Source organism: Pagrus major, chromosome 8 (genome assembly GCF_040436345.1).
Source record: "Pagrus major chromosome 8, Pma_NU_1.0".
Lineage (NCBI taxonomy): Eukaryota > Metazoa > Chordata > Actinopteri > Spariformes > Sparidae > Pagrus > Pagrus major.
The window spans coordinates 7,063,394-7,347,022 of NC_133222.1; the positions used below are offsets into that span (position 1 = coordinate 7,063,394).

At 42.0% G+C, this 283,629-nt stretch overlaps 18 protein-coding genes and 1 long non-coding RNA gene across 27 annotated transcripts; 6 read left to right on the forward strand and 13 right to left on the reverse strand.

Annotated features, from left to right (window-relative positions):
- Positions 1-1,553: 1,553 nt before the first annotated feature.
- LOC141001439 (muscarinic acetylcholine receptor M2-like) lies at positions 1,554-3,330 on the reverse strand. The gene is made up of 3 exons (XM_073472515.1): positions 3,160-3,330; positions 2,104-2,958; positions 1,554-1,865 (listed from the first exon to the last, which is right to left on the reverse strand). Exons 1-3 carry the CDS (start codon positions 3,328-3,330, stop codon positions 1,554-1,556), a joined length of 1,338 nt encoding a protein of 445 aa, XP_073328616.1.
- Positions 3,331-19,884: 16,554 nt separating this feature from the next.
- LOC141000751 (guanine nucleotide-binding protein G(i) subunit alpha-1) lies at positions 19,885-30,312 on the forward strand. The gene is made up of 9 exons (XM_073471567.1): positions 19,885-20,381; positions 24,075-24,117; positions 25,601-25,742; positions 26,815-26,972; positions 27,083-27,211; positions 27,633-27,762; positions 27,853-28,006; positions 28,930-29,122; positions 29,207-30,312. The coding sequence occupies exons 1-8, from the start codon at positions 20,264-20,266 to the stop codon at positions 29,118-29,120; spliced, it is 1,065 nt and encodes a 354-aa protein (XP_073327668.1). The 5' UTR covers positions 19,885-20,263; the 3' UTR covers positions 29,121-29,122; positions 29,207-30,312.
- Positions 30,313-38,282: 7,970 nt separating this feature from the next.
- On the forward strand, positions 38,283-118,299 carry LOC141001276 (membrane-associated guanylate kinase, WW and PDZ domain-containing protein 2-like). The gene is made up of 23 exons (XM_073472297.1): positions 38,283-38,577; positions 61,640-61,759; positions 76,919-77,038; positions 80,745-80,969; positions 82,307-82,535; positions 83,131-83,210; positions 91,002-91,059; positions 92,681-92,802; positions 93,426-93,608; positions 97,342-97,868; positions 99,230-99,398; positions 106,163-106,194; positions 108,614-108,806; positions 108,896-108,987; positions 109,432-109,624; positions 111,190-111,429; positions 112,727-112,912; positions 113,473-113,767; positions 114,476-114,695; positions 114,828-114,971; positions 116,144-116,282; positions 116,618-116,653; positions 117,348-118,299. The coding sequence occupies exons 1-23, from the start codon at positions 38,283-38,285 to the stop codon at positions 118,040-118,042; spliced, it is 4,593 nt and encodes a 1,530-aa protein (XP_073328398.1). The 3' UTR covers positions 118,043-118,299.
- Positions 118,300-121,177: 2,878 nt separating this feature from the next.
- Positions 121,178-126,090, reverse strand: LOC141001277 (endoplasmic reticulum-Golgi intermediate compartment protein 2-like). The gene is made up of 13 exons (XM_073472298.1): positions 125,702-126,090; positions 125,506-125,614; positions 125,380-125,426; positions 125,222-125,289; positions 125,065-125,105; positions 124,760-124,861; positions 124,550-124,642; positions 124,387-124,442; positions 124,131-124,229; positions 123,907-124,004; positions 123,657-123,819; positions 122,662-122,741; positions 121,178-121,912 (listed from the first exon to the last, which is right to left on the reverse strand). Exons 1-13 carry the CDS (start codon positions 125,805-125,807, stop codon positions 121,871-121,873), a joined length of 1,104 nt encoding a protein of 367 aa, XP_073328399.1. The 5' UTR covers positions 125,808-126,090; the 3' UTR covers positions 121,178-121,870.
- Positions 126,091-127,944: 1,854 nt separating this feature from the next.
- kxd1 (KxDL motif containing 1) lies at positions 127,945-129,944 on the reverse strand. 2 transcript variants are annotated; one of them, XM_073472267.1, is made up of 5 exons: positions 129,866-129,944; positions 129,499-129,623; positions 129,088-129,240; positions 128,960-129,006; positions 127,945-128,872 (listed from the first exon to the last, which is right to left on the reverse strand). In XM_073472267.1, exons 2-5 carry the CDS (start codon positions 129,594-129,596, stop codon positions 128,616-128,618), a joined length of 555 nt encoding a protein of 184 aa, XP_073328368.1. In that variant the 5' UTR covers positions 129,597-129,623; positions 129,866-129,944; the 3' UTR covers positions 127,945-128,615. The 2 variants fall into 2 exon arrangements, with proteins under 2 accessions (XP_073328368.1, XP_073328367.1); XM_073472266.1 differs by having other exon boundaries at positions 128,537-128,872; positions 129,874-129,941.
- A 1,659-nt stretch (positions 129,945-131,603) lies between these two features.
- LOC141001241 (SIN3-HDAC complex-associated factor-like) lies at positions 131,604-138,975 on the reverse strand. The gene is made up of 6 exons (XM_073472256.1): positions 138,869-138,975; positions 136,127-136,254; positions 135,934-136,033; positions 135,714-135,837; positions 135,434-135,584; positions 131,604-133,873 (listed from the first exon to the last, which is right to left on the reverse strand). The coding sequence occupies exons 1-6, from the start codon at positions 138,938-138,940 to the stop codon at positions 133,546-133,548; spliced, it is 903 nt and encodes a 300-aa protein (XP_073328357.1). The 5' UTR covers positions 138,941-138,975; the 3' UTR covers positions 131,604-133,545.
- Positions 138,976-140,090: 1,115 nt separating this feature from the next.
- On the reverse strand, positions 140,091-160,683 carry LOC141000570 (DENN domain-containing protein 5B-like). Its single transcript, XM_073471305.1, has 21 exons — positions 160,372-160,683; positions 155,748-155,857; positions 153,762-154,479; positions 152,592-152,779; positions 150,945-151,442; positions 150,583-150,814; positions 149,054-149,204; positions 147,896-147,980; positions 147,697-147,816; positions 147,449-147,601; positions 147,207-147,285; positions 147,037-147,112; positions 146,087-146,215; positions 145,872-145,993; positions 145,426-145,571; positions 145,216-145,334; positions 143,960-144,144; positions 143,711-143,793; positions 143,105-143,231; positions 142,738-142,912; positions 140,091-141,523 (listed from the first exon to the last, which is right to left on the reverse strand). Exons 1-21 carry the CDS (start codon positions 160,478-160,480, stop codon positions 141,340-141,342), a joined length of 3,789 nt encoding a protein of 1,262 aa, XP_073327406.1. The 5' UTR covers positions 160,481-160,683; the 3' UTR covers positions 140,091-141,339.
- Positions 160,684-162,679: 1,996 nt separating this feature from the next.
- On the reverse strand, positions 162,680-166,838 carry armc10 (armadillo repeat containing 10). Its single transcript, XM_073472004.1, has 6 exons — positions 166,310-166,838; positions 165,912-166,057; positions 165,654-165,788; positions 165,381-165,557; positions 165,101-165,172; positions 162,680-164,576 (listed from the first exon to the last, which is right to left on the reverse strand). Exons 1-6 carry the CDS (start codon positions 166,563-166,565, stop codon positions 164,325-164,327), a joined length of 1,038 nt encoding a protein of 345 aa, XP_073328105.1. The 5' UTR covers positions 166,566-166,838; the 3' UTR covers positions 162,680-164,324.
- Positions 166,839-168,812: 1,974 nt separating this feature from the next.
- fbxl13 (F-box and leucine-rich repeat protein 13) lies at positions 168,813-183,747 on the forward strand. 2 transcript variants are annotated; one of them, XM_073472747.1, is made up of 18 exons: positions 168,813-168,919; positions 172,784-172,938; positions 173,347-173,456; positions 173,543-173,635; positions 174,685-174,780; positions 174,874-175,009; positions 178,596-178,648; positions 178,765-178,865; positions 179,390-179,519; positions 179,986-180,084; positions 180,287-180,407; positions 180,495-180,657; positions 180,740-180,859; positions 180,957-181,080; positions 181,178-181,258; positions 181,590-181,724; positions 181,822-181,985; positions 182,065-183,747. In XM_073472747.1, exons 2-18 carry the CDS (start codon positions 172,842-172,844, stop codon positions 182,246-182,248), a joined length of 2,007 nt encoding a protein of 668 aa, XP_073328848.1. In that variant the 5' UTR covers positions 168,813-168,919; positions 172,784-172,841; the 3' UTR covers positions 182,249-183,747. The 2 variants fall into 2 exon arrangements, with proteins under 2 accessions (XP_073328848.1, XP_073328847.1); XM_073472746.1 differs by lacking the exon at positions 168,813-168,919 and adding an exon at positions 172,385-172,492.
- Positions 169,206-172,222, reverse strand: LOC141001614 (uncharacterized). Its single transcript, XR_012179592.1, has 4 exons — positions 172,087-172,222; positions 171,950-172,008; positions 169,483-171,868; positions 169,206-169,292 (listed from the first exon to the last, which is right to left on the reverse strand). It is a non-coding gene; the product is annotated as an uncharacterized lncRNA (long non-coding RNA).
- LOC141001613 (leucine-rich repeat-containing protein 17-like) lies at positions 175,138-179,715 on the reverse strand. 2 transcript variants are annotated; one of them, XM_073472748.1, is made up of 7 exons: positions 179,460-179,715; positions 178,082-178,244; positions 177,490-177,966; positions 177,167-177,363; positions 176,297-176,452; positions 175,667-175,808; positions 175,138-175,577 (listed from the first exon to the last, which is right to left on the reverse strand). In XM_073472748.1, exons 2-7 carry the CDS (start codon positions 178,204-178,206, stop codon positions 175,295-175,297), a joined length of 1,380 nt encoding a protein of 459 aa, XP_073328849.1. In that variant the 5' UTR covers positions 178,207-178,244; positions 179,460-179,715; the 3' UTR covers positions 175,138-175,294. The 2 variants fall into 2 exon arrangements, with proteins under 2 accessions (XP_073328849.1, XP_073328850.1); XM_073472749.1 differs by having other exon boundaries at positions 178,082-178,272; positions 179,460-179,570.
- A 212-nt stretch (positions 183,748-183,959) lies between the features above and the next one.
- Positions 183,960-187,094, reverse strand: fam185a (family with sequence similarity 185 member A). The gene is made up of 8 exons (XM_073472096.1): positions 186,556-187,094; positions 186,313-186,422; positions 186,115-186,207; positions 185,825-185,963; positions 184,970-185,011; positions 184,780-184,875; positions 184,540-184,674; positions 183,960-184,431 (listed from the first exon to the last, which is right to left on the reverse strand). Exons 1-8 carry the CDS (start codon positions 186,989-186,991, stop codon positions 184,319-184,321), a joined length of 1,164 nt encoding a protein of 387 aa, XP_073328197.1. The 5' UTR covers positions 186,992-187,094; the 3' UTR covers positions 183,960-184,318.
- A 1,637-nt stretch (positions 187,095-188,731) lies between these two features.
- Positions 188,732-196,459, reverse strand: LOC141000822 (fibroleukin-like). Its single transcript, XM_073471698.1, has 4 exons — positions 196,084-196,459; positions 190,980-191,118; positions 190,468-190,733; positions 188,732-189,441 (listed from the first exon to the last, which is right to left on the reverse strand). The coding sequence occupies exons 1-4, from the start codon at positions 196,457-196,459 to the stop codon at positions 188,732-188,734; spliced, it is 1,491 nt and encodes a 496-aa protein (XP_073327799.1).
- A 5,867-nt stretch (positions 196,460-202,326) lies between these two features.
- LOC141000838 (lysine-specific demethylase RSBN1L-like) lies at positions 202,327-213,922 on the forward strand. Its single transcript, XM_073471716.1, has 8 exons — positions 202,327-202,873; positions 203,141-203,266; positions 203,760-204,448; positions 208,777-208,914; positions 209,025-209,167; positions 209,330-209,497; positions 210,186-210,297; positions 211,465-213,922. The coding sequence occupies exons 1-8, from the start codon at positions 202,384-202,386 to the stop codon at positions 213,115-213,117; spliced, it is 3,519 nt and encodes a 1,172-aa protein (XP_073327817.1). The 5' UTR covers positions 202,327-202,383; the 3' UTR covers positions 213,118-213,922.
- Positions 213,743-216,665, reverse strand: tmem60 (transmembrane protein 60). The gene is made up of 2 exons (XM_073471717.1): positions 216,500-216,665; positions 213,743-216,206 (listed from the first exon to the last, which is right to left on the reverse strand). Exon 2 carries the CDS (start codon positions 216,158-216,160, stop codon positions 215,756-215,758), a length of 405 nt encoding a protein of 134 aa, XP_073327818.1. The 5' UTR covers positions 216,161-216,206; positions 216,500-216,665; the 3' UTR covers positions 213,743-215,755.
- A 495-nt stretch (positions 216,666-217,160) lies between these two features.
- Positions 217,161-227,557, reverse strand: prr5a (proline rich 5a (renal)). Of its 2 annotated transcripts, none has more exons than XM_073472842.1 (11): positions 227,313-227,557; positions 224,406-224,548; positions 222,142-222,267; positions 221,985-222,065; positions 221,499-221,547; positions 221,322-221,379; positions 221,128-221,219; positions 220,885-221,025; positions 220,013-220,148; positions 219,641-219,913; positions 217,161-219,524 (listed from the first exon to the last, which is right to left on the reverse strand). In XM_073472842.1, the coding sequence occupies exons 2-11, from the start codon at positions 224,546-224,548 to the stop codon at positions 219,241-219,243; spliced, it is 1,383 nt and encodes a 460-aa protein (XP_073328943.1). In that variant the 5' UTR covers positions 227,313-227,557; the 3' UTR covers positions 217,161-219,240. The 2 variants fall into 2 exon arrangements, with proteins under 2 accessions (XP_073328943.1, XP_073328942.1); XM_073472841.1 differs by lacking the exon at positions 227,313-227,557 and adding an exon at positions 226,276-226,358.
- Positions 227,558-229,532: 1,975 nt separating this feature from the next.
- Positions 229,533-233,657, forward strand: rad52 (RAD52 homolog, DNA repair protein). The gene is made up of 11 exons (XM_073472436.1): positions 229,533-229,820; positions 230,772-230,873; positions 231,165-231,258; positions 231,358-231,425; positions 231,543-231,661; positions 231,775-231,850; positions 231,941-232,161; positions 232,250-232,440; positions 232,903-232,983; positions 233,078-233,317; positions 233,405-233,657. The coding sequence occupies exons 1-11, from the start codon at positions 229,767-229,769 to the stop codon at positions 233,464-233,466; spliced, it is 1,308 nt and encodes a 435-aa protein (XP_073328537.1). The 5' UTR covers positions 229,533-229,766; the 3' UTR covers positions 233,467-233,657.
- A 513-nt stretch (positions 233,658-234,170) lies between these two features.
- Positions 234,171-262,480, reverse strand: wnk1a (WNK lysine deficient protein kinase 1a). Of its 4 annotated transcripts, none has more exons than XM_073472966.1 (28): positions 262,276-262,480; positions 259,282-260,545; positions 250,717-250,889; positions 250,279-250,499; positions 248,469-248,626; positions 247,054-247,142; positions 246,746-246,965; positions 246,517-246,618; positions 245,969-246,350; positions 245,716-245,876; positions 245,463-245,543; positions 245,031-245,066; positions 244,344-244,466; positions 243,044-243,123; positions 242,795-242,957; positions 242,587-242,703; positions 242,170-242,283; positions 241,762-241,810; positions 241,514-241,657; positions 240,282-241,261; positions 240,101-240,175; positions 239,856-239,975; positions 239,407-239,743; positions 238,736-238,913; positions 238,463-238,650; positions 238,192-238,347; positions 237,874-238,100; positions 234,171-237,299 (listed from the first exon to the last, which is right to left on the reverse strand). In XM_073472966.1, the coding sequence occupies exons 2-28, from the start codon at positions 260,080-260,082 to the stop codon at positions 236,937-236,939; spliced, it is 5,838 nt and encodes a 1,945-aa protein (XP_073329067.1). In that variant the 5' UTR covers positions 260,083-260,545; positions 262,276-262,480; the 3' UTR covers positions 234,171-236,936. The 4 variants fall into 4 exon arrangements, with proteins under 4 accessions (XP_073329067.1, XP_073329069.1, XP_073329068.1 ...); XM_073472968.1 differs by lacking the exon at positions 262,276-262,480 and adding an exon at positions 261,835-262,004; XM_073472967.1 differs by lacking the exon at positions 262,276-262,480 and adding an exon at positions 261,543-261,786.
- A 2,806-nt stretch (positions 262,481-265,286) lies between these two features.
- On the forward strand, positions 265,287-282,731 carry LOC141001081 (ELKS/Rab6-interacting/CAST family member 1-like). Of its 2 annotated transcripts, none has more exons than XM_073472035.1 (19): positions 265,287-266,061; positions 266,184-266,372; positions 269,480-269,771; positions 270,507-270,634; positions 270,751-270,828; positions 270,921-271,076; positions 271,194-271,361; positions 271,513-271,680; positions 271,791-271,928; positions 272,018-272,158; positions 272,401-272,541; positions 272,659-272,852; positions 273,950-274,085; positions 274,573-274,704; positions 275,621-275,781; positions 275,983-276,130; positions 278,032-278,127; positions 279,143-279,328; positions 279,930-282,731. In XM_073472035.1, the coding sequence occupies exons 1-19, from the start codon at positions 265,516-265,518 to the stop codon at positions 280,065-280,067; spliced, it is 3,336 nt and encodes a 1,111-aa protein (XP_073328136.1). In that variant the 5' UTR covers positions 265,287-265,515; the 3' UTR covers positions 280,068-282,731. The 2 variants fall into 2 exon arrangements, with proteins under 2 accessions (XP_073328136.1, XP_073328137.1); XM_073472036.1 differs by having other exon boundaries at positions 270,754-270,828.
- The last annotated feature ends 898 nt before the right edge of the window (positions 282,732-283,629 follow it).

Genomic DNA, 283,629 nt, shown 5'->3' on the forward strand with positions numbered 1-283,629 from the left:
AAAATGTGGCATTGTACAATATTGTGTTGCATCTTTGCTCACTTTGCTATGAAGCCTCTTTATTGTTGTGCAGGATCTGGGTTATATAAGGAACGAAAGCAGGGAGTGTCGTTCAGAAAAGGAAAGAAATAGCAGAGTTTATATACTTTGAGAATAAGTTAGATTTAGTTACAAAAACATGTTATTTCCCGAAGTTTGTGGAGCACATATTTGGCACGGTATTTGGGGGTCCTCTTCCAAGAAAAAGCTGGAGCACATAATAAATAAACAACAAGCTAAATGATAACACAGCCAGAGAAGTCCACTGAGGACTAACAACAACTATTAGATCTGGAAAAAGTCATTTATTCAGTTTTGATTATCTCCACATCGATTATATGTTCATTTGGCTTAGGTGGTGCTCAGATGGTATAAGGAAGGAAAAAGCCCTGAAACATATTAAGATATTTGCTCCGTTCTAACTGAGTGGAATGAAGCTACAATCTCATGTAGAGACGACACAATATGCAGCTTTTGCAAAACATCTTCAGCTCAGCGGTGTTTGTAACAACACTGTAAAGTAACTGAGATACAGCTCTGCTTCTCGGAGTTTGCCCTGTTTCCTCCAGCGTGCACAGGCTGCTGCAGTGCTGCATTTCTGTTTGTGTTTGTGGTGCAGTGTGTGGTTCTTCCCATCAGGCTGCAGCCCAGCAGCAACTGGACTGAAGTCGTGATGCCCAATAAAAAGCCTGATGTGGCCGTGGAGCCAATAAACGAGGCTCTGTGCATTCATATACTTTGCACAAACCACACAGATTATGAGAAACCCCAAACAAAATGCTCTCTCGTTACCGCTTTTATTTACGGAAAACATTGTAATACATGAAGAAAGAAGAAGGGAAGAGATGGACAAATGTTACATTTGGGCTCATTTTACAACAACATGGATTACAGAGGTCATTTGCTTAATATGAGTAACTCTAACCATCACACACACACACACACACACACACTCTCTCTCTCATTCACACGCACTCAAACATCAGTTTATAGCTGTTAATACTCTCGTAGTCTCTCTCTAGTTTGGCTGATTTCTCCTGTTTCGCAGCTTGTGTCAGCCACAACATGTCAATAATACACCGTCTTTATATTACCTGTATATGATCTTCTTTTTATACTAGAGTTATACTTTTATTCTAGAGTAAAAATCACTGTTCACATTTACCACAATTATACTGTTGGAGTAAAAAAACAGGTTGCATCTCAAAGAAAATACTGCACAAGTTCATAGGAGAAGCAAAGAAGGAAACACCCCGTCAAAGTAAAACTCCTACTGACACCCAGTCAAATCTACTTTTTACAATAAAAGTACCAGAACTCATTGTCTAGAGAATTACAATGTAACGCCGTGTATTTTTAAAGTCATTAAAGATTCATTCACAATGTGGGAAACTGAAAAAGAGTATGCGTACAATAATAACACATCTAGTCTATATTTTAATGTGTAATCTCAGTTGACAAGATTTATCATATCGTTTTGACTCCATCACAAACACGAGTTGGTGTATTCACCCTCATCGCGCTGTTCGTATGTTCTTGTACTGGCACAGAAGCAGGTGCTTGAAGGTGTTTTTGAAGGTGGCGTTGCAGAGGGCGTAGCAGGCCGGGTTGATGGTGCTGTTGATGTAGCAGAGCCAGTAGCCGATGGTCCACAGGGCGTTTGGGATGCAGACGGAACAGAAGGTGTTGATTAGGACCATCACGTTGTACGGCGTCCACGTGACCACAAAAGCGACCAGGATGGCCATGATGGTGCGCGTCACCTTTTTCTCCCTGGATGAGATGCCCTTCCTCCTCCACTTTGCTACAGCAGTCTGCTTTGTTACCTGGAAAATCAGAGGAGGACAAGATTTTCAATGATTGTTTTTAAAGGTGTAATTTGTAAGAAATGGCCTTGGTAGCTGAGTTAGCCATGCAGCTAGCCAGACTACCCTGGGAGTGTTAGTGTTTACTGCGCTAACACAGGAGCTTTGGACCACTGGGAGAAAAAAGGGTTTTCAGGCACAGGGCTACCATACTACAATGTCTTTGACTTAATCATAATGTACAAGCAAACAACTTTACCTTGAACAGGTTCCTTGTGACCAAACTTTGTCTGTCAGCGGCTGAGTTCCCCGGGGAAGGTGGCTGTGTTTGATTTGTCTTCTCGCCCTCTGAGCCTTTCTGTGACGATGCAGAGACGGCTGTGTCCTTAGACGTCGAAGGGTGGACGCCGTCTGTGGTGGCTTCCACCTGGACAGTCCTTTCGTTTTTGCAGGGCCCGCTTCCGTTCTGCTGCTTCTCCTTCTCGTGTCCAGCCTCCTCCTGAGCTTCTTTTGCTGCGATGCAGTTGTTCTGGCTCTCACACCCGTCCTCCTGGCTGGGGTAGGGGCCTTCCCCCAGACTGGTGCCTGACGTCTTCCTGCTTTCCCTCCTCACCCGGCTGCGGCTGGCCTTGGAGATGCGCCAGTAGAGGTGGATCATGATGGCGACAGGTAGGTAAAAAGCTGCTATGGCTGTCCCGAATGTCACCGCTGGGTTTGAGAAGAACTGGATGTAGCACTCGTTTGGCGGGACGGTTCTCCCGCCAACGATGAACTGCCAGAACAAAATGGCCGGAGCCCACAGGATGAAGGACAAGACCCAGGCCGCGGCGATCATCAGACCCGCCATCTTGGTGCTGCGGTGCGCTGGGTAGCTGAGCGGCTTGGTGACGCAGAAGTAACGGTCAAAACTGATGATGAGGAGGTTCATGACTGAGGCGTTGCTGACAACATAATCGACAGCCAACCACAGGTCACACACCACGGCTCCCAGGGGCCAGTAGCCAATCACAATATAGACAGTGTAGAGGTTCATGGAGCAGACGCCAATAATGAGGTCTGCACAGGCCAGGCTGAACAGGAAGTAGTTGTTGACGGTCTGCAGGTTCCTGTTTACCTTTAGAGAAACAACACGGAGCGGGCTGTCAGATGCTAATCTTTTTTTGTGCAATGCGTTTTCTCATTTCTATTAGATTACCACTCCTCACATGCTGTATTCTTATCTCCAAGTCTGGGGTGTGCTTCTCAAGATGTCCAGAGATGGATGTTTGAAATACACTCATTAATCATAAATGATGAAAAAGGAGGAAACCCAAACCTTAATAGAGAGCATGACCAGGATGTTTCCGATGACAGTGATCAAACTCAGAGACCCGGCCACCAGGATGATGAGCACAATCTCCACGCTCGTGTACGGACTCACAGAGAAGAGGCTGGCGTCGTCCACGCTGCTGGTGTTGGTGCTGTGGGACGAATTCAGAGTCTCCATGCTGGCTGATTCTGGATATCCTTCTCACAGATGCTTCAGGCTCGAATCATATCTGTATCTGGTAAACACACATTATAACACATTATAAAATTATCAGCCTCTTTGCCGTTTTTTTGTGATGCCAGTTCTTTTCCTGTTTGTGTGCCCATTTATCTGTCTGCGCAGTTACACATGCAAAGTCATGTGTAACTGTCAGCGTGTAAACACTTGGCAGGTGCTTGAGTGTTTTTGAGCTTACAGGCTTGGCCCAGGTGTGAAAGATGGACAGGTGAGTAAATACAGGCTGCAGCAGCTGTGTTTTAAAATATACAGCAGTGCCCCACATACTCGTATCAGGGATGACACGTTGCAGCTGGTTTGGAGTTAAAAGGCTTGAAATCTGCAGGTCTGCAAATCATCATGATTAGACCTAAATGCTATCATAGAAAGTGATTTTTTTTGCGCTCGGTTGACACCCGGCTTGTGTTATTTTCCTGAGTTGCTATCTTTAACCACATCTTAAGTGACCTGGAAGTCTTAACTCTGATCAAATCTGAGCTGACAGGTCGAACGAGAGCATCTAACGAGGTCACCTACACCTCTAGAGGGTTCATTTACATCCACCATTCGGCCTTGAAAGTCACAAAATGCCCTTTGAGAGGATCTAATCTGCGCATGAGAGCCAATTCAAAAATGTCAATTTGTTATCTTGATCCTGCAGGCGTGAGGGAGTGGTTTCCTACCAACATCTCTGCCCCTTGATATGAAATAGGTACTGCCTGGTTTGAAAATTGGATCTTTCATTCGGGAGGGGATGTCTGGGTGTGGGTGTGTTTTTGCTCTTTGGGACAGATAAACCTTAATAGAAGACATGGTTTTAATGTCAAGAGAGGGAAAGATGATTTATTCGAGGAACAATTTCAGCTTTCCGAGTGAAGAATAAAAAAGGATTGAGATGATTTTCTAGGCACTGGTGAGTTATGAAAGTCTGTTCCAGCGACTGTACAGTACAGATTTCTACTGGGGCCACCCACGCTGAACATCCAGGCACTCATGCTGCTGTTAGGTGCTTTGGATAAAAGCATTTACTAAACAACATCTGACATGCATATGGAGATACCTGTTCTTTTGTGTTTATAATGGACTGCGTATTTCAAAATGCCCCCAGGAAAAGCAAACAAACAGCGAAACACCACGACATCACAGTTACAGTTAAAAACCAAGAAACGTCGGGAATAGACCCTTCGATACATACACAGCGTAATAATGTGATTAACTGATGTATTGTGATCAGAAAATCAATGTGAAGACACTTAGTTGAGACCAAGAGGGTTGTTGCATACTGCTTAAATCCTGTAAGTGACTCCATTAGGCCACATGATAACATCATACTGTACCTGAGAGATGTTTCCTTCCTGCTCTTACAGCCAGATGAAACTTCATTACAGCATCTGTAACTCTATCACTTACTCATCAAAGACCCATTCTGGACCTTTTCTGTCGCAGATGAGAAAGAGCTGGTGTGTCGTGTGTGTGTGTATTTCAGGACCTTGGTCTTGACAGCCTGTGTGACTTCTAGGATTGAGTCGTGCCGACATTTTGGTCTCAGTGGGGTTGCTGTATACGATTTGTGCGGATGTGCTAATTAGGGCACGTGTGTTTGCCTGCATTCATCAAGGTGCCGACAATCTGTTCTCACGGTTACATTAAACTCACCTCTCATTATGGGACAAAAAGCCTATTACACTATCACACTAGGGTTAGAAATGCAGGGTCTCGGTTTGTAGATGTCATATTTTAGGGCATGTGGAAGTAATTGTTAATGTTGGGTCTTTCCAGTAAATTGCGTGAGTCAATGCAATGTCCTCCTGAGCAGTGGTGGAAGAGGTTTCAAGGTCCTATAATCAAGTAAACATTTTCAATTCAGTGTATCCCATGGCTCTACTTTAGCAGCCTTCCCAGGTAGATAAAATCCGCAAATCAGCTTTTTTTTTTGCCCAATAGAAACATTCATTTGTTAGTCCATAATTCACACAGACCAGCACAGACAGTCTTGTTTGACACACAACGTCAACTCCTGCACTGAGTAAGATGCCATCGTAAATGTTCCTGGTAGCCGCTGTTAGCCTTTGAGCAGCACAGTGAATTATTTTTCCTCCTACTGTAACGTTAACTTCTAAAGATGAAAAGGCCGCAAAAAATCTTCCCATTCATCATTCACTCTTCTGACGGTTTCTTTTTTTTGTGATGCATTTGCAAAGAAAACTTACAAAGCCGGCCTGTGAAACCTGGACAGCGTGTGCTGCATTCGCCTGCAGGAAATGACAGCACGCTTCGCTACGTTTTCATAGCCTTGCCTGCGATATGAGCTCAACCTCTTACTGCACTGACACTTGGCCTCAGAATGGACCTGAAGACCTGAAGATGAGACTCAAGAATCAACTGGACTAACTCCAGAATTTACACTGTGTTGCTTTAATAGCGTGGAAAGTAAAAAAACAAAGATCCTCTCAAGTACGCTATTAGTTACTTTCCACCACTGCTTCTAACGGACAAGAATATATTTGTATGTGCTTGTTTATAAGAGTTTTATAGACATACATTATAAAAGGGTCCATTTAACCTTGTTTTATTGATTTTAAAACAGAGCACATTATACAAACATTCATTATTAGAACAATAAAGTTAATGTTAAATCCAACTGAACCCTAAATCAGCAGAGTATCAACACTTTTCCTACGTCTTCTGCCGGTGAGTTGTCTGAATGACACCATAACTTCTCCAAAACCTGTGACTTCTTGTGCTGTGAAGGGGATTTCTACCTGCTGGGATAATCTAAGCGGAAAAAACCTTGAGATATAAATGCAAGACTGCACTTCCACAGAAGGCCAAATTTATGGATTTGGCTCAGCCAACTTCGACCCAGACATCTGGCAGACAGCCAAAGGTAGGCATAAACAGCGGATCACATCAACAGACCATTACAATATCTCCTTGAGGCAGACGTGGAGATGGCTGCTGATTAGTTTTGGATATGGGAGTGATATAAAGTGTGCCAGCCAAAAGAAAAAGGCAAAAAAAAAAAAAAAAAGAGGCAGGTCACATCCTAAGAGATTATTCAACCTGTAACTCTGGATGTGGGCGATGCTGCTATCAGAAACAAAAGATGTAAGACAATTAAAACAAATCGTCTGTGACAACTCAAAATGAATCATTTCAGTCTTCATGCGGGGGCCAATGATGTTGAAAAAGAGCAATCTGCTTCAAAGTCCAAAGTCTGGACAAACCAGAAGCCCAGTTTTTATTAGTGAGCCGCCAACCGAGGGATCGACAGAGAACAGAGAACGACAGGTTCACCAGGCTTTGATCACTGAGGACAAAACAGCGCAGCAAAACCAGCTATGACAATAACTTCCCTCTTTATGGTGAGGAGCTGTCGACAACACGATGTCTGCTTCCACCACAACCAAGAACATTCTGCACCACCCTCGCTCTGATAACAAAGTCAACAAAAAAAAGAGGGAGCACCCTTTCCGACATGCACTGAGTCAGCAAGGTCACCAAAAGTTTTCTTTCTCCCGTTGGGCAAAGACTTACACATTCCTCCTCCTGTTTGATAAGAAGTAAAGTAGACAAAATGTGCTGAACTTAATCTGCAGCTGTAGCTACTTAATTATCATTTACTTGTCAGCCACAGTCTGTCTTTATTCTAATATCTGAATTTCTATCCACTAAATGACGCAATAAATCCACCTTAACTGATAAATGTCACAAGCTCTCAGTTCTGCAGTACCAGGTATAAGGTCTGGTTATTGATCTGATCAACCATGCACATGCTACCTTGGAAGAGATTGTGCAGCACTGGGAATCTTCCTCCTGCTGCCTAGAAATACGACCTACTTTTTAAAAAATGTTTTTCACTGCATCAGATCTTCTGCAATTAGTCAAAACTTCTCTACTCTCAGGCTTTTCCCCCACAAGCCCTGAAAACTGCAATTATTAAGCCACTCTTAAAAGAAGAAGAAATTGTTGAAAACATCCTCCTGGTCCTACAGAACTGTTTTGATGTTTTCCAGTCGAGATTTCGATCACACCACAGCATCAGAAGCTGCTCTTGTTAAAGTATTGAATGACATCCACACAGACGGTGGAAACATTTCTCTTATGATATTATTAGATTTCAGTGCTGCAATCAACAAAGTCAGCCACAACACATTAACAGATGGACTGGAAAGCTGGGTGGGCCTATATGTCACAGTGGTAACCTGGACTGAAGCCAGTTTGAAGGACAAGGACTATTCTGTGTCGACTTGTTATTACATATCTGAGCCTTGCAAAAATGTCATGTGGAGTTCACCAAGGCTCCATTCTTGGACCTCTTCTGCACGATATCTACACTAACTCTTCTTATTGGAAACAAAACACATTTCTTACCTTAATTACATGGACAACACAACCATGTATATAATGATGCCACCAGGTGATTATGTTCCCATGGAAACACTGAGGTGCATTGAACAAACAGCTGTTTTTGGACCCAAAGACGAATGACTAACAGTCAGTGCTCAGCTGCTGTTGTAACGTTAAAGTACAGAAACAAGGACAGAAATTCAAGTGTTGTTATGGACTCCTAAATCTGACATCCACATTAAGATTATTATAAAATCAACGTACTATCACCTCAAGAATATATTAACAATTAAAAGACTTGTAGAAATACATAAGCTTCAGTTTATCTTCAGTAAGCTCGACTACTCCAACGCTGCACTTGATCATTACAGCTTTCTCAGTCCTCACAAAGACCAGAAAAGTCCAGTTCTCAGATCTTTCACTTCATTTCAGTGCAACAACACATTTCTGATCTGCTTCTCCATTACAAACTCTCTAATATCCGTCAGCTAACTGTCTCCAGAGACAAAACTAAACACAGAGAAGCTGCATTTTTATGCAAAACAAACTCCCAGAAAACTTTCAGATCAGTGCTTAAGGCTTTTCTGCCTTTTATTAAGTCTGCTGTAAGTGTTGTCGTCGTTGTAGCTAACTTCCTGTCTATTTTGCAGTTAGCAATCCCCTCCCTCCCCTCTACGTCGCCACATGTATGCGCAGCGTTAATCTCCACACACACAGCAGCAAACGGGAGGATCTGTGGGTTCACGAGCAGACAGGACCGCTTTCTTTTCTCTTTTAGTGTACGAGCAGGGGGAGGAGAGACATGGGTTACTGACCAAACACTAAAAGAAATCACTTACAGCAGCTATAAGTAAAACTTGTGATCATTTATTAACTTAATTTATTTCATTTAATCCTTATTTATATTGTCTTTTATATGACCTTGTGTATCATTTATATGTTGTCTGCTTTATGTAAAGCGCTTTGAATTGGCTTCTTGTTGAAAGCTGCCTTGCCCACACACACAAGCTGTATGTTAACAAGCTGTCTAATGAGCTGGTGTGAAGACGTTTCCATGTCATGTGGTATTGTTTCGTAACAGGGCGGGAGATCACTGCCTGCTCACGAGCCCGTCCGCACCTCTTCTCTTCATTCACACTAATAAGACCTGCATTACTGGACCTCCCTAATTGTTATTCAGGGCTACTGGAGAGAGTCACAGAGGCAAACAGTATTTCCTTGACAGCCACAGAAACATAGTAATTAGATCCAGCAGATGCTGCCTGCAACAGCTGTGCCGGTAATATGCTTGGTAGGATATAGTAGTACTCATCTGGCAGGGTGAGCTCAGCCTTAAAAAGTCTGTCTTTGATATCATGAACGATAGACAACAGTCAGCTGCAGAGTCAGTAGGTACCTGCAGATGAGACGGTGAAGCGAGAGGCTTGTTTGCCGACACATGAGCAGGTGTGGATACACAGCTCCATCAAAAGGAGGATTTTTACGACTACAAGGATCAAAGTGTTGTAGTTTTTAATGATTTCATTGGAAAAAAAGGCTTTTATCTCTTAAATGTATTTTATTGGTTGCTATATTTTTCCAGGACAAACATGTTTCTGACTGGAAATCTGTAAGGTCATTTCAGGTGTTTGCACAGATGGGATTTTAACTCAACCAGCCTCAAGTAAACACACAATATGTTTGACCTGAAAAAAAAATACAGTACACACATTTGGGGGCACATTTGACAGATTTGAAATAGAAGCAGATGTTCCTGATGTTGTTGCACTAGTTACTGTAAGTTTGTTGTGATTTCTGAGATGTGCGTCCTGTATCTGAACAGTGGGAAATTTCACATGAACCTGAGCTTTGGCCTCGCACGGCAGTGGTAACGGAGAGCAGAGAAAAAACCCTGCACTGCAACAGAGCCAGAGCGTGAAAAAGTGCAGAGGAGAGAAGACCAGCAAGGTGGGAAGGATTGCAAAATAAAAATGAATTAATAAGGTTCAGAGGAGACGAGGCACGAGGGAAGGAAAAGATGAAAATAATCTCTCAAACCTGTGGGTATATAAGAGGTGACTTCAGTGCCATGCAAGCAGAGCGGAGTCCGAGAGTAGGAGGGCTGATGAGTGAGGATTAAAAAAAACATAACTTGATTTCATCTTGTAGGCCTACAGTTTTCAGGGAGGAGCTGCATGTTTCAAATCTAATTAAACACAAAGACAGAGTCACAGGGGGGGATTCCTCGGGAGCAGGGAGACTGGGGAATCCAGAGCCGGGATCTGATGCAGGTGGCTGATTGAAAGCTTTCAGCTCGGGACAGAAAATGAAGACAAACATTTCTAGACCAGCCTTATGGGAACAGTAAAACCCATATCTACCCTCCAGTAAATAAAAACTTCCTCAGGAAGCCGAAACAGCATGTGGAGGGTAAAATTTCAATCAATACATAATCAATATATCTGATATGACATTATGTTCCTGGAATATTACTGACGAGTGATGTTTTCATCAACATTTTAATGTCCTCTTGACATACAAATGGTTTATATTTGTAAAGTGTACATTTTTGTTATATATGTGTATTTGCTTTTTTACTCTAAAGTGTGTAAAGTGTTAAAAATAACACCCTGGGGGGGATTTGTGTGAAAATCCAGACACATTAAAAAAGATTTTCTGACTTTCTGAGTGCCAAAACATGCTTGACTTAAAATCTGTGTCTCCATAAGTTTGTACATTTTCTAAAGAAGTGTCACTTACCTTGGCAGAAATCCACAGAGAAATATTCTCTCACCTTGCCTGCTGAGAACGACATGGATGAGCTGTTTCAGTTCGGTCCATGGTCCTCTCACCTCGGTCGACACACTGGTGCGGAGACAGAAGCAGAGAGGAACCCTACGTTGATGTGTCGCTCCTCCTCTGACAAGAACCAGTGTGAGAGAGTGTTTTGTGTGTTCGAGAGGCAGAAAGAGAGACTGACAGACAGAGAAGGGAGGGGTTACGGGGGCTATTAGTGACTGTTGTGTGGTATCCCTTGAGCTAGGGTCGCACATTTGAATAAACAAGAGGCTGAGACAGACGGAGACAGACAGAGAGAGAGTCGTTTGTTTTCAGGACCAGGGAAAGCACTGGCCTCTCCAGCGCAAACGCATTCTCCTACGTTACAGAGCTGTAGGCGACGATGTGAAGAGAAGTTTGAGTGGCTGGGGCATGAAATAAAACAGTAAAGCACTATTAAAAAGAGGACAAAAGCAGAGGGTCGTGCCGTTGTTCTGTTGCTGCAGGACGTTAACCTTTAAAACTCAGTTGTTTTGACCTTTCAACCAAACCGGGTGACGCAGTCTGCCCCAGTTGGTGGATGACCTTACTTTGATGGAATTACCACAAAGAATAATGGACTCCTCTCCACGAAACAATACTGCAAATGAAACGAGGAGAGTGCACGTACGCATGATTCAATATGAGAAAATATGACATGATTTATGGTGCTTGTCCTGATTCAGACTTATGGCACACTGATCACATCAACATTGGTCTGTTAGTTGATTTTCTGGGATGTAACGTCGAGTGTGTGTAAGACGTCTGCGCCTTTTTATATTCTGTTTAACCTCGATGATTTAATGGCACATAAATATATTACATTTTATCATCTGAATGTGGGCGTAGACATGTCGTAGAAAACTGCGCTGGTGCATTCGTGAGCTTCACTTCGGCTCTTCGACCATTTGTCATCGACACAAATCAATAAGAGGCTTTGATTCTGTGTCTTCACTACATGCGTGTGGGCGTCTTTGGTTTCCTGTCTCCCAGAAGCTCCTTTTTCCAATTTCCGAGACCCTCTGGCACGTCTAATTATTTGCGGTCATTCTAAATATTAAAAAAACAAATTAAAAGAACATGATAATTAGTATGATTACTCAACCTGATGACTGAATTATCTGGTATCTGGTAATAAGGTTGAGTAACACATGGAAATTGTTAGGTTAAATAGTCAATAGTTATTTTACTTGTTTGTCTTCTGGCAGAGAGTTAGATGAGAAGATAAATCTCCCGTGTTTGTACTGTGAATATTACGCTACAGACAGCAGCCAGTTAGCTTAGCTTAGCATTAAGACTGGAAACAGAGGGAAACATCGAGATAAAAGTCACCCGGCCAAGAAATAGACTGACAAAATCACTCCCATGCTGTCACAGCTCTGCAAGTGGAGTAACAAGCAGAGAGGTGAAGCTGAAGAAGTTCAAATATTTATTCACAGAAGAAAAAAGGCACAAATCCTACATGGTGGTGAGGCAGGCGAAGGTCCAACTGGGCAAACAAATTCACCAGAGACTTCCGCCGACCAAGCCGGTTTGGTCGGCGGAAGTCTCTAGTGCTCTCATTGAATGCACATCCAGGCATGTCATGTGTCTGCAGATGACTAACCAATCAGAGAGCTTGTTACATCGGCTAATTTGCATTGTTTTACTTTGTTTTACCAGCTCAAGGACCAAAGTGTCATGGAACGGCTAAATGGAGACACACAAAGTCTTCACAAATACACACAAAACCTCCACAAATACACACAAAACCTCCACAAATACACACAGAATCTCAACAAAGAGACACAAAACCTCCACAATGACACGCAAAACCTCCACAAATACACACAAAACCTCCACAAATACACACATTGTTGGCATAGGCAGTGTACACGCCACAGACACTACTTTTTTCATTCTATTGTGGATTTTTTGAAGGCTCCAGTAGATAAAGACACTCAGGATTTGGACTCTAAAATGAAACATCAGACTCACTATATCATGAACAGAGAGTGATACTGATCGCACATAAAAATGATCTATTTTACCGCTGATTGTGTAAAATATCGACGGAGCATCCAGATAGGAAAAGTGAAACCGTAAACTTGCATCCTTTCTAATGGCCAGAAGGTGGCAACTCCAGTGGTTTCTAGAAGAAGTCCAATTGTATGTGAGCTTATGAGAAAATGACCCTACTTCTCACTTGATTATTTACCTCTGTAAACAGTTTCCTAATGAGTTTATGGTCTCAATCGGTAGTTTCAGGTCTTCTTTAATACAGCAAGATGGTCATTTTATAAATTATGGTCCCATTTAGATTCAGCGTCCTTGTAACCAAGACAGCAGTTAGCGTCCAAATTAACAACGGTTATTTCTGAGCATATCGTTCAGAAAGAGATATACTTATGAATTTGTACTTTCACGAGATAAGAATACCACAAGTGTATTATATGGTGGCATACATATGGCTCTTGTGATTGAACGAGAAATGTCAAAGTAAGTCGAGAGCCGTTTTCCGGACGCTTCCTCTGGGCGATTGCTTGCGTGGAATTAAAGCTCGACACTGAATGTAAAGTTCATAAGGGTTGCACAGTCGTGTCAAGTCCTCGCTGGCTACCGGTGATGCTTTGCACGGTAACGTCATACGAAGGCTTCCTCGCACAGGCACTGAATTAGAGTCTGCATATGTGAATGGGTCCTCCTGTGTCCTCCGCATCATCCCTTGTTTTATTGTGTCAGATGGAGTCACACGCGTATGTGCGTATACATTCATGGGCTGAAATGTAAGTGTTCAGAGTTGAAAAGAGGACAGACAGGAACCATAAAGGATGCACTGCCGCAGGGCAAATGATGTATATTATTTCACAGCACCATGAGTGATAAAAGCCATCACCCCTGTGCACACATATAATCCCCTTTCACACCAAATCACCTCTCTCGTCATCAGTTTTCTTCTAACTTACACACATTGGCTAACTTCCATCTGATCTGGCCGGAGTAAGCACATCAGTATTGCACCAAGTCCTAGAAAACATCTTGTTACATAGTGTCCTCGCAGTAAGAACATCCTCATTCAAAAGTTGCATTTCACCACTCTGATGTGCATGAGGAATAAAAAAAAAAAAAAAAAACAGCTTACAATGAAGCTCTCTCCACTTCACTATGTGAAGCAAAGCCCTCAAGGCTGCATGGAAATGAGGTCATCTAGTTGGAGCCCGAGCAGCTGTTTGAATGGAGAGGGGCCACGTACAATAGCAGCCTTTTATCTAACACGTCTGATAAGACAGCCTCGCATTTTCTGAAATTTACTGGTGCATTTAGTTATCAAGAAAGCTGTAGAAATTCTGAAAATGTATAACGGAAAGAGAGAGAGGAAACTTCAAAGTCAGCCTGAAAGTGTGGCGCGCATAATTATATACTTCATCATGCAGGACGGAGCTAATATTGATGACACACAGACACTGACTGGAAGTCGTCTCTGGGCCTGCAGCGCATCGTGACAATTTAACTCTTCTGATGATTCATCAAAGACTGGCTGTAATTCATCATCGTGTTAAGGCTCAGTTGGGATTTGGGCCACCTGGACTCTGGTCAACGACTGGCACTAGTATTACCTGTAGATAAAGTTGCCCCAGTTTGTGTGTATCATGCATTACAGAGCTACGGATCAGTTTTTCTGAAGGAATAATCTCTTTGTCAACACTTACAGCTGTCAGAACAGCAGAAGGACTTTTCATACAATCTGGATGAAAAAACATTTCCTGCGTTGTACAAAAAAAAAGAAAAAAAAAGAGTTTATCCCAACACATGTCCTTGCATGGCTCTTTTGTATGATGCAAGAAAATATATACTATATATATTCTATATAACTATATATACATAGTTATTTTGTATAAAAATATAAAATATTGCAAAGTAACGTCAATATAAATATAACATAACTGATGAAACGCTCACATTCTGATTCACATTGCACAAATTGAACATGGATATTCATTTTCAGCGACTATTATATTCTTAGTCTTGAGAGTTGTGGAAATATCTCCAGAAGAGCAGTAAGTTCTGTTTAATGAACTTCTGGGTCTTTTAAAGATAAAATGGATGTAAAAGTGGATGCTTATCTCTCTGACTCTGATCTAATGGTAATAGAGGCCCAAACTGGGACGATAGATAAATGTGACTACAGAACCTGCAACATATATTTTCTTTTCTAGATTAACAGTCGATAATTTTCTAAAAAAAATATCATTCAAAATCATTTTGATGGTACAGTGTCTTGTAATATGGTGAATGGTGTCTCTATCACTTGTTTCTGCACTGTGTAACTTCAGTGAGAGGGTAGGATCACAGTGTTACATACATGTTTACATACGAGTTTTCAACACATAACATCGTTTTAACATGTTGTTGAGTTTTGTTTGTAGTTAGCACCTACATTACATCTAACAAACTGTTACAGACCTGGGATTTGTGCAACACAGTGGTGTTGCACTCAGAAACCGAGGGAGGCGCCAAATCACATAAAATGCCGATTTCTACATAATTTTGCTTTAAAGTTGTGGTATTCACAGCAATCAGACCAAGATCAGCAGGGGTGTCATACATTTGGTCCAGAAGACTCACCAGAGATATGTACTCGAGTCACTGTCTTTTCTGAGGCTCCACTGACAACAACTCAAGGACTCGTGAAACCACTTTGTTAATTATTTGTCTGTAATTGGGTTCAAAAAGAAACCATCTATTTAAAACCACCCCACTATCACATGAAAACACTGATGCAAGCTGTTATCTTTTACTTTAAGGTCCCACTACTACTACACTCCTTCTTCAGCCAGTGGTCACCAGCTCTGGTTGGCTGCTTCATGACTCTGCTGCCCTCTGGAGGACTGATGTCAGCCTCCTCTCTCTTTCCAGCAGCTCCTCATGCTGCCTCCTCTGCCTCCTGCAGACAGCTCTGATGCTGAGCACTGCCTTTCTCTAAGGAAGTGAAAATATCTTCAGAGCTTATGTTGGATGGTAAAAGAGAGACAAACGGCGTGCAGCCGACAGGATGTTAAAACTTAACACTGCACTGCCGTTTCTAATCTAATCTCTAGTCAAACCATCTCAAATAAACTTAATATAAGACACAATGAGATAATTGGGACATGGTTTTAGATAATTCAAATGTCTTTTATCTGCAGACTTTTTAATTATTACAAGAAAGAAACTAATTGTTTTCATTTCTTTTACTTACTTTTGGAGTAACAATTTTTCCAGCGTATTCTGACTCCTGAACTCATCCTCAACACTCCACCATGAAAGATAGATGTTTTTCTTCTTGCGTAGCATAAAGGGACTTCAACTTGCATTTCATTGAACAACTCTATGTTGTAAAATGACAATTAAATGAACCTTGTGAACCTTGTGAACCTTTAAAAACTGAAACTAACCTTAACCAGTACCTGAAACTTGAAAGGATCCAACCAGCCTACATCCTTTTTGAAACCAACGTCACTCGAGTGAAGGCAGCTCGGGTGCAATAAACATGTTGAAATCTGAAGTAAGTAAAGACTTATTTCCTTCTTTGTGTGATTAAATCAACTATCCACTGAGAGTAAACACTGAACACAGAGAAACTGGGATTTACCTTTCAAAAATGACCAAAATCTCTTTTTTCTCATCGTCAGCTGTTTGCTCTGTTGTCATGAACATGGCTGTGTTGTCATCATGTGACCGAAGAATGGGGCTTAATGAATATGTGGGCAAGGATGCTCTATTGACGGATGGTCTATGGCATCATGAATTGTTTATAGCTTAATATCCTCCTTGACTGCTGACGCCCGGTCGATGACTTTGGCCTCGTCCCAGTCGATTGTAAAGTCACCATCGGCCAGATTACTTGCAGTTAGATCCTGGAACAGTTCTTGAGTGATTGTTTGCTTGTTGATCTTGAGGAGTTTGATGTGATGTTTGTAACTCACAGAATGAGCTGACTGAAGTTTAACCAATAGAAAAAAAGTGTTCTGCAACTAAAGGACTTTATGCTAATGGGTCCCACTTGGAAGTCCCGATCTCAGTGGAGCGTAACGAGCGTCAGAGTGCTGACGAGCTGCTCTTTCGCCTCACCATTCAGCTCACACTCACGAGGCTCCATCACTTGAAAGAGTCAAAACATTTCCTGTTGCTCGGAGGGGGTGGGGGGGTGGGGGTTTCTATGGCAACAATAGTACAGATCCCTATGAGAGTAAACAACAAAAACATCCACCTTTGGAAACCTGACTGGTCTGTTTTTGGTTTGTATTGTTTGCTGATCATGATTAGAGAAAAAAAAGGGTTTCATGCTGTGGGACCTGATGGCCTCCCCTGTGTGGAAAATCTTTCCATGTTCACTTAGAGTCGATTAGAAAAAAAAAAAAAAATGGTGCTACTTTGCATGAAGCAGTGGCCATCTGCAATGGAAATCATATGTAAAGTGAGGAGATGAATTCTGACCACATGTCAACCCTTTCCCATCACGTTAATACATAAAACCATAGAGAGCACGACGGTTCATATGAGGTTGTTATAATTCTGATCATAACACAACAGCATGAAAAGATTCTGATATCATAATTATCTCTATTTGTACCACACATGTCCATGTAAACACATACAGTCAGTTCAGATAATTGTGTACCCCTTATAAAGACCATACACTGCACAACAGTTTTTATACATTTTAACTTCTCATGCACGATCACATCATTTTGTAAAAATAATGCTCAGTTCATTTGTGTTACACTGATTTCAGGTGCTTTTGGCCACAGAGCTCTTAAAACCGAGCCACACAATCATCCGCTGGTTATTTGAATTGCTGGATGTGGTCATGGAAAGAGCGTAACCACAGGGTGTAGCCCCACGTTTGTCAGCCTCAGCGTGTCCTTCCATCACCTGACAGGGACGCCTAAAGGGTAAGTTCACCCAAAAAATGAGAAGTCAGTCATTATCTACTCACACCTCATGCTGATGGAGAGTCAGGTGAAGTTGTAGCCCACAAAACATTTTATGGAGCTTCACAGCAAAAAACAGCTTTGCAGCATTCTTCTAAACAACTGAAGTAGATGGGGACTTGTTTTAAAAAGACATAAAATGTCTCAATTTAGCTCATCCAGCATAATCCAAGGCCCCAACAGACATTATTGTCACTGTAGCGCAATAAAGGGGTTAAATAACTATTTTTAAGCCCAACTTACTTACTTTACTTTGTTTATATGTGGCGGACCCTGCCACCTTTCTAGCTTCAAACAGTGTTCTGGGGACCTTATTTTCCTCCGAACACAGGTTGTTTATTCAGTTGTGGAAAAAATCAATATTTCTGAGTTTGTATTATTGCCTCATTAATATTGTAAATAATAAACTACATAGTGCCCCTTTAATATGGGTGTTCTCACTCGTCTTTTTCTTATTATCCGTGTTGTTTGCTTTTCTATTTTCCATATCTAAGTATCAGGATGTAACCACTTAAGATGTTTTAATGGTTCTGCCTTTAATGTCTGTGTTGTTTCTATAATCTGGTCCTAAGGAAGCATTCAATTTCAACTGTATAATTTCAAAGCAAAACTTTTTGAACTTTTCAACTTGAGTCTTAACCTGTAAATTCCTTATTCAAATAAATCTATGTTCACTAAATCTTGCAAAAAGAGACGAAGAAAGAAATCAAAGTCAGCACTCTTTCACCTACAACATACGACAACTTATTCTGTTTGAAGACGACGGGTTTTCAAATAGCCGAACCTCTCAACACTTTAAGTGTCTCTGTTTAAGCAGCGTTGTGTCTATATGAGCTCCACATGCAAACATATTACTGAGCATCAGCACCCCATGACAGAGGCTTGCAATGCAAATCGCACTGACAACACAGGTGAGGTATGCTTTATACTGATCTCACACACTCCCAATCATGTGTTGCACACTCAGACAAACAAACATGCGGCGCAGTCTTATTGCAGCTGATTTGCCTGAGTTGTCGTCTGATAGTCTGCGCTGCAGATATGCTTTTACAATATGCCACTGTCATTTGTAAACACCTGGCATGATGCTAAGTAAACAACAGAAATCTGAATATTCCCACCAGAAAAGAGAAAACTTAGGCAGGGTAACAATAGGCCCGCTCATGGTACGTCAAAAATAATCACAAAAATAAATGATGTCTCATAACTTTAAGGCTAATAAGCCACTTGTTTAAAGATACTTACAAAGATGCTAAGATGACTGATTGATTCAAAATTTTCGACTAAATAAAAATTTACGGACAGATAAATTGACGGCCCGATAGTGGAAAATTTACATTATTGGTTATCGACAGGTAAAGAAATTATAGCTGATAAATCTAGCCGATAACACAAAGCCAAACTGCTTTTGTTGTCTGAACAAGTGCAGCATCTACACACAGTAGGCGTTGGTATGCACCTTTAAAGTTGTGTTGTGAGCAGCCAATAAACACAGAGAAGAACAACAACAAACACGATGATGTTGCGCTCATAACGCCGATTAGCTGCACCTGTGTAGAGACACACAATGTAGACATTTTTTTTACAGGAAGAACACAACACGATGGAAAAAGTCTTATCACAGCTATTGAATATCAAACAAACCATCTTTGCTCACTACGTCTCAGCCTTTCTCACACTCAGGCGTACATATACTACAGGTTAGCAATTTATTTTTTAAAATATAAAAATGTTAGTGTCTGTTATCATTTATTTTATCGGTATCGGCCATGACAGTCAGGTAATTATCGGTTATCGTATCGACAAAAGACTGAATAAGTCTAAAAAAAACACTGTTTCCCAATCTTGACTACGGAAGCCCTAAAGGGCCATGCATTCATGCATTTTATTTCCTCCGTTTTCCCGTGATAACAAGTTAATTTAATTTGTCTTCTCGAGATCTCGAGTTATTATATCCAAATAACAACTGCCGTTTTCCCAAGATAACAGGATAATTTTCTCGAGATAACGACACTTTGTTTTCCCGAGATAACGATATAATTAACTCGAGATCTTGAGAAAACAAATGAAATTAACTCATTATCACGGGAAAACGGAGGAAATAAAATGTATGAATGCATGGCCCTTTGGGGCTTCCGTACTTGACAACACATCTCAGATGTTTTACTCCCTGTTCAAACACATATATATATATATATTTTTTCAAAATATTTTTATTGTCAATTTTCTAAACACATATTTTTGTGTTGTTTTGTGTTTTGTGTGTTTCTCACAGTGACGTCAGCAGACAGCCCTTTAAAAGCCGAGCAGCTTTCAACAGTGTTTTTTTTTAAAGAAGCTTGTTGCTCTGCCCGCGCATGCGCAGTTGACGCATGTGCGAAAGAACAGGAAGCGAGCATTTCGAGGCTCCGACGCAGATGCTGCTGCCGTCGACTCCCTTCCTCCTCCTCCTCCTCCTCCTCCTCCTGCGACTGATTCAGGCTGTGCTCGACTTGTTTGACTCGTCGCGACGCACGCAGGAGAGCCAGCTGCCGCTAAAGCCGCGCCTTGTGGTTAACTAACTACTTTATTTTGAGACGTCTTGGCCGTTTTTTCGGGGGCTCGAGTGCGAGGCAAGGGCGTGTTTGAATCTCGGGTGTTGGACACTCACCACCGCCGCCTCCTCCTCACTGGATGCTAACTCGGTAGCCCCTTGCATGTCGTTGCACGCCTAGTTAAAAGTTGTGTTGTAGTCTGCGTTTTGTTTTTTGTTTTTTTTAAATTTTATTTATTCGGAGGAAAGGTTTAGAGGAAGGATGGGATGTACGCTGAGCACGGACGACAAGGCGGCGCAGGAGCGGAGCAAGATGATCGACAGGAATCTGCGGGACGACGGAGAAAAAGCTGCCCGGGAGGTCAAGCTGCTTCTGCTCGGTGAGAGGAAAGATGGAGGGACCGGGGGTCTGTTTGCTGGAGAGGCTCCCTTTTCTAAAGCCTTACTAGTTTTGCTCCAAACTTGTTTCCGACCATTACACGTCGCTTCAAATGCGCTAAAATCTGAGTTTTGTCGAGCTGCGTTGACGCTGAACAACTTGAGGGGGTCGAGTCTGATGCTACAAACAAGTGGTCGAGTTTGAGGCGTTTCTGGGCTTTTTTTTTTATATGAATGACACGGCGGTGGGTGCAGTTAGCTGAAAAGTTGGACGTGCTGGAGTTGCTTTGCCCCTCGGCTAATTAAAATCCGCTGTGTGATTTAATTAAGGTGTTATCAGATCGCCGTGTGAATTAAGTTTTCGCGAGCCGTTATCACCCAGCGCTAAGTCTGTAAGCTAATTTAGCTCAGCACAATTAGCTGCTTAGCTAGCGTGAGGTTAGCACAGCGGCGCTAGCTCGGATTAGTTAGCTCACAGAAAGCTTAACCTTTTTTAAACAGTATCCGAGATGTAATCTTTCAACAGGTCTGACTGTCCGAAGGGGCTGTACGCATGTCGTTTTTGTTACGGATTGCTTTTATTATTATAGTTTTGAATCACAGTAGCTAGCTAGCTTTCTTTTCCACAGCCATTCATACAGAAAATAAACACCAACGTGAGTCACTTCGGGCCGGGTGAGTCTGTAACTAGCTACGAAACGAGCTAATGTTTTAACAGATTTCATTTAAATGCCACACGACTTAAAAGTAGGCGGCTGTGGGAATATAAATGAATTAAATGGTGGGTTTCTAGTGTGAATGTTTGTGTTGACTCTGGAGGGGAGGCTTGAAAATAAAGGGAGCTTCACACTCATTACATCTTATTCATGATGTGATGATACCTGGTTTAAGACTACAGTTAATTTTCCTGCTCTGCTTTATCCAAAAGGTGGTAATCTGATAGGATGTTTGAGGAAAAGCCATTCATATGGTATATTTGAATATGGTGGCCTGGCAGGCAGAGGCTTCACTCTCACCCTTCACTTTACATTATCTAGACAAGCAAATGACAGAGAGTCGTATCACTGAACTGTAACAGCCCTTTAAAATGGTTAAAAGACAACATATGACAATGACTAATCTTTCAGATGACATCCATATTCACATCCCTGTTAACGTATTACATCTCAGTTTTATCTGGGATTGTTTCATCGTGTCAAGGAAAGCTGCCACACCTCCTCTCAGTCCTCGCTATGACTGGGAGCTAATGGCCACTGCTGGCTGTCTCGGTCAGGAAAAGACGGGCTTGAGGTTGCATAGCAACTTATCAGCCTGCCTGACTGCAAAAAGCATCTGTGACAACTGTAGACACACATCAGAGACTGCTATATCATGCTAACTGGATTTTTGCCAGCACCGTGCAGTCTTATGAGCTCTTTAAAAAATAAAAATGCAACAGAATTCTGCGTCTTTTAATTGAATTCGCCTCGGGCAGGTCTGTTTTCGGGGGGCATGTGACTTCGCCACAATCACAGGCGCTGCACATTGCTCAGCTGCAGCAGTCGGTCCTTGTGTGTTTGTGCGTTATTTGAGATGGGCCTGATTTGAATTTTCATGGCCTGTTTTTTTTCCTGTCACGATTCCAACAAGCACCTGCATGAGATGTCAGTGCTCGGTCTGTGGATTTGTTGCCTGATGGGGCTCAATTACCATATGTGTTTGAAAACATGGATGTATTTCACTTCCACATTTGTGACAGTGGACGTCTTTTTATACTGCGTGCGCCTCTGAACAAGACAGAGACATGCAGCCTTACTATACGTGCTTATTGCAGTTTGCCGCTCTGTCAGGCATCCCACCGGGGGTGTTTGCATTAATGCAGTAATCTGCAAATGACATGCTCTTGAGACAAGTGTTTTGAGTGGGAGTACTGCCTCAGATGTAGCCTGTTCTTGCTCTCAAATGCAAATCATAAAGATTGATCTTTCTTATTGTGTAGGGGTATTTTCATATACAGTAGATAGATAGATAGATAGATAGCGTTACTAATCCCAAAGGGAAATTAGGTTATGATAGCAGCTCGTACAATCAAAAAACCAAACAAAGGAGCTGTAGGCACGTTGTTTGTTGGGGAAATATCTGCGGCCTGAGGGTAATGTGAGTTCCCTGGCCAAGCTGGTGTAGTCCTAGCAAACATCCTAGCTCTGTGACAAATTTGAACCATTTTACTCTTTCCACATTTTTGCCATAATTGCCATCCATTCAGCCCCTCAATTCCAGGAGCTCAGCGAGTGTGTTTGGAAATTAAATTTGAGTGTGTTGTGATGTTTGCAGTAATATTAGCTCTGTGTCTTTGGTGCGTAGCTGTTTATCATAAGGGACGCTGAATTGGTGAACAGTTCTCCTCACTGGGGAGCTGAGAGTCCCTGCAGAGGTAAGGTAATTAAAATGTTGTGTGCTCAGCTGAAAACATGCCTGCATCTCAGAGGAGGCTGGAGAATTGAATGAGCGACCAAACACTTCTTCAGCTACAGATGCACACCAATATCTTTCTTATCTTCCTTCACTTTGACCTTTTTTTTAAGAATCAAATTGTCCGTATGAGTCCGACAACCAGCCAAGTCTGATGCAGCATGAGCGTCTAACCCAGGCATGTTTAAGCTGTTTATAATCTCATTGCCAAGAGGATCCAGTTGATTAATCCAATTGCACTGTGACCTGGCTAAACTAGGCCTTAGACACTTCCTCACTGCATTCTGTGACCGTGTAGCTTCTGAATAATTTTCTGTAGGTTAACATTAACACATTTTGTGTATAAGAAGTGTGTCTGTTAGTGATTAGTTTTGTTTGGGATGGGAGATTTAAGATGCCATCATAACCCATTAATTTAGGAGCTTATGCATGTGTGTTGACTTCAGGGCTTCAAAGTGTATTGATTGCTCTGTTTTTTATTTCTTAGGAGTGCGTAGTTTGGAGTTAAAAGAGAATTTTAACCAATTTTGCAGCCCCAGGCAACTGCACAATCATTGCAACCTCTGCGAAAATGCAGCCAGTGTAGCTTGAAAGAACTGTAGTCCAAACAAACTTCAATTGTTGTATAAAGAAAATAAATTTAAAAAAAGACAAGGATGTGTGGTAGGGCGGAAAATAATGATACATTTCATTGTCGATTAATCTGTCAATTAATGATGCTTCATAATAAGTCAGAGAGCCCAAGATGACGTTCTCAAATGTTTTGTTTTCATCACAATCCAAAGATATTCATTTACTCTCAGAGATTATTAAAGAAACCAGAAAATATTCACATTTAAGAAGCTGAAACAGAGAATATTGACTTTTTCTTCTACAATTAATCTATTATCAAAATAAATGCGATACATTTTATATTAATTGATTAATTGTTGCAGCTCTAATGTGTGATGAAATGGCCCTTTTGGTTTGATTATTTTGACCTCAGGTCTGTCAAAGCGACAGGTCATTGAATCAGAAGCACTTCAGAGAAACGATTTGACAAAATAAAAACATAATTTTAGCGCAGAGCTTCATGTAGCAAACCCAAATAAAAGGCTGCAGATGCGTGTGATGGATTTTTATTACACCAGTAAGCAAATAAACCTGTGAAGACTTTATGAGGATATTTAAACTCTGTACCTACTTATCCTCTCATACTTAAAATAATAAACATCATGTAACTATCAACTTTTTCTCTCTTTCAGGTGCTGGAGAGTCCGGGAAGAGTACGATTGTCAAACAGATGAAGTAAGTGCGGATGGTTTGCAACACACTAATCACGGCTGTGACACAGAATCATCGACAGCACACAGCGTTGTTTTAGTCCCTTTGACTGACGCCAGACTTAACAAAAGAGCAAATGACGCACTTAACTTTATGTGCACCGCCGGATCAACTGACACGGCTCTGATTATTAGTAATCAACAGGTGACACACAACTGCACTGTGTGGGAAATCATTCACTTGTTTACTCATTCAATGTTCCCTTCATAATGGACGCCTAGAGTTTTATTCCACAGTGAGCAGGAAATTGAGATCCCAGACACCAAATTATGTTCATCATCTTCTTGCATCAACAAGTCTTATGTTCATAAACTGTAATTTTTATGCCACTTCAAAAGTTGCATATCGCGTTGTTGGATAGAAAGTAGAGTATATGCTGTTTACTAGTTCCTTTCTGGGAAGCCTGAGGGCACTGTACAGGCATTTGTCAGTCATTTTACACTTTGGTTTAGACACACAACAAATTACAATAACGCAAGCTAATATTTGGCATCAATCCTTGTGCATCATTCATTCATGTCTTTTTTTATATTACTAAACAAAGTCGTGTGTAGTTCCTTTTAAAGAGGGCTGTAGTAGTAGTTTCAAATTTCATCATCATAAATGTACACAGTTTTGGATTAGTCCTTGTATAACCAGAGCATTGCTCTTTATACTGAGTGAGCACAGATTATATACTTAGAAACACATTGTTTAAACATGAACCAAGTTTCTTTAAAAAACACAACCACTGTCTCAGTTTGTGACATGAATGGAAACCTTCTAATATGGTAAATAAACAAACACATCATCTATCTTGAAAATAGCTTCATTATTTATTATTATTACTTAGTTCAATTATTTATGGTGTCACTGAATTCAAATTGAGGAGGCAAAACACTTCTCAGTTTGGGAGTAAATTCAGTCTTTCACTTCCCTTTTTTTATAAGACTTGTGAAATAACCATGAACCTAAATATAGTAACTGTGGTTTGTCTTGACACGCCACTTTCATTCTTATCCAGTCACAATAATCTACATAATGAACAAACGTAGGGCTGGGCAGTATGGCCTTGAAATAATATTTTTAGGTTGTATTACACAATATATATCACTATATATATTTTTACCAATTACCTTTATTGATACTGCAACAATGTAATTGGGACGATTATTGGTACTTAAATATTAAAATATTAACACAATGAGGTTTTTGATACATGATCATTGTTTATTTGGTTATAGTGACTCAGTGGATAAATGCAAGTGTTAAAACAAGTTCAGGAAATTACATCACTATAGTGCAATGCAGCCTTTCAAAACACTTATGACACATCACGATATAACGATATCCAAAATCTAAGACTGTATATAATCTCAACTCACGATAACGATCCATATCGTGTATATATATTGTCCAGATAAAGCTACTTGGAGACAAGTGCTCATGTTCTCTCTGTGTGTGCCAGGATCATCCACGAGGCGGGCTACTCAGAGGAGGAATGTAAGCAGTACAAGGCCGTGGTCTACAGCAACACCATCCAGTCCATTATCGCCATCATCAGAGCCATGGGACGCCTGAAGATCGACTTTGCTGATGCACCCAGAGCGGTGAGTGAGCGAAAACAAAGCTGGCATTTGCGCTGCTCTTCGGATATTACAGGTTGTATTTCTGCGCAGATGCATAGCTCGTTGCAATAAGAGCAACAGCTACTTAGTCATATGTCATCCGTCCCCATTGGGCACTTCTCTTCTCACTCCCTCCTCTGCAGCAGGTCACATGGAGCTGGTAGGGTTTAGTATCACATTCATAACACTACATTAAAGCAGAGGCTTCCTGACATGAGAAGTGGCCGGGGGTTCCTCAGTTGTTGCAGTCACTTCGCTGCGCAGCTGATTAATACAGTTTAAAGTACTCGTTCATGAAGAGAAGAGTTGCCTCTCAGCAACAGGATTTGCATGAATAAACAGCGACCTTTCTGTTTTCATGATATTTTGCAGACTTTGCGCACATTAGTTAAGTTTGGTGTATTAATACAACATGATGCAAATAAATACAACGCAGTCTGTTGCGTATTTTATTTCTTCTTCTCTCCAAACAAACTGTTGTTTCATTTTGTAAATCCGTGTTTTTTTTCCCTGGCATAACAAGAGGCTTAGTCATTGCTTCAGCGTGACTGGCCTGGCTTAGTCATCGTGACCGATTTTACACCCAAAGCTTTTCTTTCTTGATGTTATGCTCTTACACACATTTCAATTTTTGGCCACTGACCTGCACAAAACACCATGTTGCTTTCAGAATCAAATTTTATGCAAAGTGTCGAGGCTAAAAGGACTGGAACAGACGACTAATTGTGTTTTCATTTGTTTTCAAAAAGGCATGTTGTGGCAGAGTGCTTCTACTGTGACTATGAAGAATTACTGCAAATCCAAATACAGTCAATCAAGATTAATACCTTATTAGACCGAATCTAATGTAATTTTGCCATGATATGACAAATATGCAAAACAATGCTCCTAAAACTTTGTTTATTTTGACATTAAATGTTCTTTAAACTGAATGAATCTGCAGAGAACTGTTCAACCCGGAAAGTACACACGCTTTCCAAGCAAAACAGACCTACATTTATATAAAAAGTTATTTTGGATTATGACTCTAATTGGAGGGCCGTTGTCTCTGTAGGATGATGCGCGGCAGCTGTTCGTGCTGGCGGGTTCAGCAGAGGAGGGCTTCATGACTGGCGAGCTCGCCGGGGTCATCCAGCGGCTTTGGAAAGACGGAGGAGTTCAGGCCTGCTTCAGCCGCTCCCGAGAGTACCAGCTCAACGACTCTGCAGCATAGTGAGTTCATTGCACAGGAACTAATGTGAAACTGAACACTGCAGAATTCAAACTCTTCGTCTGCGAACCTCTGTCTTGTTTCTAATCTTTTGACTTCTCTCTTCCCAAAGCTACCTGAATGATTTGGACAGGATATCCCACGGTGCTTATGTGCCCACCCAGCAGGATGTGTTGAGGACCAGAGTCAAAACTACTGGCATTGTGGAAACACACTTCACTTTCAAGGACCTGCACTTCAAGTGAGCACAGCCACCACAGTTTGTCCAGTCATTTTAATGCATTTACATGATGGCTAGTGGTGTTCTCTAATAGTCCGGCTGCTGACCTCTGGATCACCGCCCACAGCTCAGATTTGTTCCATGATTCAAATTTGGTCTGGTGTTCTTCTCGTTGACGATTGGACAAACAATTGACCAATCAGTTTTTAGCAGGGGGGGACTAACAACGGGGATGTCATTTTAAGGTGTAAGGTGATTTATTTGTCATAATACAACACAGGGTTGCATAACGAAATGAAAGATTATGGAAGTCCTTCATGCTACACAAACATTTATAAACATTTATGCACCCAGGGAATAATTCTGTCGTCGCAGCTCTATCGATGTGTGAACATGTGTTTATGCATTATATTAACGGTGTGTATCTGTGATCTTTCTGCAGAATGTTTGATGTGGGCGGACAGAGATCAGAGAGGAAGAAGTGGATCCATTGCTTTGAGGGAGTCACCGCCATCATCTTCTGCGTGGCTCTGAGTGACTACGACCTGGTCCTGGCCGAGGACGAGGAGATGGTAAGAGCTGATCTGGTTTTTTAGTACTTTTTAAATCAAGTCTGCACAAATTCCCCAGTCGGTTATTATTGTGCGTCTCCTCTCATTCAGAACCGAATGCACGAGAGCATGAAGCTGTTCGACTCCATCTGCAACAACAAGTGGTTCACAGACACCTCCATCATCCTCTTCCTCAACAAGAAAGACCTGTTTGAGGAGAAGATCAAAAAGAGCCCACTCACAATCTGCTACCCAGAATATGCAGGTGAGACCGAGACACAAACACACACACACACACATGCAAATACTGTACTCCACGTTGGTGTTACATAATAATTCCACTGAGTGTATTTTCAGTTTCGAAGTCTTTAAATCTTATCTTCAGTCGTACAGCCTTAACTCAAGGCCTTTTAAAAGTTTCAGGAATGATCAGACAAGGTAATTTAAATCCTACATTATGTGTCTTAAAGCTCTCAATGGGTTTATGAACTGTCAGAGAGCCTGACATTAAATAAGTTCAAAGCAACATGTGGTTTAAAATCATCTTTATACAAACATGCCAGCATAATTTTTGTAATAACTCTATAAAATACTAACAAATCTACTCTAAATCTTCCTTTTCTTTACACCAAGAGGTCCACAACAGTCTCAATCACATTCAGTTTTCCATTATTTAAACACTCAGTCTGTCGGCCCCTTGTTGCCTCTCAAAGGCGCGGCAGTCTCAAAAGATGACACAAAGATATTTCTTTATTCTCTGCTCTTCTCTTGAACTGTGTGGGCGCCTTTTTGAGTACAACAATGCATCTTTGTCAGCAGGTTCTAGTAATACTTAGATTTCACAGATATGTCAAAATCGACAAAATCAATGCTGATTAGACACACAGTCTGTTTGATTAAAGGGTAAACAAGCCCTCTACATCTGGAGTTTACCTAATTTGTACGATTTTAAACTGTCAACAACAGTTTTCTTGGTAAGCTGTGATGTGGAGAGGCCAAAATAATGGACCTGTTGTTTCAGCGAACAAACTTGTGTTCGAAATGTAAGATTTAATAAAGCAAACGATCAGTTATTCCCCAACTGTCACCATTAATAATCAGGCAGTTAAATATATAATATGTAACATTTGACCCTTTTTTGTTCTATGTCACTGAGTTGTGTACTTAATTGTTCTTTGTCTCCATCAGGCTCCAACACCTACGAGGAGGCAGCAGCTTACATTCAGTGCCAGTTTGAAGACCTGAACAAGAGAAAGGACACCAAGGAGATCTACACCCACTTCACCTGTGCCACCGACACCAAGAACGTGCAGTTTGTGTTCGATGCCGTCACCGACGTCATCATCAAGAACAACCTGAAGGACTGCGGCCTTTTCTAAAGGTAACGCCCGCCGCTTGGAGGACGAGCTGGTGTCATCTGTTTAATTTTTCCTCCTCTAATCATGTTTTGTTTCTTTGTGTTCAGGCAGCCCGGTCGGCCGGCTTTCCAAGTGACTTTGTTCAAGGGGACTCTGACTGGAGGGAACGAGAATGAGAATGTCACTTTTAACCTCTTATTAACTTATGTTCATCTCTAAAAGTTTTAAAGACGGTGTGTAGAAAAAACATTTTGTGTAAAGTATTTGTACAACTGTCTATGGCCGGGGATTTTTCACAGTTTTTAAAATGTGCTTGTTTTACCTTATTATCATTATTTTAAATTTTTATATAAAAAGGGGGGCCTTGACATTTTTTTTTTCTTTTTTTTTCTCATTTTTTTTTTTTTCTGTCCACGAATGAACACTTTTTGTCTCTTGTTTGTAGGTGCTTGTGCCTTGCATGCCTTAGTTGCAGTGTTTTCTTTTTGTTGAGTTAGATGTTAGCTTTCTGTAGATGTTACCCCACCGCCACCCCGCGTCCATATTATCGATTTCTTTCGGATTATTCCAAAGTCGCATTATTTTTTGCCTCCTTGGACAAACCAAGCAAGACCAAGTCACTCTGTAGACCAATTCACTCTGACTCTGACATACTGTGAGAGCTGCGTGTAAACCTTTTCAGATGTGTGGTTTGCATGTGTGCTGCGAGTGGGGAGCTTTTGTTCTGATCAAAAGCCAGTGTGAGTGATCGTGTGCGTGTGTCTGTGTGAATGTGTGCACAATATAAAAACAAAGGGACTTTATTCCTCTACTTGTCATCCTCTTTCAAAGTTTTATTTTTCTAAATGACCAAAAAAAAAAAAAGAAGCTACTCGCTAATTAACGAGTGCACGTTGTTGGTGCGCCGCTACAAACTGTAACATTCCTGATTGAATCATGAAGCAAACAGAAGCTTTGAAAAGAGGATGCCAATGGCGGCCTTGTAGCAGACGGTAGGACCATATGTAGATCTGTGTTCAGTGCGTAGACAGACGGACAGGTGGAGTACAGGTGCACCGTTATTGATCATGATCTGTGATGGTTTCAAGTTACATATCCCCCCTAGACCCCCAACCCTCTGTTTCCATTGGACGGGCACATTAGTGGACTAATCTCCATGATTTTGCTAATAAAAGAGTTGCTGTGGTAAACCCATGGTGACTTATGCAATAAACACTCGTTTCTCCTGTCGTTTTTTTGTGTGTGAATGTTGTTGCCCGATGGAGCAACGATTTATCTGCAACTATTTTCAGAGTCTCTGAATAGTTGATGTCAGATTTCAGAACAAAAAGTCAGCTCAATGTGAGAATTGGCATTTTTTCTGTTGTGATTCAGCGTACATTTTTTTCTACTTGAGTTTAAGCTGTTGTTTGGACAAAATAGACGTTTGAACGTTCACCTCTGGGACATTTTTCACAAATCTAACATTTGATAGCCTGAATGCTTAACCGAGAAATAACTCAGATTAATCGATGGTTGCAGCTCTACAGAAAAGTCGCTAATGAGGATTATTTGTCATTATTTGTCTCGTACCTCACTGATGATAAATGTTATATTTTACTTAATAGATATGTGTGCAACAGTTACAGGACATTTCACAGTTCGGGTCTAGTAATCAGCTTGTTAAAGCATCTTAAAGGTCCCCTGTAGACGTGTTCAAAGACATTTTAAAAAATACTCTGATAAATAATTTTGTCTGATTATCTTCATTTGCACAAAGGTTCAATAAACTACTTAGAAATTCTTTTAAAATGCAAAATACATCCTCACTCCAGAATAAATGAACATGCAAATGGGTTGGAGACAAGAGGTCTCCTACTTTATTTTATGTTTTAAAGGAAGTCTCCATCTACTTCAGTTGTTTAGGGACAGAAATCTGCAACGCTGTTCTGCTGTGAAGCTCCAGAAATGTTTTGTGGACTTCGAAACTTCACCTGACTTTCCATCGGCGTGAGGGTGAGTAGATGACTGAACTTTCATATTTGGGTGAAGCCACAATACCACAACAGTGCTGAAACACTCTTATACACACTTATAGTATTGAATTATTATTGTTAGTAATATATTAATACGTACATTACTTTATTCTTGCTGGAAAAGGTGGAGCTTTTTTTGTCTGCTGGTTAGCTTGTGAAATTCATCCTTTGGGTTCATTTTATCTAACCCATAATATTACATAATAGTTTATTGATTATATTTTGAAATATCTAATGTGTAGTGCAAAGCTCAATATCTGCCTCTGAAATGTAGTTGAGTAGAGGTAAATGGGAAATACTTAAGTACAGCACTTTTGTAAATGTACTTTCTATATATTATATATCTGTATATTTGAGCTTCATTCTGCACATCGAAGCTCAAATATATCTGTAAGTGGAGGGAGACTTATCTAAAACTGAGCTAAAAGCCTCTGTAGTGGTGAAATGGGGGATTTAATAGCGTCTAGCAGCTCAGTTCTGTAGTAAACGTTTCCATCTAGTGGTCACATTGAGTAGCTGCATCTAATGACCAAGACTGCTGCTTGATGGTCATGAAGGAGACAGCTGAGGAAAATCTAATCACCAGTTTTAATATAATTAACATAGATTGTTCCTGACAAAGATGTCTTGGTCTTTCATATAAAATCTCCATCAGAAACACCCTGAGATTAGGACTAATTAATCCTGAGCGGAGAGAGTGATTTTCCACCAAGCTGTGGTGATTTAAAAGCAAGAGCTGTGGCACACAATCCTTTCCAGTATTCATGAGCCGATCAAACGTTAAAGGAATTAGAGCGAGTGATAGGCTTATCAGAGCAACTGTCCTGTTCTCCTCGTTTTATATTTTTTTTATATATAAACACCAAGATGATGACAACAAACATCCTACAAATGGGTCAGAGCGGTGCCAAGGCTGACTCCTGTCTCGCAGACTTAGCTAAGCCATCACTGCTCAAGCACAATGATTGGGCATTAGCTGAGAGGACACTATTTATGGGAGGCATTGTGTGATTTAAAAGCTAACTGTGGAGTCATTTAGTTAATCCCCAAAGCCCTCGGAGGGAGATCAAACAGTGAGGATATGAAGCTTCTTCAAAAATGAAGGTGTAGTTGAGGAAAGTGGAAAGAGAAGAGGACGGTGATGTTAATGATCAAACGGCTCAACGCTGCAGCCGGCCGGGGAGTCGAAGCTAAAGTTCAATCCAAGCCACAAATCTTGTCTAAAGAAACATCTTTTTGAAAACTATGTGCAATAACCAGCTCTTTTTTGATCTGTGGCTCCACATTTGCAACTTAAAAGGGTGAACATCAGAGAGGACCAGAAGAGAGAGAATTCATAAGTTATGTGCAAGTTTATATAATAATGGACTATAATAACGTGTCTGTGGAAGTGAGGGCTACTGGATCCTTCAGGCTACGTTAACATAACGATCTTTAACTATACATCAATGTTATCATTTTCTACATGTACATTAAAAAGAAAAAACTTTTTCTAAAGGAATCGTTCAACATTTTGAGAAATACTCTCTTGCAAAGAGTTAGATTAGACAGGAAGTATGAAACTACATCCAGCAGATGTTAGCTTAGCTTAGCACAAAGACTGGAAACAAGGGGAAACAGCTAGCCCACCTCTGACCAAAGATGACTAAATACACCGATCAACATTTTGAAAGATAAAGACAACAAAACTCCAGGACGCCGGGACATTTTTAATGTTCGGTTCGGATTAAGCAAACAAGACATACAGAGGTGTTGGTGGGTGGATTTTGTTACCTTCGGACAGAGCCAGGCTAGCTACTAGGCTAAGCTAATCAGCTGCTAAAGGGAGCTTTGTATTCACTGTACAAACGTTAATCTTTTCATCTAACTCTCAGCAAGAATGTGAATTTCCCAAAATGTCAAACTTTATTTCTCTGAATCTGATTTTACTGTTTCATGTTGTTGTTCTCATTGTTTTTGTCACTTGAGGGCAGCGTAATAAGCTGCAAACACAACATGGACACATTATGACTTTTTAATCTCATGTTTTGTTTTTTTTATTGTTAATTTGATGAATGCAAACGCAACATTGATTCTCCATTTTACTCTTTTTTTTTGGCCTCCACCAACTCCCCGGGGAAATATCTCTATGTCTCTTTAGCTGCTCAATGTTTTACTATGTTCACTTGCTAGTTGTTATCTGCTGATTGGTGCTGAGAAGGTAGCGCACAGCTGCTTTATTAAAAACAACGATAAACTATGTTAAACTTGTGGGCTGTGAAACCAAAACAATGGGCTGGAAGACACTAAAGTAGATTTATCATGATATCTATAGAAGATTAAAAATAATAATAATAATAATAATAATAATGCATAATAATGAGTCTTTTTGGCAAATAAATGACAACAATTACACTTAATGAATAGTGAAAAGGCAACCAGATGATCATCAAGGCGTCGACCATATGTGCATTATTAAAGGGGCAAAATGTACGAATTTTAGCTGAAAACATTCAAAAATGAATAATTTAACATTAAGAGGTCTATGTGTTGTGTTGCAGAGATATCTATCGAAGTTAGCATGCCAACCAGCTAGCCCCCTCCGCTCCTTGTCCAAAGCCCCTGTGCTAGCGTTGCTCCTAGTGCCAACTGGTAGCTGCACGGCTAACTAAGCTAACTAGCTATGGGCAGCTACAGTTAGCCGCAATTAGCTCTTGTAAGCTTGTAAGCTCTGCTGCCCCATATTTGTTTTGAGTATGAATATGACATTTGAATCTGGTCAATTCTTACATATTGCACCTTTAACACGACATCACTATTTAATTTTTAATATCACAGTTATCATTAATAACCTTATATCGCATCAGTGTTTCTAAATTTCCAGCCAACATATTGGCCTCACTGATACCGATACGTAGGCTATTTGTGCTAAGCTAATATCAGCTGACTAGCTTGGCTGAGTTCCCACTCAAACTCCAGTGAGGAGGACGTCTTAGTGTCAGTCTGGACTTTGTACAGGTGTGCTCTGCCATCACAAGTTTCACTACATAATTAAATTTCATTGTGAGCTTGGAGAAAAAGCCAACATGATTTAGTTGCCAATTCCCTGAAGCAAGTCAGTCTAATTAACTTATTCCTCTATGTGTGTTGCGCGCCCGTGTGTGTGTGTGGGCGCTTGTTCGAATCTGATTTTGAACTGCTCCTCCGGTCCAGCACACCCTTGGGTTCCTTCCTGGTGCCACTGTGCTGTCTTTTTCATTTCAAAGTTTGGAACGTCTTCCAAAACATCGTTACCGTCTCAGTAGACTTCAGGTGATCGTTAATATGTTTGTCTCTGCACATCTGTGGATAAAGCAGAGACGATAAGGACGGGAGGACTCTGTCTGCTCGCCGTGTTCAGAGAGCCCGTGTGAAGGTGACCCCCGCTCCCCCTGTCTTTGCCGAGCTATAAAAACAACTAAGTGTGCATTTCTTCCCTAACAGCAAATGCACAAAGCGGAGAGTCAATGAGAGAGGCAGCGAGCTAAATCCATATAATCTCTATTGAAATTCCCCCTCTGAGTGCGCAGACTGCCTCGTGTTATTGTATTTTTGCCTTCTGTTGTTGGCAGTCTGCTTTAAGATGCTCATTACTTTCTGTCTATAATGATGATATAAAGTAATATCCTCTTCTTTCATCTCCCTCCCCCACCCAGCGTGCACAAACACAGTCACAAACATATTTACAGGCCTCTGTGGACGCACAATCGCACCTAATACAACTGTTTTATTCTGATCATTAACATTTTGGCAGGAAAGTGAAAAATTGGATGGAGTTTTTGCAGCTTTCAGAGAAAAATAACAGATAAAGAGGGCTGTGTTTTTCAAAGCTATTTTCCCCCATCATACAGCACAATGACACCCTGACCAGAGGACTTCATTACAATGCTGTTAGGAGCTCATGTAAGGACACCTCCTCCCAACACCGAGGCTGTGTGACCACGTGCGAGTGGTCACACAGACACCGAGAGCTGTGCTGCACCCCGTCACGAGAAAAATCTCTGAGAGCCGATGATTTGCTTGAAGTGACTCCAAATTTAGACGCACCAGCTCAAAGCTTCGACAGCTGATGTCTTTTTCTTTCTGTAGTTAAGTACTCTGATCCAGATATAGATTAGATGAGCACGAGATGAAAATGTAGTGTCCTGCACACACAAAAATACTACCTATGTTACCAAAAAAAGCTACAGGGTGCCAGATTTTTAATCCGTTTGAAGGCATCATCAGCTGATTTCACAGTTTAGTCCACCAGGAGCTTTATATGGAGTGAAAACATGAAGACTCTGTGCACTCTTTGTTTTTTTTAAACTCAACCCCTGAACTACATCTCAGGCCAGGCCTCTTGAAGCTGCAGTTCTTACATCCACCAGGAGGGGCATTAATAAAGCAAAGCAGGAATTCATTTCCCCTCTGTGCACATAATCTCTTAATCCAGCCAGTTTTCTGGCCGATACCAGTACTCTTTCTCCACTGGTGGTGGTTAGTCTTTCATAATCATCTGCTCTGCATCATCATCTTCTCAGAATTACTGTCAAAAGCATCTGCTGGTAGTAAAACGCACAGCGTGACCTAAATGCCAAGACACTGAAGAAAGTAAAGTGACAGTCAAAGTGAATCCGCTGCTCTTCATGGATTATTTACTGGTGGCAAATGCACAGGGGGTTTGTGTACAGTAGTGTTGTTTTGTAGGAACGGTACTCACATTACAAAAGCACATGTATGTGTCCTTAATACACACACACACACACACACACACACACACGGCGGCCCTGCTCAGAGTGGGACTAAGAGGGACTATCATCCTCAGTAGATTTAGAGGAGCAGCTCTTGACACACGTGTTAAATATTGAATGAAACTTTACTTCACCCGCTTCGGAAAGCCGTGCAATCATGAAAAAGTAATGGCAACAAAAGGATTTGTCATTTTCTGTTGGACTTGGATTTATGTCATCATCGCAATTATGTAACGCTGACCAACTTAAACAGGCTGAATTTCACAGCGGGAGTGCAGATACTGGAAGTAAGCCAATGCACTATTTCGTCATTCAGCTGCTCACACAGTTGAAATGTTGATGTGAGATGATGAAGTGAGGTACTCACCTCTCACATTTATACAGACCAATGAGCCGTGACCAGGGTGAGTTTACCATTATATTTTTAGGAGCCTGTCGTGCCTGTTAGCACTAATATTTCAGCAGTGAACGAGCTGGTCGTGCTGGTAGTGCTGCATACGGTAGTGGATAAAGCAAAGTAAAAAGTCCCAGGATAGTAGAGGTGCATAAACAGGGCTGCATTAACCAACCACAGAGCCTCAGGGCAAGAGCATGCTATGAGCCCCCATTGACCCCCATTTCCTCTACTCTATATGTAGCCCAGCATCCCTCTGTATTCAGTCCTATAATGTACAATCTGCACCTCATAATTTACATTCAAAGCCAAAGTTTAGTGCCAACACAGGAAGTAGTGTGCCCTATATGAATAAAATGAGAGCTGAATACAGCGATAAGCACAGAGCCCCGTTCATTCCTATGAAAGCTGCTCAGTGGCACACGAAGCCAAAAAGAGTTTGACTTCCTGGTATAAAATTACCTGAATCTTCCAGATTGTGCAGCCCACAGCGCGTGCACACAGCTCGGGTCGGCTTATTTCCTGTTTAGGCCCCATCTCACTTGAATAGGGATAAAAATGATTTCATCATGTGGCTTTTCTAGACTTTCCAAATCGGATGGATCAGATTATGACGGTGAAACGAGTCATTTCCCTTCCTTCACAATGTAAGCTTCAGGAAAAAGTCTTTTTTTTAAAGGGCCCCAGTGCGTCACATGACGTTGTAATTACACTGTTTGGCCACTATGTGAAGTTGGCTGACGCTCGTACTGGGCTTGAGTGTGCCAGAAAAATTACATATTGTGAATGTATTAAGCACAAGTTTATTCAGTAAAATGCAACATGTAAGCCCACTAAAAAATGAAATTAAAATGGCGATGACATAAGGCTTGGCGATGTACCAATATGATATTGATATCGTGACATGAGACTATATAATTGTCTTAGAAGTTGGATATCGTTATATTAACTTAATAAAATCTCATTGCGTTATTATGTCGCAAAAGTACCGATAGTCATCCCTACAATATTATCCCAATATTGACATTGAGGTATTTAGTAAAAAATATTGCCCAATCCTAGCATTAATAATAACAGAGCTAAAAAATGATAGCTATTATTTTAAGGCCGTACCGCGCAGCCATACTTCAAAACTACATTTTCAATCAGGGGGGCCCCTCAACAAGATGGGTCTTCACTAATCTATAGTAATGCAGAGTTTTGTTTTTTTTTTGCCTTGAGGCTCCATTATTATTCCAGCTTTTAATGAGCTTAAGTGGACGACGCAGAACTAACAAACAAACTTGCATTAATTTCCATACTAAGTTACACATGATGGACCTGAAGCCTTCGGGCTCCCTGAGGGGTCCGGGGCCCCTTTAGTCCAACTTTGGATGCATAAAAATCTCCACTGCATGTTGAATATAATCAGAACAGTACAGCCTTCTGCTCTCATTTATTCTTTTCTCTTCACAAAACACTTTTCATACATGTTTGACGGGGTGCTCCGTGCTACTTTAGGCAACAGAAAGTCAGGCTTGAGGCTATTTTATTCCCAAAACCGACCAAACATGGTGGCTGGATCATATAGTCTGAGGTTTTGTACATATGTAGTGTAAACTGATGTACCTCCTCCATGTCATCGCCTGAGTGTGTGATCACAGTGAGCCTGAGGAAGCGCCCCTGGCAGTGTAGTGGGAGTGAAGCGCCTCCTGTGTTATTTCCCCTCCTCTCCATCCTTTTACGCCGAACCAGAACCATTCTCCTCTCCCCTCCTTCAGGCTTCACATCCGGGTCATCCGCCAGTATCTGTCTCTTGCGTCTGTGTGTCTGACAGAGTAATAATTATTTCATCCGCCGCCGTGCCGTACTGCAGCTCTCTGCCCGACTGCGCGGCTCGCCGAGCGGACACTGCGCGTGGCGTGCACCGCTGATGATGGAGCCACGGGCGCCGTGAAGCTGCAGCCGGTCGCACAAAGGCAGGGATGAGACGGTAGGAAGGCTTTTCTATGGGCCAGCCCGCGGTGATTAACTCGCCCTAACGATGTCTAAGAGCCTCAAGAAGAAAAACCACTGGACCAACAAAGTCCACGAAGCGGTGATAACCCGCGGAAAGGACGGGGAGCTGGGGTTCGAGCTGAAGGGGGGCGCGGAGAACGGCCAGTTCCCCTACTTCGGCGAGGTGAAGCAGGGGAAGGGACTGATCCAGAGCGGCAAACTGGCCCAGGATGAGCTGCTGCTTGAGGTCAACAACATGCCAGTGGCCGGACTCACCACCCGGGACGTGCTGGCCGTGATTAAACACTGCAAAGACCCGGTCCGCCTCAAATGTGTCAAACAAGGTGAGATATGATGAACGTGAGAGGCACCGGGAGCGCACCGCCGCGCTGGTTTAAGAGGCGGGGAGTAGTATGTGTGTGTGTGTGTGTGTGTGTGTGTGTGAGTGTGTGTGTGTGTGTGGAGCTGCTTTGATTAAGATGTCATCCGTGCAGTCATCTGTCAGTCTGCACTATGAAGGGAGAAACCGTGTGTTTAGGGGGACGTGGCGCAAACCCGTGCACAGGCCTTGTTTGTTGGTGTAACTGTAATTACGAGCGGTAATGATGGGTTTACTCCACCAGGATCAGTAACTGTGTTGATGATGATGGTGATGATGATGATGATGATATCGGAGCATCCGCCGTTTGTTTATCACAGCGTCGCTGGTTCGATGCCTGGAGGGGGTGTGTCCGTCTCAGGCGTCACGCCACCTCAGCCTTGCGGTTTCTGCGGGGCTCCGTCTCACCGAACTAGGCCTGGATGGATGCGCCGTGGATGAAAGTGTTTTTTTTTTCTCTCTGTGTGTGTGTGCTGCTGTCTACAGTGCGAGCTACACACACACACACACACACACAGACTTGACACACACAAACCCTCCCAGTCTGCCCGTCCAGACTGTGTTGTTACAACAGTGTAATTACACACTGATGAAAAATTAAACCTGTGCAGCCTAATTACTGCTGCTTTCATATTGATCAGCTCTGTAGTCAACATGCCTTCAACTCCCGCCTCCTAAATATCACACACACACTCTCTCTCACACACTCACTCACACACACACACACTGAGGCCTAATTTGTTTCTGAATTGTCCCTGAGTTGAGAAGTGAGAAATAATTGTGCAAGGTCTCCCTCAGTCATGGTCTGAGGAGCCTTGGAGTGTTTTTTGTTGTTGTCAGCCGCTGCAGTGTTTTTGTGTAATTATTGTGGCCTCTGAAGCTGCAGGCTTGTTTTAGTGTTTCTCAGCCTAGCGGTGGATTTATGGCAACACTGTGTTGACTGAGTGACCCGCTTCTGTCAAGCCGGCGTGAAGGCAGACAGGACGGGAACATTGGGAGGGGAGAGGGGATGGCTATCATCATCGCACCCTCTGAGGCTCAGTTTAAGTCCCATTAAGTGGCTGAAATGAGCTGCGTTCACAGCCATGAAATGAGCATTACGGTGGCTAGTTTGTGTTTTTTTTCTTTTCTGGGATGTGAGCAAAGCAAACATCGTATCTTATTTTTGGACACTGCCGAGTTTGCTCACAGAGGATTTGTCTTCACAACTCTCCGCCTGACTGCTTGTCTCAATCGCAGTGTTTCCGGGGATTGCGTCAACGTGATTGATTATTGAGTTATAGCTGCTGACAGAGTAAGAGTAGGGGCTTGTGATGCATGAGGGGTTAAATGCTAATGTGCATGCATCTCAGACAGGTCTATCCTCCCTCCCTTCCCCACCTCTCTTATCCATTTAAACATGAGTCTATCTGTTTATTGAACTACCACTTCACACTGTTCTCCAGCTGAATGTGGACTTCTTTGCTAAGAACGTCCTTGAGCTCTCTGCTGTCGGTGCACAGCTTGCTGCCCCCTTCTCCTACTGTACAGTTTTTGTTCCCGTCCCCTCCGTCTCCCCTTCTCTCTTACTGTCATATTACTATTTGACTTCCATCCAGTGGAGAGTGGAGTGTATTTATGGCAGTATAGTGTGCTTGCAGACAGTTGCTGACACACTCAGGGCCCGCTGAGGAATCATCCAGAAGCAGTCCGGTCGCTGGGCTCTCAGAGGCCACACACACACACACACACACACACACACACGCACACACACATGCACATGCACACAAATCAGAGATGGATGCTCTGTCTGGATACACCACCATGTCTGACTGCCCCATGCACACACACTTGCACATTTCACCGGTGCATTCAGCATGACAGCGAGGCCTGACCTCTTCTCACACACTCAGCACAGGTTTTCAGGGAAAGCACACATCCACATATAGAGGACAGGGCTTTTATGCACCCTTTACTGGAGCAAACCTGTTTTTTTTTTATTTGTGGTGCTGCTGCATTCTCAACCCATTTCTGGTTGAGCCAGTGTTTTTTATAAGGAGCCATGAACACAGACGGTTTGCTTTCACATATCCTGTGTTGGCAGGTTTTCCTCGCCAGTCACAACCGGCCGGTGTGAGTTACGTGTTAGTGGTGTCGCAATATCGCAATATTCATGATAACTGTGATATTAAAAAATGAAATTTTAAGCGGAAGAGAAAGATCTTAATTGGCAATTTTTTTAAATGCAAAAACAAACTCTCTTTGTCTTCAAGACTGAATAAACAAACTGACCTTAAAGGACGACACAATGTCATACTGTTTTACTTTGTTTATATTTGGCGGACCCTGCCACCTTTCTAGCTTCAAACAGTGTTCTTTATTCAGTTATGGAAAAAATAAATATTCTCTTTGTATTATTATCTCATTAATATTGTAAATATTACAATTCTGAGTTTGAATTTCTTCTCCAAAACTACATAGAGCCTCTTTAATAATACAAATATGACAACGTCGTCTACATAATCCAGCGAAGATATTCCGCCTTGTGTATCTTTTGTTTATGAGTCCTTGATGGCCTTAGCGATTGTTGTTTTGCTACACTTTTTACAGTTATCTACCTATCCACCTCCTTACACTTGTATTTGAGTGTCACTTTCTACTTCCTGCTCACCTGTGTTCCCAGTGTTCTGCTTCCCTCCTGTGCTCCTCCCCGGTCTGATTGTTCCCCCACACCTGTCTCACATCAGCCTCGTTAGCGCCGCCCTGTTCCCAGTGTCTCTCCAGCTGCACCTCATCCCCTCGTTAGTTTAGTTTGTAATTAAGCCCTTAGTTGCTCCCTCAGTCTTTGTCGGTTCGTCTGTTTTGCTTACGCACGTCCGTCCCGTGTGTCTCGTGTTCCCCGTGTTCCTGCCAATGTTCCCAGTGCTTCTTTGGTTTGTACCTTATTTAGTTTTTGTATTTCTCTTTGTGGATTTGCCCCTGACTCATTTTGTCGGTTTTGTTGCTTGCTTCAGATTTACATCAGCTAATTAATGCTCACTATTTGTTTTTTGCCTCCCTACCTCCAGTCTTTTGCTCTACGTTGCTAAAATGTTCTATTTTCAAATGTCTGATGTTGCGGTAATGTTGTTATTGTGAATTAATTTGGAAATGACAATCGTGGAGTAAAAACCTGATTCTGTGACAGCCCCTTTTTATATGTGGATCGAGCCACCTTTTCTAATGGCGTCCACAGACACCGTGAGCCATGTATCCAGCCATTAAATCAATTAATCAATCAGTCAATCATTGCACACTGTTTTGTTTTTGCAGAGACATGACGTAAATGTGGTAGAGGAATTGCTGCGACAGAAACGAGCTTTGAGTGTGCATCTCAAGAGGGCTGTTAGTTCTGTGTGTGTAGCTTCTTCAAGGATCTTGGTCTCTTTCATGCAAATGTGCTGTAAAAAAAAAAAAATCTCGAATAATGGCAGTATAACAGCATAATAGCACCAAACAAAACAAAACAAAATCACTCTTACATAAGTGATACCCCGCAACCTTTACATTCAGCCTTATATATATTTTCCGGCGCCACATTTTGACCCAGGTGAAGGCTAAATAGCTTAAATGAATCACGGCTGAATTCCATTTCGCTGCCTCAGTTTCAGGGTCCTGGTGTTGTGCACGCTGGCTCACTGTCACGACTTACCCTTCTTAATGTTATTACTGACACCTGTGCTTTTCCTACAAAAGGCCCACTGCCACGCTGAATAATTTCTACATGCGCACTCTGTTGAATGGTGTGTTTTTGAACTCGAACGATAAGAAGAATACGTCCCGATGCATTTGTGATTTTTTTTTTAAAAGAAACACGCAGTTATAGATTTGCTTTTAAATGCTGGTTTGCAAATGAGCAAATGAGTTATTGGCCGTGTCCATCTGTACGCAATTATCTGATAAACATCTCTCGTCCGTGCTCATCTTCCCATCAGCGCCAAGCAGGAGTGAAGTGCAACCGGCTGCTCGGCTCAGTGAGGCAGATTTATAAAAGTGCCATGAAGATCATAACCGCCGAGAGGTGTTGGAACAGTATGGAGAGGAGGGAAGTGTGACTGAGTGTGTGTGCGTATGTGTGTGCAAGTGAGAAAGGGAGATGGAGTTTTAAGAGGAGAGTATGGTGAAGGTGTGAATATACGCACTTTGGGAAACAGAGAAAATTCTATCTTGTGAGGTTTTTTCTGATCGTGTCTGTCAGATTCTTCATGTTTAAAATCAAAATGAATAGATTTTCTGAAGGGCTTGTTTATGATGCGTCTTTGTTGTGCCAACTAAAGCACAATAGACAAAATATTACAGCGATAACCTTTTCTTTGTCTTTCCTTTCCCGTTAATTAAGCGAATAGCCGCAGATTTCAGTTTACACGACGATGTGCTGAAATTATTTCATACATTTTGATGTTGTCGGTCCCTTCAGGGCTGCTCATCAGTTAGTTTCTCTTGTTTATTCTCTTGAACACTTGAAGGAAAAAGATATTTGTTAAAATTAAATACGTATCCACCGCCAAATAACCCCGCTCTCTTTTTTAGTTGCCTTTAATTGGCATTAATCTTTTGTCATAAATAGCTGTGACACCAATACAGTGGTATAAATAATATTAATGTCAGCTATTTTTGGTCTTGTATTTTTTTTTCATTCAGATTATATTAAGGACATCATCCCAGGCTGAATCCACAACAAATGATCCTCTGATTTACATAAGAATAAAAGAATATCAAGAAAGCTGTTTTCCCTACCTGAAGGTACTTAGCTGTGGATAAGAAATGCACACTTAAAGCCAGAGATATGTCACTGCCTGCTGATATTGCCTGTTTGAAATGTAATTTTCCTTCTTTACGAGCTGTGTTTTTGCCTCTCACAGACGAGTGTGGAGGAGGAAGTCCCCGGGACATTTCATCCACTCGGGTTTATTAGAACAATATGTGGTGCAAAACAACATGAATTCAAAATGTTAACATGCCCTTTAACATCTAAGTGGAGCACAGCCAGCCTCTGTTGCACTGTGCAGTTGCTCTCGGCCACAGCACATATAGGCCAGGCCAGGCCAGGGAGCTCCCTGTTTACTCATGAAACTGTGTGAATATAAACACTGAACCTGAAATGTAAAATTCTCTCTCAAACTTTTAAAGTTACAGTGATCTGCTTTGTAAACTTGACCGCTAAGTGTCAAATTCGTTATCGCAGCACGGCACATGCAGCTTACACTGATAACGGTGGCAGATGAGCCACAAAATGGCCTAATTTTTAAACAACATGATTGATTACAGACAGAAATAAACAAAGAGAGGTCTCACCTTTCTATCTAACAGCTGTAGACGTTGCCGGCTGCAATGATGACTGTTGCCAGCCGTTTTTTTTTTTTATTTCTTTAGCTAGCTAGAGTAAGCTAATGCTTATGTTAAAGCTAGGGTTGGTAAGACTGCCGGATCCAGCAAAAGCAAGCTACTTTGTGGCCAGCTGGGGGATGTATTAGTGGCTAGTTCGCTAAGTTCAACACAATCTCTTTTTAGGCCAAGAAATACATAAAGAAACAAGTCTGTTAAATGCCGAAATGACACAATCATTGCCATCATGAATGTCCCTCAGCCCGACAGTTAGTCTGGGCTAACATTAGCGAAGGAGGCTATTGCTGTTGCTGCATCTCTGTTCGGCTCAGAGGCTGCGTGCTTTATGCTCACGTTAGCCGCTACATAGGCGTATTGTTGCCACAGCAGTTTTTTGGAGTGGTTTAGGGGCTGTGTGCTTTGTGGTACCCAGTTAGCGGCTGAACGACCAGCCACTGCCGCTCACTTGTTCTTTGGGTCAGGGGCTGTGTGCTTAGCGTCATCGTTGTCATTGCTAACTGTGTCCATCTACCTCATGTCTCGCTCACATGTAAGAAAACCTAACCTAACATTATCAGAATGAACGTAAACAAAGAACATGTCCATTGTTAGCACTCACCACTGTCAAGTTTATGTGTTTGTACTGGAAACTACTTTCTCTGCCATTCTTGTGCAGCTAGCTCGCTAATAGCTTTTGCAATGCATCCGCCTATTGCTGTGGAGAACTGCGGTCATACACGATGATGGCAAAGTGCAAAGTGTCCCAATGTATTAAATAACTAGATGTGTGATTTATTACTGGAGATAAAATAACCCATTTGAAACGCTTTGCTTTTATGTGTTCTACTTGAATGATAAACACTTGAAATCTAGAAATTTTCCAAAACTTTATATGCAATAATTGAAGAAACACTTTTATTATTTTACTTTAAGTTATTTACTTTAGTCACATTGACCCAACATGATAGAAAAAAACATGAAATGTTAATGTAAAAGCCACTTTACATTGAACTGCATAAAAGAATTTGATGGTTTATACACAGTTAAAATACTTGAGTCACTGTTTTAAGCAAAATAAGCCTCATGATATTTGTATCCTTACAAATGAAAAACAATCTTGCACAAGCAACTCAGATTATGCTTTTCAATCAGTATCTTATGTTTCACATTCACATAGAGGAGGATTTGAGGAGGAGGAATAAGTGATGAGTTTGGCAAATGTAATGCTATCTAGCACACGTTTTGGCGAGAGCTGTTGGAGTGTAAGCTTCTCCAAACCAAATGAAGTGCAGAACAGAGTCGCTGTCTTTACTCTTAACTGTGATGAAGAGGCTTAGCTCCAATTTTTCTTGCATAACCTGTAACCCCCCTAAAATAGTGCAGTTAGGTAATAACAGGCCACTTGCCTTTTTGAAGTATAGCCTTGGCTATTATTGCTAGTCAGGCATCCTAACACTTGTAGCTTATGTGAGAGCAGATAAACACGCAGTAATGTATTCCTCACACTTTTCTCTTTTATTTTTGTCCATGTGGAGCCATTTAAAACTGCCTGCGTCACACAAAATAAAGCCACAGCTAGGATGATGTGCGATTGACATTTAAATGTTTTAAGAAACTATCCCTTCGAGGATTGTTAGAAGTTGTCAAGTTGTCTGACTCGGCTGTCCGAGTCATGCCGGTATTCTTAATGTGGGTACAGTATGGAGGGACAGATGGAGCAGAGGGAGAGAAGGCGACCTTCTTCTCCTCTCATGTCGCTTTGTTGATGAGAAGCTTGAAGAATCAGTGCATAACATCCTGTCTGCTCTGTTGGTATTAATAACCCACCAAGAGATGGGTTCTGTCAGAGGCAGAGGATGATTTTATTGAGGCTGGAAGCTGCTGGAGCTCGGCTCAGAGGATCAAACTCGAGCTCAGCCAGCCAATGACCAAAAATCTAACTGGTCCAGTTAAGTGAATTAGGTCAATGTAATTCTCCTCACCGCGGACGCACTGCATGGGACAATCTGTGCTGCTGCATGTGTTTGTAAGACGTAGATACAAGGGGTGTTAAAGGAGGTTTTTCTATCCTTAAGTCATAATAGGATCTGAGTTTTTCTACCAGCCATGATGATGTGAACGCCTGTTACATCTACTTCTTCTTGTAATGCTGGCAAATGATGGGCTGTGACGGCCTGTGATCACGAGGTGATCGAACTGGAGATTTTGGCCGGAGGGGTTTTTAAGAATAGCAGCACAGACATTTTAGCGATGGATCACCATGGCGATGTTGGCCATAAGATGCAGTGTGGGCAAAAACAACAAGTAGGATGTTGCCTTAAAGAGTAGTTCATTTGGCCGAGATATCACACCATATTCTTATGATTATTCATGATGGCTCTGAGTGTGTGTGTGTGTGTGTGTGTGTGTGTGTGTATGTATGTGTGTGAGTTAGTGTGCATTATGGTTTTTATGAGAGCAATAAGAAGGGGTTATATCAGTTGTTCTTGTGAAGAGAAATAGCTGGATGTTTATCAGAATAACTGGTCATTAAATAAAAGACTTTACAGCAAACAACATATCTGTTTATGATAGCAGCGGTGCTCCACAGCAGCCTCTTTCTTTCTTTCCCATTGTCCGTATATTGTTGTTTATGTGCCTACACCTCTTGCTGTTCGTAGATAAATCAAATCCTGTTACATTCATTTGGCGAGTTCTTCCCTGGCAACTACCTTTTGGCACTATGTGGAGTAGATTTATATTTTTTGGACTTACAAAATTTTACCATCCCATCAAGTCATCAGTGCTGAGCCAACAGAAATGAGCGATACACTTTAACACTGGAAATACTGTGTTTTTTTGGATTTGTTTTTTTTTTTTTACAAGACATGCAGTATATGTGGAAATGACTCTTACTCATGAGTATTTGTGTTTACTTGTATTTACACCTCCGACCACTTGGTGGAGCAGCCTTATCAAGAGGAGATTGAGACTTATTCAAGCAAAGTCACATAATTGTGACGAGTAATAGTTTTGACCATGATTGTGTTCATGCCCTGCTTGTAGTTTTGTTCAAATCTGGACCATTTTAGTTTATTTAAAAGGAGAAGGGATGAATGTTAGAATGTACTATACATTTGTACATGGACAATCTTACACAGCTGCAGCTCATCAGTGGCATTTATTTAACACATTACAGTGTGTTTACAGGTCAGTATTAAGGCTTTCGTGGCTCCAGAGGAAGCTGCATGTAATCTGATAAATTGCCTCCAGTGATGTCACTCAGAGACTAAGTTGCATTGTGGGTAATGTAGGCGCCTGTAAGACTGTTGGACTCACTACGGACGGTTTAAAAACAAATGATCGAAATCGATACAGCAGAACCAGAGATGTCACCTTATTTATTTCACGCATTCGTCTTCCCCTCCAAAACCTGGCGCCTACATTACCCACAATGCAACGTACACGCAGCTTCCTCTGGAGCCACAAAAGCCTTTATACTGCTTTCTGTCACATGTGCAGTAGTACTCCCCAAGACCTTTAAACACACTTTAATGTGTAAAATTGGTGTAGCTATCCTAAGTTAAAGTCCTGCATTCAAAGATTTACTCAAAGCCACTGTTAGCGTCATCTTTTTAGCTAACTTCCTGTCTGTTTTGCGGTTAGCAATCCCCTCCCTGCTCTCTACATCACCACACTTCCACGACTCCTTTCTTGTGTGGTCTTATAAACCGTCACCGGGAGCGCTGCTTTCCCTGATCTGCCATTGGCGGTGTGGGTCCTGATTGGACAAAGTTGGCAGATATAAAAGAAAATGTACTTTCCCTTTCACTGCATGAGCAGGGGGAAGAGAGAAATAAGATACTGACCAAACACTTTGTAACTGTTATTACTGTTGGAATATAGAGCTATATAACACTTATTTTAATTAGAAAATAACACTAACCCCAGCTTTACATATAGGCAAGGAAAGTATCAATAGTGAACTGGCTCGATGCCGAGAGATGGCCTCTGTCTTTGTTTATGCTATAATATAAGATTACTGATGCGTCAATGCATAAACAGCACTTTACTGATGTACTGAGTCAAGGAAGAGCTGGTTTTATTCATTTAATTTGCCGCTGAGTTGTTTAATCAGTGTATTAGATTTTATAAGCTCAGCATATGCATAGTGTTCAAAAGTAATTTGCAAAGTCACTGGTAAATATAGCTCCCAAATAAATGTAGTGGAGTACAAATTATAATATTTCCCTCAGTCAAATTTGTTCTTAACTGCAGCTGACTAAATGTACTTAGTTTCATTTCACCACTGGCAAACAGTGACAGCCATCCTCATCACTCCGACGTGCAATCCTGGCACCCTGCCTGTTTCCCCCTCCCGGCCTCAGCCACTCTGCAGGTGGGAGGGTTCAGCGAGGCCGCTGTAGCTGCGAGACAAAACCATCTCTCACCTCCAGAGATGGAGGCAGCAGAGACATCTGGCTCATCACGACTGCTGCATCAACGCGAACAGAAAGTTATTCAGCCTGTTTGTGTGTGGGCTTGTGTGCCTGTGTGTGTGTTCCCTCTGCTGGCAAACAAAGTATAAGACATAAGGTCTGCCTTCAAGATGTAGAGTAGACTGTATGTAGCTAACTTTCAGAGTGTGGCAGCGGAGCAGGTCTGTGCTGAAACAAGAGTACCCCCCTCCTGTCCTCCCCTCCCCTCCTCCCAGTTTCACAGAATCATATCTTATTCAGTCAGGCATGGCGGCACAGGAGGCAGCGGATGGTTTTCATTCATTGACATAGTGTAGATTAGCCAGCAGCGCTAATCTGATAGCTTTGCTGTGGGCCTCAGATCTGAATGAGAAGGATTATAAAAAACTGGCGTCAGGAGCCGATCCAGCTGCAGCACTGAAACTGGCGGATGGCTACCAACAATGTTCTGCTATTTTTCTGACTTTCTTAAGACGCTCACTAACATTCCTGTGTGAAATGTCTTGGACTGAAGCTAACTCATATAGACAGTATTATATAGGCCTACACTACATGTACAAAGCACGTGGGACATTGTCACAGTGTTGTGTTAAAGCCCTTTTACATTCACGGCTCAACTGTTTTGAAATCCTCTAACTTGTCTGCTTTTTTTTATCAATATGTCAACTGTTTGTTTTGTTATTTGTCAGAAAAATCAAGAGATAAAGGATTTTACCCGACCTACCACATCATTGTACCTCATACAGCCTAATAAGTGCTTCAGTGGTAATGCTGCAGTTGAGAGCAGAGAAGGATTTAATCACTGGACTCTTTAAATATGAACCTTAATTGCTCTGCCAACCTAATCATGCTCATTGCAGCAGGCAGGCAGCTTCCTGTCTTACTGGAAGAAATCTCAGCTGATGTGAATAAGTGCTTCATTTGCATTCAGGATCATTTCATTACTGTAGTTGATACTTCCTGCCAGTAGAGGTCAGTAGCTGCCTGATCAGTCGGTACTCTCTCAGAGGGCCAGAAGCAGCTTCCAGTACTGCACTGACACCAGCAGGTGTTGTAATCCAAAAACGATGCTGTTTATGTGACGGGTCACTATTTTAGATCATGGTGAAGGTTTAAAGATTGAGTGGTTGATTTCTCATGCGACAGTTGTTGCTGTCTGTAGTGCTGACCTGCTCCATAAAAACTGTAAATAGAGCGACTGGTGACTGTAATTATAACCATCTCTTCTGAGTTCAGCCTGTCTGGACTCATGTTGCATAGTTGAACTGAAATATCTGTTAGAGATGGAGATGATGTCTGTATAAACCGACCTGACAGTGCCCTCAACTCCCCAAGGAATAAAATCCAGCTGTAATTCCCCTCTGTAGGTTATAGATTTGCATTTAGTCTCATTTATTTGTGTGTTAAACGACAAATCATGACTAAAATCTTGTTATTTTAAGCCTTAGACATGGTCCAAGTTTTTCCGTTTTTAAAGGGTGAGTTCACTTAAATCACAAAACTCTTTAGTGGTATCTGTGCATGCAGATAGCTTTGGTTTGATTTATTCAGAGACTGAAATATCAAACTCGTGCATAACTGTTTTGTTTGTGACCTCGTCTTCTCAGAAAACAGTGTTCTGGCTCAACAGGAACGTCTCTTTGTTATAAATATGTTACAAGAAAAGACATTGTTTTCACTGGAGCAGGGATACTTTCTAAAAAAAAAAAAAAAGGCTGCTGTTGAATTCTTTAAATTAAAATTAGCAATGCTGTTTGCACCACAGACATAATTCATGTCATCATAACCCATTTTAATAAGCTGGAGGCCGACATCTCTGATAAAACTGTCTGCATGGTCAGTTAGGAATAAAAATGAGAACATTTCTGTTTTTTTGTGTTGTTTTTTTGGATTTCTTTCATCTTTTACTTCTGTGTTCTGTAGCTTTGTGTAACATTGGCATTTTTCCAAAAAACACAAACAAACTGTTTACTTGGCAGAATCTGGGTGAAAACAGTGGTAACATCGTCCAAATCCATGTACTGTTATATATCAAAAATATATAATGTAATATATTAGAAATACATTTTAATATATCAAATATACTATGTGGACTCCCCACATAGTATATTTGACAAAACATGCCAATATACCGTCATTTTGCCTTAAGAATATATTACAAAATATCATGAAAGTACATTTTGATAATATATCTACTGATATATTTAAAGTAATAGATTTTCGAATACATATGTTGCATATATTACTAGATAATATATTTGGGGAAAATACAGTATATTGTAATATTTGTTATTTGTTTGTTGATATATGAAATATATCATTCAATAATACATTACAAGTACATATGAAGATGACACTATCAACTCTTTATATCAGTGTAATATGTAATTACAAGGAGAAAATCATTCTCATAAAACATTTTAACTGAGACAAATAATGATAAAAACAAACCTAGAATGTTAATATATTGCATTTAAAGTATATATGTGTCAGTGGCATAAGTAGCTAAGTAATAAAGTAATTGTATAACACAGTTTAACAAACCACACTGGTGTCAGGAATGACATTCAGATGTGACAGTGCTTCAGTTTTAGTGTTGCGTCAGATACAGATATGTATTTAATTGTGATTAGGTGTTTACATCATGTTTTTGGGGCTTCTTTGATAATAATACACATATTTTGAGCGATGTTCTGTATATGGTGTTATCAGAATGAAGTGACGATCCATGAGTCGGAGCAAAATGTCCTGTTAGTGAAGAGCTTGTGAGCAGTTTTCCGCTTCACTTGTTAGGATGTGAATTATGGCCGCTTCTCACCGCCTGTACGTGCGAGTGTGTATAATTTTCCTGTTCATATAGTTCATCCTATATGTAATGAGGAAATGAAATGAGCAGTCAGGTCAGTAAAGTTGAGCTGAATTCAATTCATTTAGCTTTGGATTTAGCAGCATGAAGGGCCCCTGTAGTGATACAGACAGGCTTTATTAGACTATCAGACCATGGCAGCCAAATTAAGCATTGTAGGGGAGAATCATTACGATGCTCAGAAGGCAGACTTCTCCCAGCCACTGCCATGATTATTAATTTTTTGTATTGACCCAGAGCAGACCCCTGCTGGTTTTAACCCTTCAGGTTATCGACCGCTGCGCCCTCAGACCGATGAGTTTCTTATTGCTCTGTTGCCTCCGAGCCTCCATCATATCTCTCCCTCTCTCCCTTTCCTCCTCCTCTGTTACTCAGCTTCCCACTGCTACAGAACAGATGATAACACACCTTTTGCCCGTCCTCCTGTGTTTTTATTCCCCGACTGTTTCTCTGTCCTCTCTCCGCCTCTTCCGCAGCTCTCAGTCAGTCTGCGGCTTTAGTTCTCATTAAGATGCATCCTGCTCGTTGCTCCTGATAGAGTGCGAGGAGCGCAATCAGGAGTGACAAACATCTCCATATAGCCACATTTAAAACAGCAGCCACCACATACACGAAAACGTTCATCAGCATAGATGTGCGAGGTTAGCCGAGACGAGGAATTAATTTGCCTCGGCGTGGGAGGAGGAGAATGGTACGAGGAATATTAGGGTTGGCAATTCCTATAACCTCCCTCTTTTAATCTTGAAGTCTCATTTGTAGTGTGGGCTTGTTTCCCTGTATATGGGACTCGGAGGCTGTAAATGTGTGTCTGGCCTTGATTACGACGCTGTAGAGAAAGACATGGAGGAACATCATCATTAAGACTGGTCTGAGGAGAGGGGGGATCAATATTAAGACCTTTAGGAGAGAGGCTCTGTCATTTACTATTAATAATGGGCCCTGCCGCCTGCTGTAATAATGCCATTAGGAGCACTGGAAACAGATGCTTCATTCATGGCTAAATGGCCTTCACAATACCCCCACATGTAGAAAATCAGTAGATATACAGTATAACTCATATATATATACACACACACACACTCTGTCTTCTCTCTCTCTCACGCACACACACACACACACACATAGGCCGTCTGAGCCCAGCTCAAACTACCTGTGCCTAATTGGGACTGTAAAACAAGAAAAAGTAGACTAGGTCAGATCAGGGTATTCTCAGTGGGACCACTGGAGAGGTGGAAAAGGAAAGAGAAGATTGGGCAACTAAGATGACGAAGGAGAGAGAGCAAAGAGAAGTCGGGTAAGAAGCACCAAAAGAGGTTTTTGGATAATCAGACTAGTAGAAACGTGTGGGTAGAGGGAAACAAGTTATTTAGAGACGAAGACATGTCCTGAGGAACAAGTCCATGCCTAAAGAAATCAATTTAAAACGATGTAGAACTCATAGTGAACTGTAGGGTCAGAAAGTGTGAGTAGTGAAGATACTTCTGCCAGACTTCTTGACTTTAAGGATAGCGTGCACTCGACCTGGCTTGGAGGAAAGTCCAAGACAGTCCTCCATGCTGGTATTTGGTCTTCGAGTAGTTCTGTCAAAGCTTTGAGGTGTGTTCCAGCTGATTATCCTGCTGCATCTCCACAAAGATGCAAATCAGAGGGTGCAGCTTGGTATTTTCCCCTTGATCAGGGTGGAGTCGGTTCTGTGCAGGTGTCCCAACTCCAGAGGAGGCAGAACATCCCCAGACTTGAATTTTTCCCACCGTTGGTTTGAAACACTGTGGTATCATTCGCTCCCCTGTTCGTCTCCTTACATACGCCCTTCTGTTATCGCCAGAAAGCTTCATCAGGGACTTTTTTCATCATCCACTGTAAAATTCAATTTTTTTCTAAGTGGTTTAGAAACTACTACTTTTCCTCTGAGGCCAGCCCGAGACATCCTTCTTTTCTTTTTCATCTGTGTGCTGAAGTTGCTTTTCTAACCCTCAGTGAACCATGCTTGATGTATTGACCTTCTGATGATGTGGTCACACTTTGTATACAACTGAAACAGTTTCTGAAGTGTTTTGGAGGTCCATGCACTGACCCCTTAGTAACACTTAGTCTGCACGCGATTTGACTTGACATCTACTGCAGCAGAGAGTCATAGACTTACCCCTGTGCTCTCATTGAAGTCAATGGGGGAAATACCAAACAGATTCAACTTTTCACTCATATCGTTAAGCTTATATTATCACGTGTAATGGAAATGAATGCAAAGTAGACATATTTTCACTAGTGGTCTCGCCCAACCCTACTATATTTACATAGGCTACTTCATGCAGGGTCCTGGTTATTTTTCCAAATTACAAGCAATAAAATAAACTGCATCGGTGGTTCCTATTTTTAGATGGAGCCAAATAGAATTTAATTTAAATAATATTTGTAAATGATATAAATAAAGTTTGTGATCTTACGTTTATTTTTTTTAAATAATTTTATTTTGTTCTTTACTTATTTGGAAAGTTGGATGATAAATTGTCGGTATTGACAGACGACTGGTCAGTATGGTGTATTTATTGTTTTCCAAGGATAGCGAAGGCATGACCCGTCCAACTCTGCCTCCAGTGTTGCCCACTGTGTCCCTGTGTCCAAGGCCACTCATTTATTTAAGAAGATCTCGGCTATTTAATTGTTTTATATAGGTTATTTGGGCATTTTTTTAAAGTAACTAAAAAGTAGTGTAATAAGTAATATATTACTCTACGGAGACAGTGATACTGTAACGTGATATATTACTTTAAAATGTAATATATTGCATTTTGAAAGTAACTTGCCCAACACTGTCTGCCTCTGATTGGCTGGCCGTGACCCTCATGTCCAAACCCAACCAATCCAACCAGCGAAGGCAACGAGTACTGGCCAATCAGAGGCAGAGTAGGGCGGGTCATCATGACCTCAGCACGCTGTGGAAAAAATTATGTATGACGCAGTAAACTTCAGCGCGATGGAGATCTGCTAAAACAGTACTATGGGAGAGTTTATTTAGAGTTAAGATCCAGTTAAAAGTGGCAATAAGGTAAGTTTAATTAATTGTATGTGTTTTCGAGTGTTTTGAGTTTATTTTATATGTTTATGTTAAGCTAGCTAAGTTGGTGTTGCTGTTAGCCAAAGCTAACGCTAGCTGTAACTTTGGCGCTTAATTTTACTGTATGTTGGTAAGACACTAAAAACAAAAACTGCTACACTGACAGTGAAATTAAGATAAAATATTTCTTTTTTTTTTTTCGATTTTAGTGTTGTTCCTGATTGCTGAGCATTACCTGTTGGTCTTTTCTTCTCTGTCAAAAGTCTGTTCTTCTTCCACCGTGGGTTGTTTATGTTGTTTTGCTTAAATGAGACTAAATTAAATCTGGACCATTTTTTTGTTTCTTTGTGTTATCATGTGCATCAGATTTTGCACAGCAGACATTTTGACTTGTCATAGCAGGAAAATCACAGGTGCAACTAATAACATTGATGATTGCTCTGGCAAGCATTACAAAGCAGAGTAGGCATTAATGAGGTTATTAGTCACACCTGTGTTCAACTTGTCAAATTTTCTGCTTTCACATTTCACATTTCACATTGTTACCCTCAGGTCTAAAACAGCAGGACAAGTAATAGAAAGCATGGATTGAGATTGAGGTATATGCAGTGTCCAGATGTGTGTTCAGCTGTTAAAATGCTCCTATGTTTGTCCAGATAGACTTTAATGGGCTGAGAGGTTTGTGTCTATGATGCTCAGTAGCTTTGGCAGAATTTGGCGGAGGAAGCATATGAAAATATATTCCTCTTTTATAACTTGTGTGTGTGTGTGTGTGTTCCAGAGGTGCTGCTGTATATATACCTACTCCCGCCCTGCAGTTTTGTACTCCTCCATAGCCTGTGTGACCTCTTGTGGGAGTGTGGGCAAGCTATCGATCACCAAGTCTCTCTCCGAGTTTTGCTGTCCGTGATAACCACTTGGGTACAGCACCACTTCACCTTAGCCCTCCCCAGACGCCCCTGACCATCAGCTCAGATCTCAGATCTCAGCCTTTAACTGACATAGACGCTGTTTATTCATTGTGTGTGTGTGTGTGTGTGTCTTAGTGACTTGGATTCGATCAGGTGTTTGCTTGCAGTGCATGTCAAGTGTATCTTTGCCTAAGTAAGGTGAAAGGACGGAGTGTTGTGAATGTGTGTGTGTGTCAATCGAGAAATGCAGGGATAGTGAGCAAAAAATTGAGCCAACTTCAACATGACGTTACACCACATTTCACATTTCATCTTACTTTTTCTCGTGTTCTTCTAATAATGAGGTTTTATGTTCATGTATGTATGAACATGATTACTTGCGATTGCGTGTGCACGTACAGTAAGAGTTTGCATGCCAGTGCGCATTCCTGAAGCGTGGCTGCAGGGTTGTTTGCACTTAAGAGTTGAGCAGTTAAACTTTGTGAGAAAACTCAGGGAATCAATGTGGCACGACTGCATCCCTCCTCTCTCGCCTCCTGGGAAGTGGGCATGTCAGGCCTAATTATGCCTTCCCAAATCAAACAAAATGGCTCCTGTTGGTTTCTACATCTATGTGTTCCTCTCCTCAGCCTCATGTTGGTGTACATACAAACAATGCGGGGCAATCAGCCTTGCCTTGTTAGAAACGCGTAGTGCTAGGAAAATGTGCTTTGAGCATAAATCAAACTATTTTTCCAATATTAGCTTTTCAGTTTTTTTAAAAGACATTTCCTGTTTTCTGTAGGCCGGTGTTGAGCAGGTTTATTCCCATTACATTGAGGCTTTAGACTGTAAAAGATTTGTTGATTAAGCAAGTAGTCAATCATTAAAAGTTATTTGACAATGTTTTTAATAATCAGATTATACTAAAATACTAAACACTCATCTATTTTTAGCTTCTCAAATTATGAGCATTTGCTGCTTTTTCTGTCGAGTTTTGGTCAGACAAAACAAGACATCTGTAGACGTCGCCTTGGACTCTGGGAACTTGTAATTGGCATTTTCACTATTCTGGCATTATTTTAAACTGCATGATTATTAATTAATTGAGAAAATAATAGTTGGATGAATTAGAGTGAACATAATTGTCAGTTGCAGCTCCAAAAGCTTCAACTTCATTAATATCTTGAGGGAAATTTTCCTTGCTGCCAGAAGAGAAATCCACGGTCAAAATATAGAGAGCTGTAGAAAATACAAACAAGCAATAATAATTGTACAATGTGAGAAAAAACCCAGGCCAAATAAAAACCAAAGAAAAAAAAGAAAAAGAAAAGAAATAATAACGTCAGTATGACCGTTAAAATAGAAATAAATGTATGGCAGGTGAGGCTCTGGTGAACCCTGAGTTTCTGTTTTGGTTAATGAATACCTACTTTCTCTTCTTCTGAGCGTGTGGTTTGCATGCTGGATAGCTCAGCCTCAGGCTAGATGCTGTTTGGATGAAGACAGCTCTTCAAGATAACTGACAGGTGTTGGCGTGTGATCTTGACCTGCTGAGGGCAGTGAGGGCAGGATTAACAATTTATTTTTCTACCTCGGGCAAAGTTGTATCAGGCCTGCTATATTTCAGCTTTCTTGCGCTGTAGTTCATCCATGTAAATGTCTTCACAGAGATGAGAAAAAATGAGGAAGATCTTTGATTCTCACTTCATTCATTTGTTTTTTATTTTAGGATTGAGGTTAGATATTTAAGATTTGTGAAAGAAGAATATCTTAAGTTTGTATTTTATGTGTATATGTTGATTAAGCTAAAATATCAATTATATTTGAAGTTGAGACAACTAGCTAATCAGTCTTGCCAAATTATTGTCCTCGATTTACGTCTAAGTGTGCTCCAGCTTTAAAGCATATTTTTATAGTGCACTTTTGATGTCATTTTTTATACAAAAATATTTAGCTGAAACTTCAGCCCTGCTGCTAGTTTTCAAATTTCAAAACTAATCCTTATTAACATATAGTTATTGTTAGGGATGGGTTTTTTTTGGATTTGCTGTGTTCTCATTTGAAATGGCAGAGTTGCTTTTGTGAGGCTTTATATTAGTATCTGCCTTTCTGCTGCACATTGCTTTGTAAGATGAAAATGTCTTACAACAGCAAGCAAAAAATCTGCTGATTTGGGGGCAATTTTTACAGTATAGGGGCTAAAATTCATGTCATGTAAACTGCAACGTCCGTCATTCGAATCCAGTCTTGGTTTCATGTCACCACTTTGTCTGTTGACTCTACAGTATACTGTCACTTGTATAAATGGCATTTTAACTTACAAATGTAAATACAATGAGTTCACAACTTTCTTATATGATTAGTATTAGTATCAGATGTTCCTCTCTTGTATAGTTATAGTGCAGTGAGTAATTCAGCAGCTGTGCAAACAAATCTGCTTCTTCTGTGTTCCTAAGCAACAAGGGCTTTAGATCATATCATCTATGCCACCGACCCTCCATACATCTCTGTCTGTAAAACTGACTTCTTGACGATTCCCAGACTGTCTTTGGTAAAAATGGAAAGCTTTACCCGGTTAAACATACTCACCGTCTACAGTTCGAACCATTTATTGGCCCAATGGTTTATATTTTAAAGACTCTGCTCCTCCATGTTTCGATCCAAGCAGCATCTAAACACTCAACGGGAGAACAGTTTACTCACCCAGCAGTTACTGAGTAGACACATACGAAGAGATATTGAACATATAAATTCAACAGACAAGCCCATAGAGACCCACTGTACCGTCGCAGTGTGTTGATTAATAAGGTGGAGGCTGCTGTGGTGCGGGCGGTGCCAGCAGCTCTACAAGTAACAGCAGTTTGTGTTTAGCAGCTGCTGCAGGGAGGAATGTGGAGCTGACAAGAGCTCGAAGTTTATGAGCTAATACTGATCCAATGAGTAAAGAATTCTCATATTGATATTGATTGACATTTTTCAGTCATTATCACCCAAATCTTATGACAAAGTTATGTCATGGAGGTAGGATATTTTACAGTGCACTGAAACTGTAAAGTTCACTGTGACTTTAATAGTTATAAATTACCCCGAGCATCTTTTTCTGCATTATAATCTCTAAAAAAAAGTTTTCATATCGGCTCATATCGGCCAACATATATGACAAATATGGATGGGAAGATACATTTTTTATTGCGGATAAAAAATCAGGATAATTGTGAGTATCGTGAATACCTCCAGTTTGCACTCTTATCTCAGTGACCACCGTCCGGCTCTGTTTGCTCAGTAGCAATAGGATAAGTAAATTGTTTCTTCTAGTTCCAGATTCCAGTTTTAAGAATATTTTGATGATTGTTAGCAGATAATACTGGTCAACCAGTATATAAGTCAGGCTCTAGAGCTGACCTTTAGGAAGGGCCACCTTGTCGAAGTCTGAGTGTGTTTTTCTTTTTTTTTCCTTTTTGGATCAGTTGATGGACAGGAGACTATGTGACCTGCATGGACTGATGTAATGCTTCACAGTGCAGAAGCTCCACTGATTACTGTCTGCCTTGATGAGTTTGTGATTGATCGTAGCTGTCATCTTTTTCCCCTTGACGTGCTACAGTTTTTGGAAATCTATAAAATCCTCTTCCCCAGAATTTTCCCAGCTTTTGTTGAAGCAGCCGACCACAAAAACAGATTGACTGTGATGTTTGCAGCGTCACGTCACGTATCACTCTGAGGTTGCTATATTTGCTTATTCGAAGAGTAATAAAGCTTCTTTAAATACACCCTGTTCATCCACACTCAGCTCTGCCTTGAGCGGAGTAGTCATATCATGAGCGTGTGGTTCTGTGTTGGTGTTTGTTTATTCTTTATATTCAGACCAAACCATGCCCAAGACGGCGCTCAAGGCATCTTCGCTGGCATCTGCAGCTGTGAGCTCATCAGCCCTCCATGTGCCTATGAGTGTGTGTAACCTCAGTGTGGCATATGCTGCCGCCGCCGCGTTTCACAGTATTTCACTCTAGTCAGTGACGTTTACACAAGGTCAAACAGGGAGAGCATCTGGTGGGCGAGATGCAGAGTATTTGAGGAATGTCAGGGAGCATCTGGATGACACACGAATGCACGCTAACGCACACTAACATTTAAACTCAGAAATACAGACACACATCTACAAATGCTTTCACACACATAACCAATTATTTCCTACACTGATGGAATGTCTCCTTCGGTCTCTGAATCTCTCGCACACACACACACACACACACAAACACACACACTCACACACACACACACACACACACACACAAACATTCATCATAAAAATGTACACACACTCCAGTGCAGTAACAGCAGCAGAAGATAGAGGCTGCTGCAGGACTGTGGAAGGTCTCTAGCCAATCCGCTGGCTGGTGGTTTGGAGCCTGGCTTCCCACTGGCACATCGCCTTCTCCTCTCTTTTCTCCCGACGGTCGTCGTCTTTCTCCATTTCTCAGCGTCTCTCTGCATCTCCCTTCCCCCTCATCCTCGTCTTCTTCGCTGGGATTAAAATTGGCTGCAGCCAGGTGCTCTGTGTGTGTGTGTGCGTGTGTGTGTTCTGGAGCAGCGGTGGAGAAGCCGAGGCAGGGGGGGAGGACAGTGAGGTTTCACCGAGACGGCAGAAGATGTGCGGTGGTTGGTTACAAGGCTAGAGGACGCCTGGGAGGACAGGCTGTCTGTGGATATATACCTGTGGATAAAGGACTGCTTTTATCAACATCTGGGCGAGCTGCTTATGAGGTGCCTGCTCTGCCTTTCTCTTTATCCTGTCTATGTCTCCATCTCTCTCTGTTCACATATCTGTGTGTGTTGGTGTGCATGTATCAATATGTGTATGTCGGTGTCTGTGCACGTCAAAGACATGGCCTATGTCTGAATACATAGCTGTGAGATGTGATGTTTACCCATCTGAAACCTGTGATAGTCCTAATCATGTTAATCAAGATTTCATCCTGTCTTCCTTTGTTTTCTGGCTCTCTCCTCTCCTCTCCTCTCCTCTCCTCCTCTCTCCTCTCCTCTCCTCTCCTCTCTCCTGAAGCAATTCACAGCCTCGCTAAAATGGTGTCAGTTTACATAAGATGTTATTCCAAAAGGATTTATTATTGCAGAATCACAGAGTCATCAGTGTCAGAAACATACATACAGGTATCTGCACAGGTAGATGCCTGTGCAGTGTGAACCCATGTAAAGAATTTCCTCTCTGACGGTGCGCTGTATGTTCTCTGTGATGGGTGGGCGCTGCATTCATTGCAACCGGTAGGCCGAACGCTGTCAAGTGAATTTGGCAGGAGGTCGCTAGAGTATGCATGAGTGAGAAGACATGTTTTTCATCTGTAAATGCATGGCATGTAACCTCATCCCTCCTGCTGTCGGATGTGATAGTCTTGCATGTCGAATGTTGTGTAGAGAACAAGTTCTCCTCCTCTCATCCTCCTGGGCTTCTTTGGTTTGGGATGAAGGGAGGAGAAACTATTCATGGACATTATCACACAGTGTGTGTGCAGCACAGATATGTTTGGCCTGGTCTTAGTCAACCACCTTCACTCATGATTGTCATTCATTTAACTGTGTTTCAGTTCAGTGGCTTAATGAGAAGGAAGACCGTTTGTAAAGCAAATAATAAGCAGAGACAGAGGGTCAGAGATGAGGTGGTGTGAGCTTCTGTCCTCTGTAGGGCTTTGTCACCCAACCTGCTGACACCGCATATCTGGCCCCAAGGGGATCACTGGTTAACACAATTACCATGATCTGTGTGTGTGTGTTTATGTCAGTGTGTGTTGTAGCCTCTGCTGTTTTGCTTGGGTGTGAAATTCAGTGCAAGCTTTCAATCTGAATAAGCCATTTTCCCCATATTCCTTTTTCAATACCCTCGACCTGCAGTTCTGCCCCTTTACGTCTCCTTTAATCAACCTCATTCTTGCTCTTCTCTGTCTGACAGTTGTGACAAGCTCTGTATGTTTGCACCTAGAACAATATTTACATTTAGGATGATGGATATTTTTGTCACCATTCCATGAAACTGAAATATTCCAGATATCTTGTGCATTCAGCTTGACATATTCGGTATCTTGGGAAAACTTTGGGATATCCAAAAGAATTTAAAATCTCTGTGAGTTTGAGCAACGTTGGCTGCACAGCATGAGTGTGTAGTGACTGGCCTACTGGGCAGGCTGCTCATTCTTGGAGTGAAATCCTTTCAGTCGTTTCCAGTAGAGTGTCAATTACATCATGATTTATCGAGAGCCAATCTTTTAATATCTCAAAAGAAAAACAAGTAGGATTTTTTGAGTTTAGTCTGACAAAATGTCACTTGCCAGGTTTGTGTGTCATGCATGTTATCAAATGAAAGCGAGCTGTAATCTCTTTCTTCCCATGTTTTTTTTTTTAGGGGGGGGTGGTTGACAAGGATTTGCGGCACTACCTCAACCTGCGCTTCTCCAAGGGCTCAGTGGACCACGACCACCAGCAGATCATCAGAGACAACCTCTACCTCCGCACCGTTCCCTGTGAGTCCACCTCTCTCTCTCCTTCTGTCCTCTTTGACTCCTTCAATCTTTCGTTCTTTCTGTCTCACTGTGTCTCTTATAGTCTTTTTCTTTGTCTTTCTCTCTTTCACAGATAGATTCGTAGATTTTCCCCTTCCATCTCTTTCTCCAGCTCTATTTCCTTCTCTTTCTCTGTCTTAGTTTTCCCTCCTTGCCCCCGGGACGTTGCCCTCGTGTTTTTTCATCACACGCACTCTTTCTCTCCGTCTATCACCACCGTCTATTGCTCCTTCTTTTCCCTCAATCGTCCGGCTGCTGAGCTCTCAGCCTGAGGTTTCCACGGCAACCACCCTCTTGTCTCGAGGCTTGCGTTGCCTTGACGCCCTACCCCCTTCAGCACACGCTAGACATGCACAACACATACAGAGATATACAAAGATAATCACACATCACTCCCTTGGATGCATAAGGAAGATGTTTCTTTTTTTGTATGTGAGAAATTCTACTGGCTGGACGCACAAATCCTCACATAGACGCTTCGTGCCTTACATTGTGATATCTGCGCGTTTGCCTGTTGCCTGTTGGGGGACGATGTCATTGCTGCGATTGACATTGAGGGGAGCCATCCCCAGTAGCTCCGCCTGCTGTCAATACGCCGAGTAGCTCATGAATCAGCTTCTCTGGAGACTGAAGCCGCTCTCTGATGCAGACTACATGTTACTCCTTTCATGCTGCATGTGGATATGTGATGAGATGTATGTTGAAGGGCTTGTCTGACATGTTTCAGTATCCTCTGTTAATAACCTCAGTCATGCTTGTCTGGTCGTTTTGCAAATCGAGGTGGTTGGAGTTGAATGAAACCAAAAACGATTTGGAGATTCTGCTAGAGAACCATGAGAAAGCAAAGCTAGGATTTGACGTCACATGATAGTTGTTGGCTGGGCGCTTCTACTACACTAGATGTCCTCTGCCGGTGTGTTGAGCCGCTGACACAGAAGTGATTGTTTAATACGCTCCCACAGCTGCACAGTTCCTGAGCCTCTCTCTCCCTCTTTTTCCTCTCCTCAATCCCTCTCTCTCCTGTCGACTTCAACTCTTTGCTTTCACTCCGATCCCCCTGACTCTCCCTCCTTCTCTCCTCTCTTTGATTCCAGTTGGTCACCAACTCACTCCATCACATTTTCTCTCCCTTTCAATTTTACCTCCAGACGGCCCACTTATCCTTCTCCTTCTTCTTCCCTCTCCCTCTCCTTTTTTCTACCTTTCTCAGCCTGTTGGCTGTGTAATAGTGCAGTGAAGGCGGACTGACAGGGTGATAACTGAGGTGATGGCGACTGGCTGAGGTTCAACACTGCAGGTCCTTGCACGCTTCAGCCCTGTTGAGGCTGAAGGTTGACAATGGCTTCTTTTTGTAGTACGAAGTACAGTTTTGTCACAATGTTTCAATTATAGTCGCCTTCCAGCCCTTAACTAGAATGGAAAGACAGTTATTCTGTGTTATGATGTGTGAGCGGTAATGCCATCCCCATAATTAACTGCCTTTCACTTAACAAAGCTGATAGTGTAATGAAGATTATAGAAATTCCAACTCATAGACCTCCTGCACAGCAGCTTTGAATTATATGAATATTTGACATTTAAATAGATGTGATATTACAGTGATTCCCCAAATTCATCGTAATCTCACCAACCTGATTTAATTTGCTTTAATTTGTCAGCAGGTCATCTCCCACTGCATGTGAGGATTTTTCATATACGTTTGCTGAATGACTTCCTGAAACACACAGGAGCAGGCTCCACCGTCAGAGTGAGACAGCATCAGACAGCTAAAAAAGCAGGGATGATGGTACTGGGTGCTGCGCCGCTTGTGCCCGGCAGGCTATTTGTTGTTGTGGTTTGGAGCGTTATAAAATCAGTGTTTTTTCTCCTGTGTCTGCAGCGCTCTGACCATGCTGTCAGTGCGAGTCTGTCAGCTTGACAAGCAGACGCCACTCTGCATTACAACATGCTGTCACACTGAAGGACGTGGGAGGAGGTGTGTCTGTGTGTGTGTGTGTGTGTGTGTGTGTGTGTGTGTGTGTGTGTGTGTGTGCGTGTGTGTGTGTGTGTGTGTGTGTGTGTGTGTGTTCGTTCGTTCATACGGCTAGAAGGCTCACATGTTGACATCAACTCCTGCATCCTGTTACATCACTTGGCTCAAGGATCAGCCCTTCTCCAAAAAATAATGAATTGAATGTGATAATTCACCATCTGATATTACTAACTTTATTCACATATATTGTAGCCTTCAGGCTGCCTGCTGTGTGTGTCGAGGTGTTTGTCTCATTTTGACATGTATTCATACTTCAACAAGCGCACATCCCAAACACTAGCAGGACTGCCAGTTTAAAGACATGCACAATCTGATATCGGCAAGTTGGTGTTGCTGCTACAACATTATAATTAATGTTGCTCCAGGACCATCATTTCAGCTGACCAAGCGCGTTCTGTAATGCCATAGCTTTGCGACTCAAAAAAGAGACGGGTGCACACGGGAGAAGTTGTTCTAATAACGTGGTTAATGTTGCAGAAGCATCAATTTTAATCCAAACCATTATCTTTCCCTAAACCTAACCAAAAAAACCAAACCTAAAAGTCCTTTTAGAAAATTCTTGCCACTCTGAAGCCATCTTGACAACACCCCTGGGCAGTTATTTTGGGCTAACAAGACCAGGGCCCTATCTAAATAATTGGAAAGAGAGAATCATAACATTCACTCTCAATGGTCACTGCGACATAAAAACTGCGTGTATAGAAACACCAGCCAAATCAGTGACTTTGCACCAAAATATTCTTGAAAACGCTTTCTTCCACAGGTTATTCTTCTACTATGCATTTGCTGTGACCTGATGCCGTCAGCTCATCCCACCAGAGTGCTTGAACAGTTGCGAGTTTAATGTCTAGTTTTTGGATAACCTTTCTTGGTAATCCTGTGTATTCACATTATACAGTAGGTTTCCTGCATCAGCTTTATAAAGCCCATTGGCTTTTGGGGTGAAGAAGCGGGATATGTGTGAGACGAGCAGCATCTCTGGTGTTACAGACTTTTCTATTCAAAGCGCTTTAAGTTATTTGTCTCCTCTCTTATAACAGTTATAACGTTATAGTTGACGTCAACTAAGTCTAAAATTAGTAAGTCAAATTTTACAATAAGACAAGAAAATATGCTCACTATCTATAGAGCCCTCTATTAAGTTACTGCTGATGCAAACAGAACATTTCCTGGTGCCTCAGCTTCATATTAAAAGCATTTAATTGGCGAAAGATGAGTAGCCTTTCATTTTGAAGTGGGGTAGTCACAGGAAATGTGCTCAGTGAGGTTAGCACTTACTGCTATCGTTCTTCAGAAATGCATCTACCAAACCAAACAACGGCCATTTTTGACATTGGGTCAGTTGGAAGCAGCTGTTAAATAAAGAGCTGCGAGGGACATGCTGCACATCTCCAACTTCTCAGGGAGGTAACCAACTCCTTTCCATGCTTGCTTCCGTGCTTTTGCTTTTCGCTTTGACAACAAATCCTCCACCATCTTCTTGGCAGGCAACTGTCTTTACTGTTGTCACGTGATAAGTGAAATGTGACGCCTGCTAGTCTGCGCTGCGACTCTGCTGCTGGCGCTACAGAGCAGATTGTAATTACAATGTCCATCGCAGATTAAGTTTGATTAAAAAAAGCCAAATGATGGTGGGGGCAGTGACCAAGTAATGTAATCAGTGTATGCTGTGTGACTGTGTAACACTGACTACCACGACAAGCCTAACTGAAACATTTGGTAAGATTGTCACTGTGTGTAAGTCTACCTTCTCAAGCCTCTGAGATGAGACATTTGCTGGCACCATTTCACTTCATTCACAGGGATCACTTGATCACATTAGTCTGCGCTTCTGCCGGAGCACCTGCTGTTGAGGAATTCAGAGTTTTTAGTCTTTGATATGAGCGGAGCTGAGAGTTTGAAATGGGTCTAGAGAAGTGAGAAGACCTGGAAAATATACAGGGAGAAGCAAAGAGGTGGGGTTACAGTAAACAGTGAGAGGGAGGGAACATGACGGATGTTGACATGAGCACAGAGGCTCTGCGAGAACATGGAAGAAGGGGTGAGGACAGAAGGAGAGGTGGATAAGAGGACGAGATCAGCAGGGGAGAGATGAGGAGGGAAGAAGAGATTGGAGGCGAGAGTCGATTTGAGGGGATAGGAAGAGGATGGAGGGATGAAGAGGGCAGAGACGTAGGAAGCAGAAGGGCGAACGTGCACTGAATGGAGGTAGAGGGAGATATGAGGGCGACTCGTAAGTTATTCCCCAGAGAACCATCTTCTCCCCCCCACTCTACTCAGAGGCATCAGTAAAAGGCTCTATAAATAGATTCAACAGTGAGCCGCACGTTTCTCTACTCAGATAGCCTATAAATACATGTAGCTTCTGTCACTTCACATCCGCTGCTCTGGACGCATGCTGCCCCACAGCTTCACAGGGAATCCTCCTCCGGAGAGTGCAGAGGAGGAACGTATAAAGATGTTGACGAGGAACATGGCCAAGATGCTTAGGAGGGTGATATGGCTGGCTGATGATAATGGCAGTAATGAAGATGGTTATCGCGATAATGAGAGGAAATTTGTGGAAAATGACACCTTTTAACCCTGATGCATGCAGGAGTCTTCAATGCAGTCCTGTTAATGAAAAATTCATTCAGTTTATTAATGCAAATGCGAACAAGAATGTTCGTTTTCCTTTCTTAAAATGCTTCATACAGCTCTCTGCAGCAACATGCAGCTTGAGTACACAGCTCATTTAATGCCCAAGTAATGAAAAACCTAGCAGATCACTGTCAATATGTGAACATGTCCAGTTTTTTATTACCTACAATATCACAACTTATAGAAAAGTTGTATCAACAGGTGGACAAAGTGTATTTAGATACTTAAATACTAGGATACTTTAGAAGAAGTAAATTTTTTTCCCAGTGTAAGAGGCAGTGGTGGGCAAAGATTTAAGCCCATGATCGATTCAAAAGAAATCTACTCTTCAGGTCAATTGTAGAGACTGTGCAATTTAATGTCCTCTTACTTTTTCCAAACTTAAAATAACCTCAACACATTCTCATACCTTAAAGACTGACTCGATTTCCAGTGACTCCCAAGACTTCATACATCACCGCTCCCAATGCAGCGCAACTGTTGCAGTGTTTCAGGGTCAGGCATACCAGCCCTTCGTCATACTCTCGCTCCTTTGTTGGGTGTAGGCAACAAAACTACTTGGTTACATTTAGGAAAACATCCTGGTTTGCGTTAAATAACTACATTACTTATGTAACTCCAATTATAATACATAATGTAGGTACGTATGTACATAACCTAAGTTACGATATGCAAATGAAGTAACCTAACTACCATAGTTAAAATAAGTCCCCGTTGATTTCTCACTGGACACGGACAGCGCTCTTCAGGGTGAACCCTGTGAGGCCTTTTTCTTCTTTATACGGCTTCACCTGACTGCCTCCTTTGCTACCATAATAATTACTATGGTTACTAGACGTTGCAACCACAAAATAAACATAAATATGGGTAGCAATAAGCTGCCTTTACAGTCGTTGTTTTAATGAGGACAGCCTGGTACTTCACTTGGCCACAAGTTCTCACCACTATCACTTCATATGTCCTCGTGATCTACCTACTTATAGATGGTCATTAAAACGCCAATGAGCAGTTTCTCTTTGCACTTTTTTATTTATGCATTTTTTTTTTTAAACACAAACATTTTTCAAATTGTTTTGATGAAGTACACAATTAACGCTGACACTGGTGTTTGAGCTTTTGTTAAAAAATTGATTTTAAAAAATCCCTGATGGTTGTGCTATTGTGTGGAGAGTTTTGCAGGTGTAAATTGGGATTTGAAAAAAAAAATGCTTTCTAGTGGAAAAAAATGCATTATAAAGCATTTATTTTCCTTCTACAACGATGTAATATTCAGAATAAATTGCTTTCAGAAAATGAAAAAAAATTAAAGTACTCACTAAGCAGTCAGTTAATTTGAATGAAAGAAACAACTTTACAACCGGTCGATGTGTGTCTGCCAGGTGAAGCCTTGTATTGTGCTCTCTGATTTCCTCAGTCACACTTGTATGACCTTTTGGCTCAGACAACATGGTTGCCAATGTGCTTTTGAAGCATTGTTGTTCATTATGCTCTTGAAAATGTGCAATCAGGTACCAAAATCTACACCTCCTAACAAACATTCAGCCCATTTATCTGTGAAGACTTGATGAGCTAAGGAAGGTATCACTGCAGTGAGCTACCAAATTCTCCCACCTCCATCTGCGTTTTGAAATTTAACCAAGAATGTAGGTTCAGTTTTAAAAAAAAAAAAAATGTTTTTGTCGTTGAAACACATTCAGATTAGTTATCAATTGCACCAGATTGTATCGTGTTTATTGTTACTCATATGGATGAGTGGGCCGTATACCTTAATTTGGTACCGTGACTGATGGTGATGGGGGAGGAAGAGGAGTGATGACAGTTAATTGTGGATGTTTGTCAGGATAATAATAATGAAGTTGGATGATTTGATCTGAAAAAAAAAAAAAAAGGTTATTTTTGTGTGTGTTTCTGTAGCAGATTGATTGTGTATCTGTACACACACAAAGAAACGTATGCATGTAAATGTACATATGTGTCTTTTAAACTTGTTGCACTGATTATTCTTTTTGTATGCTGAGATTTAATAGGCTTAGCTGATAAATAATGAAAGTGTTACATGCCATTCTCTGTGGACTGTGTGTGTGCTTGTCTCTATATGAGAGAGAGGGAGAGAAATACATCATCCCCCAGGGACTCTCTCCTTAAAGGGGTGATTTGCCTGCTGGCTTGCTCTTGTTAAAGGGCTGGCTGACATGCTTTGATGTGGTTCTGTGCTCCCTGCAGTTTGATTGGCACGCTGGATTAATGTTGTTCCACAGATGAAAGAAACTGTGAGGGAATGATATGAATTTCATGAAATGAAAACAGCAAATATTGAACGTGATTAATGAATTGGTTATGTTTGCAAAGTGCTTTCGGTGTTAAGCCCTGGACAGGTGTCATCTCAACTCTTTTTCCTCTCCTTGGTGTGATCCTCTCACTCAGCGGCTAATCACAACATGAGTTTCTCCTGGAGCCTTTTTATATTTGTGTTGCTGTCTCTAGTTTTACCTCTCCTCCTCCTCCTCCTCCTCCTCTTCCTCCTCACTCTCCTCACCCCGTGTTTCTGTCTGTGCTACTTTGATGATGTGCAGCGATTAGCCAGTAGCTTGTTGGGCGGCTGATCCTGTGATGGTCAGTGAGCGCTGACACCTCAGAGAGCTTGATTGTTTACTCTGATCAATCTTTAACTCTCCACACCAAAACACACACACACACACAGCTGCACACACTGCATACCAAACACTACACACCAGCTCTGTGTGTGTGCATCATCATGACCCCCACTGTCGTCCTGTGTCAGTCAGCTCTGCAGACTAATAAAGGTGCTTTTCAGCCTATCAGGGCTGATTTCCATCACCACAGGACACACCTCAGTACAGGGGTAATTTCTCAATGTCACCCAGCCAGCAGCTCCACCAGACGCTGATCCACTGAACACAGTTGTCTTTACAGCCGCTAGTGGACCTGACCGACACTTTATGGAAGAAACTCTAGACTTGATGTAGCTTGTGCTTACCAGGTTTAATTTCCATCCTTGGAGGGCTTTTAGTTCTCTAAATGTCGTCCATATTTTAGTTTTTACTAAATTGTCTTAAAGATTTCATGTGAAAAAAGTGAAAAATTTCCATCACAGTTTTCCAGTTGACATCTTAGAACAGCTTGTTTTGTGTGACCAAATGTTAAAAAACTCCTGCCATACAGATAAAAGCATCAAACCCTCACAGTACAGAAGCTGGAGATGATTGTTTTAACTGTTTATTAATTTTCTGACAGAATTAGTAAAGACTAATTGACGGTTTTCAGTGTTTTGTGCAACAGACTCATTCAGCAGATTCATTCTGTGCTGGTAAACGTATTGAAGTTTAATACCCTGCCCTGTTCTCAAAATGCCTCAGGATTCATAGAACCTTCCAGGTAAAATAATAGATAAACGTATTGGAAAGGACAATTATTTGCTTTTTTGCCAAGAGTTACAAAAAACAACATTTGAAGACATCAATTTGCCATTTTAATGGGGTTATGTGCTGGAATATTTCTTGGAAGAGATGAGTCACTTCCTGGGGTCTCCGCTGGTTGCCTGACAACTTCTCCTAGTCAGAAAAAAGCTTGAAAATAACCCTTTTTACTTTGGTCATTGTATGGATTTAACAAACAAGACAGTTAGTCAGTTAAATTTTTTTTGGTTACCTTTAAGGCCCCTACACACCAGGCCTATGGACGGCTGTCAGGCATTGTCAGGGCAGTCACTGAGTGTCCAGGGCTGTAGTCAGTGTGGTGAGTCCCGCATCGTTGGCACTGGACAGGCCTTGTTGGAGGCTTTTTGGCCAATTCATCATGTAGAATCTGCAGCAGCTCGTCAGTGAGAGAAATCACTCTGATTGGCTGTTCAGGTAAACCAATCAGTGCAGAAAAGAGAAACGGAAAAAGAAAGAGAGAGCCCCATGAGTCTGACACTGTAGTATCCATGATTTTTGTCTTTATTTTTCTCCTCTGCCCCTTTGCCAGCGCCATTTGCAACTTTCTATTATATTCTCCATTAGGAGCAGCTATATTAGCGAGAGCGGTGTCAAAAAATGTTGCTTAATCACAGCAAAGTTTGGATATTGAGAGAGAGATATTTCTTTTCACGCAGGCACAGAACGTACAAGTTTGTTGGCCGACAGCTGTAGGCTTTGCGCTGTTTTCAAGTGCAGCTTTTTGGCCGAGATAAGGTGACATGAGACGACGCAGCAGTCAGGCTTTGTCGCGGCTAGTTCTTTGATGTCAGTTTGGTATGTAAGGGCCTTTACACTGGAGAGGTGCAGCCTGCAGCCCCCATCAGAGTCAAACCCGGCTGCTTAAACGCCACCTGAATAACTCTGAGAAAAGCAGGTGTGACTCTCAGTGGCCAAGCTGTGACAGTAATTGATTGATGAAGTGCAAGGAAGCGAGGAGCAAAGACCTGCAGCTCTGTAGAGCAAAAGGGTTCGAGCTGAGGACCCCTGAGACTGTAACTAGTAAAACGGCTGTGTGTGCAAAATGGCTGAGGAGTCATGTCTGACATAAGTATTATTTTTGTACAGCTAATGTAGATGTTGTGGCTTGTTACCATGGCAAAGCTGCATCGACATGTTGTTGTGGTAGCAGACTCTCATGTCGGTGTGTTGCCATGTTGCGCCGCTGTATTTGTAGCCTGGGCTTTGTAGTGTAAATAAGGGTGCCTGTGTGTGTGTGTGTGTGCCCAATCATACCTCTCCCATAGACCTGCTGTCACTCTTCCAACCGGGAAGAAGGGAAAAGGAGGAGGGGGGGGTGAACAGTGAGAGTGAATGAGACATGAGACCAAAGTGCGAGATGGAGCTTGAAGGAGAGACAAAAGAAGAGAGGAGGATAACGAGGTGAAGAGGGAGCGGATTAAAAAAGACAGAGAGGGAGTAATGGGGACAGAGAGCACCAACAGAGGAACAAATGGAGGGGAGAGCAATGAGGTAAATTGGAAACGAGAGAAAGAGAGAGGATAATGGAGGACAGCAATTTTTATAGATGGATGGATAGATGGGTGGATAGATAGATATGAGAATGAGACAGTTAATGAATAAGGAAGCAGCAGTGTGGGTAACGCATGAAACAAACACAGACAATCCTCACATTTCTCTCTGCTCTCTTGCTGCCATGGTGCTCTGCTTGCTTTTTACTGAAAAGGATTCTGGGTAAACAGGGTTCAGGTTTTTGAGGACAGCATATTCTGTCTCAGTGTTTTTGTTTGTATGGTTGCAGGATTGCGTCATTGAACCCATTGCTCCTGATGTATCCACCCTTGGGTAGTTTTACAATTAGAAAGAACACCTCTGAGGCTGGCTTCAGTTTGATTGAATGGGAAAATGTAATGTCATTTGCATTATTTTGTACACTTTTTCATAGATTTTAAGGAAGTATTTGTATCAATCAGTTTTGAGCAGAAAATTCAAAAGAAATTCCAGCTTCTTACACATTTTCTGTTTTCTGTGTGACAGTAAATTGAATGTCCTTGGGTTCCTGATATAACAAGACTTTTGAGGATGTTCATGTCCTCTTTGACACTAATCGACATTTTTCGTCATTTTCTGACATTTATTAAACTAAACAACTAATCGATTGATCAGGAAAATAATTGACAGATTGATCGGCAATGAAAATATTCATTAGTTGTTTCATAGAGTTTAGACAAATTGCAACATGTCGCAGTTCAGACGTGATGTGCAGCATTTTGGATTTAGGTTGGACGTACATTAAGTACAGTCAACAGGGTGTGATAGCAAATCTGCACGTTTGAATCCTCCTCATCCAGTCCACCGAGGGATTACTGTGAAAGAGCGTCGCTCCTCTTCACCTTTCAGAGAATATTTTTAGTTACCGTTGGATTTGACTTTACCTCTGTCTCTGTAACAAATTCCCTCTAACTCCCAAAGCAGCCTGATGGCTCTGATGGATGATACGCCGAAACCAAGAGGGGTTTGTGAGACAAACACAATCCATATATGTGCGCATTGAGACGCAGAGCTGGAGCTCAGATGGGACCGTGTGTATCTAGTTTTTGTCATCTGGGTTTGTTCCACCAATTAACATACAATTGTTCATCTATTACAGCTACAAATACAGGAATCATTTTTTCAACAATGAATCCCAAAACTCGAGAGGACCTAATGATCATTAATTATTAATTAGAAACACACGCTTGGTTCCCCGCACCCTTACCTCCTCGTTCCCACACATACTCATGCTGAGAACGTATCATTTGACCACCTTCCCCCACCCTTTATTATGATAATCAGTCCATCGATAGTCTATTTTTAGCTCTGAATTTCCCCCGCTCTGCTTCTCCCTCTTGGTGACTTCCTGTCTAATTATACAAACATGCGTTTGAATACACGTGCATGTTTTCAACTCACTCGAAGGCTGCTGTGGATGCACAGTGAGGTTAACAAATTGTGCTTTTCTCCTCTTACTGTCTTCTTCTAAGTGTCTGTCTCTTTCAGTTTTTCTCAGCTTGCCACTCTTCTGCCACTCTATTATTTAGCAAAGGTCTTTGTCCCCTTATCGTCTGACACCCTGCTGAGTTATTTCAGTATATCAGCTATTTTAGCTTTTTCCTCCAAATGGAATTTTCTTGTTATGTTTCTACGTAATCGCTTTCTCTTTTTTCTCCCTCACACACACTCCTACCAATGTGAAATTATTCTGTAGCGCTCAGTCGTCATGGTTCGAGGCAGAGAATGTATTCACACCTAAAGTGGCAGCTCCGAAGCTTTTCTGTGCTATTATAGAGTTAAGTCATTTAAGCCATAAATCTCTGTGGCGCTCATACTCCTGCTCGCAGCGTCACCTCTGAGAGGTTTGGCTACACTGGCTGATTGCAATGCAAAGACCATTTTTGGCTCGCAGCCAACTTTATCCTTTATTAGCAAGAGCACGACATCCAATCAATAGTCAACAGCAGCGGTGCTTTTGGCTCAGGAGAAGCGTCGCTGCCTCCTCGCAGTACAGTCTTCTGCAATTTTTTAAAATTTGAGCACCTGAGCAGCTTGTCTTGCTTTGTCCAGCTTATTTATTAAAGCTCTACTTAGGAGTTTGTGTGGCCGTGTACAAAAAATATCAACTAGAAAATCCACTGAACCGAACTGAAGACATGTCAGCCCTCATCCACAAGGCTCCATAAATTAGGGTTTCTATTTTTTTTTTTTAGCATTTTCTGGACTCTACCTGGGAGTTCTTGAGGATCAGAAAAAGGAAGATGGTAATGTTAAAAATAGATGAAGAACAGGAAAGGTAGCAATGAGGGGCAGCAGGAACAGGGTATGGATTTTTGCTGGGGACAGTGTTGGTTTTAATAAACAGGTCTACTTCACAGTTATTTAGTGGGTGTTGCTAAGAGGAAGGAAGGAGTAAGCGCAGAGAGCAAGGGAGGAAAAACTGGTAGACTGCTCTGAGCAGAAATGTGTGAAAGGGAAGGAAGGAAGAAAAGAGGAACATTTGGACTGCCTATCTCAAGGCCAGATAGTCGATCAATATTCCCAGCTCAGATCCAAAAAGATGCTCTCTCCCTCTCTTTCTGCTCTGTTGGTGTGTCCAGTGAAGGAAGCTGTGGGAGAAGACCATTGGCAGGTCATCAGTATTCCAGCAGGCTCTGCCTACTCTGGTGTGGGCAGCACAATAATTTCATTCTGATCTTATAGATCAATAGTTGTGCCCAGTGGAAGGCGACCTGCCCCGCCTGGCTGGCTCAGCTGCTGCTGTATTCAGAGAAGCACTTCACAGTCGATGGATGGTCCTGTTCAAGATTAATTTTTTTTGTTTTAACATGCAGTAGAGTTCATGGAGTTGGCCCCGTTGTGCTGGTCTGTGAAGCTCCTTCATGTTGGTATTTCTTCTGGTGGATAAAAGAGGATATGCAGTAACTCGGAAATTCATGGAGCTGAATTTATAGATAAAACAAAGACAAAATACAAAGTATCAGAAACGCCTGATAATATATTGCAGTCCGATGGCCCCTAAACATACACTATCTTTGTGAAGCTTATAATGTAAAATTTTCGTGTAGGTTGAGTCAGAGAAGTGATGAGTCAACTCAGGGGGTGTGGAAGATATTTATTACTTCTTATGATATAATGGCAACGAATATTATCAACTCGCAAACTAAAACCTCAAGAAAGTGCATGGAGTTAAATCAATACTTCTAAAACTGTTTTAAAAACACACACACTTTGTACTTCCCAGTGGTATTACTGTATTTCAAGGGATGTCGTATTTATCTGGTGATAAGTAAAAAAACTTAACATATTCTAGGCCGTGTGTGTTATGTAATGAAAAAAAAAACGAAAAGCCCTGCAATACTACATTTGGGTAGACTTTATATTAGTGCAATAGATGTCGCATGTACATTTATGATGATGCTCTCGTTTTGGGTTGTGTTAATAATCCACAAAATGTGTTCTTTCCTTCCTCCTTATGAGCCTGTCGTCACTCTCAGACTGTGGCATGTTTAGTTCAGCTCACTGCGGTCAAGTGTTGTTGTCATTCAGATATTGATGAAACTGTTATGGAACTACAGTAGTAGCAGCAGCAGCCTAAAAGGATGGGAAAGTCACATTTCTGCAATCCTGTCTCATATACTCCTTCTACTTTATGGGTAAGAAACACATCCCATCTGCAGGATTAACACCTCCCCTTTGCCTTAATGTACAGAAACAACATCGGTAGTTATAGATATTAATATGAAGCCATCCTGTTACCCACGAGGCATCACACATAGTCACCTCTGGTAACACCAGTCTGACAGCAGTATAAAACAACTAAATCAACATTAGCCCTTGAGCATTGCTGCGATCCACAGTGTATTTGACTGATTCCAAGTGTTTATCAGAGTTAGAGTGCATCAACAATGTGGATTGTGGCGCAAACACACACACACACGCACACGCGCTCTATGACTCAAACCTGTAGCGTTGTGGATTTGCGGTATCCTGCTGAGCTGTGATCAGCTCGGAGATGGGATTACTGTTGGCACAGTGGGCATTTTACCACCATTTAGAGTCACAAAGACAAACACACCGTCGAGTACACACATGTAGACACACGCTGACAAACATTAGCGCAAACAAACACACCTATGTGTGGACAGTATTGGACAGCCTTATAGACAGACTATAGATGTGTGATGGCCTGGTATCACTTGTTTACTCATTAGGTGTTGCTAAGCTGTCGTCTTCTGCTCCTGGTGGTGAAGTAAATACAGTAGAGAATGTTCAGTGGATGCACTACAGGAGCAAAGTGGTGACAGATGATCAATGGAGATCTAATGATTAAGATATCGCACTCTGGGAGAGTCAGAGGATCTTGCACAATGATTACCCCCCCCCCCCCCCCCCCCCCCCCACTTGCTTGTGTGTGTGTGTTATTTGTGTTTCTACAACACAACCACCACCTTTTCAGCTCTCACTTTAGCTATGATGCTTAAAAGTGTTTTATACCCACCATTCATACGTGAGCACATGTAGTGTTTATTTTTGTGTGTCAGAACTTGTAATTGCCTTTTTTAGACCTGAGCTCTTGGATCGTTGGACCACAAAGCGACTTACACTTACACAAATACACTTCAGCCATATCTGATATTCTGGCAACAGTGCGGCAACAGCATCAGATCCGGTTTAAGGCCACGGCCAGATCAATCTGACTTAACTTTTACCGCATGAGTCCTGGGAAAAGCTCTGAGAGCGGACTCCCTCTCCACGCCCGGCCAATGACTGCTTCCAGGCGTGATCAATGGAGAGCCGGAATCAACACCAGTGGACTTCACTGAGCCTAAGCTGAAAGTCCACTTGGCAGAGACACAAACACAGCACCTCATTAAACTCGAAACTCCCATCGTTGCCATCACACAGTCGAGCCTCAGCGCCGCAGCACTGATGGAGATCTCTAGAGCGCTGATGTAGGAAGGCTCTAATTGCTGCATGGTAATGTGGTGCCTCTGCATTCCTGCTGTTTTGACAATAATCCAATCGGCACAGTATTGTGTGCTGTGTAGGGAGGTTTGAGTTATGCTTGGTAAAAGTGGCGTATTGATTCAGTCATTACTAAAACAGCACCGGATTGGCTTGTATGGACTGAATGATGGCGCTTTGCCGTTTGAGCATGCTTTCCCCGCTCCTCTCTAGCTGTCTCTCTGTCTCTCACTGTCACTCACACACAATTGTGTGAATGGATTTGGCTATCACAAGTGATGACTCCTCACTCAGCCTCTTCTGTTCCATTTCCGTTCCCCTCCCACTTCCTCTGATACACTTTGTAGCCTCAAATCTGCCGTCTTTTTCTGTCCAGCCCTTTTTTCTGGGCTCTTTCTCTGCCTTCCTGCCTTTTCTTCTCAAGTGCCCTATTTGGCTCTGATGACCTCTCTCTCTCTCTCTCTTATTCCCTTCCCACCTCTCTCTGTCTCTCTCTCTCTCTCTCTGCAGGTACCACCAGGCAACCTAAGGAGGGGGAGGTGCCAGGGGTGGACTACAACTTTGTGAGCGTGGAGCGTTTTATGGAACTGGAGCAAAGTGGAGCCCTGCTAGAGAGTGGAACCTATGAAGGTGAGTGTTGGCAGCACTGTGCAGGAAACATTTTATATCTGCGAGACAAGTACAGGTGCTTGGGGAGCAGAAATGGGAACATGTGTTTCAGTAGTGCTATTTTACTATTTTTAAATTTAATCTGCCGTCTTGTGCAACTGTGTACATATCTTTTCTTGATGGATCAGGTGTGCCAGGTGATGCGCCTACACACAGCTTTAGTAAACAAAATGAGTCTTACAGCTTACAGCTTCCTCTGGTGGTTTTTGAACGGCTCGTTGACGCACTGTGTGTGTGTGTACGTACATCTGTGTGTGTGTGTGTGTGTGTGTGTGTGTGTGTGTGTGTGTGTGTGCAAGAGCTGGATGAATGCCATTTCCAAGTCATGTCAAGTCTGTGCATCTGCTTTGCTACACTGTCAGGGATACATCTACAGATGGGGGATTTGCTGGTTCATTTGCCCAGTAGCAATTTTTGTGAGCGTGTGCGGCTGAACACACTCACACAAAATATGTGTGTGAATGCATGCCTGTTTGTGTGCAGGGGGTACAGGCGAATGTGCGCTTGTGTTTGTGTGTGTTCCCTTCATGATTATGTGTCACAGTGTATGTTTCCCTTAACACAGAGCTTACTGATGCCCACTGGAGGAAGCTGTCTCTTTCTGGGTGACTGCACTGGAGGTGCTGCAACTCATTTTGTAATGCACATTTAAATAAGAGAGAGGAGAAGAAGGAGTGACACAGGAGGCAGGGAGAGAGATTTAGAAGGCTGTGAAAGAGGCTGAGATCATATGTTGAGTATCATCAGGAAACTCTTCATGGTAATTGTAGTGCGTGTGTGCACAATGCTTGGTGCACATAAGAGCTTACGTATGCTGTGATGTGAGATGAGTCACAACTGTGCATATAGCCTTGACGCCTTCAGGCAATACCAGGAGCATTCAGCATCAGGGGAACATTGCGTCTTTAAAACCAGTGTGGTGCAGGAGGAGGAACCCTAAATGTTTCTCAGTATCTCTGCTTTCCGTTCTGCAAAGCATCTCTTTTAGGTTGTCCTTAAGCCTTCATAGGTGGGCGCCTACTGCTTATGCAGTTTCATACTTGTCTTTGTTTACACGTGCCTGCGTGCACATTTTTATTATATATTTTGTCACGATGTGATAAATCTGTTTGGTGGGCAGCGGGGTAAGTGTGCTTATTGAGGAAGTGGTGACTGTGATAGAGCCTTCTTAATATCTATCTGCCTCCTGCTGGGATGAAAGTAAACTGAATGTCTGTGGACTCTTTACTGCTGATCCTCCTTTTGTCCTTTATTACTGCCCCCTTCCCTCTTCTTTGTTCAGCTCTTGTTTCTCCTCCCATTGCCCATGTCCTCTTTCTCTGTTTTCTCTTTGTAAAACCCCCACTCTTCTTCTCCACTTTGAGGGATTATAAAATAAGACATCTCTGCCTCTCACTCACACTCAATATTTAATCACTAAATATATTTTCCTGACAGTGTGGGTCTTAAATTTCAAATAAAAGTAGAGCTTTATTATGGGTTAAAAGCAAATAGCATGAGGAAAGAGATGTCCCCAGTAATATATGAAATATTACTGGGGACATGAAAGCATGAAACCACACAAGCTTAAGTGTCCCTGAGGGCCATCGTGTATTGTACTTTTCTCTGTACTGTACTGTACTGTACTGTACTAACTTCAGCCATTCTCTGGTGTTTTCCAACCAGCAGCACCATTACAGTGGGTGTGGAATGTCAGACGCCCAATGCTATTTTTGTGTTGTGCTATTATTCCTTCGCTTTCGCCTCCAAACAGAGCCGCTTTCACCAACATGGGTGGATTGACACAGCTGGGGTTGTGTTTATACAGATTAGGTGGTTCTCTCCCGTTTTTTCATGAAATTGCACCTTTTTTTACCTGCTACTCTAATCCACACAGGTAGTACAGCCTAATACAGCAGGTGTCCTAATGATACCCCCTGAGTTTTATTAAACAATGTCATATTCTCTGTCGTGTCAGTTGCAATATTTACAGGGAGCAATGCTGAAAGCTACATATATAAGCTGCACTGCACACAAATTGCTGAATGCAACCTTTTAAACATTCACTAAAATGAAACTATAGAAAAAAAGACAAGTAAGGATGGAGACATATAATGTCTTAAGGCAGTGTAGTTGTAGCCTGACTGCACAGTATCATTATGTTCTCAGATAGGTTTATGTGCATCATTAAGCAGAGAAAGCTCAGTGACAGGGTTTTGTTAACTTCAAAAACACTAATTTATCAGAAAAAAAAGAAGAAAAAAAAGGACATCGCCTGCCCTTGGAGACATATTTAGAGTGCTGCTCTATTTTATTATTTATTTATTTATTATGCAGTTTTGTTCTTTAGGAGAAGCTTCCCTCAGCCCATTAAGGCCACTGTCTGCTATTGAGGATGCTATTGGCTGCTATTGAAAACCCCAATCTACCGACCTAATCTGTTATTTCTCCCTCTAACACTGTGATAATCTTTCTCCAAACACACTGTCCCACATCTGTCCACAGCAACAATTGTAGTTTAGGAAGAGTCAGCTTAATTAAGAAGAACAGACAGCTGGTTTTGCCCTTTGAGAGCCAGTAAACTAGTGAGTCAGCTAATTTAACATGGCAGCAGTGCAAAAGTTGTATTCAACCCCAAAAACGACCATTGAATGTGAGACTTAATATACTTCAACGTGATTCTGTCCATTAAAACAAAACCCAAACCAAACACTGACCGAATCTAAAAAAAACCCTGCATGACTCATTTCTCTTTTCCTAATTTTAACACTTTTAGTTTGATGCTGACATTAAGTTTCAATTATTGTCAGAGTTTGTATCAAGACTTCACATAGTAAAACTGTTTAGGAAGCTATATTTGTGTCAACAACAGGTGGTGTTCACATGTTAACAACACACTTAGATTTACATTTACACTGACCCAACATGTATGACAAAATCTGCTGGAAAAGTATGAAGGGGAGATTAGGGTACGCAACAAACCATTACAACGATTCTGGATGAAAAGTCACTATTATATTGTGGTTTGCAGTTTGTATCCTGTTTTATTTTAGAAGTGTTTAGTGTTTTCTGGTTTTCCCTAGTCATTGATGGACTGGGCCCAGATGGCAAAAGCGCCTGGATGATAAATTAGCTGTAAAATGCTTGAAGTTCCTTCTCCATATTAGGGTGACAGTCATATAGGATGTATGATGGGCTGAGAAAAATGTTTCATAAACAAAAGGATGAGGTGGAAGCACAGTAATGACTTTGTGCTCCCTCTCAGTATTGTTTGTTTTCTCTATCGTTTTCTCCTTTTTATTAAAATACCACTTTGTATTTTTGTTGACTCCTCTTGTTTGTGTTTCGGGGGTTCAGAATGTGAAATTGAAGATTCTGACGATTGAAATAGTCTGGTTTATTTGTTATGATTTACAGTGTTGGCATCCTTTTTATATTTTAGAATAAAAATTGCAAGTCATGAAAAAGAGAGTCTGGATACTAGATCCTGGTTGTGTCAGTTCATGTTTCAAGGCAGACAGGTCTTGTTATCCCCATAGCTAAATCTTACATTTTCAATGCCAGTCATCTGCTCCCACGAGCAGTAACCCTCCTCTGCCTGCTAGACGGTGTGTTACATCACCTGGGATCCCTCTTGAGTCGTACATGTGGCCTCTAACACAACGCCGCTGTGCCTCTCTGCCCTCAGATAACTTCTACGGCACACCAAAACCTCCAGCGGAGCCGTCCCCCGCAGCACCTCCTCTGAATGTGAGTGAGGCCCTGCTGCCTGGAGCCCGGCCCAGCTCCCAGGGCAAGAGGAAGAGGAACCAGTCAGTCAGCAACATGGAGCAGCGCGCCAGCCTGGAGCCACCTGAGGAGGAGGAAGAGGAGAGCCCGGTTGTCAACGGCAACGGGGTGGCCATCACGCCAGGTACTGTAGACTGACAGAGAATGTCAATGTCCTGTTTTGATGTTTTCTGTACCACATTTTCCATCTACTTGTGACTAAAATTAGATTCAAACAAGGTCTGTTAAACAAGTGCCCTGACATTTTATGGATAAATCAGGGGTCTCTTTTCTTCAGTCGAGCTTTATGTCTGGAGTTTATACAGTCCAGTTGCTGTCAACAAACTATCTCCTGACCAGTCATTATAGACACTGACAGACTCTGCTTGCATGAGTGTGAGCTGCACATGTTCTCAGTAACCTTATATAACTGAATGCACAAGGGCACCTTAATGTCTTCACTATTATCACTGTCCAGAGTCTCATTTTGGCTTCAGCTCCCGTCTCTCCGTCCTATCGTTTCCCCGTCTCTCCTGCTGTCTTTGCTCTCCCGCCACTGGCCTTTGTCCTTGTTTCTATTAATACCCCCGACTCTCCCCTCTCTCTTCCTCCCCTCTACCATCCTCTTCCTTCTGACCTCTCTTGCTTTTTTCTTAGTCTCTGGGGTCCCGTCCCTTCTGCCCTCTCCTCTTCCTTCTCACATCCTACTTTGTAGTTGATGTTTTCTAAGCATGCCATACTTTTTCTTCTTTGTTATGTCACTGTCACGTGTGTCCTGTCAACAAAACTATACATCTCTGTAGTTATTGCTCATACAACATGAAAGTTTGATTTCAAGAATGAGATGTTTTGGATGGTCACAAGGAAGAAGAAATTTGCTCACCCTTCCTGATTTTCAACAAAGAAAGTGACTTCCTAACTACACCTATAACAGAAATAACTATAGAAGAGGCTTTGATGGACAGATGATTGAAGTTCGGGGACCATTTGTGGTATATGTGGATAAACATGACATGACAAAAAATTGACTTTCATCCATCTCAGTTTTTTCTATGAGAATTGTGATGTCAGAAGCAATTATTTTAATTTGACCTTTCCCTGACTTAGATGCCACCAGCTTTTCTCCTCACTCTTGAAACCTTTCCCTGCATTTCTGACTCAGTCTCTGACCCCTAAAGTCTCTGTCTTTTCCTGTTTCTCCATTTCTGACATCCCCATGTTGTTTTCTCCTCATGCTCATTGTCCTCAAATCTCTCTCTTTTTCTCTCTCTCTTTCTCTCACTATCTCTGTCTCTCTGTCTCTCTCTCTCCTGGGGGTTCATAGCTCTGCAGTGGCTCTGCTCTGACTCATCATGCATGGCGTGTGCAGTGTGCATCCAGGTCTGCATGTGTGCACAGAGTGTATGTGAGAATAACTGTGTGTGTGTTTGTGTGTGTCTGTGTGTCTGTGTGTGTGTGTGTGTGTGTGTGTGTACTCCACAGAGTCCAGTGAACATGAGGACAAGAGCACAGATGCCTCTGGGGAGGTTGCTGTTGAAGCATCCATCCAGGCCCCAGTCTCCATCGAGGCCCCCACCGAAGGAGAGGAGGCCCCAAAATCTCCCTCTGAATCCCCCGCCAAAGTTCCAGATGTAGACGAGGAGGAGCTGGGTCCTCTGCCTGACAACTGGGAGATGGCCTACACCGAGAAGGGAGAGGTCTACTTCATTGAGTAAGAAGAATAGATCACACATGAAGATATTTAAAACACAAAGAAACGATTTTACTACTTTAAAAACAGCTTATTCCTTAATGTATGTAGCTATTGTATTTAAATATTTGAGAAACGTTAAGCTTAAGAGCTATAAAAAAAAATAATTAAAAATGAATCCAATGTAATATACCTCACAAAGTGCTCGTACTTTACAAAACATGGTTTATGTATAGCTGGGTGTGTAAACATTATAGCACTGCCGTTTGTGTTGAATAATTGATGTAACTCAATGCTGCTAACCAGACACACACAGGATATACACACAGACACATACACATGCACCCTTGCAAACTTTAGCCCTCTCCTCTCACCCTTACTAATTAGTGGCTGAGGGCTAATTAGTGGATTAATGACCACTTAGTTTACCTTAGAAATCCCCTTGTTTCTCTTTGCCCCTGCACACACACACACAGACACAGTTACGTACAGGTCATTAGTTTTACTTTGCTCTCATCTCTTTCTTTTATCCTCTCCGTCAGTCTCTCTCTGACCTCTGTTTGCCCCTTTCCTCTTCTTATTGCCTTAATGTGCACGTCTCTTTCTTCTTCTCCAGTCACAACACCAAAACTACATCGTGGCTGGATCCCCGGCTGGCAAAGAAAGCGAAGCCACCAGAAGAGTGCAGGGAAGACGGTGAGTCTGAAAGACCTCTTTAAGTGTTTGCTCTTTTGTTTTGTAAGTTTTATTTTGTGTTCACCGGAGTCGATCTCATCTTTCGGCATTTGTGGGAGTGTGTCGTCTCTGCACTTCTTGCTGTTTGTGTACCTGTGTTGTCTGTTCCTGTCTCACTGTTCAAGAGTGTTTTCCCTCCTCGAAAAAAAAAAAATGCTCCGTTGTTTGACGCGTTTGTTGGCGTCTGCTGCTGGTCTTATTGTTCTCCGCAGGTGAAAAGGGGTTTTGAAATCCAGAAAGAATAAACTGACAAATAAATGTACTTGTTTAGATTTGTTGTTGGGATGTGATCATTAGCACTCATCATCTTGAAAAATGAGCAGAGAGAAATGTAATAATTAAAGAGTGATGAAAAAGTAATTTCATCCAATATCCTTTATTTATCCTTCACAGCTAAATATCTATAGTAGTAACTACTTCAAATTAGAGTAAGACATTACTGAAAAATGATCAACATGAACAAAAGAAAACTTTGGCTGGATACATTCCACATCTAAAACCGTCGGTCATCACATGAGACAGTTATTAGCTGAGCGCTTAATGTCAAAACGTTAGTTGTTTTTAAAAAATGAGTCACAAATGTGTAGTTTTACCCAAAGTTTAAAAACATTTTTTTCCCAAAACAGCTGGACATGATAGTTTGTAGAAAACATTACTCAAACAGGAGAAAATAACATTTTTGGGGACTGTTTTCAGCTACGAGTTAAAAGACATTTGGTGGTGGGGTGCATTAGTTCACAACCTGTAGTTTTGTTACAAGGAGACAAAAAAGATGAGGGGAACGGTGTTAAAAAAAAAATCTATTTTGTGTAGCAGAAATACTTTTTATCTCATGGCCCCTCAAATGTATCGTGTGGCCCTCTAACAGGGTCCCAGTTGCTCTAGTGAATCTTTTCAGCAGCAAGAAGGTGTATGTGGGACTGAGTGACTAATTTATGTGTTTTTAATAGTACTTGGACAACAAGGGTGGTCTACGTCAGGCTTAGATTCACAAACAGTACTAGCTAGTGGTATTAATAAGTTGTTAGTTTTGGTCTGTTTGTTGAAGAAAATACAGTAAAGAGTGTGACCAGCCTTGACTTTTAAGGCTTGTTTTAAAGCAGTTTAAATCAGGGGAAGCAGAGGTGTGTGAAAAAAATCAAAACTGACAGAATTTCAGAGACAAAAAATGAAGAACAATTATTTACTACAGTCCGGCACTCAGTCATGTAAATGAAATGGAGTTCCTGTGGCGGTTTAGTGTGATCGGATATAAGTATAACAATGAGGTGATCTTACATCCCTGCTGCTGTCGCAGCCTTTGGTCAGCGATTTAGTTTGTGATGTGATTCACCAGAGCGAGATCTGAATCGATACCTTCTCTACCTCTCCTCTGTTCTCCATCTCTTCAATTTTCTCCCTCCTCCATTCTCCCATCTGCACTCCTTCACCTCACGTCTCCCCCCTCTCTCTCTCTCTGTCTCTCTCTCTCCCCTTTCAATCTCTTCAATTTTCCTCCTCCTCTCTCTTTTCCTCTCCCGCCTTCATTCTCTATCCCTCCCTCTCTTCCTCTGCCCAGTAAAGGGCCGAACTGTGACAGGAATTCTAATAACACCGCTCAGCTCTGCGCAAACTCTCTCTACACACACACGCACTCCTGTTGTCAGTTCACAAAGCCTTTTCACAAACATGGCCGACGTACTTCAGCATCGTCTTGGCAGAGCAAAGATCAGTTTTCAACGCCAGCGATGCTCAGACGCCAAGTTTCTGTCGACTGCTCTGTGATCACTTATTTTTATGTTTTAATTAATACAACGACTTGCTGTTGTTTCTGCTCATGTCTGTGATTTCTTCTGTGTTGATAATTATTTAAAACAATACACTAGAGTTGTCTGAGACATCAGACGAAGACAGAGCCAAAATCCTGTCTGTGGCATAAAAGGAAGTAGCTACATGAGCCATATTTGTGAAACATGGCTCATGTCTGTCTTCTCCTCTGTCTTCTTTTTGTCCATTTGTCTTCAGTTTATCTACACTGTGACGCTGATTTGAGCTTTTCTGTTTTTGGTCTGCCTGCGTCAGTCTTTAGGGAAGCAGCGGTTAAAGGACGTTAATGCTTAAGCGATCACCACTGGCAGAGGATTTTGAATCAAAGGCTGTTAGCAGAATGTTTGTGAAGGTCCTGGATGACACATCACATCCTCTCGCAGCACCTTTGAATTGATGCCTTCCAGAAGCGGCTTTGGTTCTCAGGAAATCTTGTTCTTTTCATTATAAACAGCTCTGCAGCCACACGGATTATAAAATGATATAACCCAGTGTGCGGCTCGTTAAATTACTCACCCTCTTATTGTTTTCTTTTAATGATCGCTCCGGTGTCCTGTAGCCCTTTCTTGTGTGCTGTACTGCCTGTTTTCCGGTGTTTACGCTTCTTTGCTGTGCACCAGGTGATGATTTAAAGGCAATTTTCGGTTTTTACACACATTAATGGACACATGTAACTTCTGACTGATGAAATATGCATGGAGGGGAGGATGTCTGATTCTGCAAGAAGAAGAGTGAATAAACAATACATGTGGGGAGGGAACAGCAGGAAGAGGTGGTGCTGTTTTTAACTGCCCATCTGCCTGAAGGATTTCCCAGAGTCTCACAGCCTCAGGCAGGAAGCAGACAGACATTCAGACATACTTTCATCAGTGCTGTTTTTGCATCTTATTCCCTTCCGTTGCCTCCATCTCATGCATGTATGGTCTTTTTGCTCCACTTTCTTCAGAATTTCATATCCTCATTCACTATTCCCTTTCCGTCTCGCTTACATGCTGCTTTTTGGGTACATTTTAGGAGAAGCTTGTTTTTGTTGACGTATTCGTGCAAATGTGTAACTTCTGTGTACATTGTGTTGTATCTATATGCTGGGACTGACACCCAGAGTTCAAAGGCTTGTCAGCATAGATCTGGTTCAGTTGCACTTTTTTTTTTTTTTTGTCAGGCAAGTCTTTCGTTACGTAACGTCACCCCATATCTCCTCTCTCGCCCAGAAGAGGCAAGAACAGAGCAGTACAAGCGTTAAATGAATGCAAGTGTTGGTTTCAATTCTGGCTTTGATACGCGCTCAATCCCTATGCCATTTTCAAAGTAATCTAAGTGCTGTTGATGAAAATATGTTGCTCATGCTCATTTAGAGGCAGGGATTCTCACTGAGGCAGAAGTCACGATGTTGAAACTCCTTCTGTAACCAACGGCAAGAGAAATACAGACAATGGAAGAATAGGAAATGGGACAAGAGGGAGCTGGAAGTGATGATGATGAGCAGAGGGATGCCCTACTAGTGTTTCTTTTTAAAGAGACAAATGGAGATTGAGAGAGGTTTGCATATGAGGAGAGGTGAAACACATGCAGCCACTGCCAGACAGTGATGGACTTGAGCGAAAATGTTACCTCTGAGTTACATCACTGTTATTACACTCAGTCATGTCTGGGCCAGGACCATCTCTCAGTCTCAGTTTTTCCCTCCCTTTTTCTCTCATGTTTCTACTCTCTCTTTCTCTTCGCTTCTGTCTCAGTACATCTTTTATTTCCTCTCCAGATCAAAGCTAAAAAAAGTATACATTCATATGGATTGAAGCAGCACACTGAGTTGCAACCATATAATTAGACCTTTCACAATTAAGTTGAATAATTGATGAATAAATTGGCAAAAAATTAATCAGGATATATAGATTGATCAAATATTTTTGGTCATTTTTAGCCATTTTAGCTTCAAGGTGGTTTGGTGATTCTCTTTTCATTTAGCACCATCATCAGGTCAAAATCTTGATTTTGGTTTATGATCAAATCATTTGTGTTCATCTTCTGTTAGCACAACTGTAGACTTGTAGTCGTACATGATACCAAAAAATTCTTAGTTTTCTATGGCAGTGTATTGAATATATTTAGGGTTAAATGGATTTAAACGCTGTATGTCGACATGGGCTTTGGGACATTGTGATGGGGTTTTTTTCCCTACAATTTTTGGACCGTTATATAGCAAATGATTTCCAGAATAATTGAGGAAATAATTGGCAGAGAAATGCATAATGAAATTAGATAATCATATAAGTACGGAAGTTGTAGTTCAGTCGAGTTCATAGTAAATATATATATATATATATTTTCTCTGTGAGTCAGATGAGTTCATTGTCTCTGTTCTTGGCTGCCTGTTGGTCAGGGAGACTTTGTGTGAGAGGGGAGATGAGTCATCTAATGCAGAGGAATCACAATTAGACTTCATGTCAAGAGAGACACCAGCACATATACACACAAACAAGCACCCGAACACACAAGCAGCCCCTCGGTGCTCATGCTGTACACAGGGACATGATGAGGTGTTTGATTCAGTGTCAGAGAAGATGACTGTTTCACTCATTCAGACGTGCACACACAGTTCAGCTGTCTCACACACGCATACTGCAAATATAGACTCGTATGAATGCATAAAAACACACACACAAACAGACTCTCTCTCTCTGTATTTCAGCAGCAGGAAATAGAGACAAGACAGAGCCCTCAGCTCAGGCGAGAAAAAAAAAAAAAGACTTCCACTGGTGGTTTCCATGGAAACTGTCTCCCTTTCACTTCAGGGGGAGGGCAAGCGACTAGTGTACGAGTTAGGCCGACATTTAAGGTGGCTCATGGACGGGGTGGGAGGGAATTTAAGGTGGTTTGAAGTGTGAATCCAACTGACTTTTTACGCCTCGAGGATGAGGAGGGTCGAGCGAGGTAATGGCTGTGTAGCGCAGGCGGTTTGAGCAAACAGTAGAGCAGAGCAAAGATAATTGTGGCGTGCACCCGTTTCACCTTGGGCTGCACAGTCAGCAAACTCAGAAGCCAGGACACACACTCAGACACACACACACACACACATACGGATTATTGATATCAAGATCACAAATCTGTTCATAATTACATTACAGCGTGAGGGGATGATGCCACAGTATCAGTGTCACGCAGACCAAATAATTGTAAAAATAATAGAGCTGGGGATTGTGTGTGTGTGTGTGTGTGTGTGTGTGTGTGTGTGTGTGTGTGTGTGTGTGTGTGTGTGTGTGTGTGTCACTGAATCTCAAAAGACTCGAGTTGGTGGGGTGTTTTGGGTAATTTTTTTTTAGAGGTTTCCGTACTTTTGCTAATATTCAGTACAGAAACCAAAACAATTACCTTTCAGTACTTTTCCTTGGAGAAATATAAACACGTTGGTAATGCTTTTTTTATGGGTTAGGAATTTCCATGTAATTTCCTTATAATTTCCGAGAAGTCTCTTGACAATAACTGGGATTTGCCAGTTGTTATAGGTAAAATTGCAACAGGTGCACTTCCAATCAGTGAAGTGAAAAATTAATCTCTTGCATGTCCTATAGAGAGCTCAGCAGGTCAGCTGGATACGCATAAATTACATATTTACTTGGTGTAAATGGTACTTTTGTTTACACCAGATTACACTCTCCCTTCCAGGATACTTCACGAAATTATACTTGAATTTAAATTTTTTTTTAAAACAAACAAGTCCTTCTATAAAGCTAATTTTATTATATAATAATATAAGAAAGAGAAGTCAAAGTTTTCAAATTTGAAATGATATCTGAACACATGCAGCCAAACAAGAACTGAATCATTATCTTTTCCCTGTTTTAAATAATTTTGATTTAAATCAGTAACTGGAACAGAAATGAAATGATGAGTAATTCCTATTATTTTTTACTTGTACTTTGTATTGTTTTTGCCTCAAGGAATTGTAGGGGAGGGTTGGTGTGGGTGGAGTTTTATATATATAAATAAAACGATGTGGTTTGGGCTGTACTGTGTCTGTGTTTTAGTTTCATTATCCCTTCCTTTTCTTAGAACGTCCTCGTACTTAAAACTAACAAACAAAAAAACTAACAATTACTACGTCTGCTAAGGAGGTTATGTTTTCATCCGTGTCCATTTGTTGGTTTGTAAGTTAGTTGGTTTGCCAGCAGGATTACACAGAAAACTACTGAATGGATTTTAACATTAACTTTTGGTGCAGATCTGTATGAAGGGACAGATCCAGGATTTTTTGTCCCACTTTTTTTTTAAATTGTGAGGTTTCTCAGGGGATAATGCATGGATCTTGATAAAATAAAATCTGTTATATTTAGGTGGCCGATATTTATGAATATAAAAAGGGACTGCTGGTCCTTGGCAGAGCTATGCGCCCTACTGAGTGCCTTTCTAGTTTACTATGTAGTTTACGTATGAAGGCCATTCACTGTAAGAAATCTGTGGAATCAGTGAGACAAACTCTGTCTACAACTATGACTCTCTGGCCGGTAAGTTGATGTAAACATTTAGTAATTGACACTTACTGATAAACACCGCTACAAACACATTTTGGTCAGCATTGAGGTTTGTTCCCCTTCTGGTGGAGCGTTGCCATAGGTTGTGGCGTTCCCAGAGATGATTGGTTACTGACCTGTTCAAGCTAGAAGTTTGAGTTGGAAGCAGTTTACCTAACCTTCTTTAAAATCCCTCCCCCCACCTTGCCGCCACCACCGCAAGACATCCTACATAGAAATACAACAACCAACACATTGTCTCATTTTTCCCTCTTCACCTCCACCTCCTCTTCTCCAACCATAGCTTTGAGCACTTGTGTGTCTTTCTGTAATTATGTGTATTTGTGTGTTTTAGTAATAAGCTCAGGGTCAAAAGAAGTCCCCCATTGCTCGTGTATTTGTCATCTTTTTCAATCTGTATGACATAAGTGTTCTTCTATGTTAGTCAGGTTTGCTTTATTTCCCTGCGGAGAATGCCCTCCTACGGACATAGTCATGAATTTCATGAATTAGACTCTGTAATACGAGACATGAGGATGAATTAATATAGGGAGGAGGATCAACCTCCCAAGAATGCTCACTGCTGAATGCTAATCAGAAGAGCTGTATTTCTAGTATACGTCTGAGTGGGAGGCGAACAGCTTGGGCCGATGGATCGTAACTGTCAGTCTGTGTTTGTGTGTATGAGTGTGTGCATTTTTGTATATTAGCTGAGCCTTGCAGTGCGAGGTCAACCCCCGTGTTGAGTTCCTTATGCCAAAGTGGAAGCTGAAAACCAAAACATCCTGAATCTTGCACACAACAGCAGAGGGAGCTCATTAAAGTGCACTGTATGGCGCGTATGTCTGTGAAAAGTTAGGTGTGAAATAAAAGAATAGGTCATAATGTCCAGGAACTCTAGCAGCGCCTTGACCCAGTTCTTTTACGACGAGGAGAGGAGAGCTAAATCAGCAAAGAGATAGCTGAAGTGAGGAGGGAACAGAACCAGAGGAGGGAGGGGTGGAGACAATTAGCAGCCATGGAAGCCGTCCAAGGCTTAAACGAGTGGGTGGGTGAAATTAAAAAAAAAACAAACAAACAAACAAACATGAAGTAGTATGGTGAGGTATTTGGCCTTGAAGGATGTATGCACACGACAGAAGGAAGAGAAAAAGAAAGAGAGGGCGGGATGAGATGTGTCAGACGATTTAAATGTTCTTTTGTTCCTGCCGTGCTTTGTATTGATGTCTGTGTTGTGATTCGTGTCTCGGTGAAGAAGCCACCGCTGCAGATCGAAGTGTTGTCTGTCTATTAAAAGAGCACTTTGGGAGCGTCTAGCTGCGAGCCCTGAGATTCATGTTGTCTCCCCTCAGCGGTTTAATTTAGCGTCTACATTCCCTCTTCTGCTCTCAGCATACACTGACTTCATTTCCCTTGTCTGTTTTCTCCTTCCTCTCAGAGCTGCCCTATGGCTGGGAGAAGATAGATGACCCCATCTACGGCAGCTACTACGTGGAGTAAGTCTCCCTGTTGACTTGGTTAACTCTGCTGCTCTGTAGTAAAGCAGGAAATGCATTTTTATAGTTTACAGCACCTCTTCATGAATTATTAATTACTTGATTCTCATTTCTTTTTTATGTTTTTACTGCCAATTTCACTGAAGTTTTACAGAGAAATCTCATCTGTATTGACTATCAGGAGAACGCTGCTGATGAAATGTGTTGCATTATAAACGGACTTTATCTGTGTGATGTTTCATTTGGAAGCGCATAAAATTTTGTTCTTGTCCAAACCACTCTAGCTTGAATTGGAAATGAAATGTAAAGAACAGTTACTGAGAGGACAGTTTTGCCGCTTCCCTTATCATTTCTATTTTTACTTTTCATTTAACATTCACTTTACAAGATTCAATTGTAAATACTGAATACTCAAAATAAAATTTTACCTGTACGAAATAGGAAAAATCACCGAAAACAATTTATTGCTATATTTTAGACTGTCTAACGGTATATGTAGTAGTTAGACTTAACGCAGTCCGGAGCCACTACAGCATTAAGAGTTAAATATTTTTTTTCAGATTGAGGCAACATACTGTATAGACTTAATACCAGAGGGCCTTAAAGTCTTTGCACACTAAGTCAGTTTTTTCCGTCTGAAATGGCCGCATGTTTAATACGACCTCATGTTGTGTCAGTCATGTTTATGCGCTGACTCTGAAACTTTCGGTTTGATTTTCTGCTATTTTTTTCACATCCTTTCCTCATGTGATGTGTGCGTGGTGTGCATGTGCATGTGTGTCCCTAGTTCAGACACACTGCTGGCCGCTGTTCAGGATCAACTGGTTAATTGAAATTGGTGGTCTCCTCTTTAATGTGTGGTTCCAGTATAGATTGCAGGGTATCTAACAGGACCTCTGTCATCCTGAAATACCACCTGGGAGTGATTGGGATAATTCCACAGCTCCTTTCTCAGCGGGAGAAACTCCCCTTGCTCTCGTCCTGTTTTCAGGATTGGATGACCCCAGTACTTACTTTTTCTTTGTTCAAGAAGTGAGAGGACCACAAAACCATCTTCACAGCTTTTTCCCAACTAATAGAAAATTAACGTATCGGACTCAGTGTGCAAGGTGACGGATTGATGAAAGGCATCGGAAATAACACTTGGTGCGCAAAGGCCTTTAAGCTCGTCAGATGTTTATAGCTCGTCACCAGAACTTTATTTTGGGTCACTGCTGGTTTGTGTTGACCAGTTAGCTTACAAGTGGCTTTATGAACCAGATCAGCTACCCACTATTTCACATGTATCCACTGGCAAACCAAAAAATGAGCTGTACAACTGTTGATTCTCAGTGGGCCCGACAGAGCTAGCAACTCTTTCCCCCAACAGGAAGTCACTTGCCTCAATGTCAATACCAAAAATCTTGCTCTGTGGATTTTAAATGCATCAAAATTGAAGGCACTATTGTTATGACTGACTGTTATGACTTTTCGTGGAAGTACATTTTATTGAAAATACGTTTTCACTTCAGTGAAATTCTGAATGCAGAACTCCATTGTTTGATATTGATATTTTTGACTTGAGGTTTTGGATTACTTTCCCTTTTTTTCCATTATTTGTGACAGTGCATTGTATTTTCAGCCACATCAATCGAAGGACACAGTTTGAGAATCCAGTCCTGGAAGCAAAGAGACGCCTGGAGACGCAGAGGCAAATGCAGAGCCAGGGACTCTCCGCTCTCCCTCTGCCCACTATATACAGAGGTACACATGAAATACTTCAGCATGTGCGGTATTTAAATCAAAACATGCTGACATGCTCACAGAGTTGCACAAATATGAAAATGCAAGGAGTGCAGAATGAACATGCACACAACATCGGTCTGTATTCCATCAAGGGCCCCTGAAGTTCACGTGCTGATAGATTTTTTAATTATTGTCCCTGTTGTACAGATTTTTTGTATTGAACATTGTGCATTTTTTCCTCTGTTTTCCTAATCTGTCTAATAGAAGAAGCCGTTTAATGAGTATTTGACGGGGCAGATGCACAATGTCACAATGTACGGGGTCGAAAAGAGATTTCTGGCAGTGCGGGGGACAGAGAACATGCTCGCCCTGAGGCCCCGAGTGGGCTTATCCAGACACGTGTATGACGATGTACTAGACCAGTACATAATGTACTGCCTCATCTGAGTGAAAACAGCATATCTCCAATGAGTCAGCTTATCAGGAATATGTCCTCATTTGTGCAAGATAGGTTCATTCAGGACTGAAAAAAATCATGTCAGACTTTCATTTGAGGTAAAATGTGACAAATGAAAGAAACAGTGTTTCTAATTATCAGGGAAATCTAAAAATATCATACTTCAAACCCTTTCTCTCTTCAGAGAAGCCATTGTTTACGAGGGACCCAACCCAGCTGAAGGGCACCTTCCTGTCAACAGCCCTGCAGAAGAGCAACATGGGATTTGGCTTTACGATTATAGGAGGCGACGAGCCCGATGAGTTCCTGCAAGTGAAGAGTGTAATACCTGACGGTCCCGCCGCTCAGGACGGAAAGATGGACACAGGTAATTATGTGTTCCAGTGCAGAATTTTGACAACTGGTTGAGAAATAAATTGAGGTTTAAGCAAACTACCACCTGTCACTGCTGTTACATTAGTACTGTGTTTATATAAAATGCTTAAGCACAGGCTCATTATTCTGCCACCTCAACATTATGAACCTTTTTGAGCAGTTTTTTTTAGCTGCCTGTTTTCTATCAACATTTGTTGTACCTTGGGCTGCCACAGTAGCTCAGTTGGTAGAGCGTGCATCCCATGTACAGAGGCTGTGCCCTCGCTGCAGCGGTCCAGGGTTTGAGTCCGACCTGTGGCCCTTTGCTGCGTGTCATCCCCCCCCTCTCTCATCCCATTTCCAGTCAACTCTCTAAGCTGTCCTGTCTAAGAAGGCCCAAAATAAAGAAACCATTCGTTGTACCTAAAAGGCCAGGGGAGTGCAGCACAGTGTTAATATCCAGTAAATTTGGTGCTGCAGTGTAATTTTGGCATCAAAAGTCAGTCTTGTGCTTCTGCCAACTCAGAACATTTCTTAGCATAAGCACAAGTGCTTTAGTTTGTTTTATGGCTTTAGCTGGCGAAGGTCACCCTCATAGACCTCCAACATCACATCCACATTCTGTCTACATTTGTATCTTTGATATATGTCTCCAGTGATTTAGTGATACCAAATTCAATTTAAAATTTCTTTTAAAAGATGAAGTCAATATTTCTCCGTAATAAGTGAGTGTCTCAATACTTAATCTCACAACCCTTGTTGTAATGTGGAGCGTCACTGTTCCATTAAGGAGAGATTGAGGATAACCCTGCAATCCATTGCAAGATTTACGTCACTCGTTCAGAGTCTGTATTCGTGACTTCCAATCTAAACGTATGCCAGTGCATCTTCTCGGGAAAACATGGATGTGACGTTTGTATGGCAAGTCTCTGGACTTCACCAGCAACTACAGCAGCTGATTTAACAGATTAGCACTCTAGGCTTGTAGCGCCTGGTCACAAGACATCTTTCACACAGTAATCAACTGAATAGAAAAAGGAAATGGCAGCTACACAACAGGTAAGTAAATGATGACAAGGTAATTGTTCGCTATGTGCGCTGCCATGTTGCTGTGATGTCAGGTATCGTTACAGTTTGTCGGTAAACTTAAGCTAAATGGATCTTGGTTGTGTTTCCAACTTGGAATTGAGACTTCAGTGCCTGTTTATAGCTGTTATTCATTGCTCTTTTTCGTGTCAGAGGTTGTTTATTTCCGAGTTTCAAGTTACAAAGGATTACATAACTAATATCAAGTCTGTTTTGAGGGCCGTTGATTGACAGGTGTCTCGGCCAATTGCTAGTTGTATTCCTGGGTTGTTTGTGTAGCTTCTGTTTCAGCAAATTTGGATGTTGTGCTCCTGATGGCCATTTCGCAAGAAAAACAATTGACTATTATTTTATCAGAATTATTATTGTGTTCACTTCAATGCTCTCTATCTTTTTATGACTCATATTGAGCCTTTTTTTCCATTTGGTTCAGGAAATTTGCATTTGAAATTGGCTTGCATACTAGATGATGTCATTTTGTCTCCTGTCTGGACAAAATAATCTGAGTGAGCTGGCGTGGAATAACCTAAATATAACTCAAGCACAGTTGATCAAATGCTTAAAAATGAATAACTCTCCACATCCCCAGAAGTATCAGTCATCTTTAAAGGGGACAGTGTTGGCCCTTGGTGGCGTATTTGGGGTGCCCTATATTTGTGCCTGTGCTCCGTGTGTCCCAGACAAGGACTTTGGTTCCCTCTCAGCACACTCTCTGTCCTCCGTCAGAGCACTATAATGCTCTGCTTCTAGTGGCAATGAGAGGAGCTGATTTGATTGGCCATAACTGACACCAGCCCACACAACACCCACTTCATTAGGAGATTCATTTCTGCTCGTACACCCTAGCACCAGTTATCACGGTATCATCAATAGTCAGTCATACACAGGAACACCAGTGTCCCCTGCTTGTGTTTGTGCTTTAAATTATGAAAAAAAAATAACATCTACACAAGCAGTAATTCAGTCTCACATGGCTGACTTCTGTGTGTAAAAGTTTCAGATTGGTTTCCAGCAACAGCCAGTGTGTTTTCATTTGCAGCATCCTTAAATAGTCACCAAATCCATACCTGTTCATTCACTGTGTGCTGTTTTGGATGAAAGCTTCAGTTAAGAGACTAACATTGGAGAACAAAGGACCTAAAGATTGTCGATTCTCAGGGTCCATGAGGTTACAAAGATTCATTGTGAATCTTTTTCAGATACACACCTTAGGCCTAACTTTAAAGAGCTAATGATAGTAAAAGTCACAGGCTCAGAGAAGGAGCTATTGAATGAGGCTTCATGTGTGCTCGGCATGAACCTGCGAGCTGGCCCCATGCCTGGCACGGTTGATGCCTAAACAGCTCATTTAGAGCTCATTTCAAAGCCGGGAATCCTCCTTCCTACTCTCAGCTCCAGCTTTCTGCTTTTATGTCTCTCCCCCTGCGTCTCTGTTTCTCTTTTATCTGGAATCCATCGCTTTCTATTTTATCTCCATCCCTCTCTTTGTCTCCCTGACTTACCCTTTATTATGCTTCCTTATCTAACCATGTCATCTGACACTTCTCCTCTGCTTTCAGCCTCACTATATTTTCATCCCCTTTCTCTTTCTACTTCTCTAGTTTTTCTCTCTTCATCCCTCTATCCTGGTCTGTCAGCCCTTTCCTCTCTGTTCTGATTTCTCCCTCTCCGACCCGCTCCTCTCCGCTCTGTGACATTGCCAGAGCTGCTCATACACACACACACGTGCACACACACACACACACACACACACACACACACACACACACACAGACAGACACTCCCTGGCTGAGATTAGCTGGCCTATTTGAGCTGTGTGGCATTGCTCTTAGGGATTGTGTACAGTTGTGCATGTGACATATATGGTGTGTGTTTATGCATGTGCACATGCTCACAGGAGTGTGTGTGTGTGTGTCCACATGTGCAGCAGAGAGTGCCTCCAGAAGTGTGAAATAGAGGATTTGAGGCAGTTGCATTTGTCATGGGGCTGTAACTTTAAAGCTAAAATCCATAACTTTCCGCATGTTCAAACTACAGCGGAGATGACAGAGAATCCAGTATTGCGTTTGTGAAGTCGCTTCACCTCGCTGTAAGTAAGGTGAACATGACATTTAGGTTCGGGATGGGTAGGACAACTTTTCTCGCTCACACAAGATCACAAAACAGCGGTACACATTTGTATTTTGCTTCCAGCTGGTCACCAGAGTAACAGGGAGACATCATTATAATGTATCGTGCGTGAGCCGGGACTCTGTTACTACTTGTGACTGACTGTGTGCATCCATTTAAACACTTGAGGTTTTTACGGATTGGAGTTCTGTGGATGCCAGTGTGCACCAGATGGTTGTCAGATTCACAGAGGCACGCCACAGCACTGACCCCGTCTCTCTCCCACCTCTCTGTCTCACACATACACTTGTAGATTGCCTGCATTGGCAGTGAAGTGATATTATATTCCTATGTGACACTAGAGAGGGACATTGTTCTTCTTCTCTGTTGCTACAACATGTACTAATACCGCTGAGATTTGATGTTTATGACAGCAGATGATATTTTTGCAGCTCAGTGTGTTCCCAAATGAAACACGGGTGGTCCGTGTAACATGTAACATACTGTGGTGTGAGTGTGACTGAAGCTGTTCCTCTGATCTCCTTCCTCAGGTGATGTCATCGTCTACATTAATGACATCTGTGTGCTTGGTACCACACACGCCGACGTGGTCAAGCTTTTCCAGTCCGTACCGATCGGTCAGAGCGTCACCCTCGTTCTCTGTCGAGGCTACCCTCTGCCTTTTGACCCCGAGGACCCAAGTGGTGCCGCAAGCACCTCCCTGACGCCCATCGGCCTCGAGCACCGCCCCCTGGTGGTAAACGGCCGCAGCAGCTACGACCCCTACTTAGAATATCTGTCGCTGAGCTCCCAGCTGCCTCCTCAGGCTCTGGCCCAGGCTGGCTCTCACCCTGGGGACACGCATCTGGATGGCTCATCCCTGCCACCCACCACACCCGGCTCTGGGTCGGCACTCACACCTCACGACGACAACGTGTCCATGGCCTCCTCGGGGACTGCAGGGGTTGCCGGGGCAACAGCACAAGCGGCAGAACTTCTGACAGTTACCATGGTGAAAGGGTCAGAGGGATTTGGGTTCACCATCGCTGACAGTCCCACCGGTCAACGAGTAAAACAGGTGATGTGTCGTGATCATGTGTATGTCTCCATTTACGTTGTAGACTAGAGCGTGACCGATACTGGATTTTTGTGCCCAGTTAGTAAAGATCCCTCAAATGTGGTTATCAGACGCTTGTGACAAAGATATACATAAAGGAGGAAGGATATTTTACAGTTTAACAATAAACTTTACTGTCTAAAATGACAACCCTACACTGAAACATTTCTGCTCTGTACATAAAAAATGTCCTCATATGAATATCAGACAACATATAAGCCAATATCTGTGAAAGGCCAATGTCAGCAGATAATTTCAGCCAACCAGTGTATTGATCGGGCTCTGTAATAAACCATAAATAATCTGGACTTGAAAGGGCTCAGAGCTGTTTGATGTTTTACTTTGTTCTTCTGTGTTTCAATAAGTAACTTTGTCCTTTCATGAGTGAAATCTCAGTCGTCAGCTAAAGTCCGTAGTCGAGTTGAGTTGCACATTAAACTTGTGACAGCAGGTCAAGGTAAATTTAATTCAGTCAGCGCAACTAGGTAGAAAGAGATTGAGATAATGAGAACAAGGTGAGCTCAGCCTGTGAAGGATTTGCTATCTACTAACACAGTAATGAAGGAAGACTAGACAGTCCTAAATAAGCTATTAAATAAAAAACACAATCTGCTTACTCGGAATCTGCTGTAAGGAAAAGATAATTTAGAGAAGACGAGCTGCGATGTGACAGATGCTTTTTCTCATCCCTGTTGTATTTGTACAGTAAAACATCTGCGCTACAAAAACATCTGTCTTAACAAGAAATTTGTTTTAGGTTCAGCATTCAAGACATACTAATCTTTGAGCAAATACAAAAGTACATTAATTGTACCTGTTCCTCATGCTCAAGAATTTTCAACCAACAATCTTCATGTTAACATTACGACAAAGTGCAATATACTGGTTCTGTAAACCTTTAAAACATTTTTGAATTGGTTTTGGAAATTTCTGAGATCATTTCACCCAGCTGGTAGATTTTTAGGCAAATATCATTTTAGATTTTAACGATAGAGGACTACCATGTCAGTTGACCCAGGCCCTGGGCCATGGTCGGGTCAAAAAGGTCCCTTAATATAAAATAAACCACGAGCAAGTTCTTCCTCCAACCCACGTTTACTAATTATGGTAGGCAACACTTGCGATTTCAAAAATAAGTATTAAAAACAAAAGTGAAAATTGTGAAAACAACTCCCAATAACTCACTGAAATGTAACTTTCGAGGTCATTGTGTTTTTAACTGTAACGAGATAATCGGCTAGAGATTAGAAAAATAAACTTGGTAAGACTTTTAGTTTTTACAAATTGTGTGACTGTGGATGTGTTGTGTTGTTGTGCTGCAGGTTCTAGAGCCGGGCTCCCAGGGAGCGTCAGGGCTGATAGAGGGAGACCTGATCCTGGAGGTGAACCAGCAGCCAGTGGCTGCAGCTGGACATGGACGAGTTGTGGAGATGCTCAAAGAGTGTCCTGTGGGTGCCGAGGCGACACTCCTCATACAGAGAGCAGGGACAGGTGAGAGACCGACCTGTTTCTTTTCTGCTGGCTGATTATTGCTCGTGATACAGTTTCAGGCTTTCTATCGGGCTACAAAGAAAATCGTTGATAGTATAACTTGTGCCAAATAAATCAGATATAGAACAGATTTATGGTAAATAAAAGTTAATAGGTATTTAGTAGTTTTTCATGGATAAGGCCAGTTTTATTTTGTAATGACAAAAACATTTGATTGCGTGGGTATAAATGTCATTTACTGTCTCAAGAAAACATCAAATTTTCAACCCTTTAATTCCTGGTGACTGTTCTTGATCTATTTATGTCAGCAGTGGTGTCAAAAATGATGAAACTCCTCTTAGTATTAAATCACAAGTGGCAGTTTGATGCCTTTCAAAAACCAAGATAATTTTAGCAATAAATAAAAAAAAGGGTCCAGTGCAAGAGCAACTGCCCAGATAAATATAAGCTGGCCTCTGTTTGGGATGCACAGATATCATGTTACTGTTGCATTTTCATCCCCAGCTGCAGCTTCGCGAGAGAGGAGTGAAGTAGAGTTGACAGTGAGAGCTCAGAGAGCATAAGAGATTTTGATTATGATAATTTTCAGACCTGTTCTATTTTTAAACACATTCAAATCACAGTGGCCGCTTGTTTGGATGTTATACAAGTCTCTAGATGACATTTTATTTTTGGAATAATGAATAGTTTAGAAGCTAGAAGAATAATTTTGCCTGGTGCAAAACTGGGCAAGTGATTAGAGTATTTTTTATTTTTTAATTACAAAAGTGTTTTCCTAAAAAGCGTTATAATTCAGGATTACTTCACAGACCAATGATTTCTGTATGTTGGCTCAGGAAAAAAAGGAAACTTAGACAGCTGCAGGAGCAAAAAGCTACAGGGCAATTTGTTAAGACACTAAAAATAGGAAAAAGACAAATGTGTGTTTTCCCAGTGTGGCTTTATCACCAACATCACACCAATGTTTTCCACTGAAGCACACCGGAGCAACACAGGCAAGTGTTTGAAGATGCAGCAGTCAAAAGCTGGTGAAATTCAAAATGCAGTGGAGAGTTGGGACGAGAGGTAGAGTTTGTCTCTGTGGGTAGAGATGGCACCAACACTGCTGTGGGGAAGTGGTTTACTTCCCACTGGGGCCACTCATCCTCAAAATAAATGCAGTTAGTTTACTGTAATGTGCTTCGGACTGAAATGACTGTGGAGTGTCATCAAGCTGGCAAATAAGATGCACTGGTTGGCATGAGGCTGTTTGGCTACCTGTACTGACTGTACTCTCTCAAAGGATTGCGCTTTGATCATACAAACAGTCTTTTCACTGTGCTCTAGATTGTTTTATTCTAGTAGGTCAGTTTGTATGTGAAGCCGGGTGAAGGACGAGTGTAACAAAGAGAAAATGTGAAGGGAAAAGCTGTAAACAAAATGTGCACAGTAACGTTTGTGATCTTATGCGACTACGTTTACACGCACACTAGTTTACCATTATTAATAATCCATTTTCCGATTAAGAAATCTGGGGTATTAGAGGTGCCGCAGTGCTGACATGAAAGATTCTGCCTTGATGCAGCCTACGCAAAAATTCAAACAATTACAACAATTATGAACCTTGTTAAGTTAGCCATCTGCAACTGTCAACACTACAGCGAGCACAGCTGATCAGCCAAGGATTAAGTGAGTGAACTTTGCCATCAGGTTCTGAGCGAGGTGTGTGCAGCCGAGCCATCTTTCAAAACGTGTCCTGTCTCACTGTGCTTTGTGAAAACGATATTTTTGTAGATTACAGCACACATGTAATGCACTGCAGACGTATTTCTATTTTATTTTTGTAATGTTTATGTACTGAGATGGGTCACACATACAGTTATTTTGCAGACATTTTCGTGGTGGGATTTTTTTTTAAAGGCCTTTAAAGCAGGATAAGATTTATCTTGATGAAAAAGAAGCCATGTGCAGTAAAGTAGAAAATTGAGGATGCCATAAATTGACAGCTGAATCATGATCGAATCCAAGCATGAGGCCAGTGAAGATTCATGCCTCTATGGGTATATGCATGCTTTGATATGCAGATATTATTCAGGTTTTAGGAACATTCTTCAGACATGTTTACAGCTCATTCAGAGTATGCATTTTAATTGGGTTTTTTACCACAGTTTGCGACATATGACTCTGTGTGATGCCTAGCCAACAGTGTGCGAAGCTGGGGTAGAGACACATGCACAAAAGAAAAGCCCACATTTCTAGTTGGAAGGAGAAACGTACCTACTTTTGTACATCCTGAAAGACTTACCTAACAGCAGGTTTTTGGATATGCACAAATATTGCAATTCACACCATTGTGAGGAAGATGGTTGAACGAATATAAGAGGCTGTGTTTGTTGATAAGAGTTTGCATGGCTGGCTGCAAACAGGAATTTTAGTGAAATATTCATTTTTACGCCATGTAAACAGCTTGCAGAGCCAAACAGGTTTTGGAATAAAGGCAAAACCAACATTCGTTATGCATGTAAACATTAGAGGTGTGAATCTTCATTGGGCTCATGATTCGATCAGGATTTACCTGTCAATAATTCGAATGCACAACGATTCTCGATGGATATTGATGCATCTTAATCAATGGCGTCCTCAATTTTCTATATTACTGCACACGGCTACTTAAGCAGTAAGATAAATCTGAATTCCCTAAAGTCTTTTAAAAATCAGACTACAACAGACTACGATATAAAAAGCTACATCTTTTCAACACTACAATATACCTCATTACATAAACATTACAAAAACAAAACATTAATATGTCTGTCTGTGCATTACACATGTGATGTAATCTACAAAAAAATATCAAAAACATGATTCTGCTGCACACATCTCTGAGTTGAACCGCAAAGGTGACATAATTCAGGGCTGATTAGCTGGGCTCGCTGTATTCTTTATGGATGCAAACATTAGCTCAGGGGGAAAACGTAGTGAATGTTGCCATCTTCAAATTCTCAACTATATCTCTTCACATTTATCTCTGTATTTGATTGACCACCTACCATCCAGTCTGTGTCTGCGTGTCGGTCTGGAAAACAATTAATTTGGATCTTTCTCACAATGGCACCATGTTTTCTCCTCCACCCACTTAAAGAATTTAATTCTGACTTATTTTATTATTAGCTGTGTATTTAGTCAGAGATTTCAGGACTAGTGTTTATTCACAATATTCAACGTATGTCGTACGTTGAATCCTAGGAACGAGCTCTGCATTGTACTGAGCTGCTCCACACGACGCTCACCTTTAATTTTCTACACATTTTACCTTCCTCTTGAAGTGAAAGTAGGAGTTAGCCACACGCCCTCTATCTGAGAAAATAAATCAAAATGGAGTTGTATAAAAAGCATAAAAGGAGAATGAGAGAGACTTTCATAGTGGGGAAGTTTAAAGTGCTGAGTTCTTATAATACCACCAGAATGACATGGAGTGTGTCCGTTTTACTGCTTCTGCTATTTCCTGCAAGATTGGCCACCTGCAAGGAAATTAAATTGCACAGTTGAAAGCTTTATTTGTTTGACATGAGCTCTAGTACTGATTCTCTAAAAGGTGTTCTGGTCACAGGGTCAAAACTTGACTTCATAATTACCTATACTACTGAGCCCTCGGCCATCCGATGAACACGCACACTCAGCCCTGCAATGATTAACCGTACAGCACCTTTCAAAAGCCTGGATCAGAGCTAAGAGAGTAAAAAAAAAAACCTGTCATGTGGCCTTTTAAAGAGACAAAGTTCATAAGTTCGCCGTTTGCTTTTGATGTGCCACCCTGAAGCTTTGCAGTTCACGTTTTTATGCTCAATTAGTGGTGAAGTCAGTAGTTTTTCTCGATGAATCGCCAGGAGTTGAGAGTTAATTTGAATTGTTTCTGAGATGATAATAGAACAATAAAGAAGAATTATAGATATTCTCTCTTTTGCATCGCTCCTTTTTTCAAGGATGGTATTTAATTAGAGATGAAAACAATCTCTCAGTCTCATATGCATCTCAGGTTTATGTGTGACAGGAATTATTATTGCAGGCCTGAAAGGCAATCAAAGACATTAGCATGATACCTCAGACCGTCTGATGCTGTAGGGCACTGGACTCGACGGGACTGGTGTTAAATCAGCACAGTCTCCAGGCTTATAGTAGATTATTGACCATTATAGGAGATGTATTGATTAACTGTTGCCTGATCCTGGTGAACTGATTGTGTGTTGTTTGTTGCTCAGTGAATTATACTCAGTTGATCACATGAAAGCTGATAAATTCTGCTAACTCTGATGTGCACAAAACGATCAATCGAGTGTTTTCAGCAGGACTATAAAAAACACCAGCTGCATATGTGACTGCACGGATGTGTACGTGAGCAGCTGAGATCAAATGTTGAGGCGCTGAGCATCTTATGACCATGTAGAGCCAACAACTGCCACCTGGTGGTTAACCTTTGCAAAGACACACACTCATGTTTTACTGTCAGACACGCCATTTAAAAAGGATGCTGAAATTCAATACACAAATGGGATTGCCCTACATCAATGCATCATCACATGGACATATGCACATCTGTATTCATATTTACACACAGATTGCAGTAAATAAATGCTGAGCTGAGTGTGCTAAATTATCTCCCTTCCCCCAATGCTGCCATCTCCTCCTTCAGCCTCACCAGTTTCTGTCAAACAACTCAAGACAACGGCCCCACAGGGACTATCAGCCTGACACATCAGGAACCTCTCTGACTCTGTGTGTGCCTCTCCTCTCTGCAGGGTGAAAGAGAGGACAAGGTCCTTTACGGTGACTCACATGTGCAAAATGTCAGAAATGTTAAAGCATGTTTGTGTTCACTGATGTAGGATTTCTGTGCAGAATATCAATGGAATTCAGCCTGCACACATGATTTCAGATGTGTGACTGAGAGCATCGGCGCTCTGTGTAACACAGACAGGGTGTTAGACTTCCGCTGCGTGCGTGTGCGTGCATGTGTGTGTGTGTGTGTGTGTGTGTGTGTGTGTGTGTGACTGCTGTAGCGTGGGCTCTGTGCCAGAGTTGCACTGAGCTCTGGTCGTGTTCACAGCTCCGTCCCCTGACATCCCAGATTGAAGCGGAGCCAACCACAGACAAGGGACATTTTGCACCACCAATGAGGATGCAGATCATGGCTGTGGAAAAAAAAAAGTGTGTCAGGCCACACAAACCAATCAGGCTGATCTGAAGGCCATCCAGAACTCAGCAGGCTAGTCTGTGAGGCCAGCTCGCCAGACTGCCTGACCACTGACTCGTGAGAGAGGCCACGTGAAGCCTCTCCACTAGTCATTCATTTGAATTCATCAGCATTCACACGAGTCCGCCACACATTCGATACATATGCCGACGAATTGTATTAGCATTTAAATTAAGCTTAAATGCATCTTAAATGTGGGAGGACAATTGCCGTGCAGCTCATACTCATTTCCTTCAGTGGGTCATAAAGGAAAGTTTCCTGAGTTATTAGGATTCCTTAAAGGCCTCCCTGAAGGCCTGTATTCCCTGCAGAACGTGGTTATTAGTCCCAATCTCCCATGGAGCCCTCCCTCCACTGCTGCCACTGTGCTGAATCATTTCAGCACCACGGACAGCTCTCCTCAAACCACCAGTCATTCTTATGGCATTTTTGGACCGGAGGGTTTTATTTCCCTTTTCCTCGTTTTCTTGTGTCCTCCTCCACACTCACAGACACAGCATGGACAGAGGACATTTATTTTTGAAAATGGAAAAGATTTCCTCGCAGACATGATGCTTTAGTTGGCAGATGGAGGAAGACTGGGAGACCATCAATGCAGGAAAATAGAAGATAAAAGTCTTAGAAATGGAAGAAATTAATTTCACTGGGGTTTTTTATGTCTTCACATGGGCTGGCAGTGATCTGTTGTATTTCATTTTCCTCAGATCTCCCCTCGCTCGCTGATTTTGATAGAAAGTTCTGCCATTGTGCTCCTCTGCTAAGTGCTCTGGCCTTCATCTCACACATCTAAAAATCAGGCAGATGTGGTTGGAAAGTAATTCCATAAATATATTCCATCCGGTGCTCTCTGACATTTCTCCGGAAATCTCATAAATTAGATATGTCAAGATTCTCTAAAGACTATGTTACCCACGTCTGTTAAAGGATTCATCAGCGCTGCTGCAGGGGGCTAGTGTACTTGATGAGTGTATATGTGTGTTTCTGTCCACATGTGTAAAGATTCAGACCTCATGTTTATACAAGGCAGCCATTGCAGCGGCTGTAAATGTACGTATTTGGGTCTCAGCAGGATGAATGTAGTGTATGTCTTTGATTTAGTGGAGTCGCTTGGGAGCTGTGTTGATGAGATTGTTGTTGTGATGTAGAGTGCTCCCTGCTTCCTACATGCAGATAAAATATGACTTACAGAGAAAACTGCGTGCGTGTGTGCGTGCGTGCACGTGTGTGTGTTGGGGGGAGGGGGCCTGTGCTTTTGCCTGCAGCTAATGATGTAATTATGTTGAAAACAAACGCAACAACCAGCCCGTTTAGGAAGAGTAACACAAACAAAGTCAAAACAGAGGAATATGAACTCGGCAAACGAGTTTTCACACGTTAAGGGAAGAGGATTCAACATTCCAATATCTTATTTAAAGAAGCTTTCGCTCATAGGTTTCATTATAGTTTTTGTGTCTGTATTTTGTTGTTTCAGAAGATTCACAGATTATCTGAGGCGGAGGTCTGCTAACTGTGTTTTTCTCTCTTTCTACCTCAGGCCACATCTCTCCGTGGAAGGCCTCCAAACAGGTACGATGATTGAACCCAATGTGTTTCTGCTTGTGTGTGTTCAAGTGTGAGAATAAAGAGAGGCAGGAAGAAAGTGTGCGCCTCTGAACCAGATTTGTTTATTGAAGCAGAGAGGTAGAGGTTGTCACCGGGGTTTGGCTTTTGCTTTATTGTGAAATGAGGCAGCCGGTCCTGACCTGCTTATTGGGTTTGATCATGTCAGATCTCACACCTCGGCAGCTGGGGGGAAAAACTCCTCGGCTTTATTCTTAAGCTGCACCTGCTGCTGCTTGTGCAATCAGCAGTCATTCATGTTATTAGACAGAATATTCAGCCATAATTTATCTCGTCTCATTCAAGTTTAAATTGTGAATATTGATTTTAATTCATTACCATATCAGCCCGTGGCCAAATAGCCATTTTTCTTTCTTGCATAATTGAGTTACTGAATCAAAACATTTAACGTAACTGAATCACACACTTACTTATGATAATACATTTTTTATCATTGTTGGAGTCTAATGATCATTTTCCATCAGCGAGGTTACCTGTTCCTCAGCGTTATTCTTCTGCGCATACTTCGACTGGGATTTGTCGTTTAAACATTACTGTCATTAAGGTTCGTAAATGACTTCCATAGAGATAATTAATTTCTGTAAACACGATTTGTCAAAGTATGAACATGAGTATCGTAAGCTGATATCATTTATTTACTGCCTTGACTGGGATTTTCTGCCAACTTTAGTTTGCACATTGAATTCTTATTACTCTCTCTGGCACTGTGCTTTATTTCTACACTTGAATGATTGTTCCTTCATCTTGTTATGTCATATATCTTATCTCAGCTGTGTTATTTTCTCCTGCCTGTGCGGTGTAGTAACATGTGGGCTGTTGTCAGCATTGGGTGTCTGTCATATGTGCACCACAGCTGTTTCTATTGTGTTATATCCGTCTTATTTTTTGTGCCCACACTGCAAATCAGTTTCCCTTTGAGATATGGCTAAAACCCAAAGACTCTTCATTTACTGTCATAAATGACAAAGAAAAGCTACAAGACTTTACCTTTAAGAAGCTGAAACTAGCAAATATGTGATATACAATTACAATGATGAACGATTAATCAATTATCAGAATAGTTGGTGATACATTTTCTTTCGACCAGTGAATCAACTAATAGTTGTCACTAATAAAATCAGTCAATCAGTGAGATGCCACCAAGAAGACATGCAAGTCTCCTTTGAGCACAATCCTACAGCCACATGATGCTTCAAAAACATTAACAATCAAATAATTTTGACACAATTGTGTTAAAAATATTAATGTCCTCCTCCCGATTTGCATTTTTGGTTGTTGTTACCTCACATACCTACACATCTGCTTAAGGAGGAGGTTTCTCTGTTACCTTTTAATCTGAGTGTAACGTGTGAACAAGCAGGATTTTGTGACGTAGTTACAAAAGACCAATCATGGCCCAAATAAATGTGATGAGGAAGCTTGAAACCTCCAGTGCACGTACACTGAGAGTAAAGTAAGGAGACAGCTTGTGTCTTCAGTGAGGGGAAAGCAGTGCATGTGAGTAAATTAGCTTTTTTTATGGGAAAACATATCAGCCACACATTATTAATCCAAGCCGAGTGTTTTATTAAGGTCTTGAAATGTATCTCGAGGGGAGAAGCAAGTAAATGTTTAAAAACAAACATAATCACATGCAGCTTGCAGTTTTAGAATAATTGGGGGATGTAACACAGAAGTAGAGCAATAAATGAGCTGAACAGCACCAGGCTCCAAGGACACCTGAGTGCATCAGAGTGCAAATGATTCTGATGAGGTGTCATATACTGCAGATCATTAATAAACACACTTACAGCCTGTCACGTCACTGGTCTCTGAAGCAGCTGTGATAGTCACAAGATTTATTAAGACAACAGCTCAACAAATGGAGAAAATGTCTCCAGGAAATCATATAAAACTTTTTATTTCTTTTTTTTTTTTGCTGTGATGGACAGGATTAATGAGCCCCATTAAAATTATATTTTCCCTCATAAACATTTCCCACATGTAATGTTATTTTTGGATGCAGATTTAAATGCATTTACTGGTTGGGAAGTGTTTTAATCATCTTAATAACGTTTTTCACCGTTATTCTGTTACTGCTGCACATTTGCTTCTGCCTCTTGTTAACAAAATCTATACATCTAAGACCCACCAAGTTACCAACAGCTAGCCTTACACTACCCTTATTTGAATAAAATTGCTGCCTTTTTTGTGCCACCTCTCCCAGCTGTACCAAAATACCACAGAGACAACAGAGCAAAGCCAATTTTAAGGTCAGGAAAATACCAAATGGTCGGACCGGTGCCTGCACTGGTTGTTGCGCTGCCAAGAATTATAAATCCACATATCATAAATCAAACATCAGTTGTTGGTGTTTTCCTTGTAGTTGCCTGACCAGTGGGACCCACATGGCAGCCCCCAAGCAAACCTGTCCGGTCCAGTTTTGCCACCCGGCACACCCTTCCCAAACCAGCCACAGCACCGCACGTCTGTGCCTGACTCCACAGAGGGCTTCGATCTGAACAAACCCGACCCCTACGACCTTTATGAGAAGTCAAGGGCTATCTACGAGAGCCGACGTGAGTACTGACGTTTAGTTCACGAGACGTGGAGGGTTACCTTACTATAAATTGCACATGATGATTTAATGTCTGAATCTGTGTCTCAGGTCCAGAGTATGAAGAGGTGGAGGTGCACCTGCTGAGGGAGAAGACCGGGTTTGGCTTCCGCATCCTGGGGGGAGACGAGGCCGTGCAGGCTGTGAGTCCGGACGCCCGTGACAAGGCTCGTATGGGACGGGCTGGACCACACGCATTTTTAACCTCATACACACAAAACCTCATCTGACCTGCACCTAACCTCATCTCACACTTGATACAGTCACACACATTTGACCAACCATACCCTCCATACACACACACACACACGCTTACACACACACGCCAGCCTTGGCTTTCTCACACTATCCTGACGCTCTAACTGCTCAGTGCCGCCCATACTGAAGTAACGCCTTGCTAACTTGTCCTCGTGTCAAACAGCATGCAAAATATGTAGCAGGAGATTATTAGGAAGGTGAAAAAATGTTGCTGTGACCCAAAACTAGTTTACAACCTGGCTAAAGCGATTACTGTGTGATTCCACTATGTCTGTGTTTTATCCTCTTCACCTTCATCTATGCTGCTAATATTGATTGTCTTTGAACAGATTGTTATTGGCGCTATAATAGAGAACACTCCCGCTGAGCGCGATGGGCGGCTTCGACCCGGGGATGAGCTCATTTCTGTGGATAAAAATGTGGTTGCTGGGAAACCGCACAAATACGTAATAGACTTGATGCACGCAGCCGCTCGCAACGGACAAGTCAGCTTGACTGTGAGAAGGAGAGTGCTAACACCTGGTAAGGACATGTTTTATTTGTTTGTTCTTTTTTTTTTTCCCAGACTTTACCAAGACTGGGAAATATGCCGCACATTTCACTGGCAATAAATTAAAAAAGATATCTTGGAAAGGACACACACATGCTGACAATCTGTGTGCAGGTTCAGTTTGTTCTTCTCACACACGTCTTTTCTGTGCTGGTAGATCATACATACATACATGGTTCAGTTAAACACACACATGATAATAAAACACAATAGTTTGTAAAAACAACAATTCAAAGTATTTCTATGTATTTTCAATATTAACTCATTAACCAGCAGTTACAGTGTGTGCTCCAGTGTGCACAATTGCCACCTGAAAGTGTTTTCACCACCAACAACACAGGGATATCGCGGTCGGCTCACAGTCACACAGTTTACTGCCAAATCAACAACAGACCCAGTTTTCAAAAACAAGCGACAGAGTGAGATTGAAAAACAACAGACCACATGGGTTCATTATCATCAGCAGTAATACACCGGGTTATACTTAACAGACCGACAGACAGGCTGTTTTACCTGTTTAGGAGACCAGTGAGTACTCATGTGCAAGGATACGGAAAACACTTGCAAGTCACGATTGCAGCTGTAGTGCTCACTGTTGGTGGTTAAACCAACATGAGGCAGGAGGAGTTCAATGACCATCCAGTCACTTAACACACAACAAAAGCTTTTGGATGCATTAGATGACAAATGGGGGAGAAAATTCAATTTTTCATATATTGGGGGAGATGTGACCCTGCGGAAATGATGCGCTTGATCTATCATGTGTTGATTTTAAAGGCATAAAATGCAACAATTTCCAGTTGCTGTCTGAAAACAAACATTCCCCAGCTCAACTAGACTGAGAGTGCAGTGGTACTCGAGTGAGCTGGACAGTGAATTAAGAGAGGGAGCAGCGTTAGATGCTGCATGGTTAGATTTTGTACCTCTATGCTCTGTTTGTGTGTGTGTTTGTGTAGTTCATCCCTGACCTGCAGAGCATGGAGAGAGATGAGACAGACATGTAACCTTCATTTTCATACAATCCCGATCTTGCATCTTTGTGTAGCCCCCAGCAAATAACAGCATGAAGGTCTACATCCAGAAATGTCCCAAACACAGCAAAATATTATTAGATTATTAAAAAACAGGAGGACAGGCCACCACACACTTAAGTGAAGAATGAGAGGGATTACTTTTGTACGAGCCAGCACACTGTTGTTTTTGAGGAATATTCTGCATAAAGTGCCTTTAAGCTCTGCAGCAGGCACTGTGGTTTTTGTCTTTCTAAGTGTTGTGCAACCGCAAGGGCTACAGAGCCACCAGGGTCATACCTGTCAAACAGATGAGTAAAATTTGACTTTGAGAGAGTCCCTGCGGGAGGTAGAGAAGTGCACTGTTGCATGCAACCCATAATGCAGAACTGGAATTTGTCCAATAGCTACATCTTCAGCCAGGTTTTTAAAATGAAAAGGCTCTGAGAGTAAATTGGACAGGTTTTATAGCAACAGAGCTGCGGCTTTGACTCAGGTTGTCTCCTCTCTGGTGTCCCTTCCTTCAGGTGAACCGTGTCCTGTGAATGGACGCAGCCCCGGCTCTGTTTCGACACAGCACAGCTCTCCACGTAGCGATGCAGCCTCGGCATCGGGTCCTCAGGCGGTCGCCATCCCGACTGCCACCTCTCCTCCAGAGGGCTCCGCCCTGCAGACAAGTGATGTGGTTATTCACCGCAAGGAGAATGAAGGCTTCGGCTTTGTCATCATCAGCTCCCTGAACAGACCAGAGAACGCCACCGTCATCAGTGAGTGTTTTCTGTCCGGAGCCCTGAAGGTTGTCTCTGAACACACAGGATGATTTGTAAATCCTGAGGGTGGTGACTGTCCTAGACTGATTGTTTATGAGGTTTTGCTATTATTTTAATTTAAATACAATTTGAATAATAATTTTAAATGTGTTCATAAGATTAGATATTTTACCACACAGTGCAGGGCGTGTTTGCTCTGTATATCCAGTCGAGAAACAGGGTCAGAAGTATAATATCCATTATTCCTACTTTTCTAATAACCAGTGGGCTTCATGTCCCTTAACAATTATTTTACTTGAATGGTGTTTCTTATCCCGTCCAGCATCTTCAGAACTTTCATTCGCTAGGGTCAAACTGAAATTAACTTGTTTTTTAAGGTATACTTTTTTATTTTGGTATTCAAATAGTCCTTTAAAGTCTTAAATTTGGCTTTATTAAAAGGGCTCTGTGAAACTTGTGTGTTGTGCTCTAAGCCACTCGTTAATTTATGTAAGTCGGCTCCATTTCTAAACTAATGTTAGTACTTCAAAAGGAAATCCACAGTCCAGCAGCATTAAACAGCTTAAACAAATCGTCCACAGGCTTGTAAAGGCAACCGAGAGAGATGGGAAAGGGCAAATTTTTCACATCATAATGTTGTAAGCACATTGTGATGTGAAAAACTGGCCAGTAAAAAGTGATTAATATGAGTAAATTGCAACAAATTGTTATGAAGATCCCCTTTAAACTTATGAACACACTGAAGGGAGCTCATATCTTTAGACAGATTGCGGGATTCTTGAGTCAGCGTGGTGCGACTGCACAAGGAATAATTTTGAATGAATGTATCCTGAACAAATTCCCAACGCCGTCATGAGAACATTCACTGCACTCAAAAAACATGTAAATTTCTAGGAACTGTATGCCTAAATTCATCACACCCCCTCTAGGTTTCTCCGTTCACCTAGGAATATGAATACCCCAAAACTGGGTCTAGTATACAGTAGTCATTATAATATCAAACATTAGTTCTGGATGTAATCGTGCATGTTCAACAGTCCCTCAGGGATTTCCTCTGCTTGGTGGGTCCAGAAATGTTTTACATTGAAGTGGAAATCTTCAGTTTTCTGTCTCTATGTGTGTGAAAAGTGTTGACAAAAGCTGAAACTCCAGAAACATCTGTTTTTTTGGGATCTAAAAGTGAGACTTACACCAAAATGTTTTTCCATCCACTTCATTTGACTTTGAAAGGTGCTGTTTTACATCTTTCTTTTAAATTGCTCTTGACAACCACCTTGTTATTGCCTGTTCCCAGCTGTGCCCCATAAAATAGGACGAATCATTGAGGGCAGCCCTGCGGACCGATGTGGGAAGCTGAAGGTGGGCGACCGGATCCTGGCTGTGAACGGACAGTCCATCATCAGCATGCCGCACGCAGACATTGTCAAGCTCATTAAAGATGCCGGGCTAACAGTCACACTGCACATCATACCAGAGGAGGGTAAGTGTTTGTGTGTGACATGAAATCAAATTTTGCCGTCGCAGGAATTTTGTTTGACAGCTTGATTAGTTTGCCCTTTGTACTACTTCAAGAAAACTCCCTGAAGTCAGTCTCCTTTGTCTCATACGAATACATTTTACTTTACTTCACTCAGCAGACACAAAATGCTTCATGTGAAGTCCTCTGAAGTAAAAAAGTCAAAGCCGTGTCACAGATAGTAAGCCAGAAAAGAGCACAAGGTTAGGAGGAGTGCTGTTCCTGTGCTGTTTTAATTATGGTGACGCTTGAACATAATCTTTTCAGCTTGCGAATTTGTAGAGCTGTGTTTTATGAATTTTAGACATTTTAGAGTCTAATTTTGAGCATTACGACGAGACTAAAGGTTACGAGGCTACTTCAAGTTATACAGCAGATAATTCGGTCGTTTTTACAACAGTAATGCAGTCTTGTGCATCTCGCAGCACGTTTTCTTCATCAGTTTGTTTTAAATCCCTCTCTTCAGACAGAATTCAGCATTTTCCACACAGGTGAAATCATGTCTCACCTTCTGTCTAACACAGGTTCCCAGTCTGGCCCCAGCTCAGAGAAGCAGAGCCCCATGACCCAGAAACACAGCCCCCAGACCCAGCCCAGCCCCGTAGCCCAGCCAGGCCAAGGAGGCACCCAGCCCGGCCAAACGGCCATTCAGTCAGGTCAAGCACCTGTTCAGCCCGGCCAGACACCACCTCAGACGAGCCAAACAGTGACTGGCCCTCCTGCACCAGCAGCCTCCCAGCCTGGACCAGCTGGAACCCAGCATAGCCCGGTCACCCAGCCCTCTGGCCTCCCTCCACAGCTTTACCTCCACGATGGCAGGTAAGACGGCGCCAAGAAGGATGTTCTTGTTTGGACTGGGCAGGAGCGTTTGGTAGGATTGCTTCAGCATTGTGTGTCTTGGTGACTGCACGAAGGAGGACAGTTATCAGATATGTGTGGATATATATAGATATGAGTGTTGCATGCCAGTAAGTTGAGGAGAAAACCTGTGACTACAGACAACTTTTGTCCCAGTCAGACTCTAAGTCTCAGGCCAGTTTCTACCTTGTTGCGTAACACCACTTAGCTCTTACAGTGTCAGTGAATAATTTACCTTAAAGTATCTCTTCTATAATGCAGGAGCCCAGCGATCAGGCCTGGTCCATGTCAAAACTATGAAAGTGTGAGTGCGTGCATGGATGGGTGTGTGTGTCCATGTGAGTCCCAGATCAAGACACTGAGAGTAGCACTCCCAGAGCTATGGATTTCTGCCCATTTTACAAGTGGGAATATGATAAAAATTTCAAAACCAAGAGTGATATTTCCATCCTCTTTGTGCTGAGCCTCTTTGGCTGCTCACACTAAGTAAGCCTTACTCTACCATCACATGGCAAATTAGACTAAAATGTTACTCATACGCCATGTGGGACACTGTCCACTCTCACATGAGAGGACACATGTGGACATTAGGTTTTGTCTTCTTTAATGCTCTCTCCACCACGACACAAACTCTCAGCTCTGGTTTTGTTGCTTTCTCTCTCCTCACAGGTCAGAGGTAAAAGCCAGACAGGATGTCAAACCTGACTTCCGCCATCCTCCATTCACTGATTACAGGCAACCTCCAGTAGACTATCGTCACCCACCGGTCAGTGATTATCGTCAGCCCCCGACACTGGACTACAGGCACCCGCCTGGTCTGTTGGATTTCAGACAGCACCCTGCAGCTGCACAGTTCCCTCTGGGGATTCCTGCTGACTTTAGACCGCAGGTACAGCTGGATCGAGAACCGTCTGCTCAAGTGTTGGCCATCTGGGGGGTTTGTAATCTTTTATATTCAGCATAATAGTAGCATAGAGTGTTGTGGTGGGTTTGTTGCAAATTGTCACTGTTTCTTCTGCAGGACTACGATTACTTCACGGTGGAGCTGGAGAAAAGCGCAAAGGGTTTTGGCTTCAGTATTCGCGGGGGCAGAGAGTACAAGATGGACCTATTTGTGTTGCGCCTTGCTGAGGACGGTCCCGCCATTCGTAACGGAAGGATGAGGGTGAGATGATGAAAACTGAGACAAAGTCAAAAAGTCTTGGGAGATGATTGTAATTGCTGTCAACAGTAGAAAGTAGAACAGATTAAAAGTGTAATAATCCAGTCACAGACATGCACCGAATCAGTTAAATCTTGATTTACATCTTAAATAATATCTCACACACTGCTTTTATTCTGATACATTCACTGAATTCAAGGATGGTGTAGAGTGTAATATAGTGTGGATATTTGCCTTTCAGTTTTGTTGCTCTGCTATTTTTCGCATCTTTCACTCCTTTTTTTCACTCAGATCTTTATTTTCATTTTTACTTCATGGGGGAGGAATAGTTAAAGGATAAGTTCACCCAAAAATTAAAGTTCAGTCATGATCTTCTCACCCTGATGCTGATGTAAAGTCCTGTGAAGTCTCGTAGTCCACAAAACATTTCTGGAGCTTTGCAGCAAAATAGCGTAACAGAATTCTCCTAAACAACTGAAGGAGATGAAGACTTGTTTTAAGACGTAAAAAAACAGCTGGAAAAAACAAAATGGCTCCATACAGCTTATCCGGCATAACCCAAGTCTCCTGAAGCCCCAAGATCCAAAATTGATTTAAAAAGAAGATATTTAGACCATTTTTAGAGCCACAATCTTCACTTTAGCTCGTAAGCTAAAAGTGTTAGCGAGCACCTGATCTGAAGTCGGCACACAGGCTCGACCGTTCGTTATAGAGTATAAATAATGTGCTTTCAAATCAATTTGGGATCTCGGGGCCTCCGGAGACCCAGCTTACACTTGGCAAGCTGTATGGAGCCGTTTCATTTTATTTGGCTGTTTTTTATGCAAGTCATCATCTGCATTTTGCTGTGAAGAAATGTTTTGTGGACTGTGAAACACAGCTTTCCATCAGCCTGAGGGTGAGTAGATAATGACTGAATTTTCATTATTGGGTGAACTTATCCTTTATGGGGCAAAGTGAGTAAGTATAAGTACATGTGAACTCAGTGACTGGGTAAACCTCTCCTCACCCTCAACACTTCCTGTTGAGATACACTTGAACAAGGCACTTAATGGCACTTATTCCCCAGTCACTCAGCAGCAGTAGACTGTGTGGTGGTGTAGAAAAGTCAACTTTCCGTGGATAAACACAGCCTGACAGAAATCGACCCTGTCCTCTCTGCGTGTCTCTTCCAGGTAGGGGATCAGATCATAGAGATTAACGGGGACAGCACTCGGGACATGACTCACGCCCGCGCCATTGAACTCATCAAGGCGGGAGGCAGGCGGGTCAGGCTGCTGCTGAAGCGAGGCACGGGACAGGTGCCAGAATATGGTGGGTCTCTAAATGTCCAACTCTGTCCCACTGTTTTTAGTCTCTGATCTGATGTGTTTCTCACATTCATACTAGAGATTCATTGTTTGGGGTTTAACATTACTGTTTCTCTGCCAGTGCTACATGTTTTACTCAAGAACATATTAACATGCATTAATATCTTTCTGCATTTTGCTCCTCGCTCCGCAGTCTTCTCTTCTGACGTCTAAAATTAAACTTGTCTTCCTGAGAAACCATGTTACAGTAAAACAACCTGTCGTTTAGCTCTTGGTGTGTTGTAACCCCTCTGCTTTAAGTCTAATGATTGGTATAGGCTTATACTTGCCTTTCCTCAGGAATGGTACCTTCCAACCTCTCCATGTGCATGAAAGGTGACACACTAAGCTCCCCCTATTTCTTCCTAATGGGCCACTCTAAAGACACGGTTTGTGAAAAACTGCATGTCTCTCTCTCCATACTGATTAATCTGTGTGCAGTGTAGCGGTGCTCGAGGCATGCATGCGTGTCTGCATGATCATGAGTTTAAGCATGGGAAAATAGCTGCTGTACGTGTAGCTATGCGTGTGTGTGTGTGTTTGTGTGTGTGTGTGTGTGTGTGTGTGTGCGGGTGCTTCAAGTGTGTTGTAGTAAGAGAGCAATATGGTTTGAAGTGACCCTCCAGATGATTGTATCATCCCGAGGAGGGCTGTGAAGTAGACTGTGTGAAGTCAGTCTGCTCAGGATCAGGCTGTCGCACAACTACAAATATGTTTTCACGCACTGAATGAATCCTGTCCCACGTGCCTGTTTGTGCAGACGTTCTGTAGATTAGGCTTTAGGAGTATCATGTTGGCATGGAAGCCTTCGTGGTCAGGTGTGAGCTGCTCACACACATTTGCATGCAGTTTTGCCTGATTTTATATCAGGATGTGGTGTTAAATTGTATTATTGTGTTCATCTTTCTTTCTGTCTCTGCTTCCGTCCTCTCCTCTGTCTTCCTCTCTCTCTGTGTGCATGTGCATGCTGCTTTGTGCCACTCTACTTTTTTCTCAGCCCACCTGATTGTGTTTTCCTCTCCCCGGATAGACTGTGGCGGCCCCTGGGATTCCCTTTCTACAACCCACTCTGCCCTGCAGGAAGTGACCCACGAACCCCACCCGAATCCATTGCTCTCATCCCATCCAGCCTCAGCCCCAGACTCCCCTCATCAGCTCCCTCTAGAGGCCACAGTGTGCATGGCAGACAAAGCTCCACAGCCGACAGACCACAGCTCCGTTAGAGGGGCTACAGGTGGCAGGTCCACCCAGCAGAAGTGCATCACCAGGGGGCAGGGAACCCCTCAGGGGTCTGGAGAGGTGGACTGTGGACCAGGCGACAGACAGCCTCGGGCTTTGCCTCCCAAAGCTGTCCTGGGGAGGTCTGTTGACAGAAGAGAGAGGCAGAGGGAGACTTGCTCCCCCTGCTGTGAGAGAAAGGGCCTGCACACACAGGCCATGAGCACTGTCTGGCCCTGGGACCCATATGTGAGTGTGAATTTGAATGGAGCCTCTCTCAGCAGTGGAGACGGACAAGTCAGCCTCCAGGAGAGGCTGGTGTCCAGAGGTCTGTTCCCCAGAGAAGATGAGAGGGCCAGTGGCCACAGCGGGCTCTGCTGCCCCTCAAAAACCATGGAAGATCCCCCTGCGAGGAGCGCGGCAGCCTCCCCTGGGCCCTGGAACGTCCCTGGGTCTGACAAACTGCCTGGCACCCTGAGGTCCTGGACCTCCACAGTCAGCAGGTAGAAGGGATCTCGCTGGTTTGGACCGGATCACACTGTCTGGCTCCTCATTCAGTTCAACAGTAAATCTCCCTCGCCCTCTCTTTCTGTCCTGTTTTCTTTTCCGTCTACTTCTGAGATCATATTTTATGTTTCATTTGTTCTTACGAGATAATTATTACACCCACCACCTTAAAAACAGAGGAACTTTCACAGCTATTGTAACATACAGAATAAAACTGATGGAGACTGCTCAACATGTAGGCATGTCGGACCCTCAGATGTGACAGTTAATGTTCTGATCACAGATGGAGCAACATCAAACAAAAACAAAGGAGCTGCGCTTTCGCCGTGTACCTTTAACTGCTCCACCGTTTCTGACTCAGATTGGTTAGTCCAACAAAACCTCAGATGGGAGAGAGACATATGTACATCCAAGAGATTTACTTTTGCTCCATTTTCTCCGTGCAGTGGGAGGAGTGAGACTACCAATCTGTAAGAGGGAGGCAGAGACACTGAAACTCCTGGAGGACATGGCACCGACCCAAGTGACAGCCCGGTTAAACCCGACATATGTTAGCTCTCACATGCCTACAGATATATCATATACTGTAAATGTAAAGATGTGAAAAATATGTACATTTGGTAATCTCAAAAACATCCCTGTTGGTGTTTTTTTGAGGCAGTGTTGTAGTTAGATACATTGTAAAGAAAAGAGGAAAAAAAACAACAGAACAGTATTTTAGGATCACTATTTCCATGGCCTCGTCTATAACTACATATCAAAGACTGTGCAAGTCTCCAAACCCGGACCGCTGAGGGGAGGCAGTGGTCGTGTGCATGGATATAAACCACCATGTCATCATACAGGGACTCACATGTCTTTTAGAGGTAGAGTATAGAGAGGGGATCCTCTGTGGAGCTGACCAGTTGGCACTCATGTGAGACAAAAGAAACTCTTTTTTTTTTTTCATCAAATTGAACTTTTGAGTGACTGAAAACAGTTTGCTTAGTAAGAACTCATAATAATGTTCTGAGTTATGTACACAATTTGATCACAACTCAACCATGCAGTCATTGTGCAGAATTATAAGCTGTGTTGTATTCATTTAACGCTCAACGGAAGAATTTTGTCCAGTCTATATTTCCCATTTCTATGCCTTTTTACTGTGCTTAGTGTACCACATCACTGTGGGAGAGGGGCATCGGTGTGGGGAAGGGGAGGCCGATGGTTATGAGGTGGGGCGGAGTGCCTTACTCAAACTAATGCAGAGCTGTTGCCGTAGTGATTTGTTTTTGGGAACTGGATGCAAAACAGACGTTAGTGACCGTGCACACATATCAGCAAACCGTTGAGTTGTGGAGCCTGTTTTCTTCGGACTTGACACCGAGCAGAATATACAGTTATCTTGATGCACTCTCGGCTGTATAGCTTATCAATGTCAATGATTGCCCTGTTTCCCCTACTGCTCAAAAGGGGATCAAATGTAGCCTGTAGCATTACATCCTCTTCTTAGAGAGTCATCCGGGAGAGTGGAGCGGTGAGCGTTTATCCAGACTGGGTCATAATCAAAGTGGAGTCTCATTTCAGCTTTATCTGTCTGTTCTGTAAGTGTTCAGTTTGAATTGTTGCAGGCGGTACCAGTGCTCGCTGAAGCTGAACCCAAGACTCACGCAAACGCATTGAAACGTGTGTTTGAAGTCTTGGCGTGCTGCTTTCAAACCGAATCACCCGAGTTGAAGTCACTATCCTGCTGCATTTCTCTATTTTGGTATCATCCATTCCTCTCAACAAGATGTTTGCTCTCATTAAAAATGTATCATCAGAGATTCTGAGTAGCGGAGAACCAGAGGAGGTAAAAGAAAAAAAGAAAAAAAAAATCATAATGCATTGTGACAATTTGACTGAATGCAGCACAAGGGCACATCCAAGCTTGTGTAGGCCTACTGTTCGACTGGGACACCGGTAAGACCCGCAGTGGTTTCTGAGTAAAATGTGCAGTCTGGATGTTTGTGGTTCACTTGATAAAACTGGTTAACATGTTAGCGAGGAAGCATGAGAACATGCCGTTGGGCTGTAGAAATGTGTTAACTGTATGTACAAATGTTCAGAAAAGGTGAAAGAAAATGTCACCCAGCCCTCTGTCTCTGTTCAGGCTGTCCCCCTGCCTGCTGTGAGTGATTTTGTATACAGAAACAAAAAAAAACTGCTTTATTGGAACCTGTGAAGGATGGCACGTTCATAAATCCCCATTGAGATCAAGTATAACTGTGTAGTGTTAATTGTGTACTATTCACCTTGTACAGCTGTATTCCTACAAATATGGTTTACTGTATCATTGATACTGTAGTTTCAAAGACGTGAACAACTATTTTTATGAAATGCGACAGTACTGATATATTACATTTTGCTAAAAAACAAAAAACTTGTTTACTGAAAGATATTCTGAAATACTGTCAAATAAACTCTTGACATGGTGTAAAATATTCTTTTCTAGAGACTGTTTCACTTAAAAGCACAACGATGAGACGGCAGCGACTTGCTGATCGATTACTCTGCAATAACTTTGATAGTTGATTAATCATTAGTAGAAAAAAATGAAAATATTCTCTGGTTTCGGCATCTTAAATATGAGGTTTTGCTGCTTTTCTGTGTAATTCTTAACGTAATATTTGGGGGATTTGGAGTGATGGTTGGACGAGACATTTGAAGACATAATCTTGGACTAAAAACTTTCAATGGGCATTTTTCACATTATTTTTTATATTTTATAGATTACAGTAGAGCCCAACCAATATCTGTTGGATCAGATATATCTGGCTTGGGTTATATGTTGTCTGATATGTGCCAATATGAAACTTTTATTATTTTTTTACAGAACATGATGCAGTGAAAGATATTAAGTGAAATTTATTGTTAAATCCCCAGCACTGTTGTCATTTTAGACAGTAAAGTGTATTGTTAAACTGTATAATATCCTTCCTTGTTACATAACTTTGTCACAAGCTTTTGATAAGCAAAAATCCAGTATCAGTCGAGCTTTAGACTGAAGATTAATTGAAAAACTGATCAAATAATTCATCGATAATGAATTCATCGTAAGTTGCCGCCCTAGGTGAGACTATACCAGAAACAATGCTGAATATTAATGAATACACATCAAGTTGAAAGGGAATTTTATTCAATAAATCAGTCTCATATTTTTAACAATCATTTACACATAGGCACAATTTAAAAACCCTTCCAGTCTTTTCTCACAATTCCCCTTTAAAGACCCTGAACACACTCCATACACACATGGTTTCTCCTTTATCGTAGCTGATTTGTCCTTGTTTTAGCTTGAAGCTGGGACAGAACAGTGCTGTGTTTTTTTCTGAGGTCACCAAACTACACAAAAGAATAGCAAAACGCCCCTCAGACTTTATCTCTCACGCTGCACGTCACGACATAACCCTGAGAAAAGTTCTCATTAGCCAAAATATGTGAAACGCCTCCGTGTGTGTTCACCGTGGGAGCTCTAACACCAGGCAGTCAAGTCAGGCCTACAATAACGATGTAAATAATTTGTGTTCAGCCTGCTGTTCAGTCCTCCTGGCACAGCTTTCCAGTGAAAGTGATGGATCATTAGTGGAGGTATTGATTACAACCCCTTCACAGGTGGATGAACAGCCATGTCTCAATCTTACACCCACTCAACAACATTTATTTTTTTTTAAAAATCATACTTATATTTACAGATTTCTGAACAAAGCAGGGACATATTCAATAATAAAAACAACCTGTAAACATGTTTCCAGCATCTCATGCTGTCTGTCGGGGGGTAAGGCCAAGATGGTGAGCTGTAGGGACTCATTACTGAGCGAGGTTTTCTGTTGTTTCACTGTTTGGCTGCTCCTGAGTACAGAGAAGTGAAAAATGTACAACAATAATGGTACATAAAAACAAAATCCACATGAATAGTGTTAAAATAAACGTTTTTTACATGATCTACAAATGAAAAATTAAGATTCACAAATGTGTACAATGATTTGTGCGTAATTTTGGGTACTCACAGATACCGAGCAGTTTAAACACAGGCACACATCAACACCTGAATACATATGAATATTGTACATACACATTTTAAACTTCAGCTTCACAGATGCGATCATTTTCGCTTTCAAAAGCTTCCGGTTTAAACAAATGTCTAAAAATATGTGTGACATTCTTCTGTATTTTTTTTACAGGTCGTTAAATGTGTGTGTTTACTATCAAGTTTCATTTGCGTGGAGAGTTTTTGAGACATTTTTCAGGCTCTCCAGATCCAATGCATGCTGCGTTTAAGTGCTGGTGAAAAACTGGGACATCTGGGCTTTCTGTGAACTTTCAAGTAATGACTCTATACAGTAGCCTATAAATATACTCTGTATAGTTTTAATCAGCTACTTGAAGGTGGTTGGCATGTTCTTCTCCTGGGAGCCTGAATCATGAATATCAGGCGAGCCGTGCAAACACATTTAATAATCTGTAGCTAAACACGGCTGCTGTTGCTTGGTATATGTTTGTGGATCGAGAACACACTTATTTTTTTATTTGTAGATCACGTAATACACATTTGTGACGACTTCTGAGAACTAACTTCTCTCCATATGTTACTGGCTTACCTTGAGATTTTTGTAGACTCCCATTTGGAAACGACAGCAAATCAAATCCACCAAGAATCCTACGATACCGTGGAGCATCCCTGCAAGTGAGAGAAAGATTACACTTATTATAGATGCTGATGAAGGTCTCGGCAGCAGAAATACTACTTTATAATTTAAATTTCTAACTTGCCAGTAATTCCATCATCCTCGGGACACTTAATGACAAAACATTCATCACCTGCTCTCATTGTCTTTAATATTCATGTGAGAACAGCTGGCAATTCAAGTTCACAAGGTGATTTTATTACTATTTGCTGGATTAAATGATGATTAGATAACAGTAAAAATTTTAAGTGCTGCTTGACGTGATAAACAAATGTGGCTTTGGGCATGTGCGATGTCTTTAAGGGGGCAAACCCGCTATAATGCGCGATGTAGCCCGTAAACTACATATTCTGAGGTTGTTAGATTGTTTACATCCCCGTCTGCTGACCGTTTCTTAAGCATCTAATGAGTTTTAAAATAGATTTTCTCCTTACAGGCAGTTAATTTATGGCAATGCAGCAAAATTAGGTAATTGGCAACAGAAAAAGTGTTGCATCATGAGCTAAGAAAAAAGTAACCTACAGATAAATGACCGCATGTATTTAACGCTGCTGGTGACTGACTCATCTCTGATGTTGGAGCATCTGTGAATGTACCTGCAAAGACTTAAAACAGTCCCTCACAGCTGCATTACGATGCAGTTTGACTAAAGAATAAACTGGTTTAATACATGCTCACTGTGATGGATGAAGTGGATTTTAATACTGTAGTTAAATTAATTAAAAGCACTCGACAGCTGAGCTGAAGCCAGGAGAGCTACTGTTTATCTACAAACGCTGTTACGGTATACTGAAAAAGCACTTGAAGCGAGGGCTTAAACGTGATAATGCTCCAGGGTGGTCCTTTAAAGATGCATCTGACATTCGGTGACACGGATTAAAAGCGTTTCTGAGGGAGAGTTTATCTACCTGTGGTAGAGAAGATGCCTCCGATGATGCCACAGAGTCTGACAAGAAACTGCCACAGAGGCATGTGCTGCTCGGTGACTTTGACCATTAGTGAGCTGATATCGTATTTCATAAAGATCCCTGAGACTCCATGGCTGCCTGCAGCGTGGTTTATCACTCTGTCCTGTAGAACAACAAGAGGAATATAAATATATTCACCGTACTGATGCAGAGCATACATCACAAATACACAAACATAATTCAAACCTACCTGCTCAGTGACTGCATACTGATGCGTTTCTGCAGAGACCTTGTAGGTGTTCAGTTTGGTGGGCACGATGGTGATGAAGTACTGAAACATGTGGTTCGCTGAGGATAATAACCACAAATGTCTCACTTCATCATCGTTTGTGATTTCTGAAACTATGGTTAAATGCTGAACAAGAACAAAACAGTGCACATCAAAGAAAAGTCATTAAATCAAAAGTGACGTACGCTCAGTAGAGACTTTCTCTGTGCCGTCGAGAGGGCTGATAAGACCAGGCACCGCTTCTCCAAAGGACAGGTGGTCAATCCGGTGAGAAAAGTTGTACGCTGCAACACAATCAAATCAAAACGATTGATATTCATCATCATCATGTGTCACAGCTTTACTGTACAGCAAATACCATCACTGTCTTACCACAATATGAGAACATACAAAAGGTACATGGTGTACAATGTGATTTTGTCAGAAGGATAATGAACTCACTGTCGTGGCTCACTAGAGCAGCTAGATGAGCGTGGCCTCTGGGATGTGGGATGGACCTGTGCAGGGGTGAAAAGGTCACACACTGACATAACAAGCTCAGGTCTCATGTTATGTTCTGGACACACATGAAGGAGTTTTTAAATCGATCATGGTGGATACATACTTGCCAACAGTAACGTGGAAATTTCCCGCCACCTTGTTGACGTACACGTGTCCGTGTATCCTGCAGGCACTGAGGGAAGTGGAGCTGTCCTCACTGTGGGGAAAAGGAGCAACGCAACGTGAGGGGAAATATCTTGTTCATCTTTGTCCTCATATCTTCAACCATCTCTCAACTCCGAACAGAAAAGAGGTTAACTTTAGGATCCTGTACCTCTGAGTCTCAGCAGGAGGCACTCCTTTAATTGCAGCCTTGAAGAGAACATCCTGGAGAGCGTGCTCCACTTTCAGACGCTCCTGGATGTGCAGAAGTGTCCTGACGGTGACAGGAAACACAAATCACGAGGAATCAGGCCAAAGCGATTAAATGGATGAGGGCCTATAATTCACCCTGCTTGTTGGCTAAAAAGCAGGTTAAACCAAATTGCCTCAGCTCATTCAAATACATTTTTGCCAACAATGCTACCAACGAATATATATATAAAAAGATGTAATGCAAGTTAAAAATGTAAATCTTACATGTGCCACAATCGTTGCTGTGGAGAGAGCTCAAAGTTGACCTACAATGAGACAGAAGAACACAAACACAATGGGATTTAATGCATTTTACCTCATTAAATCTTTATAACACAGTAAAGAAAGATGCTTCTGCACGCTGAAGGAGCTCACAACTCACTGCTTCATATATTAACTCTTCAGAGGCGACCATGGTCTCTGCCAGATCCAGAACATCTGCCCCGATATCTGCATCCAAACACACACACAACTTAAAGATGAGTAAGTGCTTTTTCTAGAGCTGTTATACAACTAAAATCTGCATTTTTCTGTACTTACATTGGCATCTCATGGCCACTGTGATGTCCACGTTTATCCTCAGTTTGCTGCAAGTGAAGAGCAGAGGCAGTCAAGGGGAGGACATGTTTAAAGCCCAATCATCACATCCACTTCCTGATCCCTTACCTGCTGTAGTCTCTGTCCACCTCATACTCGTACTTCATCCACGTGTCTCTGTACACAAAGAACTCCAGGAAGGCGAGGGCAGCCATGAGAGTGAACGCTATCAGAGACACTAGAGAGAGTATCACGATGAGTGGCGTCAAAGTAAGGCATGTAGCATTGAAGGCTACATGTAGCTTTAGCAGTCTGTCTGTGTTACCTGTCCCACCGCTGGCTGTGGACTCAACGTAGCTGTCGGGAACTTTGGGGAAAGCGTCCAGTTCCTTCACCAGAGTCAGAGCCTTCTTCCTGGTCAGTCTCCTCATTGCGGGAGTTTATTATTTCTTTTGTATCAGTGGTGTGGCTTCAGGTTGTGACTCCCTCATACAGTGTTTCCAGCAGGTAGAGCTACTCCACTGTCACGCTCTGACGTCGACCATGACAACCGCTAGCGCTGTTAGCAACCGAGCTAACGTTAGCAAGACGGCTAGCGGGCTAAAACGTGAATACAGGCGACGGGTTTGAATTAAACAAATGTTATTGTACCCTCGGCTCGGTCCACGGTTAAAATGAGTCACCAGAGACGGAGTAATAACCCGGGGTGGGTGTGTGTTGTGGAGTAGCTGCTGTCATTTGACCCCTTTGTCTGGAAAAAACTGCCCCGGTTTGTACTCAGCGCCCCCTGCGGGAGCTAGCTAACAGGCTAACAGGCTAACAGGAGCCGCTGCTGAACTGCTATTTATTATGAAAAGTCAGCATTTCTCTCAATAGTTTCAATGTCTTGTGACCCAGTGACTCCAAACCAATGCCGAATTGTATAACTGAATAAGACAAATAAGACACACCTGTTTTTACTACATTTTACTGCTTCTTCTATTTTACATGAACATTTATTATGAAAATTCAACATTTCTTTCAATAGCTTCCATGTCACGTGACCCAGTGTCTCCAAACCAATGCCGAATTGTATAACTGAATGAGACAAATAAGACACACCTGTTTTGACTACATTTTACTGCTTCTTCTATTTTACATGAACATTTATTATGAAAATTCAACATTTCTTTCAATAGCTTCCATGTCACGTGACCCAGTGTCTCCAAACCAATGCCGAATTGTATAACTGAATAAGACAAATAAGACACACCTGTTTTGACTACATTTTACTGCTTCTTCTATTTTATATGAATATTTATTATGAAAATTCAGCATTTCTTTCAATAGCTTCCATGCCATGTGACCCAGTGTCTCCAAACAAATGCCGAATTGTAATACGACACAGGTCACATAGGACACACCTCGTTTTAATGGATCAAATGTTTCTTCCATTTTTATATGGATATTTATTCTGAAAATTCAGCATTTCTTTCAGAAACAAACACAACAAAAATTCAAAATATTCATATGAAAAAGAACAAGCAGTAAAATCCAATATAAAGAGGTGTGTCTTATTTGTCCCATAAAAATCAGCATTAGTTTGGAGCCACACTGGTTCAGCTCCCAGATAAAGGATAAGTTCACCTAAAAATGTAACTATTTTAAGTTGTTTAGGAGAAAGGCCAGATCAAGCTGCTGGGAGACCCTGAGGCAAACTGAGCTGCCAGCTCCTTGTTGACACAAACAAGAAGAACTGGCATCTTAACTCAGGAGTCTTATAAGGATAAAGGGGGGCTGACTCTTCAAAAATGCACTGCAGCAAAAAGAAACAGAGGCATTTCAGCCCGAGGCCTTCCTCAGCGTTACTGTGTTATTACTCTGCTGGTAACTACCTGTTCCTCTCCTTGTCTGTTTGTTTGTAATCGCCGTTTAGATTGTATGAACCAACAATAAGAGATGGACACACTCACTGGTATGAGAAAATGTGTTAAAAGTAAAAGTAATTTGTAATTTATAAAATATAAAAAAAGATATCCTATACAAACTGATATTATTACATTTTAGCCATTTAGTAGCCTCTGTATCAGGCCAGTTGTTGAGTAACTTTGTGTTACTTTATTGGTTATTTTAGCTGCTAATGTAGCCTACTCTGACTTTGCATCAGGCAGAGATCACAACAGCAGTCAACACTGTCAACATGTTTCATATATTATTAACGATTAACTGATAATTGATTGGTAAGGTAGCCGACTATTAACTGAAGAAGTTGCTTAAAATTTGTATCCCTAATTTTAACCTTGTATCAACTTTACTGTCCAAATGCCTACATTTTGAGAGAGCCTACACCAGCCTTAACCTTTCTAGTCATTTAAATTAAGTGTTGTTTATAAGTTGACATCTTTCTCTATGCATCTGTTTTTTTATATAGAATTTAAGGACCAAAAAATATATAATCAGTTTATGAAATGTTGTAATGACATAGCCATAGCTCTTTTTCTTTTTTAATCAAAGGACAACATTTGTCAAAGATATTGTTGAGAGATATGTAGAGATGTAGAAATATGAAGGAATGACAAAAAAGTCTACTTGATGCTTGACCTTCCCTTTTACAGCAAAGCTGCATCTTTAATGGGCAATAAGAGTGGTTGGATCCTCTGCTCACACAACCTGGTTTTCCAGCTCTCATATCAAAGAGCCGTCGTCCAGCTAATGCGTCCTTGAACAGTTTGCTGAATCCTTGACAGCTCCAGACGCACTGATCATTGACAATTAACCTTCCCTGCGATAGAGGACGCAAGCAACGAGAACACTAACATTTGTCTTTCAAGTAGCATAAATCATGAGAGACGTCATGAGAGACTTCTTCCTTTAGTCAGGTGTGCATGTCTTCAAACAAAACAGAATTAAATAAGCTTATAATCGCATAATGTGTGAGGGCGTTTGCTCAGCTTCACTGTCAGTATCATACATTTACAGTCCATCTATAGTGAGATACTATACAACTTCAAGTATTATCTGCATTATTTTAGTGCTGTGCAGGTGTCGGAAAAAAATAGGCATGCCAACAAAAACCCAGCGTCCTCATGGACAGTTCATAGCCACATTGAACATCAAGGCTGCGATGCTCTTCCCAACAGAAAGACTCATGACTGGAAAAGTCTGCAAACACTGTAGAGGCCAACACAAACTCAAATATACAACATGACCCCCTGCTAAAATAGTTTGAAGGTTGAAAATCCATTCACAAGCTGCTCGCTCTATTCTGCAGGTACAGAGTCAGGACCCTCGTCCCGTAGGACGGCTGTCTCTAGGACATCTGAGGTGGGCGTGTCGGGCGGCTCTTGGGAGAGATCTTCAGAACATCTGCTCACGGTGGGAGAAACCACATCTGGACTCGTGTCACATGACTCTGTGCTCTGCTCCGAGGTGGCTGTTGCTATAGTTGTGGCAATACTGGGGAGAACTGGGTCAAATTCATCATCGTCGTCCTCCAGGACGGGCGACTCGTGAATATCTGCCAGAAAAACACATATTTTAGACAGACCGATATGGGGAGGTTGGTGGTTCAGATATAATGAATGTAAAGAAATAGCTCACTCACTGCTGAAAGCTTCTGGGTACTGCTTAGCAATCTTCCCTTTTAGCGTCCTGGAGAAACAGAGGAGACCAATAATCAGACACTGTGTGTCTACTTGTGTGTGTTTTTGCACTGGGGTAGTAAAGACTAACCTGATTCTTCTGAAGACGCTGTCCAGATCTTTCTTCATCTCCACAAGAGTGCGGGTGTGGAGCAGGAAGCGCTCGTTCATCTGCTGCAGTCGCACGTTAGACAGCCCGTTGAAGTTGATCAGCATTTCGTTGGTTTTCTCAAAGCGGTCGAGCCTGTTCGCACAATAATCCAGCAAAGCAACAGTTATACAAAGAAAAAGGCAGGTGTCAGCATCACTGTCATGTGCATGTGAATTGAGCTATGCCAAACAGAAAACCCCATTTTTTATTTTTTTTTTGCAGTGTAATAATGTTGCAGAGAGTGGAAATACTCAAGTAAAGTCCAAGTAACTCAAATTTGACTGAAGCACAGTACTTGAGTAAAAGTACTCAGTTACATTCCGTCACTGCTAACCACACCGTGACACTCACATGTGTCTCTGAGCCTGGATGATGGCGTTCACGTCTTCAGAGTTGACCATGCTCAGCATCCTGTTGCAGAACACGCCGGATGCTGTGGGCTCCACCATGATGACGATCAGGACGAAAAAAAACAGCTGCAAATAAAAACTTTATTTAGAAATTTACTATGACATCATGATATCATTGATAAATCCTAATCACGACACAAACGGACACAGTCGCACATTCAATGACGACACAACCAGCTAGATTCAATGAAGTTAACACATTTATCACCTAATTTATTAACAGCATCAGCCTGTTAGCAGCTTGGACGAAACACCGACTACACCGTTAGCATGCGAGCTAAACTGACGAGCGATACAACAAGACTCACATAAATACCTCAGGTCCCAGGTGTTTGTTGGCGTCGACCTCTGACTGCTTGAATTACAGATTTAAAACGACATCTGCAGCATAAATGTTCAGCTGACAGCTGACTGTGAAACAAAAACAAAGCACTTCCGTGTTTTTTTCGACTTCCGGTCATAGGATCGCCGCTTCCGGTTGTGTTTTTTTCTTTTTTCTTTATTTAAAACTGCGCTAATCACAAATGCACATTGATAAGAAATCTGATTTAGTTATAATATTGTTTTACAGGTGCAACATTGTATATTGTTTCAAAACCATCTAAAAATAAAAATCTGTAAAAATCTAATAATTTTCAAAATAAATGCACATGATTATAATGTGAAACAAATGATAAAGCATGTAACTCCAATGTGCATGCAATGTTATCCAACATATTGGCTGTTTTAGTTGCCTCTCAACTTGAATTATAGTATTACAGGTAACTGAAAATAGCCTAACATTATGTTTTATCAAAAATAGACTAATTTGTTCGTCTTGTTTTATGAGTGTGGAGCATCCCAATGAGACACATCAGTTTTATAGCATCATCCAAAAAAACAAACACTTCTCTGTGGGGGGGGGTTGCAGCGATATATCGTTTTCAAGCATACCGTGGTTGAAAAATTGACATTTATCAAACCATGTACATTTGCTTATTTACAATAGATTAAGTTATATCAAGTTTCATGTCTGTCGGGGGATAATATTTTGTGAAATTACACTAAATCATTTGTTAAAAACAACTTTTTTCATTCCTTTAAGGCTCATTGTAACTGATATAAGAATTGTATAATACTACATATTGTGACACCGTGATATTTTCTGAGATTGTTATGTTACTGTGAAAATCACTGTCTCTATTCTCCTTGTTGTAATCAGTGATATAAAACTTTTATGCAAAATTATCAAAAGCCAAGATAGGAGAGGAAAAATAAAAAAAATAAAAAATGCGGTGAGGTGTGGGAATTGCTTGTTCCACCGCCACAGACTTGTTCCTTCACAAATGTCAAATGTTCAAAACTTAATCCCAGACTGAAACCTGTAGGATGTTGTGTAGGTCATCTCAAAAGCAGGTTTTCCTACTTTCAGACCGGCCAATATTTTTCAAACTGGCAGCTGTTTGGTATGAAAATAAGAGCTACCCTAAAAGTTTATAAACAACCCATATATCTTTGTTTTAATCTCAAGTGAAGCAATTATTATATTGTAATTGTACTAAATAATTGCAAGAAATTAAGTAGACCAGGTAGTGTAAGGGTGAATTAGTCTCATGCTTGATGAAACTCTATGTATGAAGGCATTGCTTACAAAATAACAAGACACATTAACAGTACGTTGTCTCTGAAATGTAAATTCACGTTAACCTTTCACTTAGAGTATACTCCTTCATAATACTGACATTATATGTTGCTGCTATGAAATTCTTTCAATGAACTGAAGTACTTAATAATAATAATATAATAATAATAATAATAATTAATCTTAATCTGCAAAGTAACCAGTAAATAGATTTATCAAATAAATGTAGCTGAAAGTAGCAGAAATGGAAATACTAAAGTTTTGTACCTCAAAATTGTACTTGAGTACAGTACTTGAATACATTGTAGTTAGTTACACTCTATCACTGGTTATTTAAAAAATTAAAATAAAATAAAAAAACATACCCTGATGGAGTCCCTAATTTTTATCCAGCCACCGACTTGATACCAATAAATCCACTCCAATAAAACTCACAAAATTACTTTTATTAAGGGACATGTAAAAAAAGTACATGATGTATAAAAAATACAAAACTGCTTTGTCTAACTTGTAAGCTAAGTAAATGCATAGCAACAATACATGCAAGTCTAGAGTTAGGTTTCCTACTGTTCTGTAACACTTTCAAGCTACAGGCTAAAAGGGGAAAAAGCACAGTTTGGTTGCAATCTACCATTCGTTTCAGTCTACATGATACAGATTCAAAGTGATGGTACAGAATAAGTTAGGCTGCACGCAACTCAACAGATGAGTAAATAAATACTTAACATTTCACAAATATTGACATCCAGTAATTCAACGCAATGTCCTGTGTGAGAATTACATTCGATTTCTGATGTACAAAACCGTACTACGTATAAGCTAAGGATGAAGAGAATTCATAGTATTACACTTCTAAGCGGGGATGCAGTGATACAAATAAATATGAAATAAATAAATAATGAAACCCATATAAGAGCCACGTGGCTCGCCCAGCCCCTTATGTACATAACACACCCTCTGCTCCCAACTACAACGTCACATGTATGAAATTTCATATTAGTGTTCTTTTTAGAATACCATAAACATATATACAAATGACCTCGGACAAGCACAAGTGTCCATAGAAAACCTGCATTGATTTGACATTGGGTGAATTTCAATGTGCTTTGGCTTTAATTTGATAAATAAAGTAATATTAGGCTATATATCACAACACATTTGTGGTATATAAGAGGCAATGGCATAGAATTTCAGCTTGTATAAAGACTTTTACCGTATACTGACCCAGGCATGACGGAAATCACTGATATTGATATTGCTGATATTGAATGACTATAGACCGATTGTGTGTTTTGTTATGGTTTGTATTGTGTGGAATTATTATGCAAAGACACTTCTGTTTTTCCTTTTTCTGTTCTTTTTTTTACATATAAAAATAAGTTAAAACTTCAGAGAAATGGATCCAAAAAAATAAAAGTAAGATTTACAGTTTATATAAGGCCATGCAATTTTTAGTAGACTCATGCATCAGATCTTTAGGTCTTTTGGATGAGTGGGCTTTGCCATTCATGCAAAATGCACTATGTGTTGCTGAGGCCACAATAAATATAGCTTCTGTCCCTTTTTGTTCCTTAATACCAATCCAGAATTAACACTAGCCCTGTCTGTAACACATAATTAAGGCTGGTGTATTTGCTGTTGAAGCAGTGAATAGGCCTTATTTAAATGGGACCCACGTACGTATTTGCACACGGAGACACTAATCCAGTCTACAAAACACAAACTCTTTGATAGGAGTGGATGTCAATGTGAAAAGACACAAACACAAGGGATACTGTACAGGTCTGTGCTCTGTTAATGTGTCTTTCATTCCAAAACGTGATATCCACCATCTCAACAAAAAAAGAGATATCTACTCTTAACAAAGTAAGCAAAACTAATCTTATTATATTAGTCATCTTAACATATATGCTTATAAAATATCCACATTGAGAATGAGTTGAATCGGTGGAAATGTTGAGTGAATGGATTTCAAGTAGCACCTTGTTTTTTTTCTGCAAGTAAGTGGATCTATTGCGTTTTGGAATAAAAATCTGTTTAAATGTACCAGCAAACTAGAGCTCCAGCATTTCATCTAAGAGTTGATCAAAAACACACCACGGATGACGGTCCATCGTCAGGATGGGAAGAATATTAAATACAAAATAAGAGACAAGGTGGAAACACGACAGTCCATAAGTTACCATTGAGAAAATAATAAACAAACCTCCGACAGTATTATGGAGAAGACCAAAGGATTTACAGCTGCTTTATGATTGAAGGCAATCTGAGGCCACTTCCTTCTTTAAGTGCTTCACAAAAAAACAGCACCCCAATATTTCTTGAGAGATGTGTGCAGGCGGGTGTGTGTGTGTGGGGGGGGTGACTTCACCATCCTTCTTCCACCACCACCCCGCTCCTGGTTGGAGGTGTTGTCATGGTAACACATAGCTGAGCAGGCTCGGCGTTTCCCTCACACATCGGCGTCTCCTTCACTTCCTCTTCCGTCTGGATTTTCTGCCCGCTGACATCCACGCTCACCGGGCCCTCCTCCACCTCCACCTCTTCCTCTTCGTCCTCCTCATCCTCCTCTTCTTCCTCCTCCTCTTGTTGCTGCTGCCGTTGCTTTTTGCGGCAGCATGGTTTGAACAGATGAGGGTCGATGAGCACCTCCCCAAAGCGCCCCTTGTAGATGATTCCACAGCACACCTTCTGCCTGAGAAAAACAAGATAAACATTGTTTTTACTCAAGTGTGTGAAGCAACACCGAAACAAGTGAAGGCCTCTACCTGTGTTTTACATGCTTTAGGCCACTCGTTCTCAAACTTGGGTCCTTGAGGGGGCTCCAGGGGGTCATTGCTTTCACTATAATTTCATCCATAAGTAATACAATGCCAGAATGTATGAGTGTTTTGGTAATATGTTGGATGCACTTTCTGTAATAAAACATCTAAAAGCAAAGTTCTTATCTGTGGTCCAATTTGTGTCCGTTTCAGGGAAACATGAAAAAGTTTTCAAACAACTTTCCGGGAGGAGTTCTTCTCTTTTACTTATCTAAATCTTACAAATACAAAAGAGGACGTGGTATTTGCTGTGATGGGTCACCTTTTTCAAGCTAATTTCAAGTCTCTACACATTTATTACACTAAATTGCAGTAATGCAATGTAAATGTGTTTTTAGCTAACAGCCAAAATGTGCCAAAACTGAAATCAGTCCTTTAACCCTCAAAGATAACTAAAAAAAGCTATTGTTGTAAAATGTTTAATAATTTTTTAACCGCTAATCCTATTTATACAAGTTTCTTAGCTTTTCAGTGGTTTCACATATGTTTTGTTTGGCCATTCAGGGGCTCCGTAGTGAACATAATTATGACATCATATATTGCAGCATTGACTCGTCAAGGCAGCTTCTTCCTCTGGCCACCTGGCAGTGGTTGTAGCCAAGCTACTTTTGTTGTTCATATTCACTTTATTCACTATATTTCTCTAAAAAAGAGTCTCTTTTGCTTCAGTGTCCTCTGTCATGATTTCATAACCTTTCTATGTACTCTCCTAACACATCCACACGGGATAACACAGGATAACACCTGTTTTTCACTGCAAAACACCTCGGATTATAAGTTAATAAATGACTGTAACTTGCTTAGAAAAGGTCAGTCGTGGACAAAAAAATATTTAGAAGTCTAACACATAAAATTATGTCTTTTTAAATAAAAAACTAAACTTCCTGAGTCCGAGTTCACAGTAAAAGAAAACACCAGATTTTGACTGCTGTTTTTTAAAAGCTCTGATAAATTAATTTATCCTCATTTCTGAGACAGAGCAAATGTAAAATTAAGACTCTAAATAAGCCGGACTGAAAGTTAAGGATCTCCTGAAATAAATCATGTATGGCACTTGATGCTGACTGCTAGAATAGGATGGGAAAATCAAAATAAATACAAGACAGCCAGGCGCCGCAAAAATTGATCTATGACTTTGAGGTTTAACCATTAGAGTGGTCTCTATTACTTTTAGTTGTGTTAGACCATAAAGATGTCTGACTCCTGACTTTAATTTAAATTGCTACTGCATTGTAGGTTATTTTTCAATATTAACTAGTGAAATGTCATTTGAAAAACATACTATTACTGTAGAGCTCTTTGAATGTTCATGTATAACTGTAGGCTAATACATACCAAATGTCAAAAAACAAGCCGCAATGTACAGGAGTTGTTAATCCTGAATAATGAGTCAGTGGATCAAAGGGGTGTTGATGCTTCACTGTGTGATTTACCTCTTCCAGTATGTTAGATCCAGAAATGAGAAAACAGGGGAGCGGCTGGATCCTGGGCTGAGCTCCGTGTCTGAGCCGTCATCTGACAGGTTGCTGTAGCTGGGAGACTGAGCCGGAGAGGCACTGGAGGTGGTGCTGTGGGCGTCTGAATCTGGTGGGCAGAACAAAAGCAAACGTTGAAGGCGTATGATTCAGGATGATGTGACATAAATCTCGTCTTTTGGAACAAACGAGCGAGCAACGTTAAACATGTCGGTAAATGTCAAAACACAGAACTCACTGTTTCTTTTCAGCTCCTTCTTCAGCCTGCTGATCTGGCTCGGCCGTGCTTTCTTGGAGATGGACTTGATCTTTTTGGGCCTGGAGGTTATCTTCAGGCTGGGGCCTCCTCTGGCATCAACGACCTTGATGGAGAGGAGGAGAAATGATCACTGAGTGAATAACTTATCACCACAGAGCAATGGCTCAATCATAACACCAGCTCTGTGATCCAAACTCACGTGGTTCCAGTTCTTCTTGGTTCCCACGGGTAGCTTTTTCCATCGTTTCACCAGGAGCACACAGGCATTACAGATCTCTCCTGATCGCGTTTCACTCAGTCTGCAAGACAATTTGTGAAGAAATGACACCGAGAAGAAAAATGTCTCCCTCCACACACACACACCCCCCCACGTGTTCAGCTGTGACTCTTACCCAAAACAGCTCCTGAAGTCTTTCTCATACCGCTTGCTGTCCGTGAAACGAGAGCTGGAAGACTTTGCTCGGCAGATGCAGCAGCCATCCAAACTCCTGTACATTTTTGGCTTATGAAAGCCAAACATCTGCGTGCACACACACAAAAAAAAGATTTACGCATTAACATCTCAGACTCTCATCAGTGTGCGGTGTGATAACTGCAGTACCTCCCTGCAGCCTCACATGTTTGGCTCATAGCAGAGGTGATATATATATCATTTCATATTAATGTGGAAAAATAAAAAATCTGGTGTTTTGTGACGATCAGAGAGCACTAAAAACATCCAGGGAAAGCGATTTTGGTGGAGCATCTCTGCGCTTTGACCCACATGGGGGAAGTAGGTCAACAGTCAGACAGCGTGTCAGACAGATCATGTCAGCATGCTGCGCTCACAGGATGCACGCTTCATTTTAGGAATCTCAAAATATAAGCACGCACATAGCGCGATGCTCCAGGCTGCAGAGGATATCTGTCATGGTTTTAAAACAAACTAGAACATTTAAGGATGCGTTTCCAGATAAATGTAAAAATATAAATGTGTTGGGGGGGGGGAGAAACCACTCGACATGCAATAAGCACCCCGATTATGCATGGGAATTATGATTTATGTTGCTAGGCAAATTTTAATCTCCACAGCACATGTAGACCTGAACTGCGGCAAAACTGCGAGCCGCGCCCCCCAGACTGGGTTTTTTTCTTGCCATCAGTCCTCAGGGTCTTCTGACAGTGCGGTGCCACAGAGAGCAGACAGAGCAGGAGGAACGAAAGACCTCCCACTCTGCTGGTTATACCAGACACAACTTAAGGATGGGCAATGTGAGGGGGAGAACTGTCTCGTGATAGCTTAAGATTTTAGAATAAGTGGGAATAATAACATGACAAATGATATAGTTGACAAAGGATCAGATGAGAACGGAAAATTACATTTACTTAATATCAGCAGTAAGAAATCTGACATGTCTAGTGCGTAAAAATTACATTTTTGGAAATGGAAATGCGTCTATGTATATTTTACTGTCGCAGAAAGTTTATGTGCAGAAATATGCATATATGCTTAGGCTACAAATAAAGGCACTTAAGTTTTAATTCAATTTAACTGGAATAAAGTGATTAAAAATCTTTATTCTGCATGAGAGCTCTGACTAAAGCAGCAGCAGCACATAGAACAAGGGTTATTATATTAAGAGAATAATGATCATAACAAAACCGATATTATATGATCAGAAAAGTATTTAAATGCTAAAATAAAGACATTTATGCCATCAATTTAAATGTGTATATGAAGAGAATAACAACAATCAAAACAAACCGATATTCTCCCATCAGTAAATGTATTAAAATCATAATATAAAGCAATCTATTAACAATTTAAATATGTCATTTTATAGGTGTCACATGAAATAACCTATAGTACCAGCACGGTGCATGTTTCCTGGAGTATATTACAACGCTGACCACATATTCACCCCTCCGAGTGCCTCATCTGTAAACTGCAGACGATCTCTGCAGCAGAATACAGTACGTGACGCAACGCAACATGGCAACACACTTCAAAGGCGGAGGCAGTGTGGAGAAGGGGGTGTGATGCGATTTTCCGCAAAAAAACTGTAATATTTAAAAGTAAAATGCAAAAAATCCCCCCGAAAGCAGTCAGTGCGCGCGAGAGCGACACCTCCACTTTTTAAAATAAAAGCAGACACCGAGAAATTCACTTGCTTTTATCGAGAGAAAAGTGCAAGTCGCCAATTTCACCGCCCACTCCAGCGAGGAAGCATGGCATGCCACACGACCTGCTTCATGCGCACCCATTTTATGATGACCGTCCTCTTTGCTCGACGATGCCCGACTTTCCCCCTCTCAACATCAACTTTACGCAGTGAGATTAACTCAGGCGAACACGTTTCAGCGGGGAAAATGTGCCTCTTTTCATATTTGAATGGAGGGCCGCTCTCAGATAATGCTGTAATTTGATCTTTACTCTTTGTTATTCCACCGCCGCGTCACTGCAACAGTCCTTCAACTACATGTGCACGAAGTTCAAAGTGGCTCTTTGTGGCGTGATCTTACGCCAAGCAACATTTTCTACTCCGGATCGAGTATCATTAGGCGATCCTGCATAGTTTGTGTTTGCTGTAGCTGTTTTGATGACAGCAGCGGCCGCGTGCTGAGACGCATCTGTGGTCCGGGTGGGCGTGAGAGATTCAACTTGGCTTATTTAGCAGGCGTAAATGTGTAGTAGACTGCAGGCGCTCCTCAGCCACAATGTGGCCGTTTAATGCTTGCTTTATGGCCGGAACACCGGTAATGACCGACTTTAGTCACGTATGAGCGATAATAGGAGTGATTTCCTCCGACACACAGATGCACCGAAGCAAACAATAATAACAACAGCCGTCCCTTGCCCGTCATGCTGGCATACGGAGCCCGTACTCCACGTTTATCTCGCCTTCCTCCCACTTTACGCGGCTACTTTAGTTGTTTATACGGGTGACCTACACATCAAGTGGACCACCCAGTCGGTTCTGCAGCAGGCCCCTAAAACAAAACAGAGCGATTGTTCCGAGGGCAACTCGAAGCTTGTTTTGAATCACACATCTTGAATAGCACCGCTAACACTTTAAAAAAAAAAAAAAAAAAAAAAACCCATCAAAGCACCAAAGACCCGACAAAAACACGTGAAAACCGGCGGCGTTCATTACCTTGTTGCAAGTTGCGTGAAGCCGAATCAAAGTAGCAGTCCTTATAACGCGTCGTAGCGATGCGAGTATCATGAAAATCAACCCGCATCGGTAACCCGCTCCCTTGTTGATGTCTGCGCCTGTGGACGGGACTGGATAGTTGTGGACGCGAGTGCGCATGCGTCGTATCCACACCTCCATTTCAGAGTAGGGCAGAAGGCTTTTTTCTTTTTCTTCAATCAAAGCATTTACATAAACGACGCGTGACGTCGCCGTGCGTCTGCATTCTACTGGCCTTATAAGGATGGGAACATTGCGCGGGAACAGGGGGCTCGGCCCCGGTTGCTATGGCACATTGGAGAGTGTAAGCAAGGGGGCGGGGCCTGTCGTTTTACTACAGAGCGCCAGATGGCCCGTCTGGAGGCCGACGGGTTTTTTAGGGGGCTCGGCAGGCGCCTCGCTGGGAGATGCGCTTTGTTGATTTCAATTGCGTGACAAGTGACCAGATTACTGGTAAATAAAAAGGTGGCTGAAACATGGCCTCCATCCAGTGGACAGTTTAGGACGGACAACCAGTTTTTTTGTGTTTTTTTTTTTTTGCAGACAGTCGGTAGCGAACCAATCATGTTGCTGCCACATGCACCACATTTACTAGGATGTATAGACTGCTGCTGTGGCTGTTATGTAATGCAGTTTAGAAACGATTAATGCAGAGAAAAGAAGAGGGTCCAAGTCATCACGTGGGTATTGATCAAAATTAAATAAAAATACTTCAATAATAACTCTCTACTACCCCTTGTAAGTACAACACATGCACCATAATTTAATTCAATATAATAGTTTTTCTTTTAAAAAAAAAAAGCCCCTTGAGATAAAAATCAGCATCTCAAGCTTCACAAAAGTATGTTTTCTATCAGTTATTCAATTTAATTGACTTAAACAGCACATATGCTCTTTTCACACTGCCAGCACCATCTTCAAAGAGATCTAATGATCTTATGTTGGAGTGCACAGCCAAACACAGCATATACAGTAGTTTTATCACTTGGCAAAGTAACAGTCAAATTCTTGGTAAACATCAGATGCAATTAGTCCAATGTGAGGAGTGTTTAATGAACCGAAAATCATATTGTAACCCTTTAATTAACAGGTTGTTTATTATGTAGTAATGTGAAGAAATTGCCAAGAAATCACAGTCAGTGATCACTTCAGTAAACAGCACACAAAAAAATACCAAGACATGTCAGTTATGTCAATATTAACTTTAATCTTTGACAACACATTTCATAAATAACAGTTCTTTATTGCTTTCTCTAATCTGTATTTAAATGATAATAGAGGCTTGGTCATTGTAGGTTACATAGTGCTTGCAGGACAGTGCAGGAGACGGCATCTTCATAATTCTTCAACTGTTAAATTAAACGCGACATCAACGTAATACCTAGCGTCTATAAGAACCTGTGCTCGATCACATTGTCTGAAGACAACTGAACAGTTTAGAAACAAACAGCGTGACTATTATCCACATAATCAATAAAGTGTGTCCATATTGGAATCTACTGTTTCACACAGACACAAACGAGATGCCTTTATACAGAAAAATATGCCACTAATTCATTACACCATAATAACAAATGGGCACAATGCTATTAAAGATCTAATGAAGCAAAAATATTTACAATGAGAGAGCGAGAGAGGGGAAAAAAAAGGCTTTCTGACAAAGTGACAATGACAATTCGAACTGACACAATGAGGACACCAGTTTGGCTTCCGCGTTTCACCAACTGAGAATTCATGAGCACAACTCTGCAGCGTGTGACCCCAAATTGAAATAAACAACGAGGAAACAGGCAAGATGTTACACAGTATAACAAGAGCATAATAATAGAACATTTTTATAACATATTATAGAGTGGGAACATTATCTTTCTTTGAGTATATTTACTAAGATATCCAATGAATAAAGTCCAAGAAAAATGTTTATAGAATAAGGCCTGAGTCCTGATATTTCAGATCACAACACACTAAGACAAAAAACAAACAAACAGATTTTGGCCATGCATGTGCTTAGTTTAAAATTCGAGTGCAAGCAATACCGCAGTTGAAGGAGAGTTATAGTCGTCCGAGGGGGTCGGGTACAGTGGATGACGTGAGCCGTGAATAATATCTACTGTGGAGGTGAGATTATGAATGACTCTCTGTTTCTCCTTGGGGAAACAGGACTTCACAGTGTAAACAAGCATAGGAAAAATCGGACTGTAGTATATACGACATTTACATCCGTGAACAAGGCATTATGTTCGGAGCTCGAGGTTGCCAGTGACTTCATCTAGTCCACTGTCCTGTTTTTATGATAAAGTCACATTTCTCAAGTGTCTGAATGTTACTTCCCTTTTTCCCGCAGATGGAAAGATGGAATATTTTTAACCGATCAGCGTTCCTGCAGTAGATGACAGAGCAGGGGGCTGAACTCTGTGATTCCTCTGTCGGGGTCAGAGGTCAACTCCTTTCACCAGTGCAGTCTCCAGGGTGATGGTAAACTCGTTGAGCGTGTGCAGGATGCGGGAGAGGGAGTGTACGGCGGCACGGTCTCGCAGCAGAGCTCCTTCTTCGTACGTCCGTGCTGTGAGGGGGAATTCTGCCAGCAGGGGGAGCCACTGAGAGAGAAGCCGGTCCCTGCAAAGAGGAACAGGTCAGCGGTCAATGAGGGTCCCATCAGTGCCTTTTAGCAAACTATACTACTTACATTTGATTTAAGCCAGTCTTTATTGATTCTGACTTTGGTGCAGAGATGAGAGAAGACAAGGATTATGTTTTAAGACAGGTATGACGTCACAGTTAATAATTAAAGACTCAGATCCCCTTTGAGATTGAGAATGAAACTGTATCTCAAAAATGTAGCGTCAGATTATTTTTTGGTAGAAAACGTTTTTCTGTTTTTGTTGATCTGTTGTAAATGACTTTGGTTGTGATAAAGAAATGTGACAGCCACTACACAAATGGAAAATGGACTTGCTTTTATATAGTGCTTTTCTGGGGTACAGCCCACTCAAAGTGCTTCCAAACACTTGCCACATTCATACACTGATGGCAGAGGGCTGCCATGCGAGGTGCTTATCAGGAATGAAACAGCACTTCCTAAAAGAAAAGTGCCCCACGTTATTTCTGTGCTCAGATGGAAGAGCCATCAGGAGCAATTTGGGGTTCAGCCCAAGGACACCTCGACATGCAGCCGGAGCTGGGCATCGAACCACAGATCTTTTGATTAGTAAACGACCCGCTCTACCTCCTGAATCACAGCCGCCCAGAAAGCCACTACTGATCAGGGCTTTTTATGACATAGCAGTAAGTTAAAGTAAAATATTTGTATTATTAATTTATATATATTTATATTATATCATGTATATATATTCATTTAATAAGTCAGCAGGAAATAACATGTTCTGTGTGATTTTTAAACCTGTATTACAACTACACAGAGTTATGAATGATTTTTCTGCATCTCATGTCGAACCATTAGAAGGCAAAGTTCAACACTTTCCCTCCCTGAACTGTTTGTTCTGTAAGTGGTTCAGTTTCCTTCCTCAGGAAGGAAGCGATGTCATCTTTGTCCAACACAATATGATATGACCAGGATGCTTTAAAAATCACACATTCCAGTGGGGACAATATTTTTAAACGGTCATAAATCTGTTTAAGAAGAAGTCAAATTATAAACTTATTGTTTATGCAATAACTGTCAAATCTTTGTAAGGAAGTGGGATTTAAATTTCCAAGATTTCTCCTCATGCGCTAAGGTGTTTTGGGGGAGTTTATACTTTTCTCCTTTGGATTAATCTTTAAGAATCCTTGAGTTATTAAACCGTCATTTAAAAATTATGTCCACTCACCTGATTCCCAAGCAGACAAACAGCTGGAACTTTCCCTCTTTCCCAATGTTTCGTGGCGAGGCGTTGATGGCGTTGACGTAGTGGCACAGTGAGTCGCAGGGTGGACCCTTTGTCAGTGTTGACCCATGCAAGTCACCCATCTGATCTGCTGTTTCCATGGAAACCACTGCCTTCTCTGTGAGAACGAGATGGTCATACTGTCAGCTCATCACTTATTAATATATGGACAGCAAGGGAAAATACGGTTGTAGAAGACAAACACTGGAGTGAAAAACAGATCAATCATGCTTTGTTGGATGCAATTTGATCTGTGAGATTCATATTCGCCGCCACCAGATGGAGACAGGAAACAGACGTCAGGACTTACCCACAAAGTCCCACACAAACACGTTCCTCTGGAAAAGACGGTTTGATTTGAGCCCGTGCAGGAGGAAGTTCTCCAAGGAGAGCACCAGACCTCCTTCACCACATAACAAGACGGTCAAGTTTCCCCTCTGAGATGAGAGAAAGGGGAACAGAGTTAATAGAGGTAAGACTTCAGTAAATCCGCACATATGAGTGATACAAGGCACTTAAATTTTCCCAAATCTTCGACAGCAGAGAACATTTTGTTTACCTTTTTAATCTAACAGGCTCTCATTTAATTTAATCAGAGAACGTAAACAGAAGAGAGGAAATGCTTGTACATTAAAGCCTGTGCACTAAAGATGATGTAACAATGAATTGGAGGCCCATCACAGATAAACCAAAGAGATCCATCAAGTCTCTTCAGCGCTTTTAACTTCCTGTAGAGCGGAGAGAGGCTACTCCGATACATGAGACAAATGAGCCCCGGGCGAGAGAAGCCAGGGTAATGAACCATGCTGGAGACAAAAATGCATTAGCCGTTTTCACCATTTTAGCTCGGTGAGCCAACAGGTTAAATGAATGTAGGAGCTAAATCGGTGTGGCGCGCTCACTGTTAGTCACATACCTCTTGTTCGGGTTTGTGGAAGTGTTTAACAAGGTTATTTGCTGCCTCCCTCATGTCCTCTTGTACTTCAACAGACAGCATTCCTGACAAGATACATCAAGAGGAGTTAAAAATAGAAACATGAGGAGGGGAAGTGGAAGGGGGATAAACAGTAAGGTGATACGGGGAGCAGGATCTGTTATTGAAGTGAGCATTGAAACAAGTAGGTCAGCTATTGTGCTGAAGAATGTGCTCTTTGTCAGTACGTACTGCTTCGGCTGCCAAGCGATCCCAGCACTGTCCGAACACTCTGGGAAGGAGAGGCCAGCTCCGGAGGCGTCCCTGTCCACCTTCCAGCATCCTCCTCTCCACCAGGTGACACCAGCTGACCAATGAGGACTCTCTCCAAGCTGCCGTCGCCCACTCCTTTCCCCAGCCATCGGCCACATGGGAACCTGAGGGGACAACAGACAATGTTTTTATTATATTCCCCTTAAAAACAAGCGATTCATTATACAAGGGCCATCTGTTCTAATCAGCTAGTGTAGTGTGGTGTGTGAGTTTATTTTTCTAAATAACTTCAAGGAGAACGGTGGTTTGGCTTGTTCTAGCCCATTAAACACAAACCACAGTTTAGATAACTGATTTTCAGGGCAATGCATAAATCCCTAGACTGTTTTGCTTTCTGCAAGGCAGCAGCTGCTTTCAGTTCATGACAATACAGTATAATCTGCTCCAGACAGCTAATCCATCTCTTCCTTTCTATGTCTACATTATGTTGATATCATGAGATAAAGTAGCTTTTAAATGAGGAAGCTCAGATAACGCTTGACATTCAGGATCATTTAGATCATATCTTTATCAAACAAGGAGCTGTTGTCCACAACACATTCTTGTACAATTAGCCACTGTGCTGTGAGGTCACAGCCAGGTTTAATTTATCACAAACTTCAGGAAAATCTGCTAAATAAAATGTGAATGAATGCTTGTTTCAATCCACTGCCATTACTAGGAGTTGAGTCTTGCATAGCCAGGCCTCCGCTGTACTGTGTCAGCGCTGGAGAAAAGTCCGGCTGCACCAATTATTATTGTGGTATAGAGGAGAAAACCCTCTGGCTTGTTTGTATTACTTTAAACCAACCAAAACTGTCTTGGGTGGTGCAAAGCCAAAGATGCAGCATTAAAATGGCCCAATCTCAGCAAATATAAAGGCAACAGCTGCTAGCAACCCAGTTAGTATTAGGGTAACTTGCCAATTTCAGCATGTGTTGTTGCGAGCTCAGAGATTTTCGTTATTGTTGTTTCATGTAGCGACAGGGATTTTGAAAACCGTAACGCGGAGCTAGCAGAAGGAGGAGAGGAATACTCTCTGAAGTAGGCGCCCAATGACAGGCCTGTACCAGCTGTCTACATCCAGTGAGTCAGACTACGAGGAGTTGGTTCATCGAGCAGTAGGAGCCAATCAGCCAACCATGACACCATCATCACAGTTATCGATGACACTGAGGTCAGAGTGAGAGTCTTACTTGTAGGTGTGTCCAGTGATCTCATTATACACCATCACACAGTCTATCAGACACTTGGCCAGCAAGCCAGAGTTCTCCTGTCCCAGCTGCAGAGTGCTCAGCCTGCCCAGGTTCTTGCACTGAAATGAAAACGCACAAGTGAAAGTTCAGCTCTGCATGCGTCCCCATCAGACGTGATGTTGACCTTACTGCTGAAGAGTGCGTACAAACCTGGAAGAAAATCTCTTGTGTGTTCTTCGATAGCTGTCTCACTCCTGAATCACCCATTTCTCCTGACACGCACACCCAAGGGTTAACTGTCGCCATCGCGATGCTCAGTTTCTTCATGGGTATTATAACGACACGGTACGGAATACCTGGAGGGACACAAGAGACCAAGAGCAAAGTTTTATTCAGTCGTATCATTTCCTTCTAACTTAAAACTCTTCTCACAGCAAAAAGGATTCTCACAGCATCGGGGCAATTTTACAGTCTATTGATTGAGGACTGTGTGAATCTCTGGGATACTGGGTGTAATTCAAGTATATGAGGCAGGTGGGTGGATATGAGGGGTTGTAAAACACAAACACAACTCCGAGCAAACCTTCAGTGTCCTTGAAAGCTATAAACCCGGCAGTAAATTCTCCCATTTTCTTGTTAAAGTTTACCGTACTCACTGATGGAGGTGAAGACGCGTGTGAAGCAGAGGTAGTCCACAGTGTTGAGAGAGAGCAGGTGGAACAAAAACTGCTCCCTTTCTTCTTCACAGAGCAGGAATGCGTGAGGTTTATACAGCTGCCTGTCAGGGGACAAGAAAAACAACAAAAACAGTCAGACTAAATCCTGGGATTTACTGTGAACAAAGTTTTAGAAATTCTGAGTGAGTATTGACCTGAGCAGCTCCTGGTTTGTGAGCAGCTCTTTCAGGTGTTGAGACAGCATTTTCTTCTCCAGAGCCAGGTGGATCCAGGCCCGAGCCTGACCCACCTCAGACAGACCCTCGCTCATGGTCTGGATAAACCTGAAAGAGCAGGTAGACATGGCATGAGCAGTGAAGAACAAACTCCAGTGACCAAGAAATATAGAACAGAACAAAACACTGGGGATATAAAGCAAGTGTAGTATATAATATAATATATATCTGTGGTGCTGTTCTTCCAGTTAGATTGTTTTGTTGTGAGTGAGTTTTGGAGATATCGACCATACAGATGTCTCCCTTCTCTCAAATATATTGGAACTAGATGGCACTGGGCTTGTGGTGTTTAAAGTGCTAAGGATCTGTTTAAAAAACTCAACAGTAATGCCTCTTTCCAGAAATCATGACCCCGGTTACTCAAGATAATCCACAGATCTTGCTGTGATCAGTTTCATGTGGGAACAATTTTCTGCACAGAAGGAAGCGTGCATCTACTCATGGACAAGAGGCGAGCTAACCATGCACCATCTAGTGGTATCCTCCAGTAACATGCATAGTAGATTGGCAAATTTGTTGACTATGTTCATGATTTCTAGGATGAGATATCGCTGTTGAGTTTTTCAGATGTATTTTATTGATGCATTGAGCACCACAAGCCGAGTGCCATCTAGTTTTGTTATATTCAAGGGAAGGCAGACGTCTCCAAAACTCAACAACTCACACCAAAACAATCTAGATGGATTAATTGTGCTACAAATAAGAGGAAAAATATGTATTTTTGGTTTTTGGGTGCACTGTCCCTTTAAGATTTAGTTACTATCTAAACCTCAGCCAAAATGTTGTTTTTCAGAGCAGAAGGAAATGGAGCAGATTTTTTTCTTTTTAATCTGCATTTTTCAGATACACATCATGTTTGCTCTAATTACCTCATATCTTGTATTAACGATCCTCTCAGGACCACAGCGCCTTCATCAAACGTCCTCTGCTCCAAAGCGCCACACCCTGAACAGACAGCAATCAAACGCCAATGATCATTCGACTCTTAGCTTCATTATTTACATAAAAGAGAACAAAACAGCCGGGGTTGTGCTCTGACCTGGAGACTCAGCTGGTGTCTCTGTCTTCCCATGTGCTGCCTGGTAGTGAAGCAGATGGGACCAAAGAGCGGACTTCCCCTGTTCAGAATAAACACACTCGTCAATATTCAGCTGGTTTGTACAGTCTTCTGTGTTCATGTGCATGATGTGAATCTGTTTACATGAGGAAACACAGCTCCAGATGTTTTTTTTTGTAGGTCATCTGATAACATGTTGGGTTACATGTCTGTGTGTGTCTGACCTGCTTCAGCTGCAGCCCGTGGCCCCAGGTTCTCTCCAGTAGGTCACACAGACCATGGATGAGTGTGTTTTCCTGCAGGCCCGTGATGTTTGCTTCTCCCTGACCCAGTTCCACGCTCTCCTTCCCCATCCTCTCCATCAGCATCCGTTTGGTCTAAAAAAAAAAAAGCCAGGGGACATTTTGTGGCATTAGCATCGAACGACAGTTTAATAAAACAGCCTCCACTAGCGTGCAGACAGAGCTCTCACCTTCAGACGATACTCGCCCAGCAGCCCGTCGACGAACTCTCTGTGAGTCTGAGAGACGGCCTGCGGCGATGAGTCAAGCAGCTTAGACTGGCGAAGGTTCTTCCTCGCAAACGAGTGCTTCTGTAAAATAAGCAAATAAATCAGACACAGGCTTCCTGAGGTCTGTGTGTCTTAAGTGTGTTTGTGTGTGTGAAAGTACCTGTCTCTGTTCATTGTCCAGCCCTTCAGTTAACGCTGATCTCTTGGGGTCACTCCTGCGTGATGCTGTAACGCGACTGGACCACCTGTTCACGCAGACAACACAGCAAAACTCAATTCACAATTCCAAGTGTGAGTGACTTTATCTATTTAATGCATGTATGTGTGTTTTGGGTATATAATAAAGTAGAGTTTAGGATAGGCTATATTAAAGCAGGAGTTCCCCAGAGCCCAATCAGATGAGCTCAGGAATACAATCATCAACACAACCTGCACAATGTGTTTATTTTTAAAGTGGATGTAAAGTAGAAATATTGCCAACACAAAAGTTGAAACTGTGGCATACAATTAAATTGAATGGGTCTATTACCACTTGGTGTTGGCAGGACCTTTCAACCATTTATCCATTACTTTAAGCTAACATATCAACTGCTGATACATTTACTTGAGCCATTTATTTCAACTGTTATGAAATAAATTTGAGCTATTTCCACCATTTATTCATCACTTTTAAGAGAACTGTTTGAACTGATTTTAGATAATTGTTCAAGAATCAGCCTACTTAAAGCAACATTATGTAGAAATTGGCATTTTGTGGGATTTGCCCCCCCACACACACACACAGTTTCTGAGTGCAACACCACTCTCGTAAATACAAATCCCAGGTGTGTAACAATATGTCAGACATCATGTAGGTGCTGACTACAAACAAAACTCATTACATCATCACAATGTTACGTCCTGGAAACTTGTATCTTGAAGTACACATGTATGTAACGCTGTGATCCTGGACACCATTCACCCTATTACAAGACACAATGATGTTGAAGCTGTTATTTTAAGGTAAAAAAGTTACATAATGTTGCTTTAAGCTAACCATTTCAACCATTTATTACTTTTTATCCCATCTGTAAGATTCTGTAAGCCAAATTCTCTATTTATTGTGATGATACATTTACAAAATATCAGCATAACATCCATTTGTAATCCTACAGTACTGAATGTTTATTTTCCTTATAAAGTATGTGGATAAATTGGTTTAATAATTACTGTATTTTCTTTGTCTTTGCCCCCCCGGACAACTGCAGAAGTACTTGGTGGTTGTGACTCGCTGTTGTAATGTATTCTCACTGAGTAACAACAGAAAACAAAGGCTCACTTGTTGGTGTTTTGTCCCTGTGCGAGCACATCAGCCTGCAGCTTGGGGAAGTAGCCCTGCTGATGACGACCCTGGCCGATCCTCATGTCCAGCAGGTGGGGGTGTATGGCCGTGTGGTCGGCCTTCAGCAGCCTGCGCTCGATGTTCTGAGCTGCAGAGACAAACACAGCGGTGGTTAAGATCCAACATAGATAAAATGAGTCAAGATGAGTCATCAAAGTGACAAAAAAGACAATTCAAGGGAGGGCTTGTGCCTGACATTTACAGTCGCCTCTTACATGAACATCTTGTATTCAAGCTGGTCGAGCGTTACTTAGACTAGAACATACAGTGTACAACAGCACAGAGTGATATGATGTAAGACTCAGAGGCAAGCAGTGCATTTGGCAGGAGGTTTCACACAAAGCTCTGTCCTCAGCTCAACCATATAACGCTCATCCTCACCATATCCGGGAGTTCACCCCTCTCTAATTCCCTAACTCCACGCGTCTTTCCCCCCTCATATCAGATTATATCCCATCCCTTCTGTTTTTCAATTAATGATTTGATTTTTAATCTAGATTGAAGAAACGTCTCCATCGGTTGAGAGGGTAAATGTAGTGGCACACAAGTCCCCTTATTATGCAGAGTTTAATCAATCTTCTGTACTCATTACAAAAGAGGGAGAACAAACGGTGGTTGCAGAAACAGCCAGGCGACATAATCAACATACTGTACAGTATAAACCCAAACAGGAGGACAGATGGTGACAGATTTGCAGATTCCCCCTCGAAAATCTGGCATCCAATTCAATCACATCGCATTCTGCTCAATCTACCAACGAGAGCTTCAATCTATTTTCTGGCTAAATACTCGAAACGCTGGAAAGAAACTGGTGAAACATCCCCGAGGTACTCTTGGTTTGTCGGAGGTGGTTTTTGCTTGTTTCTAGTGTGGAGGACTGAAACTCCGTGTGGGAGGGAGACACGTGTAGTCGATCGATGCGATCAATAGGCGACCATTTGACCCCACGACACACACTGAATGACAGCCCCCTCATTTGCATGATTAAGCAGAAATCAATCTTTAAAAAATGCTTCAAAAATTACAGAAATAAAAATGTTTGTGGAAATAAAAAAATAGAAAATAGATAAATTAATTAATATATTTTAAAAATAACAAATTTAAATGTGAAAGTAAATAAATCAGTTAATTCATACAAAGCTAAACAAATACAGAAGCAAATTAAAACAGAAATATCAATTTATGTCACATTTTATAAATTAATTCATGGCTACATTTATTTTTTATATTGTTCTGGTGCATTTATCGGCACATTCATTTATTCAATTATTTATTTTCATTCCTTTATTTTTTTTATTTTGGCTGTTTCGGTCTCCCATAAACATGGAAATTAAGTCTAGTTTCATTTCTAAGATTCATGTTTTTGTTGCATGTTTTGCCTTCTGTTCCTTGTTGAAGGAATACAGTGTCTACAACATGCAAGTCTTTATTTCATCCTCTTTTGCTCATGAGCACGTTCGCAGTACCTGATTCAAAGAGCGAGGTGCATTTCCTGTAGCGACAGTTGCGGGACTCCTCTTCGTCTGTGTCGTACAGTCGTTCTCTCTCCAGACGGTTGTCAAACAGCTGCTGCATCGGCTCTCTATCCGCCCAGCGAGATATCACCTTCCCATCGACAAAAGCAGAAAACATGGACGTCTCCAGGAACCGGGACAAGAATTGCAAGTGGGTCGCAGGCTGAACTGAGAGGAAGGAGCCCTGAAACATTGAAAAGCAAAAAGACTTTCAGCGTGGACAGAGATATAACGTTTCTATTGCAATGAAAAGTATTTCAAAAGCACAGAAAAGCAAAATTGGCATAAATAAAGTTGTATTATTAGATCCGTACCTTGTCAAAGCTAAACGTTCCCTCTCGGTTGCTCAACCAGGAGTCCAAATCAAGAGCGCTGTGGATGACAAAGTCCTCATACCTGCCAAACATGGCAGCAAAGCGTCCAGCGAACACTTCCCTCAGCTGAATGTTCAGCTTGGCGGCCTTCAGATCCTCCTCCTCCTCCTCAAACACGTGTCCCAGCGTCTTCTCTCCATCTGACATTTTTCCTCCTCCGCACCTCCGCGCCAGAGCCTGCAGCCTCTCCAGCACCGCCAGCTCCTCGCCTCCGAGGTTCCCGTTCCTTCTGTCCTCCATCAGATCCTCCAGCACCAGACTGCTCAGGCGCGGGGAGGCGGTGGCGGGCTTGGTGGACGCACCGCCCTGTGGAGGGAGCCCGAAACGCAGCAGCACCTCGCTCAGCTCCTGGATCAGCTCGATCTGGTCTGGGAACAAGGGGAAGTCTTCTGGGGCTTCGACACAGTGGTTGTCAATGTCCACAAAGCACAGGTTGGCCTGCGTAGGAGGAAGAGACAAACAAGACAGTTAAAAATATGAGATAAACACTTTTCCTCCATCAGATAATCATAACAGGTTTAACCAATCACAATGTACAGACTCCTCTGGCTGAGCTTTAACATCCAATTAAGATCAGAGATGAAGATTTATATTCCATTAATAGATTCTTGGCGTTTCACGGTGATAAGCCTTCAGAGGATATTAGCATGTGGAGGATTATCTAATGATTACTGTTATCACTGCAACAGGGGGAAATTGTGGAAATATCAGACTTTCAACGCAGCAAACAGACCAGGAAAAAACTGAGCCCACAAAGCTGCTGAGCAATGAACTACAGGACTGTGTGAGAACGATAGGCACCGAATTAAAATACTGCTTCTGTAAGCAGCGGTGGAGCACAGTGCAGTCAGCAGCATCGTGACCTTCAGCGGGGACCTCGGGCAGTCAGCTTACAGCCTCGGGGGAAGGTGGGAGATGTACTGTCGACTAGACAGTTACAGACATCCTCTTACTGTGCTGACTCATCCGACAAGCTAATGTCTTCACGTCTTTGTCTCTTTCACTTAAATTATCAGAAGATGATATCGTTTTGAAGGTTTTCCCTGCGTCTCGGACCACGTGAGCTGAACTGCTTCCTCGCCAACGTTCAGAATAATAAAGAAAATGAAGGAAAAAACACTCCAACCAAATCATACATGTATGATTCCAATATTTTCCCACTTCCTTGCAAATTACCACCCATACTTGAAATTGCACAACTCAAGAAATAAGTGGAGATCCCTAATTCTCATTAATTATTCACTGAGACCCATTATTCTGTATCTGGCATGCTCTGCATTTTGGCTTTCATCCCCCCCTCCTCTCCCCGGGAGCAGTCTTTCAACTGCCTCCTTTCTGGGGCAGAGTGACTTCAAAGCGGATTCAGTGAGATATTCATGCAGCATGAAGTGATCTCGGGTGCAGGATTGGACTGGTGAAAGGGGAACTGTATCGTCCCGGTCTGACAAGCCGGAGGCAGAAGCGCAAATTGTCACGCATGCAGCACAGAGGGGATCAGCAAACGGCTGAGAGGATGTTCCAGTTAGATCCTTTTCATCCTTTTTTTTGTGTCACATTTACACAGAAGATCCTCGTTTATTTCTTTACCTCGTGAGGAAGGTGGAGGGAGGATCGCTGAGAGCCTTCTCTGCGGTGGATGCCCATCATGAACGGCACAGGAGCCTCCAGGAGGTGATGTAGCGGTGCAGAAACAATGGGCAGGTAGATGTGTTGCCACTGGAATGGGAATAGCAGTGTGCTGACGCCCTCGGCCACTGTCATCAAACGCTGGTAGTCTGAGGAGAGGAGGGATTAGCATTAATATATATGTACAGAGAGATGAAGCACTTTCCCTTTAACAGTATTTGAGTGAAGCTGTTTACATGAGATGCTTATAGAACTAAACAATTAACATTCCTGTTGTTTACATGCTGCTGAGCACAGCCCAGTTAATGACTGAGGACGTTCTACATTCATTAAGTTATAATGTCAGTTTCACTGCACTATTTAACATCAAACCTGTCTGTTATGTTGTTGCTGGAGGTTACGTGCGGGGTAATTGGCCTGTCACTGATTTATCAGTATCAGCGTAAATACTGCATATGTGGCAATATGAGCTTTTTACTTGTGTAATGTATAATTGTTGAATTCTCAGTTTAGTTTATTGTTTCAGTGCACTGAGGTCATTTTGGACGATAAAGTTTATTGTTAAAATGTAAAATATTCTGCCTGCAAAACATAAGGACCTTGTTTGATGACCACATTTGAGGGATAATTGCAAAGAATATGTGTTTATGTACAGTATATACTCAGCAACGGCCACAAATATCTATATAAATATATATATATAAGTGAAGGTCAGGCTCCAGACCTATTTAATTCTGTGACCTTGTGCCGACTGGCTAGTTTTGCACGTAGGAACTGATTAAGCACAGATGCTCTGTTGTTAGCAGTGCTGGGTCAGGCATGTGTGAGCTGACCAATCAGAGCAGACTGGGTATTCAGGAGAGGGGGGCCGTAAAGAGACAGAGGGGGAATACAGGGCTGCAGCACTGCACAGTATGAGAAAACTGATGTGTTTTGAGCATTAAAGCCTGTAAACCTATTCAAGAAGTAACCCAATAATATGTCTCCTTTAAGAAACTTTTTTTTGTTTTATGTCATGTGTTTTATTTTAAGTTGAGTCATTTATTCTTCTCATATAAACTCGTTTTTTTGACAAGACTTCTGATTATGAGTGTCATCTCAAGCATGCTGACAGCTGAACAGTGTGCTGACCTTGAGAGCAAAGCAGGACTTGTGTCTCCAGAAGCGCACAGGTCAGTAGCTGCACCATATTGTCCACACCCAGCAGGGAGAACGCCTCTCCGAGAGGATACTCCCCCAGCGGAAGCTCTCCCGGCCCCGGCCGCTGGCACACAATGGGTCCCTGCACCCCGTGAAACCTCAGCGACCTGCCGGGAGGAGGCAGGGGCACCTCGTACAGGATGTTATGGATGTAGCTCTCCAGAGGGAGGGGTGGGGCTGTGTGTGATGTCACAGCCTGGTGCAGCTGAGACAGAAACTGTCGAGCGGCCTGAAGGAAGGGGAGCGGTGTGAAGAGGCAGAGGGCTTTGGACACGTACAGAGTGTCTCTCGCCGGGTCGAAGGAGCCCGCACAGCCGAGGCAGGCGGACACCCCGGCCAGAGACTCAGCGTCTGACTCGTCCAAGCTGCTCACGAGAGAGTCCATGCTGGAGGTGGAGGGCGAGGAAGCGGACGAAGACGAGGAGGATGAAGGAGAGGAGGCAGATGAAGCTGAGTGGTGCTCCACATGGTGCATCTGGTAGAGAGTCTGCATGGCAGTGATGATCTGAGCACTGGTCACCTCCTCGTAGAAGGTGAGGACGAAGCCGTAGGAGCGCGTGCCATCGTCGAAAGACATCGTGAATGAGTGAAACTGAGGATCGAGCCGGTCGGCCTGCGTGCGGAAGGAGAGACCCCTCGGCATACAGAGCTGAGGAGGAGGTGTGAGGAAAGAGGAGGAGGAGAAGACATGAAAGAGGGTTGAGAAGAAAGCTGCAATTTAAAATGTGACCTTCAGTCATGACCTGACACTGAGCATTAAAACAGTGAGACCAGCTTCATTTACATATGGCGACCACTGATAACTCACTTACCGAATGATCTTATTGACTTAATTAAAAAAGGAAGTGGCAAAAGAAAAAGAAAAGTTCCAGAGGCCCGTCTATAATTCACTCTTAGAATGATCTGTATGTAGCAACGTAACAGTGTGTTAAAAATAATGTGTACTTGTCTGTAAAAATGCATATTTCTTTGACAAATGTGTGTTTTCCTTTTGCTTATTTACTCTTTAATCTGTTTATTAACTTACTGAGCTCAGTCATATAACAAAAGATAACTGAAATGATATTGTTGCTACCATAGTGAGTGTATGTTGGGGACTAAAAGAAAAACAAAATCTTAAAGTAAAGTAGTAAAAAAATAAAAATAAAACTTACATTTGAGGTGTAAATCAATCAATCAATCAACAGGTGTTTTTTTCCAACTAATCTAGTTTTTTGAGTTACTTTTTGAAAGTAAAACCTATCTGGCACAATGTGAATTAAACAATAAAAGCCAGTAAATTGAGGGTTTATTGAGAAGACTTGTACGAGGAAGAGATGCTTGAAGGAAATTAAAGGTCCAGTGTGTAGGATTTATGGGACTCTTTCAGCAAATATTTATAATTATCTCAAATCTCATAACTATTACCTGAAAGAAGAATTGCATTTTCATTACATTAAATAAGATGCTGAACATGTAACAAGCTATAATAAATTCCATTAAAAGTATTTAATAGGACTTTACATTTTACTGGTACTATAAAGGAACAACACAAAATACTGTGGTGTCTACTTTGAGGCTGTTCACAAGTATTTAAATAAAACGATTAATGTAATTCAACGGTTCTTTTGAGGCTCACGCTTTCATCATCCTGACCTGCTTTTCCAGCAGAGAACAAAAAACATGTTCTGTGTTTGTAGACAAAAAAAGAAAGAAGTGAGTATATTCTATGAGAGGCTGCAGACAGGCGAAGATTAATGGCTCCTAATACCCTCGTTCCCAGTCGTTTTTCTTATCATGTTCCTCTTTTGTCACTTGTAACAATATTCACGTACACTGCCGGTTGGAAGAGCCACAAAACATTTGTCCTACAAACAAGCCACGTCTTGTCCTTCCATTGTTGTGAGAGAACATGAACAACCTGATCCAAGGTCTCACCATGTTGACAGCATCTTTGTTCAAGGGCATCCTGTCCGTGCTCTCGGGGTAGTGAACCAGAACCTTTGACTTGAAGGACCGCCGAATGGGGCTCTGCTCGAAGGCCTCGCCTGAAAGACAGACAGGGATAAAAAAAAAAGAGAGAGATGTTACGGCATTATCGTATTAGCACGGAGTGATCTTTGACCTTCATCATCGCTGAGACAGAATTCATTACGAGATGAAAGGGACAGTGCAGAGGACGTCACAGACCGACGGCGGCTCTGATTTATGAAAAGTCTCGGACAGGACGTCCTTCTCTGACACAGCCATTCTGCAGCAAAGAGGGGAAAAGCCCTTCCAAGGGTTATGTAACTCAACTCATTACCATACAGATAGACTAGGGGAAGCAGTACAACACCCCTCATCCCTGACACTCTGCAGCAGGGAAACTCTTGTAGGGAGCGTGCACAAGATGAAAATATATGCTGCTTTTTCATACATCAAAGCGCTCCAGCTCAGAGTAAAGGATGAGAGATTTCTGTACACGTACATGAAAGGAGCGAATGTGCAGCGCCTGCAAGAAAACCCAACTACATATCTAAACATTCACAATGCAGAGATTTGATGCATTGCCATGTCTGGATCAAGTTTCTCCTCTCATCAGTCTCTGCACCTTGTGTCAGCCTCTAGCTCTGGTTACATGCAGCCTGCGTGAGCATGATGTGCTGCTGAAAAAGAGATAGAAACCAACTGTGTGTGCATGAATGAGATACTAGAGGGATGCCCTTGAAGTGCTTCTCTTCACACTGTATTTCACCACTCCGCCGTGAATTCTCAGACTTCATGTTCACTGCGAATACAAGAACAAAAACACCTGCAAGCTAACGAGCAAGTCGTCCCTCTGCTGCCAGCTCTGACGCACTCCATCAGCATTCAGGAACATCCACCTCACCTGCCCACGAGATGACGCACGGCAGACAGGAAGCTGCGCCGCAGGCAGAGAGGATGGAGAGGATGGAGCACCACTTCCAGTTAAACTGAGTCAGACTGGTAGGTGGGAGACACAAGCTAATGGATCACGGCGACAACAGGTGGAGTCAGCGTTCTCTGCCACGGATACAAATTGGCGTGGGCGCTGAGAGGCACAATCGGATCCTCGCGGGAGAAAAGACACCGCGGCCTCGGAGATAGCCATCAGGACAAAGCCCATTACGTCACGCCGGGTTTCATCAGCTGACCCAATTAAAAGCCCACACTCCTCCTGACACGAGTTCCCACCATAGATTTTACACTGAACACATTCACAACCACAGTCTCCCTCTTTGTCATTGTGTGAACAGAGCAGAGTAAGAGGGAGGTTTGTTTTGGGTTTGAATGACGGCTTCACTGCCGTTTCAGCTCAGGCTGTAATTAACATGTTACCTCCTCTTTCCTCCACATTAACACACACAGGAGAAACTATGTGTGAGCTAATGAGGGCAGAACACTCACATCAGGGCAGCAACTAATGATTATTTTCACCGTCTATTAATCTTTCAATTATTTTCTTAATTAAGTGATTAGTTATGTGTCGGAAAAGGGTGAAAAATGTCAAGATGACGTCCTCAAATGTCTCGTTTTGTTCACAACCCAAAGATATTTAGTTTACTGTCATAGAGAAGAAAAGAAACCAGAAAGTATTGACATTTCAGAAGTTGAAATCAGAGAATATTTCCTTGATTAAGTAGATACGTTTCAGAAAATTATGAAAAATATTGTGTTTCCAAGAGCCCAAGATGTCTTCAAATGTCTTGCGTTGTTGACCCAAAAATATTCAAGTAACTGTCAGAAAGGAGTCAAAGACACCCTAAAAAAACTGAAAATATCACTCGATAATTTAATAGTTGACAACTTATTAATAATTTGTTGCATCTCTAACTTACATCACAATCATTTAAGGGCAGGGAAGGTGAATACGAAGCCAAAGCGTCAGTACTTGATGACTCAACAATCAGCTATCTTTCTCCAGAATCGCCTTCCCTATAATAATGTGACTTTTATTTTCTTGACTCACTGATAAATCGTTTTGTCCCTAAAATGTGAGAAAATAGTGATAGCTGTCCATCGCAGTTTCCTAAAAAAAAACAAAGGTGGCATCTTCAGATTGCTTGTTTTTGTCCAGCCTGCAGTCGAAAAACACAAATTTATTTAGTTTACGATCATAGAAGGCAACGAAAATCCAGCAAATCCTCACAACTGAGATTTTGGAACCAGTTAAAGCTGCTGTAAGCATTGTTGTCCTTTTAGCTAACTTTCTGTTTTGCAGTTAGCAATCCGCTCCCTCCTCTCTACGTCACCACATGAACGTGAAGCTGTAATCAGTAGACGTGAGGATCCTGCTCTCTGTGTGGAGGGAGGAGAGACAGAGCTATTTAAGACTTGTTTTAATAAAAGTATAATCACTCAAATCAATCAAACTCGCCGATGGATTTTCTGTCTAATTGTTTCAGCTCTAAACCTCAGTACATGAAAACTCCTCACCACTGTCACCGTGATATCAATATTGTCAATGTTTTTTGGGGGACAAAACCCACAAAGCGTTTCATATTTGCCCCACGCTTTAGACATTCATCACATCAGACGTATGGCCCCCGAATGGTCCCCCATCCCTAAAACAGGCTCAGTTAATCAGGGATGATTGAGCAGCCATAAAGACAGACATCTGTCATACTCACCAAGTGCATTACCCCCACGGTCCCATTCATCACATCACTACATGAGTAGATGTGGACAGATATAAAGAGGGGAAAGAGATTAAAATGACAGTGAAATGTCAGCCGGCGGTGACTGATGAGGAGTCGCTCCGTCTTTGCGTTACAGATTTGTCCCTCCTACTGAAGGTGAGTCTTATGACAAGAGAAAAATGACAAACTTTTCATCTCAGCCCTGAGACAGAGACGTGGAGCCGGGCTTAAAATAAAGGATAAAAGTGTTGAGTGTCTAAAAATAAAAATCAGACTGAGGAACGAGTGTGTTAGTAAGACAAAAACGTACACATCTCTGGAATCGGTTCAGCATTTTAAAGCTGCTCTCACGTGTGCGGTCAGGGAGTTCAGCCCCTCCACTGATGTCACCCCCCTGTGGCAGTCATCGGGCCCGACCGGCCCGCTGAAGCCTCGGCCCGTTCGGCGTGCCAACAGGCAACGTCACGTGAAATTTGATTAGGCTGCAGAAAACACAGTGGCGTCTATTGAGAAGCCAACAAGAGCAGATTGTTTCTCTGCAGGCATTCACTAATTACACACACACACAAAAAGAGATACTGTATGACCTCACACATCCAAAACACTTGTGTTTGTCTGCTGATGGAGTAAACATCTCCCGCTCGACTGCAGCTTATAGAATATGTATGCACAGTGACAGAGATACCTTGAAAGGAGCATAAGCCCCCTCATGCTGCAGTGTGTCTGGGGTGACCCGCTGTTACATAAGCAGATTGCTGGAGCTCGGCTATACTATCAAGTAGCACTGTCACTCGCCGCGGGGAGCCAGCTATCGGAGTCCCTGATGGTTAGTTATTGCTCTGAATAATCTGCAGCAGAGCTCAGAGCTCATCTTATATCATTCGAAGGGTATCTATCTGAAACGAGGCAAGGTTACGGATTGTTTGGTCACAGCCATCATCCGCCTGAGGATCTGTGTGAGAACACAGGGTGTGACTACTGTTTCAAACCTGGAAGTGACGTTTGAGGTAGGAGCACACCTGCACGGTCCTTTTGCTCCTCACACTGAGGCCCAGCAGGACACGTGCAGGCGTCACCGAGCTGTGCCCCCACAAATAAAGCATCACCGGCCGCCCCCACATCCCTTCACCACCAGGACAGAGGTGTCTGTCTTGGTAAAACAAAGAGCAGGGAGACGATGAGAGAGCCTGAACCACACAGATTATGGCTGCACAAGTGTAATCTGTGTTAACCGCTGTCTGGATGCTCCATCTGTGTCCCAGCTTTTTAATTTTTGGGCATGACAGTCGGACTGTTTGTCCTCAATCTATTGGACCCCTTTCCCTTCCTGATCCAGGTGTAGCAGTGGATGACTTGCAGAAACAGACGGAGATATTTTCTCAGAGCTGTCGTGAAAATATGATCAAAACACAATGACGAGAGCTGTGATGCGCTTTTCTTTTTCTTCCCCCTCCCACAGCAGAGATGATACAAAAGGCAGTAGTAGAGGGCGATGGAGCATATATGTCATTTTAATTCAATAAAATTGCACTAAAATCAGAAGAAAATGGTTATTCTCTTGGATTTTAGTGTTTTAATTATGTGTTGCACACTAAAACAACAGGCCAGGCTGTGTTTTTCATCAGTATCACATGTTTAAAATGACACAAATCCTCCTAAAATCATTTATCAGTAAATAACAGTGACACATATTAGAAATTAAATACCACAGGCCATAATTAGCCTTTCTCCACAGGCTGTACTCGCAGATTTTTTGTTGTCAACAAGGCTTTGTGGGGTCCAATCACAACATATTTAAATGGACGTCACACACACACAAACAGGTTATATCACATGAGATGTTTGACATGAAGCCTGACATTAAACACATCCTTGTCCCTGTGTGTCTCTGTGTGTGGATGTGTTTATAGATCGTCTACCTGCTCCATCGTCCGGCTCCAGGCCCGTCTCCGTGTCCACTCCACACACAACAAAATAATGGGCGAAACGGCAAGAAGCCGATCCTGTGGCCGCCGCAGTCCCGTTCATCCTCGACGCGTTTTTGAATGGTGTGAGAGAGAGAAAAGACAGCTCCGATTAATTTCTGCTTAACGCTGTTGGATGTTCATAGCTGATGCGGCTAATCCGCAATGTTTCAGGGACCACCAGCCCGGAGCCGTAGCGCTGTGGTTTTGCCCGCCCGCCTGCATGCACTCGCTGCTCCGCCGCTGAGAGTGTGATGGAGCCCAGGATGATCCGGCGACGGTCATCTCGTTTGTTCAGAGGGGGGAGGAGGATGTGTGTAGGCCCGGGAGGGAGGGAGGGAGGGAGGGAGGAGACAAAGACCTGAACGCATCATCATCATCATCATCAGTGCTAAATCAGCCTCATTTTTAAAGGGTGTTGTCCAAATATATCATCTGCGCCCACATCACTAAAAATCACGATTTTTCAAAGGGAGTTCTGTATGAGCAGGAAAAATTACCCTCATGGATTACATCATTCTTAATATGATCAAATCTAGGCTATTTATGTTTATTTTTAAAACATTCAATAAAATACAGCATTAAGCTTTATGTTTAGTATAGAAAAAATATTAATACTAGATAGAAATGGCACCCAGTAGAGCGCATACCTCCGCCAAGGCCAAACAGTCCCCATTTATTCAATCAAGTTAAACTCAATAGTCTTGTATCACTTTAAATTTTAACCTGCGTTACCATAATTTAAACTCACCAAACCCACATCAAATTCCACTCACTCATAGACACCAGCCAGCCAAATACATTTGATTTTTTGTTTTTCATTGACATCCATGCATTGTCAAAAGAAAACGCCCAGGCTAGCAATGTTATAGAAAGTGAGAAAAAACTCCTGGATCCGTGTCTTTATCCAGATCCACACCAAAAGTTAATGGGGTCTATTCTGGGCTGAGACAACATCCTCCAGCCAAGTTTCGTGGGAATCTGTTCAGAAGTTTTTCTGAAATCCTGCTGACAAACCAACAAACAGACACGGGTGGAAACGCAAAGTGGACAATAAGTGCTTAAAGGGGCACTATGTAGTTTATGAGAAGACATTTTAATGCAGTACTCAGAAATATTTATTTTTTTCACAAGTGAATAAACTAGCTGTTCTTAGAGGAAAACAAGGTCCCAGAACACTGTTTGAACCTAGAAAGGTGGCAGGGTCCGCCACATATAAACACAGTATAACAGCATAAAATTGTGTTGTCCTTTAAGGTCAGTTTGTTTATTCAGTTTATTCAGTCATGAAAATTAAGAGTTTGTTTATTTAGTTCGCTTGGGGCATCTTTCTCTTTCTCAAATTTCTTCTTCTGCACCTTTAAAGGGTCTGTCTACTCATCATGAGAAGCTCGACTCAGTTTGTTTTATGATGTTTGTGGCTCTGAAAGGAGCTCTTTAAAGTCTGACAAAATAACCCTGATGATGTCATCATTTAGGTACAACATTTGTTGCATGAGGGAGTCAGAAAACCTAGAAATAAATTTGCATTTTTGCACTTTTGAAGCGTCACAAACACGAAGCTTTGTGACGCTGAAGTCATGCGATCATAGCGTTAATGTTAATGTTAATTCCATTAACGCTTCAAAAATCATAAAAAGTGGTGATCATCTGTGGAGATTACATTGCAGATTAAAAGGTGTATCATACACTTGTGTTTGCTGCATAGTTAATTTCCTGCAAAAAAATCCAAAATCCCTCAAAATTTGTCGAGGGAACCAGGGCGATGCCAACTTCTGGGTTCAGCCTACAAAAATACGTCATCCCGGCAGCCCTCTATATGAAGCACAGGTTATAAACTGGAGTTTGAAAGAAAAGGACTTTCACCAGTCAGGAAACACCAAATGGAATACTCACGGAGTTGCATTATGGGAAATGTAGGATCCAGTGTTTTTAGTGGTTTGGTTCTGTCTCCAACTTTATTGACGATATTAAATTACCTGTTTATCCTTTTAACGTTCATACTCATACCCTCATGTTTGATCCAGTGCTGTGGTGCATAGTATCTATAGACAATCAGAGATGCATTTTTTGTTCAAGGCCACTGACGGATATAAAGACAAGCAGCTGTAAGTTAAACTCTTTTCTACGACACACTGGAAGCCGAAGCAACCGCCTGAGAGCTAATGAAAGGTGTTCAGTTTTCTTGTTACAACTGTAGCGTGTCGATGTTCCGAGTTGATTATATTTGAGTAAACAGGAGAAATAAGGATGTGGATATCTGTAATATGTCACACTGGGTATTTATTGAACCATTCAAATAGACATAACAAACATATTTCTCATTTTCAAGGCAAAATGCTAACTAACGTCATTAAATAAATATGATAATCTAGGTCACAGGTAAATCAGCCTCCTGCTGTATCTGTTCTGGTAAACCTTGTTGCCTGAGAGAGATTTAGGATTTGGGTTCAATAAAGTCCAAACATAAAAAATGTGCAGCATTTCTTCACTCCCGGACCGGCTTCATGCCATAAAATCCTTGCATTGAAAATCGTACTGAGAGATAATCGTCACATTTTTTCATGCAAATTAGAGGTGCGCACAGACACCCATCCTCCTTTCTTTAAATATTGTTAACAAGTCAGCATATGGGTCCGCAGCACCAGTCCTCCAGCTAGACAACATGTGGGCCTGTCACTTTCAGCCTGTCTTATTACAGTGAGTGCATAACTTAACATAATAAGGTAGATATTTAACATTCAATCGCTGTTGTAGCTCCATTTTACGCATAAAAATGAATTATAATTGTTATTACTATTACAGTCTGCTCCGTCTAAGGTCAACCCCTTCTCCATTTACTTTCAAGCTGCATATCTGCATGATATTTATGGCAGCTGAAACAATTAAAGCAGTCCAGACATCCTTTTCCCCTGCAACTTCCTCCAGATCCTTCCTGGGGAATTTGCAGGTGTCTCTGTGCAAAGAGACGCAGCTCCATCAGTACGTCCTGGTTTTTTTTGTTTTTTAACCATGCACCGTCATAGTCAAAATTTACCTTCCCACCCTCCTCAACTAGCTCCCCTCTGAATGCTGGAGAGGCAGTGTTTCAATTCCACGGTCTTCCTGACACACTAAACATTTCACATTATCAGAGAACGCGGGGCTAACGACGCTGTACCTCACTTTGGCTCTTCTAAAGTCACTGATTCTCAAAGTAAATACTAATAAAAAGATCTTGCTCTCATTGGAAGAACACCATGATCGTTAGATCCTGCATGTCGATTCATTAGCGAGGACTGGAGCTGCAGTGCATCCATTCATTCGTGTCTCCAAGGCATGCAGAGGTGTGCGGCAACAAGAAACCTCTTCGGCTCTCCATCCATGTGTCTCTCTGAACCACAGACGGGGTAGGTCATGCTGCGCAGGTCATTCCGACACATTCTCTAGAAAATGTCTGGCAGTGGGTTTGGGTTTAGATATTTCACCTGGAATACGTCTTCAGAGAAAGCAGGTGAAGCTCTCAGAAGGAAGGGCACTGTGGATCTTTGAAGGAAAATAGTCTCTTGCTGGCAGGAAAAACGAACAAAAGAGAGAGGGCAACCTCTTTTTACACTCTACTGAATGAATGGCTTCTTCCTGCTTCCGTCTCACTCATTGCTCATCAATTAATTGTAGTGTAAGAAACTGGATATCAGGGAAGTGGCTGGTGAGGTGAAAAAGATGATTGAGCTGCGTAGATGTGTGGTAATAATATTGATCTGGGGAACACAAAGAGTGTGGGAGTGTAAGCAACAGGACGCTACGCAGCCTGCGCTTTTATAAGTCAACAGATTTATAATTTAAATGAGAGGGTGATAGGATGAACGCTTTGGCAAAAGTGTGTGAAGCTAAAGCTGTGCATGGATCAAGAGTGCAGAGAGGGAGGCCTATGTCAAGATGCGAGCCACCTGGGCCTGAATCTCCGCATCGGTGTGTGAGAGCAGCTGCACCAGTCTGCTGTGGAGCTGAGAAGACTCATCTAGCATTACCCGGAAGAGGCAATCCTGCTTCCGTCTCAGTTCATCAGCCACCTGGGCAGAGGGCCTCCAGGACTTTAAGTTCCCTGCAAACGTCAGCAGCCGCAGAAGCACAGCGGGGGCTGTCCGTGCGTCAAACAGCAACAGAACAGATGCTGGTGCCTAAAGGAAAGGCAGAAAAGTTTAATCAAAAGGAGGATATTTAATGAGACTTGGACCTCTGTGACTGTGATAGACCACAAAACTTCTAGTTCACTCTGTTTTGTATGGAAGTGTATTGTTGCCATGCCGGAAAAATTAAAAAATGGATCTGAATCATGTTATACTGAAATACAAACTTACTATCTTATAAAAAGAAACTCTTGTTATATTGCTAAACTATTTATCTTGTTACAACATAAAACATTTAAGTCCTGGGCCGCCTGTTATGATTCCCTACCCCAGCGCACCTGATTCAAATAAATGGGTCGTTACCAGGCTTCAGCAGAGCTTAATGACAAGCTGATCATTTGAATCAGGTGTGTCGGCGCAGAGAAACATCTAAAACATGCACATTTCTTCTTCTGGTGTGGCAGCAATAACTAACTTACTAATCTACTGTTTATTATAAATAAACATGCAGACTACACCAGTTGTTTGATTTACATGAATATATCAGAGAGTGCATTTCATCCCTTTTTTCTTACCTGAGCTTGAACAATGTCATCCATCATATCTGGATTAGATGACAGATTCACAAGGACTTTTGCAGCCTGAACCTGAAACACAAATATTGAAAGTGCTTAATTAATTCTTGTTGCATTAACAGCTCTACTGGCATCAGGTTTTCCAACAAGAGCTACAATTGGTATCAAATGTATCAATAAATTATAATCATGATATAAGAATAGCTTTCATAGCTTTTGACAACTGATTTTAGAAAGATGTGCAGAAAATCAACCAGGTGGAGCCTGAAAAGATACGGACCTGTAACGCTTCATTGCTCACGACAAGTAGAGACAGTAAAAGTGTAATAGATTCCTTCAGCAAGTGTTGATGTTTATCTGTGACTGAAAGGTTGGTCAGCAGCCTGAGAGCACCGAGCTGAAGGTCAGAATTCACAGGGGACATCTCGATCAGCTCCAACACTTGTGGCACATAAACCTGTGAGACAAGGTGAATGTTGAAGTCAGCAGTAAAAAAGATCTCATCTACAGCAACAGATTGCGTGCCATTTGCTGTGCAGTACAGGCAACATACCTTTATGTGTTCCTGGTTTGGGATATTCATACACAGGTTATTTAAAGCATTCAGAGTCTGCACTCTGACCTCTGCCGCGGGATCAGAGAGGAAACCAGCAATGATATGAATCCCTTCAAATTCTCGTATCAGATTCTGGAGGAAAGAAGGAGAAAAATGATATTAAATGGCTGAAAGGAGATGGTACAAGGTGCAGGATATACAGAACTGAGTGTGAGATGGATAAAGATTTATAGATACGGTTCTGTTTTGCTGTACCTGATTCACAGTGAAGGCGGCCGCATTGCCCAACGTAAGCAGGATCCGACATCTGTCAGAAGGATTACTGCTGGTCTGCAGACACGACAGCAGCATTTTCAAGTGCTGTGGCTCCAGGTTGCCAGGTGACTGGTGAATGATGTCATCTGTGGAGCAAAGTCACAATAAGTCATTTAACCAATGTCTAATAATATTTAATAATATGTGTTTGCTCTTGAGGGGACTGACTACCCATCAGCTGTTTCTGTTTACAGCAAAAGGCTCATGATGTGATCATGTTTAGGGAGTTACAACAGGTACTTTTTGAGAGATTATCTTGAGGTGTTCACTTTGCTGGGACAGTGACACAGCCTTAGATGTAGTTACCGTAAGTATTTAATGAGCTCTACGGTTCTTACCTGATGCAACATCAGGTCGGGCACAGACGACATCCAGTCCAGACACTTTGGCCAGCAGGCTGCCCCGCTGTAGAGTCACCTCACTGGGATGACTGCTCCTGACAACAGGGCTCTCGCTGGTGACACTCTTCTTGATTCTCTTAAAGCTTCCCCCGCTGAGAAGTTTGTATATCCCGTAAGAGGCTCCAGCTCCGGCTACTATTCCGAGCAAAGCCTTCATGTTGCCGATCCTGGGAGTGATACTGCCATCCCCCATGCTGCTGCTGCTGCTGCTTCTGTGTCTTTAGCTAAGCTTTGCTAGCTAGCTAACGTTAAGCTACAGATGCCCTGAATCGTTGAGAGCCAACTCGGTTATAATCACCAAGCTAACTAACTCAGATGTTTAGTTAGCTAGCACTAACGACAACTCATCGAAACCACCACAAAGCCCACCCAAATTAACTGAGACTGACTCATTGTTCCGAAAACTGGAGAAGTTTGCTGACAAGCCACAGTTGTCAACAATGTTGTGTCCCGTTGTTCCGGCCGGACATTGTTGCCAGATTGGACAGGGGGGGGGATAAAAAGTAGACCAATCAGAGCCTATCTAAAATACGAGCTAGAAAATATGTTATATCGCCTCCGATATATCAGAAGGTATCATCAAAATATATAGGCACATAGTAAGAATAAAAGGCTAAATAACGTTACGTATTTTAGAAAATATGATATTAAACCTTACGAAGAGATGCAAGCTAATACGAGTTAATCGAGTCGTACTACTTTTACTACGACGACGACTTATAATAATAGGAAATGTTTCAACTTAGTTATAATAAACCATTAAATTACGTTTCACTTTGACAGCAGTCAATTATAAGTTATTGCAAGTCAAACGAAAAAAAAACAACAAAAACGCCCAACCTGGCAACTTAGCTCAGAGTGGCCGACCAAATCTATCTCTGGGTGACGGAGGGAGCGGCGTTTAGCCAAAGAAAAGCAGCTTAGCTGTCAATTAAATACTTTTTTAAAACTGTTAACACGTTCAACATGTTAAATTAAAAAGTAAATGCGCGTCGTATAGTTTACTTTGTACGCTACGTTACCTGGTTTAAATCTCGCTGCGGCTCATTAGTTGTCCAACAGTGAGCCGAGGGTCACTCACTTTGTTACCATGGCAACGTTGAACTGGCAAAAATCTGACAACCGCTAACTCCGGCTAGCTTCGGCTAAATTACTTTATACCTCGATAACTGTGTTCCTCTTTTGCAAATGTGACGGACAAAGATATGGCTGCAGCAGCAGACGCAAAGTCTGTCCCGAGCGAGTGCCAGCTGGAATTCTCCCTGCCACAAATATATAAGGTAAGGTCACGTTAAGTTGTGTTAAAGTTAAGTTAAGCTAACGCTAGCTAGCTCACATTTGTACATGAGTACAGGGCAGTTAAGTTAATGCACATTTAGTTCACTTTGACGTGATTTGTTTGTTTTTTTCTCTGAACGTGAAAAATAACCCTCTTTATTTCTTTGACGATAGGCATTACTGACAGCCTCCTGCCTGTCATGTCCCAAAGACCCCATACAGTTTCTGAAAAACGTCCTCACATCCTACCAGGGACATGACAGTCTCCTGGATGTTGACTGGTAAGGTGGAGAGCTGCTTTCCTGTGAATTTCCTTGAGATGGACACTTGGGGGCTCACTTTCTCAAGTTTTATTTTACTGCTGAGGGTGAAAATCATGGCGCACTACCAAATACAGCAGTGAAGAGCCAAAGAAAATCTATTTTTTTCCCCTTTACATTCCACTTTTGAGCCCAGAATGTAAGTCGCTGAGGGGGAACGCTTGTGTAATACAAACAAACTGGGAAAAAAATGTTCATTTATATCATCTTCTCCTCTGGTTACATTGCCCACCATTGTTAATTCACTCACATCAACAGATTTTTAAGTGCCCCTTCAACTAGCCATTAATGAAGTATTCTCTGTGGAAGTACAAAGATTTTCTAGACCGTCACCACTTATCCTTAAAGTGACTTTCAGAAGCAATACCTCCAGGGAGTCTAAGCACTGGTGTCCACAACACTTAATACCACTTAAAAATTACAAGCGTAATTAATTTTTAGATCGCATTTTGATGGAAAACGTACAATATTCAGCAACTTCGAACGTGATTTTGTGTGGCAGTCATTACAGGTCAGTATGTTTAATCTTGCGTCACTAATTAGGCAACATGTAAGCTGTTACTTCAACTAATATTTCATTATTTTTGACAGTTAAGTAGCATAATAATTCTATTAAATCTGCCTATGTGAGCCAGCTCATTTTAAATCATACAATTTTGCTTTGCATATTATCTGTTTTAATGCCAACTTTATTATTTTTTGAGGCTCAAGTTTGTTGCTGAAGGAGAACAGCTCACTGCAACAACACAGACTGTGGACACTGTCTACATGGACGAAGATGACATCATGGTACAGTATAGTTTAATTTTGTGGTTGTTTAGACTCAAATGAAATTGATTTCAGTGCCTTTATAAAACATGCTGTTCTGTTCTCCTTTCTAGCTTTCCTTTTGTTTGTTCGAGAAGGCCTACTACTGTTACAGGAACCATTTAACAAGCTCTTACTTCAGGTACGCCAGCAGTATTAGGGGTCAAGATTAACATAAGGTTTGATTTTAACCGGTGAAGAATTTCTTGAGGGAGAAGGAAGAAACAGCCAGACATAAAGCTCCTTCACCAGTTTGATAGCTATTGTACTTCTTGACTTGTTTAACGAAAGTGTAGCCTATAAGCACTAAATGAAGTTTAAGCTAAACAAGATAAGTTAAAGACTGTTTTTCTTAACTTTCATCTTACATAGAGTTCTGAGGATTATCAATTTGTGATGTATGAGTCAAGACAAGGGATTAAAAACTGTTTAAAATATTTCATGCTTTTACTAATTAGATGGTTGAAGAACTGCAGAAATGTGATTTTCCTCCCAGTTGAAGATGGCAACAGATCCTATTGAAAACAAAAGAAATTAATGCATTTCACACTTTGGATCTACCTGACTTTATTCAGGATCCCAATCAGATAAATGAAGGATGAACTAAGAACTGAATGAGAGAATGTAAGAAGTGTTATTAGTTATGATTAATCATTAGCACATCATTGACGTTCACAAGCAAAACATTTGAATCTTTTTTCATACCATTTTATCTCACTTGAAGTGTTGATGCTCCTTTAGTCTTCAAATCCTTTTGCATTGTGGGACGCAGCGTTCGTGTATTCACGTTGCCTTGAAGCAGGTTTCCATTGGTGTTTTCCAGTTTTGCCTTCATCCAGCTGATATGGTGCATAATGGGTCTTTGATAGCGATGACTTGCTCCTTGTGTAGCTGTTTCTGGACTTCACAACATATGATTTTACCATTTGTGTTTGAGGGAGAAGCCTTTTTGCGTTACCACCATTCCTCCAAACAGCACCACTTACAGTAGAGCCCGAGACTTTGGATGCAGACAGCGGTGTAGGAGGGCGGTAGACCGTGTACCATGGCTCTTTATTCACATTGGCTGGACGCCTCAGTAACTTGGCTGGTTGTATTAATGTCTGTAGAAGGCCAGCTCTGGTTGCCATTGCACCTACATAACCACCATTTAGAGGCATTATTCTTCTCTTCGGGGGAAAAATTGAGCTCAGGGTGTTTCTGGGACTATCTATATCAACAGTTGGAAACCTATCTGAGATTATATTTTTGATTCCAAAGCTTCTGGACATGACTTCATTTCCAACTAATCTTGAAAAGACTGTCTCTGACACAGATGTTGGAGCCAAGTTAGTTAGAGAGTTGAAACTTGTATAATCAACTCCGCCTGCAGAGGAGAGCCCACTCTGGGTTGAATCCAAGCCACCAGAAATTGGAATCAGGCTATTGTCAGTCATTTGTTTTGGATCCTGAACGACTAGATTCTGCACAGAGGGATCTGATGGCTCTTCTCTCTCTTGAGTTTCCTCAATTCGGACGGAAGGAGGAGTAACACTCCGGTCTCCCAGATAGCCGTCGTGTGTGCTTGATCCATAAAGGGAGCTGGAAGGTTTCACAGTAAACACATGGTGGGATCCAACTGGCTGCTTTCTGTTGAAAGCTTGATTCTTCACATCATGTGGGCTGCTTGTTTGAACACCCACATGACCACTTGTACTCTGTGGTGAAAGGTTAGCAGAGCTTGAAGAAACAGAACCACTAGTTACAGGGAGGTGGGAGATAGGAGAGTAGTTTATATCCTTTAATTCCTTGCCATCAGTGGGTTGATTTGACTGAAATGATGGGGCTGGTCTCTCTCTGTGTTTTGGTAAATATTTTGGGATGTAGAGTTGACCACTTGGTGCACTGACATATATACTTTTGCCATAAGAAGCCAAAGATAGGGGCTCTGGCGTAGACAGGAAATTGGTTGGAGTCCCTCCTCCTTGCTCCTCACTAAGTTCAGAGCCACCAGATGGTTTCTGCTGATACCCTGTTAAAGAGTCTTTACTGTGAGATGTATATGTTGGTTCTTGGATATTATTCTCATAAGTTAGAGGTGGAGAAAAGAGGTTGAAACCTTGAGATGGACCCTTTGGAGGGGGGCCAGAAGATGCTGTCACATGGTTGCTGTAAAAGAAGTCCTGTCCAAAGAATGAGCCAGGGGTCGTTTGTTCAGGAGGCGTGTAGCTTGTTGACTGAACATATTCATTTTGGACATCAGGGGCGTTTGCTAAAATATAACGGTTTTCCTCAGAAATGCCACCATGGTTGAAATTTCCATAATTACTTGAAACATGCTCTGTGGCTGCTGAGTGAGGGTGTGGGTAGAGAGCAGAGCCAGGGCCCGAGTCTTGGTTGTCATAAACACTGTTAGAAACCAGACTGACAGTGGAGTCGACAGGATAGGCGACAGATTGGCTTTCACTTGGCATTTGGTAGTTGGCACCCTGTTCACTTTGTTCAAACACGGCATTCATCGGTTCACTCTGGACATTTTCACTGGCGTCATAATGGGCTGTGCCTTCTTTTGCAGAATCAGACTTGTAGCCGGTGTCAGACACTCCCTTGTTATCCATAACTTCTCGTGCAGTTTGAAAATGTCTTCTCAAGTCACTTCCTGGCGTCAAAAAGGAGCTTTTCATTCTGTTTATAAACTGTTTGAAATCTTTGATTGTTGGGAAACTTACGCCCTCCTTAGTCTCCTGTTGTGAATCCTTTACTAAAAGGCCAAAAGGCTGTTGAGAAGCAGAGCTTTGAGGCTCATATTTCTGTTCAGAGGGGACCAGTGGAAACTTGTCTGGCTCACGTCCCGAGTCTGGTTTGCTTTGCACCATCTCATCACCGAGGCTAGTGACAGAGCCAGCATCCTCATTGTAATCATGGTGGACTGGTTCCTGCTGAAGAGAAACAAAGCTTTCGTGTCTCATCTCGTCCCTTGGATTAACAGAGTCATGGTTTGTGTTTAAAGGCGCTCCAGAACGCAACTGGTTTGAGGTTTGTGGACCAAAAACACCTGCATTGCTACTGTAGCCATCGTCATTAAGAGAGTAGCCATGTGCAATATTGTAACCTATCAGGGAAAAAAAAAAAATAGACATTAGATTTAATTCATATGGTTGAATGTGGTCAGGAATAAAACAGAAATGCTTACCTTTTTGAGGAGGAAAACAAATGCAGCCCCATAACAACAGAGTGCAAAGCCAAGAAACCCTGAAAAACAAGAAAGTTAGAAAGAAAAAAAGCAACATAGACTAGATTTATCCAAAAATACACTCATAGTTTACTCACCCAGATGGAAGAATCATGTCAGTGAGTTCAGCACACTGTTGATTAAAACTAGCAGCCTTGATGATAGTCAATCATGCTCTGTCCTTTCTTTGCCTAGAAAGTTTGAGAGTAGGGATTGATAGGAGACATACGAGGAAACATTTCAGATTCTGCCCACACTGATTGCAATTACTTGATTGTGGACAGCTGGTGCTGTGTGAAAATCAACCTAATCAGACAAGTACAGGTGGAGCCTTTATTTAAAGGGCTGCAGTATCACTAGAAGCAGAGTAATCTGGAAAATGAAAGCTTTAAAAAATTCTGTTGCCTTCCTCTTCATGTCCTTTTGTAAAGTCACACGTCTTGAATATAATGTGTTCATGGTTGATAGGAAGAGGCAGATTCAACACAACGTTTCATGCAAAAAGTTAAAGCCTCTAAAATTGATCCTCATTCAGATGTAACTCTAAACAGAAATTTGAGCCATGTGACTGAAAGTCCTGCATGTTTCCTTTGGATCATTGTTTACGCTGCTGAGTTCATGAGGATATTCTATTTCACAGATTAACTTTCACCTGTCTACTGCCAGTGTAGTCCCTCTGTCTCTCTGTCCTCTGTGGCTAACTCCTGTCTTATGAAGTTAATGGAGGTTACTGACATTCTGCCTTCGTACCCTTTCACTGAATTAATGATGAGCTATGTTTGTTGTTGGAGACAGGAAGTGGAAGAGGTTCACAACGCAGAGTAAGAGAAGCACCGTAGAGCTGGCTCTGAAGATGGACCTGACAAGGAAGCATTATGAGAGGAAATGCCAGAGGGTTGCACTCACCAAATGGTCAAACTGGGTTAAAATGCACAAGAAGGCACAGGCTGGTAGGTGATTAATTGTATTCTGAATCATGAGGAGTTAACATAACTAGCGCGCATTGGCTGTTTTTGCAAGCCGTGACTCTCACGTGTGTACAGCCAGAGAAAACATGCAGTGTGGTTATGGATATGTATCATTTCTTCCCCCCTGCATACACCCACGCCTGTGACTCACTTTGGCCCCTGCACCTTCCACTGTTTAACTCTGAGCCTTTACTTTTATAAACTAAATTTGTCCTGAGATTCAGGAAAATATAACTTTGTGATCACAATCCAGTATTGTTATGGTTATTGTTGCTATCCTTTCGCCCACATGTTATCCTCTGCTAAAGTAACAATGCAGAAACACAAATACTTGTTCTGTTCATAAGTAATGGATATTTGAAACTAGATTTAAATTTCTTGTCAATTTAGCTGCCATCGAGAAACTTGAGAGATTTGTAAAGGCTTGCCGTCTTAAGCGCATCATTGCTGCATGGCGTATTGTTGTAAAGGACTCAAAGAGGACAAAAGACTACTTTAAGGTATGCTTTATTTGGAATTTAAGTAAAAAATAAAATGAATTCAGAAATTTTCTACATGTCCTTATTTTTGTGTTTGACTCCTGCAGAAGTTTGAAATGGGCTTATTTGAAACTGACAACGAAGTCCAGACTGCGAAGTCCGACAGACTGTCGGTGTTCCCGAGCAGCCTCTTGCTGAAGGTACACAGGATTCACATGTCACTCATGTTCATCTTTTCTTTGAGCCTGATCAGTTCCCACACAGAGAGATGATGATAGCCCCGGATTTAAAGCTGGACCAGCTTCACGTCTCTGTTCTCTAAGCAGTCAGTGATGAGATCATATCGGTTACATAAGGCTTGCTCTAAAGTGGACTCCACTGTTAACATGCTTTCAGCGTCTTTGAGGCCAGTTGATTAATGTCTGTTGCAGCTCATTATTTTCAAGTATACCTATGACCCATGACCAATAAAAGGGTTGTGTTTGTGGCACAACTCTCTCACAGCATCTGTAGCTGTGCGTTGTTTTTTGTCAATTATGATATTTCTGTAGATCTTATATAATTGTAGCAATACTTTCATACCAGTGGCTCTATAGTTTACAAATATACAAAAAATTCCTGTAAACATCCTCCTCCGCTTGCACTTACCAGTGAGAACCCCTGTTTGTTTTGGATTCACATGCGCTGGCAAAGGGCCTGAAGTTTTGGCCTTATTTGCTCTGGTGTTTCTGTCCAACACCTCTGCTGATAAATAGTACTTCAGCATGACTATGTTTGGAGAGGGAAAGAGGATGCTTACACACTGACATCACACTGCCTGGCAAAGTGGCAGTGAATCCTGTCCCTTAGGCAAAGGCCACCTATTTCCAAAGTGGCGCCTTGTTATGTGACATTAAAGCCTATAAGACCAAATATGGTTCGTGTGATCAGTATGGAAGTTGTTTCTTTGCTTTAATCTGTGGATTACTTTCTCTTATCATTTCACACAGAGAATGGTGTGCTTCCATTTAAGTTTTCACTTTTATATGTATTTCAGCAAAGCATGTTCCACCAACATTTTTACTGATTTTTTTAAACATGTCAGTGGTAAAGAATATGTATCAACCTTACGTTCAACATATATACGCCTTATGACAGAACCAGTATGGAAGTACGCATAAAATGTGAAATCAAGATAAATAGAGTGTAAATTCAAATGTTTCCACCTTTCCGAATGTTCAACTATGTCGTATGATTGTTCTCTCTGCAGATCTTTAAGTATTTAGATTTCCGAGACTGGCTAAATTGTGCTGAGGTGTGTTGCTCATGGAGAGCTGTCATCCAGTCAGGCACATTATGGAGTCAGGTCTGTACTGACAGATTGCTGCTTGTATTTAATTTAAAGTAGTGTTTAACTTAAACAGGAGTATTAATGTTTCTTGATTTGTGTCCCCATTAGATCAACTTCTCAGTGGAGAAAGACTGGATAACAGACGGCACATTGAAGCAGATTTTGCAGAACTACCGCCCGTTTGTGATCCATCTCAACCTGCGTGGCTGCACGTCGCTAAAATTGCCCAGCTTTAAATGTATCAGTGAGTATTGCACATTATTTTTCCAGATATATATATTTTTTGGTCACAGGTGTTTGTTGTGCAATACCTACAGTTGCATTCACCCTTACAGATGATGTGATGAGAAATAATCAGCCAAAAAACAGTCAAAATATTGATCATTTTTATAGTTTGATTAAAAAGACAAAACTGACAAAACATAGAAGCAAAACTAAAAATCGTAACTTATTCATCTGATACAGACTGTGTTATAACATTTTTGGAATAAGGGAGAACAAAGAATCAAAGAAGTCAGATTTTCACAAGTCAGGACAGCCTAAAGATCTGGTATTTCTGCGGTACTCTCAAGTGGCTTGGCTCCTGCTCCTCCTCCAGCTCCCCCTGCACTTCCATCGGTGTGTTCCAGAGCTCGGGCTCTGTTTGGTCTTGATCTTTGCTGCTGTGCTGTCTCTCCTTTGGACACACTCTGTTGTAGGAATGCACATACTCCTCCACACGCTCCCCAGTATGTTCAGGAGGGGAACGACATACCAGGCCAGAGTATTTCACCCCAGGGTGCAGACGCAGCCAGTACACCATGTAGTGGATGCTGAGAAAATGCAACCAGTTTTAAATAATCTTTTAAGATTTGTCAAAAAAAAAAAAAAAGATTGTCAACATTTTAGCAGGAGAACTCACCTATAGTCGCACACCCAGGGGTTTCTTTCCAGTTTTAGCTTTGACAGGAAGTACAGGTCTTCAAGAACCCCATACTGGACAAAATGCAGGCTGTTGTTGGACAGGTCCAGCTCACGAAGGTGTAGGAGCCCGTACAGGGAACCTATGAGAGAGAAATCAAAGCCATGAGTAGACCATAGCATCCTTTTGTTTTGTTGTGCTTTCTTGTGTATATTTAGACACACCTATTACTGTTTATTATTAACAAAAAAATTAAAAAGCAATTGGTGCAATCAAACTCTGATAGTAATGCGCAGGCTGGTGTTCAGTTTGTGTCTAAAGCACTTCAGCACAGTGATCACTTTATGCCTGTAACCCTCTCAGCTTTCTCCACTATAAATAAATCCAATCGTGTATACACAAAGATGGCTGAAAGCCAGCTGTCTCTAAAAAGGAAAAATGGCAAACAGAAGTCAGCAGCAGTTGGATAACACGTTCTCAACCTTTCCATATGTTATCCATCAGCCTAAGAAAAAACACAACTCTGTTTTGTGTAGGTTTTCACGCTGGATATTACAGGAAATATGAAGCACATGCCATAGTATTCACTGATTGTGATTAATAGGTATGCAGTAATGATTGCACACAAACCTTTGTCAATCTGCTCGATGTTGTTATTACTGAAGTTTAAGGTTCTGAGGCTCCTCGCTCCTTGGAAATCTTTGGCTCTGAGATGTCTGATTGAATTCTGGGACAGATCGAGATGAACAACCTCATCTGGAATACCTGTGGGCACCTCAGTCAGACCTAAGCATAGAGGGGAAAGGGTTACTCAAGGGGTTACTCAAATACATTTGATTGTTTTACTTCTAATCTAACTATACATTCACATGTTCATTATTAGTTTTTTATTAATTAGAATAATAGATTTTTCATCTATATCATCCAGATTTGTTAAGCAAAAGAGCTTCCCCTTCCACTACATCGTCTCTATCCATAACTTGAATTTGATACTGAAATCCAGTCCTCCTGCCAGTAGGAGACAGATGGTAGCAGCATTATTATTTGATCTACTCTAGTCTTAGGCAACTTTAAAATGCCTCTGCATGTTTTACAGCAAGTTTATTCTGATATATTAGCCAAACATTGTTTAGCCAGTGCTTTCCAAGTTGTTCATAAGGTGACAAATGATGATGTAATAGAATCAGTCAGAAGTTAAGGAAGCAAGCAACATAAAATTAAATAGAAAACACCTGCCAAACCAAATGTGTCTCTTTGCCAGCTCTGTGTCTAGCCCTGAAAATCATTTTGAGAAGTGGAAGTTTAGTCATTCCACTCATGAGTCGAGTAACATTTAATCACGAGCATACGAGCTCTCTGACATAAAGGTATTTTTCCTAATCTCTGTGTTGCGTAAGAACCATATGTGCTGAATTTCCCCAAAAAAACATACAGTGAAGTACAGAGAGGGTGCAATGATTCATACTGACTTAGATAAATATGAGCTGATTGTTAGCTTGCCTCGTTTACTGCAGTCAATCCGCATTTGTGGGAAATGGTAGGTATGGCAGGATGTGGTGACGTCTGGTTTGGTGCGAATTGGAATGGGCATGGGAACTGAAGGATCTGTTTCGTCACTCTGTGGGTTCTCCTTACAGAGTAACTCGGGGTCCACCTGTTTCATCTTCAAACCTCCTAGCCTGATGGGCCCTGCACACCTAGAAGAAGAAACACTTATAAGTCACAGTGAAATCAAATTTGATATTTGAAGGCTGTTTGCTAGTCTGAGAACCAGTAAGGGAGTAGATCACACTAGGTCAAAGTCCTATTGCGGAATTGCTCACCTGGCATGATTTCCTAGATTGCGGTTGCTCGGGACCTGAAGGGTGCGTATGAGACTTTCCATCGGGCAGAGACAATTCCAAGGATTGTCATATAGACGTAGATAGCCGAGGTTCGGCATGGGAATGAGGGCCTCTTCACTAAGTGTTCCCAGTCGGTTGTGCTGCAGCAGCAGGGTTGTAAGATGTCTCAGGCCCTGGAAGGCCCCTTCCTCCACTAAAGAGATCTGGTTCTGCTGCAAGTCCAGAGTGGTTAAACTCTCATACCCAAAGAAGGCCCCATCACGAAGGACTTTGATCCGGTTGCGGGCAAAAAGGAGGTGCTTGGGTTGCTTGGACCAGGTCTGTGAGGTGGGAATGGAGGAGAGGCGTCGGTCCTGACAGTCTACAAAGACTTCTCGAGACTCTATCAACTCTAAGCACTGAGGTGCTGCGATCTTGGAGGGGCCTGATCTGCTGTGACGCCCAGCACCCCTTACCCTGAAAGTTTTCAAACATACAAATAATTAATTTATGGCTTGTCACAGTCGACACATGGTCATTAGGGTAGGTGAAAAATGGTGTGAACAAATAACAGCCAAGAGCAAATCCATACTTGTCTCGTGTGAGCTTGTGTCTTGCTCCTCTGAGGCCTCTGCCCTTCCCTGGTCTTTTCGTCTCGATGGACGGCAGCAGGAGGAGGAGCAGGGAGGCTAAGAGGAGTGAGGATGTAACGCGCATCCTGAGCCCTGCAGGGAGTGTCTTGTCGATAAGATGAGCTGGAGCCAAAACAGGAATTCCGAAATTCTTCAGAAAAACAGATTTGGAGACAGAAGCAATAGGTCAAAGGTGAATGTTGTTATTGTTGATGGAACACAGCTGCTGCTAATACTGTGGAAGAAGTGAGAGGTAGCACATTATGTAAGAGATAGGAGCCATCCAGGAATGCATACAGTGTTGGAAGAAGCCAGGACACTATGATCCTTCATGTTGTTCCTTACATATACTACTTTATTATATCGCAATGTACATTATATAATGATTATAGCAAAATATTTACAAAAATGGACAGCATAATTTGACTGGCCATTTCTCTGCTCTTTACTTTTATCTTCATTCTGTCTTATTAGGTGAATGCAGGAACCTCCAGGATCTCAATGTGTCGGAGTGTTTCAATGTTACAGTAAGTAAAACATTGCAAAGACTAATGATAATGTCATTAATGATAATTCATGAATGATAATTCAGTGTCTCGTCGCAAAATTAAGGTGACATTTAAATCTCTGCTTTTTTTTACAGGATCTGATGGTTCAGAGGATCATCGAGGGCTGTCCCTCCCTGCTCTACTTGAACCTTTCTTGCACACTTATAACAAACAAAACTCTAAGAGAACTGTCCAGGTAAACCTCCAGTTGTGTTAAAACCACCATGCGTCTAGACTCGTGGTGCAGCTCACTCAAATCTCCTGATTGAACAAAAGAAAAAAATCTCACGTGGTGCTCCTTGTTTTCTGGCCTCCAGCCGCTTAGTGCCCAGAATTATCTCCGTTTTTGTTTGTCCAAAGTACAGCCCACTGCTGAATTGTATTTGATAACTGAAAGCAACTCAGTGCCAACTTGATGATTTAGAGGAACAGATGTGACACTCGTACCAAAACGTCCATACTGTGTGATTACAATGGTGATAGATTTACAGGTTCAACAGCTTTCAGTCATTAGCTCTCTCTCTCTCTCGTGGGTAGTTTTGGAATAAATCTACATTTTACCATGCAGGAACTTTACACTTAACTTTACCTTCCAGAGTATGTACTCAAATGTGAACCTTTTCCTTTGTTGAATAACAACAAAATGATGAACCATAATTTACAAAAAGCTCAAACACAACACATCTTGTATAAACTACTTACACTATTGATTTCGAACAGGAACTGTCTCAACCTTCAATTCCTGAGTCTGGCCTACTGCTACAAATTCACAGATGAAGGATTTATGTACCTGGCCACGGGGAAGGGCTGCTGCAATCTCCTCCACCTCAACCTGTCCGGGTGCACTCAGGTCAGTTGGTATACTCCTCTCACTTTGGTATATAGTCACTCCACTCTGCTTCAACTTTTTGCCTCCAGTCTACCTTGGATAAATCCAGTCAGTCCTCACTGTTTCCACGTGTCTCCACTTGTTCCCGGCTGTTCAGTGGTGACTGTTTGAACTCAGAGCGAATGAGCAAAGATCTGAAGGAGAAACAGAGTAAAAGGCAGCTGTGGCCAAGCGGAGGGTTGGGTTTATGCATCCAGCTCTGGCCCACCCACTCGCCATGTGCACACTCCATAACACAACACACATGCTCCGCAACATGAAACGCACCTTCCTCTGGGAATGTGCATTAGTTTGGTTCCAGATGTATGGTTTCACTTTATGGGGCCCGGAGAATATGAGGAGCAAGTAAAACTGCATCCAGGAGAATGAGTCAACGTACATGCATATTTTCCTCCCTGCTCCTCCTCCTCCTCCTCTCTCCTCTTAGATGACAGTAAATGGCTTCAAATACATTTCTGACGGATGTCCTTCGCTCAAAGAGATTGTGATCGATGACATGCCAACGCTGTCAGATAGCTGTGTTTTGGTAAGTTTGTTCATTTCTAATACGTCACAGATTTCTGACATTAACAACACCCCCCCGGCTCTGGAATGTTTAACACAAACAAAGAAATTAAGGAACCGATTAGAGAAGAATTTGTTTTGTCAACTCATGCATATTTCTTTGTCTGCACATCCTTAACCCCTCGCAGCAGAGAGAAGCTTTAAGTCTTACTCTTGTCTAACAGGCACTAATTGCCAGATGTCGCTGTCTGTCTGCCATTTCTCTCCTGGATGCTGCCCATCTTTCCGATGTGGCCGTCAAAGCCATCGCCGAAGTGGCCAAACTGAAAAGTTTTAGCACAGAGGGTGAGATCATTTTATATTCTCCACAGCTCATGTCCACGTACACATGAAAATATAGACATCATTCTATTCCATTTACTTGCACTGAAGGAAACAGCCAAATAACAGACATCAGCTGGACGGCCCTGTGCAGCAGCTCACCAGGCCTCTGCAGGCTCCACGCTGCAGAGTGCCCCAGAATGACTGACGCCGGCCTCAAATCTGTGGCCGCCCTCAAGAACCTGCAACACCTGGACATCTCACTTTGTGACAGGTGTGTGTGTGTGTGTGTGTGTGTGTGTGTGTGTGTGTGTGTGTTTTAGATTTGTATGCTTTTTCATGACACTGTATTTCAGGGTGAGTGACATTGGGATCCAGTGCTTGTCTAAAGGTCCCTCATCCAGCAAACTGAGAGAGCTGAATGTCAGTCACTGCAGCCACATCACTGACATATCTGTCATGAGCATTGCACAAAGGTATATAGCCTGACTTCATAGCTTATCTAATTTCTGTCCGTTAAAAAGTGTCACGCAGCAGCTTTTTGTGTCGTGTGTGTGTGCACCTTTTTATCAGGTTGTGTAAACTGTACCATCTCGACGTGAGTTATTGTGAGAGGCTGACAGACATGAGTCTGGAGTGGCTGAGTGGCACCTCTATCTGCTCTCTTGACATCAGCGGTTGCAACATCCAGGATCAGGTATCGTTGGGATGTTTGCTCTGACCCTCACACATTCCTGATTAAAAGATAACTCTCCCTGGTGGTGTAGTCTGTAACTTGGTGTTTTTGTTTTTAGGGGCTGGCGGCTCTCGAGGGAGATCACTTGAAGAAGTTAGTTCTCGCAGAGTGTGTCGGCGTGACAGATATTGGCATAGAGGTACAAATCTAGCTAGAATTTTGACACATGGCCAGATGTGGAATTTTATAGAACTGTTTACAATATTTAGTGGGTCCAAGTCGACTTATTTTTCCAGAGCTAACATCAACAGCTGACAGGATAAGTTGTACCATGTTTCCTAGAAAAGCAATTCCGAAAAACAGAATCAATAATTTCCACGGTTGTTGTTTCAGTTTCTGTTACTGCCCACTAACTGATGTGAACAGAGGAAGGCATCTGTGTCTTATTATATTGTAGATATGGTTCTCCATTTCCCTCATTTCCTAATTTGCTCATGTTCTGTTACCTTCCTTGTTTCTCACGAGGGCAGAAGTTGTGCAAGAATGTGAGAGATCTGGAACATGTTGACGTGTCTCACTGTGTAGCTCTGACAGACCCGGCCATCAGAGCCCTGTCTTTTTACTGCAGAAGTCTGGTCACCCTGCGGATGTCAGGTTGTCCCAAGGTACACACACACACACACACAAAGTCCTGTAAAGCCTTAAACGTTCTCCTTGTCGTTTCATGCCACGTATTTTCCATTTTCTCCTACTCTGCCTCAGATGACAGATACGGCCATACATTACCTGTCAAGTGGAGCTCAGTACCTGCGAGAACTTGATGTGAGTGGCTGCATTCTCCTCACGGATCGCACTCTTCGATACTTGGAGAGAATCTGCCCTCCACTCTGCTCCATCACGATGGCCTACTGCACCAGCATTTCCAAGTAAGACACAAACTTAGTTGAACACTTCAAAGTTAGAGTCCTGCATGATAACTTCAATGACCTGTTTCTGTTTCCTTAGGGTGGCTGCCTTAAAGCTTAAGCCACATGTGGAGTACTGGGAGCACAGCAATGACGACCCGCCGTACTGGTTCGGATACAACATGAGCCAAATGGTGCACCCAATCACAAGACCCTTCAAGACTGATGACACATGGGAAGTGATGGAGAGGCCCACAGTGATGACAAGAGCAGCAAGTACATAGAGGATAAAAAACAGATCTTATTAAACAATTGAGATCACACAATCACAACAAGCATCATTTTTGGGACGTTATTTCAAAACACATTAAGAACATCTTCAACAGACTGTTTTGATTCATACACCTGAGATCATCCACAGAAGAATGAATCACGTGGTTAAAATCCCACATCGGTAGTGATTCACATAGTATTTCATCAGCTCCTGACAGCGGTATGTCTTGTGCCATTGACCCTGTTAGACCCCAGTGGATTAGTAACTCTTTGTTAGATACGTGCATAAACATTTTTGATGTCCAGTCAGAATTTTTGCACAACAGTTTTCCTCTGGGTCATTTTTGGATCCTCCGTTTATATTAATAAAATTGTTTCCTCACTGTTGTATAATGTTTCACTCGTACAAAGACAACGCAATTGTATTGCGCCACTTATTAAGAGTCAGTATTCAAAAGGTTTAAGCTGTAAAACAACTGGACATTGTTTTAAAAAAGTGAAGCGTTCCACTTTTGACCTTGAGATATATTTCCTTAGATGGTACTTGTATGGAGAAACTGCCCCAGTCGTAAAATATTGGACAAATTTGGTTAAAAAAATAGTTCTGCATTCCAGAGATAAAAATATCACTGGGCTGTTTTTACAACATTAAAATCACTAGATGGTTCCTACCACCAATTATTATCAGGATAAGATGCCAGGCAAGTGGTTTTCTGTGTTATTGCTGTCACATAACACAGAAAACCACCGCCTGGCATCTTTAGGATTAATAATAATAATATCCTTTATTTATACATAACTTTGCTAAACCCCCATTATAAAATGCTTCACACAACAAGAAGATCATAAAAACCAACAGAGAAAGTAGATAAACACATTAAACCAGCAAAGGGCAGTCAATAAAATCAGAAAAGGCTATCAGATAAAAGTAAGTTTTAAGATGAAATAAAAGAGGTCACTGTTTCTGCTGGCCTGATTTTCCTCAGGCAGCTCTTTCCATAGCTTTGTGGCTTTGACTGCGAATGCTCGGTCATCTCCAGTTTTCAGCTGTGCCTGAGGAACGGATAAAAGACCTCTGCTTGAAGATCTCTGGCTACAAACATACATACTCTCAACTGTGAGTTCAGATAATTAGCATGGACAGAGGCCATGAAGAGCCTTCAAAGTCAGTAAGATCTTAAAACTTACTGGAAACCAATGCGAGGAGGTGAAAAGGAGCCTAATGTGGTCACTTCACTTACGCCTTGTTAGAAGCTTGGCAGCTGGTTCTGTACAATCTGAAGCTGGTCAATAGAGATTGTGACCATCACTGGTGTCAATTTAATGAAAAGAAATTATATTTTGATACACATGGACGTAAAAAGCACTTTAAATTTAAACAATGTAGTGATGATCGTCTGATTTCAGGGCTTGTTGAAATTGATTGTAACGGTTTTGTGATTTATATTGGTTTGTAAATGCTGTCTGTGTATTCATTTATGCTCTTTAAATTAAACGTATTTATTTACAATCTTGGATCATCCCTTGTTTATGTGACACTTTTTAATTGCGTTTCACCTGGTTTCATTTTTACTGAAGTTCATGTGTGGACCTGTTTTGAAATGTTAATACTATAAGAACATCCAGGGAGACGTGCCGTCGAGATTGAGGCTCATTGGTGGAAAGTTCATATCTCGTAGAGTTTTGCCTCTTGGTAAAAACAAAACAAAGCACTTTTCATGCTCCTGTCAAAGGCTGAGATATGTTTTTATTGTATTTACATACCATACAGAAGATATAATAACATAATACAGTGAACATTAAAAAAATATCAAGAGGCAAACTGCAACTAATTAACATTCAAAGCCACTGGTGTGCAGTGACGTATGATTTTCAGATTAAGTGCATGTACAGTGATTTTTAACACATACAGAATATTTATTAAATAATTTACACAAGACATGATTTCCTTACTGAAAGTACAGTACATCCTGAGCACAGAGTTTGAAATACTTCAGTGTATCAAAGGTTCATCCAATCTGGAGGAGCGACAGTAAACATCTGGCCTCAGCATTGTGAATGAAAATCGTTCCACTCATAAATCAGCTCCCGAGCTTCAGGGACTCAAACCAGCTTTGTGTCTTCAGTCTGACTGAGCCTCTGTCTGCCCGAGCTTTAACCCACTGGTCCACTGCAGCCTCTCCATTCATGTAGCCTGAGAGAAACACAGAGTTATAGAAAGGAAACAGAACGTTCTGTGGGGGTTTTTAGTTAATTACCTGTACCATGGAGTGTGATGTAATAAAAAAAAATGATGGCTTACCACTAACTGTGGTTTGGCCTTCAGATGTGTTGTTTTCTACACCCTGCAGAACAACCTCTGGGCTGATATCCACCGACGCTCCACAGAGCTCCACCCCAGCTTTCAGCGAGGAGGGGACGCGCACACACAGTGCTCCTATGTACGACAGAAGAATGAGGGACAAACAAAGAAGAAGAGTGTGACTCACAGATGGAACAGGGAAGTAAAACTCTGATTCACGAGGTGAATATTCATGTTTACCTTCCTGAGTGTGGAGTTCGGCGCTGCCACCGTCGCCCACGTAGACATCAATGCCTCCACTGTTAGAGGAAACCTTCAGGAAATTGTTCGAACCATCTGCAAAAGCAGAGATGGCCTCAGGTTGTTTTTACCAGCCACTGATAAATACCATACGTGGTGAATTGTGCAATCACAGGGTCAGCTTGCTTACCAATAACTGTATCTCCAGACACGTTCTTCACAGTCGCGTTACCTTTAAATCAACGAAAGCCAAGGGTCAGATATAACTAATTCAACTAGCTGTCAGATTATATTCAGTTCCTTGTAAATCACATCTATTTAACTTGTACAGGCTGTAGAGACACTTCTGTCTGCATCAACAACATAGATCTCTCTTGTCAACAGGATAATTGATTCCATGTATTGTAATGGTGCGGCTCATCCGTATCAGGAAGAAATTAAAATTGTCAGCGGGTGACGCATTTCTTCGCGTCACATCGCTGTTTGTCTTTACTTCCGAGAATTAAGTCTTTTTTATATAAAATCCTTTTTTTTTTATAGCTACCCTGAAAACAAACCACAAGAACAGAGTTTGTGATAAATTACAACCACATTACACTTCAATGTAATGACTGTTTTTGGGTCAGAGCCCAGGATTCCTGACATACCAAGGTCACTGCTTTACAAACCAAGTTTACAATGCAGCTGTGTGCAGCAAGGGCTCATGGGCAGCAGAGGTTTAGAAATATGTGTCCTACTAGCTGCAGATTGTAGATTATATTAATAAAAACTAAAGAGAGAGTTTCGATCAGTTTAAAGGCCCCATATTATGCTTATTTTCAGGTTCATTCTTTTATTTTGAGGTGTCCACGAGGAGATGTTTCTATGTTTTAATGTCCAAAAAACTGTCCATTCTCTGTCTGAGTGCTCTGTTTTAGCTCCTGCTCTGATTGGTCAGCTCTCGCAGGCCTGAGCAGGCACCACTCAGTGTTGTCAACCCTATATTTGAGTTTAGCTGCAGCACACAGACAGTATAGATGAGGAGCACATGCTGCTGTTTGCTCACCGTGCACATGCCCCAGTTCTACTCTGCCAGAGCAGGAGGAGACGCAGCTGGACTCGGCATAGATGGCTTTGACCTTCAGAGGGCCGCGTTCTGCTGAAACATTCATTTTGGTGCCCTGGAGCTTCTTGACATCCACTGCCTGTGAAACACACAAACAATCACTGCACAGGACTGCTGTAGCCAGGTGATGTATGATTTGTCTCCAAGAGCTGTAAACACGTTCAGATCAAGCCTGTATTCAGGCTGCTGCTGCCCTCTAATGACTGCTGAGTGTAAGTGTGTCCGCTTACGCCGTCTCCACATGTGCTGATGTCCACATTCCCATGGATGGTGCCCGCACCTGTAACATCCCCTCCAGCGGACTTGACCTCAACACGGTGAGCCTGAGATACGACAAACAACAATGAGAGGACCAGGACCACCTTTGATTGTTGTTGTATAAAGTGTAACAATCAGTCAGTCATCATTTTTGGGTGAATCACACCTACCTTGACAGAGTGCAGCAAACAGTTTCCCATCTCTGTCTGCACCTCGCAGACATCACACTCCATCTTCTTCACCTGCACGTTGCCTTTGCCTTGAGTCGTAATGAACAGATCTGAGAAAATAACAGAGTTTGTTAGGGAGACACCAGACAGACAGCTGAGAGAAATGATGACACTTTACATCACCATTAAGGTCAAAGTCCCTGGATGTTGTGTAAACATGTAGGGGTCATTTTCAACACTCACTACTTTTTATAGGTGCAGCCAGATCTATCAACACGCTGCTGTGAACCTCCTCAGCTGAGATGAGCAGCTCCTTCCTCTGGGCATCATAGCGGACGTGTACGTGATCCAGGCCGACCTCTGGCTCTGTGTGCGTCCCGTGGGCGGAGATGAAGGCTCGGTCAGCCTCCGGGAAGGCGTGCAGGTCCAGCGGGCGGACGGAGATGCTGCAGCCCAGCTGTGCCCGCACCGCGCTGAAGGGACTCACCTCCAGAGCCCACTGCCTCAGAGGCCGCTCCACCTCCTCACGTGTGGGACACCTGGAGGGGGCAGAGGTGGAGAAGAGCCGGGAGGTGTGCAGAGGACACTTGGGGGTTGAGAGTGACCTGGTGCCGGCTGTGAGGGACCAGCAGCGGAGGAGTCCGACACATCCCCGCGGACCTGCTGAGCTCCAGAGCATCGCTAACAACTTCCGGTAAACCAGCTCATCCACACGTCTCACACTACTGCCGTCACAGCTAACTAACAACACAAACTACTGAGCTCAACACGCTGCCATCCTGTCAACACGGACTCACACAGCGGACCTACACGGCGTGTTACAGCGAGCACACCGCTAACACTTCCGGCACGACCCTTCAGATTAAAAGCGCTACCTATAACTCAACCATGAATGGATCAGAGACCTTCTTCTAATAAATGTATGATTACAACAAATTAGCTACAAAATGATCAGTTTAAGTCAGATTAAAAAATATTATGAGATAGAAAACCACCACACTAATATTGTGAGTTGCAGTTAGGATAATAATGATAAAATGCAAAATCATATATTCACAGGGATAATTTATATCTTCTTTTTTTTGCTACACTATTTAGTCTTAATTATGTTATATTAAAGACACAATAAATGATGTAGGTTTAAAAAATATGCATATTCCTTCTTAACCTCAATGGCTTTTGTTTTATTTTCGTCGACACACTGCCATGGTCAGATTAGGTGGCTCCAAATCAACACAAAAGCTGCCTGGCCTGACCATGTCTCCCCGTCTTTATGCAGTAATGTGCTGTGTGCTGGATAACAACCTGGTACGAGGCTTGATGTGTGATAACTAGATTGAGCAGAAATTAGTGTAAAACTGTGCAACATGTTATCAGCACAGACTTGAAATTAAGAAACTAAAACTAGATTTCAACACATTGATCCTTTTTAAAGCCATCCTGTCTAGTGACAATGTACTTTAGTAGTGCATTTCCCCAGCTTCCTCAGATGGAAATAATGTCCAAGAGATACAACACCAACAACCCTGTTCGCCCTCCTTTTTTTGGTATTTTATGTTGAAGGCAGAATCTTTTACTTCCGGTCTGTGTCCACATGACACTAATAAACTTGACAAACCGGATGTGCGCTCTTGTGTAAACCTAGCACCACCCCTCTTTTGGTTTTGTCCAATCAGAAGGCACATGTGAGTAAGTGGCTGGTGACGTCGTCGCCGCAAAGGCTGTAGGGAATTTGAGTCTCAACCCGTTTGCTTGGATTCCTCTGAGGCATGTAGCTTATCAGATTACACAACAGACTCTGATGCACTGAGGTTTCTTTTCTATTTAAAATCTGTAATGAACTCTTCTTGTTATTGAATTTTTGGGGTTATTTTGTACTTTTGTTTACAGATAATATCAACAGAATGAAGGAGCACCAAACACGAAAAAAACCCTTCTTTTCCATCAATTTTATTTATCTTAACAAATCAAACTTAGTTACAAAACATCCCAACAGCTTTCGTCGACCATCAACTGGCTTTCCAGTACTGTAGTAAAAAAATATCAGTCTCTGTTGCTGCATACCCGTCAGATTCAATGAAAAATAATCCTTTACAAGAGGCTTTCTCTCTCTCGTCATAAACAAAATACACTCTCAAAAAAAAAAAAAATCATATGACATATTAAGGTTATAAAAACAATACTATGTAATTAGGACTATAACCTTTGTAACTATGTACATCCTCACCTATCGTCATTGTATCCTGTAAACAAATGATAAAGTATTGCAGAATCAAACACCACAAGGCGGCAGCATTGTGCTAATAGCGTACAATAACTGTGTAGATAGTACATTAGGTTTTATTAAACTGTAAAGAGCATCTTAGGAGCTTATGGTTAAAGTTTATTTTTCCGACACGCCTCAGCAGAGAGTCTCAGCTCACGGTTTGAAGCCCTTTGGTCTGATCATCATCCTGACAGCTTTAAAAGACTGTCTGTCATTGGTGGGGTAATACTCTGTAGATATGTTACGCCACGTCCCCCAATAGATCCCATCTCTGACTCCTTTGTACTTCCCCACATAGTATCTCCCGTTGAGGTTTGCAGCCATGCAGGCATCAAACCACCAGCCGGAGCTGTAGTAGGCCCCGCAGTTCCCGGATGGATAGCGGTCGTGGTCTCTGTCTGGGGTTGTGAAGGCCCTGTTGTTGTGATCATAACTTTTGCTGAAGCGCAGAGCATCACCTGCAGTACCCGAGTACCCCTCCACTGACAGCCTGTAGCGCCACCTTTCACTCGCCACCTTGAACTGCTCATACTCTGCATACAACATCACCCCGTCAAAGTCCTCCAGCTCCACCCGCAGCGTCATGTCCCTGTCCCGGGTCAGCAGATGGATCATATTGTTGCCCAGCCAAAACTCCCCTCCGTCCAGCTCCCCGAAGCCCGATCTGTACTCAGCCCAGGTGCGATTGAAGCTCACACTGCCGTCCTGACGGCGCTGCAGGAATGTCCATCCTCCTCCATTCAGCTCCATGTCACAGAAAACCGAGAAGCTTCTGCTGCGGAGGTCAGGGGTCACCAGGTACACTCCGCTCTTTGTGACGCCCCTGAGCAGGTAGTCAGAGCAGTCTCTCCTCACCGAGGTACCTGTAGATAAGGAGAATAGGAAGAAATTATAAATAATTATTAACACATTTGTGCTTGTGACCTGCTTTAACTCATCTTGCAGGTGAAATTATCATCTTGCAGCTGGGATGCTGCCGTGAAATGAGGTCAGATGGCAACAGGTCAGTGCTAAACTACTTTTCCACCATAAAAGATGAAGTGCTTTTAAAGTCTGTCAAGGTGGTCCTCCACAGTACATACACATGTAGCAATTTAAACCAAAACTGGATTTGAGACATAAAAGTAAGCCAGATTTTAAGATTTGTAATTAAGAAATAATACAAAGTATTTATTATATTGGTTTTATGATTCACCCACAGTGAGCCACGCTCCTCCGAGGCATGTTTTAAAGCTGTTAGTCTCCTCACAGTCAGTGGTTTGATCCCTGATCACGACACTCATGCAAACACATGATTTGCACACGTGTGCAAATTCCTCCGTTATTAACCATGACATGTGGTAGGACGATGATCTCAGACAACAGGATGAAGCCCTGATTAAGACCTAGTGGTCGAAACATGTTGGCTTTGTTAATGACTGAGCTGCTATAATAAAATAATATTTCCTTCCTCGTCTGATACATTTCTCATATTGTGAGTGCCCGGATTGCCTCAGGTTTTATATGAACTTTTTTTGTACGAGCATCATTAGTGCTTACCATATGGTCCTTTTGCCTAAAATACCAGTTTGTTTTGTTTTTGAGTGAGTAGTAAAATCATAAGCACTCAAATACTAATCCACAACAGTTTTCTCTCCTTAATTATTGTGATGTCATGTCAACAAGAGGCAACAGAGTTTTATGAGGTTGGTTGTTGCACATGTCTCCTCTCCTTCCCTTTTGAATTTAATTTGTTTTTACCACTTTGTGCAGACAATATTTAAACACTTCATCATGTTGCTGCCGTACATGGTAGTATGATTAAATACAAGCTCTGTCAATAACCCTGCAATCCCTGCAAGTTTCTTACTTGATGAAGCTCTGTGATAGTTAAAAATAACATCTCTTGCCTTTAGATGGTAGCGTTGGTCGTTTGCTGTCTGTCCTGTCAGGCCTGCTGCCTCCCTCGTTGTCCTCTGGGCTCTCTATGGGTTGTCTGTCCGTCAGCCTTCCATTAGGATTCAGGCTGTTATTGAAGAAAGCAGCCACCTGGTTGATTTTCACTCGCAGCTCGCGTGCACTGGGAGTGGAAGCTTCAGGAGCCAATGGCTCCGGGCCAGAGGTGGCAGGGTTGGTTGACCTGAGGTCCGGGCTGGTTGTGGAGGTAGTTTTGGCACTGGGGGAAGGGAGTGAAATCAACATTTTGTCTGGATCTGGAGTTTGTCTGGGTGCTGTTTCCTCCATATTGTGAAGTATCTTAGGCTGTAACCTGGAGTCAGTATTGGGAGCTTGATTTGGCTTTGTGGATCCTGGACTGATGCTAGGGATAACACTTGGGAGGATCCTGTGCATGATTTTGTTTGGTCTTGTTGTCATTGGGATCGATGGTGGCTGACCGGCTGTTTGTGGCCTCAGATCAGACGTAATCCTGCTGTTTGGGCTCATCGTAAAGCCTTCAGGGGGAGCGTGAAGGCGAGGGAAGGGTCCAGTCTCCAGGCTGTTGGAAGTTTTTGGACTCAGAGTGATAGTTTTCATCCTGCTGGGACTGAACTCTGTGTCTCCTGGGGAATGAGTCACGTCAGCAGTCTGTTTTTTATGGCCAGATGCAGGTGGCATGTCTGTTTGAGAGTTTTGGATGCTATCCGAAGTCGTCCTGGTGATTTGAGGAGGATCTAGAACTGTTTTGGTCTTTGGACTTGGCTTTAGTTGCACTGATGGTTTTGGCCTTTGAACAGATGTTGCTCCTGGCTTGATTCTGGGTCTGGTTGGTGGTCTGGGTTGGGATGTTTTGTTGGATTCTGCTCCAGGGATTTCGTCAGGCACAGATTTGGGGTTAAGGTCGGGCGTTTGGTCAGGCTGAGGCATTTTGAATTCTTGATTGGTTTGTGGTCTTTGATTAGGTTTAGGCTTCACATGTGGCTTCGTCTTTTGGCCTTTTGTAGGATCTGGATGTTTTTGGTTAAGTTTAGGCGGTTGCCCAGGTTTAGGGCTTTTAGGCTTTTGGTGTATTTTAGGGGTTTTCTGGCTAGGTTTAGGTTTGATCAAGGCCCGATCAGGTTTAAGCCTTTCTCGCGGTGATGAGTCTCGGACAGAGTTCGGCTCAGGCGAAGGATTTATATCAGAATTTTCCACTAATCCTGTTCCAGGATTTTGGTCTGGTTTAGGCTTGAGACTAGCTGTTTCACTTCTTTCAGGATCAGGCTCTTGAACAGAAGGGACATATTGGTTTATTGTTGACCTTTGATCAGGTTTTTGTTTTTCTTCAGTTTTTGGCTTTTGGTTGGGTTTAGGCTTTTGATCAGAGGGTTTGATCAGGGTACGATCAGGTGTGCGCTTTTGTCCAGATGATGAGTCTTGGACAGAGTTTGGCTCAGGCGAAGGATTTATATCTGAACTTTCTAATAATTCTGTTCCAGGCTTTTGTTTTTCTTCAGTCTTTGGATTTTGGTTGGGTTTAGGCTTTTGATCAGAGGGATTGATCAGGGTACGATCGGGTGGGTGCTTTTGTCCAGGCGATGAGTCTTGGACAGATTTGGGCTCCATCGTAGGATTTATATCAGAATTTTCCTCTAATTCTGCTCTGGGATTCTGGTCTGGTTTAGGCTTGAGGCTAACTGTTACACTTTTTTCAGGATCAGGCTCTTGAACATATGGGACATATTGGTTTAATTTTGACTTTTGATCCGGTTTTTGTTTTCCTTCAGTTTTTGGCTTTTGGTTGGGTTTAGGCTTTTGATCAGAGGGTTTGATCAGGGTACGATCAGGTGTAAGCTTTTGTCCAGGGTTTGAGTCTTGGACAGATTTAGGCTCAGGCGAAGGATTTATATCAGAATTTTCCATTAATTCTGTTACAGGATTTGGTTTTGGTTTTGATGTGATGCTAGCTGTTTCACTTCTTTCAGGATCAGGCTCTTGAACAGATGGGACATATTGGTTTATTGTTGACCTTTGATCAGGTTTTTGTTTTCCTTCAGTTTTTGGCTTTTGGTTGGGTTTAGGCTTTTGATCAGAGGGTTGGATCAGGGTACGATCAGGTGGGCGCTTTTGTCCAGATGATGAGTCTCGGACAGAGTTCGGCTTAGTCGTAGGATTTATATCAGAATTTTCCTCTAATTCTGTTAAAGGATTTTGGTCTGGTTTAGGCTTGAGGCTAACTGTTTCACTTCTTTCAGGATCAGGCTCTTGAACAGATGGGACATATTGGTTTAATTTTGACTTTTGATTAGGTTTTTGTTTTCCTTCAGTTTTTGGCTTTTGGTTGGGTTTAGGCTTTTGATCAGAGGGTTGGATCAGGGTACGATCAGGTGTGAGCTTTTGTCCAGATGATGAGTCTCGGACAGAGTTCGGCTCAGTCGTAGGATTTATATCAGAATTTTCCTCTAATTCTGTTAAAGGATTTTGGTCTGGTTTAGGCTTGAGGCTAACTGTTTCACTTCTTTCAGGATCAGGCTCTTGAACAGATGGGACATATTGGTTTAATTTTGACTTTTGATTAGGTTTTTGTTTTCCTTCAGTTTTTGGCTTTTGGTTGGGTTTAGGCTTTTGATCAGAGGGTTGGATCAGGGTACGATCAGGTGAAAGCTTTTGACCAGGCATTGATTCTTGGGCAGATTTAGGCTCTGGAGAAGGACTTTCATCAGGGTTTTCAAACAGTTCAGTTACAGGAGTTCGTTCTGGTTTAGGCTTGAGGCCAACTGTTTCAGTTCTTTCAGGATCAGGCTCTTGAACAGATGGGACATATTGGTTTATTGTTGACCTTTGATCCGGTTTTTGTTTTTCTTCAGTTTTTGGCTTTTGGTTGGGTTTAGGCTTTCGATCAGAGGGTTTGATCAGGGTACGATCAGGTGTGAGCTTTTGTCCAGGCCATGAGTCTTGGACAGATTTAGGCTCTGGTGAAGGACTCTCATCAGGGTTTTTAAACAGTTCAGTTACAGGATTTTGGTCTGGTTTAGGCGTGAGGCTAACTGTTTCAGTTCTTTCAGGATCAGGCTCTTGAACAGATGGGACATATTGGTTTATTGTTGACCTTTGATCAGGTTTTTGTTTTTCTTCAGTTTTTGGCTTTTGGTTGGGTTTAGGCTTTTGATCGGAGGGTTGGGTCAGGGTACGATCAGGGAAAAGCTTTTGTCCCGATGATGAGTCTTGGGCAGATTTAGACTCAGTCGTAGGATTTATATCTGAATTTTCCTCGAATTCTGTTCCAGGATTTGGTTTTGGTTTTGATGTGACGCTAGCTGTTTCACTTCTTTCAGGATCAGGCTCTTGAACAGATGGGACATATTGGTTTATTGTTGACCTTTGATCCGGTTTTTGTTTTCCTTCAGGTTTTGGCTTTTGGTTGGGTTTAGGCTTTTGATCAGAGGGTTTGGTCAGGGTACGATCAGGTGTAACCTTTTGTCCAGGTGATAAGTCTTGGGCAGATTTAGGCTCTGGTGAAGGACTTTCATTAGGGTTTTCAAACAGTTCTGTTACAGGATTTTGGTCAGGTTTAGGCGTGAGGCCAACTGTTTCAGGTTCAGGCTCGTGAACAGATGGGACATATTGGTTTATTGTTGACCTTTGATCCGGTTTAGTTTTTTCTTCACTTTTTGGCTTTTTGTGAGGCTTTTGCTTCTGGTCAAGCTTGTCTGTTTTAAGAGGATGAAGAGGTTTTTTAGAGTTTTGATTATTACCTGGGAGTTCAGGCTCTTGGTCAGCTCGGGGGTCTTTGTCAGAACCAGTTCTGTTTAGAGTTTCAGGTCTTTGATGCGATGTAGGTCTCTGGACCGGAAGCATAGACTTCTGATGAGATTTTGGCTTTTGATCACTTGTATGTTCTTGGTCACGTTTAGGTATTTGAATGTTATTTCTACTTTGATCAGTTGGTAAATTATCAGTTGGAGGTCTTTGGTCCGGTTTTGGAATTTGGTCTTGTTTTGGGCTTTTGTCAGGTTTAGATCTCTGGTCCGTTGTAGGTTTTTGGTGAGAAGGCTTCTGCTGTTGGTCATGTTTTGTTTTTTTGTCAAGCAAAGGAGCTCGATCAGGTTTACGGTCAGTCTTAGGATTTTTTAGCTTTCGGTCTACGTCAGGCTTTATTGCTGGTCTATGATTTTCACCAGGCAATGGTCCACGGCCTGGAAGAGGTTTTACTCCAATTTTAGTTTTTGAGCTGATGTTCTTTCTGGTTGACCAACCGCGGCCTGCGACTCGTGGGAATGTAGTTTTGTATAAATTCTGACGAGGAGTCGTGGTGGTTGCAGTTGCCATAGTTGAGCTAACTCGCCTCTGGAGGCCTGCCCCAGGTCTTGCGCTGGTTGTAGAAGTGACCCTAGTAGTGGCTCTGGTTATCTGCTGTACGGGGCCACCTAGTGTGCTAACTGTGGCTGTTATTGTTGGCCTACTTGTGGTCCTAACACCGGCCTCTGCATCAGGACGCGGGTGCTCAGAAATGCCAGCTGCTCGAAGGCCTTTGCTTTGAGTTGGTAGCCCGTCAGCAGTTATTGTCATCTCTTGATCAACACCTGTGATCAAATGTGAAGTTGAGCTGGACACAGGAGGAGATGGAAGAGATGACGTAAAGGTTTCAGCTTCGTTTGAGTCCATGAAGTCATGCCTCGGAGCTAAAGTCCTGGTAAAGTGAGGGGTCGGCCTGATTGAAACAAAGTCTGTCCTCTCAATTGGCTTGCTGGATGATAATTCTCCATCACTGTCTCTCTGTACACTCTGGACTGTTTTCCCTCCTTCTGTTTTGATCTCCCTCTCCTCCCCCGCCACCTCCCCCTCTTTTATAGTCTTCTCTTTTTCTGCGCGCCCGATGCTCTCGGTCCGTTTCGGTTTCTCATTATTTCGATCCACTTTTATTCCCCTTTCCATTTCCTTTTTCCTCTCCTCCCTGTTCTGCTCCTGATCCTTGTTTGTATGCTCATCACGGTCCTCAGACATCTTTATTCCATCACTGCCCCCGTCTTCCTCAGTTTGGGTGTTTCTCTCTGCTTCCTTTGTTTTGTCTCGCCACACGTGACGGTCACTTTCTTCTTTTTTCTCCTTATTTTTTATATTAGTTGTAATCCTCCTCTCTTTTCCGCTCTCCAACATATCCTCTTGATCTCCCTTTGAAATCCCTCTTCCACCCTTTTCTTTATTCCTGTCTGTTTCTCTCTCCCTGTTGTTTTTTTCAACAACCTTTTCTCTGACAATATCCACTATTCTTTCATTTCCACCAGCAGTTGGCACCTTTGCCTGCCCCAATTCATCCTTTCCTTTTGCCCCCTCTCTCTGAGTTTTTCCATCATTTTCTACAACTTCTTTTCGGGTTTCTTCGTCCTCATTTTCTTTTACGACCCCTTTATTGCTCTCTCTTTCTGTTTCCCACTTATTTCTCCCTTTCTCTTCCAAAGTTGTTCTTTTTCCGGAGTCAGTGTCACCATCTCCTTTCATAGACTTTCCTGGTTTAAGCCTGTCTGTCCCACACTCCTGTCTGAATTCTTTTAATCTCTCAGGATTTCTCTCGTTCAGTGTGTTCCTCTCATCCTTGTGTCTTTCCGTACCTTTCTCATTCAGCTTTTCATGCTCTCTTTCTCTCTGCCTCTCACACTCTCTCTCAGTTTGGCTTACTGTACAGTCTGCGCACATCCTCCGCAGCTGATCCACATTGTCCTTTAGCTTCTGCAGATCCTCCACGATCTTCTCCAGCTCACGGAGCTGCTTTGGCAAATAGACAGTCAGCGGCGGCATACTGAATAGGTAGGGGCACGTGCTCTCATCCTGCCCATGTCTGCACGGCCCCTCAGGTCTCAGAGTTGCGGCGCAGGGCCCAAATCCGTCGAACTCCAGGAGGTCTCCTTCATCAGAGTCCACTGCGGTCCAAGAGAGACTCGTGAAGGCCAGCAGGGTCCCGTAGACGCACAGTGCTGTTAACCTCATCACGTCCTGAGTAAAGAGTAAAAGGAGAGTCGGGAGAGAGTGTTAAAAAGACCCACCTCAGTCTGAGAAGCGCAGTGACAGTGAGAGGAGGAGGTAAGGTGGGAGGGAGAAGAGGAAGGGAGGGAGAACTGATGGAGCTGTTCAGTGGAAAGAGAGTCTGTGAGAGAAATGAGGAGCGAGAAGCTCAGAGAGGAAAACAGGTGAAAGAAAAACAGTGAGGGCGAGAGGAGGATTATGTGGATGTACTTCCCAGTAGATGGTCTCTGTGAGATCGTGGCTGATAAGCTTGAAGCGTGAGGAGAGGTTAAAATATTTCTACTTCGTAACATAAACAGAATTAGCCGTAACAGCTCAAAATCAATCCTGAAGAAGGAAGAAAAGACAAACTGTGAAAGCTTTCGAGAGCGCGTGTCTTATCGTAATCCTATTATTACATTCCAGTGTGTCTTTATTGTAATCGTTTAATGAATACCATTCGTAATGCATTGTCGTTCCATGATGTAGTACCTCGGCCTTGCATATGCATGTGTGTCGCAGTTGCTTTGGCAGACACATCCCACGCTTCCTGTCAGCGGGTTTACAAACATATGACTGACATATGCGACAGGTCAAAATATGCATTTCAAGCATATTATTTGCTGATGGGCCAGAGCTAAAGTTTGTCACTCAGATCTGTAAAGACATAATTTATATAACTGTAAGCTGTTGGTTAGGTTTAGCTCCTGAGTAATGACAGTCAGGAATGTTAGATTTATCCAAGAAGGCCACTTGATTTAAACTCATCAAGTGCTATTGACTTTATTCAGACAGTACTAATCCTCAACAAGTGCTGAGAATCAGTGAGCCAACATCTGGGTGGAGAAGCTAAGCTCATAGTGTGCAGACTGTCCGTCCGTGTACGATTTTGGTTCTGTGTGTCTACATATAGTCAGAAAAAAAAGGAAGAGAGGAAACACAGTCACATGAACTAAATGAGGCATCTGCTTGGCAGGGAGTTTAGATAATGAGGCTTTAGTTTCTCAGACCCGGGGGTGTTAATGTCAGTCCCACCGCAGGAGATGAGATATGAGTGATAGCATGCAATGCCAGCGTTTGATGTTTCAGAAATTTGTCCATTTTCAATCCTTGTTAGGCCGCTGAAATTGTCTTGTTTTTAGCCTGCGATGAAACGTGAGCCTCGTGCATTTTTGTTCTGTCTCTCTCACGCTGGCCGTTTGCTCTGACTGCATGAAGCTGGAGAGATTTCTCAGCTGTCCTTTTATAATGACAAAGGAAACCATTTGTTTAGCGAGAGGAGTGTGGGAACCACCAGGTTAAAAATTAAAAACCTGTAGAGGACGAAGTAAATGGCTCGATGCAGAATATCACAGGCCTGGAGGTTCACCTTGGATGAGTACGATGACTTCAAATGCTATAGTTTAACTTTTGAGAGGGAAGCTTTAACATGTCTCAACAAGACAATACTGAGGCCTTTTAATCCGTATATGAAAGTGGTAACTTATGACTTTACCTTGCAAGTTGGAGCCGTCCTCCCCTGCAGCTATGAGCTCATTTGACATTTGACAACTGTTGGCAGGATAAAAGCCAAGCGTCCTTTCACCTTTCACAGTCACTTCAGCACTTCAACACTTACTCTGAGAAATAGTGTGAGAGAAATGTTTACACTCTCCTGAGACTTCTGTCTGAACACTGGGCCGTATCGATTTATTATCACAGTCACAGCTTTTACAGCACAGCCAAGCATGAATCTCACAGACGCTGCTTAGCCACAACAAACCAACCTGATGCATGCGGCTGCACGAGGAACAATAATAATTATTGCAGTACATTGAGGTTAACGGGGTCAATTCATTCGATAGGAGTTAATCTAAGTGAATCTGTCTGCTCTCAACAGCTGCACAACACAGCCAGGATCTCTATTATTCCCATTAATACCCTCACTCCTCCTGGCTTTACCCATTTATGGACAGCAGTTTTTTTTCTCCTCAGGGTGCCCTCTTGGGATACAGTGTTTTGAATTCCCCCAGTGAGCTGGCTTGGCCCACTCTCTGTCCTGGATTGTGTAAACACTGTGGTTTTTTCCACTCAGACTAGAACAAACATCTGACCATCAGTCCAGCGTTGCTGCCGGGGCTTCCTGGCAGACCACTTCATCTCCCTCCACTTTGGGCAGAGGAGCCAGTGTCGTCGGTCATGTCTGTTATGTGCATAAGTGTCCCATTTCCAGCTGACTGGAGTTAACCCAACGGCTGTCACAGAGCAGCGCCAGCCTCTTGTAATACCACACTCAGCCTGCCTGCCTGAAGGTATAAACCTACCTGGACGAAATTAATCTACTGACGAGAACAAATAAACATATATTCATTTAGCAAAACAGTTATATGATACAACACCTGCTTTAATCACGTGGATCGGTATGTGTCAGTTTTAAATTAAAAGTGCCACTCCTACACCAGACACATTTTCATATTCACGTGAACTGTCACTGCCAAGTCCTTAATTCTGCAGTAACCGATACATTCCTCTGCACATGTGTGAGGCGGTTCTTCATCTGTCAATTGTCTGATAGAGATTCTTGAAGAGGAAACAACCGAGTGTCCCTCACATCTGGGCTGGATTTCCTACAGCGAGCCAACACCAGATAACGTCTGGTCAATTTGCTTCTGATCCAAAAGCCTGGACTTTATTAAGACATTGTTTGAAATTTATATTTAAGAATCCCTCTCCTCCTGCTGTCGCCTTCTGCCCAGCGGGAGTGGAGGTAAAGTGCACATTCTCGAGGCCCTGATATGCCCGAGAAATAAATTGTTATTTTTGGAATACAAGAGAGAATATCTTACATTTTTAAGGGCAAATTTAAATTTAACTATAACAACTCTTATTTCCTTTCTGTGCTTCATAGAAACTGTGTGGATGGACAAGATTATGTTGACCTTTTTCTCCTCTCTGTACCAAATCTACATTAATATCTAGAGGAGACTTTAGACAGTGTAAGTCTGAATGATGACTTGCTTTCTTATCCAGAATACTGAAGCTCATTGTTGGACGAGTGAATTCAGATCATTTGGTTGAGTGAAAGTAACAGTAACACTGTAAAAATACTTGATTCCTAAGTGTAGTCCTGCATTGAAAATGTTACTTTAATAAAACTACATACATTTTATTCACAAAATGTACAAAGGTAAAAGAACTGGATGCAGAACAGTCAGCCTCTGTGAGTGTTATGACAATAAATTTCATATTACCAGATGCATTAATGATAACTGAATCATCAAACTGAATAAACAAACTGACCTTAAAAGACAGCACAGTTTTATACTGTTTTGCTTTGTTTATATGTGGCGGACCCTGCCAACCTTTTAGCTTCAAACGGTGTTCTAGGGACCTTATTTCCTCTGAAAACAGCTTGTTTATTCAGTAAAAATAAATATTTCTGAGTTTGTAGTAGTAAATCATTAATAGAGTTTGAACTTCTTCTCCAAACCACATACTGCCCCTTTAATTTTGAACAAAGCACAACATTTTACAAGACCTTTTTCTGTTTGTACATTTATTTTCTTCTGGAAAGTAGCTATAGCTGTCAAATAAATCCAGTGGAGTAAAAAGTGCCATTTATATCAGAACTGTGTAAAATGGTCACACTACATGAAGTACAAATACCTCAAATGCTTAGGTACAAACTTTCCACCACTGCTGAAGGTGCAGTGAAGGATTGCTCTCTGTGCACTGCCTCGTGGTATTGGATCTAAAAATAACTCTGATAAACTGAGTCTTCTTCTCTATGGCAACTATTTAAGTGTCACATTCACCCAATGAACAATTCAGGTCAAAAGTAATAAACAAATCTCATTTTAGAGTAAGCTAATGTCAACGCTGATGAACAATGTGTACTTTAGTGGCTGCAGATACGGACCAGAGGAGCGTATAAATGGATGTGGACCGAGAGAGAGGAGCATGTGATGGAACGGTTGAGAGAAATGTTACTTACCACATCATTGCAGAATTTGTTTCTGTTTTCTGTCATAACAAGATAACTTTCATCCAATACAAGTGTGTTATGAAAGAAAGCATTTAGGCATTGTTTTGAAATTTTAATCACTTAACGTTGACAATAAATGAATAATAGTACTGAGATCCTGGAAGCAAGAAAAGTAGTGACTAACAAAATGTTGTTGTGCAACAGAGATGAGCACATTTTCAATTGACACCTCCCAACATCTGTGAGGATCAGTGGACGTGATCATTTCCACGGACAAAAAGGCAACTTGATGTATTTCCATCCCTATACTGCCACCTAGTGGTATGTTTAAGAAATATCTCTGAATACAGGATCATTCTGAACACTTGGAATTAAAGTCTATTCAGACTTTCATGTTATATGCTATATGTAATGTGTTGTCACATTTAGAAACTGGGCAATATTTCCTGATAAACACTGTGCATAGTAGTTTAAAATTGTTTAAAAACTGAACACTACTATATGCATGAGGACTTTCCAGACATAAAAAAAAAGCCTATCACAAAATTATGCATTTTTATGTTTTGTGTAACACATAGTATTGAAAGAAAATTGAGAACTCTCTTCATTGTTTATGGCAGTACACAACATTTATTTTGTGTAACAGCGTAACCATCACACCATTGTCACAAAACTTAGAACACCTGGAGGTTTCTTCTTCTTCTCGGATCCAAATGTTTATTTTATTCTATATTTATTTATATTTGTGATTTTCTAATATGTAGATAAAATGGACTTGACTTGAGATCAATGTGAAAATAAATAGCCAGAAAAAATAAAAATAAACAAAAAATAGTTACTTATTTAACAAAAAGACTGAGGACTAATCATAAATTAAAACTTGAATATAATGTGAATTAATATGAATATATTTAAGTGCTTTGCTACAGTTGGAAAACTTTTTAAAAATGAAACTGGAGGTTTATACAGAGGCCCATTTCCACCATTGAAAGAAAAAAATGAAGTAATTATGAAATAAAAAGTCACATTTATGAGATTAAAAGTCAATTATGAGACAAAACATAGAAATTATGAGACCAAAAGTCAAAATTATGAAATAAAAAGTCAAAATGATGAGCTATTGAGTCAAAATTATGAGTCAAAACGTCTTACTTATGAGATTAAAAGTCAATTATGAGACAAAAAGTAGGAATTATTAGATAAAAAGTCATAATTATTAAATGAGACATCAATATGGGAAAGGAAGATGAAATTATAGATCAAAAGTCATAATTGTGAGATACAAAGTCAAATTATGAAATAAAAGGTCAAAATGATGAGCTATTAAGTTAAAATTATTAGTAAAAATGTCTAAATTATTAGATAAAAAGTCATCAATATGGGAAAGGAAGATGAAATTATGAGACAAAAAGTCAGTTATAATATAAAAATCATAATTATTAGAAAACATTTTGAAATTATAAAAGTCATATTATGAGATTAAAAAAAATCTCATAATTCTCCCTTAATAATTAATAATTTTGACTTTTTCCACTCATAATTATTATTTACTATAGAAATATTTTTGTTTATTTGTTTTGATCAAGGCCAAGTTCTCATATTTTTTTCTTTAGCTGGCAGAAATGGGCCTCCACAGCTTCACTGTGACAAACTCAATCTCTGTGATCAATATAGTTTGATGAACTGATCGAGAAACACTGATAATGCACCGAGGTGTTAGCTGCTCCTCCTGTCAGCATGTCTAGTGCTCCTGGTGCTGTTGCAGCCGGTGCACCTGCACGGTGAGCAGAGCTGCACGGTGCTGCTCCTCGTCCTGTCGAGCTGTAAACAATCCTGTCTGCTGCTCTCCCTCCTACGTGCGTCTTACGTAACCCTCGAAGCCCCGCCCCCTGCCTGGCTCTCACGCACCAGTTACGTCCGACCGTAAAAAATAGAAACTTCCAAGATGGCCGAGGCCGTGGACTCCATGCATTTCGCAGCAAACAGCAAAACAAATTCCCCCAAACCCCTGATAGCTAAACGGCCGCCGGAGAGCCGACCGCAGTCTTCCAGCGACATTTACCCACCGCCCCCCAAGAAGGTCCGGGTGGAGGAGAAGGGCCTGAAGCACAGGAAACTGAACGGAGAGGCGTGCGCAGGGGAAAAACACAACGGGAAGCAGAGTTGTGGGAGCCCAGCGAAATGGAGTTTCGGCCCGGCCAAGGCGAGCCACTCCACCGCCGCCGCGGTGCCCGCGACTCCCGCTCGGAAAATCTTCAAAATCAGCAACTTCCTCGCCTCGCCGCCCAAAGTGAAAAAGGCTAAAGAGAAGCGACACAAGGAGAAGGAGAAGAGCGGCGAGGCGCAGCGGAGCTCCGCCGCTGGTGTGGAGAGTGTGAGCCCAGCTAGCTGCCATACAAAGACCGAGAACGGCGACATGAAAATGCTACAGAGAGGTAGGACAACACGGGCAGCCTGCTCGCTGCTGCTGCACTCCGTTTAAACACTTCACGGGCGAATTAAACACTGTAGCTGAAGCAACACTGTGATAAAATGATTTATTGGATTATTACATAATTTTCACTGCCACAGGCCCCAGTATTTATTAGGCCCAGATGGTGATATATACACGTGGAAATGTTTGTTCGTCAGTAAATGTTGCTCAGCGTGGATGTAAGTGGCGTTTTCACCTCACTGTGTGTCTCCTCTCCTGCTCCCCTCAGACCACCGTGTGAAGGAGAAGGACAGGGAGAAGAAAAAGGAGAAGAATAAAGAGTGGAGAAATCACAAATTGCCACCTGTGCATGACATTGCGAGAGAAAACGGGGAGGTGATCTCACCACAGAAAGGTAGGGATGAAATGTAACGTGGATCGAGTGGGATGAAAAGTGTTGTTTTGTTTTTGTTAATTATTATTTTTTGGGGAGAACTTTGTCTTAAATATGTTTTTTTCGGGATTAATTTCTTTACTCAGACAACTTTGCCTAAGTCACTTATGCTTTATTAGAAATCAAGTTAAAGCAGAGTAGATGAGTTCAATATCATTAAATATTTTAATTCATAACAATTTGTCTCAAATTTGAATTAACTATTTTAAGAGGGAAAATGTCATACATGTAATCTTAATGCAAAACACTAACTGTACATTAATATACTGTACATAATGTACTATTAACATGACCTAGTTGAATAAATAACGCCAATACTTTCGCGCTGACGTTGTCAAAATTCAGAGTATATACATTTGTTATATACTCCGTCCCTATCTCACGTATATATTACAGGCCTCAAATGATGCAGAACATTGTACTCACTCTAAAAATGTCTTTCCCTCCATCGCAGAGTCTTCGGAGAAGCCCAAAGCTGGTTCAGAGGAAGACCTCCTGCTCAAGAAACTCAAGAAGAAGAAGAAAAAGAAGCACAAAGATGGCGAGCGGGTGAAGGAGAGGCACAGCCGACCCAAAATGTACCATCGCTCATGCCAGACGGTGTGCTCAGGAGTGTCCCTGGCTCTGCCAGAGTTCCTCAGTCGAATTAACGGGAACAACAACAGCATCAACAACAGCAATCTACTGCACTCCAACGCAGCACCACCACAACAACACCACCAGGATCCAGCATCCGCTACCTCTGCCTCCATCTCCTCCATGGTCAGGGACAGGCTCGGCTACAGCTCCCCGCTCCACTGCACCCCAGCGCCGGGACTGCCCGGCCTGGAGTTTGGGCACCTGATCCACATCGAACAGCAGGCCAATGGAGGAGCGTCTGTGGCGCACGCTTACAGTGAGCAGCTCTCCTGTCTTTCCCCGGCTGAGATGCAGCGTTTCGCCCAGGAGTTTGTGACCCTGTCGTTCAGCGAGGATGAGGCCCAGGCTGCGTGTTTTGTGATGGGAATCATCCATGGAGCGGCATCCTACCTCCCAGACTTCCTGGACTACTTCTCCTACAAGTTTCCCAATGCGCCAGTGAAGATGGAGGTGCTCGGGAAGAAGGACATAGAGACGACAACCATGGTCAACTTCCACTCTCAGGTAAGATGTGTAATTTGTATTATCTTCCTTCTCTTTTGTGCCAAACAGTAAAAAGGCTCTGAGTGTAAGAGGATGCTGAACTGTCCACTTGGATACTGTGAAGTGCCAGTTCGTATTCTGGAGGTGTGAGCAGCACAGACGCAGCTGCCAAAAGCCGAAACAACACATCAACCATTTCTTTGCATCAGTCTTTGTCCAAATTGTTGACGGGCTGAGCTCTTCACGCAACCTCGAGCCATCTTTACTCCTGTGTTCACTGTTTTAGTGTCCGGGTTGTCTTGTGGAGCAGAAAGGCCTCGGAGTGTGTGTCGTGTTGTTTGTCACTTCACATAATAGTTTCTTGAAAAGCCTGTCTGTTCGTGCGCTTGATGACAACAACGACACCTTCGGTTTAAATTGTGCTTTGATGTCAGCATCCAAAGAAAGTTTAATTGTCTATGTGTTCAAAAAAGTTGTCGTATGCTGGTGACAGCACCAAAGTCTGCATTAAGGCTGCACAGTTGACGAACATATTATTGAGATTGCAATGTGGGCAGGTGTAGCCAGAAGCTGCAGTCTTGACAACGGTAAAATATGTGACAAAACCGCATCATAAGGAAGTCCTGTAGTGCTGCAGAGATTCCCTTACCTACAGATCTTGTTCTCCAAATGTCAGAAAACATGTTTTGCTTGGTACAGATTCCAACAAACGTCACATCATCAGGATGTCAGTAGTTTGTTTTTTTTCCAGTGAAAATGAAAGTCGTGGTGCAAAATTGATTGTTCTTACTAATCATGCAGCATGCCGCAGTCGTAATATCCGTCAAAATAATTGCAAAATGATTTGATAATTTTATTTAGCTGGAGAGTAAAATCAGCTCCACGGGTGGTAAATTTATTAAATGAAGTCCACTTCTCTTCATTCGTGAATGATTCATTGTTGTTGTTACTCTCTAACGACATGAGTGATAAACTTAAGGGTGTTAACTTTAGTTTCTGATCATGATCCGTCATTCTGAATAAGTATAAAATAATTCTTTGACTTCTTCTTCAGAGTGTGATAGTTTGACAGGATAAAGATAGGATTGTGAACATGGATCAGAAAATGAATTATGAACACCACCAGTGCAGACTGCTCAGTCTGAGATAAATTATTTTCTAAATCTTTTGTCTTTGATCGTTTGTAAGAGAATTTTTCATGAAAAAGCACAAGATTAGTGATCAGAAGATCCAGTTTTATGCTTTTGTTTTTCAGTTTTTTTCTCTGTCCGACTTAAAGTGTTTCCCTCCAGAAATACATTAACATCAATTATCATCACATCATTATAATGAGGCACAATTTATTTATATTTATTTATTAAATATTTATTTATTAATTTGTTTATATCTTCCATAGACTAAGACGTGATTAAGAAATCTTATCCACCTGAGAGAGCAGTAAGTTACATGATATTTCTGAATTTTCTAACATCGTTTTAGAAACTGAGAGACTCGATTTAGGTCAGGAAAACCAAAAATTATTCAAGCCCAGGGACCCCTCGCTGGGAAGAAAATGTTTCCATGGGGTCTCTCTCTCACTCTCTGTTGATAGTACTGATACTCCGAGTGCTTTGTAATCAGATATTGCTTCAGATCGTCTGGCATCATGACTTCCTCTGCTACCAACATAGGGCAGATGGTGCATTTCATCCTGTTGCTATTCTCAATGAAACCAAACTCAACGCAACTGTCAGCATATTTTTTTAATTTAGCCAGTTTGGGCTTAACTCAGCTTGACGGTGTGGATCGTGTTTTCCATGCCAGCAAACTGTGTTGAGGTGGTGAAGCAGCAGTGTTTAGATGACAGAGTTTCTATAGATATTACATGTAACAGATATAACATGCATTTTATTGGTAAGCTTTGCTCAGTAGCCTGAAATATTCACTTTTCACTGATATACTACAGTTTTACTACAGTTTTAACACTGAATCTCACAGTGTTTTGTTCCTGTGTGCTGTGTGTGTCACTGACCCCGGGGGGCTTTAGGTCTCACTTTGACAATCACTATTTCCAACCAGAGCTGCCCGGCGTCTTGTGATGCTGCAGCATGTTCTGACTTTTTTTGTTTTCTGTATCAAACAATTTGTGTTAAAGTGGTAAACAAAGCCAAGTACGCTTTGAGAGAGGATATAGCAACAATTACTCTAAAAAAAAACCTCATAAAAAGTAGAAGGCTCTTTGGACATTTTTAATGAACAACTTTTTTTTATTTTAACACGTTGGCAGTAGTTAAATAAACACTTACAGGGCCATATCAATTCAGTCAACATCTGGTGCCAGTATCTATTGTCGAAACAAGGCCAACCTATTCTCCTATTCTCAGTGTTGTCATCACATATCCTTCTTACAGTGTGATGCAACCCTTAAAATGGCTCCTATGTTGTTTTCTGATGAAACTCTATATTTCCTAACCTGTAATTCATAACACTTGTAACACAGTAAAACTTGCCGCACAATGGCTGTACATTATTGTTCATAGTAACATAAAATAGTAACCGCTACATGCATTTGCATCCGTGGGTTGTACCGTCATTTGTATTTTGCACCTTGCTTTACTCTACATGTAAAATATTTTACTGTTTTGGCAGTGTTCAGGGGAAAGCTTTAATGTCCCTGCTGTGCAATTTGGCTCATAAACAGCAGTCATTAATATTAAATACAGAAAAGCAGAGCATTGAATAAGAATAAAAGTAAGTGCAAGTATAGAACAGAAGTCTAGTGAAAGCAGTGAGAACAAGAAGTGACGGACCCTGTTGCACCGGCAGTTTGTAACAGGCCAAATTACATGTTGTTTAAAAAGACAAATAATGGGAAAGACCTCATACACCCCATTGCGCCACCTCTAGGGAGGTAAGACCTCCATCCTGGCGGAGGGTAATTGAAATCAGTGTATGAAACGTCCTGGGAGTCCAATAAGATGATCCCTGCTTTCTGTGTATATTAGGGATGCACAATATACCGGTTTGTAGGACTGAACAATTATCAGCTAGATATTGTGAAATTTATATTAACAGCTATTAATGGGTATCTTTGAAACTCTAGCCAATAAATAAATATGTAGCCAGCATTTACAAACTCTGGTACAGTTGGTGGTTTGCTCTCCACCACAATAAACAGGGAAAAAACAAACAAGAACTACGTCAGGAAGTGCAGCCTGTTGTGCCCATGACGTCAACTGCTGCACCTGAGCAAAGCCGTGCAGTGTAGACTAGGGCAACAAGTGTTATCTAATCACTCTGTACAATACTCTATCAAACAAAAACATGAAAGAATTCCCTTGAAACGGCTATACGCGCATTTAAATCAGACAAATCACAAAATTAAAAATTAGGTAAGCTGCTACATTTGTTCCCTTGTTATCCTCCTTCACACTGGCTGTCAGTCGGGGCCTGATAATAATGTATGGACTTGCCTCATGGCACACCACTTGAGAACCAGTGGACTAGAGAGCCAAATCTGTTGTCGCCAGGTGTGGACGATTTTTACAGTTTCACAGGAAGACAACACGATTGTAATTTGCAATACAAGTTCCTCAAAAGTTCAGAGAGGAGGGAAAAAGTCTTTTAACACAACAGATCTTACTAGAGCAATGAAATATGACATCATCCATTTGTTACATCTTACAGTATATTGCAGTGCAGTAAGAAAGCCCCACAAACTAGAACTTCAATATCATTAGAGTTGAATCACCAAACTGACACATAATAAAGGTTTACGAGTTGTTCTGAGGCATCATTATTGCTTCATTAAATCCCATTCACATTGCTGAAGTGGACACTTTAATGTTGAAGTTCACTCGGTTGAGTCTTAATGTCTGACGAGGGGCCCGTGTGAAGCTGAAGTATGATTTGTTGTCTTCCTATTTCTAGATTTGATAATCCACAGTGCCTGAAAGTCTCAGATGGTTTTCCAGTAATGTCTTTGCAACACCGTCTTCATTTCCTTTGACTAACAATAGCCTTGCCTTTAATTTGTCCTGTGTTGACATTTGCCTCTCTTGATGAGTATGGTGTTTTGGAGCTTGTCCAAAGACCTAAATCTTTGTATTTAAGATGCTGTTAACGACCAAGCAGATGCTGATGTTCCTTAAATGAGTGCTTTATTAAAGGCAGGTGCACTTGAAAGGTCACACCGTTTGTGTTAAATACACAACAACAGTTCTCGCCTCAATTTCAAGGCAAACACGTTTTTTTATTAAAGGTGCATATGATGTTTTAAAACTGGCAGTAAATCACTTGTCGGGTTTAGGATGTTTTGATGCTTCTCTGGTGAGGGTCTGATCTGTTTTCTCCGTGTTTCCCTCCTGCAGGTGAAGCGGACATATTCCCAGGGAACTTACCGTGCCGGGGCCATGCGGCAGGTCAGTCTGGTCGGGGCCGTTGACGAGGAGGTTGGAGACTACTTCCCCGAGTTCATCAGCATGTTAGAGGAATCTCCCTTTCTGGAGGTTAGTGTATTTATTACATCCGCGAATGTAAACACCCCTACAGCCAGCGGATGTGTGAACGTCTGTCATGAGTCATTATGTAACTGAATTTTCTCACTCTGTTTATGTAGCGGACTCTGCCCTGGGGAACGTTCTCCAGTCTGCGGCTGCAGAGCCCCACTGAGAGCGACGACGGCCCCATCATGTGGGTCAGACCTGGAGAACAGATGATCCCCATGGCAGACATGCCAAAATCACCCTTCAAAAGGAAAAGGTGAGTTGACATATTGAGTCTGTAAATTGCCGTCTCACCAGCATCCTTATTTCAAAGAAAAAATAAAGCTGTTGTAGCAAAACCAGTAAATTACTATCAGCTTATAGTTCAACACTGCTTGTCTTGAACTTATGCTTAACGTTGTGAATAAATGCGTTTCAGGTCCACCAATGAGATAAAGAACCTGCAGTATCTACCCAGAGCCAGTGAGCCCAGGGAGATGCTGTTCGAGGACCGGACGAGAGCCCATGCTGACCACATCGGTCAGGGGTTTGAGAGACAAACTACTGCTGCTGTAGGTGTGCTGAAGGCCGTACGCTGCGGAGAGGAGTGAGTATACAGTGACATGTGTTCACCTTATCACATACAGTACACAAATACACACATTTGTTTACAATAACTTCCAGGTGAAAAACACCTGCCTACCTAATTACCCTGTTGGGCCTGGGTTAATCTGAGAAATCACTGACCCGTAAATTTGATTTATCAAAAAATGCTCACAAAGCAACAAATTACATAAAAGTACAGTAGAAACATCAGAAAGATCAAACGACAGTTCTTTGCTGTACTGAGAAAGCGCCACATGTGACAGCTCTGTGGTCAGCCACTATCAATGTCCACTCTCTGTCAGTGTCACCTTGCGCATTTATAGAGCTGTAGTTTGCATATGACTATAGAAGGCAGGAGGAGTAGTTCCTGTCAACCGGGTAATAATTAAACTAGGTCCTGGTGATAGTGTAGCTTGTTTCCAGTGTGTCCCTGTTGATGATAAAATACACATTCACCCCAAATCGCTGAGTTTAGATATCGATATTTTAATATGAAATAGATCCTAAGAACAGAGACAGTTGAGATCAGATGTATAGATATTTCCGTATCGATCCGCTCAACTGTATTTCACACACCTCAAATATCAAATCTCAAATCACCACCAGATGGCTACCTGTAAGTTGTTGTTTTTTTTGTTTTCGGATTCTAACTCGGATCAGTAAACAGGACTTTGTCTATTGCTTTACAGCAGTTACGCTCCTGCCCGGATCACCAAAGATGTCGTGTGTTTCCACGCTGGAGATTTCCCAGATGTGGTCATGAGGTTGCAGCTGGACCTCCATGAACCTCCGCTGTCTCAGGTGGGTCAGATGTATTAATTGTGCCTGGTAGGATACAGGGGAATAAATAGTTTGTTTTTGTGCTTGTGAGATGAAACTTATTAAAAAAACATCCCCTGAAGCTGCACTAACATTTTATATCTATAGCTATCAAACTTACGGTCATTACTCACCTATGAACTTTGCTATTATTGTAATGATGAGTCTCATGAGAGCGATAAAACTGTAAACTACCTACCCAGCACCAAACTGACTAGCCAGTGAACATGGTGTAGCAGTAAGCTGCTTAAGATATTTTTCTCAGGAATTGGTGAAGAAGAAAAAAATAGATCTGTGGGTTAGTCCACACGTACACAGACAATGTCCGTCCAGACCAGTGTTTTAGCACTTTTTCAGAAAATAATCTCTGTCCATACTAACGCACCTGAAGACGCATGGACCGTTCACGTACACAGGGCCATTCGTGTGCAGGTGTAAACAGGAAGCAGATTGTATACTCTGTGGTTGGTTGCTTGGTTAGAGAGAATATTTTAAACAACTTTTACTTAATTTTACCTATAGTTCATTTGACTATAGTAAAATGTTTTAATATTTTCAATGTCTGTTTGTGTCTATTGACAATATAGCATCCATTCTGTCAATGCACAATATTATATGTTTGCCATTGATGCTACATGTACTGTTGACACTTGAATAGGAAGCAAACGTGGCCGTCTGTGTGACACCCATTTCCAAAAATTGAGTTTTCAGTGACCTAAAATGCTGTTTACATGTGTACAAAAGGCCAAAACGCACAAAATGAGAGTGAATATTTTCCTCCAAATGAATGTTGCTCCATTTTTCTTCATGCTTAATGTTTAAATAGGATGCTAACATTTCACCTTAAAAACTTTATGAAGTGATATTTGAAAGTTGTGTTTACATTTTGTTGCATTATCCCCAAGTGTCCAAAAAAGTCAAGTAATCCAGCTTTAAGTGCAAAAAATCTAAACCCTATACCTAACCCTTTTGTGTGACTTCTAATATGCCACATTGTCAGATCGTAATCATTTATCAGTATAAGACACTTATAATACTTTTAATATGTGCAATACATGATTATAATCTATTCTTGGCAAGAATAAAAATATTTGTTTATTTCACTGAGGGACCACTGAATCTTACATGTACCTCTCACTGCCTCCACAGTGTGTACAATGGATCGATGATGCTAAGCTGAACCAGCTGAGGAGGGAGGGGATCCGATACGCCCGTATCCAACTCTACCACGATGACATCTACTTCATCCCCAGAGGAGTTGTCCACCAGTTCAAAACCGTGTCTGCTGTCTGCAGCCTGGCTTGGCATATCCGACTCAGACAGTATCACCAACACGAAGAGAAGGAGGAGGAGGTGAAGGAAGAGGAGAAGTGTGCATCTAGAGATGTATCACTTCATTTCAAAGAAGAGGAGGAGGACGACGACGAGGAGGTTGGGGGCAAGGTGTGTGATCCTGCTGTACAGATGGCGATGAAGCTGGAGGATGAGGAGGACGAGGGAAACGAGGGGCCGCCCTCACAAACTCCGACACGGATTTTCAAGGAGGAAGAGCAAGAGAACAGAGCTGAGATGAAGGAGTTGTCAACGACACAGTCTCTGTCTTTTGTCAAGAAGGAGAGAGATGAAGGTGTACTCACTCACACACTAATGGAGCCTAAAACTGAGGAAGATGAGAGAGAGGAGGGTAAGGGAGGGGGAGACGAAGATGCAGACGCAGGCCGGACACTGCAGAAGGAACACGAGGAGGGTGCAGTGGACAGTACATCCTTAAAGTCACTACAGCAGATTAGGAAGGAGAATGATGTGGAGGAGGAGAGGCAGCAAAAGACGACGGTACCGGGTCAAGGTCTGAAAGACAAAACTAAAGATAGCATAACGAGCACTTACAACACACCACAGATCAAAAAGGACAAAGATAAAGGTAAAAGAGAGAAAGATGAGAAGGAGAGAGTTAAAGAGAAAAAGGACAAGGATAGGAGTAAAGAGAAGGAAAGGGAGAAAAAGGACAGGGGGAAAGACAGGGACAGAGAGAAGGACAGGGTGAGAGAACAGGAGAAAGTTAAGGCCGAGGGAGGAAGAGAGGGGAGTACATCGACGCAACCGTTGCAACAGATGAGGAAAAAAGAGGACGAGGAGCGGACGAGAGAGGGCACTAAAGCCTCTCAAACACCCCTGCCTGCACAGAGAGACGAGAAGTGGGACTCAAAGACTCAACCCCACGGCAAGAGAGAGAAGGAGCACGATAAAGACAGGGGAGGCCCACAGGGAGCGTCTCACTTACGGCCAGACAGAGAGGAGCATAAACACAAGTCTTCACACGGGAAGAAGGAGAAAAGCGGGCACAGGGAGGGCAAGGAGGCGAGTACACCGTCAAAGTCGGGGAGAGACGACGGGAAGACGTGCACTCCCAAACCTGCAAACATTCAGGTAAAGAAAGAAGGAAAGAAGGATAAAGACGTCAACAGTAAAGAGGAGAGGAAGAAGTCTGCGCCACCAGAACACAAACAACCACGGACGCTCATCACCTTTGACCTCTTTAAGCCGATGGAGGCTCACCAAACTCTGGCTCTTTCTTTCACGGACAGTAGGCCTAAGACCCACCATCACAGTGACTCTCGAGGCTCTTCCTCAAAGCCTGCATCTGACAGTCGGACAGTTGTGCCCTCTAAAGGACCAAAAGTAAAAGACACAGTGCAGGGAAAGCCTGCCACACCCCTACAGGACACTCGGCCGCAGCAGCACTCGTTAAAACAGCCCCTGAAAACACACACACCCCAAACACAGAAAGACTTCTTAATATGAATGTCTAGATGTCTAGTCTTCTTTTTTTACTGTACAACTTACGCCGAGGCTTTGTTAAAGTATTTGAAAATGCATCCTTCCTTCAGACATCAGCTGGTATTTTTAATTTGTAATAGATGAGCGGGAGCGTTGGCCACATTTCCCCAGTGACGTTGTGAGAAGAGGATGCACTCTCCAAGTATTTTATCAGTGCCCAAGAATGTAAGCTAAGTAGCTCACTTCACGTTTGTTAGCGAATGTATGTAGGCTCTATATAAAATGTTATGTGACCCATGTGTCAGTGCCTGTGCACTACTTAGCTTCGCTCTTAAAGCACCTATTTTAGGTACTGGACTAGCCAATCTGAAAACAACCATCCTTACTCCCTGCTATAGGAATTACCTACGATCACTGTTTGGGAGGTTTCAGCCAGTCACTGAGCTCCCGCTGAAAATCCTCTTCGCCATGTTGCTTTAGTCGATGGGGTTTGTTGTTTCTGACACTCCAAAATCGGAGCAAGTAGTTGTTTTCAGACTGGACGTTTGTTTGACTCACACAGGGCTGTAAATGATACTGTATGTACCAAAACTGTACAGTATAGATGTTATTAGCACCAATGTGAGAAAATGTATACAGAAATTGCATATATTTTTTGTAAGACAAGTTTTATTTTCCATAGAACTTATTTATATCATTTACTGTCTGTTTTTATTTGAAACCAATGTATGTGAAAATTTTGTTGTAAATACATTTTATTTCCTAAGATAAGACTTGGTAGTGTGATTTATACTCTGATCAGAACCTCTCAATAAATGGTTCAAAAATATTGACTAACTGTTAATGTCTCTCCTGCATTTCATGTTATTAAGGTTTCAGTATTTGTCTTTTTAGCTACTTAAGCGGCTTGGGTCTTGGATAAAGATGGTCCAACACTGAATTCTGTGCGCCTGATTGCTATGAAATTAGTTCAAAATGTCCCCCTCTCCAGCTGTACTGTTAGCATTGTATATTCACATCAAACTAACTGCAAGCATCTTAAATGTTCATGGTCACATGCTGGACTGTTTCACAGCGGACATTCTGACTTCTCATAGTTGTAAAAGCACATAACATTAATGATGGCTCTGCTCTATTCAAGTGACCTAGCAAGCACTACACCAAGACCCTGAAACAGAAGCAATCTAAATGGAATTCAGCCATATTAAATATTGTTTCTACCTGTGCTTGTCCTTCAAAACGTCTTCAGTGAAAAGGGCCTATATAACACTTGAAGTACAGTTAAACAGTGCAGCTTCAACTGAAGTCGAATACACATTGAACGTTAATGTGGACAAAAGTCTGCCATCTTGATGCAAAGACAAAGGCTGACAAGCAGTTGAAGCTGATCAATATTTAAGACTAAGTACAACCCTGATTCCAAAAAAGTTGGGCCGCCGTGCAAAATGTAAATAAAAACATGAAATAATTTGCAAACGATGTACAAAGTGTTCCAGAGGCCGTGTAGTAAAATCCTTATTCAGATGTATTTCTGTGTTTAACAAAGTTGTAAATGACTCAATTCAGAGTAAGTGAGTACATGTCGAAAAGGATACTAATATGATCACATCCTTTATTTATTTATCGTTTAAACGTCCAAAATGTTTTTGGAATCGGGGTGATACAGCTTCGACTGATGAAAGTTGAAAGTGAACCGGCATAAACGCTGTTCACTTAGAGTATGTAACATTTGTAAATTCTCCAGAAAAAAAAACACATCTTTGCACACGTCTCAAATCCATACAGTTAGAGGAAGTTCAGGATTTACATTCAGATTGTGTCAGTGGCAGAAGGACATCCTGGGATGGGTACTGCTGACAAACATCTTGTGTGTACCATCCCATATGGAAGCTGTGAGCTTTCTAACTGCTTAGCAGAAATGCTTGAATGGTGATATATATGTTTCAACAGTGATTTTACAGACAGTTATAATATGGCTCAGTGGCACACAGTGCATGCTGGATTATTCCATACTGGCGATACACGGCTAGTGTCAGTGCCACATCAGTATATTATTGTGTTTGCATGGACATTTGTGTGCTCCATTTCATAAAGTCTCACCTAGTAGTATAATTCTAGCTTATATGTAAAATAAAAATCTGATTTCCCTCGACACCCATTAACAAATTCATCAATTCCTGCAGCATTAAGATAAGCCAAAAGGCAGTGATGTGAATGCCAAAACTATGACGACTGAATTTATTCTTAAAATGCCTTATTGTATGGATTCATGTACTTTAAGTTTTCCTTTTGAATCACAATTAGGTCTTAATGTGGCACAAGAAAAGGATGCACTGACCTGACTTTACTTTCCCGACACTGACCCGATTCCTGATCCGATACTAGTGCTCTCTTTCCTGTTTTAAACCTGTAAACCACACTGTGTAAAACCCAGTCTGCAACCTGCTGTGACTTAAATGTAACTTACAGCATAAACAGTGAATTTTATAATAACACTCACAAGAAAACTTAAGTGGGGTGGACGTGTCTGACCGATACCCGATCCTCTTATTCAAGTCAGCATCAGCCCTGATACCAATCCAGTGGATCAGATTGGTGCATCTCAAGCGTGAAATGCGTTGTGTCCCCTATTTTACATTTCAAAAACCAAGAGTCCTCGCAGTCACTCCCTCCTGTAGTGGAAAACACTGTGTCCCAGCTCCACCAGCGCCCCACCCAGCAGCACCCACAGGGGGACACACACCACACTGACCCACATGTCGACCAGCTTCTCCAGCCGGGAGCACAGTGTCAGACAGAAGGCCAGCTTCAGCAGCAGAGCCGTCAGGTACCACAGCCTCCTCTTCAAGCTCTGCTCTCCATCCCTGGGGTCAAAGTCTGGCTTGCAGCGCCCTGCCATCTTCACTATCAGCATGAGGATGAGGATGGTGTCAAAGGTCCAGACAGGGAGGAAGATGAGAAACCAGTTCCAGTGGATCTTGGAGTCCAGCTTGAGGACCAGCATGATGAGGAACATCAGGGCGAAGATCCAGGAGAGGAGCACTCGCTGGGCCAGGGACATCTTCATCTACGGAGGACTGGCTCCGAGCCAGTTTCACCCACAGCGAGAGAGACTGAAGAGGAGCACAGCCAAGGTGACACACAAACACACACACACTGTGATCTGAAGATAAACCGACACACAACACAGCAGCCTCATTTTCAGATGGACGTAATGAATGATAATAACTCTGGTCATACATCAAAACTCACTCCACTTACTCTCAGGCTTTTACAAACGTGTGAAATAATTTTGCTGTCACTTCCACTTCAGTACAGACCTGAAGACGCTACTGCACGTCGTTGGCTAGCTGTTGCTAACTTGTGAGACCCAAACAAAAACATTGCTCAAAGAAAGACGTCTTACCAAATTGTCCGATATAATTAACCTCTCGGAAAGACCGACTCTTCGCCGACAGGACAAATGTCGACACTTTTAAACAAACGACGTAGTTTTGACAGCAGAGCCGCTCGATCAAAGCGAGGAGTACGGTCACAGTTAGCTTCTTAGCTAGTTCAGCCTGGAGTTCCGCAGCAGTTGCCAGCAGTAACTGCACAGCTTCCGGTCGGTCTTTACAAAACAAAAGCACGTTTCCGCTTCCCCCTTTCGAAACAAAAGCACGAGTTTATCATCTGGTGTATTTTATTTTGATGGATAACTGCAGGGCTGTAGCGACTGTTGAGGACACTGAGGCCTGATCCCAATGCTTTGGTTCTCCCTGACAACTGAGCAAACTCCATCTGCAGCCAAGTCAAGAATGAATCTTCATCTAAAATATGAAAACTTCTCTATGGTGTCCAGTCAAAAGGTCCTCAGGTGAGGTGGGGGATATGATATATGACCTCTGTACTTCTTAAATCCTGATTAAAGGTGCCTTAATGGAGCTTAATTAAATGGTAAAAGTAAATCCACCTGCAGCTGTAGATCCTCCCTCTTTCTTTACAACCAACCAAATTAATAGTCCTTAATTATTCTATTTATAATATAATATATATCAAGTGTTTAACACAAAGGAAGATACCCCATGTTTTTTAATACTATTCAAATTTATTTAATTTTTACTGGGCTAGTATAACAAATTAATACAAAGTACAACTCCGTAGACATCATAGATTGTCAAAAAAAGTAAAGTACAAAACGCTTGAGGTAAAACATCATTTGAAAAAGATTCAGTTAAAAAGCCCTTATTAAAATCTCAATTCATTTAAAGGTAAAAGCTCACTTTACACTATCTAGCTGTCCTAAAAACCAACAATGCACTTTTTATTTACAAGGTAGTGGTGGTGCAAAATACAGTGTGTGGGACGACATTCAGCCAAAATGTTCATGTCTTTGTCAAATGTAAACAATAAACATCGTCATATTCCTCAAACTCCTGCTTTACAGAGCTAAAACAGAAAAGCAAATGCTGTCACACCGATGTTTTCCCCAAGAAGATAATTTTGCATTAGACGTCTATGATCGCCGGCGGCAATAAAAACAAATCAACAATCCACATTTTCATAAGATGTCGTACAAAAGTGAGAGCAGAAGACCTCATTACTGTGTTACTGCCAAGAGGGAGACAAAAAAACGTAAACAGAAAATATAAACCTGTTGTGAGATCAAAGTACACATATACAAAACAAATCCATGATAAATATGTAAAGTTTCTGTCATTTTTCCATGTGATGGTTTTAAATCCATCTCCGCTGTGTGAACGCCAACTCCAATTTGGTCATTTCTGTAAATTGCAGGGTTACATTCTCCTCTATGGGTTAAAGGAATATATTGACGATATTGTATATTTGTGATACTGTCAACAAATCTCATGAAAAGACCAAAACCAACAATGTGTTCGTCCACCTCTCAATTAAAAACAAAAACAGAATGATTCCTATAAAGAGCTGAGCGCTGAGCACGAGTTACTTAAACAGAAGTAAACAGTGTTAATGTTGGGGACTATTTTTTGCTGCGGATTAATACACGTGTCGCTCTAATGAGTATTTAAGGCAGCAGGATGGTGTAAAAACTAGAGTGCACATGTTCATCCAAACCAAGAAACGTGTGGCAATAGTTGTTTTTGGACAAAAAACGAGGTCTTTGGCACAGACTTCCCTGTACTTTCACTCAGGGCCAGATTAAACAGACAGATTACTCTCAGCAGACTGTATTTTTTCAGGCCCCCCTTTATGCACATTTTGATATTTGGTAAACAAACAAAATTTCTTTAATGCCACATTATTATTATACTCATCATTTAATTTGGTATATATTTGAGCTAATCTATATACATTTCAGTTTTCTGTGTCTAACAGTCTTTAGGAAAAGTAAAGCCAACGTTGTGTATGTTTAAAAATGAATAAATAAATATATAAAAACAACCCACTACATTTATATGATAACGTTAGGTACTAGTTACTTTGCAGATTGCATGCTGCATCAGAGCCAAAGTGGTGCATTTTTAAATGAATGAATTGAGTGAAAATAAATTAGTTACTTTATGGGTAATCAGGTAAAAAAAAGATTCTGATTATCAGAGAAATGCTGATTATTGGATCCGATAATCGGTCGATCCAATGAATACAATTTACTTGTACTTTTGAGACTTTGGTATATTTAATATCAGATACTTTTACTCAAGTACTATTTATATGGGTAACTTTTATTTTTGCCAAAGTTATATTTTAACACGATATTTTTACGTTAAAGACTTTTGGGTACTTTTTATAACATTGCTTGTCAGTAGGATGAATTCGTTGCTGATTTTGGTCTCTGGTTTTCATGGTATTTGTTGTCAATAAAAAGTACAGAATATCACCAGACCTTTGCCTTAGGGACATTATCTGACTTGGATAAAATCCCAAATACAGTGTCTTAAAGTTAAAAACCTGGTTAAACACGTGAGCCTGTTAATAACAGTCCCTCTGGGATTTGCTTTGTATTTTGTTGGATAAAGCTGCGAGGTTGTCACTCACCAGTGAAAAGCATCTGTCATGGAAACTCATCGTATTACAGTTAGAAATAAGATAGTACCCATTCAATGAAATTTTTAAGCTTCCTCACAGATTATTACCGTACACGTTGAGGGGGGAGCGGGGGCGCTGCGTTCCTAAAGGCAACCACAACTACACAGTGCTCTGCCTGCTATCGCGACCGTACCCCATCGCCTCTGAGGAGTGAGGTGGGAAATCAATAAATATCCCATCTGAGTCCGAGTCTGCAGACTCTAGCACTTGTCCAATTATGGTTTCAGGGCTGGATGATTCGCTGGGAGGCGTGGAGGATGCACCTTTACTGAGATCAGTCATTGTTGTGGTGGCCTCAGTGCCGTGGAGAGCACCTGAGGAACGAAGGATGGAGGGAGTTGAAAGAGGCAAGACCATGGAGCTGGCCCCTGCTTGTACAATACCTGTGAGTGACAGAGCACAGGATTATTATGGATTATTATGGATTATTATGGATTATTATGGATTATTACATCATGAATTTTTGTTTCTTCATGAGACATCTTAATCTGTGTCATACCGTTAAACTGAGAGCCCACACACAGCCTGTTGGAGGAGGGGCCAGACAACTCAGGTCCTGAGGCCAAGTCCGCGTAGGCCAGTCCTTGTTCCTCCAGGCATGATATAATCTCACAGGCCGAGTGGCGCCGAATTCCTCCACTGCCAACAGAGCTGGCATCTGGGTCATACTCAGCCACCGGGGTCAGCAGGAGAGGGATATTGTAGCTTTTCGATCGTACTACAGGGTTTTTAGACAGTTGATCCGCAGACTTGGGCCACGACAAACATTTCTCTGAAGGACAAGAGGAAAAAGGTGTTGATTCATTTAGGTTCCTCATCAGACACATGATGTTATTACTATTCTTTTAGATTTACGCCCACGCTGTCTCACCCAGAACACAGCATTGGTCCTCAGCACCATCTCCAGAGCAAAGCCCGTGGGTGCCCAGGTAGGGCAAGACCACCTTCTGAACCAGAGACTCCAGCTTCAGGTAGTCCTCGTTCACGCCACGCGACTCGTGAACCCCCTAAACACAGAAAAAATGTTAATATAAGGCTCCAGTAGATTGTTTCTGTTGGTCTGAACTAAAGCGTGAGAAAATATTAAACGACAATTCTGTCATATAAGATGTCATCTCTAAAAGTATCGATGTTTTCTTCTTGCAGTTTCTCAAACGTGAGAATCTGGTGCAGTCCTCTGTCCTCAGAATAGACACTAAGCATTGCAGTGCCATTACACAATATTAGGAATAAAAATAAACAATAATAAATGATCACTGTGGTCTCAGAATCAGACACACAATCAGGAACTTGTGTATAAGACATCTGTGATGACTTGACTACATATTAATATGAAAACCCACAAGATCAGCTGATAATGAAATGAAATTCACTTGATTCAATCACAATTTAACCTCGTTTGTAAAAGTTCCTACAGACAGGTTTTATTTAATTCATTTAATTATGCACTTTGATTTACAACAAATCAAGAATTTTTTTTTCTTGCTACTTTTTCAAATGTTTTTATACCTCTTAGTCTCATGTTTATATTCATGTCTAGATACAAGACCAGAGGTGGACTAAAAAAAAAAAAACTGCAGGTAATTATCATTTGTGATGGCGTTCCCTTCTGTGCAGAGCTCAAAATCATGATTACTGAAATTTTGCCTCGTCAGGAACAGAAGGAATATAATTTTAACACACTTTTCAGACCCAGAAGCTCTGTCATTATAACACAGTCAGTCTCTGTGCCTGCAGGCCTACCTGTAGAATAAGCAGCATCTGTGTGACGGAGGGGGGCACACGGGCACGAGGTCGAGACAGGGCGTCCTCTAACTTGACGCTCAGGACTATGGTGTTCCTGAAGTGAAGCAGAGCTAGCTGTCGGACAGAAGGCTCCTTACCCTGCACGCAGAAAACAGCAGGGCTGAGCAACAACGACCATCATCCAGTAAATGTTAGAAAAGCACAGACGAAAGCCAGCTGACTCTTGAGATGGTTGCGTACCTGAACCGGGTGGAAGATGGCCTGCAGCATCGACAGAACATCGCAGAAGAAGAAGTCCCAGGTCTCTGCTAGAGAGTCGAGTAACTTCTGACCTGCAGCCATCACACAGTCAACAAATACAGGTGAGTACAGCTTAATTCACTGACACAGACCACCGCAAAATATATCCAGAGCATCTATCCAATCAGTCTCACCTTCATAGAACCTTATTTTGTCTCGAAGGATGACCATGCCTTTTGTTAGCAGCTGGTTCTGTGAAAAACAGTGAAAGACATTAAATACAGACATCAACTACTGTAAAAAGACTTGCAGAATATATGAATACGTCTCATACATTAGTGGCTTTCATGTATATGAATGACGTCTATTACCTGAAGATATTCTGTGAAGAAGGACCCCAGCTCAGTCTTCAAAAGATGCCTGAGGAAATAATCATAAACACAGACAGTATCCAGCCATTATTAACTACTTTTTCATTTCAGACAATAACATGAAACAGAACCAAAAGGATGTAAAATAAAAATCCACCAGGCTCTCTGTTTTCCTGCATTATAATCGAGAGTTTCCTGTGTTGCTGAAGAAATGTGTGCAAACATGGAAACATGTTTACTGGGCTGTAATGGAGGCTGATGTGATAGAAGTGATGGGTCTGGTTTAGAAAGATAATGAGGTATCTGGCACGACCACATGACTCCCCAGGCCAACGTACAGCGCAGTATGAACACAAACAAACTCATTGACAGCAAAACGTTCATTCGGCAAACATAGTACAGACAGTAATCATACTAATTATAGCACCGCAGGCTAACATAAGGGTGTTTTTCTATGATGTGTGAGTGAGTGCAGCTGTTTCTTACCGGACGCCTTCATTGAGGACGTAGAGTTCGTTATCGGCCAAACCTTTCTTCTGGAAGACTGCTATGACAGCGTTGTGGATGCTGTAGGAGAACATAAACTGCTCTACATTATTGTTCAAAGTGCATTTTAACCCATTATCGATTGTATGCGCTGTACCTGTTCCAGGTGGCGTTGGCCCCTGCCCTCTTCTGCTTCTCCCCTCTGTCCTCTGGTGAACCTTTCTCGCTCTTCCCCAGCTCGCTGAGGCTGGGGGAGCTCATCAACTTCAGCCGGTGCAGAGTCCTCATGAGGGAAGAGAAACAGAGTATGCACTAAGTAGTGGACGGGAGAGGAAAGAGGGTCAGGCTATGAGCTGACATGCAGAGGAAACACAGGAGAAACACGAGCAGATAGCTGGAGGCGAGAAGGGGAACATAAGCAGCGTGAGTCTGAGAGAGATAGAGTAGGGAAGAATACAGTGACAATACAAAGAGAGGCCGGTGACAGAGGAGGAGAGAAGTAGGACAGAGTGATGCGTGGTGAGAGCGGGGCAGCACGCTAAGAGCAGGATGGGTGGAGCCGAGCCCGAGAGGTGGGACACCGCACTGCTCCAGGTCTCAGATGAGGAGAAAACAATAGCACATGCACTGATGGGGGCATACTCTTCCTCCCCGCGCTGCCTCTCTTCCAGCACAATACAACCATTGATGCAAACAAATATTTATGCAGAGCACAGATGCCAGAGGAACTGCAGGGCAAGCAGACTGAAGCGGCGTTGTGCTTGTCACTGTACGGCGAGGAGGCGGAGGAGGAGGAAGTCGTCCCTGCTTATTGACAACAACAACGTGGGATAGGAAGCAGTGACACAATGTGAGACAATAAAGAAGGTTTTCCTGCATGACGATGTTTCAGGACAGCCGGTGCAGGAAAACAAAAAGTAGAACGCACTGCAATGTGTGAGACAAGAGTCTGACGGATACAGGACCTGAGCGTTTAAAAATCCTGTTTCCTCTCTATTTCCTCTATTATGTCTCCTTTAAGACACAGTATGTTACTTCTGCCACTAGGGGTCCCTCAGTAAAAAAATATGATTATGACAAAAGATGTAGTTTGATGGCACAAGGAAGTAGCCTGGGATCATGGGAGTTGCTGTCTTTATTGTGAAATAACTCTCATTGCTGATGAAAGTCTGTCTACATGACTCAGGTAGGAATGTTAATGGACAAGGTCATGTTTTAAAGATTTGTTCACGTAACGCTTAGTCATGTTCCCAGGAGTTTTAGCGACCAAATGAAATGCATCATTATGTTGAAAATTAGGGTTTCTCTGGGTTTGAACATTGTTGGAAACATGTAGGATAATCTAAGTACACAACTCAACAAAATATATAACAAAGGTCTCGTCCTTTTTTTGTTCTGGTTGGATCTAGAATCTTTCTCTGCCATGTCTAACATATTGTATATCAGCTTAACTATTCATTCAAACTATAATTTTCACAATGAATTTATATTCAAACCCAGGACGACATGTTTTTATGACTGCACCAAAACAACAAATGGAAATGTTCTGGATGACTTGTGCATCTTTATGGACAAATTTCGTTCGCCATTAGAATAAAAAAATAAAAATTTGAAACTAATTTCAATTAATTTTCCTTTTTGAAAATATTAAAATAAAGCATAACAAATTGTTCAGGGTTTATTAAAAGGAACTGTGTGACATTTGGGGAAATCCTCTTATTTACTCTCTTTGGAAAAGGTTAGACGACCCTAACCTGAACATGTTTCTTTTACACTTTGCATGGATAGAAAGAAACTAGATATAACTAATAAATGTAAATTAGTGAGTTATGAAAGTGCTAGAAGGAAAGATTTTGTTACATTTGGACAGCCAGGCTAACCGTTTCCCTCTATTTCTAGTATTTATATATATATATATATATATATATATATATATATATTATATATATGTAGTATATATATATACACCCCTGAGACATGATTCTTTTAAATCCTAGGGATTTGATTTTTTTAAGGACCATCGCAATTTTAAATTCACATTTGCGTTCATAAAAAAAAAGAAAATATCCTGATTAAAATGAGAAGAATAAGAATTATTTTATTTTGAAGAATCAGAAATGATGAGCCCACGCAGTCCACAAACTCTCTGCTGACAGCACGGCGGTAAACACCAGACCCCCCTCCACACCCACGCACACACAGACAGAAAACAAGTGTACAAACTGAGATGTACACACATAAGGAGTCAACCGAGCACCCCACCAGCAGATTATTATCATTAGATACACATGTGTTTACCTCAACTCAGCCAATCCTCTGGAGGGAGAGATGGAGGGATTTTTATGAATGCTAATTAATATTTCATGTACTTTCCAGGATGCTGTATGCTGTGAAATGTTAATCCCAGGAGCTGAGCCTCACCTTCTGATTGGATGCTCGCTGCTGCTGTCCAAGTCTGGGCTCGGGGGAGGGGCGGAGAAGGTGCTGAAGTTGAGTGACAGGGGTCGGGAGGTGGTCCGGGAGGAGGGCCGGGAGCCATGCCTCCGCCGGAGTCCATCAAGCATCTGAACATGAGAGGGGAGATGATGGAGGAGTGGTGGTTAAGGTTTGACTGAAGGGAGTGCCGGGCAATATACAGATGTTATTTTGTTATTGTAATATAAGAAATATATGATTTTAGTTTTTGGATATAGTCATATTGTGTTTTCCTGCTTTTAAAAGCTGCATAACAATAAATTTATGTAGTTAAGACTGTTTGACTTGTTATAATATTTGCCTTTGCCCGATTCAATCATTATATCCACATTACTGATGTTTATTTATCAAAAAGCTCATTGTGTTAAAGGAGCACTATGTAGTTTTGGGGAAGAAATTTTAATCAGAAGAGAAAGATCTTCATTGACCGGTTTTTATTTATGCCTAAATAAACTAAATAAACAAACTCTCTTTGTTTTCATGACTGAATAAACTGAATAAACAAACTGACCTTAAAGGACAACACAATTTCATGCTGTTTTACTTTGTTTATATGTGGTGGACCCTGCCACCTTTTTGTAGCTTCAAACAGTGTTCAGGGACCTTATTTTCCTCTGAGAACAGCTCGATTATTCAGTTGTGGGAAAAAAATAATATCAAAGCAATTAGGGAGCAGCATATCGCCAATGTAACCGCTAACTGTAGCCGCCCTGAGCTGGTTAGCTCAGTTAGCTAGCGGTTCAGACGGGGAGCTCAGGGACCAGGGGAACGTCAGTGTTTACATCGCTAGCGCAGAAGCTTTTGACCAGGGCGAGCCGAGGCTAGCTCGTTAGCATGCTGCTTTCATTAGATCTCTCTACAACACAATACATACACATCAAAATGTCAAAACTGCTCTTTATTTACATTCTGTCGATCATTTCTGAACATTTTCAACTAATATTCATGCATATTGCTCCATGGCATGAAAATATTATAATGTATAATGTTTTTTAATATTTTGTGAAAGTACCAATGGTCACCCTGCAATATTTTCACAATATCAATACCGAGGTATTTCAAAAATATTGTGATATTTGATTTCGTCTATACCACTTATGGTACATGTTACACTTCATAATTGTATCATGTAATCAGAAACTCTGTGTTAGTGTGTGTATTATGTATTTATCTAAAAATATAAAGCATATAATTTGAGAAAACTACTTGATTAAAGTGGGTTTAAAAATCTGACTTTGATCTCCAGAAAACATTAAAAAAAATTATGAATTAGTGTCAGTTGAATTGAGCATTTGTGACGTGCTTTCCAGAAAATTTAAAAATATCGAGATATATTTGTGTATATAGGATAAAAATACACCGATACATCAACTGGCAGATATTATAGATATATATATATGGAGGTATTGGCATATTGTCTGAGATTATAATGGAGAAAAGGATGAATGAGATCATTATAACGATCGTCGGTGATGTTTACTGTTTTAGTTCCCCTAAAGTTTGCTGTTAACCTGTGAAATATCTTGACTCCATTACATATCTTTGTCATAGGGATCATTAAAAAAAAAGTATTGGCACAGGGCCTATCAAGTCTTGGTTGGACTGTATTTATTGAAGCCACATCGCCCAGCCCTAATCAAAGGCAAATAAAGCACACAGGAGGGATCACGAGTGGATCAAGCAGCTGTGTGAGACATCAGAGAAAAATGTCTGAGGCCCTTGTGATCCTCCACTCACTCTGAGACAATGAATGAAAAGAAGAAACACCGAAACACTAAAAAACATTCAGACAAGACGAATTAAAGTCAAAACTCACAGTCTCAGGGCTACAGGAGGAAATCAAGCCACACATCTGTGACCTCCTTGAAGGAGTGATAGTGTGAAGTCAGCCGTGTGCTTTCTGTTTCCTTAATCCTTCTCTTATTTCAACACTGACTGTTTTGCAACACGACCCAACCTTACAACGGTTACACACACGTTACATCACAGAAGAAAAAGGGGAAACTGCATGTGTGAGCATGTACAGTGTGAGTGTGTGAGTAGTTCCTGTAAAGAGGGAGCCATGATGATGATCCTCTCTCTCCTGGGTGAGTGTGACATTACAGTATGATGGTGTATTTGGGTGTCTCCCCATAGAAACACACTGTACACAGTGAAGCACCATCCCCTGGTCAGAGGGGGGAACAACAGTCTGGGCTGTCACTCCTCAGACAAAGACACAACACAAGCCCCCTTCACTGCCACCCTGCATGCGAGTGATAAAATGGGTGACTGGTGCGTCTTCAGACAGGGGTCGGCCTGCAGTTTCCTGGGGAGGATCATCACATCTCAGCCAGAGGAGCCGCAGGCAGAGCGCACTTTGTCTACCCGACGTGCCATGCCACGCCAGTCTGGGCATTTCTGCTTTTGTTCACCCCTCCTCCTCCTCCTCTTCCTCCTCCTCCTCCTCCTTGTCTTTTAGGGGCGACTACAGTCAGATCGATGCTACTTTTAATTCCTATTAGTCTCCTATGCTTCCCTGGCCTGCTCACACCCAGACCTGCTTGCCTTTGTTAATGTTTACTCGACACAAGAGAGGCAAATCAATCGGCCAGACATGCAATCAACAGTCCATCCTACAGGGAGGAATGTACAGCCAGTCGTGCGTACGTGGAGGTTTTTCTATTTTTTTTTCTACCTGTGTGGACGCGAGAATGGACTCACCACAGCTGTACGCAGCCTGCCTGTGCCACGAGCTACACGCCAGGCGCATCATAAAGTCCACCTATGGATACAAACTGGATCATAATGGCCACAAAGTTGCCGTGTGTCATGCGCCTCTGCCCGCCCACCGTGAGCCTGTACTCCCCGTACCTTCTCCTGTCGTGTTGCTCCTGCTGGGATGAAACGATCATGTAGTACCGAGGTGGAAAGGGAAGTGTCGACCCGTCCGGGGCTCGTCAGCGGCCGGCTGCTCTACTGCTCCCCGCCGCTCTGCGCACCCACACGGGCATCAGGGTGCGGGGCAGGATGAAGGGGTCCGACCTGCGGTGCGGTGGAAGGCGGGGGGGGGACTCATTCATGAAGCATGCAGCGCCTCTCGCTCTCGCTCTCGCTCTCTCAGGCGCGCCCCCGCTTTGTTTTGACGAGATGCAAAGCGAACCTGGGCGCGGGCGCGAGCGGCACGTGCACGCGCGGTGTGGTTTATAGCTTGTATGCAAAAAAAAAAAAAAAAGGAGGGGAAGCACTGCTGCTGGGATGAAAGAGGAAAAACACCAGAGCATGAGATGTCTCACTTTCACACAGCAGCCACACTGTTAGAGACACAAGCACAGACACAACAGTAATGTACATTACTCATTATAAGTCACTCAGGGGGATTTTAGGGTTTCACTTTCACAAATCTGAATTTTTTATGTTGTTTTGTGAATGTTATGCGACACATTTCATTTGCATGTCCCTGCACATGTAATATCCAAATATCCCTAAGTCATTTTTTGTTTTAAATATTCTATTTATTGATTTTTCAGGTATAGAAAAAGACATTAAATAAGAGAGATGTTAACCCTTTCTTGCCACCCCCCTCCCCAAGACAGGGTAGGAAAAAAATGAACAAACAAACAAAAACAAAAAAATGTCTGTACTCTACAACAAAGGTTTCTATGGTCGTCCACAAATCACATCAGATTATGTTTGGAAAATGTAATATCATATATAATATATAATCAGAGAAGGGCTGCCTAACTCATTCCTAGTGATGTATATGTAACATACACACCACACAGCCCTGCACAAATAAATAAAGAGATTTAATGTATTTTGCACTGTAACACAACAGTATACACCCATGTGCAGACATTGATACTTTGATACTGGATAAAGGCCTCCTGTCTGCGTATGGCTTCATAAACAGAGTGGGAGGTAGTAGACACATAGTACACACCACTGACCCCAATCTATGCTGTTTAACACAGCGGGTGTCTTGCCATCTGTCAAAGCAGGCGCAGGCTTTTTGCAGATAATCCCCCATTTCCATGGGTTGTGATGTAAATAATTCCAGTGAGAAACCTCGCTGGAAGGCTATAAAAAAAGAAATCACGCAAGAGGACTTGAGGCATGCAACACACGCTTCCTCAATACGTGGGGTATTATTGATATTGGGATATGGGTGCATGTATGCATGTGCAGGGATATATGCAATGACAGTCAAATGAAATGTGTTGCATAATATTCACAAAACACAAAATAAAAATTCAGATGTCACAGAATAAACAATCAATAGAAACACTACAATATCCCAATATCCCTAACTCATTGTATCTGCCTGGTGTACAAACATCAGATGATGATATTGATATGCATGTTGTTAATATTAAGTGTTTCAAAAGAGCAAGAGGAACATTAACACACTGTAAAGCTCAGATAGAGCAAGAAAAGATTATTTTTTTGGAGGGCCCAAAATGGAGGTCAGATATTAAAATGAAGAATATAGATAAAGGGAGGAAACATTACTACATTTATTCCCCAGATTTTAAAAATAATATAAATATCACGGATTTACAGCCACTCCAAAGTAAGAGTCGAGGAGAAGATTATGTCTCATGTCAATTAAAATCTTAATTTAATCCTCCTGCTCCATAAATATAATGTTCACTTCATGTCCGCCTCGTAAATCCCCCTCTCTCGCCCATTGAGAGCGCTGAGGCTGAATTGCTACACTGGGACACACCTTGCGACCTGTCTGACAAGAAATTCATACACTGACTTTCAGCAACCACGACACATCACATGGAAAATGTGTATACTGAAAAATACATTAGCAACATACATTAGTGTTCTACATAAATCCAAATTTACCCCGACGTATCAGTTAGAAGCGTAGTTTCCAACAGGCTCTGAAGGCAGCACAGGCTCCTCCTCCCGGATGACCGAGCGGGAAGTTCAGATGTTGTTCAGCTAAAATATGAAAATATTCCTGAGTTTTAGCGACTTTATTCAATATACAAGTCACTTCTGAGGACATTTAGCTGGTGAGTTTGTATGCATAAAGATGAGCTGACTTACAATGGCGGCACGGTCACGAATATTGCCCTAAAATGAAATGAATATCAGCTAGCTTACCGAAGGCAGCATTTGTTTGCTAGCTTGACCTGCTGGTTTCTGCTACAGACCTGAAACTTTAGCTTCATTTCTGAGTCAGTTGTAGGTTCAATACCCACATGGACGATTAGTTTTAGTAGCTGACCGCAGTTAGTTATCCAGCCACATTAACTAGAGCCTGTTGACATGTCTGTTTACTTGGGTTAGTGTAAGGGGACCTCTGCCATCATGTCCAGTAACACCGAGGAGGGGAGCAGCTCTGCAACCAAGTGCTTCGGACAGGTAAATAACAGGAGCTCATGTAATTGTACTATTATTATTTTACTATTTATTTGTTTTTGTTTATAGAAAGCAAAGTGGGTATGTATGTATATATATATATGTGTGTGTAAATATGTTGATAGGTATGGTGAGGGGTAAGTGGATGCTGGTGAATACATACTTAAAGCATTATAACATATGATTAATTATGGGGATAGTGCATGTTTATAGAAGACAAAATAAATCAATATATAAGCTAAAGTAATACATAAGATAATGGTTGATAAATTAAGTTATATTTTGCAGGACATATTTGGTTATAAAGTATATATATTCGTATGTATATATAGATAAATTACCTATTTATTTTTGTATTCATAAGAATTGATAAACTAAGGAAGCCTATACTGAATTATTAGCTAAAGATTAGATAAGTTTACACTTCATCCAACTCCTTTTCCAACATGTCATTACAAATGCCTGTTTTCATATGCACTACTCTGCTGTTGTTTCGTTTGTTTATGAAAAGAAAATTTCAATCAGTCAAAACTGAAAACCACTTACGCACATCCATTCGGTCAAATCAGGCTCAGGTGTGAAGATTTAATTGACTAGCAACACAGCTGCACCTGTCTAACCTTGTGTTCACGTCACGCGTATGTTGTATGATGGTCTCTTGTGTTTCCAGCTGAACAGGGACGTTGCTTTACACCTGCTCATGTGTAAATTAGGGTGTCCTGTCCACCTAAGTCTCAAAGAGAGAACGTGAGGGTTCCCATGTGTCCTGGAAAATCTGGAAAACAGCTGAACAGTTTTCTTGTGTTGTCCTGAAACATTATTTAAATGCCCCAATACAATCGCAATTACAGAGCAATCAGGGCTGACCGAAAATCCACCCATCCTTTTTATTATGTCACATATATGAGTTTGTGTTTGTCTGTGTTTGTTCCCCTCACTGGACTGTTTTGTCAGTTAAACTACACAGCAGATGAGTACCAGGCGGTGCACAACGCTCTGCGACAGAAGCTGGGACCGGAGTACATCAGTACCAGAGTGGCTGGAGGGGGACAGAGGGCAAGTCTTTGTGTCTCTCTTTTGTTTTCTGCTCAGCTGGGAAGCCAGTTTTGACTGAGCTGTAGACATATTACGTCTGTCTCTTTATACCCACATGAATGTTGCACAAATGCTGTTATGTGATTTCTTTTCTTCGGTATTTTTCCCTAAAGTGGAAACAATGAGATCTTATTGCAGTATAGAGGGAAATTTTACCCACATTTGTCCATTTTCCAGTGTGATAAATCAGTTTACATGAGAACACTTCTGTCTCTCTCTTTCTTGTGTCTCCCCCTGAACGGTCTCCTACAGGTGTGCTATATTGAAGGGCATCGTGTAATCAGCCTGGCTAATGAGATGTTTGGATACAACGGATGGTCTCACTCCATCTCCCAGCAGAATGTCGGTACGACTCAGAGCTTCTCGTCATCAGAGGATCCTGATAAAGTCGAGCTGCTGCTGCCACAAAGTCAAGACTAACAAAACACTTAAACATGTTTTACAGACTTCGTCGACCTCATCAACGGGAGGTTTTATGTCGGAGTCAGTGCGTTTATCAAAGTACAGCTGAAGGTTAGATAAATATTTATTTCACCATACTGACTGTAAGTTTTTATATCATCTATTCTGTCCTTCTATGCTCATCACGGTCTGTTTTGGATTTGTTTGTGACGCGTGCTTTTCTTTTAGGATGGCTCGTTTCACGAGGATGTCGGGTATGGAGTCAGTGAAGGACTGAAGTCTAAAGCTCTGTCACTGGAAAAGGCGAGAAAGGAAGCTGTCACTGATGGCATGAAGAGAGCACTGAAGTACTGGGATTTGCATTTTTATATCACATCAGTCTGGAATATGAAGACAGAATCATATATAACATACAATTTTTCTAAAATAGGATTTTTTATTTTTTAAATATCTTGTTAAGATGCTTTGGTAATGCCCTTGGAAATTGCATCCTGGATAAAGAATACCTCCTTGCCATTAACAAGATCCCCAAACAGGTCAGATACAGCATATAAACTTCTAGTATTTTATATTTTCATTCATAAAATTGGTTTGGATGCTGAATTTTGTCTCTTCTCTACACAAAGCCTCCTCCACCTCTAGACCCGGCCAAGACTAAGCGCTCTGCAGGTGAGCCCTTGGTGGAGAAAGCTCGGTTCTCCAGTCTGGTCAGGGAGGAAAAGCTTGTGTCTGCGGTGGGTTCTGGCAGGACACCGCTGGAGCTGAGAGTCCTCAACCAGAACCAGAACTGTTCAGAAGTTCACACTCCTAATGCACCCAACTGTGGGAGTGAGAACTCTGGCTCCAGGTAAAATAGAAGGGTCTGGTTCCTGTTTTTAATGGTGCTGACACTTCTTCATCACCTCTGATCTCTTTCCCCCGTCTCTTCCTCTCAGACCGGCCATGGACGCAGTGGATGTTGACGGTTCTGAAGCGCACACGGACCCCAAACAGCTGAGGAAACTCCGACAGCAGCAGCTTCAGCAGAAGTTTAGGAAAGAGATGGAGGCCAAGAGGCAGCAGCAGTATCAGGATCAAACCAAGTCAGAGGACACGGAGGTCACTATTGGACGAAGATCCAGTGGAGGTACAGCAGGAGTTTCATGAATTACATAATCAGTGATTTCTTTGTTTTAAGCAGCAGTCTCAAACTCAAATGACCTTTCACTGGACTGGTGTTTCGTTAGCAGAGAGGCAGCTTGAATACCCAGTGGGGAAAACAAACATGAGATGGGTACATTTCTCCCTCGTACCTACAGCAACACTACAGGAGATTATTTACCTGGAGACAGCAGCTTTGAGCTTGCAGATGGAAGAGGAGAGTTAAGGAGGCTAAACATGAAATGTGACAAGGAGTTGATTTTTTTTTTTTTTCTATGCTCTGATTTTGCAGCATTTCAAATAAATTAAATAGCTACTCTAAAATAAAAGACTAGATGACATTGTCTCGCAGGTCGGGTTTGACGTCCATTTTTGCAACCGCTGGATTAAAGTGTCTCTTTATTCTGAAATTTTAGGAGTTTAAATGTGTTTTTCTAAATTCTTGCAGGTCCTGAAGTTACCCCAAAGTTGAGTGACAGCACCTCGGCTGGGCAAAGGAAGCCTAGCAGCAGGGAAGACTGTTTAGCAGGTGCTGTAAGCCACCACCAGAGGGCTCTACATACTTTGATAGCGTGGTGAAGAAACCAGCCTCACTCAGTACCACTGGTCTGTTTTCTCTGCAGATGATCCTGAGCTCTGGGATTTCACTCTGGATGGGATTGAGGAGCTGAATGTCCCTGCAGGAGGTGAACCATCCACAGGGCTGAGGCCCAGCACGCCTGGGAATCACCAGATGCAGACGCGCAGTAAGACCCCTCAGAGAGCCCCGGGCAGACCTCCACAGGAGGCTCCATCGTACAGCGGAGGACAGGCCCGCGGACAGTTCAGACCTCAACCTGAGAACCAGCATCAGGCGAGACCAGGTGAGGTTTCATGACTGTAGTCGCTGATTTGTTCATGAGCTGCTGGCAGAAGTTTGTGGTCATCAGTGTCTTTTTTCAACCTTACAGGTGAAGCCTTCAGCCCATACAGACAAGGACAGTACATGAAGAAACGCCGACTGGACACTTGAGATTTCATGTTGCTGTTCTGCAGCTTCAACACTTTGTCGAATCCAGCTTTATGATTTTACTGTTTGTTTATTTAATTCGATGTGTACAGTCATTTAGTTCACTTTGCAACGAATTGCTGCTATTTCTTATATTTGGAGAAATGTTATATGGTTTTGTAAAAAATGAAATAAAAACAACCAGAGTTCTGTCAGCTGAGGTGTTTTTGTTTATATCTGTATAAACAGCAGAGCTACAACGATTAGTTGATTAATCGAAATTAGTTGCCAACTATTTTGATAACTTATTGTTTTGTGGGTTCCAGCTTCTTAAATGTAAATATTTGCCACTTTTGAGAGTAAATGCAGAGTTTTGGGGCAATGGATGAGCATTTTTGACAAATTTTATAAACAATTGGGAAAATAATTGTCTAATTTTTAAAGGTACCGTTTGTAAGATTTTGTTTTGATTTTTGAGTTTCATTCTCAACACGTTAAATAGTGAGGCTTTAGGATTGTAGGACGGGTCAGCCACCATCCCAAAGCGTCAGTATTTGACAAGTTGGGAATGAGACTCAAAAATCTACTTTTTTTTTGCAAATAGGACCTTTAATGAACTATAGTAATTAGTTGTACCCTATCAAAACAGCTGGTACAGGATCATTTAGCTTCAAGTTAAAATAGCAGTATGGTCATATTAATAAAACACCAATAAGCATGACAAGCACTTTAATTGATATTATTTTTATTTGTTTTTACATTTTATACAATGTGAAAAACATACACAAAACAGACACTGAATCACAGGAAGTCAGTAAGGAGGGATCAGAAATAAGAGCTCAACAGGTTTAACTGCGTGTCAGTAGCCTCCAACAGTGCTGTAGAGGGCTGTGATAGTTACTGATAGTAGCATAGTAGCATGTGGACCTTAAACGTTGCTGAGTTTGTGCTGTACAGTGGCCAGATGCAAGTTGGTTGCAATTTGTAAGATTAAACACCAGTGAAGCCGGCATGCAGAAATCATACGCTGATAGTCTGATACTGAAGTTGTGCCTGTGATATTGGCAATGGCAAATTGAACAGATCGACACTTAAGTGATGACTCACAGGAAGGCAAAGAATAAAAAACAAAGATCTCTAATATTCCAATATCAAAAACATTGAAGTCAGTAACAACCCTCATCAGCATGCAAATGTTTCCATTACCCCGTCAGTCCCTTTAAAACTTTAAACATTGCATATTCTGCATTGCAGTAACTTATTTTTTCTCTAGAGAAGTTTAACTATTCATCCAAATCTACGAGCAGGCGAAAGAGTCACAATGACAGCATGGCACTCGTGTGACGTGGGTGAGACAAAAGTTGAGCCGGCGTGAGGGCGACTTTTAAACCTTTACGCAGCTCACTCGCTGTCTGAACAAGTGCTTCTATTAAAACGGTTTAATGATGAATTATGATGAATCCACAAAAAACAAAACGTCAGCCAAAAATCCATGAATGCATGAGCCAAATATAAATACACAGCTGATCACACAACCAACACAAATGTAACTGTATAGAGAAAACAAACAGTTTCCACATTACTCAGTGTGCTCTTTGTTCTGCAGTCCTGTGTGTGGTGTTCAGTCTGGCTGTGCGACGGTTATGCAGCCACGTGTTGTGTTTACGTTGTGTACAGGTTTAGTTCACCGGTTTTCTGCAGTACAGTCACAGCTACAGGACTAGATGAATCTGGAACTTGTCATTAGTGAGGATGCAAGGCACTAAAGTGTTCCTCATGTTTACAGGTTAGAGTGCATGTGCATGTAGAGTGGGTCACCACAAGCATACTCTAGTGACTGAGCAATAGGTGAAAGCATTTACCTCACATTAACATATATACAATTAAATAGAAAAAAGGGGGGGGCAGGGCGGTCATAAGATAGAAGAGCTTAATAAACGGCAGGATCACTCCTGCCTGGTGACAAGCATACCGATAACAACCCTGCAATTGCACTTTTTATATTCCTTTAACTACATGTTGTTTAACAACCTTTTAATAATAATTACAGTGAAACAACATCAAAATCTGATGGCTGAATACAGGTCCATAAAGAACATTTGTTTTATTAAATATACGCATACAAAAACACCACAGAAAGAGAACCCCAGACACTTGTGAGTTGAGAAGTGACGGCTAAATGTTATGAGCAGAGATATTTAACTTGACTTCACTAACAACCTGTTTATCTGACTACTGTGCACTGTCTAAAGAATTGGGACAAATCCCTTCCACAAAATACTACTGCAAAAAACAAAACTATTTCATATGTAGGATATCATGAGCAGGATTTGGAGCCGCTCGTATCTCACTGCTAAGCACTAAATAAAATGGTTTAATGTGTCAACGTGGGATTCTTGACAAGATTTCATTCTCGCTTAAAAAACAAAAAACCCTGCAAACGCTCTCCTACCCAGATTGTGATTTACAGCAGCATCGCCTCGTCTGAATGGTGGTCAACACCAGGCTTTTTCATATGGCAGCTCCACTGGCTAACATATCAGACGCGAAGAATAAATCAGGATGATAATAACTTTATGGAGAGACAACTCAAAGCACAATGACACCAGACTCTCACGGGGACATAAATATATGCTAAACATGGAATCATAACCCAGTGAAGAAATATCTATGTACAAAGTCAATGTTTGAATGTGTTTGGGGATTAAGGCCACAGTTACAAGGGACAGTATATCTACTCTTTGCCATTATTGCATTTTACTCAATAGGTAGCCACTGGGATGTGTTCATACTGCAACCCTTTCCATTACACTCCTGCCTAACTTACTTTGTCTTTCTTCTCCAAACTCCTCCTCCTCACACTCCCAAGACAAACTGTCTCATCTCCCACTTTCAAGTACACTCCTCCTCACTCTCGGAGACAACTTAACCAACCATCCCAAGTCAACTCAACCAGATTGATGTGTAGTCAGGTGTGTGTGTGTGTGTGTGTGTGTGTGCGCGCACACATGTGTCTATGTGGTGTATGAGTTCAACTGTCTTCAGTCCCAGCTCGGCGTGAAGTCAGGACCAGTACAGATGTGAACCAGAATCCCTCCTACCTTCTCCTCTTCAAAAGGAATGACGACATTACGTCTGCTCTCAAAAGACATCTTTGGCTGCTGTTGGTTATGCCTTTGGGTCATTACATCGCCAGACACGACCAACCGACTCGTCACAGCTCGATTCCACAGCTAATGGCAGGCTAAGTGTGAGACTCATGTGCTGTGGATGTGTATTGCACTCTCCCTCCAATTTTGCCAGACAGATTTCGTTCTGCCTGAGAGGACTTGAACCACACAGGTCAACTCTATTACAGAGGAAACACAATAATAAAAGTTGAAATAAAATAAAAAGCACAATATCCAGCCAGCTAACCAGCAAAGGGAGCTAGTGGTTCTCGACTGTCCGTCCTGCGTGGCCCTCTGTCTCAGCCTGGACCAGGGCTGACTGGGCTACGTAGGCCTCAGGTTGGACCCTCCGGGGTTCACTGATTTCTGGGGGGCTGGTGTGGCCCCCATGTGGTAGCCTTGGTGCATTGAAACTGAGGCTGTCGTAGGCGGCTGGTACTGTAAGCCGACCTGGCATGTGCCTGTGGGTCCTGCCCACTGAGGAGCGCTGTACGGGGCTGAGGTGTATCCAAACCCCGGGGCAACTGGGCCCAGAGAGCCTTTACGAGGCCCCACAGGGACAGAGGGGTTGGCTGGGTTGGGGAGGTGCGTGGAGGTGGTGGACGTGGCGCTGGAAGGCGTGGGAAGTGTTGGGCAGAGGTACCCTGGAGCAGAGAATTTACGGCCCATGTTGGTTGGAGGGATGATCTGTTATAGAGGACAAAAGTACGAGTTATTACAGGACAGGAGGTGGTTTTAACAAAAAGTATCATATCACTGATTCTTGAGACTAATTCTGTTGAAAATGACATTTTCTTGTTTCATCCGTGGGCTGTTTTGCACAAGTGTCACATTTTTAAATATGTTTGGTTATGATTTTACAATATATATCATTATATGTCAGCCCAGTACCCACAAAACCAGTTGTCCCTAAACAAGAGAATAACATTTCAATTTGATTAAAAAAAACTGTAAATAAATAAAGATGAAAGAGTAGAATGTAAAACTTCTTTAAAACCAAAAGCAATGAATTTTCAACAATTTTTATTCTTATTTTGTGGCAAGTCAAAATGTGTGTCTATATATATATATAACTATATTCCTGAGGACCTCCTTTCCACCCTCCATGTTTGCTAAATACAACAAGCTCAAAAAAGCTGTGTCTACTGTCACAACCATGACATGTCACTATTATGAATAGAAAGGACTATATAACCAGTTTTATCCATTTTCTCAAGAATCAGTGATATGTGGTCATACAGTCAAAGTACTGAATGCCTACATCATGTACTGCTGCCTGTGTTCCAGTTTTAGGGCCTTTCTTGCACTGGGAGAGGTTGATGGCATCTCTGGCCCAGTTATCTACCAGTTGGTGCAAGTCATCAGTGAAGGTGCCCTTGCCCTTCTGGGTGTGAGAGGCAGGCGGAGTCGGTCCAGTAGTCTGGGTCAGGGAGGCAGAGTGGTTCTGGCAGTTCCCTGAACCATTTATGGAGCTTGTCCCACTTGATCCTGGGACATAAGAAAGGAGGTGAAACAGAGAATTAATTCAGGGAATCAATTCAAGTGCGTCATTGTGACGAGATTAAGTGCTTGCACATACCTGTGAGGCAACTACTAAGGCTGGGCATGGATGGAGAGGATCTGAGCAGCTGTATGGATGATCTGCCAGCTGCTTGTGATGTCTCTGTTGCTGAGGGTGAACTTTGCTTTGGAGAGGATTCTGAACCATGAAGACTCTGAGCTGAGGCTGGAGATCCTGAACATATGAACAATACACAATAGAGTGCCAACATTTACTCCAAATCAACAGCTTCAGTACATTAAACAAAAATTGTGGTGTCGAAATCAAAAGGCCAGTTCACTGTCTGTACCTGAGTGTATGGGGCTGGGCTGTCCACTACTGCGAGCAGATCTGTGGCTTTTGCGCCTGCGTCGACCTCCAGCCATTGCCACAGCAGGGGCGCAAACAGAGTGAGGTGGAGGTTTTCCCATCCGCGTGAACAGACCTTCTATCTCCTCTTTCTGACGAGACTGCAAGGCCTGGATCTCCAGCATGTGTCTGAGAGAGAGGGGCAGAACATACAGTCATGTTAACATATTTCCACTGAGCTGTGAAGGAGCATTCATAAGAGGAAATGACTCACTTTTCTCTGAGACGGCTGATTTCTTTCTGCAAGGCCTCGTCCTCAGTCTCAGAGTCGTCGTCGTTGTCACTACTGTAATGGGTGGGTGTGTTATGAGGGTCAGAGTTTGAGGATGAGGGCCCGTTCTGCATACCGGAGCCATGTGAAGGACTAGAGCCTGCTGCTGGAGCTGGGGTCACTGTAGAAAACACATAAGGCCATTACTGGGTTGACCTGAGAACCTCACGATTTAAACATGTACCCTAAACATCTCTGGATGGATAGAATCTTTGTTAAATGCATATTTACTGACTAAATCCTCGTCTTCAGATGTTGTTAAAACAGAACAGATTTTCAAGCACAGTAGACAGAAAAGTCGACTGACAAAATTATTAATTCCCTCAGCAGCCTCTGCCAATAGGATTAATCTAAAAATATTAAATGAGGCAAGAGCGAAGATGTCTCCACAGAGCATGACTTTCTATAAAGAAACCACAGTGTGCATCCGTTTTTAAAACACTTATTATGGTTCATTCAGTCTTTTCAGTTACAGTGTTAGCAGTGAACTAACTGGTGAGACAGTGTGAAGCATTTTTGAGTTTTGTTTGGTTCTTAGTACAGAAGGTCCCCGTGTCGTATCAGTGATGAGTAAGGAGGGCTTTAAACTAGCTTATCAAAGCTGATTTACACACCTGTGACAGAAAAACGTCCCACTTTAGAACCAGTGGTTGGCCCAGATGTGGCGTTGGTGCTCGTGGACACTTGGAAGCGCCCAATGGTGGTGGGCTGACTAGCAGGACCAGCTGGGAGAGATGAGGCTCCCCTTACAGCATCAATTTCACAAACTCCTTTGGCCAGATTGGATGACCGGTGGAGGGTATTTTCTGGACTTGAGGGGGAGGAGGAGGATGAGGAGGAAGAGGAGGAAGAGGAGGAGGTAGAGCTAGAGGACGGCGTGAGAGACGAAGAGGAAACAACGCTGGCTGGATCTGGAATGCTGCTGGACGTGCCATCACTGGCAACAGACACCTAAGAAAGAGAGTGGGGAGAAAATCTTAATTACCAAAGCCTGAGATTTAAAAGGTTTAACCGTTTCAGACTGAATTAAGCAGATACATTTAAAGCTGTGACTTAAACTTACTTGGAAACGACCAAGAGTGAAACCAGCTGCTGGGGGCTGGGCTCTGCTACCACCCTGAACCGTCTCTGGACTCAGAGCTCTCCTCAACTCGGCATCCAAATTACCCAGGGGTTGTTGTGACTGTGGAGTCACACAAACAGGAAATAAAAAACAATCTGATTAATACATCTACTCTCCACTACACTATTTTTAAAAACAAATGTGGTACAGTCTCTGTGATTTCACAGGACCACAGTAGATCTAACCTGATTTGGTCCAGGAAATGGGGGTACAAGGTCAGTGGGAGGTGTAGCAGCTTGATCAAAACCAGTCGGTAACGTCTAAAAAACATAAAGAGGGAAGTAAATATTTAAAATATTATATACAAATATTTTTATCGCAACATACAGCATTTTGGATTTATTCTTGGATGAAGTTTCCTCTAACCTGTGCCCTGGGCTTAGTTGGAGGTGTCTGTGCATGTCCTGCAGGGGTAATGCCCTGTCCTGGGGTGGTCAGGACACCCTGCACCCCAGAGGTGAGGGGAAGGTTTGATGGAGGCACCATGGCAACTCCGGGTGGAGGGGAAGAAGTCCCAGCAGGAGGAGAGGAGGTGCCTGTGTTCTGACTGGGATCCATCGACGAGGACGAGGGAGAGCTCTGGTCTTTAAAGAGGGAGCGTAGCTTCTTATCTAGAGCTTGGATATCATCCCTACCAGCTGTCTTAGTCTGGAGCTCAGCTCCCTCTGACTCAACCTGTTGTGGCTGGACCTGGCTCTGACTGGGTAGCGAGGCAGGCGGAGGGGGCTGAGAGGAAATGGTGACAGGCTGGGCGGTTGTGTGCTGTGGTGCATGAATGGACGAGCTCATAGGCTGAGAAGACGAAACAGCACTATTAAAAGGCTGCTGCTCTGTAGCAGGGACAGTGCCGGTACTACTGGGTGTGACACTAGCAACAGAAGCCTGAGGCCCAGTCACGGCCGGGACGGAGGTCTGCACTGATGGAGGAGAAATGGTGGAAGATGAGGGAGGAATGACAGCAGCTGGTGGAAGCTGTGAGGGGCCTGCTTCATGTGAAGACTGAGGTGCTGGACTGTGATCACTGGTGACAGGAGCTGTAGTTTGGGACTGGGCAGAGATGGGTGGAGGGGAAACCCTCCCAGTTGAGGCAGGTGGTGAAGATGTTGCAGTGGATGAGAGAGGTACAGCAGGAAAAGAAGTGCCTGTGGTAGAAGCCTCTGGAGGAGCCAGGTTTGAGTTTGGGCCGAGTCCAGTTTCAGTGGACTGGACAGGGCCTGGTTCTTGCTCCGCAGCAGGGAGATCAAGGGTGCTGCTTCTCTCTGTACGACCCTCCTTCATTTCACTGAAGGCCTGCTGGAGCATCCCAGATGGAGCAGACAGAGAAAGACCCAATGTCATAGAGGGAGCTAAAAGAAAGTAAAAAGAGGAAGATGTTATAAGGCAATTGATAAAAATGTAAATATGAACATTTTAAACATCAATAACAGCTTCAGGTTCATTTTGTTTTCAGACAGGTGATTAGAACGTATAGCACCGTGACAAACTTTCTGTACCCATCAATTTTAGTTTCAATTAATTAAAATATTTACGTTTACATTCAGTGTAAAGCGTATTACTTCAAGAAACCAAACAGGGAATAAACAAAGCTCTTCTCTTACCTGGTCCAGGTTCATCTCCAAAGGAGGTATTAGCAGACGGAGCGCCAAAGAACTGCTCTCTGAGACGGGACTCTGGCACTGGGCTGACGATGAACCTTCGTCCTGATGAATGCACCACCTGGGCTGCAGTGCTGGGCGAAATGCCTGAGAGAAAGGGCAAAAGAAAAGGTCAAGTGTGAGGCAGGAGCTGGACTCCATAAAAATGAATAACTTGGTATTAAGTATATTTTTCCTTAAAGTTTGCTAACCTGGCACCATGGGAACAGACAGCTCAGGCTGTTGCGGGTGATCACTTATCTGCAAAGACATAAAAATGTAGGTGGTTACATCCCAAGCTTTAGCAGGTGATGATCAAAATTATCATTATGGGTATTTGGCTCATAAGGAGGGCCGCCCTGAATACCATTTTTAATTCCTCAAAGCTTCAGAGACAAGTACCCACGAATATTAGAAGCTTCTAAGGAGGGGCAGCTCCAGTCTCTGTGGCACAGTAGCTTTCAGTGTTGAAAGGCTGTTTCGTGACGTGTAACCAATCAGATAGTGCTTTAGGCCAGCATCTGAATACTAATTTGGACGTAGATTACCTTTGCAACGGTAGAAGTTTCAAAACATTCAGGTCAGCCCTACCGATAAGGTGATGTGCAGTAAAGAAATACCTGCGGAAAACCGTCCTTTATGCCCTCTCCTTTCTCGTCGGCCATTTCTATGACTTCACGGACCTGCTCGATGAAGGACTCTCGCTCACTCTCCAAGATGAACTCACTCTGGACCTGAAAACAGAAAGTAAAAAGATGTTCATCTACTGTAACTAAACTTAGATAAACTACAAGAGTGCTCCATAAAATGGTGTAGTATTCGTGATGGCCATTGGTTGACAACATAGGAGAGCAACATTAGTTGTACGTGGCCTTTGCTCTTTTTTTTGTTCACTACAGTGGATTCTCAGTCAAGGGTTGTGAATGGTAGCCATGCAAAAGTAAATACACTATGAATATGCAGCAGGCATTATACATTATATACAGACAACTATTAGACAGTTAACATTTCCTAGATGTTTAGAGAACCACTCCTACCATGATTTGTGCAATCTCCTCCGGATTGTCTCCATCAAGGTCAAACTTGAAGGTCACCATCTTCCTGTTGTGTGTTTCCAGTTGACACTCTGCTACTCTGTCTCCCACATTAGAGATCTGCAAAACGATCAGTCTGGTTAAAAAAAACTGTTCACTAACAAAGACCTTGAGACAAAATATGAGTGATTACATCGGTTCAGATGCGTACACTGAGAACATTTAGCTTGGCCCTTGCAGTCTTCTCGTGACGGGAGCGGCTGCGTACAGATCGCCGCTGGTGACGCTTCAGTGAGCGTCCCTCATGGCGACCTCCTGATGTAGAACTTCCATCATTGCCGTCGCTAAGACCTGAAGCTGCATCTGACAGGCAGCTGAAAGAGAAATGGACCCATGAGAGAGAGATTCAACACAAAATGCACATGCTTTCTTTTGGCTTTTCTTTAAACTTCTTTATTACCTTTCTACAGATGGTGGCACCAGAGCAGTGGATCCTACAGGCTGCTCCACTGGTGCTGACTGAGGAACACTCACAGGGGCCTGAAACACAGAAAACGTCCATAAATCTTCACATCTTCACATCAAATAACAATCTCTTTTGTTTGTGCATTATACTTTTGAAATGATTTACGAACTTACACAGTAAACAATGATCATTTGTATGTCAGTCGCTTTCATTCATTGAATTTTATTTTTGTGATTTATTCTGAGGGAAATGAAAGTTTTCAAACAAGACCATCCACCAGATGGAGTTGTTTAACCTGGTGAAACTTGAATCAGGGTGCTACAAGCGACGCCATTATTCAGCTCTCAGGCAGAGTGTAAACACTGCTGTGCAACGGAGTTTCATTTCCTTCAGAACGTGGCCATTTTTTCCGTGCTGAAATGGATATAAGTATATATTATTTATAAAGGTTACTGCTGTTCTGTGACTGTCCAGTTACAGTCCTGTGGGTACTTACAGTACTGTGATAAAATGTACATGCCCACAGATCATATCTACTGGGGTGCTGCTTTCATGTAGGATTTGAAGCTCCAAATAAAACCCTTGAGCTGTTAAATTTCCAGAATAGCTAGGAGGAGGAAGGAAGAAGAGCTGTTCACATTGCCACAGCAACGAAAACAAACACTGTTCTACATTCTCACGTGTTAGTAAATATACTGCTGCAGATACTTCCCTCCTCATGTTAAAAATGTTTATTGGTGCTTTAAAATATAATTATCATACATGCTTGTCTTTTTTTTATATTGATCTATGTAAATTGTGCACTCTGAGGATATTTTTGAAGTATGAATGTACACATACTTCAGCAACAAAACTGTGTCCGGAGGTGTGAACCAAATGCTTCACACCTGGCCCACATACACCCACCCACACACATATGTTTTGTGCTCTGTAGAGTACCTGCAATACAGAGAGGCATGAGGCCTGATAGAGGAAGTATAGATGCTCTGCGTTGATTGGAGGAGACATGATAGGAGGACTTGGATCACTGGCCCAAGACTAAGAGTCATGCAGGAATATGCAGCATGCAGAAGGAAAGAGTGGAAGAAAAAAAAGGGAATAGCCATGGTAATGAGTGGTGTGTCCAGAGAAAAGAAATAAAGATTTAGAAGAAGCGCAAACTTAAAAAATGAAGAGCATGAAATTCATAGAAACAGTAGAATTGAGTTAAGCAGCTATGTATGTCAGCGTATGTCTCAAGCAAGAACAGATGAATTTGCATGTTATGTATGTGCAGAGGAGGTATGTGTGTCACCTGTAGCTGTTGTGTCTGTGGTAGATTGGAGATCTGTAGAGTACTGCTGCTCTCTGGCTGTTGCTGCTGTTGGGGGGAGGACGACTGAGAGGATGGGGGTATCATCACCTGCTGGGTGGGAATCTGTAAGAACAGAGGGGAAAAAGATGGAGTGGTAGAAATGAGAATACAATAAGAGAGGAAAGACAAGGTGAAAACTGACATACATTCATAGTGGCATTTAGGTTACTTCCTGAAAATCCAGTTTCTTTCCAATCTAAATCTTTCAGATATTCACTTTGGCTCCCTTCCAAAGCCACATGCACTTACCTGTTGTATTACATAACTGCATGAACCACATCATTTACTCATTGGGAATATAAGTCATCAAGGCATTGATGTGTGAACATTTAATATCAACTCAACAGTGTAATTTAGAGACATTTTGAAAGTAAATTAGAGAGGCATTGCATGTTAATCCACATTGAACTTGCAAGTTTAAAAAATACTGTATGTAATATTTCTGACATGGTTTCCACTTTTTAATAATCAACTATAACTATAACTAAGTCAAAATTGACCGCAAAGGCTGAGTCTGCAGTGCAGACGATTATATAGACAAGTACATTTTGTTTTCCAGAACATGTTAACCAAAAGGTTGTGGGTGTATCTGAAAGTAGTAACAGGAAAATGGGACATTTTATCTACCTGAGGGGGAAGCGATGGTTGGTAGTAAACGCCGTACTATAAGAAACAAAACATAACACAGGTAAGAGTAGGAAAGTTGAGATTGAAAAGAAAAAAAAAAAGCAAACTAGGGAAAATATGACAAAAGAGACCGGACAACTCGGGATTCTGAACATTCAGCTGGTTTCAACACAGCTGCCTGTCCCAGATTAAACATTATAGGCTTTAAAGGTTAACTTCACACCCTCTGAAAATCAGATTCTGCTGACCTTGAGTGGTTGAAGTTCACATTTGCTGCAGTAACATGTCAGGGCATGCTCAGCAACAACAGATATTGCTATTAGGTGTGTTGTTATGTGCCAAGGATTTGGAAACTTTTAACCAGAGGTCAGGCTTTTCAATTGGTTGGAAGTTACTCTTTAAAGACATTAACACATGCAGCACAAAGTATACCTGTGGAGGTGCCCCTGGAACAGACTGGCTGCTTGCTGCAACAGGAACTTCAGGCTGAACACCTTGCATCTGAGGTTGAACCTTATGCACAACAGAGACAAAAGCAGCACATGGTTAAAATGAGGCAAAGAAGAAAAGTAAACACATATCACGAAGATCAAACAATTCTTAATTTTGAGGAACCCATACCATGGGGAAATCATCTGATTCTCTTCAACACACAGGATTATGTCCTACTTTCAACATGACTCACCACTGACAACTGCTGCTGCGTTTGATCATTTTGTGTCTGCGGACATGACACCTGGGGCTGCACATGCTGACCGGAAGGGGAGCTGTATGATATTCCAGACTGAGGAGGCTGAGCTTCAGAAAGGATGGAAGAAGCGGGTGGTCTGTCTACCATGTGACCGGCTGTAAGAGAGGGACAAGAGGGCTAATTTAATTTATGGACAGACTCAAAATGGTTTGATTTTTGAAGGTGACTGCATTTAATCAATACACACCTCCTCCAGCATGCTGTATTTGTTGGTGGTCAGTCTCAGGCTCTTCTGACTCTGGCTGGATGGGGGCCACACTCTGAGCCTGAACTGACACTGGGACTTGCACAGTTGAATGGGGGACAAAAGGGACCCCCTGTGGTATGCCGGTCAGTTGCACTGATTGAGGAGTGCTGTAGTTGGAGCTCTGAAGGCTCTGCTGAGATGGAGGTTGGGCAGAAATCTGTGTGCTGTGTTGGGTTGGTTGTGAAGGGACATAAGAAGCAGGTTGTCGCACTGGCTGGGACTGAGGCATCTCCGTGCTCGGCTGTTGGACTGGTTGCTGTGCTTGCAGTAATTGACTCTGCTGTTCTTCTTCTATCCTTCTCTTTTCCTGATCTTCTCGGACCTTTAAGGTAATCAGCAGCACACGTATTAAAATCCCTCGTGACAGTAGTGAATGACAACATCTAAACATCACAGGACAGGTATGTACATTCTATGGCCGACAGTAGAATCCAAGTAAATAGTAAACATAAATAACATTAAATGCACTATGGGGAGCATGGACTCACCTGCTGTCGCTGTGCTCTCTTGCGACTGATTAGAGACACCCTGTCCTTTATGGCCTTCGCAATGGTCTTGTGGTCACCGTCACACACATAACCAGACTCAACCTACAGAACATAGACATTACGAATAATTCAGTATTGAACATTTCAAAGATTGCGAGAAAAACTCTTTCATTTCATGAGGTGTTGTATTTTTAAAAAGGCAGATTATAGCATTTTAAGTTTAATTCACCATCTCCTGAGCCACATCCTCTGGGACGTCTTTGTTGAGGTCAAACGAAAACTCAATAGCTTCGTTGTCTTTGTACTTCCCCTTGAGTTTCTTCACATCCTCAATTCTCAGCCACAGCTTAATAGCAACCATTTCTCCATCGTCCTCTTCTGCCAACTCCACCCGGACCCCAGTGTCCTCCTGGAAGAAGGCATGGTTCAGAAGGTCCTTGATTGAGTACCTGAATGGAGAGAGACAAGCAGTGAGCAAATGCATGTTTTCCTGGAGAGCTACTCTAAACCTCTTCAATGTTCTTTTAAGTTAGAGACCTCTCGTCCTTGTTCTGGCGAATACATCCCTCGATGATCTCCTTTACTTCAGGAATGGCCACCTTGTCGAAGCTGCCCGGCTTCACCCCCTACAGGAAACACAGAACCCTGAATGAGAATGGTTCCTCTTCTAATCTGACCTTTTCTTATTTTGGCAACTACCCAAACCATTTTGTCGGTTTCAGTTCAGAGACTCTACATTAGCACCATAAAAATATTTGTAAAGTCCCAGATTAATGAGAAAGCTGCAGCCTTAAATCAACTTCCTCTTTTAGTTTTGCTTTAGAATGAATCTCAAATGTCAAACATTGAGGTGGAAGGGCTTTTGCTTCGAGGAAACTTAACCTCCACAGCAAACTGTTCAAATAATGTTAAGAAGGATGGCATGCTTTTACATGGTGGCATTTAAAAATTGCAGAACGTCAAGTGATGGAGACAAGGAGGGCATACGGCACTAGGGCGGCTTGGGTTAGGGTTAAAGAGGTCATGAATTGAGGGAACAGCAACAGGAAGCTGCATAGGGCTACAGGAAAATGGAGGACTGAACAGCTGAGCTTAATGACAGAATAGGAAGAACAACAGCCGATCTCCCCAAGGACTACTACTGTAAAAGCTGAGCATGTGACACTAGCTAAATGCAGCACAATAGCACTTTGCTTCGCAACTGAGTCAACTGTTATGTGCTCTGCAGTGTGAGCTATTTGTGGCTTATAGAGAGAATGTGAGAACAACTTTAGAAGTAGGGTAAATAAAACATCCTCTGTTGAATCATGTGGCAAAGACTTTAGTTTTTGTACTTTGCAGTTAATGATAAACTGAGGTTATTAGTATACATTTCAAGGCACATTATGTAGATAACATTCTAGGAACAGATTAACCTACTTATCTATGAGACTCTTATACTGGTAAGAGTATGAATCATATTAGTGATTATGCATTTATTACCTAAGCCAGTATGAATAAGACGAAAAATATGTGTTTTTTCCAGGACAGTTACTGCCCTTCTGGCGTCATCACAAGACTCAACCATTAAGCAAGACTGTGCTTGTTCAGCCTCTTATCAATAATCCACACCTCGGGTCTACATGCTTAAAGAACACACACCGTAATTCAGAAGAAAAGAGAAAGAAAGAACAGTATGACATGAAGCAAAGGGGCTTGTTGGTTTTAATAACACGTTTTCCCTTTCTGAGGTTTTCCAAGTTTGGGAAATGTGAAATCATAGGGGAGATACAGGAACACACTGAAGTTAAGAAATGAAATACAAAAGTAGAGGATAGAAATGTAATATAAGGTTGAGAGGTGTCAGTGGGAATATAAAATCATTCCAGAATGGGACACTAGCCTTCTTGGCATAAAGGAAGAGGTGAAGGCAGGGCAGAGGGGTGACGTGGAGAGTTGAAAAGAAGACTTACGCTGGTAACTCTGCGGTAGATCTGTGCAGCATTCTGGCACTCTGAGTAAGGGTACTCTGAGGTGGCCATCTCCAGCATGCACATTCCAAAGGCATACACATCCACTGACTCGTCGTACTTCTCCTCATACATCTCAGGCGCCATGAACTCAGGGGTACCTTAAATCAAAACAACTATTCAGAACTCTCGAACTCCCTTACTGATTGAGTGGGCTTCTCATAACCCATTGCCCCTCTGCTCCTCTAACCCATGAGGGGTTGAGGAAGAGGAGGATGAGAAGAGTGACCAGCCTGTTGACATCTCCTGGAGTAGAACCTGTGAGGTGAAAGTTGGAAGAGAGAGAAAAAAAAAGAAAAGGGGAAGGAAAGCAAAAAAAGAGACAGAAAACAAAAAAGGAGGGAGAGGCTGGGCTCAGTTAGACTGTAGAGAAGAAAGCACGTGTTTGTCTGTGTAAGACCTTCACATGTTGCCATATATAAAAAAGTGACTGAGTTAAGCCAATGTGCAGAACACACTTGTTAGCCAAAATGGATGTTATTTGCAATGTTCAAAACGTTTCAAATGAGGCATTTGAGAATAATACCCACCAGAATACAGTGCAATTTGTTCAAAGGGATGTCAATGATCTCAGTAAGAGAAATATTACTAGCTATGGAAATAACTTTTGTCAAGACCTTAACCTTACAACAACAGTAACCTTGTCTTTTGCAGTACCCTCACCTTTCGAAGATAGACTTACCATCTCTTCTTGACCTGAAGGAGGAAGCTGTTATGGTCAAGGCTGAGAGAAGCAGATCCCATAGCTAGTTACTGTGCTGAGCAGTGTGTCTTTGCACATTAGCCTTTTTCTATTAATTGCTCTTTTTACATTCAATCTCAGGTCTTACACAGAAAAACTCATTTTGATATTTGAATTAAATTGTTTTTGATATTGATGTGTGTTACAGCACACTGTCAGACTTACCAGGCCCAAAAAAGTTCATACTTACTCAATGACCAGCAGTACCCTATTCATTCCAAACAGCAGAATTGGGCACAGCTGAGGCTAGAGCCTACATTTTAAAAACATACCCAAGAATGTGAAAATAAAAAAATAAAATAAAACAAAACAAAAAACAAAGGAGTAAGGCTGACAGAGAGAAAGTGGGGAGAGCTCCCTGGACACAAAGATGGAGCAAAAAGATTCTGCCGTCCTGCAATACTTTAAAAGACAGTAAGAGACAAACACTAGAAAAAAAAAAAACCTGTTGAGGCAAACCCATAGAAAGAGATGTTAAACATTATAGGTATAACTGGCAAACAGACCACATATTTCCAAACCACAGAACAAAGACCAGTCTATGACAGAAGCAAAGGCCATACCTTTAGCCATGGCCAGGTTAGCCTGCAAGAAGGCATGACAGCTATTATCATAATGATATTAATATTTACAGTATGAGAAACGTTAGGCGCTACTTACATTCAGTAGGTGCCTGGAAAAAAAAACCCTCTCTTTTTTTGGAGAAACATAAACAGAAATCTTCTGTACAATGACCATACTTGATAGAGTCACTGTGAGTGCAAAGAGAGAAAGCCTTGTGGTTATCTATCTAAGATTACCACAGTATTTGGCCTCCATTTGAGCTGTGGTTTGAGAGACAGCTGAAACGCTGTGGTCTGTTTTTGAACCACACCGTCAGAAAAACAAGTCAAAGGAAAATACCCACTTTAAACATCGTCATTTTCAGTACAGGCATAATATGACCTTAGAAAAGGTACTGCCCCGAAGCAGGACAGGGACCAGGAAGTGAAAATGACTTCTGAGTCGTACCTATAACACTCTTGGCAAATGATGAACGCTTCAGTGTGGCCAGCCCCAAGTCTCCGATCTTCACAGATCCTGTTGGGCCTGTGATGAAAATGTTGTCGCACTTAAGGTCCCTGTGGATGATGGGGGGAGCCCGAGTATGAAGGAAGTGGAGTCCCTTGAGGATCTGTCTACACCAGCTCCGCAGCACTTTAATTTTCATCACCTTGAACCGCTTCAGATATCTACAGGAGAACAGATCAAGATGTTCAGATATCCTCTGAAAAGCACATAACAGTTTAAGCAAAGACAAGTAAAAGGGAGTCGGCATGCCCTAAATGTACTTGCATGACAGACTTTAGGCCATGTGCTATAGATAGTTTAAATAGGGCCCCTAGAGTATTCAGCATATATGAGTTATGTATCAATGCGTTTGTTAGCTCTCCCAAGTTTGAGACTCACGTTTTGAGTGTGCCAGAAGTCATGAGTTCAGTGACCAGTACAATGCACTTCCTGCCTTTGGATGGTCCCTCCCAAGAGTCGTAAAAGCGGACAATGTTGGGATGCTGTAGTCCCTTCAACATCCCTGCTTCCTCCTTAAAGCGCTGCCTCTCCGTCTTTGACAGTTTACGATCCTGCAGGGGACAAAAATGGGAATACTTAGATTTCACACATCATAGACAGCAGATGTATACAGATTTATTTGGAATAAGGACAATTTTAAACAATACATTAATAACAAAAACAGTAAACAGTCCAGATATTTGGTGATTTGTAGTGCTTTTTGCAATTTGCATTTCCTTCGACACACAAGTGTACAAGTACACATACAGTTGGGGGCATAGGGATGTGGCCCTGTTTTCTCTGGCGGACAACTGTGAACCAAATGGAATGTGTCTAGCTATGTCCTAGATTCAAGAAGGCCACATTGAGAAAAAAGTTGCAGCATGGCTGATATCGATATCACTACGGAGCATACTAGAGCACAAATAAACATTAAATCAGACTTCTTATACCAAATCAAAACTGTCCTCTTTAACAACCTTTTTACTATACAACACAAACTACACTCATCTCAACAGGCACGCACAACTCAGAAATAGGTTTAAGCAATGTAAGAACAATAACAAATGGATATGGACATCCTTCATATCATGTTATGTGTTTAGATGTGGAAAAACACCTGTTAGTGTTTCAAAATGTTAATCACAACATGGTAATGTATGCAAATGGATTTTGCATTATGAGAATAATTCTGACTTTGTTCTAACTGTTAATTTAAACAAATCTGTGCATCATTATTCATAACATCAACAATGATAGACTACAATGAATATCAATACTGGTATATTGCCAAGCTCTTTGGCTACCAACTGTGTCTGGTAAGCGCTCACCCAGGCTTGCATTCTAAACAAATCTATGGCTGATGAGTGTCAACAAATGCCTGGCAGCTGATGGGTTTGTTAATAAATTATAGCAAAATAAATGCAAAGCTAACAGCACTGTTTTCCCAGTGGGATTTAACATTCCAAAAACTGACTAATGCATCCATAAGGATTGGCAGGAACCCCTTTTGTAGGGTCTGTATATTAAACAAAAAAATCTGGAATGCATAAAATCACCCTTCTCAAGTTTCCTGAGTAATTCCTGGCGTGACCTACATTTACAGCGTGCATGACTATAGAGCAGCAAACCCATACCAGTAAGACCAGCCCAGTGAAACCCAGCAGCCAAAGACCTCCCTTGAAACCCCCAGAGACTTGGCCAGAGGCCAAGCTGTCCAGAGGGCAGGCTGTCCAGGAAATTCAGCCCTTTTGTGAGTGGAGAGTGCGCATTTGCCTTTGTGTGTGTGTGTCAGCAAGAGATAGAAAACTTTCCAGTGACTGACATCGCTTTAAGAAAAAAATAATTGAGACTGCTACAGTCTTTGCTAGAGGTATTTTGGAGGTTTGAGGTTGAATGATTACAACTGACTGGGGGCAAAGATAAAAGAGAAGATAAATGGAAACATGTGTGAACAATTAGCAGCAAGGGAGGACACTGAATCAGGAAGCAATGTGAGTAAAGGATGAGGGAAGATGGCAGAGCAATGGAGGCTCCACCATGCACTTGGACCAACTGACCTACTTATCAGTATTTAGTGGGACAGTGGTTCCCCTCTCTCTTTCTGTGCACCATGTGAAGAGTCATGCAAAACATCCATGATCACATTCACAGCATTAGACCTTCTGCTCTTGGGTGTGCAACACCCCAACCCACACAAATACCAAACTACTATATCAATGACAGAATTTCCACTGTAGGCACACTGCCCCACAGACAACTCATTTAAAACAAATGACAACTCATCGCAAACAAGTTGAAAAACAGCATTCCCTGTGCTAGATAAGATCTGCTTAGGCACGTGCAAACCCAATGCTTTTACTTAAGATAAAAACATTTTATTCATACTCTGAAACCCTTCTCCTCAAATATGTTTCCATGTATTACTCAGCACAATAAAAGGACAAACTAAGTGCATAGCTCGCTTACCACTTGAAAGCATGCATGACCCAGAGGTGCCGTGTCTTACTCTTATTGTAACAGTGCCTGGCAGCCTGATCAGGGTTTGAGGATGTACCAGAGACCAAATATTCACTATTCACTAAACAATGGAAGGGAAACACTACCATGAAGGCTACCTATCAAAGACAGAATATTTTCATTTAAACACTGTCTTTTATTTATTTATTTATTTATTAATTAATTAAGAAAAGATTTAGATAAAAAATTCTTCTCAGCCTAAATAAATGGTTGAAGAGATGTCTTGGTGACCTTAGTTTGAGTTTGACCAGGACCCTTGTCACATATTGCCTCTCTTTCTCCACACGTTTACTGCGGTTTGTCACCATCAGCCGTCCAATAAAAGGCAAAAGGCAAAAATAATTTGTTGGGCTTGTTAAATTGACTGACAGGCATCTCAACCTATCAGCTGAGGTTGTTGTAGCTTGCTTATCACACCTCAGCTACACTAGGCTCACCCATCTTAGACACAATTTAGATTGTCTGGTTTGACAAACATACAAAGACAGTCTTAAATCAGACCTTGAAGCATTACTTCAAAACCCAACATCAAATCCTTTTAGGTACTTCCAAGGACTATGTGAGACCACAAATGTCTATAAATTAGGAAACCTAACCAGGCAGGCACTCAGAGGGCCACAGCAGCTGCACTTGAATCACAGCAGCTCTATTTGACAGAGTGGGAATGAGTCAGCTCTCTAGCTCTCTGAAGAGCTGTGTTGCCACCACTGCCTCTGCAATATCAACTCTTGGCTGTGAAAAGTAGCCTTGTGAAGTTTCTGAATGTGATAAAAAGAGAGTAAGAGTGGTTGGGAAAAAACAAATGTGCATGTAAAATAAGAGATGATATAATAGAATATGAGAATAATGCAGAAATGCATTTTAAAAACAAAGTATTATATCTATCAAATCAGACTAGTCAACACTTCTGATCATCTCTGCAGAGTCAGCACGACACACATCATAAATCATGACTGTATTGCTTCAGTTCAGTGGCACACCTCTCAACAAGCCAATGCATGGTTAAGCAGCTGGAGCGAAAGCCCAAGTTGTTATCAGGGTTATAATTATGTAGTCATTCAGTGACTGATCACAGAGAAATTTCCTTTGACACAAAAAAAAGAAGGACAAGTGTTTGATACAAGACGGTCAATATTGTTGTCAGAGCTCCACATATACTTTTGTTTGCAGAGAAGGAGCTGTTGTTAGGGATAACTTGATTTCAATGTTCATATTTCACTCATGCAAAAACTTGGAACTGAATTGGCCGAACTAGGGTAACAACTCAGGCTGGGCAAAAAATGTTTTCCCCTCATTGTGGTCTATTACATAGGACAGGGCAGTAATTTAATATAACCCTTTGTCAACCTTTAGGGAAATTGCACTGTGATGATATGAACATCAAAAATCTGTAATTGAGTGAATCTTAATAACAACATCAAAATACATGAAGAGCTTCTTCTACCTGTGTTTAGTGTTTTCTCTGAAGTAATGCACAACAGTGCAGTTCATTGCATTGCAAATCAATTTGAATCATGACATCAATTTCAAAGTAAATTGCCAAGCCTCAATGCCATCTTAACAACGCCATGACCTGAGGCACTACCAGTCGATGTGAATCACTAATGCCATTTAACTACAGTATTACCAAAGCTGAGCAGAACATACTGCTTCTAGGCAAAGGCCATCATAAATTACCCAACAACCCCTAAAAATAGACAGAGTGAAAAAAGCCTGTGATCATGCCGAGGGCTGGCACTGTCAGGTCCCTGCTCTGAGATCGACACTGAGGGCTAGATGGAGCCCTCTGGGTACACTGGTTGATATTGGGGTAACGGCTGTTGGGCCCGAAAGCCAAGAGGCCATGTTAAAAAGCTCCACCAAAATTGTGACTTACTTATTGCATTTGTGCAGCATTTCTTGGTGGACAGAAATAATTGGTGTCCCTGCGCCACTGTAACTCGTGGCAATGAGATCATAGATCAATGTGACTGTCAGCAACTGACCAGATGACAGAGTCATGCCATTTCAGATCTGCCTGTTTGACTTTACATCTAAAACTAATGTTGTGGAAAGGAAACTGTAATTTCGTGGGCATCAAGAGCAGTATCTTCCAAGTCATTTCAATCATCAGACAAGGTCTACTGATATACCAAATAACACTATGATCCACATCTTACGGCTTCTGGGTGATGAATGCTCATGTCAAGTATAAAACGTTTTCAGTAACTACAGCCAAGGGTAATTTTTGTTCTGATGAATTAAGACCATTAACAATATGGCTGAATAAGTGGAGAAAAATGTGACTTTTTTTTTTTACATTATATCCCAGATGATCAAAACACATATAAGTTAAAAAACTACATTGTTGTTCTCAAAGTCCAGGTCAGTTATTTAATACATCAAAATTTGAAAGGTCATGACCTTCGACACATTTACAGCCAGAAGGGAATCATGACACAGTACAATGCTTCACAGTTTATGGTGTCAAGTTTTGCTTTCTGGTCTATTTTGAGTGCTGTGATGAACAAAGCCAGCATTCACCGGCGCAGTTTTTTACACTGACGTACCCCTCCTTACTGTCTAATGACATTTAAGTTCTTCCAGTGTAATAAACTGTAGTTGCAACTGATATGAGACAACGTGTAACTACGTGCACAGCCGTTAATAACTTACAGAAATACAGGTGTTGCAAGAAAAAAAGCCATTATTACGGCAATATCAGAGATGGTGTACTAATTATGTTAGGCAATATATAATATATAGCAGCACTGATTAGTCCTCCCAACATGAGTCAACGATTCAAGTATTGCTGCTTGAAGAACAGGTTAGCTACTGTTAAATTCTTAACCCTTCATTTTACACAATAATGAGAGACTGAGGAAAACAAAAAATACAGGGCCAACATTTTTAATAACCCGGTCGAAGATAGTAAACCACTGAATGTCATGAGGAAGTCTACCCCATAATTACATTTAAAAAATGCTGACAATGCGGTTAGGAATTTCAATTTCAAAACGTGACGTTTCTTCCCAAAACTTGTTGCATCTAAAAGTAAAAACTAGAAACGGGCTACCAAAATTAAAAATCTTATGGTAAACCTAAACACTACCAGTCATGACTAGTAATTACAGACGAGTCACTATGTTACACTATTGGGATATAGCATGTCACTCCCTGCGGATGCCATCAGCCAGCTGGACAGGCAGCTCCCGTAGCGTCTAAAGGATGTCTGGGGTTCTCTTCCTCATCTTTCAATGCTTGGCTTCAGCCAGTACTGGAGAGGAAGGAGGTGGGAAGGCAAAGAGTGGAAGATGACATGGTTGAAGATGGATGAGTGAGCAAGAAAGGGGAGGTTCCTAAATTTATTCTTCTTTTTCCCCCTCGACTTCCTCTCTGCGGTGACCTACTTATTGTTCAGACATGCCTGCAACGTGAGATCTGAAACAAATGTGTGGGTTCATGGATGAGATGAAAAAAGGGTGGACGCCTAGAAATTCTTAGACGATTGTGGACAGATGGCCTTTCAGACTGAATAAGCCAAGGCAATTGTATTCAAACTTTGCACACTACAATTTCTAGCCATGATTGCAGCATAGCTTGGGGGAAGGAAAAGTGGACTGATTGGTCCATAAATCCAACACTCTGGTCCAGGGTGAAATATCTACTGAAGAACTTGTCATAACATGACATGATACCTCAAAAAGTAAAGACTAAAGTCCTGTCAGCCAGATTGAGCTTCAAGATTAAAGGGTCATTTCAGTTTCAGTCTTACAGCTTCTCCTCTCTTTGTTCAAGATTATTTCTGTACATGGTCCCTGACGAATAAACATAATAAATCAAAAAGAACAAAGGGAAAACACTTTTGTTCGAACACCTTAAGGTCAAACTTCATGTCCAAGTTTTCATGGTTTTCTGGTGTGTAATGAGCATTACAGCATCACAGGACTGCTAATGTGGCTCTACATTTTTTGCCATGTTTAAGGGAGATTAAAAAGGACCTCATGAGGGAAAACCTGTCAGACTTGTTTCATTAGCTTACAGCCAAGGGAGCTGCTGTTGCTTCCAGCTGACACCAGATTCTCAGTGAACACACAAGTGGAAAGGCTGATTACTGTCTGCATCACTGATTCTGGTATCAACAGGAAACAAAACAGTAAGTAAATTAGCCGGATGAACCTACTCCTTTCTTTAACATTAAAATACACCATGATGGAATTTGTTTGCTTTTTTTAAAGGAAAAAAAACATTTTTTCATGCAACCAAAGTAGAAAAGTAGAAAATATACTTCTATTACTGCCATGACTGTTTGAAAAGACACAGAACAACTGAAACTAAACTGAAAAAGCATGCAGAAAATATCTATGTTAAATTTATATTCCACTAAATATGCTCTAAGGAATTAAGAAGAATGTAACACTGGCGCTTGAGTGATCATGGGACAGCTTTAACAACCATGTGAGAGGGGATTTCAGCTTCTCATGTGTAGCTCAACAGTTTCGAGCACTGAAACTCTTGAGTTGACAGAGGAACGAAGGGGAATGAGAGTGTCAGGTTTCATGTTCATATTTCAGAGCAGACCATGTCCATAAAACAAAGCTGGTTCTCATTCAACTGTAGAAATTTCAATAAATCACCCCTTTGCACCAGATCTGTCTCCTTGTACAAGTTGTAACTGGAAAAAACCAAGCTCCTATAGCATAGTTTAAGTGAGCCTCGGGAGAGAGGCAGTTCACCTTGTTCATTTTGCTGAATCATTTTTTTTTTACAAACACACGAACAAAGACACAGGGACATTTCGGTTTTCCCCTAGCCTTTTCAAACTGGTTCTCGGGAAGAAACAAGAGAACACAGGGACTTTTTTCACTTGTCCGAAAACATACCACTGATTAGTGCTCCAATGTTCAGTAAAAAACTAAAAATTCACACAACTTTCCATTCCCTCTACAATATTCAGCAAATAAGTTGCTTTGATGTAAAAGAAAAAAATGGATAATAGCGTAGAATGAAGTTAAGACGACAATAACTAAAAGTATACCAACTCGTAGCATAATATCAACTAATAAAAGCAAATAGGCAAGTTTTATTTACTGAGTTTTGTTTAAAATGGGTTGAAGAAATAAATATGGGAGAATGTGAGGAAGTTTAAAAAGGTGGGATGTGGACAGACAGTTTAGCAGCAGGCCTTGGCAGGCTGGCCTGCTTCACTTCACACAGGAGATTCCTCTATCAGGAATGTGACCCACTTTACATTCACACAAGCATTCAGAGCAGAAACGCACTGCGCATGCGCTTGATTCGGTCTGTGCGAGAGGGGGGGAGGGGCACGTGTCTGTAATCTTCACATTGTTCAGAAACCAGAGTGCATGTGCAGCTACGGTTGTATGTGCTGCCGTGTGAGGCCTATGCCTCTCATGGCAGGGTGAAAGCGTGACAGTAAAAGCAAACATTCATGTGGTGAATGAGGTCAAACTTTGCTGTGGGCCATGTAGCTGCTTTGACTGGACAGACAGCAAAGCTCCCAATTTTTTCACAAGCATTTTTTAAGATTATCACTATTTGTCTGAGCAAGACTCCAAGCAACACTGTATCTAGATATAATAATGAAATGGGTTATAATGACTCTGGTTTATTGAGGCTCAAGGATATATTTTAAAAAGATGATAAAAACTTCTTTAAAAAAGGTGCAGGTCAATAATTACTACTGCTGCTGCGTTCAGTTTTGCAAATTACAAAATATAATCACTCCGATGACAATTTGCATTTTAGAGGATACATCTTCAAAGGGTGTTAAAATAACCTAAATTAATCTCACCTTTTGCTAACAAGAATTTGCTCCGATTACAACATTTACTGTAATGTTTTGATAATTGTTAACATCAGTAAGACTGTCAGCATGATTTATTTTACAAAAAAGGTACATAAGGTCTCTTTCAACTTAAATAAATATGGGAAAACATTAGTAAGACTACATGATTTCTCTCTGGGCGACGAAAAATCTAACCCTGAATCTAGTCCATGGTAATTTCCAGTGATTAGGTGTGTCCATTAGTCATAGTGTTAAAACTGTTAATTATACAATCCTTGATATCTTCTGGTAATTTGCCAATGTCTCATGGTGAAGTAAACACTGCCAACCAGTATGGATTGAGCTGCACCACAGAGCTAAAAGGGGAAATGGGAGGCTTTTTGCTATGGTTTTGTGACGCCAAACACAAAGTGCAACGCCAAACAAACAATCAAGAGGAAAATGCTTGCTATGCCTGTCAGATGGGAAATGACAGCAGCTGTAGCTCAGGTAACGGTGTAGGAGGAAATTGCTTTGGCTTTACGCCACCATATTTAAGTGTGATAAAAGCAAAACGATGATGCTTGTAGGAGAATGCAACACAAGGGTGACTCAATTACAAAAACAGCAATGAAGGAAAGTATGCCATAAGAACAATGGTTATCACAGTTTCATACCTGCAGCTCACACCAAGCCACCTCCACTGTGGTCTCGGTGTCCAAGCCTTTGTAGACAGTCTTGAAGGAGCCACGTCCAATTTCTATATCGAACTTCAGGAAACGCCCATCCGGTGATGTTCCCACTGCTTTGGTCTCTGCCTCTTCGATGTCCTCCTGCACTTTTTTCTCCGCTTCTCTCTGCTCTGCCTCCGCCCGTGCCTTGGCAGAGTCCTTATCTTCTTCCTCCCCCTCTTCTTCATGATTCACCTTAACCTCGGTGGTGCTTTCAGGTTCGGTTTGACTTGGCAATTCTGTTCCTAAACATGGTGCGGAGCGGGCTGCTACCACCGCCTCTCCATCACAGATATCTTGTACATTGACAGGCTCTTGCTCTGAAGGCACTACTTCCACCTTGGCTATTTCTATATCTTTTCCTTCTTCGCCTTCTCTACCTCGTCTTTGAGCAGGCTCCTCATTTTTAGCTAAACTCGGTTCAGCCCTTGGCAAATGGACACCCACGGCAGCCTGTTGCCGCTGGGGTGCCGCGTCACGTAGCTGAACCCGTTGAGGCGCAGGGATCGGGATCTTGCTGGGTAAAGGGAGGGCCAATGCTGTAGCATTGGAATCACTGATGACACTGCGGCGAAGGAAACGGTGTTCGGGGTTACATCGATCACGCTCCATGGTGTGATGCCGGCGTCTCACTTCGGTCGGCCGACAGTCACTCACCATCGAATCTGACCCAGAACTGGGGCCATTTCCACTCTTCTGAGGGGGAGCCAGGAACTTCACCATTTTGTCGTCTGGCTTTTCCGACATCCCACCACCCACACTAAGAGTAAGCGGGTACTATAACCGAAAAAATTAAAATAAGGATACTTCCATGTCCGCCATATAAGCTTATATAAGCAGTATCAATCTGTGCTTTAAAAAGAAAAAAAGATAGAAAGCCTTACAACTTCTATCTCCAGCTGTCTTTTTTATTGCTTAAAGATGGTCTTTATATGTATAGCACAGAGATTGGAGGTGTAGGATGGGGGGTGTTCTCTTGTAACTTGTAAAAGATTGAACACCACAGCAGAGCACAGATTGCCGATGTTGATACACAAGTCTCTTCAAGTCCATACCATCCATCCTGTAAGACACAGCGTGCAGGTTCTATCAAGCATAAGGACTCACTGATGAGGAACAAACATGCACAGCCTACAAGAGGCACCAAACTTCCTATTGTGGGAAATGAGAGGACGGCCAGACGCTCGGGATACGCTCCAGTCCAGTTTCACTGCAAGAGAAAAAAAAGAGAACACAGGCTTGCTTGACATGTTTCTAAAAGTAACCAACAGTATGTCAAATGTCAACAAGATCTGTGAAACACCAACCAAAGTACTCACAAGATGAATTTACTGTATACATAAAAGTTTAACAACACTGCTTTCAACAGGAGCACAACTGACGGACAGACACTACATACCTAGTGCTTCAAATATTACCTCTTAAGCTGACTTGGTGATTAAGCTGCGATGCAGTAAAACATTTCACTTTAGTGAATCAGTCAAGGAGTGTTTCCTCCCTCTGATATGCTTTACTGTCTTGCACAAGGACATGTGATGTAGGGCACATGCTTGCACACTCATTACCTTAATTACAGGTTCTACTAGGTAATGACTGTATTTCTCAGCTGTGCCCAATTGATTTATCATTTAGCTGATCATTAGGTGTTAATCTATATTAAAGATAAGCATTTATAAGTATGTAATGTGGCACAAATCCTGAATGCATTTCACAGACGTACAGAATGACACACTGACCTCTCAATGCCTCACTTTTCTTAGAAACTAAGTAACTAATTGAGCACAGCTGACAGCTGCTTATTCCTCAGTCCCCTATGAGGTTAGTGAATGCTGTCTGAATATCTAGCATTAAGTCCATTGTTGAAACCACTAAACGTCAAAGCTGCACAAAGCTATAACCGACCAACAGTTGAGCTGTAGATGCAAAAGACCGGAGACATTTAGTTTCCTTATTCCCTGTACATTTTTGCACAGTCACATATTTCATGGTCTTTTAAAATGCGTAAGCTTACAATAACAATCTCACTGCTTTATTAGTCATCTATACCCTGCCATGTTTGCAGCCATTACCAGCCTAAGCAACCACCAATGTCAAAGCCAAACCTGGCGATGTTAGCAGCCATAACAACACGATACACGAGAGAAACGACAGCGCGAATGAATCCAATCAGTATTGTTTTTAATTAACACGAACCTCGGCTTACGTACCTATTTCTTCGCCGCCTCGTATGTGACACCGGAGCTATTTGAAATGGCAACATCGAGCGTAGAGAGCGAGGAGGAGCAACGGCTCTTTGTTAGCATGCTAACTAGCACGGAGCTAGTTAGCATGATCCGTCACCAGTGAAACGTTAACCAGCGATGAATGATTTACCACGTCACGTCTTCCTTCAGTATATTCCGCCCCGCTTGTTCGCACTTCAGCTTAACGTGACATACATTTCACACAGTTAAGAAGTGTTGCCATTTTTTTTATATACATATATATATGTAACTTTACCGTGTCAGAGTGATTACGAGCCCCGCTAACCGGATACGTTGGCCCGGTGTGACGCCGGTTGGAAAGCTACCAGGCAGCGGTTGACAAATAGCGCCACTGCTACCTAGCATTAGCATTAGCATTAGCATTAGCTAGGCGGGTCTTGCTGGACGGCCTAAAAAAAAACTAGACCCACCTCCTGGCTGCCCTCATTCAAATTAACGATATCTGACAGCAATAGCCTTTTATCTACTGTTATTATATAAGTAATAGCGATATTTTTTTTAAACAAGTTGGTTCACGACGACTCTTCACACGCTACCTATGTGACGTGTGTTTCTATTTGATAACATTGCGCCAGCTGCTGTTCGCTGATTAGCCTGGTTATGCTAACAGTTAGCAACATAGCCCCCCTCACGATCAAGCTAACGTAGAGGTGCCGGGTGGCAGATAGCGACCTACCTCGGTGTCGTATCCCCCCCCGATACAGCCCGACGGTCAAATCGTCCTCACAGCGTGAATCCGTCTTTGAATTTATAAAAGGGAATATGTGTAATATTATCCTTAAGCTTCCGACAGATGAGTTACCAGACGAGTGAATATCAAAGTTTCGATTTATGGTCTCGCTGACGAACAAGCGGCGCAGTTGCTACATATTGACGAAGAAACGGGGTTTTTCCGAAAGCGCCTGCGCCAGTAAAGAATGACCTCATAACCATAACACACATACCACCGTGTCCCTTTGAAGCTCCCTCATTATATCAATTATGTATCAGTGGAGCTGCGTTTTATCATGACAATGGATTTATTTATACTTATGTAAATGTTTAGCCACATGAATTCAAGCCACGTATCTCAGATATTACTGATTCTACATTATGTGGAAAGCATACCTGAAATTAATAAACAAGTTAAAGTTATGTTACAATATATCTTGAATGTAAAGACTCCAAATGTATTTTTATTGCAGTTACACAGACACATGGCTTAAACAATATTTACTGCCTGACTGTACAGATCCTATATATTTTCTAAAATTAGTGTTTTTATTGTAATATTTTACTCTATTTATTTATATTTTTTATCTGACCTTCCATTTATACTGTTTAACGCGTCTATTATGGAAATTAAATCATTAAAACTTATTTAAAAGGGTTGAACAAGCTGTTCTCAGAGGAAAATAAGGTCCCCAGAATACTGTTTGAGGATAGGAAGGTGGCAGGGTCCGCCACATATAAACAAAGTCAAACATTATGAATGTGTTGACCTTTAAGGTCAGTTTGTTTATTCATTCATGAAAAAGAAGAGAGTTTGTTTATTTAGTTTGTAGTCAATGAAGATCTTTCTTTTCTTATTTAATTTGATAAATACAGTTTTGACAAAACATTATTAGTTGAAACCCTGTTAACTTAATTAAACACATTTTAATTATAATTAGTGGCTATACTACCTTGGCATACTGTTATACATGCATATGACTCATTTTGGTTTAAAACACTTGTGAATAAAGGAAACAGTGTATGTTTTGCAGCAACCATTTCAGAGATACAATTTTCCTGCAAGTAAGCACTGCCCCCTGCTGGTGTATGTTGACCAAACATGTCACATGTATCTCCTTTTATATGATTTCATACAAAATGAAAAGCTCACTGCTGAATTAAAATTAAAATTAATATTTTATGGTTAATATCACAGGTAGATAGTCTAAATTGTGGTAAAAAATACATTCCCATCGTTGCCTGCTTGGGTGAATTTAATTTTTACATACTCCAGAGTTTGACCCCAACTTTCACTCGTCCCATGATATGAATTAAAACCTGTGTTTTGTGTCAACACGTGTCTGATTTTCTCTTCACACACACATTCCTCCAAACCAAGAAGCTCGTGACCGCGCGTTTAAAATTCAAGCGTGGCGAGGAAGACTTGTCGTGAGCGCGCACAGGAGGCTTGACGTCACTGAGGCGCCCTGGCTCTCCTGAGCCGCTGGTACCGCTGGCAGGAAAAAAAAAGAAAGAAAAAAAAAGATGGGAAAATCAGATAGACATCTGACGAGGAATTAACGTAACATGACGGTTTTTGCAGCAGATTTCCACTTGACACGGGATCCGGCATTGGCACCGCTTTGAGCTCCGGCAGACAACGAGAAAAAAGGTAGTTTGTTTGGTTGAGATTTTCCAGCTCTGGCTATTGTGTTAGCGAGGAGGGGGGAGAAAAAATAAGAGGCTCTGCTTGACCACATAATTTGGATGGACTTAGCCTCCATATGTCACGTTTAACATCATACATTTTGCTGTTTTAGCTGTTTTCTGGGTGTTAGCGACACATCTGAGTGAAGGCAGCCGGAGCTTGGAGACGAAAAGCCGAGGAAAAATGGACATGGTTTGATGTGGGTGTCTTCAAAGCGGGCAGACCCTGCACGGTGGCGTTAGGGTCGTACAAAACGCTTTAATTGTGTCACATATTGACACCACATCTCACCTCAGATATCCAGCCATCTGTTTTACAAGCTGTTGTCTCTATATTGTGTTAAATTCAGCGAGTAGGGACATTTTTTTTCTCTCCCCCTTTACGATGTTCACCACGGACAATCCCCTTTTCCCTCCCTTGCTAGTTTTAATCCGTAGCGTCAGCACATTGAGGAGGAGAGAAAAAAAAGGGGGATTCAGAGATTCAATATGTTTTCATCTGATTAAATCTACGAGCCAGTTTGACACACATCTCGAGAAAACGACCACATTTTGGGGCAAACGCGTAGTTTTAGAGGAGGGATTGTCAGCCGTTAGTTAGCCGGTGTTAGCTGCTAGCAAGGCCACGCAGACTGCCCGGTTTAAATGGCTGTGATGGCAATTCAGCGTAAAAAACAGGCTATAAAACAACACAAAGCAGAATATTTTTGACGTATATTAACCTACACAAAGGTCCAAGTCTTGTAATGTTTCTTTTTAAAGTCAAATTGTCCGTCGAGGCTCACACTAAGGTTATAACTTGCCAATGGTTATAACGCTACAGCACTCAGGTGCAACCTTTTTTGTGAAGGATCAAACTTAAAGTCTCCACATCTGACCTGTGTCCTCAGGCAAAAACACAACAGCTGGTTAACTAACAGGGACTTTGTGCTGAGGGACCCCATCTGAGAAGAATTTAGTTCTTAGACGTGACTTTATGCAGTTACATAACTGTCTGTACTGCATGAGGGTATCCAGTTGAGACAGGGAAACCTCAGCACACATTTCTGCTCATTCTCGCTGTGCTGAATGTTAAAAGTAGTTTATATTAAATGTACTATCCCCCCCCCACTTTGCTCGAAGTGGATCGAGGCCCCTTTGCTGACCCTCTGTCGACACCACAGGGTTGCAGAGTTTGGATTTGATGCTGCGTTGTCAATTTTACCTGCATAAGATTTTATTTTACTTGACTACATATTAATAGCACGTCTTAACAGGCAGAAACTGTGCTTTCTTTGCAGATTGGTGTCATAATCTTGTATCTCCTGTACGAAGAGGAGAGTCTGTCGGCCTCGTCTCAGCATCAGACCTCGTAATTTATCATGAACATTGTGTCCACGGGCTCCAGTTGAGGAAGGATTACTACCACATATTCTCACAACCTGTGAAAGTCACAACTACAAAATCAGCAAGAATATATATATATATATAAAGAGAAACTTGAGGCCGTTCTTCAGTTTTGCGATCAGCTTCGAAGATGTACGGTAGTGCCCGCTCTGTCGGCAGAGGGGATGCCAACCACAGTGGAGGAAGAGATGGAGGTGGCACTGGAAGTCAGGGATCTGGCCGTTCCCCTCGCCTTCCCCGCTCTCCTCGGATGGGACACCGTCGCACCAACAGCACCGGAGGCAGCGGAGGGGGTCCTGGAGGACCAGGAGGCAAGACGCTTTCCATGGAGAACATCCAGTCCCTCAACGCTGCGTATGCCACCTCAGGACCAATGTACCTGAGTGACAATGAGGTCGCCATGGCAGGTGACCACATCCCCAAAAGTGGTGGGACAGTGACGACCATGGGGAGGCAGAGGGTGACATATGGATCAAGGGGCAGCAACAGTGGAGTTGTGGCTGCCAGCACCCCCAACATCTCCACCTCAGTGCCTGGCAATGCTGTGCTGCCAGCAGGCATGATGGCAGGTGATGCTCTAGCTTTTGGGGACCACCACATGGCCTCCACTGTGCCCCATTCTCTAAGGCAGGCCAGAGACAACACCATACTGGACCTGCAGGCCCAACTGAAAGAGGTATTTTGTTCATTTATTTTCTCTCTGTCTGATTTTCTCTATCAATAATGTGGAATTTTTGACTTGCTAGGTTGGACAGACCACCTGTACGGTATTTATTTGCCTTTATCCTGCTTCCTCAGGTCCTGCGTGAGAATGAGATGCTGCGGCGAGAAGTGGAAGTTAAGGAGAGCAAGCTCAGTTCCTCCATGAATTCAATCAAGACCTTCTGGAGCCCAGAATTAAAAAAGGAGCGAGCTCTCAGGAAGGATGAAGTTTCTAAGATCACCGTCTGGAAGGAACAATACCGCGTGATTCAAGATGAAGCACAGGTGAGTGTTGGCTTATATTTATTTGAATAGATGCCTTTGCCTCAAAATCCTCGCTTCTGATATCATCAACTCATTTTTCTCAACATCCAACATGTTTGGATGAAAGCATCTCTCCCAGCTTGGGTGTCGGCTTTAGTACAAGTGTGTTTCTCTCTGCATAGGTTAGAGGCAGTTTTTGAACATCTAGTTAATCCTCTTATATGCCACTATATGCTCATGCTTAATAGATGAAAGAGTCCGTAAGTCTAATGGTGGCATTAGCATTTCTGTATGTTTTAGAAATTGCTGGATGTGGTGAACAGGATAAAAATGTGGAGAAGGTACACATTTAAAACTGTGTCTCTCTGTGTGTAGTAGTAGTAGTAGTAGTAGTTGTAGTTGTAGTTTAACCATGGCTGAAAATAAGAAACTAATCTAACAATGTTGTCACTGTAGCAGTGCTAACAGAGCTGTTGTGAATGGCACTTTTGATTCAGCATTTTGTTTACGTGCCTTACAAGAGGATTACATTTAATGTTGTCTGGCTGTTCACAGATGACATTATACATTGAAGAGAAATGATCGAAAAACAGACAAATACATGTTACACATTTGTCTTCTGATGGAAACCTTTACTAAAACGGTAGAACACACTGGTATGGTTTCATCATATTCTCTAAAGGATTAAAAGTATCTATATTCTGTATGACTGTAACGCGGTGTCGACTGCTTTGAGTCCTCTTAAATTTTTAATTACAAGATTTTATCAAGTTCATCCGTCATTCCAGCTTTTTTAAAACAAGGTGTGAAACTTCTAGTATGAGTCTTCGCACCTCCCCTTCCAATACCTGTCAAAATTTAGTATACTGGACTTGAATATGTGTTGCCATTCATCCAAATGGCTTCATTCTTAATTTTAGGTGTGGAAGTCCAGCATTTTCAGATGCCTCCTTTTCTCTGTTGCCACCTCTGTCTGTTTTTTTTATTTTTTATCTTCAGTGGCTCTGTATCAAAAGTAAAGAGACACTGGCATTGATTAATTCAAGGCCAATTCCTTGTTCTCTACTCTGTGTCATCCTGCACACAAAATATTTATTTAATACTAACAAGTGAATAAATATAGGCACAAGGTCTTTTTTTAACACCTACAGTATGTTGAGAGAATTGTGCAAATTGTGTTTCATTAATGAAGAGAAATAGTCTTTGTTTCGCTGTGATTCTTAATGGATGGGCAGATCTATATAATTTGCTGTTTTCACTCCTGCTGAGTCACAAAATCACACTGTGGACTAATTTCCCAGTAATGCCCGACTAGTGCAGGGCTAATCAGTGGGTGCTATAATTTAAAGATGTCTGCTTTCATATGTCAGCCTCCACCTCCCACACTGGCACGAATGCAACGGAAAGCACAGACACACACATGCACACACACACTCTTAGGCATTTGGCTAATTACGGCTTCGGTTAAACTGCTTGCCCTTTTTGAACGCGGGTTCAGCTGACAGTGAATACGTCTGCAAATGTATGTTAACGTTTATGTGTATTGTTTTGATGAGCTTCTGTGCTGATACGTGTTGCTGCCAAAGCTTTTCCCAAATCATTACTTGATTTTTTTTCTTTATGACAAGTGACAGCTATTACCTAGTCTATAACGGTGGGAAATGGCTGTCATCCTCTTTTTCCCATTAGGAAAAAAAAAAGTCAAATAGTCCCCTAATAATCATCACTTATCTCTTGCTAAATACTCCGAACTACATGGATGAAATCCCCAAGGATCATTTTCCTTGTCGATTCATTTGTTGGATTATTTTCTCGATGAATCAGTTAGCTGTTTGGTCTATAAAATGTTCATCAGTGTTTCCCAAAGCACAAGATGATGTCCTCAAATGGCCTTTTTTGTCCACAACCCAAAGATATTCAGTTTACTGTGATAGAGGAATAAAAAAAACAGAAAATATTCACATCTTTTACATTTCTTCTTTAAAAAATTACTCAAACCAATTATTGGATTATCAAAACAGTTGGCAACTTATTGGTTAATTGTAGTTGTAGTAACCGACATACAGTAGTACTAAAGTAAGCGGAGCAGATATTAGCACATTTAACATTTTGTCTTGTATACAGTTTGTCCAGTGCTGTGGTTGAGCTGTAGCAGATGTTTGTGTGCACTCTGTCGTTCCGAGTTATGACCTAGTGTTTGGATCACATCTCCTATTCTTTGTGCTCTCTCAAACACCTGACTGTTATCTCTCCTCGGGCGGAGAGACAGAGAATATGAGGGCTGAGGCAGGTAGAAGGTGTGTGTGTGCGTGCCCGTGCATGTCCGTGCATGTATCTCCTGTGCCTATATTGGGGGGGGTGTCAGTGCAGTCACAGCAGTGAGTCAGCCTTAGTCACGGGGTGGAGACGGTGATGGAGAGGGAGGGTTTAGTGAGAGGAGAGGTGAGAGAATTGGAGGGAGGAGATAGGGCGAGAGCAGGCAAGGTAGATGAATAGTGTGTGTGTGTGTGTGTGTGTGTGTGTGTGTGTGTGTGTGTGTGTGTGTGTGTGTGTGTGTGTGTTTGAGGAGGAGAATAGTGTTTGACGGTGGAGGGAGAAGGAGAGAATGACAAAGGAAGGAGAGGGAGGGGTGCTGGAGGAGGAGGAGGAGGAGGAGGACAGAGAGAAACGAAGGCAGACACTGACTTCTCTCTTTGTTCTGTCGTCTGAAAACGCTCACAGCTGGTTCACACCAGAGTGTAACACAGCCTTGTGTTACTGTCTCAGAGCAGCTCTGCCAAGTGTCCCCGGCGTCAGATGCCACAAACAATGCAATACTATACTGGGCTGATTGTGTTTCACCACTTGTATTTCTCCGTGCATGAAATGTAACACTGTCCACAAAGCACGGCTGTTGGGGGTGCATCTGTCAGGGCATCGCTACATTTTCAGTCATGATGAGAGGCTTATTTTTAACGGGCTATATCACAGTATTCTGCCAGGATCTGTATCAGGATATTCTGCCCCTGTATTATTCAAATAATCAATACATTTCCCTTACATCATGTACCCCATGTGTACATCATTTTGTAATAAAGTCCAGCAAACAGACATAAAAGCACTAACAAATGCCTGTTGTTTGTCTCTAGCATCTTCAGATGACCGTTCAGGCTCTTCAGGATGAGCTGAGGATCCAGAGGGACCTGAACCAGCTGTTCCAGCAAGACCCCGCCAACCAAGGCCGGGACCTGGCCCTGACATCTGAACCAACAGAGGAAAACTACCGGCGGCTACAGGCCGAACATGAGAGGCAGTCCAAAGAGCTCTTCCTCCTCAGAAAGACCCTGGAGGAGATGGAGTTGAGGATTGACACGCAGAAGCAAACCCTGGGAGCCAGAGACGAGTCCATCAAGAAACTTCTGGAGATGCTGCAGAGCAAAGGTTTGTTGGCCCGTAGATTCTGATTCTTTTACAATATTAAAGTCAAAAGAAGAACCAGCAAACTCTTCAAAATAATGAGTCAATATGTTTCTTTTCAAACATTTCGAAATTTCAAAATATCAAATGAAGTCATCAGCGCTCACAGAGAAGTATGTCACGCTTGTAACACTTTCGTTATTACTGATGCAAAGTAGAGCCCAAGGCCTGGAACGCGTCCGTTTCCTTCTGCTTCTGTGAGGCGTTAAAAGTGTTACAGGCATACCAGCGAGTGCAACTTCACTTGATATTTTGGTCTCATACTACAACTTAAAGCTATCCCCATCAGCTCCACCCATGCTCTTTCCCACACTGGCCAAATATGGGTTACTTTGCTCCATAAACTAACCACGATTCATGCTTTAAGCTCAAGTATGCGTCTGAGGCTAAAGGGCTTCATTCAAACCCCTTTGCATAGGTGTCTGCCAAAATACATTCATGTTATGGTCTTAAGGGCACAAAACCTATTTAAACTCCTGAGTATATCTCAGGAAGTTTTCTTTTGTTATTTGTTTTTATTTTATGTTGGCTGTGGGGTTGTGAATCCAGTACTTTCAAAATGTCTTTCCCTGCTGAACAGATGAGCTTTTGTTTGAAGCCCCTGTGTTAGCCTCTGCGAGTGAACCACATGGGTGATCACGCTCGGTCTGGCTGTTACAAAGACTTCAGACTGCATAAATGTCTTTCTTCCAACTTCAGGGCCATCTGCCAAGGCATCAGAGGAGGACCAGGAGCGGACCAGGAGACTGGCTGATGCAGAGATGCACAGGCATCACCTTGAGAGTTTACTGGACCAGAGAGACAGAGAGATTTCTGCACTGAGAGAGGTACTGTCTGGTCCAACTATGGGAAATAAAACATTACATGTTATTGGACTAGTTATGTTGCTTTCTCCCATTTATTCAATGATATAAACTGCACTTTGATATCTCATCCAATCCAGCAGGAGCTGCACCGTCGATATGAGGGAACCCCTGAGTCCACCAAAACTAAGGCTCTACAGACTGTCATCGACATGAAGGTGAGGACTTGAATAAAGAAGTGTGTTTGCGGTGTTTTCGGTCACACATGTGTCATGCTATGGGTGTGTGAACTCCTCTTTATCAACCCCAGGATGCAAAAATCAATTCAATGGAGCGGGGCCTGAGAGACATGGAAGAGGAGCTGCTAATGCTGAAATCCAATGGACTCCTGAGCTGCGAAGAGCGTCAGGAGGAGATGAAGCAGATGGAGGTCTACCGCAGCCACACCAAGTTCATGAAGAACAAGGTCTGAGACGAGTTTAGTTTCTGGATCTTACAATCAGGAAGAAACAGACTTTAATTTGCTAAGTGTCATATCCATCCTTCATCGTCTTTCTTTCCCCCTCGGCCTCATGTTTGTCAGATGGAGCAGGTGAAGCAGGACCTCTCCAGGAAGGACACTGAGCTGCTTGGCTTGCAGACCAAGCTGGAGACCCTCACCAACCAGTTCTCAGACAGCAAGCAGCACATTGAAGTTCTCAAGGAGTCCCTCACTGCCAAGGAGCAGAGAGCCGCCATCTTACAGACAGAGGTACAGTAGATGCATATATATGTATATATATATACACTACTGACCAGAGGGCTTTGCAATATGTTTACAGCAAGGGCACTTTAAAGTCAAAACAAACAAAAACACAGAATTTACCATATGTTAAGGAGGTTGTCTACCTTTTCCTGGCCAGGTGGACGCCTTACGTCTGCGCTTGGAAGAGAAGGAGACAACTCTGAATAAGAAGAGCAAGCAGATACAAGAAATGTCAGAAGAGAAGGGCACACTCAACGGGGAGATCCACGACCTCAAGGACATGCTGGAGGTTAAGGAGCGCAAAGTTAATGTGCTACAGAAGAAGGTGATTTGGACTACGAGCTGTTTCAAAAGTCTTGTTTTGTCTAAAGTGACCACGAAAATACATTCATTATACTGTATCGTGTGCCCTGTGGCTGATCATTTGCTCTGCAGATTGAGAACCTTCAGGAGCAGCTGAGGGACAAGGAGAAGCAGATGAGCAGCCTGAAGGAGCGAGTAAAGTCTTTGCAAGCGGACACCTCCAACACTGACACTGCTCTCACCACACTGGAGGAGTCTCTTGCGGAAAAGGTGAGTTTATGTCTGCATGTTAATTAGCGATACAACGTTACATTTGTGAAGGCAGCACGTATGTGATCGTTGTCTCTGCCTCCTCTTAGGAACGCATCATTGAGCGTCTAAAGGAGCAGCGAGACCGAGATGACCGGGAAAAGACGGAGGAACTTGACTCGAACAAGAAAGAACTGAAAGAGTTAAAGGAGAGACTGAGTTTACTGCAGGGAGACCTGTCAGACAGAGAGGTGAGAAACGGATTCAGGAACACGAGTTCACACAAATACAGGCAAACTCTTGTTTACTGTGGTTCTATTAATAAAGTGAAACTGCCTGAAATGAGCGTCAGGCTTTTTCCATTAGTCTCTTTTTCGATGAGTCACGGAGGCCTGTATTAAATCTAATGTATTTTCAGTCTCCTCAGGCTCTGTTAGTTTGATAAGCAGGAACAGGTTCATCTATATTTCTGTCTCTGTGTGTGTATGTGCAGACGTCTCTGTTGGACCTGAAGGAGCATGCATCATCCCTGGCCTCCTCAGGGCTAAAGAAAGACTCCAAACTCAAGAGTATGGAGATTATCTTCGAGCAGAAGAAGGAGGAGTGCCTCAAACTGGAGAACCAGCTTAAGAGAGTAAGATCCTTCAGCACTAACATGATGTTACTTAATGATTTTCACTCATTTGACAGCGACCTGGGGACACGGAAGCGAATACAACTGCTTTCTAACTGGCTGCCCGTCTTTTGTCAGGCCCAAAATGCAACCCTGGAGGCTCAGGCCAACACCGAGCTGGCCGAGCGCATTAAGAACCTCGAGCAGGAAGTGGCTCGCCACAAAGAGGACTCTGGGAAGGCCCAGGCTGAGGTGGACCGCCTGCTGGAGATCCTTCGGGAAATGGAGAATGAGAAGAATGACAAGGACAAAAAGATCAATGAGCTGGAGAGGTGGGTGGAAACATGGACGTTGGTGACTCTCTGGAATAAATAGTGTCTCTAATGATTCTGTTATGTGCTGTTTTTGTGGTGTTTGACAGCTACAGAGCGTTTTCTACTGTCTTTTTTCGTTCTCCTGCTACTTTAGAGTTATGACCACTAAATTGTCTTTCAGTGATATCATGTCACTCTGGAGAACGTTGCCCCCGAGCACATTAAATAGTGGATTTTATTGTAATTTGGAAAGCTGCCATTTGGCATTTTAGCAGTATTGCTTTGAAAGCTGGTAGATAGTAGGTAGGTACGGCTGCAGTCGTTAAAGGCAAGCCATCTTTCATGTAATGTTTTCTATGTTTGTCTTCTACTTGTGGTGAATCATGTGACTTTATGACACAGAGTCAAAGACACCACATAATCCTATAGCTCTTTCTCTTTTCTCCATCTTCCTGGCCTGAGTCTGTTTTTCTCTTTACTGCTTTCTTGTCTTTACACCGGAAACCTTTCACCCCACCAGTTTGACCTCCAGGTTAGTATTTGCTTCTTCGTCTCTCTCTCCCGACCCTGACATCCTTACTCTCCTCATCTTTTGCTCACATTTCTCTCCCTTGTTTTTCTCCATCTTTTACCCCTCCATAGTATGTGATGCAGCAAGCAACTGCTTTGTCTTAACCTATTGAACTCTTTGTCTTTTCTCATACTTCTGTTCATGCTCATTGTTCCTGTTTTCCCTTGCTTTCCCCTGCTTTATTGTTCCCTCTCACCCTAATATCAGAGATGGATTTTTGCAGGTCTGTTTAAAGTCTGTAAGGCTTTGCTCGTAACTGTTATGTCAGAATATTTAAAAAAGGGGATCACATCTCTTGATGGCCATATTTGATTTAGAAATAGCTTGTATTTGCTGCCTGACACTGTATTTACTTGGCATGCAATTATCATCCTATCCAGATTTACTTGGTTCATATCTGTAATCAAACATAAGACATTTGCACTTTTCCCCAAGTTACCGACAATATAAAATTGGAGTGATTATTTACATGTACATGTCAAGTGGGACAATAGTCTAACATATACATAACATGTATCTTCTCCCATGTATGGTGTCCCTGTAGGCAGATGAAGGACTCGACGAAGAAGGTGGCGTCTCTGAAGCACAAGGAGCAAGTGGAGAAGAGTAGGAATGCTCGACTCATGGATGAGGCCAGGAAGAGGGAGGACAACCTGTCTGAGAACTCACAGCAGGTGAAGGTGAGGATTGGACTGTGCAAACCTCGCAGTTCACATTTTCTGGCACCAACTTACTAATCCACCAATCAGTCCGGTTCAGTTTTGTGTTTCCATTATCAAAAGTCGTGGATGGGACCAAAAGAACCGCTCTGTGCCATCTTGATTTTCGACACACTTTTTTTTTTTTGAGGTACCTAGAACACTGATCCAATACTGAGAGGTGGAGTGAAAACACTGCATACCACTGATTGGTCAGTCTTTTGTCTCACTGCCTGCAGCAGAGAGATGATGAATGCTAGCAGAGGAGAAAAAGGTTGCTAGTCTGTAAATGTCGTCAGTCGGGCAGTAATGTACAGTGTAGGTCACAGTGTGTCCGTTTATAAAAGCAGCAGCCTCTCAAGAGATCTAGCGTTAAGGTACAGTTACCATGGGTTACATAAAGGTTCAAAGGGTACTATACTTTGCTGGAGACGTAGCTTGAAACCATAATCCTACATCTGTTCTGAAGGACACTCTGCGTCAGAAGGCGGAGCGCATTGAGGAGCTGGAGGAGGCCTTAAGGGAGAGCGTTCAGATCACCGCTGAGCGAGAGATGGTGCTGGCACAGGAAGAGGCTGCCAGGTCACTGCAGGAGAAACAGGTACACAAAACAAACACACATAGCACACATACGACGGTGCCGTATTAATCAAGCCACAGGAGCACACCTACAGCACATGCATATTTGTACACAGATAAAGGAAACGCCTTCATCTACTGAGATTCTCCCTCACCTGTTTGCTGCCACTGTGGTGTTTCTCCTCCTTCCTTCACCTCCTTCCTCTCCTCTGGCCTCCTTCTCTTTCTCATTTCTTTCATTTTGGTTTTCTCTTGTTTTCTCTCTGCTGCACACCGCCTCTCAGAAGCACTCACTCAAACCAATGCATGAGTCCAACCTCGCCCAAATTAAGTGGTCCAAGGTATGAGCCCAGTGCGTGTGACCTCCAACACTGACGGGGGTTGACACACTAACCACAACGCCTCTACGATTCATGCAGTCCCGTACAACCACCCTGCAGTTTTTCAGGACATTTATGTTGTTGGATTGCATTATGTTGTAAGGCGTTGCTGTTTGCAACCTGTGTAATTTTAATGTGATTTTGTTTACCTGCTGTTTGCTTATGAAACAAAGCAATGCTGAGTAGTGGTTCGCTCATACAGCACAAAGCAGCCAATAAAATTTATCATTTGTGGATGAATTATTCACTCTTTCTTTCAGTCAATTGTAATTAAAGCTTATTGATATGAAACAATGGTACTATTGTGCCCTTTTATATAGTAAATAACAGGTAAAAGTTATTGTAGTGCTGTAGTTTCAATGGTATCTGTGTTATAGTTTACTCAGTCCTTCCCAAAAAGCCCACATGAATTCTGCTGCCCCTGCCTCTAATTAGAGCTCTTCATACTGGCAAGTCATGATAAAAAGCCCCATGCATTCACTGATGGATTTGGGGGATCTGTTTCACTCTATTCATGATTGAGTTGTTGTTGGTGTGTGTGTGTGTGTGTGTTCCCAGATGGAGGAGCTGCTGGGGGCCATGGAGAAGGTGAAGCAGGAGCTGGAGTCGATGAGGGCTAAGCTGGCCTCCACCCAGCAGTCTCTGTGTGAGAAAGAAGCACACCTCTCAACCCTGCGAGCTGAGCGCAGGAAACACCTGGAGGAGGTGCTGGAGATGAAGTAAGACACACACACACACACACACTCGCAGTAGGGTGGAGTAGACTGTGGAGTATCGATTGCTGCCTTCATCTTGTAAAATGTCATCCAATTCTAGCCTTCCCCAGCTGGTGGGATGATTTTGCACAATGAATAATAAATGATAATTGAGCTATTTACTTGTGTGGTTAAATGCCATGTTGTTCGATCCCCACCTAACAGGCAGGAGGCGCTGTTGGCTACTATCAGCGAGAAGGACGCTAACATCGCCCTGCTGGAGTTGTCCTCCTCTAAGAAGAAGAAGACCCAGGACGAGGTGACTCAGCTGAAGCGGGAGAAGGACAGACTGGTGCAGCAGCTCAAACAGCAGGTGGGGAGGAGGCTGCTGCATGATTGAGGGGTTGTCCTGTTATTTCCATTTATCTTTTCTACACTTCTCGCACACAATATGTTCACCAGTAGGGAATAGAGCTCAGAGGTCTTATCAGGAAACCCTTTGGAAAAATTGGATGTCAGTGTAGCTTTTCAGTAACACAGAAGTTTGTGTTATCACCAGACTGCAAAGTTACAAGCCAAATTCCAGTAAATTATGCCTTCAGCATTAAAACCCTTGAGGTTTCTCTGTCACACTGGGGGGTAACTTTTTCTCTCAGCAGTATTTGAAGTCCCTGGATGTAGACCACCATACTCTCTCCCTCTAACCACGAGCCAACCAAAAAGTAACCTAAAACAATGGCTGCATATGAGACGGGCTTCCCTGTATGCTGGCTGCACACAAAGGTTTTAAATTCATGCAGTCTCTTTCTCCTAAATCTTTGCCAGCCTTATTTTGAAATGTAAAGTGGGGTAATTATATAAGATTCACCCAAGTCCTCTCGATTCTGTATACAAAATAGATTTGAAAAGAGATATAGTTCTCTGAAATGCGGTATATTAATGTTTTGCATGATGATGAAGAGTCAAAACATTACAGGAACGTTTAAGTGTTAGAACAACCAGGGGTCTATATTTGTTGTTGGAGACAGGTTTCCTGATGCTTAGAACATTTTACTGATCTTGGGACCTGTTCGATACATTGACATTGAATAGCACAGGTGTAGATAATAAGATAAATGATGGCTAAATTATCATTAAGCTGGTGGTGGTGGTGTTGTGCATGCTGGCACACTGTCATGACTTACAGGGAGACTTGAATAGAAACGCCTGTGGTTTTCTTAGAATAGAATAGAAACACCTGTGAGTCACAATATCTGCTGTGAAAAAAGGCCTTTTGTCTGACTCCTGTTGGTACTGCTGGACTCAATTCTAGGACATAGCCATGTTGGCAAACCTCAGCTTATTTATGCTCAAGTTTTTCATTCCAGCCTCAGATATCTCTTTTTAATGACACTGAAGGATTTTTTTTATTCCTACCAGGCTTGTTCTGATACCAATAATAGTATCAGAAATGCCTCCGGTGCAGCCTAAAATGCTGGATAGGGTATCGAAGCGTCTATGCACCTATCTGATACCATGTAAAGTATTACGTATACTTCCTGGCGTGTCCCATACACCTGAATGCAACTTAACAGAATTTTTTAGCACAAGTAGCCGATGGTGATGAGACCCATGTGCATCAAATAGAGTGCCTGAATCAAAAGTGCCCCAAAAAAATCAACTTTAAAGTAGTTTCAACTGGATAAAATGGCCGTTTTGCTCGCTGTACTACTGCTGTTTTAGAGCGATGAAGAAGAACTGGATTTTTTCACTGTAGTCTAATGTTAGTCAGAGCTAGCTAAATGTCAGCGACTTATGCTGGAAAAGTAGAAGTAAAATGACGGAGCGCATGCAAGGCCTTAGCTTTTTCAAAGAATTGGTATTTATTCCCAGATCTTTTTTTTTTTGTGTGTGTGTGTTTTGACTGTCACACTAGAAATTCAAAGAAAGCTCTATGGCAGTCATTCTCTGTATGCATTTGCTCATGTTTTACAAAGTGTTTAACCTTTAGCCAATGGTAGCAATCGTATTATATTCATACAGAGTTGCTAGTTTACAGCTTTAAAAAATAATTCAGTTAAATACTTTGTTCCCATGTCAACACAGTTGGTATGGATATGCCTGTAGTAGTAGTAATAATAATAATAACAATAATATAAATACTTTTTTTTTTTTTTTAATGCTCTGGTATCTGGTCAGTACTAAGTATCAGGTGATATGTGGTATGGGAATCAGTATCGGGTAGGAAAAAATGTTGTTGGAACGTCTCTAATTCTTACTGTGTTTATTTCACAGACTCAGAACAGAATGAAACTGATGGCAGACAACTATGAGGATGATCATCTGAAGACTGCCCCTGACCAGACAAATCACAAACCCTCTCCAGATCAGGTAGCTTAACCCAACCACAAACTTTTCATCCCGGACAGCTTGAATAAACGTTCTGCAGTTGATCGGTTACGTCTGTCGTAAACAAGGTTGAACTGTTGCCTGTTGGATGGAAGTTTTCTTCTGTTTTTAACTTTTTTCTTCTGTATACACACTAACCAAATGTTCCTCTCTAATGCTGCGATTGGCTTACCTTGTGGCTAACAGGATGATGAGGAGGGTATTTGGGCGTAGCCAACCTTTTGCCCTCCCCCTCCCCTCCTCTCTCTCTCAGCCATTTTGTTCAGAAGGGTGAGCTCGTATGAAAAGCCAAACCCGACACACCTTTCTTCTCCATCGGTGCTCTGTGGCATGTTTACTTATCCTCATTCATTGTGGTTTTCCTTTATCCGCTCGTCTTAATGTTGATGGTCATTGTTGCCTGGTCTTTTCTGTGATGGCACTCATCCTGTGCTTTAACAACACTGTTCATTTTTTTGCTTATTATTGGCTGATGGGACGTGGATTAGTGGCGTGTGTTTGTGTGTTGCATGCGGGAGCAAAGAGGATGAGATGATTGTGATCCTTGTTCAGTCTCACTCTAAAGCATCTTAACTTTGCATGGCACTGCTCTGACACAAGTGATTAGCTCCTCACATTTTGACTTACACTGACAGGTGCTGCATTGGGTATTGGGACGGTTTAACCTCAGTGTAATCAGCGGTTGAGTAAGTCGCTTTAAGACACTTTGTCGAGCTGCACATACTTAAATGACACAGGATTCTCTAGAAGGCTGGCTCTAATGTGAGATGGTGATGGGAGCATGCATGCAGATGATGATGTTTTGATTTTCTCCCATAAAACACTTTTTTTTGTGTTTTTGTGTCTTTCATTATGTTCAACCATCGAAACCCTCATTAAACTTCCATGAAGTCTAAAGAAAATGATTTCTTTCTTTCATTTTCACTCGTATATAAATTTGTCCCTTTACTGCTCTGCCTCCTCACACTTTCTTCCTCTTCTTCCTCCCACCCTGCAGATGATCCCCCCTCTTCTAGCCCTGTCCCAGAACCGCAGTAAGCTCAAGCTCTACATCGCCCACCTGACGGACCTCTGCCATGACCGGGACCCCAGCATCCTCAGCCAGCTCACGCCGCCCTCTCACTACCACCACAGCGACCCAGAAGACTGGGAGAAGGACCTCCAGAAGATGACTGTCGAACAGGTAGAGGAGGAACTCTCAGCTGCTCTGTTATTCATCCCTGCATTTGTAATTACCAATTTGTAATATAATAACAGGTATATTAGCCTGAAGAAAACCCTAGCAGGCGTGACATGTAGTGTCTGCAAGGTAATCCTTTGAGGCAACAACGACCGTCAATGTTACGTCACCTAAAAGTGCTTGTTTTTCTCATTGACATGCTGAGGTTGTTATTCAAGTGTCTGACAAAATTACGGAATTACAATTTGATTTTTTTATTCCTCCACCGCATATTTTTGGCCATAACTCAAGAATTAATACAATAATTACGATAGAATTTGACATACAAATATCTTATAGGATAAAATGAAGTTATTACATTTGATATCCAAAAGGTCAAGAGGGTAAATGCACTGTGACATCATGATATTTTGCAAATAATGTTCTGAGCATCACCGCCACAGCTCAGGAACAGCAGTACTATTGTTTAATTCACTTTAAAAATCTGAGTGTTCCTATTGGTTGCTTTAATCCAGCGAATGAGTTAAAAAAAAGCCTTTTTTAGTTTTAGAAAAATGCAGACTTTTGTTGACGCTTGGAAACTAATTCATGTTTGTCTCTCCAGTTGGAGCGAGAGCTGGAGGTGTGTGAGAAGGAGAGCGGAGAGCTGCAGGAGTACGCCAACTCTGTCCTCCAGCAGATCGCAGACTACTGCCCCGACATCCTAGAGCAGGTCGTCAATGCCCTGGAGGAGTCGTGCTGACAACTGACCTCAGACATAACCTGTAGCTGAGCCCCCTACCTCCACTCAATGAGGCTCCCGGAAGGATGAGTGAAAGCTGGGGCATTATCTCGCCCCACTGAGCTCTTCTTCCTCGCTCCCTTCGTCCACCCCGTAACAAAAAAAAAATGTTCAAGTGCTTTCCTGTCTCGTGTGTCTCTCATGTCAGGCCTGCAAAACTGAATTGGGGATGTTCACGAAGTCTGTGGCAGTGTTGTCAAATACGGCAGATATCACAGTGGGACGAGAAGTTAAAATCTATCCCTTTAGCATTTGTGAACTCACCAAATTCACCTGCTTTGCTTAGAAAAATGTCATTGCACACCTGTAAGTCAGGGACAGGTGCGTTGGGAGAGAAAAAGGAAAATCAGATGAAAGAAGCAAACTTCCGCACAAAGTCTTGGAGTATACTGCCAACCTTCCTCTCCCTAGACGGCTTCATTCAGAGCAGGAAGTGCTGGATCAAGCACAGTTACCTTACTCACTTCTATCTCAGTCTTTTTAGATTCCTGTCACAAATCCTTCAAGTGTTAAAGGGGTAAACGTATTCCTTACACGGGGCAGGAAAGCACTTCATGTCAACTGGGGAGCTGCTACATCTAGAGGGGAGCAGAGGGGCTGAGTTCAGTGGGCAAATCATGGAGCCATGTAGATGCTTGTTTTTGTATTTTAGTCAGTAACTAGTTAGAGATGCAGCTACTGGTGGCCGATCATCCGAACACTTAGGAAATGCCACTTTTTTAACCAAATAAAGCAGCACGTTCTCCAAATGTTTCCACTCCCAGCCTCGGAGCTGTGGACGTGTCGCCGTTGTAGCCGGGATTAAGTTGTAGGTACGTTTTACTGTGCAGTCTGTGGCTGGGTCACTGGCACAAGAGGGGGATCAAGGCCCGACCTTTGGCACAGATCAGAGGTCGGCTTTTTAAGTTCTCAAATAGGAGTGTGTGTGAGAGAGAGAGAGAGGAAGCAAAAAAAAAAAAAGAGCTTTTATTCTCGGTGACGTATTAAGTTTTTGATGGTTTTGCACACAACGTCCACTTGATTATGAGGTATGCAATGTTTCTTTTGAGAAGTGGCCTTTGAGCATGCACAGAGATCAGTACTGGACCTAATGCAGGGATATTTGTTTCTCTGTAATATTGGTGCTAAGGCATGATGTAAGAACTTTACGATCTGATCCACTGATCATTCAGTCTCATCCAAAGTTTCTATAGATGTTACTTAAAGCCCACCTGATCTTTAGTTTGTCGACTGAAGAATACAAGCGACTCCCCCTCCGTTTCTTTCTTGTATTTTTCAGATCACTTACAGATGCAAGTGATGCCTCTTTTATTGTATTTTTTGAAATCTTCAGGGCTGAGGTTTTTAATTACTAAGTGCATCTACATTTACAGGAAATGAAAGTCACTTTTCAGCAGATTTTGACTTTTTAGATCAGTTTGTAAATAACGTGATATTTAACACGTACAGTGACTGAATAAAGGTAATTAAGTGGAAGGTGTTGTGCATTCTTTAAAAAAAAAAAAAAATCTGAAAAAGTTAAAAGCAGTGCAGTTGTCTTTTGTGTCTAATTTTGTCTCCGGGACAAAATGTGTGTGTGTGACAGTACTGCCATAACTTGCGGAAAGTCATGTTCTATAGAGATATATATAAATATAAAACATATATATATATATAAAAATGTTTACTGTATGGATATGCATTGAATGTTTGCACAGAATCTTGAAGAGCGAGCTGCTCTGAACAAAAATGACCGTCGAGTTAGTGTCCTCAGCAGAAACTGAGGAGAGAAGTGTCAAAAAAAACTTTTGTGTCAAAATAACGTGTGAACTACAAATGTTTTCAAACCGTGACTGTGTGATGGGAGAGTACTTTTCTTGCATTTATTTCTAACCGTCATTATTTTTTCTTAATATATTTTCACCACACGGTGATGTAAATGTATTATCCTGAGACTCCAGTGTTGTTGTCTTTTCTTCTGACCTGTTCTGTCGATAGTTTCTGTTGCTTGATGTCAAAGACAGACTGTGCCTGAAGGATTAAAATAGTCTCCAACCATCATGCCCCCCCCCCTGCTGTTATGAAAGGAACATAATGTTATGAAACAAGTCGTGAAAAAGTTCTTCTAACAAACATCCCATGTATTGTTGATCACAGATAAATGAGGGTGGGTGGATTTTTTTACTAAAACGCACCCCCCTGGTTTTTGGAGGATGTTAGTTGGATGCTTATTTTCGTGCTTCTTGTCCGTCGAACCTCTCTGACGCGAGATTAATTTCTCTGCGTCCCTTTTAACCCCTCGCCTCTCACCACTGGGTTCAGAGGAAGAAGAGAGCTTTTATTTTTTATTTTTTGAAGTGTTTAATTTCCCTTACTTTGGCCTGTGTGTCCCCGCCCTTGCCTTAACGTCTCGTCTTCTTTTTCTCGACTCCTTACTGAGGAACACAGAGCTGATTAAGGGGCTTCTGTCAACTTCATGGTATTTGTTTTCATTTTTTCTTTTCTTTTTTGCATTTGTAATGAGAAATGTACTGCCTTCTGTCTGTTCGTGTTAAGAATCAAACTGTGTAAAAAGAAAGCAAAACAGACATGTTTGTGAGTTATTTGGATTTTGTATGTATGTAAATAAATAAATTATAAGCCTTGGTTTCTTGTTTCTCTTTTTTCCCCCCCAACTAGCCTCAAACATTTACAATAGACACCTCTGTTCATTAACTTTTAAAGAAAGCTCCACCCAAACGCATGAAAGCTTTATTCTTTAAGCAGAAAACAAGCCCTCCATTTGATTTCACATTTGCAGCTGCTATATATTTAAAGGCAAAAAAAGGGACTTTTAAGTGGAGTTTTTGTGTAGAGCTCAGAAATATATCAATATTCTCTTGTTACTGTGTTATGATACTATTTACAGTCTTAGATTTTGGATGTTGTTGTATCGTGATGTGGCAGAAGTGTTGTCTTTGTGGGTTTTAAGGGCTGCATTGCAGTAAAGTTGTGTCATTTTCCGAGCTTACCAGACTGTTCCACTTGTTGTAATACTTTCCTTCACCCGCTTAGTCATTATATCAACATTACTGACGATTATTTATCAAAAATCTCACAGTCTGTGTTCAGATTTCACCACTTATCAGTAATAAAGTTATATAAGTCAGAATTATTGAGAACATTCATTACAGACGGACCAGGGTAGTACTTCTGGGATGCAGATGTGTATCATGTGATGTTTTTCCTCATGCCAGTGTAATTCAGCAGGATAGCTGAAAAAACCCACTTGGTTCTGAATGTAAATACATTTTTCTACAATATACCTTTTTATAATTAACACAAAGACTCAAACATTATCCAGTGTTTAAATTTTAAGTATGTTTAAGGCATATGAGGTGTGAAATTTTAATCTCAATCTTAAATTACATAATTCAATCTAGATTTCATTTAGTTGTTTCCCCTCTGAGATACTAAAAGTAAGAAATCAAAAGGCACTTTCCTGATTATCTTGCGCAGAAGTGACTTGAGTTTTACAGATGAAAGACGTGTCCTCAACAGCTCA

Excerpts from the sequence above, each read along its gene's own strand:
- LOC141001439 (XM_073472515.1), bottom strand. The coding sequence starts at position 3,330 with ATGGAGACTCTGAATTCGTCCCACAGCACCAACACCAGCAGCGTGGAC. Across the intron at positions 2,959-3,159 it reads TGGTCATGCTCTCTATTAAG|GTAAACAGGAACCTGCAGAC; the intron begins GTTTGGGTTTCC and ends GTTTCTCTAAAG. Across the intron at positions 1,866-2,103 it reads TCACAAGGAACCTGTTCAAG|GTAACAAAGCAGACTGCTGT; the intron begins GTAAAGTTGTTT and ends CTGATTTTCCAG.
- LOC141000751 (XM_073471567.1), top strand. The coding sequence starts at position 20,264 with ATGGGATGTACGCTGAGCACGGACGACAAGGCGGCGCAGGAGCGGAGC. Across the intron at positions 20,382-24,074 it reads GGTCAAGCTGCTTCTGCTCG|GTGCTGGAGAGTCCGGGAAG; the intron begins GTGAGAGGAAAG and ends TCTCTCTTTCAG. Across the intron at positions 26,973-27,082 it reads CTCAACGACTCTGCAGCATA|CTACCTGAATGATTTGGACA; the intron begins GTGAGTTCATTG and ends CTCTTCCCAAAG.
- LOC141001276 (XM_073472297.1), top strand. The coding sequence starts at position 38,283 with ATGTCTAAGAGCCTCAAGAAGAAAAACCACTGGACCAACAAAGTCCAC. Across the intron at positions 108,988-109,431 it reads GAGACGAGGCCGTGCAGGCT|ATTGTTATTGGCGCTATAAT; the intron begins GTGAGTCCGGAC and ends GTCTTTGAACAG. Across the intron at positions 109,625-111,189 it reads AAGGAGAGTGCTAACACCTG|GTGAACCGTGTCCTGTGAAT; the intron begins GTAAGGACATGT and ends CCCTTCCTTCAG.
- LOC141001277 (XM_073472298.1), bottom strand. The coding sequence starts at position 125,807 with ATGAGGAGACTGACCAGGAAGAAGGCTCTGACTCTGGTGAAGGAACTG. Across the intron at positions 124,643-124,759 it reads CCTCCTGCTGAGACTCAGAG|TGAGGACAGCTCCACTTCCC; the intron begins GTACAGGATCCT and ends TTTTCCCCACAG. Across the intron at positions 124,443-124,549 it reads TTCCACGTTACTGTTGGCAA|GTCCATCCCACATCCCAGAG; the intron begins GTATGTATCCAC and ends ACCCCTGCACAG.
- kxd1 (XM_073472267.1), bottom strand. The coding sequence starts at position 129,596 with ATGGTGGAGCCCACAGCATCCGGCGTGTTCTGCAACAGGATGCTGAGC. Across the intron at positions 129,241-129,498 it reads ATCCAGGCTCAGAGACACAT|GCTCGACCGCTTTGAGAAAA; the intron begins GTGAGTGTCACG and ends TTGTGCGAACAG. Across the intron at positions 128,873-128,959 it reads GTACCCAGAAGCTTTCAGCA|ATATTCACGAGTCGCCCGTC; the intron begins GTGAGTGAGCTA and ends TTTTTCTGGCAG.
- LOC141001241 (XM_073472256.1), bottom strand. The coding sequence starts at position 138,940 with ATGATACTCGCATCGCTACGACGCGTTATAAGGACTGCTACTTTGATT. Across the intron at positions 136,034-136,126 it reads GACTTCAGGAGCTGTTTTGG|ACTGAGTGAAACGCGATCAG; the intron begins GTAAGAGTCACA and ends ATTGTCTTGCAG. Across the intron at positions 133,874-135,433 it reads GATCTAACATACTGGAAGAG|GCAGAAGGTGTGCTGTGGAA; the intron begins GTAAATCACACA and ends TGTTTTTCTCAG.
- LOC141000570 (XM_073471305.1), bottom strand. The coding sequence starts at position 160,480 with ATGAACGGGACTGCGGCGGCCACAGGATCGGCTTCTTGCCGTTTCGCC. Across the intron at positions 145,994-146,086 it reads ACAAACCAGGAGCTGCTCAG|GCAGCTGTATAAACCTCACG; the intron begins GTCAATACTCAC and ends GTCCCCTGACAG. Across the intron at positions 144,145-145,215 it reads ATCACTGGACACACCTACAA|GTTCCCATGTGGCCGATGGC; the intron begins GTAAGACTCTCA and ends TTGTCCCCTCAG.
- armc10 (XM_073472004.1), bottom strand. The coding sequence starts at position 166,565 with ATGGGGGATGGCAGTATCACTCCCAGGATCGGCAACATGAAGGCTTTG. Across the intron at positions 166,058-166,309 it reads CCGACCTGATGTTGCATCAG|ATGACATCATTCACCAGTCA; the intron begins GTAAGAACCGTA and ends TTTGCTCCACAG. Across the intron at positions 165,558-165,653 it reads CAAACCAGGAACACATAAAG|GTTTATGTGCCACAAGTGTT; the intron begins GTATGTTGCCTG and ends CTTGTCTCACAG.
- fbxl13 (XM_073472746.1), top strand. The coding sequence starts at position 172,404 with ATGTCCTTTTGTAAAGTCACACGTCTTGAATATAATGTGTTCATGGTT. Across the intron at positions 172,493-172,783 it reads CACAACGTTTCATGCAAAAA|GAAGTGGAAGAGGTTCACAA; the intron begins GTTAAAGCCTCT and ends TGTTGGAGACAG. Across the intron at positions 178,649-178,764 it reads CGGAGTGTTTCAATGTTACA|GATCTGATGGTTCAGAGGAT; the intron begins GTAAGTAAAACA and ends TTTTTTTTACAG.
- LOC141001613 (XM_073472748.1), bottom strand. The coding sequence starts at position 178,206 with ATGCGCGTTACATCCTCACTCCTCTTAGCCTCCCTGCTCCTCCTCCTG. Across the intron at positions 177,364-177,489 it reads AATCTAGGAAATCATGCCAG|GTGTGCAGGGCCCATCAGGC; the intron begins GTGAGCAATTCC and ends TTCTTCTTCTAG. Across the intron at positions 175,578-175,666 it reads CCCTGGGTGTGCGACTATAG|CATCCACTACATGGTGTACT; the intron begins GTGAGTTCTCCT and ends GCATTTTCTCAG.
- fam185a (XM_073472096.1), bottom strand. The coding sequence starts at position 186,991 with ATGCTCTGGAGCTCAGCAGGTCCGCGGGGATGTGTCGGACTCCTCCGC. Across the intron at positions 185,964-186,114 it reads TCAGCACATGTGGAGACGGC|GCAGTGGATGTCAAGAAGCT; the intron begins GTAAGCGGACAC and ends TGTGTTTCACAG. Across the intron at positions 184,675-184,779 it reads CGAACTCCACACTCAGGAAG|GAGCACTGTGTGTGCGCGTC; the intron begins GTAAACATGAAT and ends TGTCGTACATAG.
- LOC141000822 (XM_073471698.1), bottom strand. The coding sequence starts at position 196,459 with ATGAGGTTAACAGCACTGTGCGTCTACGGGACCCTGCTGGCCTTCACG. Across the intron at positions 190,734-190,979 it reads AGCCCAAACAGCAGGATTAC|TGCCAAAACTACCTCCACAA; the intron begins GTCTGATCTGAG and ends CCCTTCCCCCAG. Across the intron at positions 189,442-190,467 it reads ACCAACGCTACCATCTAAAG|GTACCTCGGTGAGGAGAGAC; the intron begins GCAAGAGATGTT and ends CCTTATCTACAG.
- LOC141000838 (XM_073471716.1), top strand. The coding sequence starts at position 202,384 with ATGGCCGAGGCCGTGGACTCCATGCATTTCGCAGCAAACAGCAAAACA. Across the intron at positions 209,168-209,329 it reads TCACCCTTCAAAAGGAAAAG|GTCCACCAATGAGATAAAGA; the intron begins GTGAGTTGACAT and ends AATGCGTTTCAG. Across the intron at positions 210,298-211,464 it reads ATGAACCTCCGCTGTCTCAG|TGTGTACAATGGATCGATGA; the intron begins GTGGGTCAGATG and ends CTGCCTCCACAG.
- tmem60 (XM_073471717.1), bottom strand. The coding sequence starts at position 216,160 with ATGAAGATGTCCCTGGCCCAGCGAGTGCTCCTCTCCTGGATCTTCGCC.
- prr5a (XM_073472841.1), bottom strand. The coding sequence starts at position 226,311 with ATGTGTGGCTTGATTTCCTCCTGTAGCCCTGAGACT. Across the intron at positions 221,380-221,498 it reads TCTTCACAGAATATCTTCAG|AACCAGCTGCTAACAAAAGG; the intron begins GTAATAGACGTC and ends TGTTTTTCACAG. Across the intron at positions 219,525-219,640 it reads TGTGGGCTCTCAGTTTAACG|GTATTGTACAAGCAGGGGCC; the intron begins GTATGACACAGA and ends TGTCACTCACAG.
- rad52 (XM_073472436.1), top strand. The coding sequence starts at position 229,767 with ATGTCCAGTAACACCGAGGAGGGGAGCAGCTCTGCAACCAAGTGCTTC. Across the intron at positions 231,259-231,357 it reads CATCTCCCAGCAGAATGTCG|ACTTCGTCGACCTCATCAAC; the intron begins GTACGACTCAGA and ends CATGTTTTACAG. Across the intron at positions 231,426-231,542 it reads TTATCAAAGTACAGCTGAAG|GATGGCTCGTTTCACGAGGA; the intron begins GTTAGATAAATA and ends CTTTTCTTTTAG.
- wnk1a (XM_073472966.1), bottom strand. The coding sequence starts at position 260,082 with ATGTCGGAAAAGCCAGACGACAAAATGGTGAAGTTCCTGGCTCCCCCT. Across the intron at positions 241,262-241,513 it reads TGGAGATGAACCTGGACCAG|CTCCCTCTATGACATTGGGT; the intron begins GTAAGAGAAGAG and ends ACTTTCTTTTAG. Across the intron at positions 238,101-238,191 it reads CCTTAGTAGTTGCCTCACAG|GATCAAGTGGGACAAGCTCC; the intron begins GTATGTGCAAGC and ends CTTATGTCCCAG.
- LOC141001081 (XM_073472035.1), top strand. The coding sequence starts at position 265,516 with ATGTACGGTAGTGCCCGCTCTGTCGGCAGAGGGGATGCCAACCACAGT. Across the intron at positions 271,929-272,017 it reads AGGAGTCTCTTGCGGAAAAG|GAACGCATCATTGAGCGTCT; the intron begins GTGAGTTTATGT and ends GCCTCCTCTTAG. Across the intron at positions 279,329-279,929 it reads AGAAGATGACTGTCGAACAG|TTGGAGCGAGAGCTGGAGGT; the intron begins GTAGAGGAGGAA and ends TTGTCTCTCCAG.